The sequence below is a fragment of the Trachypithecus francoisi genome, unplaced genomic scaffold (assembly GCF_009764315.1).
Source record: "Trachypithecus francoisi isolate TF-2019V2 unplaced genomic scaffold, Tfra_2.0 Lachesis_group8, whole genome shotgun sequence".
NCBI lineage: Eukaryota > Metazoa > Chordata > Mammalia > Primates > Cercopithecidae > Trachypithecus > Trachypithecus francoisi.
In genome coordinates, this window is record NW_022681473.1 from 12889822 (window position 1) to 13168913 (window position 279092).

Below are 279092 nucleotides of genomic sequence, written 5' to 3' on the forward strand. Positions count from 1 at the left end.
ACAGAGCAAGACCCTGGCTAAGAAAGAAAGAGAGAGAGAGAGAGAGAGAGGAGAGAGAGAGAGAGGAGAGAGAGAGAGAGAGGGAGAGAGAGAAAGAAAGAAAGAGAGAGAGAAAGGAAGGAAGGAAGGAAGGAAGGAAGGAACCATAAAATCAGGAATGGAGAAGAGAGCTTGAGAAAGCAGTAGGGAGACTTGAGTATGGGCAGAAGGGGTGAGTTTCCTGGAACAGGAAGGGAGGGAGGAGATCTTGAGGTTTCTACTGGGCAGAGCTCCAGGGTTAATGCTACCGCCATCACCCCTATACTTCAGAGGGGTCCCCACAGCTAGAGGGGCTTTGACATTACCAGGAGGACTTGGCTACTTCCAGCCGTGCACTAATTATCCCCAGGGTAGGTGGCCTAGGGACAAAAGGCCATGGTGGGTGGCCTTGCCTGGCCCTGGACCACAGAAGAGCTCTTTCACAGGATGGGTTGTTCTTGTCAGAGGGTGAGCGTGGGCACGAGCTGAGGGGGTCCTGCAGGGACAGACGTGCGTCTGGGGCTGTGCACCTCTAGCGTGTGCCGAGTCTCTCCTGCCACACACAGGATGCACCCACCTACTCTTCAGGTTGCCAAGAAGGTGGGAGGGATGCAGGTGAGGGCAGCAAACGCGGAGCAGACTGCAGGAAGTCACGGCACTGGCCACAGAAGGGGGAAAAGAGGGTGACTGTCAGAGCGATGCGATGAAGGGTATTGCTTGGCTATGCAGAAAAATTGAGGGGGCTACTGACCTCAGTTATTTTAGTATCTCATCCTTAGATAAGAAACAGCCTTCACCTGCCTCGAAACCAGGGGAGAGAGGCAGGCCTGGAGGGAGGGATGGTCACCCCAGAGGGGAGGCCATGGGAGGGAAGCGGAGCCCCATAGGCCCAGTGCTGGTGTTTCTAGGGAGAGCTGTGTGTGTGGCCTGGAGGCCATGGAGGAGAATGTGTTTGTGAGTGTCTGGATGAGGATCATTTTATCTCCCCACTGTGTGGAAGAACGGAGAGGAGGCAGTGAATGTGGGCCTGGTTGGGCTCAGCGCGGTTAGGGGAGGCAGGAGACCCTGCAGGCAGAGGGGCTGTTTGTGAGCAGGGGGCTTGAAGGAAAATGAATCTCAGCCAGAGCCCATGGCCCTGGGGACCACTCCCTCCCCTCCCCCTCCTCCTGCACTTGGTGGGTGACTGGGCAGGTGGGAGGGGCTGGGGGAAGGGAGCCAGGGAGGGGGCACCAGCCCTCAGCCAGGATAGGGCCGGGGTCCTCTGCGGAGGGGGTGGGGAACCTTCCCCAGGAAAGAATGTGTCATGGTCTCCCGCCCAGCCTCTCCCCCTCTAGCCTGTCACCTTTCCATCTTCTCTCCTCTCCTCCCTCCTGCTCGCCCTGGGTAGCTGCACCGACGGGCTGTGAACCTGGCTCCCCTGGTCCTAGTTGGGTGACCTTGAACTAGTCCCATGACTTCTCTGGGCTTCTTCACTTTTCTCGTGGGGAAGGTAACAGCCATTAGGAGACTTTAAGGCTCTGGGAGGTGTTGAGAATTATTAACTGAGGCCACAGTGTAAGGGGTCCAGCAAGTGCAGGGTTCGGGGCCAGGGAAGACAAAGGCTTTGTCTGGCTGCTCCTGCCTTCCACTGTCTGCTCAGACACACCGCTCTCTCCCTCTGTCTTCCTCTTTTCCTCTCTGTCTCATGACTCTCTCCCCCCATCCCCCACCCCCCGCCCTGCTCCTTTGTCTCCCTTTGTTGCTATTTCGGTCCTTCCTCGATGATGTTGGTAAGAGGTGAGCCTCTTTTCATGTCAGGATGCCAGAACTCCGTCAAACTGGTAAACAGCTGAAGGATGTGGTAGTAGATGAACTTTCCACTGAGGCTTCTTTCAACCCATCCCTTCCCTGGGGCTCCCCGGCGCCTCCCTGCTCTGGAGACTCCATCCCATCCTAACGAAGCGAGGACAGGGGCCTGGGACAGCGGCCAAGAGAGGTCCACGCCAGGCGGCCACACAGGCTCCAGCCGCTCTGTTCATTCACCAGAACTGTCAAGAGGGTCTTTGAGGGGGCGGAAGTGGAAACTGCAGATGGGGCGATAGCGAGGGGTGGGGGATGGACAGGTGTACGTCGGAGGTGAGGTTTCCAGGGGACAAGGTTAGGGACTAGCAGGTGATGCCCTGCCAAGGAAGGAAAGCCCGTACCTGTGCTCCCTGGGAGGGGCCTCAGAGCCTCGGAGCCATAGCCATGTGGGTCCTGGTGGCATAATCCTGACAGAGCGTGCTCCTGACCTGGTCCCCTCGGGCTCTCTCAGATGTCTGGAGGATGCCAATTAATTGTGGGGCCTGAAGAACTGTGTGTGGTTCCAGTTGGGCATTGGGAGGCGCAGAAATGAGACTTCAGCATGGATCGTAGCTTCACATGGGAAGGAGGAGGGCGTGGGCAGCGGCAACCAGGGCCCGGCCACACCATGACCAGCTGATAGCCCTGGGAAAAACTCTGAACCTTCTTGAGCCTCAGTGTCCTCAGTCATAAGATGGGGATGGAAGGAAAGGCCGGGCGCGGTGGCTCAAGCCTGTAATCCCAGCACTTTGGGAGGCTGAGACGGGCGGATCACGAGGTCAGGAGATCGAGACCATCCTGGCTAACACGGTGAAACCCCGTCTCTACTAAAAATAAAAAAAAAAACTAGCCGGGCGAGGTGGCGGGCGCCTGTAGTCCCAGCTACTCGGGAGGCTGAGGCAGGAGAATGGCGTAAACCCGGGAGGCGGAGCTTGTAGTGAGCTGAGATCCGGCCACTGCACTCCAGCCCGGGCGACAGAGCGAGACTCTGTCTCAAAAAAAAAAAAAAAAAAAAAAAAAAAAACAAAGATGGGGATGGTGCTGGTTCTTGTGGGGCTGTTGGGAGCATAAATGAGTCAGTACCTGTGCTCAGAACAGTGCCTGATGCCCAGGTTCTGAGTGTGCACTCAGGAATCGAAGCTATCATTAATGTCACTGTCATATTGTCATCATGGCTGGAGGCTGCTGCGTTGGAGAATCGTCTCCCATGTTTCTGATCACTCTCCAGGTCCTGAATCCTTCTCCAACTCGTTCCGTCTTCTTATCTCCCAATGCTAACCACCCCCCACCCCCCTACTGGCTTCCCTTCCTTCAGGCCCCAGCCCCGTCAAACTTCCCTCCACTTCATAGCGGCAACCCTTCTAGAGCATCCATCTCATCGGATCACTTCCCTTCCTTAGAAACTGCTTGCGACTCCCAACACTTTTAAGACAATGACAAGGGTCAAGTTACACAAGACCCTTGGAGATGCTCCCCATGGTCTTTCCCACCTGCGCACCCCCTTTTCCCTGGGCTTCAGGCAGCATGCACCATACTGGCACATGTTGCTACTGAGAACATCCTTCACTCTTCCATCCAGCAAACTCCTATGCATCCTTCAATGGCCGACTTGATTGTTCCCTCTTTTGTCATGCTTTTCCCAATAAACCCTGGCAGAGTTAGTGGCTCCTTCCTCTCTGTCCACACAGCCTCTGTAGCGGTGTGGTGGAGTCCTACGTGAGGCAAAAGGTATCTGCTTGGACAGCATGTGGGAGAAAACTCAAATACGGGTAGCATCACTCTGCCCTTAGGAACGTTCTGTGGGATACTAGAGAAGTAAAAAAGAAGCAAGGAGCCCAAGAGGGTGCCTGGATGTCATTTCTGTATACGAAGGGGTAGGCAGCAAGAGGGGTTCACATCTGCTTGTTTCTACATCAGAGACACAATTGTGTTTACCTGGGGTGGGCCAGGTGGGGAGGAAGGGGCAGGGTGATGGGGGCAAGATTTTAATGGTATGAATTCATGTTGTTGGAGTTTTAATGACGCTAAGGTATTTCCCATTTTAAAAAAAGAAAGGGCCCAGCACAGTGGCTCACGCCTGTAATCCCAGCACTTTGGGAGGCCTAGGCAGGATGATCACTTGAGGTCAGGAGTTCAAGACCAGTCTGGCCAACATGATGAAACCCTATCTCCACTAAAATTACAAAAATTAGCTGGGCATGGTGACGTGTGCCTGTAATCCCAGTTACTCGGGAAGCTGAGGCAGGAGAATTGCTTGAACCTGGGAGGCAGAGGTCGCAGTGAGATGAGACTGTGCCATTGCACTCCAGCATGGGTAACAGAGCAAGACTCCATCTCAAAAAAAAGAAAGAAAAGAAAAGAAGAAAAGAGAGAGAAAGAGAAGGAAGGGAGGAAGGAAGGAAAGAAGGGATGGAGGGAGGGAGGGTGGGGAGGGAGGGAGATAAAGAGGGAAAGAGGGAGAAAGGTAGGGAGGAGGGCAGACAGGGAGAGAGAGAGTGAGGGAAAGGAAAGAACAGTCACTTAGGAAGACACCTGTACGTGAGTCTGCCCTGCTCTGGCTCCAAACCAGATGTTTTCCAGCAGCATTAGAGCAGCTCGTTGAAATGGTGGGCTTTGTTTCAGACCCACCATGTATGAAAAATGAATCCCCAGCAGCTAAAATCTCACCCCGTGTGGCAAGGTACCCACAGGATGAACAGTTTCCAGGATCTGAGGGAACGGAGGGTCCACAGCGCCTGTCTGTCTCCTCCTGGGTGTTTGTTCAACCAAGGGAAATAGTGGGCTGGGTTGCCTCTTGTCTTTCTCTTTGCTGCTGAGCACACACTTAAGTTCATGGGGTTAAACATGCTCATGATGAGCCCTGGCTGTGCAGCGTGGTGTTTTCACGTTGGGGCTTTGGCATTAGGTGGAAAAGTTGTGCTACCTGCCAAGCTGTGTGGCTTCTGGCTAGTCACCTAACCTCTCTGGGCTTCGGTTGCCCTATTTACAAATTAGGGAGAATAATACCTTCTTAGAGTGCCCTTATGAGGATTGCATGACACAACACATGCCTGGCACATGGTAAATGCTACCCACCATCATCATCACCATGGTGATGAATGACAGTTACTGGTCTCTCTCTGCCCCAGGTCCTGTAAACTCCCCAAGGGCAAGGGCCAGGCTCCAGTCCTTTCTGTGCCTCCCAGAGCTCAGCACAGAGCTGGCTCTATAAGGGTGCTCTGATAGTGTTGATTTTACATTCCCGAACCCCACATCCCAGAATGCAGCCAGTGCCTGTGCTGTTGGTGGGTAGACAGGCCGGTGTCTCCAGATTCTAGGTCGGGGCTCTGGTAATGCCCAGCCGTGTGGCTGTGGTGGCACAGGGACACTGGAAGGGTCATGATTAACACTCAGACTCTAAAGCTAGGCTGTATTTAAGTCCCAGCACTGTCATTATTTAGCTGTGTGACCTTGGTATTTTACTTAACCTCTCTGGGCCTCAATTTTCTCACCCATGAAATGGGGTTGTGAGACTCGACCATCCCCAGCCTCATCTCCTCTCAAGCTGGACCTCCCTTGACCTCGCAAGCTGTGTAGTCTCTTGCTCTGTCTTTGCTCGTGTCATTCCCTCGGCCTGGAATGCTCTTCCCTCTCCACGTCCATGGTTCACTCCTATTCATCCTCCACAGCTTCCCAGGCGTCAGCTTCCCAGGAATTCCCTGTGCATCACTCTCTGCCTGAGCTTGCAGAGCTGTCAGTCAAATTGCTGGGTGCTTCCATTCCGGGACAGCCCTTCCCCCTACGCCAATGTTTCTGAAACCACTCGGTTCTGTTGCCAAGTCCACTGAGCCTCTTTGCGTTTCCTCTCCCAGATCCTTGAGGCATATTATAACGAGGTCTCCCAGGAGTGGAGGGGAAGCCACCTGCTTATGTTTGCGACTTCCCTGGCAGGCTGGTGCTCCTTCAGGTCAGAGCCTGGCTGTCAGTCACCTCAGCTTTCTCAGTCCCAGCACAGGCCTGGCCCATGTTGGCTCAATAAGGAGCAGGTCCCAGGTCTGAGTTCCTGGGAGACAGAGAGACAGGGGCCAGCTGGGATCAGCCTCCTACTGTGTGTGATGCTGTCTCCAGACTGCCCAGGGCTGGGGCAGAGCTTCCCAGTTTCTCTGAGACTGTGGGGGTGGGGGGTGGGGGGCCTGGGTGGGAGTGCTGGGATGAGAGAGGCAGCTCCGGGGAGGCTGGAGAAATGGGGGTGACTCAGAAGGCGTTGCCATCTCCCTGTGTGAGCTGGGGTGGGCATAGGGTGGGGAAAGATTGAATTGTGACTCTGTTACTAACTCTCAGTGGCCTTGGACAGGTCCTTTCCCACCCTAGGTCTCACTGTCCTCACTGTAAAATGAAAGTGGGACAAGACGTTCTCCATGTTCCCCCAGCCCCTGCCCTGCCCTACCCCCAGCACGAACACACTGGAGACCCCAGGCACTGCTGAGTGTCTCCTCGCTTCCCCTTTCTCCTTTTAAGGAGTGCTCTTACCTGCAGTGATTAATCTACCAATGACGGGGGCATTTACTGCCAACCCTCTAACCCTCACCACCCCCTGCGAGCTACCCACTACTGCCCACACATTCTACAGACCAACTTACAGCAAACAAAGGCTCAGAGATGTTGAGTGGTTTGCCTGAGGTCACACAGCCAGGATGGGTGGAGTAGGGAGCTGAACCCAGGCATTCACAAGCCCCTTGCCGCTGAGTCTGCCCCACCTACCCCAGCAGTGGCTCCTCCCCTAGGAATCCCCCGCCACCCTGGGGTGGGTTCAGAAGGCCCGAGGAGGGGGCCCATCACTGCCAGCCACATCCTGTGACGGTTGCCCTGGGGAGCGCAGCTTTCTCTCTACCTCTGGGACAGGTAAATGGAAAGCAGGCTCCTCCTAGCCCCACAGTCCCACCTCCTTCATCACCCGCCCCTCCTGGGAGGGCTCTGAGAAAACCTGAGCCCCAACCCTCACCCTGTAGGCAGAGCTGGGCACTGGCCATGGCAGCAGGGCGAAAGTCACAGCCCTGAGTGGGCAGAGGACTGGAGGAAATGCCGATTCCTCTGTGCGGATCCGCTCCAGTCCCCTCCAGCTCCTCCAGCCTCATCCCCACCTCCTTCTGGGGTGGTGCAGTCCTTTGCCGGGCAACTCTAAGCATAAAACTCCCTGGAATTATCCTACCTTTGAAGCTTTTGGGGGCTCAGGCGGGAACTCATTCAGCGCAGTAACCCCTGCCACTGAGCCCAGGGCCGCTGTGGAGCAGCCCAGGGAGGCAATGAGGTTGAGTTCTCATAGACTCTGCCTCTGAGTCTGTCAGATTGTTTTCCTATCCCCAGTATTAAAAAAATGTCTTTGAGACAGAGTCTCACTCTCACCCAGGCTGGAGTGCAGTGATGTGATCATGGCTCACTGCAGCCTCAACTTCCTGGGCTCAATTTCCCTCCCTGCTTCAGCCTCCCAAGTGGCTGGGACTACAGGTGTGTACCACCACACGTGGATGATTTTCAATTTTTATTCATTTTTTGGTAGAGATGGGGTCTCACTATGTTGCCCAGGCTGGTCTCGAACTTCTGGGTTAAAGTGATCCTCCTGACGTGGCCTCCAAAAATGCTGAGATTACAGGTGTGAACCACTGTGCCTGGACTCCCCAGTGATTTTTATGGCACTGAGCCACAGTGGGTTTTCCATTTCCCCAGCATTTCCACCTAAACAGATAGAGTTGCCCCCGCCATTGCCCCAACCTGACTTCTCCCCCATGCGCGCGCACACGCACGCACACACACACACACACGCTCTGCACATGGAGCAGTTGCTGTTGGTGCTCTTCCTGGACCATTCCCATGGAAGATGGCTCCTTATAGCATGTGCCTCTGACCCTCTCTCTGCCTGTGGCTTCTCTGGACACAACATGCGCTCAGCTCACTCACAGGCAGCTCGGTAGTGCTGGGGCTGGGGGTTAATGCTCCTCAACCAATGACAGGCAGAGAGGGCGGGTCAATATCCCAGCTCCCTGCCCCCTTGGTGGGACAATTCTGAGGTGTGTCTCCCAGAGGTCCCCAGCACCATCGAGCCCTGGCTGCCCATAATAGCAACCTGTTCATGAACATTGTCTTCCTTCCTTCCCTCTTTTTCTTCCTGCTGCTCCCTGGGATTACTTCCCAAATAAAGGATTTGAGCTCAACTCTTTGTCTCATTTGTATCCAACATATGCCACGCACACACACACATGCATGCACATACATGCCTCACACACATGCAGCATGGGTTCTATGCCGTTTAAGAAATTGTCATTCCATGCCCTGGTTTCATTCAGCAATTCAGTTTAATCTCAGGATACTCAGAGCAGGACAACAAAGCCTGGTCTGAGCCCGTGGACCTCTCTCTGGGGGCTGCATGGAGACATTTGCAGCCCTGAGTACAACACTGCGTATTCATGCATCGCTCCCAGGAGCATCCTCATCAATTCGAGAAGACACATAGGGACTCAGGGCCTAGTGCAGCTTCTGAGCCCCTTCCTGGAAGACATCTCTATGCTCCTGCCCCCATGGGGACTGGGCCCCTATCTCTGGGGTCTGTGGTAGGGCTGGCCTGGGACCTTCTTTGTAAACCATAGGAAACTCAGAATAAAGACCCATTGTCCAGGGACAGTCACTGCAGAACTGGTCTGTGCCGCTGGTGGACTTGGAGTGTCTCTGGGGCAGGACTGGCCTTGGGCCCCAGTTCCTTAGTTGGGGGTACACAGTCAACCTGTCATTGTCAGCTGGTTGTGCCCAGGAAGGCTGTATTCCCTGCCCAGGTGCAGTTACCACTGCAAGCAAAGCCTGGGACAGCTGGTGTGATACCCTGTCCCAACACTGATAGGTGTTGTCACCTATCAGTGACAATAGCCCAGCAGCCCCTTGTGCGTGGGTCCTCCTGCAGCAGCACTGGCATGGGGGCCCAGTTTTGCCCCTCCCAGGACTTCTGGGCCCTGAAGTGTCAGAAACTCAGGGGATCAAAGCGTCGGACACTTGACGTTTGGAAGGAGCCTCCAGAGTCATCCAGTCCAGCTCCCCAACTCTCCTCCACCCGCTGCCGAGAGGTAGCCCAGACTCTGCCTGTTCATCCCCGAGACAGAGGGCTCATACCGGTTGGAGGCAGCATCCTCCCTGGGGCCGGGGGAGAGCAGTGCCAGCAGGTTTGGCTTGATGGATGGAGACTGAGGGGTACAAGGTGTGACGTTTCCTTCCATCTCTCCAAGAGAGGACTCTCAGCCCCATGGGGAGGTGAGCTGGGAGGGTGGGGAAGGGGAAAGGGAGTAGGTAGAGCAGGAGGCCAGAGGGTCGGAGCCACCCCAGGAGCCTCGGCTGGCCCGGCCTAGGCTGCGCCGATGTCATCATAGTCATCGTTGTCGGTGGAGTCAGGCTGAGGGCTGGGGGACGCTGTGGGCAGAGAGGCCCAGGTTAGTGGGAGACCCAGTCATTGCCCCTGCTGCCCTGCGGGACAGAGCTGAGTGGGTCTGGCTCCACATCACTATCCCCGTGGGATGCTGCATGAAATCATCTGATCATCTTGCTTCCAGCCATGTCCCTGGCTGGGACATCAGCACTAAGGGAAGAGCCTCGTCTGTCTGGTTCAGGGCTGTGGTCTCCACGATAGCACACTGCACGACATGGGAGGCGGCTGAATGCTAGGAGCCCCTCTGCTACCACCAGCTCCCCCAAGGGGCCAACCAGCTGCTTCTGCTTGAATGCCTCCACTAACAGGAAGCTCACTTATCAAAGCAACCTGTTTGACTATTTCTTCATCCCGTCCACATCCATTTTCCCCACCTCTTCATATTCTTGTTGTGTTTGTGTTTGTTCTTTTGCAGAGAGAGAGTCTCGCTCTGACCCTGCAGTGGCATGATCCATAGTGATACGATCATAGCTCACTGCAGCCTGGATCTCCTGGGCTCACACCTCCCACCCCAGCCTCCTGAGGAGCTAGGACTATAGGCACATGCTACTACACTCAGGTAATAATTAGTTTTTAGTTTCGTAGATACTGGGTCTTGCTATGTTCCCAGGGCTAGTCTTAAACTCCTGGCCTCAAGCAATCTTCCTGCCTTGTGCTGGGATTACAGCCTTGAGCTACCATGCCTGGCCTTGCTTTGTTTTTTAAAAAGTTATTTTCCCTCTCTTCTTTCACCCTTCCTTTCTCCTTTTCCCCTTGAGTTAATGCATCCAATAGTTCCCCATTCATCTACTCCCTAGTCCCTCTCTGTCCCCCTCCCAAAATCCCTTCCCCAGATATTGGCACCTGGACAGCCAAACTGCTCCTCCGAAGGGGGCTGGGGTGGTGGCTGGAAGTTCTGGTACCACTCCCCGGACGAGGTGCTGGAGCTGTCATCAGCCGAGGGCCCTGCTGGAAACCCCCAGAACCAGTCACCCTCTGCCAGCACACAGCCACTTCTCAAGTTACCAGAGCTGGGGGGCCCACGTGACTCACAAGAGCCAAGTCCCTAGCTTGACAAATGACAAAGCGAAGGCCCAGAGATGGGGGGAGACTTCTCCAACAGCACACAGCGAATGGCTGTGGGACTGGGTAGAATCCTGACCTCGGCCTGGCTCAGGGCTCCCAGCTTCATGCCCCCTCCAGCCAGGCTGGCTATGGGATGGGGTTCCGGGGAGGCACAGCTTACCTGAAAAGGCTGGCTGGGTGCTGGCCAGCTCCAAGTTTGGGGGCTGCTCCGGGAAGGAACTTCTCTCTGAAGAAAACCCCTGGGGGTTCCATGGAGGCGGCTTGCTTCTGGGACTATTGCAGTAATCCTCCCCGGAAGAGGTGCTCGACTCACTGTTGCTCCTTGGGTGATACTGAGGACCCAGGGATGGCGGGTCTGTAATGCAGTGTCCAGGGTTGGCAGCTGGGATGTGGGAGGCATGCAGCTCTTCAAGTCCTAAGCCAGGAAATGGAGAATGGTGACAAAAGAAGCAGTGCAGCAAGAATACTTTAAGTCAGACTTCAGAAAGCACTTACTGCCTATAGGATTGGTTAAAGTCCAGAACGACTCATTGAGGGAGGTTCCTGCTGGAAGGTCTCAAGGTGAGCTAAGCTACTGTCTGGAGGTGGGGCTGCCATTCACACCCCTCCCCAACCTGACTCACCTTCCTCCAAGGGTGGCATCTGGAACCTGCTCTGCTGGACCTCCTCATCTGTGACCCGATGCCGCTGGGAATCTGCAAGCAAAGGCAGTGGTGGAGAGGGGTGAAGGCTCAACCTCATCATTTAGGAGCCTGGAGAAGGGACTGGATTTCCTTGGGCCTGGGGTGGCTGAACAGGGTGGGAGGACAACTCTAGAGGCAGAGAGGGCTTAGCATTTCCCATCAAATTCCAGGTTCATATCCCAATCCAACAGACCCTTAGCCTCAGTCTAGGGCCAACGTGTTTAACTAGCCTGGGGCCAGAAACTCTAGTGCCCCGCAATCTCCCAGCCCCCAGCCCCAGCTGTCCCTCCTACTACTTAGAGAGGTATCAAGAGCCTGGGTTCTGTCCTTGTGACCTGGCAGCTCTGGGCAGGAGAAGGACAGATGTTTGCTCCTTCAAGAAGCCTTCCTAGAGTGAAACCCAGATGGTCTGGAATCACTGCATCACAGGCTCTGTGACATCTTCAAGTTTCAGAAACAGATTTATAGAGTCTGGAGGATATGATTATCTGGGATCTTGGAGTCAGCTCTTTTGAATCTGGTACCACTGACTCTTAATTTTAATGTTATAGCATTGTGGACTCTTAGTCTTGCATCTTACATGCCTGGGCTCAGAACCTCAGGTTTGACACTTCATCCCCATGGCACCCAAACACTGGTCCTCAGGCCAGAAGAAGTGGAATCATCTGTGTCCCACCCCTAGAAGCCCTGGGTTAGCAGGCGGGGCAGGGACAGCTGTCTGTTCCCCAATATCCATTCTGGCTTTTATCTGGACACAGCTCCCCAGGACAGAGACTTCATTTCCCTGCCTCTCTTGCAGCTAGTGGGTTTGTGTGCTGGGTGCTGGGTTGTGAGCGGGAATGCTGTGGCCATCTCCAGCATCCTGTCTTTCCCTTGCCCTTGCCTGGGATGTGGACATGGAGATGAGCCATTCTGGATTGTGCAGATGAAGGCAACATCTTAGGGACGGCACAGCAGCAAGAAAGAAGGGGCTGGGCCCCCGCCAACCTCTCAGGACCCTGTCATTTGGAGCCTTCGGTCACACACAGCCAAACTCATCCTGACTGATACATTAGGTGTGGGGAGGGGCTCAGGAATTGTTGACAAGCTCCCAAGTGATTCCACAATAGGGTGTGGGACGCGCTGGTCTATTCCAACCTCCCAGCATTGCCCAGGCCCTGCCTTCAGCATTAGCTTTCCTCTTCCTATCCCCAGAAGGCAAAGAAAAGAGCCAGCTATGAGGCACAAGCTGGCATGAGAGTGGAGGTAAGGAAGTGGGTGGGGCTGATGGGGTCAGACAGGGCAGGATGGGACACGGAGGGATATGGGCGTGCAAGAACCCCTGCCAACTGTGTCTCTCATCTGCACTCCCCCATTTCTCACACAGAAAGCCATCTTTAGAGTGTCAAAGGCCTGGTCTTAAGACCCTACATGGCTGGAGACAAACATGGGAGAGAGAGAGGTCAGAGTGGAGATGTCCTGAGACATCGAGATGACCCCAGGGTCACAAAGAACTGTGAAAACGTCAATGTAGGACCATTTACAGTCAATCCAGTGGGTAACCAAGGGGATTCTGTCCGCGTCATGCAGGGGTTACTAGGTGGGACTACTGACGGTCCCCTCGGGGTCCCCTCCCTGATTCAGGCAGGTGGGCCCTCGGGAGCCCAGCCAGGCACTCACTGTAGAAGGTGGTCAGGGCCACAGGAGGTTGGGCGCTGAAGTCATAGTGCTCATAGTCTGAGTCCGAGCCAGAGTCTGAGTCCTCAGGGGGCGGGGCCTGGACCTCGATGGGCAGCATGAAAACTGGGGAGAGAACAGAGTCGGGGGCATGGCAAAGTGGTGGGCAGAAAGGTATAGGGAGAGATGGTAGAGTGTATGAACAGCAGAGGTGAGAGGCAGAGTGGCAGGAGAGCACCAAGTAGCCCTTTTTTTTTTTCTTTTCTAGGACAGGGTCTCACTCTGTTGTCCAGGCTGGAGTACAGTGGTGCCATCACAGCTCACTGCAGCATTGACCTCCTGGGCTCAGGTGATCCTCCCACCTCAGTCTCCCAAGTAGCTGGGACCACAGGCATGCACCCTCACATCCAGCTAATTTTTGAATTGAGACAGTTTTCACGATGTTACCCAGGCTGGTCTCAAACTCCTGGGCTCAAGCGATCCATCCCCCTCTGCCTCCCAAAGTGCCAGGACTACAGGCATCCACCACCGTGCCTGGCCTGGGTAGCCCATCTTGTACAAACCACCCAGTCTGAAGTTGCTAGGCTGCCTTCATTCATTTCCAATATGGAGAACTAAACATTTATTTAGCAAACGCTTAACATAGTACTTGCTATATGTGAGGCACTATTCTAACACTTACAAGTATTACCTCATTTAACCCTCATGATAACTTCTGTGAAGTAGGTACATTATCATCCCCATTTTACCTTGGAGGGAACTGAGGCACAGCCAGGTTCCTACCTGGCCCAGAGCTGGCAGTCTGGCTCTAAACCTCTAGACTGTGCTATTCGGTGAGCAACTGCCCTGTGCTAAGCCTTGTGCTAGATGCTGTATTCACATTCTCTTCTCAAATATATGGACGCTTTGTGCAAAGGATATTTATAATATTTGGCTGAGTTTTGTATTGGTTTTTATGTCATTGAACTCTTTCCCATAAAGGTGATTGAATATATTCATAATGCAAGGTGATTAAGCTCAAATTCCTCTGCAAGACTTTCAAGAGGCATAAATCCATATATCATAAAGGATGAATGACTGGCCTATTTTTTGTTTTTTGAGACAGAGTCTTGCTGTGTCTCCCAGGCTGGAGTGCAGTCGCGCGATCTCGGCTCACTGCAACCTCCGCCTCCCAGGTTCAAGCGATTCTCCTGCCTCAGCTTCCCAAGTAGCTGGGATTACAGGTGCACACCACCCACCCCGCTAATTTTTGCATTTTTAGTAGAAACAAGGTTTCACCATGTTGGCTAGGTTGGTCTCCAACTCCTGACCTCAGGCTCCCAAAGTGCTGGGATTGCAGGCATGAGCCACTGTGCCTGGCCCCAATTTTTTTTTTTTTGCTTAGAAAATACGAAATATGAAATAAAACCACATTCTAGGAGAATCTTGATGGGGCTTTGCAAGGCCAATTGGGCAGGACGCTGACAGGGATGATGATGTCACAAGCCTACCAGCCAACTAGCAGAGCAAAGCAGAACAGAGTTTTCCTGTGAAAACCAAGATCTAAACCGCCTGTATTTGTTCAGAATTCAAAACTCTAGAGTTCTAGTGTGACTGAATTGGAAGTCACTTGCCCTTCAACGTCTAAAGACAACTTGAGCCTGCTCAAGGTCCCAGGACCGTGAGTGGGCTGGCCCAGATCTCATCTCTAGCCATGTGTACGTCTTGGACCTAAGCAGTGCTGACCTTCCAGAAAGTGCACCCTTCTTGTCCTCCCCAGCCCTCCCACACCCAGGATGGGGGACATCCTACCTTCTTTGGGGATGGTGATGGGGACCGGTTGATAGCTATTGCTCCCTGCTGGGATGGTGGTGGGTAGGTGCTGGTGGTTCACCATTACAGGGAGGGCTGAGGGAGGGGAGGCAGAAATTTTACAAGTCATTTTTTTGCCCTCTCCCAGTCTACCTGGTTCCATTCTGTTCTCATCAAGACACCACCCTCCTCATTCCCCCAACACTTGCAGGCACACGCACGCACACACACACACGCACACACATGCACAGAGCCTGGTCCTCCCTGCTGGTGGGTACACGACTGCTGTGCATGCTGGGAAAATCCTTTCCACCATGGGGAGTTCCCCAGGGTCAGGGTTGGGTGGCCACTGCTGGATCACACCACTGCTGCTGGGGTTCTGCCGAGGCTCACATCCCCCTGGGATGGCAGTGGCTCCCAGAACCTTGCACTTACCATATTTTCCTTTAATTCTCAAGAGGATGAAGGCTATGAAGATGAGGGAGCCAAGGAGGAGAATTCCCAGAACGATGGAGGAGATGAAGAGCATTAGCTCCCGAGATTCCTTGTTCTCTAGTTTCACTGTCACAGAAGATTCTGGAAACAAGAATTCCAATGCAGGAAGAAAGAGGAATGGGCACTCAACCTTCTTTTTGCCTTTCCATTCTCTGTAAAGCTGACCTGCTTCCCTTTTTATGTTATCTTCCTCCTTGCTTCCTTTTTCCATTTTTTCCCATCTGCTTTTAAGTGTGTGGTATACATTAGGGGCTCAATAAATGCATATTGCATGCATGATTAATTGATTAAATAAATTACTGCCTGAAATACAACTCTGGCCACCAGGCTGCAGAGATCTATCTGTCTGCTAGCTCTTCAGTATTTAGTCTTTGTTCAATAGACAATTATTGAGTACCCTGTGTGCCTGGCACTAGACCCTGGGGCTACACATATGACAACAGTATCACAGGCCTTGCGGGGCTCTGTCTAGTGGAGAGATCAATAAGTAACCCAATCCAATATGGTGAGGTACCTGCTGTGATGGAGGTTTGAACAGCGACACTGGGGGCATGAGGCCCTATAAAAGGCACCTCATTCTCTGTGAGGGAAGACCAAGGCTGACTTCCCAGAGACAGTGACTCTGAGCCACCTCTGGCAGTGAACAGACCATCAGGAGAGCTGTGCCTGAGACCCCCTCCTTCCCACCAGACATGCCCTCCACGACGACAGGAGTGGGGTCTGGGATTCAGGGTCTCCCACCTCTGCAGCCCCACTCTGGGGTGACTTCTTGCCTTCCCCCTCCCTCAGCCTCCCCTCTGCTTAAAAGAATGCAAAGCACAAGAATGGATACAGAGGGCAGTGAGGAGGGTGCCTGGCATGAGCGGGCCACAGGGCTAGATGACTAGTAGTGACAGCGACGGGGAGGGAGATGAGATCATCCAGACTTCCTTGCTGGAGGCAGTGTCTGCTCCCCCAGGAGAGAACCCTCTCCCTGTCTTCATTTTCTCCTCTCCCCTTTCTGTCTGCAAATGGGGACGTTTGAGCCAGGATGGGAGCTGGATCTGGCAGCAAGAAGTAGATGTGAGAGTGAGGCTGGGTGTTGCGGCCATGGGGAGACCCGTGAATGTGGGCCGAGAGGGCGGTGGCCGAGGGAGGGGCTGATGGACCAAGGACTGGGGCGTGGTCCCTGGATCTCTCTTTGTGCTTCACTCTTTGCCCTTCCGGGATGGCGTGGATCCCACCCCAACTTCAGGAAGAGAACGTGTGTGCCGGTTGTCTGCAGGGCCTGGCAGGAGCTCGCCCGGCAGCCTGTGCAGTTGCGCGTTTCATTTCCTCTCTGTGCTGTCATCTACGGCTAGGGCCTCTGTGCCCTCTCCCCAAACCCCTGTTCACTGCTTCTGGGGTGTCTGAGAGAAGATGACAGAGAGCTAGGAGGCACAGCAAGGGAGTCTGGGCCAGCCCCTGTGGGAATCCCAGGACTGCAAAGGGGCTCTATGCCTGAACTAAATACTCATAGCAACAGCAGACCTTCAGACAGTTCTTATAGTCTTCGAGGCTCTGTTCTAAGTGCTTTACAAAAATTAATTCACTGGAGCCTCACAGCAATGCTAGGAGAAAGGTGCTATATGCGTATCACCCCCATTTTATAATTGAGGCATCTGCGGCTCAGAGAGGTTAAGAGTTGCCCAACAGGACACAGCTAGCAAGAGACACAGCTGGGATTTGAGTCCTGGGAGTCTGCTCTGATGCCAGCCAAGCTACACACAGCTGGTGGGTAGACCAAGAATGGATCTGGAATTCAGAGCCTTGGTTGTCAATTCTGGCCAGCACTCACTAGCTGTGACTTCAGCCTCAGAGCCTCAGCTCCTTTCTTGATGTAAGGATTATACTAAGATCCCTCCCATTTGGCTACAGAGAGGATTAAAGGGTTGGGAAATAATAGCTATAAAGCACTAGGCCCAGCGTTTGGCCTGTTATGAACACAGGGCTGTGTACCAATATTCCCGCTATCCAGCTGGGCCAAGATCACCCTGCCCCTGCCGCCCCCTGACCCTGACCCCTGCTCGAGGTGGTATCAGCTCTCTCCAGCTCTTTCCTTCTTCCCTCCAGGAGCTCACAGGAAAGTGGGGGAATGGACTCCTGTCCAGGAAGTCTCAGGACTCAGTAATCTATGGGCTGACACGGCAAGGAGGGGATGTAGAAAGAGCAGAAAGTGCCGCCCAGAGAGCCCCGGGGAGGCAAGACCATTGGCTGGAGGTGGAGGATGGGGACCAAACCATCCTCAACCCCAACACCGGTGTGCACAGAAACACACACACGTCCAAGCTTCTGAGAAACCGTGTAGTACCCAGCAACACTTACCTGTGGTGACTGTCTGAACACTTGCAGGGACTTCGGGAGTGGACAGATTGTGCAAACTCCGGGAAGCTGTCAGAAAGCACCGCCCAGTCACTCAATGCATGTTACTGAGCACCTACTGTGTGCCAGGCCTTGGGTTAGAAACGGAATGGGACAGACAAGGAACCCAGAACTAGGGTTGTGCTCCTATCAGGGGCACGTGGCTAAGGAAACTTACATCCCTCCCCTCCTCCCCCCACAGTAAGGAGGAACTCATGGATTAAATGCTGGGAAGGCTCTTTGATTAGAATAAAGGCCTAATAGAATTATCCCTTCTTCCTGTGTAAGCTGCTACAGACCACAAATCCCTGTTCCATTCCGTTTCAGTTTGTTCTTAATCGGCCTAGGGAGATGACGAGCTGACATTATCTTCATTATCATCACCGGCATTCCCGTTGGGCAGGTATGCTCACAAAGAAAGGAGCTTAAAAGTCCCTCAGCAGTTACCATCAGGTTTCCCAGCTATCCTGCGAAGTGCCTAGTATCAGCATCCACACTTGTAGGTGAAGGCACTGTTGGAAGCCTCCTTGCTAGTAAATGGCAGAGCTGGAATTTGTAACCAGGTGTCTGAACGCCGTAAGAATGTAAATGTCATATTTCTTCAGATCTATCTAACACTCACATTTTTTCAAACTTTAACACATCTGAAACTGGGATCATGGCCTCTATCATTACGTTTGGTGGTTTATTTTGGCAGCGTTTGTTCTTCTTTACGGTACATAAAATAATAATGGTGCGACTTATAAACAATGCCTTCCTAGATTTGGTGAAATATGGTAGAACCCAACCCACAGAGTGGGTATGAGGCTTAGCTGAAATAAGAGCTACTTAGTGCTCAACAATGCCTAGCATATGATCAGGGTTCCAGAAGCTGTCACCGATATTATTACTAGGGCCTGCTAATATTATTTTTACTATCATCACCAGGCCTGGGATGGCAAATTGGTTTCAACTCTTGAGTCAATCCCAGTCAAGAGGAACCATTGCTTAGCATATAATGTCTTCATATATGATTCATCATTCTGGGGCTGAGTGGAGCATCTGAAAATGCCTCGATGAATTAGCACTGTCTGCCTGGGCACCGTAAGGACAACGGTCCTTCTTATGCCATATGTGCCATTGTCGATCTGGTGCCTATTGTGGTCCTTGGACTGTAAGTTTTTAGGACATGGATTCAGGTAGTATTCTGGCTCATATCTGGGGGGTGGAGTGGGATGAGGTACCTGAGCAGAGGACCCTGGCTGCCAGCGACTGGCTGCAGAGGTTGGAGTTGTTGAACCGCCAGGAGCAGTTGGAGAGGGTGAGCTCCTCGCCGTTGCATGAGTAGTACATCCTGCCAGACAAGGAGTGGGGCAGCCCCTTGGGCCTCTCCATCACGGTTCCGCAGCCCAAGGACTGGCAGAGCACCTTGGCCTCTGGTGCGTACCACTCACTGTCACACACTGTGTTCCAGACCCCTCGGAAGTGTACCTCCACCTGCCCCTCGCAGGGGTCAGCGCCCCCGGTCAGGCGCCAGGACTGGTGCTCTGCAGGAAAGGGGCAGGGGACAGAGTCAGGTCAGGATCCTTTGGGCAGATATTCCCATCAGCCCAGACCCACCAGGGCAGGCACCAATGAAGCCATTTGGTCTCCAGATCTTGTGTCTTCTCCCTCCTGTGTCTGTGTCCTCCTGTCACCTGCCCCATCTGCTCTGACCAGCCCTGCTGTGATAAGTGTGGTCTGTGGAGCAGCAACATCGGCATTGCCTGGGATCTTGTTAGAAACGCAGACTCTGGAGCTCTGCCTCAGACCTACTGAATCAGAATCTACACATTAACACTCCCACCTCCCCCATCTCCTGCATATCAAAGAGAGGCCCTGGCTGGTCCAAAACCTTCTGGCCTCACCTGGACAGACCAACAGCCTCCTCAGAGGCCTCCCTGCCTTCAGTCTCTCCTTGCTGCTTGAATGCAGGTGACCAACTCCCACTCGGGAAGAGTCTCACTTTTAATGTCACCTCTTTCAGGAGGTGGTCAGCCTTAGCCTCCAGCTCCACATTGCCTGCTGCCTCTAGACTCCACCTGACTGCCTTTCTTGGGGGCATTTACCACTTTTTCTCCTGAATTATGTTTGTCTCAGTCTCATCTCACTTCCTGAACTGTGACCTCTCAAGGACAGGGACCACCTCTCCGGCACTAACTCCAGGCTTGGCGCCCAGTAGGCCTATGGTGAGTGTGGGTGGTGACCGCGCTTCAGCGACTCCGCGCACTGACCTGAGCACACCACGCCCGCGTCCTCTTTGTGGCCACAGTAGTGCTGTCCTGGCAGCGCCGGGCAGTCCCACAGGTAAGCTTCGGCCCCGGAGCAGTTCACCTGGTCCCGGTGGATAGGTCCGCGGCCGGGCGTGAAGTGCAAGCCGGGCACGGCCTGGACTGCCCAGCCGCAGCCCAGTTGCCTGCACACCACGTGGGCGTCCTCCAGGTCCCATGTGTCATCGCACACCGATCCCCACTTGCCATGCTCCAGCATCTCCACGCGGCCGGCGCAGGCGCTGCCACCGTCCACCAGGCGCAGCGCGCGGTTCTCTAGGGGTGGGAGGGGGTTGTGGACGCTGGGGCACCCGGCGAGGAAGGAAGGGTTGGGATGATGGTTGGACTGGCAGGAGAGTTGTGAGCATGTTGTGGACCCAGTGAGAAGGCTGTAGCCCGGTAGGCAAGACTGGGAATCCCCCCTAGGACTGCAGATGGGGTAGGTAGAGCAGCAGGCTGGTGGGAGGGACCAGAGACCTGGTGGGCGGGGCCTGGGGGGCAGGTTTGGTATCCTGGGAGCCACAGCGCTAAGGGGAATCCTGTGAACCTGGCATGTTTATATATATGGGGAAAGGGGAGGAGATAGAGATCCAGAGCGGGGGGGGGGACAGGGAAGCGGCGGGCCCAGTAAGTGGGGCTAGAGACCGGGTTAACTTTGGGAACCCAGGGGTGGGACTAGGGACCAAGTGTAGGGGAGTCTGGGGGCCAGATTTGAGGAAATGCTCAGATCTGGAAATGACTCGAGGTCGTCCTCCGGTGTGGGAACCCGGTGCGTTTGCACTGGTAGGCGGTGGGGGTGGAGGTCTGGAGGGGGAGGCTTGGGTCCAGGGGCTGGAGCCAGGGGCAGTGCCTGAAGGCCTGGGGAGTGGAGCAGGTGGGGGCCTGTGTAGGGGGTGCGCTCGTACCTGCACAGATGACGCGGGCCCGCCTCCCGTCGCTGCGGCACGCGTGCTCCACCACCTCGCAGAGCTGCCACTCGGTGCCGCTGCACAGGAGGGCGGGCGCCCCGGCCAGAGTGGCGTTAGCTGCCGCGCTTGTGTTCCCGGCCGCCGGCGGGGGCGGCAGCTCGGGGGTCGGCGGGGCGAGCAGGGAGGCCGCCTCCGCCCCGCCGCAGTCCAGTGCTCGGCACACGGCCTCTGCGGCGCGGCTGTCCCAGAGCGCCCAGCACGCGGGCTCCCAGGACGCCTTGAGCCGCACCTCCACCGTCCCGCTGCAGCTGCTGCTCCCGTTCGTCAGACGGACCGGAAGCCGCTCCCCTGGAAGTGTCAGACCGGTGAGCTGAGACCGGTGGGGCCGGGGCAGGCGGTTGTCCAGGCTCTGCCACTGACTCTGCGTGACCTTTGACAACGCCCTGCTTGGCTCTGGGTCTCAGCTTTTCAGTCTGCAAAATGGAGCCGGGCTGGCTCATCCCTGATCCCCTCCTTGAGGCCTGACCCTGTGATTCTCCTTAGAGTCAGGCGAAGGTGGGGCTCAGGAGTGACTCTAGAGGTTAAGATGGGTGACAGACAACCAGGGGTCCAGCCCGCACAAACCCTCCTCACTTGCTCCTGTCTCCAGGGGCACCCGTTTGTGAAAGAAAGGCAGAGTGGTGAGTTCAGGGGCCCTGCTCCAAGGGGTACATGCTTCCCCTGAAGGCCCCTCTGCTCCTCTGAGGGTACTGTCCTAGAGGCTGCCACAGTAACCAGGGAACCCTAGAGGATTGCCAAAGGGCTGGCCATGGGGTTGATGATGGGCTGCTTTAGCTGATGGTGGTCCTCACTTCCCCAGAACCCCTTCTTTGGGAACCACCTGCCCCTTTTAGCCTAGGATTGTACCCCCAGTACTAGCATGCAGCTTTGCATAGAGTAGGTCCTTCATAAATGTTAGTTGAGTAAATCAAGGACCCATCTGGTGGAACGCTGCCACCCCCACCAAGAACTCTAGCTTGTTCTCCACAAATCCCCTTAAAATGCTCCAGGCATACCTGCTCACCTGTATGTGACTTATCAGTGGCCTCTCAAAAAACGGTAGTTCTACGATCTCAAAGTGAATTGATAGCGGAACTTCGGGTGATGGGTCAGGAAGAAGTGTTGTCTGAAGTCAGGGAGCCTCCTGGCATCCTAAATGTCCTTCCCTTCTTTATTACCATGGGGGACCACCTACAGAAAGCTGACCATGGACCCCCAGAGACAATGTTTGCTCACCTGGCTCCCAGACCTCGCTCTCTGCACTGCTGGTGTTGAGCTGGTCAGATAGGGCTGGAGACAGATGACCTGAAATGAACCAGCAGCAACGTGGTGGGTGAGTGAGCTCAAGCCTGGAGGCCACAGAGGCACCCTGATGAGCAGGGGGCACTTCCTGGAGCCTGTGGTGGCTACAGGAGGCCTTTGGAAAAGACATGGTCCTCAACTTTGGGTGCATTTGCATTTGCTTCCCTTCAGGGTAGGGAAAATTCTCCAACATTGGTGTTTCAAGATCCTCCTCTTTATCTATTCATTGAACACACATCTTCAGAAATCAGAGTAGAACAGGTAGGAATGGCAGTGGGCATTGGGGCCAGACACACAAACTGGCTTCGTGACCATGAATGAGTGACTTAATCTTTCTGTGCCAGTCCCAATTTTTCAACAATGATACTTAGGAAAATATCATGAGACTGAAATGAGACAGCCCATGAAATACTTGACATATAGAAAAAGCTCGAAAATGGGAGTGATTTAGAAAAAAAAGAATTTTGTTTGTAGAATTTGAGAATTTGGCACATCCTGAACTGGGAACCACTGGATTGCAAAGTGTTTTCAGACACTAAGAAACTAACATTCGCTAAGGACAGGTATTTGCATATATTATTCTATTGACTTTCTTTCTTTTCTTTCTTTTTTTTTTTTGAGATGGAGTTTCGCTCTTGTCACCCAGGCTGGAGTGCAATGGCTCGATCTTGGCTCACCACAACCTCTGCCTCCCGGGTTCAAGCGATTCTTCTGCCTCAGCCTCCCGAGTAGCTGGGATTACAGACATGTGCCACCACACCTGGCTAATTTTGTATTTTTAGTAGAGATGGGGTTTCTCCATGTTGGTCAGGCTGGTCTCGAACTCCTGACCTCAGGTGATCTGCCTGCCTCAGCCTCCCAAAGTGCTGGGATTACAGGTGTAAGCCACCACATCCAGCCTATTCCATTTACTTTCAACAACACAACGAGGCAGGTATTAGCATTCTTATTTTACAGATTAGGAAAAGGAGGCTCCAAAAGCAAAAATCAGTTGTCCCTGCCAGATAGGGTCCATTTATTCCACCGGAGCTACTATCCATTCTGCCCTGGGAGGCTGACCTGTTTGAATTAACCCCTGTCTTCCTGGGCCTTATGGCTTCTGTCAGATTCAGCCAATGGGGAGCCTCAGCAGAGATAGGAAGAAGTGAGGAGAGCGAAGATGTGACACTTATTCCTCTGGCCCCACCTGTGAGGTCCCTCAGGTAGGCTGTGTCCCTCATGTGAAGGACACTGTTTATTCGAGGTGACCTCTCCTTGACTGTCTCCTACTTGGACTCACTGACCACTCCCTGGTTGTGTCTCCTTTGGCCAGAAGTTGCTCTTAGATTCTGCTTACTGCATTACCCTTGGTAAATAGTTCTTCTGTAAATGAGTCCCCTTTAAATTCCTATTCTAGGTGTGCCACCTGGTTCCTGGTGGGACCCTGACTGGTGCGTGGCCTGAGGCCACCCAGTGAGCAAGCTGCAGAGCCTGGATTGAAACGGTCTCCAAGGACTTGCCTCCCCTCTAGGCTGGGATGTTTGGGCTTGCAAAGCACAAAGGGAGGCTCTGGCGCAGGGACTTTTGTGGTTGCATATGAACTCCTCTGCATTTCCTGGTTTCTCTTGCACTTAGGTTGGGCTGGTTGAAGCCTAGGCAGAAGACGTGTGCCCACTTTTGAGCCAAAGCAGGGAAGAGGCCGTGAGCCTTTTCCACTTACGTCTTCCCTGTTGAAGCATATTAGAGGCCCTGGGTTGCCGAGGAACTGCAAGAGGGAAGGGGATGTTGACCCGGCTTGAATTTTGTGTGAGTAAGGAGTAAACCATTATCATGTTAAACCATGAAGATTTGGGGGTGTCCTTGTTACTACAGCCTTGCCTAGCCTGGCCTGACCGATACAGAGGCTGAAGACTTAGAATGACCACTACACATTCCTGGAGTCTCACCTGAGCAGATTCCACGGACACGCCCCCTGAGCCTGAGCATGTGTGTGTGCGTGTACACACCCTGGCAGACAGCCCTCTCCAGGAAACCGTGTGGGCCTCGCCATCATCAGGCAGAAAGTCATCAGCCCTCTAATTGCCGTCCTCGCCAACTCCCTGGCTATCTGCCCAGCCTGACCTCCTGGAGGAGAAATGACTCCAAATTCAGAGCACAAACTCCGTGGCTGATGTATTACAATATTCAGCGCGAGAATTCAGATGCCCACAAGTTGGGATTTCAGAATCTCGGTTCCCACAGCAACGGTCCCAGTGCTCCAGCATAGTTTTCAATGTTACGACATGCAGTGGGGGAGGGGGATTGAACGATGGCTGCCGTGTGTATGACTGTGAGGTGTGTGTATGACTGTGAGGTGTGTGCATGTGAGCGTGTGTGAGTAACTCTGTGCATATGTGATTACAACTGTGTGTGTGAATGTGATGTGTGTTGGGGCGGGGGGGCTTTAACTCAGCTCCGTATCATTTCTCTCTCTGGGTCTGGAAAACCACTTTCTCACGCATAAAGACACAAACGTATTCTCCTAGATCGGAAAAGCCTCGAGGGCAGGGCCCACGGCTGGGTCAGCCCTGTGTCCCCCACAGTGTCCAAGGCAGTGTTTGTTGATTGACTGACCGAATGAAAGAGTGAGCAGCAGCTGCCAGCTCCAAGGCAGTTGGTTGAAAGCAGATAACCTAGAGGGCTTTATTTTTGCGTCAAGCATTCTCCCATCCCCTATCCCAGGAAGGGAACCTGGCTTCTCTGTTCTCTGACTTCTGCGCTACAGGAAGAAAAACAGAAATTACCTGGAACCATCTTTCCATCCAGGCCTCATTTCACAGAGGGCCGAATGCAAGATCAGCATTTCTCAGACATCATGATCACCTTTTTTGTTTTGAGACAGAGTCTCGCTCTGTCGCCCAGGCTGGAGTGCAGTGGCGCAATCTTGACTCACTGCAACCTCTGCCTCCTGCGTTCAAGCGATTCTTATGCCTCAGTCTCCTGAGTAGCTGGGACTACAGATGCTCACCACGATGTCGGCTAATTTTTGTATATTTTTTTGTAGAGACGGGGTTTCCCCATGTTATCCAGGCTGGTCTCAAATTCCTGAGCTCAAGCGATCTGCCCCCCTCAGCCTCCCAAATTGCTGGGATTACAGGCATGAGCCACCGCACTCGGCCCGTAGTTACCACTTTTGCCTGGCCCTGTGCCTCACACTTTTCTTTAAATTGGTTTTTTCACTTTTTTGCTACAATAAATGTTTTTGAAAAGCAGCCTGCTATGGTTTGAATGTATTCCAAAGTTCATGTACTGGAAACTTCATCCCCCAATGACTTGTGTTGAGAAGTTGGATGTTTAACAGTTGATTAGGGCTGGGTGTGGTGGCTCACGCCTGTAAGCCCAGCACTTTGCAAAGCTGAGGTGGTCGGATTACCTGAGGTCAGGAGTTGGAGACCAGCCTGGTCAACATGGTGAAACCCTGTCTCTACTACAAATACAAAAATTAGTCAGGTGTGGTGGCACACGCCTGTAATTCCAGCTACTCAAGAAGCTGAGACAGGAGAATTGCTTGAGTCCGAGAGAGGGAGGTTACAGTGAGCAGAGATTATGCCACTGCACTCCAGCCTGGCCAACAGAGCAAGACTCTGTCTCAAAAAAAAAAAAAAAAGAAAAGAAAAGAGCTGATTAGTCATGAGGATTCTGCCTTCATGAACGGATTAATGGTGTTATCACGGGGGTGTGTTGGTTATTGCAGAAGTGGTTTTGTTGTAAAAGTGAATTCGGCCCTCGCTCTGTCTCTTGCGCACTCTCTGGCCATGTGACGCCTTCCATTGTGTTATGACGCAGGGAGAAGGCCCTCATCAGATGTGGCCCTTAAATCTTGGGCTTCCCAGCCTGCAGAACTATGAGAAACACATTTCTTTTTGTTTTAAATTACTCACTCTATGACACTTTGTTATAGCAACACAAAACAGAGTAAGAGCAAATCTTTACCCTTTCCCGTGAATTTGCTTTACATCATTAAAGACACCTGAACATAAAATGTTCACTGCAGATTTTTTTTTTGAGACAGCGTCTCGCTCTGTCACCCAGGCTGGAGTGCAGCAGTGTGATCTTGGCTCACTGCAACCTCCACCTCCCAGATTCAAGCGATTCTCCTGCCTCAGCCTCCCAAGTTGCTGGGATTACAGGTGCTCACCACCACCCCCTGCTAATTTTTTTGTATTTTTGGCACAGATGGGGTTTCTCCATGTTGGCCAGGTTGGGTCTCAAACACCTGACCTCAAGTGATCTGCCTGCCTTGGACTCCTAAACTGTTGGGATTGCAGGTGTGAGCCACCGCACCCAGTCCACTGCAGATTTTTGAATGGTAAAAAGTTAGAAACAGGATGAATGCCCATTCACAGGGGAAACTATTGAATCAATTATGGTCCATTTACAGCGTGGCATCTTATGCAGCCTTTATAAAGAATGAAATAGATCCAGATGGGTTGGCAGGATTTCCAAGCTGTGTTGAGTAGGAAAAGCAAGACGCAAAGAAGAGAATATAATATGATACAATTTTTGTAAAACAAGGCCAAAAACCCCCTCTGTGAACTGGTATGATTACAGGAACATGAAGACAAGTGTGGGAGAACACACAGCGGATGATCAAAATGGAAAAATTAAAAGGGTGGGCTTCAGGGGAAGGGGCCAAGAAGGGCTAGCTCCACGGGCTGGTGGACTGTGTGCAGGGCCTCGTGCTTAGAAGGACCCGGCCCTTGCTTGAATGCTCTGCTGTTGCCATCTTGAAATTCCTCATAATTTCTTGAACCAAAGACCCTGCATCTCCATTTTGCACCAGGCCCTGCAAATTACGCAGCTGGTCCTGGGACACAGTCACAGCCATGGAAGGTTGGGGGAGGAAAAGCAAGCAATGAAGGTAAAAGGCTGTAGTTTAAAAATCATGTATGATATGATTCTATGTATGTAAAATTAGGTATGTATGTTGATTTGAAAAAAATTAGAAGATATTAAACCTAAAGGGACTATTTATATGTCTTGCCTAAAATAGAAGGTAATTGTAAAAATAAGCATACTAAAAATAAAGCCATGTTAGAGATGTTAAAAGACACTTCGTGAGCAGGGTGCAGTGGCTCACACCTGTAATCCCAGCACTTTAGGAGGCTGAGGCGGGTGGATCACAAGGTCAGGAGTTTGATACCAGCCTGGCCAATATGGTGATACCCTGTCTCTACTAAAAATACAAAAGTTAGCCGGGCATGGTGGCGGGTACCTGTAGTCCTAGCTACTCAGGAGGCTGAGTCAGGAGAATCGCTTGAACCTGGGAGGCGGAGGTTGCCATGAGCTGAGATCGAGCCACTACTGCACTCTAGCTGGGGTGACAGAGTGGGACTCCATCTCAAAAAAGAAAAAAAACCAAACACCATCTCCTCATCAGACTGATAGAATCAGAAGGAATGGGCTGGGCGCGGTGGCTCAGGCCTGTAATCCCAGCACTTTGGGAGGCCGAGATGGGCGGATCACGAGGTCAGGAGATCGAGACCATCCTGGCTAACACGGTGAAACCCCATCTCTACTAAAAATACAAAAACGAGCCGGGCGAGGTGGCGGGCGCCTGTAGTCCCAGCTACTCAGGAGGCTGAGGCAGGAGAATGGCGTAAACCCGGGAGGCGGAGCTTGCAGTGAGCTGAGATCCGGCCACTGCACTCCAGTCCGGGCGACAGAGCGAGACTCTGCCTCAAAAAAAAAAAAAAAAAAAAACAACAACAACAACAACAACAACAACAACAATAGAAGGAATGACAGAACATTGAAAAAATAATAATAATTTAAACTTTTATTGCCACGTGAGTCAGTGTTATTTAATGCTAAGTTCATTCGCCACCTGAAGTTATAGGTGTGCCCCTGAAAATCTTCTCTAATTGTGCCCCATATTCTGGAAAGTGATGGAACAAGACAGGGAAGGGATGGAGGGGAGCGGTTGGTTTCAGAATAGGAGAAGAAAAAAGGTTGGGAGCCCTGACTCCAGCCCAGGAAGGAGGCGGCTTTTTCAGGCCAGTCCCAAGCAGATGCCCCCGAGTGGGACAGGACCTCCGATGGGGTAGTCTGAAGAAGACTCCAGTGGAACGGGTTGCGAAGGAGACTGTAAGCACAGGAAGAATGAAGGCACAAAAGACCTGCCTTGCCTGAAATCTGAGAAAACGGGACACTCATACTCCTGTTGTGTCACCCAGGGCCCTGAGATGTCCCACGGGCATCTGAAAGGTGAGGGACTTGTGGAGAAAGGAGGCATAGACATCGAGGGAAAGCTGAGCCTCCCGCTGGCCATCCCAGTGTCAGAGCAAGCCTGGTGGGAAAACTTTCACTCCCCAGAATGCCGCCCTGGCCACGCCCACTGACCAGTGTCAGGTCAACACCAGCTACAGCTGAGGTTATTCTCTGTCCTCCGGCTCTGTCAGAGGTGCTGAGGAAAACGCGGTTGCATCCTGAATGCTAGTTGAGTGGATGATGCATGAAGAGATGCCGTACAGAGCCAGAGGCAGGGTGGGAAGGGACGATGGAAACATGGAGGTGGAATCTACAAGCAGTGTAGCCAGGTGCATGTGTCACCTGCTAGAAGTACAGTTTAAAAAAAAAAAAAAAAAAAAAGCAGAAAGTGTTTGCAAACACAGATGCCAACAGCCTTAACAACAGCAGCAAACCAAGCCCTTTCGATCCGGTAATGTCACATCTGGAGACCTATCCTAAAGAAAACTATCTCAAGTACCACACTGCCTGGAGACTCAAGTCCATGCTTTGGAACTAGATGGTTCTAGATTCCCTTCTCCATCCATTAGAGCCCCAGAATGCTGTGATGTGCTGGTTTTTAGTTTTCAGTTTTTCTTTTTTGCAATAGAGTCTTGTTCTCGCTCTGTCAGCTAGGCTGGAGTGCAGTGGCACGATCTTGGTTCGCTGCCACCTCCACCTTCCTGGTTAAAGCGATTCTCATGCCTCAACTACTGAGTAGCTGGGGTTACAGGCGCCCATCACCACGCCTGGCTAATTTTTTTTCTTTGTATTTTTATTAGAGACGGGGTTTCACTATGTTGGCCAGGCTGATCTCAAACGCCTGGCTTCAAGGGATCCGCCCACCTCAGCCTCCCAAAGTGCTGGAATTACAGGCGTGAGAGCCCGACCCTGTGCTGTTTCTGATAGTATAATAAAAATAAACAAAAAAAAAACCACCAAAAAAAAAAAAATCCAAACTGGAGACAACCAGATTGTCTAAAAGTGATTGGGGAGTTGGTTAGAAAAACATAGCACATTAAAAATACTTGCCAAAAAAAAAAAAAAATTTACAGGGAGTACTTAATGATGCGGGGTAAGTTTATGCCACAATGTTAAGTGGCAGAAGCAGAATACAGGGTTGTGTTATAAATATGGCTGTGCTCTCCCCTCCAGTCCCCGTCTTCACCCCCAGCCAAGTTTCGAGCTTCTGAAGGTTTTCCAGGACCCAGAGAGAGCCCGAGTTCTATCCCCCATTCTGTCCTCTCACTGTATTCTGAGATTTTTTTTTCTTGTGGTCCCAGTGACATTTAATTACATAGCTATCCTGTTCATGAACTATTTGACAACCATTGGCTCACTAGATTCTAAGCATCACCCCCATATACCCAGCATCTTGCACAGTGCCTTGCCCTGGAGAGATGCTAAAAGAATATCAATAAATAAAATTTAATCTCTACTCTAGGGAAAGAAAATACATGCCAACATGGTATTAATAAGTTTTCCTTCTTTCCTTCCTTGCTTCCTTCCTTCCTTCTTTCCTTCCTTCCCTCCCTCCCTGCTTCCTTCCTTCCTTCCTTCTCTTTCTTTCCTTTCTTTCTGTCTTGCTCTGTCACCCAGGCTGGAGTGCAGTGGTGCAATCTCAGCTCACTGCAACCTCCGCCTCCTGAGTTCAAGCAATTCTCCTGCCTCAGCCCCCAGAGTAGCTGGGACTACAGACGTGTGCCACCATGCCTGCCTAATTTATATATATTAGTAGAGACTGGGTTTCACCATGTTGGCCAGGCTGGTCTCGAACTCCTAACCTCAGGTGATGTGCCCATCTTGGCCTCCCAAAGTGCTGGGATTACAGGCATGAGCCACTGCGCCTGGCCTGTTTTCCTGTTTTCTTTCTGCCTTGTGTTCTACTTTTTTCAAATGTTCTATATCAAATAAAAATTAAAGGTCTCCAAATAAATACACAGAACTTTTTTCCTGGGGGAACATGTGGGCTAGCTTGAAGTACGAATACAATGAGCTTTAATACTGACTACCCAGTCACCCTGTTCCACTGAGCCTACAGAGAGCACCTGGGCAGACAGTGTGGCCATGTCAGCCAAAGTCATACTCATTCCAGGGAAGAAATGAAGAGCTCGTGTGGCCGGCAGGTCAGGGTGTTTTTTTCTCCGGAAAATGTCAGCATTGTTGGGGGCACAGTACAGGGGGTCACTGGGCTGGACATCAGGAGATGACGGTTGATTTCTGCACAGTGGAGAGGGTCACTGGGCTGGGCATCAGTAGATGAGGGTTGACTTCTATCATTAACTTGCTACATGACCTTGGGCAAGTTCTTTCACTTTCTGGCCCCATTTTCTCACTTGCATAATGACAGATTGATGAGATTTTGATCTCATCCAGTCCTTACATTCTTTGATTACAATGAGATAAAATATGTAATGAAAGACAACATCTACTGAGCACTTACTGTATGCCCCATAGGCGATAGCTGTTATCTGTGTGCATTACATGAACTAGCAAATCCTTACAACTACCGTATGAGGTGCATACTACTAATATCATCATCTCAGTGTCATCACTGAGAAAACTGAGACACAGAGAGCTTAAGTAAATCACCCAAGGTCACCAAGCCAGTCAGCAATCAAAGCAAGATTTGAACCTGGACAGTCTGGCTCTAGAAATCACCCTTTTAACCACTACAGAGTGCTATTTTCAGTATGCTGTCAAAATAAATGGGAAATCTGTCCTACACGGTCCATTTATCATCACAGAAGTGGGTCCATAGTACACAAAGTACTCATCTGCATAAACGCAGGGAAGGAGCATACAGTGGAAGGGCTTAGAGATCACTCAGTCCAGCTGGGAGAGAGAATCGTATGTTGCTGGGCTGTCCAATACAACAGCCACCAGCCACATGAGGCTGCTGAGTACTTGAAATAGGGTTCATGCCAATAAGAAACTCAAATTTTCCTTTTGTTTAATTCAATTCATTTCTACTTAATTTACAAAATGTTTTCCATTGAATTTTAAAGGCATAATCAATCCAATCGTTGGAAAACTTTTTCAAACAGCTGGAGTAAGTTAGATACATGATTCTCCTTTTTCAATTGTAGCTAGTATGAAATCTAAATATGGATTGAATATTTTTGATGAAACTTGAGTGTCCAAATTGAGACGCACTTTAAGCGTGAAGTACAGGTTGTGTCTCAAAGGCTTAATAAGAAGAAAGAATGTGAAGTATCTCGTTAATAATTTTTTTATTGATGTCATGTAGAAATGACATTTTGGATATATTCGGTTAAATTACGTATATTATTAAAGTAGTTTCATCTGTTTCTTTTTACTTTTTTGAAAAAATGCAGCTGCTAAAAATTTATTTATTAATTATTTTTATTTATTTATTTATTTATTTAGAGACAGAGTCTCGCTCTATCACCCAAGACTGGAGGGCAGTGGTACAATCTTGGGCTCACTGCAACCTCCGCTTCCCAGGTTCAAGCGATTCTCCTGCCTCAGCCTCCTGAGCAGCTGGGACTACAGGCATGCACCACTATGCCTGGCTACTTTTAAAATATTTTTAGTAGAGATGGGGTTTCACCATGTTGGCCAGGCTGGTCTTGAACTCCTGACCTCAGGTGATCCACCCATCTTGGCCTCCCAAAGTGTTGGGAGTACAGGCGTGAGCCACCATGCCAGGCCAAAAATTTAAAATTATAAACGTGGCTCACATATTGGCATCAGACCGTGCTGTATGGGGGGAAGGTACACAGGCCTTGCATCCAAAGGCTTGGGCTGAAGTCCAGCTCTGTTCCTTATTAGTAGAGTGACCTTCGGCCAGTCACTTTGCCAGTCTGAGCCTTAGACTCTCATCCATAAACTGGAGTTAATAATGCTTCTCTCAGAAGGCTTTTTGTCAGCAAGTGTTTTGTCAGAATTATTGCAAAATCTGAGTCCCAAGGGAAGAGTATCCCCAAGGCCCACGGGGAGGTCAGGCTCCCAGTGCAGTGGTCTCCCAGATTGCCCAGCTGCTGCTCTGGAGTACTGCCAGGACAGGGCAGGGTCTGCCCCTCTGCAAGACTGGCACCAGGCCCTTGCGACTAGTGTCCCTGAACCTTGGGAGAGGCATGCATCCTGCTGACCTGCAGACCACCACTCGTCTTGTATAAGAAGACTGGCCTTTGTGTCCTGAGCAGTGATGACACATGCTACATGAACCCTGGTTGGCCTGCCTCAGGTCCTGGTTCAGGCTCCAGGTATTCAAGTGGAGCAGGACTGGTTCAGGGAGCTGTCCAGAAACACCTGGCCCTGGCCCAGTGGCCAGCAGCTGAACTGGTGTTCCTGGTTTGTAGGGGGACATTTGAGAAGCAGCCAGATGGATTCCTAGTTTTCTACTCCCAACCCACAATGATGGGAACAGCTACCTATCTAGCGCATCTGGGGTCCAGAGTGCAGAGGGATAAGGGAAGGACGTTGTGATGCTTTTTGCTCTGATAGGAAAAGGGGAGGCCCCAAGGCATGTCGAGCACCCATCACAAATCTGGCGCAACTCAGCAGTAATGGCTGACATTTATTCAGTATGACTTAATTATCAAAGCAAGACCACGAGATGGGGAAACTGAGGCACAGAGAGTTTTTTGTTTGTTTTGTAACTTGCCTAAGATTACACAGCTAGAAAATGGCCAAGTTGGGAATTGAACCCAGGCTGTCTGCTTGCAGAGACCACATTCTTAACCATGCCACTCCCCGGGTTTGGAATCCAGCATCCTGATTTCTGCTTTGGTGATCATGCCAAGGGCAAGAGGCAGGAAGTTTTGACAACCCTGGAGGCTTTCCAAACTCCTTTCTCCTCTGCAAGGGTCAACCAGCACTGAGCTTAGAAACGATAACCCACCCATCCCCCGCAACGGTGACACAACTCAGAACCCAAGATCCAGGGACTAATTTCCCAAAAGACCCCAGACTCCAAAGATAAGCAACAACTAGGAGACCTTCCTTCTCCAGGGCAGGGGGTCCTGGGTGGCATGTGTCATCCCACAGCCCCCACAGCAGGGAAAAGATGAGACTTAATAGTCTCACCTCGCACTGCCCCCACCCCTTCCCTACTTGCTGTCGAATATGGGGCTCACTCCAGCACTGTGCAGGGCCTGAGGATGCACTGGCCAACTGGGAGAGGAGGGCCAATGAATTTAGGGGAGGAAGCTCTGAGTGAGAGGGTGCTGGAACTGTCCTAACTACTTTCTTTTTAGAAATGCCCTTGGTGTTGTTAATGGTGAGCAATCAATAAAACAACTAGAAAGAAGGGAATGTCTGTAATTCCATTAAAATTAGAAAGATGCTGGCTGGGCGTGGTGGCTCACGCCTGTAATCCCAGCACTTTGGGAGGCTGAGGTGGGCAGACTAGCTGAGTTCGGGAGTTCAAGACCAGCCTTGCCAAGATGGCGAAATCCGGTCTCTACTAAAAATAGAAAAATTAGCTGGGTGTAGTGGTGCATGCCTGTAGTCCCAGCTACTCGGGAGGCTGAGGTAGGAGAATCGCTTGAACCTGGGAGGAGGAGGTTGCACTGTGCCGAGATTGTAGCACTGCATTCTAGCCTGGGTGACAGAGCAAGATTCCATCCCCCCCCTCAAAAAAAAAAAGACGCATGCGCTGGCTCATACAGGTAACATAATTCAATTGGGAGGGGATACCTGTGTTCAACCTTTGAGGGGACTTGGAGAGGCTGTGACGCCCGGTTGGGCTGAGTTTACTTTGTCAAGAAACTGAAGCTGTCGAGGGCTCAGTCACACAGTGCTGTCCTAGCCTGCAGAGGTGATTGACTGCAGTGACTAGACCAGCTTATACCCACTTGGCTCTCCAAGGCCAGGAAGGCTAGAGTGACTTTTCTCCCCAGGCGCCCAAAGGAAAGTCAACAGTTCGGTGCTTTGGTATTTTACAGGTGCACTTATTTCCCGAATACCTGTCCCAGTTCCTAGCACATGTAACAAGTTTGGCAAATGTTAATGAAATGGAACATCGATCAGTAATAAACTCATTTCTCAGCATTCAGGAGAACACGGCTCATGTGCTCTCACTTTCTTGGGAGAGAAAGAGAAAGAGAGGATTATTTGATATTATGTTACAGGATTTTGGTTTGTTTTCACACTCCCTGGTTATACCAAAGCAGGGCTTGGGGACTCAAATAAAACAATTTGCTCAATTGACAGAGAGAGATGGCAGTAAAGGCTCAAAGAGCCCCAGCCCCAGAGGACTGTAGTCACTCAGGTCAAATAAATTCAGCCTTTTTTTGGGAGGGGGGAGGTGGGTAGGGGAGGGGGACGGAGTTTCACTCTGTTGCCCAGGCTGGACTGCAGTGGTGTGATCTCGGCTTACTGCAACCTCCGCCTCCCGGGTTCAAGCAATTCTCTTGCCTCAGCCTCCTGAGTAGCTGGGACTACAGGTCTGTGCCACCATAACTGGCTAATTTTTTATATTTTACTAGAGATGGAGTTTCATCATGTTGCCCAGGCTGGTCACAAACTCCAGAGCTCAAGCAATTCACCTTCCTCGGCCTCCCAAAATGCTGGGATTACAGGCGTGAGCCACTGCACCTGGCCAGACATTCAGCCTTTTTAACTCACCTGCATGGTATCTTCCATGCATGCCCAGGTTTCATCTCCCCTCCTCTCTGTCAGCAAATCCAAGGGGAAGTAAAAGATAACGTTTCCTACTCTCCTCTGTAAAAAACTAAAAAACTTAAAGATAAGATCAACACGACTTAGTAGGCTTTGAGGTATGTTCAATTGCTGGGACTCCCCCTCCTTCTCTCCCAAGAAAGTGAGAGGGCGTGAGCCACCTTCTCCTGAAAGCTGAGAAATGAGTCTGTTGTCGGCCTGCATTCAGTTCCATGAACATCTGCTGAACTTGTTGAGTATGCTGGGAACTGGGGCAGGTATGATATGAGGGAGATGAGTGTGTGCAGGATGATCGAGGGAGCAGGAGATCCCCGGCACAAATTCATCTGTGTAACAGCCTCCATTCTCAGGAAATTCATCTTTCATGATTTAGACAGGGACTCTGGGGACAGATAGAACAGTGATCTAAACCCATCTCTGCTGATCACTGGCTGTGTGACCTAGGGAAAACCACCGAGCCCAGCTAGGCTTCATCTTTAACCTGGCACAGGGCATGATAAATGAAGCGAACTGAAGAAGAGTGCACGGGTGGGTGATCTATGTAAAAAGCTTAGGACGCGGTATACAGCAGCTGTTGTTATTTTCCTCCAACCTGAGGCTTTTATCTTTTTTCCCTCATTTGGTCCTTGGTGGCTATGGGATGGCAGCTGGCTATTGGTTCTACATTCCATCCCAGGCAGAAAGATGATGCTGACAGCTCCTTAGCCTTCTTTTCTGCAAAGGGGTGACTCTGGTTCTCTGAAGGCTGCATTCTCTCCTCCTCACTCCTCGCCTTTCTTGTGAACCTTATCAGAGCTGTTGCAGGCTCACAACTTGGCTGCATCCTTCCCCAGCTCTGCAAATACCCAATGTTCCTAGAGAGGAGATGTGGGCTGTAGTTGCTGTGGTAACAGGAGTTCCTTTAAAAGAAAAGGCTCCTGGGGTCCTGGCTCCAAGGCTGGCTCAGGCTCCCGTGCCAGACCGTGCCTTCTTTCCAGCTACCAGGCGGTAAAATGAGAAGGTCTCATGGAGGGTTGCAAGCAGCTCAATAAAATCCCAAGTGATAAGAATAGGGATTTGGCTCCAACAGAGCACAGCAGGCCAGAAACACTGGCATGTCACCAGCCCCATCTTCTTGATCCCCCGCCAGACTTTAGACCACTGAGAGGAGGAGAAGAATGTCCAGGTGCCTCTTTTATTTATTTATTTATTTATATTCATTTTAATTTAAAAAATTTTTTTTATTTTTGGAGACGGAGTTTCACTCTGTCGCCGAGGTTGGAGTGTAATGGCGTGATCTTGGTTCACTGCAACCTCTGACTCCCAAGTTCCAGTGATTCTCCTGCCTCAGTCCCCCAATAGCTGGGATTACAGGTGCATGCCACCATGCCTGGCTAATTTTTGTATTTTTAGTAGAGATGGGGTTTCACCATGTTGGCCAGGCTGGTGTTGAACTCCTGACCTCAGGTGGTCTGCTCGCCTTGGCCTCCCAAAGTGCTGGGATTACAGGTGTGAGCCATGGTGCCTGGCCCTCAGGTCCCTCTTTTAGAATTCCCGTTCACTAGGTCTTGGTTGGGAAAAAAACCGTCTACCATATCATAGGCATCAGAAAGAACACTGGGTTGAAATTAAACATGCCTGGGTTAGAAACTCAGCTTCTTCCTTACTATACTGTGACCTTGGGCAAATCTCTTCATATGCCCAACTTGCCTTCCTCACCTCACAGTTACGTATATTAAAAAAAGGCTCACAAGCTGGGCATAGTGTTTCAAGCTTGTAATCCCAGCACTTTTAGTGGCTGAGGCAGGAGGATCGCTTGAGGCCAGGAGTTTGAGAACAGCCTGGACAACATAGTGAGACCCTATCTCTACAAAACAAATTTAAAAATAAAAAAATGAGGCTGGGTGCTGTAGCTCACGCTGTAATCCCAGCACTTTGGGAGGCCAAGGTGGATGGATTGCTTGAGCACAGGAATTTGAGACCAGCTCAGGCAACATGGCAAAACCCCATCTCTACCAAAAATGCAAAAAAGTAGCTGGGCATGGTGGTGCACACCTGTGGTCCCAGCTACTTGAGAGGCTGAGGTTGGAGGATCACTTGGGCCAAGGAGTTTGAGGCTGCAGTGAGCCAAGATCATGCCACTGCACTCCAGCCTGGGTGACAGAGTGAGACCCTCTCTCTCTCTCTCTCTCTCTCTCTATATATATATATATATGAATATATATGAATAAATAAATAAATAATCCAGATACGTATTTGTAGTTCTAGCAACTCAGGAGGCTGAGGCAGGAGGATCAATTTAGCCCAGGAGTTCGAGGTTGCAGTGAGCTATGAACATCACTGCCCTCCAGCCTGGGCAACAGGGTGAGATTCCGCCTCTAAAATGAAAACAAAATGAAACCAAAACCTCACAGGGCTAAGGTAAGATTACCAAAAACAACCCTAATACCTGGCCCATGGCAAATGCCCAAGATCCTGTGGAATCAATGACTATACCTGCAAATATGTGAAAGATGAATATGTGTGCATATATGCATCGTAGACGGAAAAAACAGATGAAAAACAACATATTCAGATGATCATAGCCTTCTAGATATAGTGCATAGAAAAAGGGCTGATGAGGCCAAACGTGGGGCTCACGCCTGTAATCCCAGCACTTTTGGAGGCCGAGGCGGGCGCATCACCTGAGGTCGGGAGTTCAAGACCAGCCTGACCAACATGGAGAAACCCTGTCTCTACTAAGAATACAAAACAATTAGCCAGGCGTGGTTGCGCATGCCTGTAATCCCAGCTACTCAAGAGGCTGAGGCAGGAGAATCACTTGAACCCAGGAGGTGGAGGTTGCAGTGAGCTGAGATTGAGCCATTGCACTCCAGCCTGGGCAATAAGAGCGAAATTTCATCTCAAATAAAAAGAAAGGAAGAAAGGAAGGAAGGAAGGAAGGGAGGGAGGGAGGGAGGAGGGAGGGAGGGAGGGAGGGAGGGAGGGGGAAGTGGCTGATGATATCTCATAGATTTCAGGAGGCTCATACTTTGATCTGAAAGCTATACCCTTTTGTATAAATCATAGAAAACAATATTCACATGCAGATGTGTGCAGGGATACTTTCTGCAGAACTGTTTGTAACAGAAGAAAAGTAGAAGTAATCTAACCATCCAACAGCTGGAAATAAACAGACTGTATTGTATCATAGGCTGGATTATTCCGATGAAGGAATGAACTAGATGCATATCTATCCACTTGGTTAGATTTTGAAAACAATGAGAAAAGTATAATAAGTTGCAGAACAATATGACCAGTAGGGTACAATTTATGTAAAATATAGCACATGTCTCAACACCATCCATTGTGCATGGAGACGTTTTTTGTGTAATAGGAGTATAAAAATGCGAGAGAAAAGGGTACACACACCACACTTTGGAGTGTGTGTTCTAGGGAGGAAAGGATAAGAATTATTTCAACAGTAACAGTATATGTATGGTTTTCTTTCTTATTAATACAGATCTGAGCAAATACGGCAAAAGTGTAAACATTTTCTAAGTCGGGGTGGTGAGGACGCATTGGGTTCATTAAAACATTCCCAGGCCAGGTGCAGCGGCTCCTAAATCCCAGCACTTTGGAAGGCCGAGGCAAGTGGATCACTTGAGGTCAGGAGTTCAAGACCAGTGTGACCAACATAGTGAAACCCCATCTCTACTGAAAATACAAAAATTAGCCGGGTGTGGTGGTGTGTGCCCGTAGTCCCAGCTACTCGGGAGGAGGCAGGAGAATCACTTGAACCCAGGAGGTGGAGGTTGCAATAAGCCGAGATTGCACGACGGCACTCCAGCCTGGGTGACAGGGTGAGACTCCATCTCAAAAACAAACAAACAAATAAATAAACCCCATTCTAGTGCATTTCTGTGTGTTTGCAATATTCCTCTCTAACAAAATGTCTGGAAGATTCTACAAGAGGCTAGTAACAACAGTTATCTTTGAAGGTAGCTATTGGTAAATTTTTAAAGTTTTTTTTTTGTATTTTCTAAATTCTGTACTATTTTTACTAAATACAATTTTAGTAAAATAAAACAAAATAAAAACAAAAAAATTTTTAAATAAAAGCATATATGAAAAACCTTGGTAAATTGTCCGAGTCATATCAATGCACCCTGCCAATGATTCTTGTGCCCTTCTCTAAGTAAGAAAGCCATGGGTTTTTATAGTTTTAAATTCTTGAATCTCCTTAACAACGCTCAGAAGTAGGCACTGTTATTATCACCACCATGCAGGTGGGGAAATGTAGGATTCAAGAGACAAGGAACTTTCTTGGACCACAGAGTCCCTAAGAGGCAGACCAGGGATTTGAATCCAGAAAGAGGGTCTCTTGGGCTCTGATAAACACCTCAGCATGTGCTGTGAATGCTCAACAAATTCTAGTTACTCTTATTATTAATGGAAGCCCCTAGAGCTCACTTTACCTCCCCCAGCATTTCTTGAGCCGTGCCCAGGCCCAGGCCCACGCTGGGCTCTGCCGTGGAAAGTAAAGATAATAAAGCCCGTGGTCCAGCCTGGAGGTCAGGCGTTAAGAGCTGACTCGAATCCCGTCTCTCTGAGGTAGGTGCCGAGGCAGGAGACATGCTTGAGGAGCTTGGAGGAGGGACAGGGCTGCTCTGCAAGTTGTGAGGCTGGTAAGTGAGTCCAGGAAGGTATTGCGGGGGAGGTGCCCTTTGGGCCAGGACTTGAAGGTCAAGGAGCATTTCGCTGAGCCAAGGGGAGCAGATCCACATTTCCCGAGGACTTCCTCTGTGCCCAGTGCTTTACAAACGTTGCCTCATGGCTACCTTGTGAGGAGGTGCTATTGTGAAATCCATTTTACAGACAAAGAGGCTCAGAGAAATTAAGTCCCTAGCCCACGGTCACATAGACTGGCATTGACGGAGCCAGAATTCAAATCCAAATTTGAATTTGTTCCCCAGATTCCCTCTTTCTACTCTTCAGGCGCCCTCAGCAAGTGTAAAGAGTTAACAACGCATTCTAGGGAGAGGGCACAGCTCGAGCAAACACCTGGAGGTGGGACAGAAGCTGGTGGGCCAGGCTTAGACACTCAAGGTATGAAATTCAAGAACAGAATTCCCCAGAGCATGGCCCTCTGTGCAAAGGCTGGGCTGTGTTTCTGCAGGCTGGGAGGAGGAGGAGTGAAGGCTGAAACTGCTGAGCTCTCAGCGATTTTCCAGGGGGCCTGCCCCCACCCACTGGCTCTCAGGAGGGTCCCTGGTTCGAGGTCTTCCAGAGCTGCAGCAGCAGCAGTTTTAGGGTGAATAAAGCTTGTGTGTGGGCAAGGGGTGAAAATCCTGCCTGTTCCAGGGAGTGATGCTGAGACCTTTCCGGGGTGGCCTAAAGCCCCCTAAGAGAAAGCCTCCTTGAGATCAGACATCCAGCAGCCATCAGACATCATCAGCATCCATCCTTGGAAGGAAACACAGCCTCTCCCGAGCAGGTGGGAGTATGGGCTGGGCTGGGACCAGAAAGTCTCCTTGGGGCATCAGGGACCGGCTAGGCTCACCAGACACATGTCCTGTGCCCATCCATATCCTAAGAACAGCCCCCTCCTCACCTACCACTCACCTCCTCTCTTTAAATAAATCCAGATTCAAAGAGAAGCTGGGGGAGGCACCGGGGATGTTCAGACTGATGCTTCGTGGCCACCTTGTGTCCTTAACAGCTGCGGACTGACAGTGGCCACAGGGCACATGGATCCATGTGGCTCAGAGTCCCACTGGATTCAGGAATTCAAATTCAGGAAAAAAACATGGGTTCCCTGGAAGGAAGGTAACATCTGAATGCCCACCAGGTGCCCCAGCTTTATGTAAACAGCACACACTCTCTTATTCATCTCTACGAGGAGCCTGTGAAGGCTCAGTTTTCCGGATGAGAAAACTGAGGCTCCGCAGCATGAAATGACTTGCCCAAGGCCACAGTTACTAAGAGGTGGAACGAGACTTCCAGTCTCTCTACATTTGATCTCATATTCTCAGCTATCAGCCCAGATGACTGTCCCCTACTCCTCTCCACAAGGCGTATAGGATGCTTCTGAGGTGGCTCAAAGTCCTTTCGAGTTCCCATCTATCTTAACCCTTAGTCAGAGAGATGCCACTCATTCACTCCATTCTCTCAGCTAGGCTCTGGGCCAGGCCCCATGCCCTGGTAGAGGATACAGATGCACTCCTAGTTGATTATGAGCAGTTATAAGTGCTATCCTCCGGCTTGGAACAAAGTACTCTGGAAAAAACAGAGGAGGGAATAACTTACTCCAGAGAACAGGGGACAATTGGGAAGGGTTTTAGAGGATGAGTAGGAGTTCTTAGGGGTAAGAAATCGATGGAAAAATGCCTCTTTCCAGGCCTTTGCCAAATGACCTGAGAGATCTAACTTGCGTCTCTCCAGACGACGAGTGGGCTAGGAGGAGAGATTAAGTAGGGCAGTGACCCACCTCTTTCTCCATTACCCCCCCACCACACACACACACCACACACACATGCATACGTGTACACACACATGCCATATACATACTACATACATTGCTATGAGTAGTTGAATTGTTCCCCTCTTCTTAAAACAGTCCTAATTTCCAGTACTCCAGAATGTGACCTTATTTGGAAATAGGGTCTTTTTGGAGGTAATCAAGTCAGCATGAAGCCATCAGGGCAGGCCCCAATTCAGTATGACTGTTGTCCTCACAGAAGAGGGCCATCTGGACACAGGCACATGCACAAAAGGAGAATGCCATTTTAAGATAAGGTGGAGATTGGGATGATGTTTCTACAAGTCAAGAAATGCCCAGGATTGCCAGCAAGCCAACAGACGCTCAGAAGAGAACAGCTTCTCTCTCCCAGCCCTCAGAAGGAACCAGTCCCACTGAATCCTTGATCTTGGACTTTGAGCCTCCAGAACTGTGAGACAATACATTTCTGTTTTTTGTTTGTTTGTTTGTTTTTGAGACAGAGTCTTGCTCTGTTGCCCAGGCTGGAGTGCAGTGGCACCATCTCGGCTCACTGCAACCTCTGCCTCCCAGGTTCAAGAGATTCTCTTGCCTGAGGCTCCTGAGTAGCTGGGATTACAGGCACTTGCCACCTCACCCGACTAATTTTTGTATTTTTAGTAGAGACAGGGTTTCACCATGTTGGCCAGGCTAGTCTTGAACTCCTGACCTCATGTGATCTGCCCACCTCAGCCTCCCAAAGTGCAGAGATTACAGGTGTGCGTCACCATGCCCGGCAGAGACAATACATTTCTGTTGCCCTGGCCACTCAGTTTGTTGCAGCAATTCTAGTAAATTAAACCACAGGTGTACCTGCAACAAAAGCTGCCTCCAGGGCAGGAGCTGGGAGCTGAGAAGAGCTTCTAGGGCATTCTGGATTAGGGCTGTTGAGAGCGGGGTAAGGAACTTGTAAGAGGGAGAGATGCATCCCTCTTTCACTTCCAGATGCTGTAGAGTCTACAAACCCACAAGTGTTTCTCGGAACTGAATTTCAACGTTATGTTGACATGGTTAGGGCTGAGGCAGCCCCCACAGACGCGGGTGACGAAAAGTTCCATAGAGATCTTCAGGGAAGGCTTTAGCATCTACCTAGAGCACAAAAGCTGAAGAGTGACATGGCCACACCCATTTTACCTCAGAGAGGTTTGGGAACTTGCCCAAGGTCATGGCGGAAGTGGTGGAGCCTGGAGTCGAGGCGGGTCTCAGAGCCACCTACCAAGTGTGGATCAACACCAGCCCGGCGCCCATCAGCACACCCACCTTCCTGCTGGTGAGACTGAAGGCCCGTGATGCTCCACAGACTCAAAAACTTCCTCCTTCGAGAACGAACAGCCGTGTTGTGTGAAGGTGCTGGCTGAGACTTCTTCTCTCTCTTTGCATTCCTTCTAATGTGGTTATTATAACGTTTTGACAATAAGGATGACTAATGTTTACATCACATCTGAATTTTCAGCTGGCATTGGGTGGGAGTGATACTGGGGGTGGGTAGGAATGATACTGAGGGTGAGCAGAATGGAGGGCAGCCATTATCAGGACCTTCGGTAAGTCCTTGCCTAACGACTGTTCCCAGGCCTCAGTTTCTCCATGGTTAAATGGGTGGGCTGGGCCTATGAAATCCTTCCACCAGTTAGCAAAATGCTTCTCAAATCAGGTCTCAGTCAGAAAGACAATTTAAGACATAAGATTAAATGGAATTGAAGCACGCAGTAAACAAATTATTCCTTTTCCAATTTTTCTGTCCTGTCTGCCTTAAGGAGAAAGTCTCATTGTGGCGCTACTCAGTCTTTCACACCTAACACTTTTTTTTAAATTTTATTTTTGCAGAGATGGGGACTTGTGGTGTTGCCCAGGATGCTCTTGAACTCCTGGGCTCGAGCAACCTGCCTGCCTTGGCCTCCCAAAGTGCTGACAGGACAGGCATCAGCCACTGCGCCTGGCCATCTGACACTTTGTAACGAATGGAGAGACAGCTCAGGCTTGGATGGCAGGCTATTTAATGACACTTTTGTTTTCAGAGTTTTGTTTATATAGATATATTCTATTTACTTAAGTAGTACTGGTTTGAGATACATGGTAGTGATAGAAGATTTCTAAGTTCAGATAATAGGTTTAAAAAAGGAGTGGGTGGCCGGGTGCGGTGGCCCACACCTGTAATCCCAGCACTTTGGGAGGCTGAGACAGACAGATCACTTGAGGTCAGGAGTTTGAGACCAGCCTGGCTAACATGTTAAAACCCTGTCTCTACTAAAAATACAATAATTCGCCAAGCGTGGTGGTGCCTGCCTGTAGTCCCAGCTACTTGGGAGACTGAGACAGGAGAATCACTTGAACCCAGGAGGCAGAGGTTGCAGTGAGCCAAGATGGCACCATTGCACTCCGGCCCAAGCGACAAGAGCGAAACTCAGTCTCAAAAAAAAGAAAAAGAAAAAGGAAAAAAAGGAGTGGGTGTAAGCTTCGGCAGTACATATACTGAAACTGGAATGGTACAGAGAAGATTGGCATGATCCCTGTACAGGTATGACACGTGAATTTGTGAAGCATTGCATATCTTTGTTTAAAAAAAGAATAAAAAAAGGAGTTGATGTAAAGAATTGTTAAGTAATGGTATATGCATAAAGGGCAAATTAAATCACCATCCTTCCACACCTAAAACTCTCTGACGAGCTCCCATTGAACTTGGATTAATTCCAAACTCTATGATCTATGCCCTCAAGCCCTGCTAGCCTCTCCAACTCCATCTCCTTCACTCCTCCATCCTTCTGAAACAATCTCATTCCTGCCTCAGGGCCTCAGCCCCTGCTCCTCCCGCTGCCGGGAATGTCCTCTCCCTGATCTCAGCATTCCCAGCTCATCTCATCACTCAGGTCTATATCCCCTCCGAGGCTCTGCCTGGGTCTCCATTGCAACCGCTCTCAGTCCCTTACTTTGCCTGATTGCCCTTGGTGCACATAGCCCTCTCTGAAATGACACTATTTTTAAAATGTGTTCACTTTATTGGTCTATTTTTCCCATTAGAATAGAAACTTCTTGAAGACTGGGACTTTGTCCCATATCCTCGGTGGTTGAAAAAAGGTGCCCAACACATAATGTAGCTCAACAAATGAATGGCAAAATTGTAAAGATGGAGGGAGAACTGGCTCTAAGGTGGAGATGTGCTGACCCAGACTCCAATATCCGAGGTGGGGCAAGACAGCAGCCACCAGAGGCTCAGGGGAAGGGGAGCTCAAACCTTGGCCTCATTAGCACTAGCCTGCCATGCACTGAGCCACCTGCCTCCCTCCCACTGAGGCAGCAAAGAGAACTGAGTCAGCAACTATTAATGCAGAAGGAATGGTGGAATTATAACATCACCACCGCGTGACCATCCTTATAATAACTGATTCCGGCAAAAATCAACAATAATGTTACAACTAGTGGGCAAAGGTTTGAGGAAGATCAAGATATTTACATATTCTCAAAGAATCTACCCACAAGATGCATGTTGATTACAAAGGGGGAAATTATCTTTACAGCAGAGAAATCTAGCAGACAACACCTTAGCCAAGCAAGTTAGACCACCGGAGAGGGAACAGGGCAAGCCCATGTGCCTCCTGATACGATTCACTGGGAAGGACAAAACTTGCTTCTGTGATATTCCTGCCAAAGAGGCATGACTTAAATTGAACCATGAAGAACCATCAGACGATCCAGATAAGGGCCGTTTTACAGCATAACTGCTTCTATGCTTCAAAAAAATCAATGTCATGAAAGAGAAAGAAAATCTGAGAAATCACTCCAGATTCAAGGAGAATAAAGAGATGAGAATTAAATGCAGCATATTGAACAAAATTTTCTTTTGTCTTAGAAGGTATTGTTGGAACCACTGGCAAAATCTGAATAAATTCTGTCGATTATCTAATAGAATTGTATCAGTAGTAATTGTCTGGTTTTGATAAATGTACTGTGGTTATGTAAGAAAATGTCCTTATGTAAAAAAACAAAACAAAACACATGGGGGTATCTAGGAGACAGGGACATTACAATTTCTCTCAAACAGTTTGCGGCGAAAGCAACAGAAAAACAGACACATTGCGAGGACATAATAAAGCAAATGTGGAAAATTGTTAGCAGTTGGAGAGTCTGGGGAAAGAGCATGTGGAAATTCTTTGTATTGTTCTTGCAGCTTCTCAGTAAGTCTGAAATTAGGCTGAAATTAAACGTTAAGTGAAAAAACAGGCCAGGTGCAGTGGCTCACGTCTGTAATCCCAGCACTTTGGGAGGCTGAGGCGGGAGGATCACTTGAGGTCAGGAATTCAAGATCAGCCTGACCAACATGGTGAAACCCCATCTCTACTAAAAATACAAAAACTAGCTGGGTGTGGTGGTGCAGGACCGTAATCCCAGCTACTTGGGAGGCTGAGGCACGAGAACCGCTTGAACCCGGGAGGTGGAGGTTGCAGTAAGCCGAGATCACACCACTGCACTCCAGCCTGGGCAACAAGAGTGAGACTCTGTCTCAAAAAAAAAAAAAAAAAAAAAAAAGTTAAGTAAAAAAACAAAGAGAAGGCAGAGCCTGAGGACTGGAGGAGCCGCTGGAGGGGCTGGGCAGAGTAGCTGCATGAAGCCAGCTCATCACTGCCCAGGGTCACCTGTGTTCATGTCTGACCACGTCAGTCCACACTGGGCCATAGCAGTCCCCTGCAATCTCTCTAGGGGTGGGGGTGGGGAGTTAAGCCTATGCCTGGTTCACACAGGCCCCTCCAGGCCCTGCTGGGAGGGCAGTGTGGGAAGAGGCCCTGGGAAGAGGGCCTGTGGACTGGGCTTCTCAGCCCTGCTCCAAGACTCTGGGGGCATATCGTCCCCCACTTTGCACCTCACTTTCCTCCTCTGACAAATAGGAGACGGCTGGCAGCTCGCTGGGGTTTCTTCCAGCTCAGACACTGTCATGATATTTATAGAATCCCATCCCGGCAAAGCAACACATTTCTTCAAGGAGCTGAATCCACTTGGCAACTGTGCATCTTTTAGTTTGGCTGAAGGAGGGAGGGAGGGAAAATGAGAGCACACCAGGCGGAGTAGGGAACGCGCCTCCTCCAGGCCTGGGGGGCTTCCTCAGCTCTGTCTCCGCCCCCGCCTGCTCCCAGGCACCCCTCCTGAAAGAGGTGAACACCCTAGCAAAAAGGGTACTGAAGTGCAGATAAAAATTCTCCCTCCAAACCCCCAGTGACCGGAAGTGACTCTGCTCCCAGCTCTGTCAGCAACTGGCGGCATTACTTAAGCTCTCTGGGCGTCAGTCTGTCCTTCTGTAGAATGAACAAAGTCATGCTTGGCTTTGCATCTGACTCTGAGGACACAGTGACTTCATCTCTGCGTTCTCTCTGCCACAGCGCTCAGTACATGACTCCAAGTCAGAAGTGGGGTCCTCAGCTGGGACCAAGACACCCCAAGAAGCCCCTAGCCCTGACCCCTCGTCATTCTTACAGCCCGTGTCCCCACAAGACCCTAGTCCCCAGCCCCAGGCACAGACGCCCCCCTCCCCGGGCATCTGCTGGCACCTCCTGGAGACCTCAGCGCAGCTCAGGGTCTTCATGGAGACTGGGGGTGGCCTGGACACGTATTGGACGGACTTTTGAGTGTGCTCCCACCCCCAGCACACAGTGAAGACCCACATGGGAGACCCTCCCATACAAGTGAAAACGGGACTACATTCCTATGATAGGACCATCTCCCTATCTCTCAGCACCTCCCTGGGACCAGAGACCCAGCCCCGGAGCTTCCTTCTCAGCCCTGCCTCCTGCCTCCCAGCCTCTCTCAGCCGCCATTTTCAGGCGGTCGGGCTGCAGAAGCCTACAAAATGGAGGGTGGGAAGCTGGGCTTCCCTCTGCCTCCCTCTGTTGTCCCTGAGAGCGCCTACCCGGCCCCAGTTGGAGTAGCAGCGGTGGCCACAGCTCTCTCCTAACACCCTAAGAAGCCTGGCATTTCTCCAGGCATGTCACCGCCAACATCTAGAGAGCCCCACACAGCCCTGAGCTCCCATTAGCCCTGCTTTACGGCCGGGAAACGAAGCCTGGGAATGGCCACTCAGCCCGAAGGAGAGCTCAGGCTCCACATAGTTCCAGGACAGCCCAGCTCTTGGTGGGTGAGGTGAAAAGTCCTTGGGGGAAGGGCGGACCTTTCCTGCAGGGGTCTTGAGGTGGGGAGGGGTCCCCGGCCCAAACCGTACCCAATTCCCGGGCTGGGAAAAAGCGCTGAGTTTGGAGTCACGAGGTCAAACCAAGTATCTGTCATCTATTAGTGGTGCGATCTAGGAAAAGTCACTCTATCTCTCTGAGCCTGCCGCTTACTCAGTAAAATGGAAGTATTAAATAGTAGCGCATACCTCCCTAGGGCTGTGACGGGGGAAAGGCAGGTTTACATATTTGCAGAGTGCTGCACTGGAGGATGTGATCCTCATACTGCCTGCCTAACACTTGTAAATGTACATTTTGTGGCTCACCTTCCATGGGCCAGTCCCCGTGCTTGGCGCTTATGGAATCCTCATGGCACACCAGTCTGGGTCAGGAGGCAGAAAAGAGCCTGGACCTCAGCTCCTTTGGGAATTTCAGTCCTGCCCACCCAACAGGACCAACAGGACCAACAGGACCAGCAGGGCTGGCTCGTCAGCAGCTCCCCTCAGCCAGCCCCTCACAGGCTGTCCCACCTGCAGGTTGCTGCTTAAATGGGTCTCTCTTTCTTTTAATTAAATTAATTAATTATTGGAAACAGAGTCTCTGTTGCCCAGGCTGAAGTGCAGTGGTGCAATCTTGGTTCACTGTAACCTCTGCCTCCCAGGTTCAAGCAATTCTCTTCCCTCAGCCTTCCAAGTAGCTGGGATTACAGGTGCCCTGCATCCTCCTAACCACACCCGGGTAATTCTTGTATTTCTTAACTAGAGATGGGGTTTCACCATGTTGGCCAGACTGGTCTCGGATTCCTGACCTCAAGTGATCCGCCCTCCTTGACCTCCCAAAGTGTTGGGATTACAGGCTTGAGCCACTGCCCCCGGCCTTCAAATGGCTTTTTTCTGAAATACTTTTTTTTTTTTTTGAGATAAGGTCTTACTCTGTTGTGCAGGCTGGAGTGCAGTGGTGAGATCATGGTTCACTGCAGCCTCAACCTCCTGGGCTCAAGTGATTCTCTGCCTCAGCCTCCCGAGTAGCTGGGACTACAGGCATGAATCTCACACCTGGCTAACTTTTTAATTTTTTGTAAACATGGGGGTCACACTATGTCGCCTAGGCTGGTCTGGAACTCTTGGACTCAAGTGATCCCCACTTTAGCCTCCCAACATGCTGGGATTACAGGTGTGAGCCACCAAAAAGGGCTGAAATCCTTTATTCTCCCTTAACTTCTTATTTTCAAACTATGGACTCACAAGAAGTTGCCAAAATAGCAAAGAGAAATCCTGGGTACCCATCAGCCAGCTTCCCCCAGTGGTGACATATCATGACATGGATTTCAGTTCAACATTAGCCACCAGCCTGGGACAAAATACATAACTTTCCGAGCCTCAGTTTCCCCACTCATAAAAAAGGGGTGATTGTCCTCATGTTGTCAGGGTGGAACAGCATACGCATAGCTGGTGCTTGGAGAACGTTAAGTCCCCGGTAATGGGTGGTGGTTGCAGCTGTCACTGGATTGCACCTGTTGCCACACCCATCCCAGGTTGGTGCTGGTGTGTCTTAGCACGACACTATAAACTGTTCAAGGGCAAACCTTCATGTCCCATGGCAGTGCCAGCACAGGGCCTGGTACTCAGCAGATAATGAATAAGAAAATATGGAGCCTGGGCCGGGCTCAGTGGCTCACGCCTGTAATCCAAGCACTTTGGAAGGCTAAGGCGGGTGGGTGGATCACCTGAGGTTAGGAGTTCGAGACCAGCCTGGCCAAAATTGTGAAACCCTGTATCTACTAAAAATACAAAAAATTAGCTGGGCATGGTGGTGGGTGCCTGTGGTCCCCTTACTCGGGAGGCTGAGACAGGAGAATCACTTGAACCTGGGAGGTGGAGGTTGCAGTGAGCCAAGATCGTGCCATTGCACTCCAGCTTGGGTAACAGCGAGAATCCATCTCAAAAAGAAAAAAAAAAAAAAGAAAACAAAACAAAATATGAAGGCTCCTGCCCAGCAAGTTCTCCCCTGGCTCATGGTGCCTCTTTAATTTGCCTTCCTCCTGGCCCCAAGGTGCATGGCAACCCCCAAGCAAACCCCGTGAGGGCATGCCATGATGAGGGAGGCAGCCACACTTGATCCCATCTGTTGCTAAGACTTCCAGGGGGCCCTAGGACCTCAGAGGTCCTTCAGGGCTGTTCCTAGACTCAGTGGTGAGGCTGCAAGGCTAGGAGTTGGCATCTAGGGAAGAAACCCTATACTAGAATAGAGCCCACAGGGCAGCTGGCTAGAAACAAGCCAGGCAACTCCCACACAATGGAGAAAGCACCGGCCTGCTGGCTGGGAGACCCAAGCTCAAGTCCTGACAAGTCTCTTAGCCTCGCTAAACCTCAGTTTCCTCATCTATAAAATGAGGTCACCATGTGGGTGACAGAGCTCATTGTGCAAACAGCACTATGTTAACCACCAAGTCCTGTATTCACATAGGCAAGGGATTATCTTTGGTCTTGCTGTAGAGCATTTATAAGCTAACATTTCTGAGCACTGCATTTTGTTCGGCTATTTTCAGATACATCATCTACATTAACTCGTACACTTTGGTGAGCTGGAGATTTTTATCTCTAACATGCAGGCAAAGAAACCACCCTGGGGCCATGCAGAGATGGAATTCGGAACCCACGTCTGCCTGACTCCAGGGTCCATGATTCTATACGACAGGATGGCAGCTGGGGTTGATACTGTGCCCTTCCTAGGGCTAAGTGTCTAGTGGCTGGATCTCTGCTCCATATAGCCAGGTGCCCTGCTCCATAACCTGTAAAGCCTCAAGGAATGTACATAAAGTACAAGCATGTTTAGGCTGGGTCCTTAGTGTTCGGTTTACCCAGTTTTCCAGGAAGGAAACTAGGGCCAGAGAAAGGAAGGAACTTGCCCAAGATTCCCCAGCAAGTTAGGACCAGAGCTAGTTCTCAAAGTCCACACCCACCTTACCCCTCCTCAAGGTTCCTTCTCCTCCCCAGGCTGCAGGGGCCCAGTTTCCCAGATCTGAATCAAGGGACATGAGCTTGGGTGCCCCCCAACCTCAAGGCTCACTGGGAAAATCCAGGGACTTCCCAGGGTGCTGGGGAGCCCCTGAAATGGGGGTCTCGTGTCTAGGATGTAACCCCAGGCTGCTGAGCAGTTAGTGTCCCCAGGCTGGGTCTTGTCAGGGGACACAGTGCCCACCCTCTTTGTCTTTTCTCTGGATCAGTGTTTCCAAAGTGTAGGGCACATACACCAAACTATGCAAAATGATTTAGGTGGTGATTGACTTGGCATTATATACCGCTATCCTACATGGTGAGGAAGTTATGCATGCTCTTTATTTCCCTTTCAGCCTTTCTAATTACACACTTGGAGGAGGAAATCGCCCCTGGGGTTAGTCGTTAAAGTCTCTCTGACATCTACAACCCTCCCTTCTTGGGAAAGCAGCAAATGCATCTGGCTAGCATTTAATGACATTGTTTTATTTCCATTATGTTTATTTTCAAAATTATAATCATGATGGTGATTTATAATGAATGGCTTTCCATTTAAGGGAGTGATACAAAGTTTCTTCTCAAAATAAATGTATTTACACTTTAAAACATCAATTAAGAAAGAGTAGCCAGGCATGGTGTCAGGCGCCTATAATCCCAGCTATTTGGGAGGCTGAGGTGGGAGGATCCCTTGAACCCAGGAGTTTGAAGCTGCAGTGAGCTATGGTCCACCCTCAGCAACAGAGTGAGACCCCATCAAAAAGAAAGAAAGAAAGAGAAAAGAAAAGAAAATAGAGGAGAAGGAAGAAAGGGAAAAGAAATGGGTGCAGTGGCTCACACCTGTAATCCAGCACTTTGGGAGGCCGAGACAGGCAGATCATGACGTCAGGAGATCGAGACCATCCTGGCTAACATGGTGAAACCCTATCTCTATTAAAAATACAAAAAATTAGCTGGATGTGGTGGCACGCGCCTGTAGTCCCAGCTATTCAAGAGGCTGAAGCAGTAGAATCACTTGAACCTGGGAGGTGGAGGTTGCAGTGAGCTGAGATCGCATCACTGTACTCCAGCCTGGTCAACAGAGCGAGACTCTATCTCAAAAAAAAAAAAAAAAAAAAGGAAGGAAATTACATTAAGCAAATTGCCTGGTGGATGATGCGTTGGCCAACACAATACTGGGAAGGTGGACTGGAATAAAGTGCTCTGGGAAGAGCTACTCTGGATAACTTACCATGAGTCTGGAGAGGGGCCAGTGCTGAGGACAGGATGGAGGGCCTGGAGGCCATGGTGGCTGAGGCAGCAGATGCAGCCTGGGGATCCCAGCCCCACCAGGGTCTGCTCAGGGCAGGCCTGAGCACATGGCATGGATGTTAAAGCTCGTAGTGTCCCATCTGTGGTCCAGGTAAGGAGAGGGTGGCCATGCACCTGGGAGGTCTACCCTTCAAGCTCCTGTCCCAAAGGAATAAACAGTTGGGGCCACCTGTTTATTCCTCCTTGCCCCGGGGAGAAGGCTGATTCCTTAACTCAGAATCTAACAGCTGGGGGCCAAATTTAATTCTTGAGTGTTCTATAAATATAATAAATAAATATAATTATATAAATATAATAAATATAATAAATAATGAATGAGGAGGGCCGTGGGCAGTGTTTCTCACTCATTCTAGATCCCTCTGTAAAGTCCGAGCTTCAGCACCCTAGGAGCTACCCTGTTCCATGGCCCCAGTACAGTGAAGGCCACACTAACTGTCCTCATCAGTCATTGACCTGTGGCCAGAGAACCAAGCTGAGCTGGGAGAAAGATGCAGAAGCCTGTCATACATTATTTATGTATCTATGAGATGAAGTGTTGCCAGGCAGGAAGAATGTGAAAAGAGGTCAGCATAGAAAAGTAAACGTGTTTAATTCAGTCCAATCAAGCGATAAGGCCAGATGCAGGCCAGATGTAGGGGATTAGGTTTGTATAACTTGGATTCGGACCGGGTCATAGGTCAAGAAGCCAGCCCAGTTGGAGGGCACGGACTATCAAAAAGGGCAGAAGTGCATCCATCAGCAACACAGGAGAACCGTATCTTATGTTTTGGCAAAACAACAAAAACGCCGACCTCAACTCAGTCCACTGAGATGCAAAAACTTCAACCCGCTTGGCATAATCCAAGTTACCTGCAATGGTGCCATTGTCTTCTCCTGAGTAAGTGGCTTTTAAACCCAGGAAGATGAGAATTTAGAAAATAGAGGTGATTAAATAAACAAACACTCATAGTATGTATCCATTGGTGTTAAATGTAAGTTGGGTCAAGTTCCATGAGTTGTAGAAAATCCTATATTTGTGATATTTAAAAACATTTGGCCATTGAGTTCCTCATGAATGTGAGCAGGTAATTGACTTCGGTTCAATTTTGAAGTAGAAAATTTAAGAGAATTCGACAATGTCTGTAAACATTAGAATATTTAAGAGAAGTTGATATTCGCTTTAATAACTCAGAAACAGAAAGTCAAACACCACATTCTCACCTATAACTAGGAGCCAAACAACGTGTACTCATGGACATACAGAATGGAGTGACAGACATCAGAGTCTCCAAAAGGTGGGAGGGTGGGAGGGGAGTGAGGAATTAAAATTACTTATTGGGTACAATGTACCGTATTCCAGTGCTGGGTACACTCCAATCCCAGACTTCACCTCTACGTAATATAGCCATGTAACAAAACTGCACTTCTACCCCCATATCTATAAAAATTTTAAAAATAACTTAATATTCACTTCGCTTATGCTAGTTTTTTAGTTCTGAAAGCATTTTCTAAAATTCTTGGGAACATTTTGTTTCTTGCTCTATAAAATATGGAATTCATTATATTTGTAAATGTGGTTTAGAATATCAAAGGCAGTGCTATCTAATATAAATATAATGCAAGTAATGTATGTAATTTTAAATATTCCAGGACAACCCTCCCCCTGCTTTTTTTAATTGAGACAGGGTCTCCTTCATCGACCAGACTGGAGTGCAGTGGCACAGTAATGGCTCATTGCAGCCTCAAACTCCCAGGCTCAAACCATCCTCCCACCTCAGCCTCCCGAGTAGCTGGGACTACAGGCTTGCACCACCGCTCCAGGCTAATTTTTGTGTTTTTTGGAAATACAGGGTTTTACCATGTTTCCCCAGCTGGTCTTGAGCTCCTGGGTTCAAGTGATCTTCCTGCCTTGGCCTCCCAAGTGCTGGGATTACAGGCATGAACTACCACACCAGACCAGGAATCCCATTTTTAAAAAGTAAAAGGAAATATGTAAACTTAATTGTGATAATAAAATTCATTTAGCCCATCATATCGAAAATATTATCATTTCGACATATAAATCACATAAAATTTGTTGAAATATTTTACATTCTTTCTTGAAACTCTTCTTCAAAACCTGTTGTATATTTTACACTTCTCACATCTCAATTTGGACTATCACATTTTAAATGCGTGATTGTAGTGGCTACCCTATGGAACAGCACAGAACTAAGGGAGTTTGATTAGCTATATTTGTGAGGGTATTTATTGTCTAAGGGTGTTAGGTCTGTTCAACTTCATTTGCTCAAATATTAAAGGACCATTGAAAATCATTGATCAAAATGACAGAGCTTATAAAATAAAATATGATTAGTATGTTGAACTCACAAGTTAAGAAAAAAGTTCTTAAAAAATTGTTAATTAAAGAATGACTATTTTTTTTTAAAAGTAGCCACAAACAGCCTTTTCATACACAAAAGCAGCCCTCAAGGACCTCGCCAGCCAGAGCGCAGATGGAGTTAGAGTCACGGAGCTCAGCACTGCACTGGCGGGAAGGGCCTGGGTCTTTGTTACTGTGTCATAGTGTCAGATCTGGCCAAAAGCTTTCTTGTAGATTGTCTGAACAAAGCACCCCCCTTCCACTGATAAGAAAGCATGGCTGGTGAAGAAAAGCAGCACAGTCACATGGTGAATTAGAGGCAGGACCAGGGCAGAACCTGGGTTCTCATGACGCCACCCCAACCTCCCCTGTCAAGGGCTTCTAATTCATTCTCTCTGTTCCTTCATCCTGAGTTGTCTGATCAGGAAACTGAGGCAAAGAACTGGAGGCTTGCATCTCTAAGCAACAGAAACCAACAACACAAATCAAGTCCAGGCCCAGAACCCGGGCCACTTGGGCAGAGGCCCAGGAGATAGGGCCTCGTGCTAGGGTTAGAAAGGGAAGAAGGAGGCTGGGCACGGTGGCTCACGCCTGTAATCCCAGCACTTTGGGAGGCTGAAGTGGGCGGCTCACGAGGTCGGGAGATTGAGACCATCCTGGCCAACATGGTGAAGGCCTCTACTAAAAATACAAAAATTAGCTGGGCATGGTGGTGCGTGCCTGTCATCCCAGCTACTCGGGATGCTGAGGCAGGAGAAGCGCTTGAACCCGGGAGGCGGAGGTTGCAGTAAGCCGAGATCGGGTCACTGCACTCTAGCCTGGCAACAGAGCAAGACTCTGTCAAAAATAAAAAAAAAGGAAAGAAAAAGAAGAAGAAGAAGGAGAGGGGTGGTCTGCCCGAGCACAGCAAGTCCTGGGCCAGGTCTGCCAGTGCAAAGGAGGGCAGGATTCCACCCGCCTGTGGTTCCAGGGCAGAGCCAGGGAGCCCCACCCCAAAATAGTTCTTGGGGTAAAGGCCTGGAACTTCCATAGGCACTTCATTCTCCCAGCTCCCTTTCCTCCCTCTTTGCCATCATTTTTCTTTCTCCTTCTTTTTCTCCTTGGAGGTCCTAGTCTCCTTTCCCCAATATATTAGGCCGAACACAAACTCCCCACAAGCACATGTGGGTCAGCCTTGCCCTCTGAGGTTGGGTTCTGCTAGGGTTTGGGCCTGCTGAGCCAGACACAGAGGAAGAAAAGCTCAGGCAGGCCTGGGGTGCAGCAGCTCAGTGTCCCTTGCATCAGCCCTGGAGAGAGACAAGGGGGCTGCTTGAAGGTGCAGTCTTCCTCCTGCCTGGAGAGGCCATATTTTTCAGCAGTAAGACATACAACCCTAGCAACCCTTGGGAGGGTTTACAGAAGCCGCGTTTAATGCTCTGAAATCACAGAGTGAGGAAATTATTCCCTGCCCACGGAGTTTTCAGTCCTTCTGCAAAGTCCAGAAGAAAATAGCTACTAGAGCCAGGAGGCCATCTCCTCTCCCCTCCCTCATCACCCCTTTCACAGAGAGGACGAGCTCTGGGGCTTCACGATCTTTTCACTTTTTGCTAAAGCGTAATAGAAATTGGGTTTTGCCACCATTTGTTTTTATGTTTCTCTTTACTGTTCACCTATGGCAGGTGATACTGATTTTCCACTTATAACAGTGATGTAAAGTTTCCTTTCAAAACTGAGCTTGCATTGATAACAACAAGTGAGTCAAGTAAATATCAACACAGTTTCAAAAACATAAAGTGGATGACAGTACTGGGAAGGAGCAGGTCGGGCGAGAGCTGCCAGGGTGGGACAGACTGAACGAAGGAGCTTGGAGGCTCCAGGACTACTTTGCTTGACCTCCCTGAGCTCTGCCCAGGTCTCTGGGTTCCTGCCTCTCCTGTGGGCACCATTCAAAGCCAGTTCTCCTGGCTGGCTGCTGGGCCAGCTGCCACGGCTCAGACGCCAAGGGCACCAATGCCTAGCTCAGCCCCTGGCCCTCATTCCCGCTGGGAAGCTGAGAAGGAGCTGGTCTGAAGCCCTGGGTCAGGGAAGATCTTTTAGACCCGACTTTACTCCTGAGCCTGTGGCTGGGCTTCATGGGGAAGAGGAAAGGGGGCCGCTTTCGGACAGTGTTTCAGCTCAGGGGCAGAAGGCAGCCGAAATTTCAGAGCTGCTGCTCTGGAAACTCCTGGTAGAGTTAGCAGGGGAAAGCTACATGCACAGAGCTGAAGGCACACAAACTCCAGCTCCCAGAGCCGAATGGCTTTTCCTGAACCAGTATGAGGCTACGGGCTTGGAACACATGCCTGGAGATCAAGGCAGAGAGGAGAGCACCCCCTGCCCAGAGTCTCCCGACATATACCCAGTCCTCCAAGCCAGCTCGATGCCCCCTCCTGACTGGGTCTTCCTGGGTCTCCCCCATCACAAAATGAAAGTACCTGGCTCCCCGGCTGCAGGGTGGATCCAGATTCCCCTGGCCCAGAATTCTGTTTCCACACCAGTCTCCCCAAACCCCAAAATGTGAGAGCTCAATGGGGTCAGGACCTCTTGCATCTCCAGGCCCCTGCCCAGCTCCGGCCAGCTTGGACCCTGCATTCAACAGGGGCCAGCAAGTATCTGGGGAGCACAGTCTAGTGCCCCAAACCTTCTGGTCATCTGATTCCCTGGCCCAGGTGGCCAGGTGCCTTGCCACTTGGGGACAGCTTGAGACGTGGGGGTGGCCTTCATGCTCACGTACACCCTAGACTACCCCAACTGGTTGTGCCGAAGCCATCAGCGCCTGGCTGTCCAGAACTCTCCCTGGCTTCCCTGAGTCCTGTTTCGGGGGGTGCTGTCCTGTGATTGGCCTAAGCCTGCTGGACCCCAAGCCTCAGCTTCAGCATGGAAAGTACTACCATCAATGGTCCTGCCTCTCTGGAAGGTGAATGGTTCCTTCTTAAGAGTTGGCAAGACATAGGAAATGGAGGAGTTCCTGAGCTTAAGGGTGGGAGGGGCACCTCCCTCCTCACACCCTGGGGACCCGTTGGTAAGGCACAAAGCATGCTTCCCACATTCTCTCACTCCAGGAGGCTTCTCAGGATGGGCACCTTGCCCAGGCACAGCCCCATCCCCTTGAGGGGCTCCTGTGTCCTATCCTAGCCCCAGATGCTGGAGCTCCCTGGTACCTGAGTATAGTCTTGGCTAAAAGATCCCAGAAAGGTGACCACAGGCAAACAACCAGAAAGGGGACTGAGAGGGCTGCATCTGGCTCCTCCAGCACTAGTGGCAGGAGATGAGGGAAGGTGGCCTACCTGAGAGGGCTGCTGTCAGCAATCCAGCGATCCCGAAGAAGAGCCACATGTCTGGAGCTGTCTCTGGCTGCTACACGTGGCTGCCTGTGGGAAGCACCATTCTGGGGCCGGGAGGTGGACACCGCCGTTGTGCGTCCCTGGCGCAGGTCTGCTCTGCCCTTCGCTGTTCCTGTTCCTGTGTCTCTCTGCTCTCTCCCCTCCGACACGCATGCGATCAAACCCAACCTGTGAGTGTCTCACGCCTGCCTGTTCTGCTTGTGGTTTTGGTCTGCAGGAAGCTGGGCTGCTGTTACAGGGGCTGGTGGGGAGAGCCCCAGCTGCCTGTGCTGGGAGCCCACCCATCCAGGCTGCACCCCAGGAGTCACGGAGCCAGACACACGCATGCACACGCATCCATGCAGACACACTTCCCTGAGGTAGACACACTTGCCTTCTAAGAAGGCAAGTGGAGGGGCCATGCCTCATTTCTGGTGGCCCAGAAGAAAAAATTGATAATGTAGTAGCTGCTCTATCAGTACCTATTGGAAGAGGGAGGGAATGACCCATTGCCTGTCCCAGTCTGTGCGATTTGGCTCTCATGGATTAAATCCCAAGTTTTATCTTAACCTTAGAGGCAATGGTGGTTGGGAAGGAGGGTGTGGTCTTAATGCACTTTTGGAGATAAGAGCCTAAGTCTCCCCCTCCGAGAAACATAAATTGGGAAGGGCCTGAGAGATGACCATCCCACAAATCCTTCTACAGGGAAAGGTGCCAAGGCCCTGTAGGAGCTGCCCCCTCAGATGGCACAGTGGGGCCAGCTATCCCATCTCCAGGTACCAGACTGGGCATGCCTCTGTGGGAGTCAGGCATGGGAGCTGGGTCTACAAGGCTGAGCAGGCTTTTGATAAGCAGCAGTGATGGGAGGCCTCTGGGTCAGAAGGAACAGCAGAAGCGAAGGGCTGGAGGAAGGAAGCCCAGGGCTGCCGAGAAACCCCAAGTTGCCCCATTGCAGTGCAGCAGACTGATGCTATAGGAAGCAGGCAGGGACCAAGTGTGTTTAATTCACCACGGTACTCCCTGTGGAGCATATGGTAGGAGGCGAATAAATATTTCTTGAATGAAAAAAGGAATAGATAATTCGGTTGTCCAAGCAAGTGGTCAAATCCAGAAGAGGTTTGGTTCCAAATCCTGGCCCTGCCCCAGTTGGTCCCATCCCAGGTCCACCTCTCCTGGCCCTCCACTTCCTGCATCCTTGCTTGTCTTCATTTCCCCAACATGTGGAATGGGAGGGGTCCTCCTCCATTGGGTTCTGTCCTAAAGGTGGGTGTATGCATTTGATGTGGCAAGTATTGGAGCCACCGGGAGCCAGGCGCCCCCAGAGTTAGACCCCGCCCAGTCCTGCCCCAGTGCTGGCACCTGCTGCCACTGCCCTCTGGTGGAAGTCACTGGCAGCACAGGTTTGCATGGGTGCCTCAAGCTCCCAGATGTAATGCCATTTGTTTACAGAGACTTGGTGTGCAGAACCCTGGACAGGACTCTGTGGAAGCGAAAGAGAGGAAACCATATTCCTGCCCTCAAGGAGCATGGAGTTCACACACACGTAACCAAACCACAGGCCAGGGTAGGACACACATAATGTGAGGTCTCCTGGTCCTAAGAGAAACCCGTTTGAAATGGGACCGGGAAGGATGGCTAGACTCCATTTCTGACAATATGGTAGATAGCAGATGCTGAAGAATTCCTGTAATATAAAACACCACAAAAATGTTGTAAATCATCTTTTAAAATGTGTAGCTGAGGTGGTGAGAAATGAAGAAAATCATCAGAGATCAAAAATGACATTAAGTCTGGGCAACATGGTGAAACCCTCTCTCTGCAAAAGGTGCAAAAAATTAGCCAGGTGTGGTGGCGCACACCTGTGGTCTCAGCTACTTAGGAGGCTGAGGTGGGAGGATTGCTTGAGCCTGGGAGGTCAAGGCTGCAATGAGCCAAGATTGTGCCGCTGCACTCCAGCCTGGGCGACAGAGTGAGAACCTATATATGTTAATATATAAAGACAACAAAAATCCAAAGAGATCACAGCCAGCAGAGAAGTATCTGTTGATCCAGTTGACCAAGAGCTTTAGTCTTATGAACATGGACAAAAGTTAAAGCTGAAAAACAAAATTGAGTGAACAACAAAATCCAAAATCTCTGCCTTAAACAAAGAGCCCTGAAATACAACATCCACAGTGGAGAACTCGGAGAGAAAAATTCCTTAAAGCGAGCTGACACAGAGCTTGCACAACTCAGCATGGACTCTGAGTGGGAGAAAAATGTCAACCCTGAATGCCCCTCACCACAAGTCTACCCACTGATAGGCCTGGAGGTGAAACTTATGGTGCCTGTGTGGCAAAAACAACCACACAAAAAAGAAACAAAAGATTACATAAGAATTTAAAGTGAGGTAAACAATAGCTCCTTAGGTACTTGGCAGAAACATATGGTGAAAATCCTGTCTGGAGTAACTCATCCTATATTCATGACCCAAAGAAGTCCCACAGAGAAACTTCCATGGAACATGAGTTCACATGTTTATAAAACAGAAAAATCGTAAAACACAGGACACGAGGTGCTTTAGGTGACAGGGACACCAAGCAATAAACTAAAAATGCAGACCTTCAAACACATCTTAGATGTTGGAATTATGGTATATATAATGTAGAATCAGAATGTTTCATATGCTTCAAGAATTGAAAGTTGGTCATTGAAAGTATGGATACAGAACAAGAGACTATGAAAAGTGACCAGGAAGACTGAGGGGAAAAAAGCAAGCAGTTATGTGAGAACATAATTTTTGAAAACAGAAGTCTAGTGTACAGATTAAACAGTAAATTAAGGCCCAGCACTTTGGGAGGCCGAGGCAGGCTGATGACTTGAGGCCAGGAGTTCAAGACAAGCCTGGCCAACACAATGAAACCCCATCTCTACTAAAAATACAAAAATTAGCAGGCGGGGTGGCACACGCCTGTAATCCCAGCTACTCGGGAGGCTGTGGCGCGAGAATTGCTTGAATCCAGGAGGCAGAGATTGCAGTGAGTTGAGATTGTGTGACTGCACTCCAGCCTGGGTGAGAGAGTGAGACTCTGTCTCAAATAAATAAATAAATACATACATAAAAATAAACAGCAGATTAATATGGCTGAAGAGACAACTACTGGGGTGAACAATAGATTTGAAGAATTTACCCAGGATGGAGCACAGGAGGACAAAGTGATGGAAGAGATGAAAGGGCCAAGAGATATAGACAAGGAACAAGGATTTAAATATGTCTAATTAGAGATCTAGAAGAAAATGGAAAATTTCTAGAATTGATGAAAGACACAATCCTCAGATTCTGGAAGCTCCCCCAACCCAAGCATGATAAATAAAAAGAAATCTACACCAAACACTTTTGGTAGCGAAACTGCTGATCACTAGACAGAAGATGGATGAACTATGAAGTAGATGGGCAGCTAATATCTCAATACCAACAATTAAAGCCAGAAGGCAATGGAACAACATCTCAAAGTACTAATAAAAAATAACTGTCAACCCTGACTGTCTTTCAAGTATAAGGTTTAAAAGACACATTTTCAGATGAAAACTGGAGATATTATAGCTAACAGACTCTTACCTAAGGGAATTCTAAAGGATGTTCTTCAAAAACAAGAAAAATAATCTCAGAAGAAAAGGTCTTAGATTGAAGTAAGAATGGTGAGCAAAGAAATATGTAAACACAGAAGTGGATTAAATAAGCACTGATTGCATAAAATAATTATTAAAATGTCCAATTTGTGGAGTTAGAGAAAAAATGAAATAGGCTGAACTCGGTGGCTCATGCCTGTAATCCCAGCACTTTGGGAGGCTGAGGTGGTTGGATCACTTGAGCTCATGAGTTTGAGAACAGCTTGGCCAACATGGCTAAACCCCGTCTCTACTAAAAATACAAAAATTAGCCAAGCGTGGTGGCTCATGCCTGTAGTCCCAGCTACTCAGGAGGCTGAGGCAGGAGAATCGCTTGAATCTGGGAGGTGGAGGTTGCAGCCAGCTGAGACCCCACCACTGGGCTCCAGTCTGAGTAACAGAGCAAGACTCTGTCCCCACCCAAAAAAAAAGAAAGAAAGAAAGAGAAAGAGAGAGAAAAAGAAAAAAGAAAAAAAATGAGATAAAACTAAAGAACTATAAAACAATAACAAATTGGTGAGGAGTGATCAGAGTGGGAAAGGTCTATTATTTGGTGAGAGGGCAAAATATTGACTAGCATTTGAGCTTGTTCAATTAAACGTGCATGTTAAACTAGCTGAACAATAAAATGGAAACTGTTGGGGAGAGAAGCCTGCTATAAAGCCAAAGAGGGCAGGAAAGGAAAAGAAAGAAATGAAAGGGAGAATAGGATAAACTGAAGGGTTGGTAGGTTTCAGCAGGTAGCTCAGGTGTAGGCTGGAAGGAAGGGTGCTCCTGGCAGGGCACAGGGTAAGTAGAGGCAAGACAGCATAATGTGGGTGTTGCTGGGACTGGATTGACATGATACACCCCAAGCAGCCCATGTTTCGCAGACTTGAAGCTTCAAAAATGAAGCTGAAAAGTGCACCCAGCTGGGTGTGCAAATCAATGAGCTCATTTTTATTTAGAACTCTTGGAGCAGGACCTTGTGAACTAAATTTGCAAGGGACACCCAGTGGCTCTGCATCCTGTGGAGAGCTCAGGAGTTTTTCATCCAGACTGTATCTCTCTCCTGACCTTGACCCAGCAAATTGGAATAAGCAGCATTATTGAGGGAAGCCCGACTCTCCCACCAGAAGGAAGAGAAGAACTAGAACTGAAAGGCCGCCACCCCCACCATGTGGCACAGGGGAAAGTTTAAAGCTGATGGGTACTTAGTGAGCACTTCCTATTGTGCCAGACACTTTACATGGAATCTTAACCCTCAGTTCTCACTACAACTCAGCCAAGTACATTGTGTCCTTAGCACAGCCTTGCAGATAATGACACTGAAGTTAGAGAGGTAGTTTGCTCAAGATCCCACAACTAAGAAGTAATAGGGCTAGGCTCCGAACTCAGGCCTGTTTGGATGAAGACTCTGGGCTCTTAACCACAGGGGTGGATTGTGGTACAAACATGAAGACTTTGGCTGAAACATGGCACCACGGGCAGGAAAGGCTCTGGTTCTATCAGACTCTAAATTCTGGACCAGCCCTGCTCCTGGGCCAAGCCAAACCCACTCCTTAGTCTCTTGAATCCTGAAATTTCTCAGTCCTGGCCACAGTTTCCAAACCAGCTTCAGTCAAACCTTGTGTTTCCTGAGGCCCAGAATTTTCTACCATGTTCCAAATATTTAGCATCTAAATGTACATACATTAACTCTAATCACGTAGTCACTCATTCAACACAACTTTATCATGTGTTCTAGGTGCCGGGGACACTATGCGGACCAAAACAGGCAAATATCCCTGTTTTTATAGAGCTTACATTTTAGTGGGAGAGAAACATAATAAACAATAGACACAATAAATAGATTATATGGATAAAAAGAAACAGCCATTTAAGAGAGGCTAGGAGTGCTGAACAGAGGTTACTTGTAAATGAGTTTAGCTTAGCTTAGCCTCTTCCCCCTCAAATGGAGCCTAGAACAAGGGCTTGTTTGCGACAGGTTATTTGTGAATGTGATCCAAGGGAACAGGTTGAGGAACAAAGAGAAGGGAAATAGGAAAAGAAGGAAAGGCAATAAAAGGATATCTCATTGAGTTGGCCACACTATGGACAACTAGTACTCCATCTTAGACTTCTGAAATGGTTCTCGTAACTGTCTACCCATACGTGGTCTCCGTTCCCACCACCCATTGCACCAGCGCTGATGTGGCAAATGGAGAGAAACTGGCTAACGTCCTCTTAAGAGTCGTAGGCCTCCCTGTGGTAGAGCTTCTCTACTGGGCGTTAACATACATCGTGTCCATCCACATGCTTCTACCCCAGATATCCTTGCTTCTGATTTTCCAGTCTTGTTCCTTCCAGGCCTCTGCCCAGGAGTCCATGTATATCCATATCTCCACTCATTTCCATGTATAGTGAATGAATAAAGTTACTATCCCATCTCCGCCCACTGCCAGTATTTCCCTTTACCATTGTCCTTCAGAGCCACCTCTGAATGAGACTACAGTATAGCTTCTGTCCATTTCTGGTTAGTAACAACCTATTGTGCCACCCCATTTGTGAACCAGGTCTGAAGTTTTCCAATTCTATCAGAAGGAGCTTTCTCAAGGCCATAGATGTGAGTTAAAAGAGAAATATGGGGCTGGGCGTGGGGGCTCACACCTGTCATCCCAGCACTTTGGGAGGCCAAGGCGGGTGGATCACAAGGTCGGGAGTTCGAGACCAACCTGGGCAAGATGGTGAAACCCTGTCTCTACTAAAAATACAAAAAAAAAAAGTATCCAGACATGGTGGCGGGCACCTGTAATCCCAGCTACTTGGGAGGCTGAGGCAGAGAATTGCTTGAACCCGGGAGGCGGAGGTTGCAGTGAGCTGAGATCGCGGCACTGCAAGAGCGAGACTCTGTCTTGGAAAAAAAAAAAGGAAAGAGAGAGAGAGAGAAATACGGATGTAAGACAGGCAGGTGCCATCTGTCCGTGTAACTTACTTGTACCTTCTGGTTCTGTTTGGGTTTGAAGCTATTGTACAGCTGCTGCCCCCTCCCCAGATCCTATAGCCTGGTGTGTATGGCAATACCCAGCTTGTGATGGGATCTTGTGGTCCCCTAGTTGTTGGTGACCCATCGTCAGGCACAAGCCTCTCTCAGGGCCCAGTAGCACCCTAGGATATGATTTTCAAGTGACAAGCATTTTTCTGCTGCAGGAGCCATGGCTTTGGTTCGACACCCTAGAGGTTTGTGCTGCAAAATTCTCATTTTTGGAGCCTTCCAGAGACTCCATATGGCACCCTTATCCATGTGGTATCTCAGATATGACTAAACACGATTGTACTAGGGTGGCACAGCAGCTTGCACCATTGCCTGGACCTGCCACAGAGCCTTCTCTTGTGCTGGGGCCCCCTCGGCACTAGGAGCCCCCCAAGTCACATGATAAATGGTCTGACAGAATTCCCCAGGACGCTTTAAAATCCAGAAGGACCTACCTTGTGCTGTGCCTTGTTTCTACTGATGCGGGATGCGAGTTATGAAAGTTTGTTCTTTACCCTAGAGATAATGTCCCAACATGCCCCAGACCTTGGGGCCCTTAAAATCTCTCCCAATGGGGCAGCCACCAAAATATTTTTGGAGCTTATTTATCACCTTTTAGCATACAGAGGGCAGCAGTTCTCTAATTTTTTGATCGGAAGTCCCCTTTATATTCTTAAAAATTATAGAAGACCCCAAAGAACTTTTGTTCATGTGGGTCATATCGACTGATATTTATTGTATTAAAAATTAAAACTGAGAACTCCGGAAGTTGGAGAGTACAATAGTACAATCAGGGGTACCAGAGACTGGGAAGGGCAGTGGGGACAGGGGACTGGGGATGGTTAATGGGTACAAAAATATATAGAATGAATAAGATCTAGTATTTCATAGCACAACAGGATAACTACAGTCTACAATAATTTATTGTACATTTAAAAATAACTAAAAGCATAAAATTGGATTGTTTCTAACACAAAGAAAGGATAAATGCTTGAGGTGATGGACACCCCATTTACCCTGATGTGATTATTACACATTATATACCTGTATCAAAATATCTCATGTAGGCCAGGCGCGGTGGCTCATGCCCGTAATCCCAGCACTTTGGGAGGCCGAGGTGGGTGGATTGCCTGAGCTCAAGGGCTCGAGACAAGCCTGACCAACATGACCATCTCTACTAAAAACACAAAAAAATTAGCCAGGAGTGGTAGTGCACACCTATAATTCCAGCTACTTGGGAGGCTGAGGCAGAAGAATCACTTGAACCTGGGAGGCAGAGGTTGCAGTGAGCTGAGACAGTGCCACTGCACTCCACCCTGGGTGACAATGAGACTGTCTATAAAAAAAAAAAATACTAATGTACTCCATAAACATATATATATATATACATACACATGCCTACTATGTATCCACAAAAATTAAAAATAAAAAATGTTTAAACAAAAAACTAAGATATTTAAAATATTTATTTAATACAGTTTAATACATTTTAAAATATAAACAACAAACTCATTGCATGTCAATATAAATAACACTTTCTGTGAAAAATTACTGTATATCTCAAGCCCCACAAAAGTATTGCGGGCCGGGCATGGTGGCTCACTCTTGTAATCCCAGCACTTTGGAAGGTCAAGGAGAACACATCACCTGAAGTCAGGAGTTCAAGACCAGCCTGACCAACATGGTGAAATCCTGTCCCTACTAAAAATACAAAAATTAGCCAGGTGTGGTGGTGGGTGCCTGTAATCCCACCTACTTGGGAGGCTGAGGCAGGAGAAAGGCTTGAACCCAGGCTGCGGAGGTTGTAGTAAGCCAAGATGGAGCCAGATGTCAACCATTCTAGCCTGCATGACAGAACGAGACTCCATCTCAAAAAAAAAAAAATTATTGGGATATGATTATTTTATATTTTTGAAAATGTCTTGAACATCCAGCTTTGTGGAAACCACCTGGATTTTCATATCTGTTTCTTCATTTAATTTGTGGAGATATGTTATTTAGGTTGAAGTATATGGGAAAAAATCTGATCTCACAATATGGAGTAGATAAAAGGAGGAGCATTTTTTTTATTTTTATTTTTTTCAAAGACTAAACATAAGCATGATTTATTACTGCTAAATTTAGTCAACACTGGCATATTGAGCCTCCTGATAAAGGTAACACACCATCTAGCCAGATAACAGAAATGGTAATGCAGACATAGTCTGATAATTTGCTATCTTGAAAAACACTAACTTGTGAACATTACTAAAACCTCACATTATAGCTAAGGAATAAGGAAAGGCAAATAGGCATCGCAGAAAAAAAATGAGCAAATTAGAGATTTTGTTTACATTTTATTCCAGTAATCATTTAGAGTGAATTAAGACCTCTTAGCTTCTTTGAAAAAACACTGATGACTTAGTAAAAAATATGTCCTATGCAGGGACATGGCTGCACCTGGAGGCCATTATCCTTAGCAAACTAACACAGGAACAGAAAACCAAATACTGCATGTTCTCACTTATAAGTGGGAGCTAGGCCAGGTATGGTAGCTCATGCCTGTAATCCCAACACTTCGGGAGACCGAGGCGGGGGGATCACTTGAGGCCAGGAGTTCAAGACCAGTCTGGCCAACATGGTGAGACCCTGAAGGAGGAGCATTTTAATAAGCTTTTAAAAATAATTGTAGATATTCTTCTCTGATACTACAAGAAAAGTTCACAAGTGATAGTTTCTAAAGGTTAGCTCCAATATGAAATCTGAAATCATATCAATGACCTTTCATATATTTTTAAAGTCTATTGTTCTATCTTGTTCTTTGAATGGATTTCTTATCCATGTATGATTTTGTAATAACATGCCTCAGTCATTGTAGAATATACTGTTCGACAGTCCATTTTTAAAGTGCATAGTTCTATCTTCTACTTTGAATGGATCTCTTATCCAGGCATGATTTTGTAATAACATGTTGAACTATTTCCTTACACAGTATCGGAAATCACATTCGTCGATATCATCTCTGATCCCATCAGAAAACGTTGAGTATTGGGAAGATGTCAAGATCATGACACGAGTTTTCTAACATTTGAATTTTTACTTAAAAGCTCTGATTTCATCATTGGCAACAAATACTGTCGTTGTCTTTCAAGTGACAGGCTCACTGTGTTCATTTTCAAACAATTGTCAGTCAAACTTTTAAGTCTGAATAATCATAGTTTCAAGTAAAAATGGTGTTCCGGGGGGAAAAAATCTAGTTCAACTGGCAAATCCAAAAATAGCACAAGTGCTTTTTTTTTCCCAGAGCAACCTTCATACTGTAGTATTCAGCAGGAGTGTTTTTTGCTTACTTCTCATTTGTCACATAGAATAAAGATTGTGCTTTAATAATATTAATAATTTTAACTGCTTCATTGAGAACATTCTTAAGTAAAAGAACGCATCCTCTGGATGCATGAGGATGAAAAAATCCAACAGCTACTACTGCTTTTTTTTTTTTTTTTTGGCAAGGTGTCACTCTGTAGCCCAGTCTGGAGTGCAGTGGCATGATCTTGGCTCACTGAAACCTCCACCTCCCAGGTTTTAATGATTCTCCTGCCTCAGCCTTCTGAGAAGCTGGGACTACAGGCACGTGCCACCATGCCTGGCTAATTTTTGTATTTTTAGGGTTTAGCCATGTTGGCCAGACTGATCTCGAACTCCCAGCCTCAAGTGATCCGCCTGCCACAGCCTCCCAAAGTGTTGCGATTACAGGCGTGAGCCACTGCGCCCAGCCTGGCACCGCAGCTTTGATTCATGTGAAGGCACAAGTGGTTTTACTCATCATTGCTTTTGCTCCAGGCAAATTGTGTCAGTGAAAAAGGCAAATTGTATCTTTAAGCTTATATGCAAATAATTTTGAACTCATGGACCACTGAAAGGGTTTCAGGGATCCTTAGGGGTTCACGAATCTCAGTGTGAGAAGGGTGAGAAGAACCATGGTGCTCAGAGCTGAAACTTAGCATCTTGAACATCCGACCTAGTTCCTCTCCTAAGCATTACCTGAGACATGTATGCGCTCTTCAAGGGGCAGCTCAGCTGTCTGTTCCCCCTTATGTATAGGATTCCAAGGTGTCTAATCAGTTTCCATTGAAGTGTGGTGTCCACTGAACAGTCTAGGAAGGAACTAATCAGCCTGGGGTCTAGCAGAGTGAGGTCCTTGATACCAAATTTACCCTTTATATAACAATCAAAGCCTCTGAACTACATTAGAGGAACTCTGGAAAATTAGGAAAAGAAAAAAGTCACCTATAGTCACATTACCTTGACAACCACTATCATGCTGTAGCCTAGGGTGGCCTAAAGGTTGACTCTTCCTGAACTTACTGTTGTTGAAAAAGGCTATTTTTTTGTCTTGATGCTGCTAAGCCACATCGTTCTGTCCCTTTCCAGTTGGGTCTTAGGTTTCCAAGAGGGGGACCTGATAATTCGGATCTGTCCACTTCATTCATACAGAGCTCCCCTGTCAGTGGTCCAGAATCCATTGTCCAAATGGACTAATGCTTCTAGCTTCATGTGATCTGCACATAGAATACTTCCATGTCAATGGCTCTTTCCTAAATTCCCTGTTGGGGCTTAAAAAACGATACCCCAAATAAAGTCCTCCACAGTAGCCTCAGAAGCAACTGCTTTTCTCTAACCTTCTGCCCTCCTGTCTCTCAGTCCCACTCTCCCCCAAGATTCGCCATAGAAACTAGAATCCCTCTTCCCCAAGGCAGATCATAGAAACAGAACCCTTTTCCCCCAAAGTCATCCATAAAGCCTAATTATATTACTCTAAGTTTCCCTCCACCTTTCTGTATAAAACCTGGCCATAAAGAAATTATCTTGGTTTGACTTTGTTTGACTGTATGTAGGTCGTAAGACCAGAGACAGCCCCGTCCTACACCCAGAAGGAAGGAATGCAGCACAGAGAGGCCAAGAAGAATCTAGAACCCAGGATACCAAGAAGAATCTAGAACCCAGGATACCTAGAAGAATCTAGCCAGACAGGCCTTGTTTGATTGTATGTAGGTCGTAAGACTGCCATTGCAGAGAGAGCCCTGTCCTACACCCAGAAGGAAGGAATGCAGCACAGAGAGGCCAAGAAGAATCTAGACAGACAGGCCCTGCTGGGTTTCCCCACTCAGTCCGTTAGCATTAGATCACACCCTTAGGGAGCATGGATAGCTCAGTCAGTAGAGTATTAGATCATACCCTTTTTGTTCAATTCTGTACCTACACGGCTGTCCATCCTTTGTTGAACCTAAGCATCGAAGTGGACAAGTTCCCTCGTCTCTTTGGGTCTTCACTCTGTAGGCTCCCGTGTATACACATTAAATATATCTGTATGCCTTTTCTCCTATTTATCTGCCTCTTCTCCGAGATTTTTCAGTGAACCTTCAGAGGGCAAAAGGGAAGTTTCCCCTTGGTGCCCCCACACCCAGTGGGAATCTTGGATTACAGCTCCATTTTTGTAGAGATGGATTTTTTATTTCATCTTATTTTTTGAGATGGAGTCTTGTTCTGTCGCCCAGGCTGGAGTGCAGCGGCGCGTCTCAGCTCACTGCAACCTCCGCCTCCTGAGTTCAAGCGATTCTCCTGTCTCAGCCTCCCGAGTAGCTGGGATTACAGGCGCACACCACCACTCCCAGCTAATTTTTGTATTTAGTAGAGACGGGGTTTCACCATATTGGTCAGACTGATCTCGAACTCCTGACCTCAGGTGATCAACCCTCCCTGGCCTCCCAAAGTACTGGGATTGCAGGCATGAGCCACCATGCCAGGCCTGAGATGGAGTTTTGCCATGTTGCCCAGGCTGATCTCAATCTCCTGGGCTCAAGCGATCCTCCCACCCTGGTCTCCCAAAGCTCTGGGGTTATAGGCATGAGCCACCACGCCTGGCAGGTACAGACATTTCTTGAGCCTTTACTCTACGCCAGCCACCATGCTGGGTTATCTCTTTTTGATACTCAACAAAACCCCTCTAAGTTAAGTATAATTTTTCTCCTCCATTTCTCAGATAAAGAAACTGAAGAAGTTAAGTAATTGCTGAAGATCACACAGCTCTTAAGAGGTCAAGCCAGGGTCCTTCCTCTGGTGACCTAACTCCAGAGTATTCCCTTGGAGAGCACGTGACCTCTATGTACCAGGCATGGTGCCAGGAAACAGAGAGGAAGAAAACAAGAGCCTGTCCTCAAAAAGTCACTAGTCCAATGGGAGAAACAGGCGAGTAAGCAGGCCCGTGTGACATGAGTCGCCATGAGGGATGATGAGGGAGAACTGAGACAGTCTGGATGTTTGTCCCTCCTAATCTCATGCTGAAATGTAATCCCCAGTTTTGGAGGCAGGTCTGACAAGTGACTGGACCACTGTGGCAGATCCTTATGAATGGCTTATCCCCATCCCCATCCCTTATGGTAATAGGGAGTTCTTGCCCTGTTAGTTTATGGGAGATCTGGTTGTTTGAAAGACTCCAGGGCCTCCCCCTTATCTCTCTTGCTCTCTTTCTTGCCATGTGACATGCTGGCTCCCCTCCTTTGCCTTCCATCATGATTGCAAGCTTTCTGAGGCCTCACCAAAAGCAGATGCTGGCACTATGCTTCTTGTGCAGCCTGCAGAACCATGAGCCAATTAAACTCTTTTTCTTTTTCTTCTTCTTCTTCTCCTTCTTTTTTTTTTTTTTTTGAAACAGAGTCTTGCTCTGTCTCCCAGGCTGGAGCACAGTAGCACAACCTTGGCTCACTCTTACCTCCATCTCTCAGGTTCAAGCAATTCTCCTGCCTCAGCCTCCTGAGTAGGTGGGATTACAGGTGCCCTCCACCACACCCAGCTAGTTTTTGTATTTTTAGTAGAGATGGAGTTTCACTATGTTGGCCAGGCTGGCTGTGAACTCCTGACCTTGTGATCTACCCGCTTTGGCTTCCCAAAATGCTGATATCACAGGCATGAGCCACCACGCCCAGCACCTTTTTTCTTTATAATTACTCAGCCTCAGGTATTTCTTTATAGCCATGCAAGAACAGACTAACACAGGATCCCAGCCTTGAGAAATCAGGGGAGACTACTCAGAAGAGGTGACATCTGGGTCAAGTCCTGAGGGATCAGTATTCATGAGTCATGGAAAGTTCTAGGCTGGAGGAGCAACTTGCGCCAAGTTCCAGAGGAAAGGCAGCTGGAAGCCAACCGTGGCTGAAGGCAAGGTGGGAGCAGGAGACATGGAGAGAGAGCGGTCAGAGATGAACTTGGGAGTTGGTCTGGAAGAGGTTAATCCTGAAGGGCTTGCAAAGTTGGACAAAGACGTTGAGACTTTGTCCCGGAAAATCCAGAACCAGGAGGGTACCCTTGCAGGGTTTCAAGCACTCTAGCTTCAGTGCTGAACATGAACTGAAAGGTCTTTCTGCAGTGGTCCAGGAAGGCAATGCTGGCTGCCCAAACAGCGGCAGTATTGTGGGGATGAGAGAGAGAAGGGTGGACACAAAAGACAGTTGCCAAGCAACATCGGTGGAACTTAGGGGCAGGACCCTTGGGGATATCTGCAACAGGGGGCAGGCATGACCACAGTCAGTTTTCTAAAAGGTTGGTGAGAATGAACACTTAATAAAATGATATAAGAAGAAAAAGCTATCTTCGGCAAAATGTTACCTCCCCCTCCAGATCTCAGTCTGTGGATGGCCTCACTCCTCCCGGACGCTGAGGGACAGGGAAGACAATATGAGGATGCATCCTCTACTGTCATCCTCCCCACTGGGGGCCATGGCCTTCCACAGGCCAGTCCACAGTCTATGTCTCATCCTCACCTGTAGCCCTGGGAATGTCCTGCTGATTCATTCTGGCCCCATAGGCTTGGAAAGGTGTCTGCTTTGTCCAACTCCTTTCAAGGCACCTAGCTGTCCTGGTAGTCATGGGCATGGAGCCAAACAGCAGTTCTCAACCTTGTCCTGCTGCACCACAAGTAAATGATATTCCATGGGCAGCCACGTGTCTCCATCAGAAATGGGAATGATGTGTGGACAATTCAGTGGTAGGTTACCTGCAATTCCTGGTGCACCTGCTACACACCGGGGCATGCTGGGACTGACCACCCTGGCGTGAGCAGGATGTTGGGATTGGCCACTGCAGCACAAGAAGCCGCTGTGGATGAATGCCTGCATAGCAGTCCAAAAATTCCCAGACTGTCACTCTCCTTCCCTCTGCTTTACCTCTCCTCATTCTGTGGCTGTTATGCTTTTATCCAGGTGGCTCAATTTTTAAATTTCCACCTATTGTCAAGCCCAGGATCACCTTATAGGTGTAGAGAGTATGTTGGCCAGGTATAAGAGAAATCCAAATTGTTCTGCAGGTGTGAGGCAGACCTTGGCTAGATCTGGGGGATAACCTTGCCTCAAATGCAGGGGCCACCTCTCGGTCCTCCTTGCAGAGTCTTGATGAGGCTGTGTGTATTTGATGCTCACCTGTGACTATAAAACCTGTGGGCAGCGTAGCAGGATGGTGCCAGGGCATTACTAAGACACTGTACCTGGAAAGTGAAAGTTGGATCAAAGTTTCATTGCTTCATTTTTTTCAACCACATAAAGTAATTGTGCTGGGTTTTAAAAGGTAGAGCTGGGGGCCTCAGAGTTTAGTCAAGTCCTACTTTTGAACTTCCTAAAATCTAACGTCTCTCACCCTGCCCTGGCAGAGTGCCATCAGGAGAATCTAGGAGACTCGAGAAGCCACTTCACCTGACATCCTCATTGTGATCTAAGAACGCTCACTGACGACGCAGCACCTGTGCTTCTCACACTCAGCAATAGCTGTGTTAGATGCACAGGTAAAAAGGCTCATTTTCACCAGCCTCTAACCAAGGCGTCTGCAGGGACACTTCAGCATGCCACCACACCAGACAGCGTTGCTGCCCTTGGCTCTCGGCGGGCATGCAAGCCCAGAGATGCCAGACCCTCTGCAGTTTCAGGAGTAGCCAAAAGTCTGGATCTTCATGCCAGTACTTCTGATTTTTTTTTTTTTTTTTTTTTTTGAGATAGAATTTCGCTCTTGTCGCCCAGGCTGGAGTGCAATGGCGCAATCTCAGCTCACTGCAACCTCCACTTCCTGGGTTCAAGCGATTCTCTTGCTCAGCCTCCCGAGTAGCTGGGATTGCAGGCATGTGCCACCATGCTCGGCTAATTTGGTATTTTTAGAAGAGATAGGGTTTCTCCATGTTGGTCAGGCTGGTCTCGAATTCCTGACCTCAGGCGATCCACCCGCCTCAGCCTCCCAAAGTGCTGGGATTACAGGCATGAGCCACCGCGCCTGGCCAATACTTCTGAATTTTTAAGGAGATAACTAAAACTTCAAAAATGTTTTTAAATTAAAAAACAATATGGCCGGGCACAGTGGCTCATGACTGTAATCCCAGCACTCTGGGAGGCCGAGGTAGGTGGATCACTTGAGGTCAGGAGTTTGAGACCAGCCTGGCCACCACGGTGAAACCCCATCTCTACTAAAAATACAAAAATTAGCTGGGCGTGGTGGCTGGCACCTGTAGTCCCAGCTACTCGGGAGTCTGAGGCACAAGAATCACCTGGACCCAGGATGCGGAGGTTGCAGTGAGCCGAGCTCACCCCACTGCATTCTAGCCTCCAGTCTGGGTGACAGAGTGAGACTCTATTTCAAAAAAAAAAAAAAGAGAGAGAGAGAGAGAACCAATAACAAGAACAAGGGCTACAATAAAAACTCAACATCACGTGACTAAACACTCTCAGAGCCAAACTACATAGGTCTGTGGGTCACGGCCATGGCCCACCAGCTCTGGTGCTCCTCAATTCTAAGATTCTGCTCTCCAGCTCCCTCCCACTGGTCATCAGTGTTGTGACTCGTGCCCTGGATGACAGTCATGTCTACTTTTGGAACATTACTTCCCCTATCTGCAAGAGGCAAGTCACCCCTACCTTCTCCCCAGCTAAACATGTCCCTGGGACTTTCTCCATTGAACTGGCCCAGGCCCTGGCCCCCTTGTACCTTGGAGATGGAGGCTGGGCAGTAAGAAAGACGCTGGGCAGGGTGCAGTAGCTCACTCTGTAATCCCAGCACTTTGGGAGGTCGAAGTGGGCAGATTATCTGAGGTCAGGCATTCAAGACCAGCATGGCCAACATGGTGAAACCCCATATCTACTAAAAAATACAAAAATTAGGTGGGTGTGGTGGCACATGCCTGTAATTCCAGCTACTCAGGAGGCTGAGGCAGGAGAACTGCTTGGGCCTGGGAGGCAGAGGTTGTAGTGAGCTGAGATCATGCCACTGCACTTCAGGCTGGCCAACAGAGTGTGACTGTCTCAGAAAAAAAAAAAAAGATGCTGTACTTCTCTTTTCTTTGCTGCTTTCCTCTCCTGGGTTTTTCTCTGCAGGCCACACTGCTTTTAGAAGGCTTTCCCTTCATCTACCACCCGCTGAACATCACTGACAGCAGGCCAGCACTCTCTCAGCTCTCTGGGTAAGACTCAGCTCTCTGGGCTGAGTCTGAGCTCATCTGCCAGCCTAGTGATCTTGCCAAGAGAGGAAGGAACTGGATCTGACGTGATCCGAACTTCGTCACCATACCGTCACAGCTGGTGACCTAAGCTTCCTCCAAGTCGAGGGGTGGTGCAGCTCCACCGAAGCCTCCTCTTCTCACCTCCAGGCTCTGCCCACCTCACGAGAGCACGTGGTCCTGACCACAGTGACTGAAGGAAGACCTGGGGTGGAGAGCTCTGTTTTCTCACCATCATCTCGGCCTGGCTTCTCTAACATGTTAAAAACTTACAGTGGCTCACGCCTGTAATCCCAGGACTTTGGGAGGCCAAAGCGGGTGGATCATGAGGTCAGGGATTCGAGACCAGCCTGACCAATGTGGTGAAATCCCATCTCTACTGAAAATACAAAAATTAGCCGGGCATGACGGCACGCACTTGTAATCCCAGCTACTCAGGAGGCTGAGGCAGGAGAATCGCTTGAACTCGGGAAGCAGGGGTTGCAGTGAGCCAAGACTGTGCCACTGCACTGCAGCCTGGGCAACAGAGCAAGACTTCGTCTCAAAACAAACAAACAACAACAACACAAACCTCACTTTTTTGCTAGTATCTATAGCGCTTTTTTTTTTTTTGCTCGTATCTATAGCTTTTGTGAGACTCAGTTTATTTAGCTTTTAGCCTTCCTGATATTATTCTTACGAATTTTGCCTTGGGACACTCTTTCCATTCATTGATTCAGCCAATACTTATTGAGCACCTACTATTTGCCAAGTACTGGGCAGCCATTGAGAATAAAACAGTGAAAAGTTGGAAAAGGTCTGTGATCTGATGGAGGGCCTATTCTACTGGTGGTAACTGAACAAGCAGTATGTGCTCTGAAGACATTAAAACAAGACAATGTGATGGAGGATGCTGAGAATCCAGTAGGCAACTACTTAGATGGGAAAATCAGGGAAGGTCCCTACAAAGGAGACATATCTGCTGAAACCGCAATAAAGAGAAGCAGCCAGCCATGCAAGGATCTGGAGGGGAGCAGTTATGGCAGAGGGGCCAGCAAAGACAAAGGTCCTGAGGCAGGGAGGAGCTTAGCATGGGAGGGGAACCTGGGAGGCCAGCTGGCTGGACTTGAGTGAACATGGGGCTAAGATGAGGTCAGAGGAGCGCACAGGCCAGATCCCCCTGGGCTCCTAGGTCAGGGTGGGGCTGGTTCTTAGGAGTGCTGAGGCTGACTCTGATTTAGTCTGAGGTCAGTGTCCCTCTCAATCCCGACTCACTTGTGGTCCTCTATGGCCCGCAGGCTTGTGGAAAGTGCCCCACTTCCTTCCTTACAGCAGCCTCTGTGCAATCCGAATTGCACTGTGAATTTCCCCGCCACTCAGGAGCGCGGGCAGGGCTTCACCCCTAGTTCAGTCACCAGGAACCAGTCTTTCTCCACCTTCCTGCCCTAGCCCCACTGGGTCTCAGTCTCTGCATCTGTGAAGTGAATGAGTGTGACCAAATGATGCAGGCAGCCTTTCCACTTCTTTCCACCCGTGGCGCCTTGGAGTTTGATTGGAAGAGGATAAAGCAAAAGTGGGATCCTGGCGAGAAATGAAACTGAAAGAAAAAATTCCTCCTGGCTCTAGGGAGGCCAGCAGAGGGGGTTTGGGGCAGCAGGCAGAGGTAGAGGAGGAGGGAGGTTTTTAGAAAGCTGACAGGGCAGGAGCCCTGTGACCCAGGCTTTCACTTCTCCTAAACACCCAGTTGCGCCATGTGATGCAGGCAGGCGACTGCGGATAGGGCGAGTGAAAGGGGAAGCGAGGGGAGCCCAGAGTTTCTCAAGCTGAGCCTGGGGGGAGCTGCAGGGACTGGGAGGGGAGGGGAGGCAGTGGGGGTGAAGGGAACAGGGAGGAGGTGGAGAAGACAGCAGGGGCAGCAGGGTAACTGGGGCAGAAGGAGACCCCAACCCACCCCAGGGCAGGCTGGGAGTCATAAGGAGAGGGGACAACAGGAAGGGGCGACAAACGGGGAGGGGAAAAGGGAGGCGGAGGGGCAGCGAAGTGGAGCAGGGAGGGTCACAGTGTGAACAAGAGGAGGGGGAGGAAGGGTCAAGGTGGAGGGAGGAGAGGGGAGAGTTAGGGAGAAACAGCTGCAGGGGAAGCACGGGGAGGAAGGGTCAAGGTGGAGGGAGGAGAGGGGAGAGTTAGGGAGAAACAGCTGCAGGGGAGGCACGGGGAGGAAGGCTTAGGGGTAGGGGAAGGGAGAGGGGAGCTGAAAATTAGGGAGGAGGTGGTAGAGTCCGGGTAGTGAGCGGAGGAACAGGAAGGGTAGGGCAAGAAAGGGAGAGGGGACAGGAGGGAAGGGTGGGCCAAAGCGGTGAGAAAGGAGGGCCAGCCAGTTGGGTGGGGGAGACGGCCGAGGCCCGCGGGCAGGAGTGCAGGGCTCTGAGGCGGGGAGAGGAGAGCCGAGGGGGGCCCAGCCCGGAGCCAGGATGCCCGCGCCACGCGCCCGGGAGCAGCCCCGCGTGCCCGGGGAGCGCCGGCCGCTGCTGCCTCGCGGCGTGCAGGGCCCTCGACGGTGGCGGCGGGCGGCGGGCGCGGCGGTGCTGCTAGTGGAGATGCTGGAGCGCGCCGCCTTCTTCGGCATCACTGCCAACCTCGTGCTCTACCTAAACAGCACCAACTTCAACTGGGCGGGCGAGCAGGCGTCGCGCGCCGCGCTGGTATTCCTGGGCGCCTCCTACCTGTTGGCGCCCGTGGGCGGCTGGCTGGCCGACGTGTACCTGGGCCGCTACCGCGCGGTCGCGCTCAGCCTGCTGCTCTACCTGGCCGCCTCGGGCCTGCTGCCTGCCACCGCCTTCCCCGACGGCCGCAGCTCCTTCTGCGGAGAGATGCCCGAGTCGCCGCTGGGACCCGCCTGCCCCTCGCCCGACTGCCCGCGAGCCTCGCCCAGCCCCTACTGCGCGCCCGTCCTCTACGCGGGGCTGCTGCTCCTCGCCCTGGCCGCCAGCTCCGTCCGGAGCAACCTCACCTCCTTCGGTGCCGACCAGGTGAGTGGCAGGAGGCCTGCCCCGGCCGATTCCGGCGGGTGTGGAGGGAAGGAGGGCTGACCCCCAGCGTGACCTGGGACAAACCACGTCCCCTGCCTGCGCCTAGTTTCCTGATTTGAAAGAAGAGGGGTGCTAGCCCTTGCGGAACCGATGGCAACCGCAGTGGGAATAACCATGGTTATTTTTGTTTGTTGGTTGGTTTTATTTTTTGAGACGGAGTTTCACTCTGTTGCCCAGGCTGCAGTGCAGTGGCGCGATCTCAGCTCACTGCAACCTCAGCCTCCCGGGTTCAAGCGATTCTCCTGCCTTAGCCTCCAAAGTAGCTGGGATTACAGGGGCCTGCTACCATGCCCAGCTAATTTTTTTTTTTTTTTTTAAATAGAGATGGAGTTTCACCATGTTGGTCTCGAACTCCTGACCTCAGATGATCCACCTGACTCCGCCCCCCAAAGCACTGGGATTACAGGCGTGAGCCACCACGCCAGAAGGGTTGGTCTTCTTTGAGCTACTTGTAGGCCCTATGCTAAGCACTTTCACTGTTTAACTGATTTAATACTCTTCACCACCCAGGAGGTAGGAATTATTATGCCCATTTTACAGAGAAAGACACTGAGAGGTTTCATGGCATTAATCAATTCGTCCAAGGTGACATGGAGGGTCAAGCCGCCGAGCAAGGGCAGCTGGACTCCAGGTCCCACCATGAGCCTCCTCTGTGTGTTGTGGGGATGTGCAGGCAGGGCAGGATGGAGCCAGCCTCTTCCTACCAGCAGTGCTGGAGGTTGTCAGGCCGACTTGCTCAGATCCCAGCTCTGCCCTTCACTAGCTGAAGGCACATGGGCAAGAACTCATTTATATCCCGAATGGGCTGCCTGGTCTTCTCCCTTAGCTCAACCTCTGAGCCTATCTCCATTCCCCCGTGGACAGAGCATAGCACGTAGAAGAAATTTAATAATTATTTGCTAAATGAATGAGTAAATGCCCAACAACACAGCTGTATTTTGATAGCTGTTCCCAGTGTGATATTAGACAATACTTTAGACTAAAATGTAATATTATTAAAATAACTACATATGGTGTATATGAGCAAAAGCCAGATGCAGGACTGCATACAGATAGGACTGCAGCCATGTGGAAAGACGAGGTGTCCATGAAAGGAAACGAGAGAAACATTGTCACAGTAGTATGATCAGGCCACTGGACTAATTGCACTTTCTTCTTAACTGTCTCAGTTTTTCAAATGTTGTTTGATTGCATATATTATACTCATAAAGGGGACATTTTTCAAAAGGATCATTTCATCCAGTTGGCACCCACAATTCAGCACCTAAGCAGTTTCCAGTGTCGTTGGCAAGGAGTCACTTGTCCAGCTTGTTTAGGATCCGTTGATGATGACTTCATGCCCCCAGGACAACCCTGGCCATTTCTTTTTCTTTCTATCTTTTTTTTTTTTTTTTGAGATGGAGTCTCGCTCTGTTGCCCAGGCTGGAGTGCAGTGGTGCAATCTCAGCTCTCTGCAACCTCCGCCTCCCGGGTTCAAGCAATTCTCCCTGCCTCAGTCTCCCAAGTAGCTGGGATTATAGATGCCCACCACCACACTGGCTAATTTTTGTATTTTTTTAGTAGAGATGTGGTTTTGCCATGTTGGCCAGGCTGGTCTTGACTCCTGACCTCAGGTGATCCACCTGTCTCAGCCTCTCAAAGTGCTGAGATTACAAGCGTGAGCCACTGTGACTGGCCAACCCTGGCCATTTCTTACTTGTTGTTGACATTCCTTCAGACTTAGAGACCCCCAATATTTGTCAATGGGAATCTCTCATCTTCCTTTAATCCTGTTATTTCGTTGATATCCCACTAGCACCCCCAACCCAGTACCCTTAACCTGTGTCCTTGACCCTGTTGACCTCCAGAGAGCCTCACCCATCCAGTACCTCCTGTGGCAGAATTGATCTTCTGGAGACCAGGCCACTGAGCAGAGCCTCCTGTGGCACCAACAGTGATAGAAGCTCCTGTACATTCTCCCCTTGGCTGGGCATGAACTTTGGGTGGAGCAAAGGCAGGCTGCAAGGCTGCCTCATGAAGTCGGGACCTGATCCCTAGGACAGTGCAGAAACACCGAAATGGTTTGAGGCAGGAATGCACATCACTGGATTTGAGGTCTTCAAAAATGGCTCTGGCTGCACTGTAGACAGCGTATGGGTTAACAAGAGTGGGTACTTCACAACAGGCAGGAAGCTGCTGCAGAATTCAGGGGGGCAGTCAGAGGGGGGATGTGGGGGTGGGTGGGACTGGCACCATCTGGCAATAGCTATACCCCAGGAGCTGCGTGTTTCACACACTTGCTGATTTCAGAAAGGGCCATCCATCACTCTCGACAAAGTGTCTGCTCATTCTAAAAGAACTCATTTATATCCTGAATGGGCTGCCTGGTCTTCCCCCTTAGAGTTACAATAGTCATATTCATTTACTTCCAATTAATAAATGGAAGTGGCTGCTTCTAATGGGACCTATTCAATATTCTACTTGAAAGTCTAGAGCGAGAATGATCAGGGAGCTGGCACGCCCCTCCCTCCCCATTGCCAAGAGGACCCCCAGAATCTCCAATGGAATGTGGTTTTAAGTGCATCCGTGTGGACTATAATTTTACTTTTGAAAAAGGAAAAATAAATACTTATATTTTCCTCAGTGCAACTATAGAAAGTAAAGTTTGACAAAATCGCCCCAGCTAGTGGAAATATAAATCTCTAGGTGAAAGACAGTCATGGATCCTGAGATTTGCAGGGGTATCGAAAGGGTGACTGGTTTAGCAATGTAGAGAAGCATGTATTCTCTCCATTGAAATGGCCCCTACTCCTCACTGCTTTTTTTAAAAATGCAGATACCCAGGTCCTGTCCCAGATCTGCTGAGTCAGAATCTGGGACCTGGGTCTGGGAGATTTGGGAGCAGCCAGTGCAGCTGACTGGAGCCAACAGACCAGAAGGGGCCTGGGGCCTGGCTGTTGCTGATTGATCCAAATCCTGGGTAAAGATTTTCAGCCCATCTACCCTTGCTGGGAGGCCTGAAAAAAAATGCTTTTTTCACCAGGCCAGAACTCACTCTTGGGGCTGTGCCTGGGACCACCTCTGCCACATATCAGAGGGACAAAAATTGGGTGAAAGGATGGGTCACAATAGGTTTCTCTGCTTGCCTCTCTGAATCGCAGAGGAAATTCTCACTCAGACTTCTGTTCTTCCAGTAATATGCATACAACATTTTTAATAATGTGCAACAAAACTGAGATCTTTATGGGCTTTTTTCTGATTATAGAAGTAATGAATAGTGTAGGTTGCTCAGTCAAAGACAAAGGGATAAATCAACCAGAAATGAACAAGTGGCATCCGAGACATCTGTTGTATGTGTTCCTCTGCAACAATAAAAAAGCAATGTGTGTCATGGGTGTGCAAAAGCAGCTGGGCCAAATGTCCTGATCTTTAGCAAGTGACTCCCAAGAGGATTCATTCATTCATTCAGCAAATATTTACTGAGTGTCTATTTAGTGATCAGAGACTAGGAAAGTGTCGGAACGCCCACCACCCACTGACCCCAAGAAGTATCTCTGTAGGAGGGAGGGTTAGGGTACAGAGAGTGCCCCGAACCCCTTTGGCCCTCACTCTCAACCCTTCCTGAATGGCAGGTGATGGATCTCGGCCGCGACGCCACCCGCCGCTTCTTCAACTGGTTTTACTGGAGCATCAACCTGGGTGCTGTGCTGTCGCTGCTGGTGGTGGCTTTTATTCAGCAGAACATCAGTTTCCTGCTGGGCTACAGCATCCCTGTGGGCTGTGTGGGCCTGGCATTTTTCATCTTCCTCTTTGCCACCCCCGTCTTCGTCACCAAGCCCCCCATGGGCAGCCAAGTGTCCTCTATGCTTAAGCTCGCTCTCCAAAACTGCTGCCCCCAGCTGTGGCAACGACACTTGGCCAGGTAAGGAGGGGCTCTGGGTGCCAGGAGCCTCCAAGCTTGGAGAAGCGTTAGACTGCTTCTGGGGAGGGATGGTCTGGATTGCAGATATTCTGGTTCAGCTACAGTGATAGCTTTTTATGATGATCTGCTCTCCAGTGGGCCAGAGCTGCCCACTGTGACTGAGGACGGAGGTCAAGGTAGTGGTGGTGGTGGTGGTGCTATTATTGGTGGCCATCTACGTATAGAATGTGTGAGGATGGGGCTGGGGGGCAGTGGCTATCTCTCTAAGCACTTTGGGAGGCTGAAGCTGGCGGCTCTCTTGAGCCCGGGATTTGAGGCCAGCCTGGGCAACGTGGTGAAAACTCATCTTTACAAAAAAAATACAAAAATGAGTGGGGTGTGGTGGCATGTGCCTGTGGTCTCAGCTACTCGGGAGGCTGACATAGAAGGATCAATTGAGTCCAGGAGATTGAGGCTGGAGTGAGCCATGATGGTGCCACTGCACTCCAGCCTGGGTGACAGAACAGAAAAAAAAAAAAAAGAAAGAAAGAAAAAAGAAAAAAAAGGAAGTGTGATGATGATCGGGGTCTCGACAGTGAAGATGGTAGTAAGGATAAGGATGATGGCGTTGGTATCTATACTGAAGACACAAACATTGGCAATGGAAATGACAATGGCATTAAAGGAGGGGATGAGGGATGGTGGTTCCAGTGAAGGCTGTTGGGATATAATGTGAATAATTCCACATTACCCTATTATTAACCATCACAGCGTCTTAGGAAATCGACCAAACTCGCTCCCTCCCCATTAGCTGACATCCAAGGGAGGAAGTTTCTGAATGACCTTAGGTCCCATGGCTTCCTTTTGCTCCTCGCCTTCCTAAATTAACTGTCTACTTACGCTAAGCAAATCTGTCTCCAGACCTTGCAACCAGTTACAGCTCCTGTCAATAGGATCTAGATGAAAAAGGTGAAGAACATGCTTTCCCCAATCTGGCATATTGCTAGAGGTTTGTAAGTTGTCGGGAGCCAAGAAGTGTGGTGGTTTTCATGATCTATCACTGCCTAACAAACCACACCGGATCTTACTGATTTAAATGACCTCGTTATCTCCTCTCCCAGTTCTGAGTGATTGGGCTCAGTAGGGCAGTTCTGTTTCTCATGATGGCACTGGGGTTGCAGTCATTTGGAACCTGGAAAGGGCTGGAACATCTGCGTCTGCTCACTTACATGGCTGGCAGTCAATGTGGGCTGTTGGCTGGGAACTCAGCTGGGACTATGTGGACCAGAGCACCTAGATTTCCCCTTCATGTGGTTTTACCTTGTGGCTTGAACTTCTCACAGCATCTTGTGAGGGTTGCAAGAGGAGGCAGCATTCCAAGAATGCAGAAGAGGGAAGAAAGCAGAAGTTATGGGTCTTCTTAATGCCCTTAAGAGGCGTTGAAGTCCCAGACCACCACTTCTGCTTCATTCTAACAGGTCAAAGCCATCACAGGGCCAGCAGGGAAACAATGGCAGGAAAAGTAAACTCTACCTGTTGGTGGCAAAATGGCAGCACACGCTGGGAAGGGTGGAGTTGACAGTGACTATCTTTGGAGATGACCACACTAGTATTGTCCCTTTTGGAATCTCAAAGAACAATGCAAGGCTCTTGGACAAAAAGAGGTCAGAAAGCTCTCAGGACAAAGGGCAAAGGGTAAAGGTTGCAGCAGTGATTGATCAATCCTGTCACCTACTGATGTTTCCTCTACCCCCACCTCTCCACTCTCTATGCCTTATTGTGGAAGGAGAGGGTTGTCATGTTGACTGTTGAGGAGGATGGACTTGGGACAGCAAGTGGGGGGAATTTTGTTGTATCAAATCTGTAACAGCGTCTCTCTCTCTCTCAGTCAGGCTTGGACTGGGACTCCCCTGGTTCCTGTGGCAAATTGGTGCTACAAGCCAAAAAATCCCTTCAGACTGTTTTCCACAGTCTCTGGTCTTACTTCCCTCAGGACCTGGAGGGGCCACAGCTCTAGAGTGGAATGAGTCTTGGCTAGGCACCTTTGCAACAAAAGAGAGGATAGAATAATATTGGCAGTGGTGGTGCCAACACTGAAAAAGAGTGATGGTGATGGGAATGGAAACTCTGTGGAGAGGATGATTCTGCTGACAGCAGCCACCTTACTAAAGGTGATGATAGGCCGGGCGCGGTGGCTCAAGCCTGTAATCCCAGCACTTTGGGAGGCCGAGACGGGCGGATCACGAGGTCAGGAGATCGAGACCATCCTGGCTAACACGGTGAAACCCCGTCTCTACTAAAAAAAAAATACAAAAATCTAGCCGGGCGTGGTGGCGGGCGCCTGTAGTCCCAGCTACTCGGGAGGCTGAGGCAGGAGAATGGCGTGAACCCGGGAGGCGGAGCTTGCAGTGAGCTGAGATCCGGCCACTGCACTCCAGCCCGGGCGGCAGAGCGAGACTCCGTCTCAAAAAAAAAAAAAAAAAAAAAAAAAAAGGTGATGATAGTAAGGATGCTAGCTTTGGCAATGGTGGTGATGATGGTGAAGGTGGGGTGGAGGAAATGAGGGTACTGATTTCAGAGACATGCTGATACTGAGAGGAGGATTAAATTAGGGGGTGATGGTGGGAGTGAAAACAGTGCCGAGGTGGTGGGGAAGTTTATGGCTGCTGTGTTTGTTTGTTTGCTTGCTTGTTTTTTGAGAGGGAGTCTGGCTCTGTTGCCCAGGCTGGAGCGCAGTGGCACAATCTTGGCTCACTGCAACGTCCATCTTCCAGGTTCAAGAAATTCTCCTGTCTCAGCCTCCCAAGCAGCTGGGACTACAGGTGCACACCAAAACAGCCTGGCTACTTTTTGTATTTTTAGTAGAGACAGGGTTTCACCATGTTGGCCAGACTGGTCTTGAACTCCTGACCTCAGGTCATCCACCCGCCTTAGCCTCCCAAAGTGCTGGGATTACAGGCATGAGCCACCAAGCCAAGCCTTGACTGCTGTTTTATCTGCTGCCCCTGAGGTCCCACAGAGACCATCAAGGTGCCTGCCTGCTGCCTGACCAGAGGTCTCCCCAGCCTGGGGCTTCCCCACAAGAGGATATCGCCAACTTCCAGGTGCTGGTGAAGATCTTGCCCGTCATGGTGACCCTGGTGCCCTACTGGATGGTCTACTTCCAGGTGAGCACCCCTCCCCTTTTTCTCTGGGGGCCTGGCTCCCCACTCACCAACTGAATGGCTTCAGTTCTCATCATAGAGGCCCAGGGCATGTGGAAAGCGGGAAAGTCTGGGAATAAAGTGAGGTGCTGCCCCGTACCAGCTAGCATGGGGCCTGGCACAAAGCCATCTCAGCAATCCAACTCCCTCGGGTGGTGTGGCAAGAGGAACTCTGGAGACGGCTTCCTCCTGAGATACCACCTGCGGGAATTGAATTACTGGGATGGCTTTGTGCCAGGCTAGGTCCTTGAATAAGTCACCTCATCTCTCTGGGCCTGTTTCCTCACATGTACAACGGGTGGCTTAAACAAGAGGCTTTTCCAGCTCTGCGGCATTCAGATTTGCCGACTTGGTAGCTGAGGCCTAGGGAGGGTGTGTCAGTTGCCCAAGACCCCACGTCAGGCAGGTCAGGGGCAAGCTCACAAAAGTGGGTACTTTGCAATAGTGGTTCCCCAACCTGGCTGTGCTTCAGAATCACAGGCAGAGCTTTTAAAAATATGCTGGGTTTTAAAAACAGATTCCAAGTCCAACCCTAGGCTATTGAATCAGAATTGCTGGGGAAGTCTCTAGTTTAAAAAACTTTTCAGGCCGGGTGCAGTGGCTCAAGCCTGTAATCCCAGCACTTTGGGAGGCTGAGACGGGCGGATCACGAGGTCAGGAGATCGAGACCATCCTGGCTAACACAGTGAAACCCCGTCTCTACTAAAAAATACAAAAAAACTAGCTGGGCGTGGTGGCGGGCGCCTGTAGTCCCAGCTACTTGGGAGGCTGAGGCAGGAGAATGGCGTAAACCCGGGAGATGGAGCTTGCAGTGAGCTGAGATCCGGCCACTGTACTCCAGTCTCGGCGACAGAGCGAGACTCCATCTCAAAAAAAAAAAAAAGAAACTTTTCAGATGATACTGATACTCAGAGTTGAGAACTATTGCCTCCCACTCACTGTATTACTCCCAGTGGGGAGGTCAGTGATTGTGTGTGTGTGTGTGTGTGTGTGTGTGAGATTGTTAGGAGGGTGGCTAGCAGCTTAATGCTAGCCCCCAGGCCATAAGATCATTGCCTTTCATATCCCATTCACAGGAACATTTGTTGGAGCTCCCAGCCTGCTACTTAGGGGCACACAGAGTATGTCTATGATGAGACAGTGGCATGTGGTGGGAGGGTGTCCATGGCTGATTCTCAGTCATACCAATCAGATACTGACTTCTTTCCATACCAGTTGGTAAATGGCTACTGCCCTGAGCAGCCCACATGCCCTCCCCTGCCCTGGCGCTTCCGGTGGGAGTCTCCTGGATCCTACTCCATTATGTAGCAACTAAAGGGGCAACGCCTGGTATAGGACGTGGCCCCTGGGCCCTGCTCCTACAGCTGTGTCCAGAGCCATTCCGGCAAGTCCATGTCTATGCAGTGCTTGTGTCAACCTGTGGGACTCAGCTTGATTTCAGTGTGAGATGAGAACTCCCTGTGGGGGCAGCCATTTCAACAAACATTTATCCATGCTTACCCTGTGCTGGGCCCTGGGGACACGAATACGAGTCAGACCAGCTGTGCCTGGGCTCTGGGATAAGGCCTGCCTACAGGCCTGAGAGCAGAGCGCAGGAAGCTCCCTGCTCAGCCCAGCTATGTAGGAGAAAGGAGGGTGGGAAGGTGACTGTCTCCCTGAGACTGGGCGAAGGGACAGCTGCCCAGCTGCCCTGTGCTCTGGCTGAGGAATACCACCTGGGAGCTGGGAGGGGGCACGGCCAGTTCTGTTCCAGGCTCATCTCCGTCTCTCTTGGCAGATGCAGTCCACCTATGTCCTGCAGGGTCTTCACCTCCACATCCCAAACATTTTCCCAGCCAACCCGTCCAACATCTCCATGGCCCTGAGAGCCCAGGGCAGCAGCTATACGGTGAGAGATAAAGCATGTGTTCAGCACCCAGTTCAGGCCAGGTAGCTGCTTCCTCTGAGAAGAGGAGGAAATGAAACTGCCTTCACACTCCCCTTTCCTGGCTGCAAGGCAACCTCGGGATACAGGAAAAGCACCTGGAGGGTGGGAGAACTTGTGTCACAGTGCAGGGATCCTGCCAAGATGCTCACCTGCTTGAAGGAATTCAGGCCGGCTGCACACCACCATGCTGCCGCTCTGAAGCAGGCCTCGCTGCTGAGTCTGCAGCCTCAGATTAAGCACACTCAGGTCCCTTTTCAACTCTTCCTTGTCCCCCGTTTCTCTGGGACTCTTAGATACCTAGATCTCTGCCTTTCCCAGAGCTTTCTAAACCAGTTCCTTGGCATTTCAGAGACTCAAGAAATGAATGATCTACAGAGCTGGCAGATAAATGAGAAATTTGCCATTGTACTCCATTTCCTTGCCTATGGCAGACATCACTCGTCAATCATGACTTTTTTTATGCTGAGCCCATAAATGTTCCATAATCAGCCACTACCAACTGATAAAAGTTAGAATACAAGAGGAACCTATCTGCCATCTCTATATAATCCCACTCCCTGGCTACACAGCTGAGGAACGTGAGTTCCAGAGAGGGGGAAGGAGCTGGACCCCTGGGTCACTCAGGGCCAGTCTAGAGTCCAGGTCTCCTGACTGCAGCCAGGCTCCTTCCACTCTGCTAGCCTGCCTCTCTTGACTTCCTCCTGCCCAGATCCCAGAAGCCTGGCTTCTCCTGGCCAACGTCGTGGTGGTGCTGATTCTGGTCCCTCTGAAGGACCGCTTGATCGACCCTTTACTGCTGCGGTGCAAGCTGCTTCCGTCTGCTCTGCAGAAGATGGCTCTGGGGATGTTCTTTGGTTTTACCTCCGTCATTGTGGCAGGTGTGCAGAGGGGTGTAGGGCAGGGGGCTGAACTTTGGGCTTGGGGAAGTCTGTTCCACCATGGGCTGATGCTGAAGTGGTAGCCTGGGCCAAGTTCAGCCTCTCCCAGTGGGCGTCAGTGTTGGCTTCCCAGAGGTGCAAGCTGAAAGAGACCCTCCTATCTAGTCCAGCTGCCCCTCATTTTGGCAGAAGAGGAACCTCAGGCCAAGAGAGGAACAAATATTTTCCCCAGTGAATTATAAGTTCCTTGAAGGCAGGGATTGTTATTCTTTTTTATTCACTGCTATGACATGCATGTGGGCCCTCCATAAATGTGTTGAATGAATTTTCCACTTAGTGGCAAAAGAAGACTTAAAAAAAATTTCTCTTCCTTCTTCGTTTTAAAAGGATCTGGAGCCATTTGTTACAACGTGGGGGTTGAGGGTGGGGGTGTGAGGGGGCAGCTAAAGAAGTCTTTCACACTATTGCACAAACCTGAACCCTTTTTACTTAGTAACTTTATAACCCTGAAGTTCCTTAGAGTCTCTGAGGGGGAACAGGTGAGTCTCTAAACTCACCTGTTTTAGAGACCAAGTCTCTAAAACAGGGACAGGTATCATTCGGGCCCTGAGCAGGGCTCTGCCCTCGTGGAACTCAGTCTGATGGGGGTTGTTGTGAGGATTAAAGGAGATGAAGTCTGTAAAGCACTCAGTAGTGTGCCTGGATCACAAGTGTGAGCTGGAGAAATGAAACCTCCATAAATGGTATTGTGTTGAAAGTGTGAAAACCCAACTAGATTTTATTCCAGCTATATCCTTAAAGCAGTTTGTCCTATTTTATCCTCACAATAATCCTGGGAATGTTATTCCTGCTTCTTGCATAAGGGAACTGAGTCTAGAGAGGTTAAGTGATTTGCCCAAGGTCACACAGCTAGCCAGGCTGGGAACCCAGGTCCCCCAACTCCATGTCCAATGTTCATTCCACTAGAGCACAGCTATCTCCCAAGCAACTCAGGAGAAGGAGATAACATAATTAAATTTGAAAGCCAGGTTAGAAACACTACAGCAGTACTTGACGCTGCAGTAGAGAAATCATGTGATATCGTGGAAAGTAGGCCAGCTTTGAAACCAGACATACCAGAGCTCAAATCCAGCCCTGACTACTTATCAGCTGTGTGACTGTGGGCTGGTTGCTTAACCTGTTTCACTTTTTTCACCAGCAAGGATGCATAGTAAATGCCTAGCACATAACAGGTTCTCCATTAATGAGAGTTATTAATGAGTGCAAAACTCGGCTCGGAGCTTCTAGCAGCCAACTCCAAAAGGGAAGAGCTGGTCACATCTTGGCCTCCTCCTCCACCCCGAGTCCAGGATTCTTTTCCTTGCCTGCTGCTTAATCTTTGGCTACTTCATGAGCACCCCACCCCCGCCATGTACAAGCTCTGCTGTGGGCTAAGCTGCCTGGGGTAGGCCTGACTATAATCCCCCTCTGCTCCTCCACCAGGAGTCCTGGAGATGGAGCGCTTACACTACATCCACCACAACCAAACCGTGTCCCAGCAGATTGGGGAGGTCCTGTACAACGCGGCACCACTGTCCATCTGGTGGCAGATCCCTCAGTACCTGCTCATTGGGATCAGCGAGATTTTTGCCAGCATCCCAGGTACCCTGGATCCCCTCCCCTGCTCCTACACCAGTGATGGGCTCTGCCTGGTGGCACCTCAAAGTCAGGAGCCCCAGGGCTGCAGCCTCCAGGGCCCATCTGCATGGAGGAAGGCAGTGTTTTCTGACCAGCGCTCTTTCACTCAACTGGGATCTATTATTGGCACCTGGTTCAAGTCAGCCACTGTGATAGGCGCTGGGGATTTGGAGGCAAGCAAGGCACTTCCCACGCCAGCTCTCCACGTATTCCCCTGGTGCCAGGTTCTCCACCCTCTGTGTCTTTGAAGTTGCTGTTCCCTCTACCTGAGATTGAAGGTGAACTCCGATTTCCCCTTCAATTCTGAGCCTAAATACCAAGGTCCTTGGGAGGAAGGGGCCCTCCCTTCCCGCCCCGTGTTCATCTCTCTATCATAGCACACTGTACTCTGGGTCATAATAATGGATTTCTATGTCCTTCGCTCCCCACCCTCCCAACCTCCTTCCCTGGGCTGGGAGCTAGAGCTACAAGGCTGGGGCAGGCCCTTCAGACAGCAAAAAAGCAAGGGCTTCCTCAGCTGTGGGCCCAGGGCTAGGCTGGGTCAGATATAAAGAAAAAACTGACCCTGGGCGCTCACTCAGATGGGGAGAGAGTCAGGCAAACAGTGAGCCAGTGGAGTGCTGTGGAAGTCAGGGCAGAGTGTGGTGGGAGCCCTTAAGCATGGAGGGGGGGCAGGCAGGTGAGTGGGTAGGAGGAGGGGTCTTACAGGCAGAGGGAACAGCATAAGCAAAGACTCAAGCCTTTGGGAAGTGTGGGGGATAGGACTGGAGAGGCAAGGGAAGTGCAGTGGAGGTGTCGAATTTGTGGGCTGAGCCTGCACTTTGGGATTTCCCCTGAAGGCAACCCTCCAGGGGGTTTTGGCCGGGAAAGGACCCCATCCGAGATGCTTTAGACAGATGCTCCTGGCTGTGTGAGGAGGACAGGAGTCAGGGGAGTTTAAGAGGCATTTGCAGAAAGTGACCAGGACTGGGGTTGGACCCAGAGAAGAGGAAACAGAGAGAAGGACATACATTTAGAATAGATTTCAGAGGTTGTATCAAAACGATTCGACGATGACATTGAAGGTGGGCAGAGATGGTGGGGAGAGAGAGGAAGTAAATATGGTGCTGTTACTGAAATGAGTGACCTAGCAGGAAGGGGAGGAGGGGAGACAGAGCTACTGGGGCAGCGCATGGAGCACCCCAGTGCAGGGGTTCAGCCAGGAGGCAGGTAAGCAGGGCAGAGGGAAAGGTGGCATTGATGCATAGGTGCTGTCATTGCCATTGAGGGGACAGGCATCCAAGGGAAGCCTGGAGGGTGGTTTGGTGGGGGCAGGGTCGGGGGCAGCAGACAGGGGCCTGAGCCTGTTCTCTGCACCTGCACCAGCCCCTGAGATCCTCTCTGCTCCCTCTCCGCAGGCCTGGAGTTTGCCTACTCAGAGGCCCCGCGCTCCATGCAAGGTGCCATCATGGGCATCTTCTTCTGCCTGTCGGGGGTGGGCTCACTGTTGGGCTCCAGCCTCGTGGCACTGCTGTCCTTGCCTGGGGGCTGGCTGCACTGCCCTGAGGACTTCGGTGAGTATGGGGCCTCCCCAGGAGTGGGACATGGGTGGAGGGAGGCTTGGAAAGGAGGTGGCAACTGCTAAGTGCTTTGACTGCGCAGAAGCAAGAAGGGGGCTAGACTTGGAGACTGGGGTTCCAGTCTGGGCGGGGCCAGTCCACCGCATCATGGCCTCCCTCCTTGGGCCTTCCCCAACTGTTGAACTGAGTGGACCTCCAAGGCTCCTTACTGCTTCTGGAACTCTGCCATTTCTGGCTGAAAGGTTACCTTTCTCATGGTGTTTGTATTTCATACCCGCTTCTGAATAGCTGAAGAGGAATTGTAGATACCCCTGGAGACCTTCAGGAAGCCAGACATTAGCGGGTATCTGTCCAGTGTCTTCAGATCCCACCACTGCCCACATGGCCTCAGCTGCCTGCCCCAGGGCTGGGACATGGCAGGCACAGGGCGCGAGTCAGAGGATCCCTGTCCTGACCCAAATCTAACCTCTCCTTTCCCCAGGGAACATCAACAATTGCCGGATGGACCTCTACTTCTTCCTGCTGGCTGGCATTCAGGCTGTCACGGCTCTCCTATTTGTCTGGATCGCTGGACGCTATGAGAGGGTGTCCCAGGGCCCAGCCTCCCACCGCTGTTTCAGCAGGGACAGGGGCTGAACACAGCCCATTCCAGGCCCCTTGCTTCACTCCACCAGACAGACAGCAGCAGTCCCAGCTCTGGTTTCCTTCTCGGTTTATTCTGTTAGAATGAAATGGTTCCCATAAATAACGGGCATGAGCCCTTCCTCACGACCATGGTCCATGACAAGGGGCAGGGCAGAGGGGGCCTGGGTGGGAGTCCTTGCGGGGGACCAGGCAGGGGACTTGGATCAACAAGCACCAGACGAGCGGCGGGGGGGCAGGCGAGAGGCTCGGTGGGACCTCCACCGCTGTTGCCCCAGCTGGTGGCTGACCAGGTGGCTGTGGAGGGTCAGGAGCTGCCCCGGATCCTCTCCATGTAGTTACGAAGCTCCTCAGGGTCCTTCAGCCCCATGTCCTCACACACCCAGCGGATGTCCTCCTCGCCTGCCACAAGGATGGACTGCACAGCAGGGGCCCCTACAGGCTCCTCAGGTGGCTGGGCTGGAGGGGCTGGCGCAAATGTCACGAACTCTACTCGCTTCCGCCGCCCCCCAGCCTCCTTTCGGGCCAGGGTGCTTGAGGAGCCGGTGGTGCCCCCAGGAGGGCCAGGGGCCAGGGTAGGGGCCTCCCCTCCTCCCCCACTCTCACAGGAGCAGCCCCCCTCCCCCTTGGGCAGGCCAGGGGACTGCCGGTCCAGCTGGCGGCTCAGTTCCTCCTGGTCAGTGCCCAGCCAGACCCAGTTGTGGGGCTGGGGGGAGGTGGGGTCAGTGGTACTGTCGGGAGGCTCTTTGCGCTGATAGCGCAGGACGAAGACCACACCATTGACCAAGAAGACGAAGATGGCCACGCAGAAGATTCCCAGCAGGGCGTACATGCCCAGCTCTAGGTCGGTGACACGCTGAGGGGCAGGGACCATCTCCTCCTCCTCTTCCTCCTCCTCCTCCTCCCTGGCTTTGGTGTCCTCCTTCCTGGCCTCCTCCTCTGCCCGCTCAAACTTGCCCCTCACACCTATATTGTCCCCGACACTGCCTGCCGCCTGCCGTTCACCACCCATGGTGGCTTCTGTGGCTGGTGGGCTCCAAGCAGGGCTGGATGGGAGGGCAGGGGCTGGAGTGGAGGCAGGGGGCAGCCCCAGCCAGGCGGTGCCAGAGGCCAGAGGCACACGGTGGCGGCCCCGGCGGCAGGGCTCGGGCGGGTGCAGAGCCACATGCAGCGGCAACCCCTCGGCGCCTGCCCCACTCACCACCACCCCGAGCTGGGCGCCCTGCTCCTCAGCTGGCAGGATGGCCCCAGGCTCCTCGGCTGAGACGGACAGTCCCAGGTCACGGCGGTCATAGAGCTCAGCCGGGGCCACGGTGTGATCAGAGAAGGACAGCCATAGGGAGAGGACCACCTCCTGTGGGGCACACAGACACGGGCAGAGACACGCGAGGGCACGCACGCGTGCACAGAGAAGCCACTCCCACAGAGACAGGCCACATGGAAGAGAGACCAGAGAGAAAACAGAGACACAGGCAGATAGACAAAACACAGGGAGAGAGGGGACACGTGTCAATCACCTGTCTGCCACTCAGTCCTAGGGTCTGAGTTATTGGGAGGGTCCTCAGTTAGAGCCATCTAACCAGCCTCCCACTGCCATACTCCAGCCACTGCTTGATCACCTCCAGCTGCAGAGAGCTCACTACCTCACAGAGTCAGTCCTCACTCTGAAAACCCTAAGGGGTCAAGGTGCCAGGTTCCCCTTCCTCCCATCCCCCTCTACCATGAGCCCCCATCTGGAGATGTTGACCTCATCCCCCTGACCCCCCAACTGTCACCTGCTTTGGGGCGGGAAGGGCTGACTGTGCCCAGCACGTGGCTGTGACCTCCCCGGGGTGGGCAGTGCCCCGGCTCAAGGTCAGCGAGATGCCCATCACTGGCTGCACCCTCAGCTCCAGCACTGAGACCTTGTCGTCCGTCACAGCCAGGGCCTGCTCCCCCAGGATGGAGTCAGACAGTGGGGAACGCACCTGAGGGTGGGAAGGAGCTGGAGGTGGGGGAGCCTTCTATACAGACAGCCCCCACCCAGAGGGAACCGGGTGCTCCCAGCACCCTTATAGGCTGCTCTCCGGAGGTGGGGGGGTCTTTGCCATGGACAGCCCCCACCCAGAGGGAAAAAGGAGCTCCCAGCAGCCTCACTGGCTACTCTCCCTCTACTCTTTGCACCCCAGTGCATACGTGGACCCCAATCCCACACCTAGGGGACAGTTCCCTTTTCCCTCAAGACCTGGTCCCCACATTACCCACACCTCAGCCCTTCATAGCTAGAGGGCTTCCCCCCTTATGCAGCCACCCCATTCTGAACCCATCCCCAATCCCACTGCTCTCAGACCTAGACCTCACAACTCGCCCACACACTCTGGGCTCCTGGCACACTCTTCACTCCCACCTGCAAGCATTTTGGGGGCCCCTCCACCCTTCTCAGGGGGTCTGCTCTCCTGGTCCCCGGCTGCTTACTTCAATGGAGGTGACACCGGGCTCCCGGCCCACCAGGACGCGGCCGCCCTCCAGCGAGGCCACACGCGGGTCCAGCACGCGGGCATGTGGCGCCACAAGGTGGGACACATCCAGCAGCCAGTTGGAGCCAAGCAGGTGCGTGAGGCGGCGGCCGCCGTCCAGCGGGTGGGCAGCGAAGGGGGCGAGGAACCGCACACCGGCGCGCTGGTACTGCAGGTGGCAGCCACGGGCGCGCCGCTCGGTCTCATCTGCCGCCTCTGCCGCGGGTTCCGCAGGCCTGCAGGGCAGGGAGGCCGGAACTGGCTGTCAGCGCTGCCCGGCCCCAGCCTGCCCAGAGCCCAGCTGCTGAAGATCCCCAGCTCCTCCCCGGCGGCTCCTAATCGCCAGCAGCTCCTGTTTCTCAAAGGCAGACGTCCGCCCCTCTTGAGGTCAGGCCCTTCGACCCCCAGCCCACTCCGGACCAGCGCTGTGCCTCGATCACCGCTCTTGCTCCCAAGTGGACCCCAGGGGAGATGCTCTCTTACGGGGACCCTGGGGACGCTCACTCTCTGAAGGGCCTGGAAGCTAGATTCCAGAGGCGTGGGCCACTTCGCCCTGGGTTTTGGGGAGCCCCCTCCAAGGGTGTTCGTTTCCTGAGCTCTGTGTCATCTTAGGCTCTGAGGGTACAGCAGTGACCAGCATAGACAGACCCTGGCTTCAAGGGGCTGACATTCTCGGGGGAGGAGCGTGGAAAGGATGGACAGGCAACATTAACCAGTACTGATGTAGATTAGGAAGTGGAGGGTGCTAGGGGAAAAATGAGGCAGGGAAGGAGAGGGATGCGGAGGTCAGCAATTTCACAGAAAGCTGTCATTGGATGGGCGGTCCAGGGTGGAGGTGGGCAGAAAGAACTGCAAGCAACGCGGCAGTTTTCCAGACCCCGACTTGGGCCCATGGCTGTGTCCCCTGCGCCTCTCCGTCCCAGTGTGACTCGCCAAGGCCTGCCAGCTTCCTCAGGCCTCCACTCACCCTTCGGCAGGGCTAGGTACCCTCCAGCCGCGGACCTGCTCCAGGGTGGTGTCAGTGAGCTCGATGCGCAGTGGTAGCAGCGGGGCCCACACTGTCAGCCGCAGTGAGGCCCGGAGCCGGCGCCACCAGAAGTCCACCCGCACCCCCCGGGCGCCCCGGCTCTCCTTGCCAGCCACGAACACGGCATCACAGGCCTCAGACACCTGTGGAAGGGTAGAGGGCAGGCGGGCGGGCTAAGCCACTAAAGATAGGTGTGAGTTTGGGCCCGGTGGGTGGCTCATGCCTGTAGTCCCAGCACTCTGAGAGGCCGAGGTGGGTGGATTGCTTGAGTCCAGGAGTTTGAGGCCAGCCTGGGCAACATGGCAAAACCCCCTCTCTACAAAAAATACAATACATCAGCCAGGGGTGGTGGCACGTGCCTATAGTCCTAGCTACTGGGGAGGCTGAGGTGGGAGGATCCCTTGAGCCTGGGAAGCTGAGACTGCAATGAGCGGGACTGTATCATTGCACTCCAGTCTGGGGACAGAGTGAGACTCTGTCTCAAATAAATAAATAAATAAATAAATAGATTAAAAACAAAACAAAACCAAAAAAAAAAAAAAGGCATGGGCCAGAAGACCGCAGCCCTGACCTCAGGCCATAGGATGGGCTCCCACTGAGTTCGGCTCTGTGTCTCACGGGAATGCATGTTGCAGCAGGACCGTTGGTTAAGCACCTGTTCTTTGTTTAAGATTTTACTGTAGGGGCCATTCCTTGAGTTTCCCTGGGGCTCAGTCAGGGGAACTGGCCATTGCATACCAGTCTTCCTCCTGGCAGAGCAGGGGTGTGAACCCAAAACTTTGGCTCCTTATTCGTGCTGGCCTTTGACATTGCTCTTGGAGCCACCTGGCAGCCAGCTACAGCCAGGTAGGCAGAGGTGGGGCAAAGCAGATCTCCCCACCAAGGCCCTCCAGCAGGAACCACACACATTTGAGCAAAGGGCGCCACAAGTGGGGAAAGGCACCTTCTCCCTTCAGGTGGCTGCGATTTGCATACATGCAGGCTCCATGCTTCCCCTCTTAGAATTTCAAGATAAGAAAGTTGCTCTACCCACCCCCCTTTTTTTTGCTTCACAATCACCAGTAATAATAATAATAATTTTTACCATTGTATAATTATTACATCATATTATAACAGCAGTAGGCGCCATTGTTTCAGCTCCTGCTATCTGCTGAATACTGTCTTAAGGTGCTTTTAATTCTTACAACAACCAAAGATATGTTCCCATTTTCAAGTTTAGGGAACAAGGCTCAGAGAGGTTAAGAGATCAGTCCATGATCACACAGCTGGTTGACAACAAGGATGTGTTTCAAACTAAAACTTTCTGATCACAAAGTACGTGCTCTCAACTCTCAGGCCAGCTCACCTGCCCGTGCAATAATGAGCGTGAAAGTGTCTAAGGTTGGGGACTGTCAGGGTTACTTGGCTCCCACTTGATTTGGGAGAGAGGTGGCTGGAACAAAAGAAATTGAAGCTGTGGTTCCTCCCATGAGGTTTCTGGTCTCAAGAAGAAGCTATTCTCTTGGGGACCCACATAAGGAAGGAGGAAAGGGGTGCGTGTGTAACTGTGCCCACACAAATGCAGACTCACATGAGCTGGGTACCTGCCACTCACCTGTAGGACCTGCGTGTTGGCCGACTCGCAGCCGACATGCTCTGTCACCTCCACCAAGGCCCCCCCGCCGTCCACAGTGACAAGGCGCACGGGGACATGCTGGGGTACTCCAGTCAGTGGTGCTGTATTCACCAGCTCCTCAGCCTGGGGGTGGAGGAGGGGCTCAGCCCCAGGTCCCTCAGCGCATGGGCTCCTGGGACTTGGCCTCCAGCCTTCCCCGGCAGAGATGGAGGTCTCCTTACCTTGGCCAGTGGGATAAGGGCTCTGATGTCTCGCTCTGACACCAGGATTTCCCACACCATTTTGTCCTTCTCTGCTTCAGGGGCCTGGCCGGGGTACTCCAGCTGCCACGTGACGGGGCGAGTGACCGCTACGCCCCCACCAGTGCTATTCTCCACCATGAAGTCCACCCACAGGAACTCAAACAGTTCAAGGGGACTGCCGGCCAAAAGAGAGAGAGAAGCCAAGTGCTTGCTAGCTGCCAGGTATGATCTCAGCTGTTACTACATTCATGATTATCCCAATTTTACACAGGAGAAAACTGAGGCACAGAGGTTATATAGCTCACATAAGACCACACAGCAAAAAGTAGCAGGGCTGAGATCTAAACCCAAGCATCCTCGCTCCAGCCCAAACTCTGACCCACTCTTGGCCTCTCTAAGATCCTTGAAGCCACTGAACCACCTTCCATGCGGCAAGGTGGCTTGCTCCCCTGTCTGCCTGGGCCTGCTTCCCCCAGATTTCTGCTTTCCACAGCCACTGAGGTGGTATGCGGGAGATTCACTTCCAGGTCCCAGGACCAAACACTTGATCCTCTGAATGATAAGCTTCCTCCGATCAAACAAACATCTATGTGCTGGGAACCATCCTGGGTGCTTGATATGCAGTACTTTATTTTCAAAAATGCTAAGGGATGCATTATTATTCCTATTTCACAAGTGAAGAAACTGAGGCTTGGTTAGGGGAATGTTCACTGGCTTGCCCCAGGTTTTGCCCACCCCAAAAGCATCAGAACCAGAATTCAAACTGGGGCTACCGAGTCCATGGCCCTGACCCAGGCTCAGGGCATGAATGAGAAGAGTTCAGAACTGCGGCTGGGCTTTTTGGGGAAATGTGAATGGCCCAGAGAAAGAACCATTTGGTGGCAGCAGAGGGATGGAGTAGTGGCTATGAGGGCTATACCTGGGGGACAGGATTGGTTGGCATCACTTAGAATAACACTCACAGACACTTGCTATGCCTGGCACATGGCTGGGGCTGGGAAGATAGTGGCCCAATGAATGAATGAATGATGCCTGCTTTGTGCTGCCCCCTTGAAAAAGTCTGTCCTTGGCCGGGCGCGGTGGCTCAAGCCTGTCATCCCGGCACTTTGGGAGGCCGAGACGGGCGGATCACGAGGTCAGGAGATCGAGACCATCCTGGCTAATATGGTGAAACCCCGTCTCTACTAAAAAATACAAAAAACTAGCCGGGCGTCGAGGCGGGCGCTTGTAGTCCCAGCTACTCGGGAGGCTGAGGCAGGAGAATGGCGTAAACCCGGGAGGCGGAGCTTGCAGTGAGCTGAGATCCGGCCACTGCACTCCAGCCCGGGCGGCAGAGCGAGACTCCGTCTCAAAAAAAAAACAAAAAGAAAAAGTCTGTCCTTGTGTCTGCTCACGTGGGGATCTAGAGGCAGCATGGCAGCTCCCAAGCCTGCCCACCTGCACTCTATAACCAGCCCTCCCTCCCTTGCCCCCTGGGTGGAGGGAAACTGCCCACCTGGAGTCTGGCTCTGTGAGCCCAGCACGGTGGCAGGTGATGAGGGTGGTGTGGTGCTTGGAACCCTTGAAGCGGTCCAGCTTGGCAGTCCACAGTGTGGGCTGGGCTGGGCGGGCGGCTGTCACGTGCAGCCCCTTCTTCACCTTGATCCTGGGGAAGAGGGTATAGGCTCAGTTTGGCAAGGTGGATGCTGAAGTGTGGGCTGGATTGAAGGGGAAAGACAAGGGGCCGAAGCCCCCTGACCTCCCCGGCTCCAGTCTGAATCTCCTCTTCACCATCCTCCAACCCAGAAGGACCCCGCCTCAGTGCAGCTCACACCTTCCAGCTCTCCCCCACCCAAAGACCACTTACGCCTCCCCACTTCCCATAAGGTTAAACCTTAGCCTGGCATTCGGGGTCCTTCCAGGGTCTGGTTCAGCCTTACCTTTGGCTGTGACATCTCTCCATGCACTCTCTGCTTCAGCTACACACAAGTTCTTCCCCCCACACATAGCACCCATTCGTGGCTCCAAGTCTTTGCCCAGTCTGTGCCTTCAGTCTGCTCTGCCCTTTCTTACTTTACCTGCTGATGCTTTAAGCCACCAACAACTCACAGACCATCTCCTTTAGAAAGCTTTTCCAGTGGTGGGATGAATTTCCCCCTTACTGCACCCAGTGACCCAAGCTCCCACAGCACTTTGAACCTCCCTCAGTGCTTACACACCCACATGCCTTCTAATCCAATTCATGCCCATCCAGCTCCCTTCCCTACCACTGGGGGCCCCTTTCTGCCAGATAGGGACTGGCCCTTGCTCGTGTTTGGATCTGCAGAGTGAAGACACAGGGCTTGGCAGGCCGCAAGTGTCTAGGAAAGATCTGCTTAATAAGAGTGAGAATAGGAGGGTGTAGGAGATGGGGAGACACAGAGATGGGACACGCACAAACCCAGGCAGGGCTTGAAACGAGGTCTAGGTTTCAAAGCATGTCTGCAGACACTCTTCAACCCTCAGGAAAGGTCTCATTACAAAGTGAACCAGTCCCAGTGCCTCACCGTAACCAAGCCCAGGACTATCCTGCCTAGATCTCAGGCTTCTCAGAATCCTAAAGCCTAAGAGATGTTTCACCCATGAATTCCTGCGCTAGACTCCAAAAGCAAGTCATACTCTGCAAGCCCTTGCCCGGTGAACTGGGTAGGTGGGTGGGGGCTGCTTTGGGGGAACTTATTACAGAAAAGGACACAAAGAATGAGGGCCTTCCTATGGGGAAGAGCAGGCTCTGTCCAAAGCCTAGGGACCTACGGCGAGGGTGGCAAGGAGGGAGAGCATGTAGGTGAACGTGATTGGGGCAAATATCCCTCTCCAGAGCACTGGAGCAAGAGCCCATGCCTAGGTACTGCATTTTCCAGTCTCTAAGCCCTTTGCAGGTTCCCCTCCCTGGAGCCTTGCAGCTGCCCTGGAGCTGGACCATGTTAGCCCCACTGGATAAAGGAATCTCAGAGAGGTGCCAGGGAGAGAGGCGGCTTCCTACTTCTGACTCTAATTCCAGGGCTGTGCCCATGGTGGGCTCCTACCAGCACAATCATGGCTTTTTACCTGGAAGGAGTTTGGTGGAGCAAACTCCTTCCGGGTAAAAAACATGACCTCATGTTTTGCAGAGGTCAAGGATTCCAGCAAGGACCCCAAGAGGAGCAGGTACCTGTCCCTAGTCTTCCCGCAGAGGTTCCCACCCTCACCCATCCCCACGACCTGGTGCTCACCGCAGGGTCAGGAGGCTGGCTGTGAAGTTGTGCCGAAGCAGGAGGGTAGCACTAAAGAGCTGGCCAGGCCGTACTGGCACGTCAGGCACCCGCAGAGTCACAGCCTCGTCCAGAGGTACCTCCTGGTACTGCGGGGGGTCTGCTGGGCGCAGCTCCACACCCCCCACTGGGAGGGCCTGCTCCCCCGGGTCGTTCTCCTCACCGGAGCCACAGCCCCCAGGGCCCTCGGCCGCAGGCTCAAGCGTGTAGGCCAGCTCGGCCCGTGTGGTGGAGGCCTGGGAGAACCAGTGCGAGGGAAGCTCCAACTCCACCACGCAGGCGCCCAGGGATGGCTGTGAAGACACGACAGCAGTAATTGGCATGCGGGTGGGCACAGGGCGAGCAACAGGATTCTCAGCACCCATGGCAGGCAACGCAGAGCTGGAGGGGCTCAGGAAAGGGAGGCCCAGCATGGGCTGGAGACATAGCCTGGGTGACCCAGCAAACCGGCGACATGGCTGGGGCTTCAAACCAGGTCTAGGTTTCAGAGCATGTCCGCAGACCACTCTTCAGACCTTGGGAAAGACCTTTGCGTGAACTTAGTACAGAAAAGGACACAAAGAATGAGGGCCTTCCTATGAGGGCTCTGTCCAAAAGTTAGGGACCTACAGCGAGGGTGGCAAGGAGGGAGAGCATGTAGGTAAACATGATTGGGGCAAATATCCCTCTCTGGAGCACTGGAGCAAGAGCCTTGGGAAAGGACTTACCTTGGGAAAGGACTCAGTACAAAGGAAGCCAATCCCAGTGCCTCACCCTAACCAAGCCCAGGACTGTCCTGCCTAGAATCTAGTCTTCTTCTCAGAATCCTAAAGCCCAAGAAACGCCTCTCCCATGTAGTCCTGTGCTAGACTCCAAAATAGTGGAAACAGCAATTATAAAAGTCATACTAATAACGCAAACATACTGGCTGAGTGATTACTCTGCCATAAGCTATCCTTACATTCACCTCACTTATTCCTTCCTCCAACTCCAGATGAGGTAGGAATTGTTATCACCCCATTCTTCAGATGAGGAAACTGAATCTCAGAGAGATTAAGTTACTTGCTCAAAGTCACACCAAGGACTGAACTCCCTCTGGGGCCCTAAACAACGTTTTCACAGCACTGAAAGCTAGTGGGGGCAGAAAACGAGTCGGGTGATCCACAACCCCCACGCTTCCCAGGGGTGGGGACTTCCTCTCTGCGGTGGGCCCACCACCTGGCTGATGCAGCTGCAGCAGGACCAGCCTAGGTGGGGCCTGTCTACTCACTACTCACCTGGAAGCGGCAGGCTTGGTGAGCAGTGCCTGCAGGGTGTGTGGCATGGAGCCGGGCACAGGGCAGGCTGCCAGACCCTGGTGGCCAGTCCTGCCCTTTGAGGTGGAAGAGAACCCGGGCGTGGGGCTCCGCTGGAGTCACGGCCGCTTCCACTGACACGGCCCGCACGTCCCATGGGACTGGCCGTTGGTGGGGCTCAGTGACTCGAGGAGGGACCACCTGGAGGGAGAATGAGAGGTCTTAACAAAAGAGGAGGTTGCGGGGGAAGATCTAGGAAGATGGGATCCCAGCTTGGCAGAAGAGAACCTTTGTGGGCTTCAGTTTCCCCCTCTGGAATATGAGGAGCACAGCAGGGGCTGGGGAAGGCTCCCAAGCCATACCCAGCAGACCTCAGGCCCTGAGTCCTGTTAGCCTGAGAGTCCCTGGTGCCCCCTCCTTACCTGCTGAGTGGCAAAAGGCGGGTAGGAGGCCCGGAGAAGTGGCTGGGCCCTGGGCCAGGGCTGCAGGAGCAGAAAAGTCTCAGATCGGGAGCTCAGAGAGGAGTTGGCAGGTGGGTAGTGGCCCACCTGCTGCACACGGAAGTGCTCAGGGGCGTCTAGGAGCTCCAGGGCTGCTGGCAGGTAGACAGGGTCTAGGGGAGCCTGGCCACAGTCCACTGAAGAGGGATAAGAGGGAGAGATGGCAACAGCTTCAGAGCTGGCAGGGGCTGACCTGAGTGCCATGCTGGGCACAGTAATTATGGGCAGGGGAGGGAGAAAACGGCTGTAAATGTCCCTTCCCCTCTCACCACCATTTCACAGATGACGTCACTGAGGCTTAAAGAGCCTCACGCAGGTAGTATGTAGCAAAGCCAGGATTCGAATCTGAGTCCAGGACTGGACACTTCCCAACCATTCCTTCTACTTTGCACAGACCTTGGCTTTCTTCTCTCCAACAGCCTTCTCAGTGTCTGCTTTTCTCCAGCTTCTGCCCTCTATCTACTCACCTCTGATACCAAGGCACGTCCGGGGTACAACTGTCCCCAGACTGGGCCAGTGTGGTAAAAGATAGTAATGAAGTGAGTTTTCTCTGCCCTGAATCCTTGGCCAGGCTTTGCTGGGCATCCACCCCTCCTCCCCCATCATTGCCATGGCAACCTGAAGCATCTTTCCAAGCTTGCTCCCTTCATCCCTGAACTGACTGGTATCGAGTACAAGTGTGGGATGGGCAGGTGCCGAAGGTGCTGAAGAGATCTGTGAAGGCACTTGCTTGCTCTGGGGGTGGGGTGGAGACCATGAGCCTGGGGCAACTGTCAAAATAGTCAATCATCAGAAGGACAAAGGATCACTAAGGCCATATTGGTTTGTCCTAACTATGAGCACTAATAATAATAATTAGCACTTTGTGAATGCTATATGCAGGTGAGAATTTAAATACTATATGTGTATGAACTATTTGAGTCTTTGGAATAATTCTGTGAACTAGGTTCTATTATGATGAATCCCATTTTGTGGATGTAGAAAATGAGGCAGAGAGGTTAAGGAACTTGCCTCTGGTTCCACAGCTGGAGAGTGAAGGAGCTAGGAGTTCATCCCAGGCATTAGCCACTAGACCATCCGGCCTCTCCACCTGCCACCTCTCTCTCCACTCTTCACTGCCACGGTGCACCCTGCAGGCTTCATGCCCTGGAGCGCACCTCCTCTCCTCTGCTCTGCCTGGTGGCACCTCCCTCCTCATTCAGAGCCATGAATGAATACGGCATCCTTCTGAAGGAAACCCTCCTTGGTTACTCGCCTTCCCACCAGTCTCCTGTCTTTTGCAACCCTGGGTGCCTCCTCTGAATTAGTAATCTTCCCATCAACCAGGGACCTTGTCGTGCTTATCCTGGAATTCCCCCAAACTAGGAAGCTCTCCCTAGAGAGGATTTCCTGGGAGCCTGGAGACCTGAACTTAAACTGATGAAACTTGGGTCAGGCATTAACATTTTGAAGCCTGTTTCCTCACTTGTAAAAGGGGCAGAAGCATTAGGTGACACTGTGGACAGGACAGGGCTGTGTAAACTGTGGAGTGCTGTCTGGAGGGGGGAGGCATTATTGCTGCTGCGTAATGGATTTGACAAGGTTTTCCTCCTCTCTCTAGTAGGACTCCCACCGGGTCCCCTGGGCTGGGGAGCAGGTGGCTGAAAGCAACCCCACAGCTAGCTCCCTCTTAGCCCCACAGCTGGGCTGTGGGTGGGGGTGGGGGAATTGGTTTCAACCTCCTTCCTGGCCCTCCCCACCAAGGAGCATAATATGACTGAGAAGCTCTCCCTGCCCCCTGCCCCCTGCCCCAAGCGTAACAGGTGACTACTGCTCTCTAGGGGCAGCCACTGGCTTCAGGTTTGCCTCCTACTCCATTGCCTCCATAATTACAAGATGCTCTTAGCCTGACTCCCACGGACTCCCATCACCCAGAGCTCCGCTCTGCTCGGTGGGGAGGAGGGCAGAGAATGTTTCACTGTCCCCGTCTTCTGTGGCATCCTTTGCCTTGCAGCCACAGCCCAGCTAGCTCAGGTCAAGGGAGTCCGACCCCCACCCCGAAGAACAGGGAAGTTGCTGCCCTTTCCCCCAGTGACAGGAATCCTCCCAAGGGCTCTGGAAGGCAAGGATGCGGCCATCCCTGGAGACGCCAAAGTCAGGGAGCCTCTGGAGGAAGGCGGAGGGAGCGCTTGCGTATCTTGCAGGTCCCAGGCAAAGGGGCTGCTTTCCACTCCCGAGGGGCGTGGGTTGGTGTTGGCGGAAGGAGGCTAGGAGGGTGCAGCGCTACAGACCACAGATGAGGGAGTGGGGATGACGTTAGCGCGCCCGGGACCGGGGCCGCTGGGTTTGATGCCCGGGCTGAGGGGCCCCTCGCAGAAGGTGCGGGACAGGGAAGCCCCTGCGCCAAGCTGCCCCGGGTCGCTGCGGGTCAGGAAGGAGTTGCCGGGTCGTGCAAGGTGAAGGAAACCTTAGGGGCGAACGGCTGGGGAAAGGTTCCCGAGGGCAAGACCTCTCCGACCTTCAGGGCGCTGCGGGGCGACCCCGCTCAGGGTTCAGTCCGAGAACCCGAAGGTTCGTGGCTCCCGGGCATCACTCGCTCCCACTCGCCCCGGCCCGGCCCTCCCCTCCCGCTGACCTCTCACGACGTCCACGGCGAGGGCCACCAGGAGGCAGAGCAAGGGGCCGTAGGGCCCCCGGGGGGCCGCTGCCGCGCGCCTGGCCATCAGCGCGCACATCCTTCCCACAGAAGGCGGGGACCAGGCGGGCGGCTCAGGTGGACCTGGTCCCACCTGGCATCTCCCGCACCCGCTCCGCGCCGGCCACACCTGGCCCGCTGGGTCCCCGCCGCCGCCGCCGCCGCCGCCGCCCGCCCGCCCCGCGGCTGCAGTTCCCAGACAATGGAGCGGGAGCAGTGGGGTGGGAGGGAGCGAATCGCAGCACATGGGCTGCCCCCTCCGCCCCGCCGGGTCCTAGTGCCCTGCGGATTCCCAACCCCTGCGCGCTCCGGCGACCGAGGTCGGGAAGAGGGCCACGTCCCAGGAAGCAACAGAGGACGGCCGCCTCTGTGTTTCTCCCACTCGGAAGCTTCTGACCAGGGAAGAAAAAGCCACTTCCTCTACCTCACCCACCCCCACAAGCAGCTCACCTGTGAAGGCATCTGACACCTGAATTCAGGGACATATGGGATGGGAGCTGCAGGGACAGCAAGAGTGCGGGAGTAAAACGGGGCCAGATGCCAACCACCTGAGCCTGCCCTGACACAGCCCTAGGCCACCGCCGTGGAGGATGGGCTCTAGGTGCGGGCAGCTCTAGTCTCTTGACCAGCTCCACCTGGGGAGCACCCTGCAGCGCCTAGGAGGGATGAGGGTTGCTCAGCACTCCCGAGGGAAGGCCGGCCTCAAGGGTCCTGACCCAGCGTTGCCTACCAGGCAGTTTGGGGAGAGGCTCAGAGTAGTAGCCCTAACTGCACACTCTCATGCCCTGGGCAGCTTACAAAGAAAAACATGTCTGAGGCCCTCCACAAAATTGGTCCAGCCTGTGGGCCAACTGGAAACCTTGGCACAGGAAAGTCCTCAGGTGGGTGGTGAAGGGGAAGGCAGGCAAGTCTTCCCCACCTCAGCACACCACAGGGAAGGGGTGCCCCCTCTGCCCAGCAAGCACACACATTTCCAGCAGTGCTGGTCGTTCCTACGTTTGGAATGGAGGCACGCCTTCCTCATTCCTCGTGCCCTTGGAGGGAAGGGTACCTGGTACCAGCCTGCCTTTTCAGCTCTCCCCTCTGCCAGCTTCACACTGTCCCCACAGGGAGAAGTCGGGAGGCGGAGCTGCACTACAGAAATGGGTTTAGCAGTAGAGGAGACATCGAAGCAATCCAGACTTGGAGTAAATACATTTTATTCAGAACAAGATAATAAAATAGCGTGCATTTTATTTAAAACCAACCAAGCGCTGATAAAAAATATATATATATCACTGCAGCTGTGATTCCACATCAAACCTGAACAGTAAGAACTGGGCATTTTTTCTTCACATCATGTGCCAGGCCTGGCAGAGAAGGACACCCACCTCCACCAGAGCCTCAAAGGAAAAGTGGCCCCTAACCACCAAGATGGGGCACCCTGGTGGAGAGGGGCAGCTGGCAGCTCACCCTGCTCTTCGCAGACCACGCGAAGGGAAAGGAGCTGCCTGTGTTCCTCCCGGGCTGCCGGGGTGGACGCTGGTCAGCAACTCCTTCTTGGTTTCAGGGAGTGGAGCGATGGGGACAGAAGTGCATGCAGTTGTGCAAACAAGGAGGCGAGTCCTCCTTCCTCCTTCAGGGTCTCTGAAACCCCCATAGGGCATATAATGCCCAGCAAGGTCCCACTTGCAAGCACATGCCTACAAAGCAGCAGCCATCTTGATTTGGCTGATGGGGAATCAAGATTCTGAGAGTGACTGCTCTTCTCTTGACACAAAGCAGACACAGAGCACTTTCCTACATACAGTATGGCAGCGGGCAAGCAGAGGGCCCTGCTGGCTCGGATTAAGGCACTTGAAACAGACACAAGATACATCCTCCTCTCCTCCAGCCCCCACAGGCCTCAGGGGACCCTGTTTCCCCACCCTTTATCCTCAGGTCCCATTACCCCTGCCCCTCCCCACTGCTGGGCAATGAAGAGGACAGAAGCATGCCTTAAAGGACCATGGTTTGGTGGGAGTACAGGGTAGGAGGATGAGGAAAACAAGAAGGGAGCTGGAGATGTGGTCAAGGAGCAACTTCAGAAGGACAGAAGAGCAAGAGCATTAGGAGGAAGCCAAGGCAGCAGCACAGGGAAGCCAGTTAAGTCATGAGAGACCAATGGCAGTGATGTTTGCTGGTGCAGATGCAGAAGCCAGAGGGAGGCCCCTCCAACCTTCCCTGGTGAGGCAGGCTGGGAGCAGAGAAAGGGTTAAGAGAGCAACTCCAGACAGAGAACCTCAGAAGACAGGGCCGCAAGGACTGGCAGAGGGAATGGCCTTTCTCTGTTTCTCTTGGCTGGTGGGGCTGGGGCAGGGATCAAGGTTCTGAAGGCTGAGACAGGGCAAGAAAAGGGCAGGGGGCTGGCAGGAGGGCTGTGTTGCCCCGAAGCAGCTCAGCTCTTTGGTATGACACTGGCGGTGCGTGGGGCATCCTGCTCACTCCTCCTCCACACTGCGGGCCCCCTTGGCCGCTCGCCTCTGGCGCCAGCGCAGCTCCTCCACCTGGCGCTCCAGCCCTCGCACCTTGGCCTCGAGTTGGGCCCCAGAGGCTCGGGAGCCAGTGAGCCGGCTCAGCAGGGCGTAGAGGATCAGCAAGGCCAGGAGTAGCAGGGCCCGGGTGGAAGGGTCGGGCACCGACCTCACCAGGGCCACAAAGCCGGCCAGGAAGATGACAAGCTTCAGGCCCCACAGGATCCGCCCCAGCAAGGCCAAGACCAAGCCGAGGAGCAGGGACAGCAGCCAGTAGGCGACCAGGGCCCCTGCTCCCCACAGCAGGAAGGTCTGGACTTGGCCAGGGCTGAGCTTCAGGCCCTGGGCGAGGTAATCACCTGGAAGCCAAAAGAGTCAGAGTCAGCCAACCTGGAGAAGTGGTGAGGGGAGAGCGGGGCAAGAGCTAAAAGGGTGAGAGGTGCTAGCCACATTGCAAAGGAATAAGGTGTTCTCGTAGACTCAGAGTGATATGGGTTGGAATCTCAGCTCTGTTTCTTGCTGGCTGTGAGGCCTGGAGTAGATTACTTGCTTCTGTTGAGCTGTAGTATCATTTACTAAATGGGAACAATTCTACTGCCTCCCTGTACTGTGGCTGGCAATTAAATGAGATACTACAGCTCAGCACGATGCCTGATAGGAAGTGAACAACTGGCACGTGGGGGTGGAAGCTATTTTTTAGGGGGTCCAGGTGGGACAGGGTTTTGCTCTGCTGCCCAGGCTGGAGTGCAGTGGCGTGATTCCGGCTCACTGCAACCTCCACCTCCTCGGTTCAAGCGATCCTCCCACCTCAGCTCCCAAGTAGCTGGGACCACAGACACATGCCACCATGCTTGGCTAATCTTTTATAGAGACAAGGTCTCATTATATTGCCCAGGCTGGTCTCAAACTTCTGGCCTCAAGTGACCCTCCTGCCTTGACCTCCCAAAGTGCTGGGATTACAGGCGGGAGCCACCACACCTGGCCATGGTAGTTCTTGGCTTGCTCTTTGGCTGTGTCTCTGCAGGATCCTGGGAAGGGTCAAGCAGCTTGGGGAAAAGGCTAGACCCTGACAAAGATGAACTCCCCCAAGTAGGAAAGTATAGGCAAAGCTCTGGCTGACTACCCAGTGCTCCAACACTCACCAGCCAGCCCCAAGGCATTTAGCAGCTGTGCGGAGATCCCAGACAGAGCAAAGAAGGCCACAGAAATGGCTGATGAGATGGCCCATAACACTTGGGACGAAGACTGTGGAAAAAGCATGGAGTGAGATGAGTTCATAAATAACAACGGTCCTCGCCTTCAAGCCTGATCACCACTGTCCAGGCAAGGACTGCAGGAATGTCTCAGACCTGTTTCTCACCCAGTGGTGACAGGCCTGGGTCAGAGGGTAGGCGCCTTGGGCCTGGCTAAGGGGTCCCTTCCACACCCACCTTCTAGTGTACAGGGATGGCCAACAGGCCGTCTCTCCTTCCCGAACCAGAAACCAGGGCATCTGGGACATAATTTATGCTTTGCTGGGATACTCTGGAGGGAGTAGTAGGTGTACTTGTGTGTGAATGATGGAGACAATTAAATACTTTTAGTAGTCACCCTATAAAAGTGGAGCCCTGCTAGCCTTCCGGGGAGTCATGAAGGTGTGTGGAGAGCATCTGTGAAGGGATAGGATGTTTCATTGAAAAAGGAGTCTACCAGCTATACTATATTATGGATTTAAAAAATGATTGTCTTAGCCCTTCAGTCCAGCCCATCAAAATTATGTGATACCACACTTGGGATGCTACTAGGTAAAAACGATAACCCTGCCTTAGGCTCCCAATAAGCCCAACCCACTTCTACAGGTGAAGGAATGGATTCAGGGCTTGGTATTCTGCCATTTCGAGATTCTAGGTCAGATTTAGACCAAAGTGAGACTCTACAGTCACCCAGTAACATGGGTTTATAAAGATGGCTCATTTCCCAGCCTTTCTGGCAAGGAAAGGGCAGGAGCCTGGAAAAGATAGGGCTGGAGCTAAAAGGCCCTAGGACAGGAATCAAATAATGAGGAATTCAAAGACAAGTGCTGTGTGGCTTCTTTTTGTGGAATTTGGGGCTCTCTGTACCAGAGAAGATGTGGAACTAAGATGAGTTGGCCATTACCAACCTCTCTTTCTTTTATTTTTCCTTAATGTGTGTAGTCACACAGGGACTACCTTCCTTACCTCTGACACCAGGTGCATGGTCTCTGGCCCAATCCAGGCATCCAGTGTCCCCCGCACAGATCGACCTATCTGGGTCAAGAGATCAACTGGGGCCTCTCTCTTCTGCTGGCCTGGTGGTGCAGAGTCTTGATGGGACTGGGCCAATGCTGAGTGGAGGAGGATGAGGGCCACTAGGACCATCAGGATGGCTTTGAACAGATGCTTTCTCCATGGTGAACTGATGCTGGAGGCTGCCATGACTGGGTCTGCCAGGAGAGAAGCAAAGCGTGAGCTGAGTGCCATGGTAGACACACTCACCCTCCCAGCTCTCATTATCCCAACATCCTTCTCCACCCCTACCTCCAGCAAGCACCAAGCTAACCCTGGAAACAAAGTGCTGTTATCTGGGAGAGGAAAGACTGGGACTTCCAACTGGAGCTGGGTACAACCATCTGACTCACAGGTTCCTCTTTCACATTCTTTACCACTTGCATGTTAATTAACCAGCAAGTATTATTCAACACTTTAGAGTGGGTGAGAAGATCTGTCTAAGGTTTGTGCCAGTTCTAAAAATCTGAGGGCCTGTCCCTGTATCTTAGGTGCTATAGGCATAAAAGAATTATAAGACTCTATAAAGGCTCTGTCCCAAGGAGCTTATAATCTACTTAAGATAAAGCTGGTATAAAAAACAACTTAAAAATAGCACACAAGTAGGATTACTGCCATATAATGGTATAAAGAAAAGTGCTCAGTTTCTGTGCTCAAACAAGAATAACTGCACATATGTCAAGTTCTCTGCAGGACCATCATGTGAGGTGGCTTTTATCCTCCTCACCCCTACAGGTACAGGTGAAAGAAACTGCGACTCAGTGGGCCGGGCGCGGTGGCTCACGCCTGTAATCCCAGCACTTTGGGAGGCTGAGGCGGGCGGATCACAAGGTCAGGAGATCGAGACCATGGTGAAACCCCGTCTCTACTAAAAATACAAAAAAATTAGCCGGGCGCGGTTGCGGGCGCCTGTAGTCCCGGCTACTCAGGAGGCTGAGGCAGGAGAATGGCGTGAACCCGGGAGGCGGAGCTTGCAGTGAGCCGAGATCGCGCCACTGCACTCCAGCCTGGGCGGCAGAGCGAGACTCCGCCTCAAAAAAAAAAGAAACTGCGACTCAGAAGTTAAGCATTTTCCCATGGTCACGGGGCTACACGGAAAGGCCAGGATTTGAACCCAAGCTTCTGCTTCCACCCATCTTCATTAGGAGTCAAGTTATATCGTGGGTCTCAACCATGGCTGCTCACTGGAATCACCTGGAAGCTTCACAAGTACTGATGTCTGTGTCCCAAGCCCAGAGGCTCTGATATCATTGTCTGGGTGTGGCCTAGCCTTAGACCTGCAAGAGCTCCCTAGGCAGTTCCCCTGTATGAAGTTGAGAACCACTGATACAGAGTGATCTCACCTCCCCACCCCCAATGGAGGTGCTGTGGTTTGAAGAGCAAAACTCATGTTGAGATTTAACTGTCCTTGCGCCACCCGCAGAGCCTGGGAGCTCCCGGCCCAGCCAAGGATGTTGGATCTCATGGTCCTCAGTACTTTTTTGACACCCCATTCCCCTCAGTAAAATAGTGTGACCCCTTCCCCGCCAAAAAAAAAAAAAAAAAGAAATTTAGGGGTGAGGGATAGCATTAGGAGACAAACCTAATGTAAATGACGAGTTGATGGGTGCAGCACACCAACATGGCACATGTATACATATGTAACAAACCTGCACGTTGTACACATGTACCCTAGAACTTAAAGTATAATAAAAAAAAATTATATTAGACTCTCCATAGTTTGGAAAAAAAATTCCATTTTGTAAAATAAGTAGATTGTACTAGATTCACTTTTCATGTCTAAACATTTTCTGTGATTTTATGAATTCGATTAAATATCAATTGAATTTCCTTTCCAAATAAATGAATTCGAACATGAAAAAAAAAAGAAATTTAACTGTCATGATGATGGTATTAAAAGGTAGGACCTTTAAGAGGTGATGAGGTTATGAGGGTTCAGCCCTCATGAATGGATTAATACCGTTTTCTTGGGAGTGGATTAGTTATCCCAGAAATGGAGCTCCTGATAAAAAGGATGACTTTGGTCTGATTTCCTCTCTGTCGCACGTGCTGGGTTCTGCCTTCTGCCATAGGATGACCCTTGCCAGATGCCAGCGCCATGCCCTTAGACTTCCCAGCCTCTGGAACTGTGACCCTAATGAATTTCTGTTCATTATAAACTATGCTGTCAGTGGTATTCTGTTATAGCAAGCAGACAAGGGACGAGGACAGTGGGCAAGGGTATAATAAACAACCTTTAAAGAAAGGTACTATTAATCAAAAGCTAACATTCAGCTAGGTCCTGCCATGCACCACCTCGCTCACTTAACTGTCACAACAGCCCATCAGCTGGGTGTTGCTATTATCCCCCATTTTACTGATGAAGTAATTGAGGCAGGTTAAGTAGTAAGTGGGGAAAGGAGCATTTGAATCCAGGTACTTCTGACATTGGACTCCTCACACACAACAACTCTGCTGTATTGTCTCCAACTAAGTCTCAGAAGTGATTTCGAAAGTCATCGTGCCTACAGGCTAGGCACGGTGGCTCACTCCTGTAATCCCAACACTTTGGGAGGCCGAAGTAGGAGGATTGCTTGAGCCCAGGAGTTTGGGAGCAGCCTGGGAAACATAGGGAGACCCTGTCTCTACAAAAATATAAATAAATTCATTAGTCAGGTGTGGTGGTGCATGCCTCTACTCCCAGCTATTTGGGAGGCTGAGTGGGGAGGATCACTTCAGCCCAAGAGGTCATGGCTGCAGTGAGCTGTGATCATGCCACTGTACCCTATCCTGGCCGAGACAGCAAGACTCTTAAAAAAGAAAAAGTCACACAACAGATTATTCATGAGTTAAAATAAACATGACATCTACCAATCATCTCAGTGAATTACTGGTGAAAATTACCTAACAATTTTGTGCTTTGTGCTCTGGTCTTGTAACACAATGCCACAGACAAGTTAAGATCCAACAAGTGCCAACTCATTGAAGCAGGTAAAGATCAGCCAAGAAAAAAGTATGCAAGTTCAACTTCTATTTGCCACTGTGCTTGAGAAATGTCAGACAGTGCCAGCAAATTCCCTGTTCTCCTCCAGGCTCAGAAATGAACCTGTAGCTCCAGGAGTTTTCATGATTCAGACCTGATATTCAGAAGCTAAGCCATGCCCCTGAGGTAGAAGCAGTCAGGTTTTTGAAGTTTTTGCAGTTACGCAGGCACTCAGTGAGTTGACCATAAATCCAGAGCCATGAGGATGGACGAGAGAGAAGAGAAGGATGTCCCAGTCTTGCTTAGTGGGAAGGAGTCGTCTAGGAAAGGGTTCCAAAAATACTACATTTAGGGTACTTTTTGGTCCAGAAACAGCTGCTCTAAGCCCTTCCTGAAGCCTGGAGGGTCAAGCAGGGCTGAAAAACATGCAATTCATGTAGAAGGCCCTCAAGCTGGGAAAGCCTTCTACTCTCTTTGGCACAAATCAAGAACCAGATGGTTCCTGCCTGCCAGTGGTCAGAGATGAGGAAAGCAGAGGTCAGTTCCTGAGTTATCTAGGTCATAACCATGTTGGGGACTTAAAGAGCAGCGTTGCTATCTTGGGTTGGATCCTTTATCCAAGGACCTCCACCAGGAGGGATCAAATGTCCTTTCCTCAGCCCTAGGAGGTCAGGGTGCCATGAGCAGCTCCTCCCACAGCAGCCTGTCTTGTTCTGTGCCAGCCCCAACTTTCCAGTGGCCGTCTGCCCCAGTCAAGGGGAGCTAGAAGACCTTGAAATAAGCCCTCTACAGTGAGGCTGGCATTGTCATGCCAGCTGATGTTGTGAAGTGCACCAGAAACCAAATCTAATAGGATTGTGTAGTGTACCCTTTGGAGATAATGAGTGCAGAGATTGGCTGGCTGGTCTGCTTTTTCAAATTGTTTTCTTTAACAGGACTCCTCATTTTTTTCCAGGTGAATCTCAGGCAGTATGGATCACTGCTATTAGGCCTCCTCACTTTGGCCTAATCAAATAGTTTTACTAAAGGCGTGGAAACAGTCTCAGCCTCTGTGAGGAGGAAACATGTCTTAAAACTTCTTCACCTTCTGCAAGGCCTGGCGTCAGACAAATAATAGGCACTCAATAGCAACTCATAATAATACAAAGTTTATACATATCTACATGTATACATGTTATAATTTTTGTGTGGTGCTTTATAATTCACAAAGTGCTTGTTTTTTCATCACTTCATTTAACTCTAATCTTTTAAGATATTATTACCCTCTTCATTTTACTCAGAAAAGTATGGCTTAGAGAGGTTGAGTGACTTATCCAAGATCACACAGCAGAGCTGGGACTTGACTCCAGTACCCAGGATCTCCATCTTGCCTTTTTGCTTCTCCCACAGCCACATGCTGCCTTGATAGGACATAGCCCCTGCCCTTATGGAGCTGAAGTTCATCAACAAGCTCAAAGTGAAGGACATCCAGACTCCTCCGAGGGAACACATACCAGATCATCTGCCTTCTGGGCTTATAGGCCATGGTTTTGTACCAAGAGGTATGAGAGGACAGCAAAAGGTGGGGGACAAAACCTGCCACTTCTGTTCAGCAGCTGCAATATGGCTCAGGTGGGTCTGGAGAGCCCAGCCGGGCTGGGGAAACAGCTTTACTTACTGTGTTAGTGAGGGGGCGCCACTGCTTATGTTTAGCTGTGGTTTGCTACAAGGGTAGGATGGGGCATTTCACGCCCCTCCTCCCAATCAAGGCTCCTTCCTCCTCTTCTCTTTCCTTTTGTTAGTTTCATTTCATGCTATGAATCACCAGGTGGCAGGAGGGGCGGCAAAAAGTGCCCTCTACCGGCTCTGACTATCCCGCTGCTGCTCATAGCTGCCCCTAAGGAGCTGCTGTTCTCAACTTTGGTTGCCCATCAGAACTGCCTGTGCAGCCTATTAAACAAGGATGTCTGCCCCACCCAGGGCTACTCACTCAGACTCTTCCAGAGAGGGACTCAGCCCTTTGTTTTGCAAAGCTCCCTAGGAATTTCTGATGCATAGCCAGCAGCTCAGGGAAAAGTCTAAGCAAAGCTTCAAAAGTGCAGCAGTGTACAAAGGACCCCAGACTTCCGTCCCAGGCTCAAGTGTGCCACAGACTAGAAGTCACTACCTTTACACCTGTTACTTAACCTGCCTGAGTTGCAGTCTCCTCAAACGTAAAAGTGAGTGAAGCCGGGTGAAGAGTTGCTGTAAAGAGTTAAGATATTTCTGCAGCAAGCGCTTTGTAAACTAAACATCTATAGAAATGTTGCAGCACACACATTACCACTGACTATATATTGTAGCATAATTTAGCAGTTTATCAACCTGCCTTCCCCATTACACCAAGCGCCTCCCGGTTAGACTTGACATCTTGGAATCCCGAGCGCCTAGTAGGAGAGATGACTAATAAATGCTTGTTAAATGAATATTAGCAACCCGCCCAAAAACCGTGAGGGTAGAAAGAGAAAGCCATGGAGAGGTGAGGAGGGAGGTTATTTTAATAGTAGATCCAAATATACAGCAGCCACACGAGAAGCACAGCTGAGTCTAAAGGAAGGTCCTAAACAGGGCGAAGCCGCCACTGCAGAGAATGAAGTCAGCGCCCTGGCAGGTTGGGGGCAGCTCCCACTAAACCCCTGACAGCTGCTGCCCAGCAACTGTTTGGGGGCAGGGCGACGGGAAAGGGGCAGCTTCCCGGCCGCTTCGCGCCCTCCCCAGGGCCCAGCCTCCCGGAGACAGGGTGTCAGTGGCATGTGCTATTTCGAACGGCGCGTCCCCTGCCAAGCGCTGAGGGGTGGCGTCGCTGGTAAGGGACGTGGCGCGACCCATGAGTTGGGGGCCCCCCGAGGGGCTCGAGCCGAGGCTGGGCCGTGGGTCGGGACTCGGGGGTAGGGCTTGGCGCTAGCCTGGTCCCCATGCCCGGGAGCCGCTCCACCTCCGCCGAACCTCGGTACCTTGCTGCAACCCTCTTCTCCCCGGAAACATGCGCCTCCCGGGTTGCCTGGAAACGACGCCCCCGGTTGCATAGCAACGAGGATCCGGGTCCCCTGTTTGTTTCGCCCGCTGGGCGCGTGGACCCCTCCCGACTCGGACTTTCCAGGCCTCGCCGCTCTGCCTGGTGCCGCCTGCAGCGGCTGCTGTCTACCCTTCCCGTGCGCTGCCCCGCTTTCCGGCCTCGGCCCGCACTCACCTTTCTCAGGCCACTGCTATCCTTCACGTGCGACTTCGCTGAAACGCGCCACCAAACCCGCGCCTCAACTCCGGGCGTTGGTTTACCTTCTCCGCATGCGCAAGGCGGGATGAGCCCGGAAACTAGCCGGCCTTCCTCACAATGGAAACGCACGCGGGAGCGCATGCGCCCCGCATTATCTATTGCGTTTTTTTTTTTTCCCCCCAAGCGTTCCCACCGAGAGAAGAATGGGATCGGAAGTTCCAGCAGAGAACGGAAGTCTCTGGCTGGAAAGGGGAAATAAATGACTATATCTGGGCTGCAGAGTGGGTAAACTGGATCTTTAAAATCGGAGTGGAAGCTATTGCCCCTCTTGCCACCGCTCGGCATTTTGGGTAATGTAGTTCTCGAGCTACAAATGTTTCCTGGGGCATTGTGGGCAATGTCGTTCTAACCTGGCCGCTAACGAGCACCTGGTCTTCCTAGAAGCTTCGCGCTAAAAAGGCACGAAAGAGAAAGGTATTAAAGGAGCAATTAAAGGCACACTGCGCTAGGAAAACGCATGCGCTCCCCCAGAGAGAAATTTCGTACCTGAATACTGTAGACGGCTCCCAAATGCTAGTTCAGAATTTTAGAGAAGGAGAGAAACCAACTCCCACTCTCCTTTTTCTGCCACAAAGGCAGTGATAGGGACAGAGGGCAGATAAATGCTAGGTAGAAAAGGGCGGGTCCCTAGTGAAACCCCACTCGCAAGCCAAAAAGCCTGAAATTGTGGCCCAAAGTGAGAACTTCTATTCATGTTTTCCCAGTTGAATGTTCTCTTTTCCTAAGCCACCCATGTCTCTGCCCTGCCTCATCCTGTGCCTGGAAAGACCCCAGACTCATCTGGCAGAGAGGAGAAGCAGCTGGATGAGAGGACGACCATGGCTGGATGTCCAAGAGAAGCAGCTTGTCTTCAGAAGGACAACCCGAGGCATAACTTCCGAGACGAATCTGGCCGGAGACAGCTGGACTTCAAGGGAAGACTACATACCCGCCTGTCCCACCCCCCTCTTTTCAGCTCCCCTTCTCTCTGAAATCCACTTTCATCAGCAATAAAATCCCAGGCATTTGTCCTTTAATTTGTTCGTGCAACTTTATTTTTCTTGGATGCTGGACAAGAGCTCGGGAGCCACCAGTGCGGATACAAAGGCTGTCACGCTGGCCCTTTGCCCTCGCTGGTGGAGGGCAACCGCGGGCCCACTGAGCTGTTAACACTTAAGCTGTCCACGGACGGCAGAGCCGAAAGAGCACTGTAACATGCCCTCTGGGGCTTCGGGAGCCTCAGGCACCCTGCCTGGACGCTGCCACGGGGCCTGAACGGAATTCGTTCCTGCCGGTGCCGAAAGCACACACTCTGGCTCCTGCACCCACTCACCTGCATGCTCCCTCCCATGAGGGGTGGAACGCAGTGAATCTTGAGTGAGTGGAGTGTGATCCTACCGGTGCCAAAAACCGGCTGGCTTGTTCCAGCGCTTGTGCACTCCAGTTCCCGCCTCCTTCACTTGCGTACTCCCTCCCACGAGAAGTTGAGAGCAGCGGGCTGAGTAAACGGGGCACCCCTGTTGTGAGTCCTGTGAAAGGGTCAGGGCAATATCCTGCTTCAGCAGCACCGTGAAGGGGAATGAATAGGGCTTCCGAATGAGGTGATCCCTTGCCTGTCGTGTGATCCTGAGCACACAGCTTCATTTCTCTGGGCCTTCACTGCTTGACGTTCAAGAACTAGAAAGGACCTAAAAATACCACTTCACAGTAGGTGTGAAGTTTCAAGGAAGCAACAATCATGAACATTAAAAAAAACAAAAAAAATCCACGTTGCTGACTGAATGTTTTTATAACCATCAAGAGCTGTCATAGGAGAGCTTCCTTTTGATGTTAAAACTTGTTTCTCAAACTCAGCCCTCTAAAACGTAACTCTTCCCTCCCACCCCCAATCATTCAGCCTTCCAATTCTGCCTTCCTCCCAGAATACACACTCTGTAGGCTCCCAATCTGTCACCTCAGCCAGTTGTTTCTTTCCATCAAATGTTCCTCAGACACATCCATCTTCATCTGAGCTCTTGTCACTTCCTGCCCCTCAGCTAAGTGTCCTTCTTCCAGAACAGGCTCTGGTAGCATCCTGAACCTCACCTTCCAGCTTTGCTAACAGTTTCAATTTTACATTTGCTTGTTAGATCCTTTCTGATGTGCAGGATTACCAATCTCAGGTCACAGACTTTCCTGGGAAAGAAATTTAAACTTTTTTTTTAATGACAAATTAATTTCTTTTCAACCCTGTTTTCCATGTGGGTAGCAGAAACAATCTCAGACAGTTCAGGGTTCTTCCCATCCTTGATTTTCAGGTTGTATACACCTTTTGGAAAATGAACATAGGGCCAAAATTGGGAGAGAACATTTATCTAATCCTGGCCGGGGGCAGTGGTTCACGCCTGTAATCCCAGCACTTTGGGAGGCTGAGGCTGACGGATCACTTGAGGTGAAGGAGTTCAAGTCCAGCCTGGCCAAAACGATGAAACCCTCTGTCTCTAAAAATACTAAACAAGACTAGCCGGGTGTGGTGGTGTGTGCTGTAATCCCAACTACTCAGGAGGCTGAGGCAGAAGAATCATATGAATCCAGAAGGCAGAGGTTGCAGTGAGCCAAGATCACATCACTGCTCTCCAGCCTGGGTGACAAAGTGAGTGAGACTCCATGTCAAAAAAAAAAAAAAAAAAAGAAAGAAAGAAAAAGAAAAAAGAAAAGAAAAAGAAAAAAAGAAAATTCATCTAATTATCACTGTCAGTCGTTTAAGCTGGCAAATTCTCCCTGCCTAATCTTCTGTCACTTGTCCACACAGATTGCCACTGAAGATACCTGGGAAATCGAGCTTCTTCTGGGTCTTTGGCCAATGTGTCCCCATGCTCCCCAGGCAGCAACAGCAGCATTGGTCTGGGGCAACAAGGCATAGAGTTCCTTCCTCAGGGACCCACCAGCACCAATGCATGTATCTCTTTTCCCTTAAGTCTCCCTGTTTCTCCGAAATCAAGTGCCCTGAATTTTTTCTATTCCCTGTGGACTGGCTTATGAAACGGAAAAGCCTTGAAGGGACTTCCTTTTTCCTGCATCCTGCTGTCATAGCCATAAACTCCCCAGTAGAGGGGCACCTCTGGTTTTGCTCATTGTGATATTACCAACACCTAGTATCATGCCTGGCTGACACACTATGGGTACTCAATAAAGACTGGTTCAACAATTAATTACTGAGTCTCCCTCCTTCTAGTCTGTCCCACTCCAACCCATCCAGTAAGTGTCTTCCAGAGGAAACCTCTAAAAGTATGGTTATCACTCCATAGTTCAAATGCAAACACATGCTATTGTGCTGCCAGCCCAATCACCACTCAAGTTTAACCACCTTGGGTTCAAGGCCTCTCCTAAACGGATCCATTTTATTTCCACCACATATCCAAGTACAGTACTTGAGATGCGTGGCCTGTCAGGCAACCTGTCTTTCAACCAACAATCAAAGTTCCTGCTACGTGCCAGGCACAATGTGGCACTCTTACACTCTGAGAGCAAAAGTAACGAGAACAATTATGGTTCCTACCATCATGAAGTTTACAGTCTAGTGGAGAACCCAGACATCAGATACTTATAAATAGATAATTAAATGATTACAGTTCTTTGAAGTGGTTTGGAGGACAATTACAGTTTGCTGTGTGGGCTAAATTTAAACCAGGGACCATGAAAAGGGCTCCAGAGGAAGTAACATTTAAGGTGAGACTGAAGTTTACCTTGGAGGGTTTGAGACAGGAGGGGGAAGAGTTTACATTTGAGGGTTTGAGACAGGAAGGGGAAGAGGGAAGGGGGAGAGGAAAGTGGTCCGGGCAGAAGTTCTGAAACCAGCCAGAGCGGGTATGTTTGAGGAATTGAAAGGCCAATGTGGTGGGAGAGAAGATAAAGTGAGACCATGATGGTCAGCATGGGCCAGATGGTACAAGACTTGGGGTCAAGTTTCCTCATCCAGAAACTCTCTCCCTCATTCATGGCCTCAGGAATGACCCCTGGTTGGGGCTCAGAGAATGATACCCCAAAGTATGGTGCTTTAGTATTGTTTCTGAGCAAATAGGCTTACTGCCTGATGCACATAGAAGCCAATACTATGGTACCAACTTTTGAGTACAGAAAGGTTTTATTGCAAGGCCACCCAGCAAGGAGACTGGAGGCATGGCTCAAATCTGTCTCCCTAATTTTCCCTAACTGGGGCAAGTTTTAAGGGGTCAGAGGGTGATGTGGTTTGGCTGCATCCCAACCCAAATCTCATCTTGAATTCCTACATGTTCAGGGAGGGACCCAGTGGGAGGTAATTGAATCACAGGGGCGGGTCTTTCTTGTGCTGTTCTTGTATTAGTGAATGAGTCTCATGAGATCTGGTGGTTTTGAGAAACAGGAGTTTCCCTGTACAAGCTTTTTGTTTTTGCCTGCTGCCATCCATGTAAGATGTGACTTGCTCCTCCTTGCCTTCTGCCATGATTGTGAGGCTTCCCCAGCCACGTGGAACCGTAAGTTCAATTAAACTTCTTTCTTTTGTAAATTGCCCAGTCTCAGGTATGTCTATCAGCAGTGTGAAAACAGACTAGTACAGAGGGCAAGGAAAAGAATTAGGAATTTTTGCTTGGCAGGGTCTGATTGGAGGGCTTCAAATTTGATTACACAGGTATGTTGAGGTGGATTTTCGCCCTGGATCTTTCTGGTCAACAGACCCTTCGCTCCTGAAAGAGTTCTAGCATTTAGGTTCTGGTCATGTCTAGGTCTTCTCGGTACCACAGGGAGGAATCATTGGTTCTGGGTGTTGTTAGATGTCAAAGCATTTTCTATTGTGCATGTCCTGCTGACATGACTTGGAGTTTCCGCTCTGTCATACCTACAAGAGAACATGACATTCTATTATCAAAAGAGTAGGCCCAGTTTGGATTGGTCCTGAGGTTACAGCATGCTGAGCCCTTTTGAATGAAAAGAAATGGGAAGGTCTTAGAAGCTGCCTTAGAACCAAGGACTTTCTAACCTTCTCTTGCCCACTGACCCCCACCATAAGTGCAGGTAGAAGCTCTCTCTAGAAGTTCCCTTATCTCAGAAAATTTCTTTCAAAAGAAATGCAATTGTCTCAAATCCCCCTTCACAGGAAACTCATCAAATAACCAGGAAAGATTAACCACTGGAGAAGAATAAAAACTAAAAGTCATCAACTCACCACTACACCTAGAGAGACTTTTAATCTATTCTTCTGAGGGGAGACTTTATGTGCATAAGACAACCTTTGTTCACAATGGAGTTCTGTCCCTCACCTTCCCACAATTTGTTGCCACCTCCTCCAGAGCTCATAAGAACTTTGTCCTAAGGCATTGTCTGTTCTTGGGGCTCATTCATTTCCCCTAAAAATTATTTGCTAGCCCTCAAAATTGCCTACATTTCCCCCATCTCCCTCTTTCCCGGGTGCCATTTAAGTAAGCATCAGCCGGCTGGGCGCGGTGGCTCAAGCCTGTAATCCCAGCACTTTGGGAGGCCGAGACGGGCGGATCACGAGGTCAGGAGATCGAGGCCATCCTGGCTAACATGGTGAAACCCCGTCTCTACTAAAAAATACAAAAAACTAGCCGGGCGAGGTGGCGGGTGCCTGTAGTCCCAGCTACTCGGGAGGCTGAGGCAGGAGAATGGCGTAAACCCGGGAGGCGGAGCTTGCAGTGAGCTGAGATCCGGCCACTGCACTCCAGCCTGGGCGACAGAGCGACACTCCGTCTCAAAAAAAAAAAAAAAAAAAGTAAGCATCAGCCACCTGTTCCTTGAGCCTCATATTTTGTATGACTCCTGTGCACACTTGCACACTAATACACTTGTATGTCGTTTCTCCTGTTATTCTGTCGTTTGTCAGTTAATTTCAGCATATCTTTAGAGGGCAGAGGAGAAACTTTTTTGCCCCATACCCTCATTCAGTTCTCAGCAAAAAAAATCAGCTCCTCAGAGATTCACTCTCTAAGTGCCCTGTCTAAAGTAGCCGTTCCTCCAATCCCCAGCACCTCTGTCTACCTTGCTCTGATTTGTTGCATTCATAGCACTACTACTCTGGAATTTTCTTCTTAAGTGTTGATTGTCTCTGTGCTCCCACCACCCCCAGTACAGTGTAAGCTCCAAAAGAGCAGAAACTGTGTCTTTCTTGTTGACCTTTTCTATCTCCAGTTTTTAGAATAGGGCTTGGCACACAGGAAGTACCCAATCAACATTTGTTGGATGAATGAAATGCCTGGGGAATAACATGAATCGATATTTCGTTCAAAGCGGATCACTGGCTGCTCTGTGGAAAGTAGATTAGGAGGAGGAGGCCAGGCTGGAAGCAAAGAACAAGTGGCAAGCTACTTCGTTGGTGCAAGAGAGAGATGAAATGCCCTTTTGCATATTAACTCCTCATAAGAGTTCAGTGAGTTAGTTCTACCCCTGTCATCACTCCCTCTGTTTTACAGATGAGGAAACTAAGGCATAGAGAAGTTCATACAGTCAATCACCTGGGTGGTGCTGGATTTGAGCACACAGTCTGACTTCAGAGTCCATGCTCTTGGCCACTATGCCATACTACCTTTTGTACCTGTAACTTTTATTTTTCTCTCCAAGCTTTTGCTTACATTGTTTCTCCTTCTGGAATGCCTTTCATTCTCCTTCTCCTCTGAATACTGCCCACCTGTCAAAGTCCCTCTCACTCACACATCCTGTTCATCCTGCCCGTTTGTCTTGATACCTTATAGTCCACACCACGTGTCTTTTGCATGATTCCTGAGAGTATCTTATCTTACAGATATCCACAAAGAATCATACACTATCTGAGCTGGAAGAGAAATAGAAAATACAAAATAAATTTATAGGAGGCCATTGGTTTGGACTGAGCTCTTGCGCTAGGCCTAACAGATCAAGCTAAAAAGAGTTAGTCCTGCTGAAGTTCCACACCAATGAGCTGAAACTAAGATCTTTATGACCTTCTGAGAGAGAGAGAGAGAGTGTGTGTGTGTGCGTGCGTGCGTGTGTGTTGGCGGGGAGAGCTTAATTCCCAAAAAAGGCAAGTTTTACATGGCATGATAAAGAAGTACCCTCCACTTTAACCTTTACAAGAAAAGTAATTTTGAGATTACCAAATGACCAATCCCCCTTTTGTTCTCTGTTTCTGTTTTCCTCAGTCCTTTTCTGTCTATAAAACCAAGCTCCCCTGTTCAGCTCATTGGAACAACCATTATATTTTATAGTGTGAGGCGCTGCCCAATTTTATAGAATTGCACCCTAAGTCCCAGCTACTCTGGAGGCTGAGGCAGAAGGATCACTTGAGCCCAGGAGTTCCAGGATGCACCTGTGATAGCAATGATTGCTACGATTGCACCTGTGAATAGCCACTGCGTTCCAGCCTGGGCAACATTGCCAGAGTCCGTCTCTTAAAAACAAAAACAAAAACAAAAAACAAACAAAAACAAACAAACAAAAACCTTTAAACTAAATTTGTTGTGATTTTGTCTTTTGACAAAGATGAAAGGGCAGGGAAGCCAATGTGAATTGCCCCAAATCACTGAGCGAAACGGTAGTAGTCAGGACCAAAACGCTGTCTTAGCTGTTTTCTTAGTTCCTCTGCCCATCTGCCTCTGTATTTTTAACACCAGGCCATCCAGCAGTGTCTCTTAAAGGGAGGCCCGAGAAACACCTGACTTAGAATAGTGTGGGGCACACTCTGTCTACGCAGGCCCGAGGAATCTGCATTTTAACAAACTCATTGGGAAATTCTCGCGCACACCAAGGTTTCAAAGACCAGGGTCCCGTGACACAGTGCCGCACAGTTGTCAAAACAAGTGCTGTCCAATTGCTTTGGTTTTAAGTTCTCACTGCGTCATGGGAAATGTAGTTTAGAGTCTCCTCTCTCCCGACGCCCCCGCCAATCCCCGGGCGCTTTACGGAACGAGCCGAGTCAATCCGGAAATAACCGAGTGTTCGTGGCGGGCCCTTTCCTGTCCGGCTGCATTCTGGGAAAGGTCTATTTCCGTTAGGTGCTGGAGGCAGTGGCGCGCGGTGTCCGCATTCCCACGTGAAGCGCTACGCGAGCATCGCTCGACTGGCGGCTCCCAGCTCGCAGCGGAGCAGTCCCGGCAGCAGCGGGGGACCGGAAGTGGCTCGCGGAGGCTCAGAAGCTAGTCCCAGAGTCCGGCGTGTGGCGCCTCGGAGCGCGGCGACGGCGCCATGTCCCTAATCTGCTCCAGTGAGTGTTGGCTGCGGCCGAGCGCGGGTCGCAGGAGGCCGGAGAGCGGCGCGGGAGCGTGTGCGGGCCACTGCGGCGCCGGGGCCGGGGTGGCGGCGGGAATGAGGCGCTCCAGAGGCTGAGCGGCGGCCTGTCAGCCCCGGAGCCCTACCCTCGGAGCGGGGTGCATTTGCGCAGTGCTCTGCAGTTTACATAGTGCCAGAGGTTTATTGTCGCAGGCATTACTGAGGCAGGTCGCCTCATTCTACCGAGTGGAAACAGGCCTGAACAGAGGGAGCTGGTGCAGGGGAAACAGCCTTGATATAAGAGTGAGGAAATCCGAAGTCTTGTCCAGGGTCCGCCTCCTATTGGCTTTGTGAATTGGCTTAAGGCTGTGTGCCTTGGTTTCCCCATCTGCAAAATTGAGAGCATTGCACTGGATATTTTGCGAGGCCTCGCTCGGATAGTCGCAGCTTTTGCAATTTGCAAAGGTCACATGATGAGTTAGAGGTAGGCAAGGCTGGCAGCTAGGTATATGGCTCCCAGCCTCACAGTGTATGACTAATTAAAAACAGCGCACATTTATAAAGCCCTTATTGGTTTACAACGCGCTCCCAAGTCTATGATCTCATTTTATCCTCACAAGAATTCCCTAAAGGAGAAAAGATCCTGGTGTTGCAAATGAGGATGCAGGGCTCAGGAAGAGCGGGGCTTATCTAAGGATGCGTAGCTAGTCAGTGGCAGAGCTGGGTGACGTAGTTAGGTGACACGGAGTTTGGACCCTGAATCCATGCTTTTTCCATACCTTCCACTATCTTTCCCCTTGATATTTTATCATGACGTACAGACGTTTTCCTTTCCCTTTTCGTTGTTTCATCAGATTACTCGTTTCCCCTCCCTTTTGCTATTCACCTCCTTCTTTTCTCAGAACCTGTGCATTGACCCAGAGAGGGGGAAGAAGGAAGGGAAATGATGGAAAAGGAATCCCTCACATTGAAGACATTACAGCTCGCAAAGTACCTTCACATTCATTGTTTCCTTCCAGTCTTGGGAAAGCTCTCTTTTACGTTCCCCAGCACCATGTTTCCTGGCAGGGTTCACTCATTCGTTAGATGTTTACCGAGTGCCCCGGGGGCATCTGCATTGTACTGCAAGTGAGAGACCAGCTGTAATCCTTATCCTCAAGGGGCGCACGGTCTACGCAGGCAAGAGTGTAAATGATACCTCTATTGCGGGTTGTTGTGAAGATGAATTACTGTACTGTATGCCTAGAATTGTGCTTGGCACATAGACATGTGCCGTGTAAATATTTTTATTGTAATGATTGCCACTTTGCTCCTTGGAATGTTCCAGGTGATAAGTGTCTGTCTGTATGCTAATCAGTTGACTGGTAGCTGGCAGACCTCAATAGCTTCAGGATGGGGACTGGTCACCTAGAAAGACTAAAGGGTATTAGAAGGTTGGGATTTTCAGTCCTACCCCCCACTTACCTGGGGAACGAGAGGAGCTGAAGTTGTCACTAGTGACCAGTGATTTATTGAATTATGCCTTTGTAATGAAGTTTTCATAAAAATACAAAAGGGCGGGATTCAAAGAGCTTCTGTATAGCAGAACATGTGGGCTTTCGTGGAGGGTGGGGTGCCCAGGGAGGACATGGGAAGCTCTGTACTCCTTCTCCCATACCTCATCCTATGCACCTCTTCATCTATACCCTTTGTAATATCCTTTATAATAAATTGGTCAACATAAGTGTTTCCCACAATTCTGTGAGTCACTGTTGCAAATTAATTGAACCCAAAAAGGGGGTCATGGGAACCCTGATTTACAGCTGGTAGATCAGAAGAACAGGTCAAACAACCTGGAGCTTGCGATTGGCATCTGAAGGGGCGGGGGAGTCTGGTGGGACTGAGACCTCAACCTGTGTGATCTGACACTACTATCTCCAGGTACCTGGTGTCAGAATTGAATTGGAGGACACCCGGATGGTCACATCTGAGGTCACAGAAGTATTTTGTTTTGTGAGAGAATAGGAGAAACTGAGTTTGTTATTCCTATATTCTCAGACTTTATAATTTCTTTGATAATCCCTCTGGAGCTATAGACTAAGATGGAAGGAAGGGGTTTGAATGGCTTCATGTGTGTCTCCATGTCATGGAGTAAACTGTATTCATAGAATACACAATCATTGTTCAGATATGAGGTGGTGATAATGGACTGCTGTTCTCTAGGTACTTGGCACATAGTAGTTGTTAATAATTATTCGTTGACTATCTGATTGTCAGGAGACTAGAGGAAAAGCTAGTTCCACAGCTGGAAAGCATTCTGGGGCCAGTACAGAACTGGCTTAGGGTCAGATGTCTTGCTTTCTGCTAGTTGATTGTGAGGATGCCTAGTCTTGTTGGGGCTAATAGCAGATGAGGAATCCTCTAGGCTCAAGATTGCCTTCACTCCAAGCTCACTGCCGGCCTTTTCTCTACAGTCTCTAATGAAGTGCCAGAGCACCCATGTGTGTCCCCTGTCTCTAATCATGTTTATGAGCGGCGGCTCATTGAGAAGTACATTGCAGAGAATGGTACCGACCCCATCAACAACCAGCCTCTCTCCGAGGAGCAGCTCATCGACATCAAAGGTGCCTATTGGCTGCCTTAGTCTAGGGCCATCTTAGCTCAGAGCCTGAGAGGATGGGAGGTGGTGCCAGTGCACTGGAGGAGGAGGTGGTGGGCTGTTTATGGCTAAAAGGAAAAGATGTGACGGCAGGGGAGGTCCCTGGGTTATGCTCTTCATACCTGCTTTCCCTTTCGGCAGTTGCTCACCCAATCCGGCCCAAGCCTCCCTCAGCCACCAGCATCCCAGCCATTCTGAAAGCCTTGCAGGATGAGTGGGTGAGTTCCTGCAAGAGAATCAGCATCTTCCCCACTTGAAGAGAGTACATCGCTGAGTTAGGACTTGGGGGTGGGAAGGATGGAGCATTATTTAGAGGGTAAACTTGGTGACATCAGGGATTTGTTTTATTCTTTGTTGTATCCCCAGCACTGAGAGCAGTGCCTGGTACGTAGTAGGTGCTCTAGAATTATGAATTGAATGATTGAATACATCCTGCAGGACTGTCTGGCACAGTGCCTGACACAAAGAGGGCAATCAATAAATAGCAGCAGCAGCAGTGTTGTTATCCTCTTTTAGAGAGGTGACGGCATGACAGCTGGAATTTGCCAGTAAATTAGGGAAGGTGGGAATGGGAAAGAGCTGACTCCCACTCCTGTCTGTGTGCCCAGTGTTCGGCTTGGGGTAGGAGCTCAAGAGTGTCTGCTGGCACATTCATGGTGCTCGGATGTTGTTTGGGTCACTGATACTGGTCTAGGCTGTGGGATAGGAAGCAGCATCCCCTCCCCAAGAGCTGACTCCACTGGGTGTTCCCTGTGCCCCCCACTTCAGCTCACAGTAATATTTGCCTCTCCCAGGATGCAGTCATGCTGCACAGCTTCACTCTGCGCCAGCAGCTGCAGACAACCCGCCAAGAGTTGTCGCACGCTCTGTACCAGCACGATGCTGCCTGCCGTGTCATTGCCCGTCTCACCAAGGAAGTCACTGCTGCCCGAGAAGGTGCAGCCTGTCCCCTGCCATCCCCCACCCTGGCCTGGTTCTGCTTTGTAATATCCCATTTCTAACATCGTCTTTTCTCTCAGCTCTGGCTACCCTGAAACCACAGGCTGGTCTCATTGTGCCCCAGGCTGTGCCAAGTTCCCAACCAAGTGTTGTAGTAAGTGTCCCCCTTCCCTTACCAGCAGCCCATTTGTGTGCAGTGGCCCACAGAGCTGTCCTTATGCAGGTGTCTTTGGTGCTCTGTGCCCCTCACCCTCACCTTTCTTCTCTTCAGGGTGCAGGCGAGCCAATGGATTTGGGTGAGCTGGTGGGAATGACCCCAGAGATTATTCAGAAGGTAAGTCCTGCTCTCACCTGGTGGGAGTGCTGATGGGCCCTTACTTCTCACCATCTGTCTGGAGTCCCTCGTGACTGAAATCGCTGTGTTTTGGGGGCTGAGTGGTGCAGAGCATGGATGCCGGGACCAGGTTGCCTGGCTCTGTATTTTGATGCCACTACTTGTGAGCTGTATGACCTTGCCTTCCTTAGCCAGTTTCCGAGTCTCCTTTCTGTAGCTTCTAAACTGAGAGTATAATCATATCCACTTTATAGGCTTGATGTGGGAATCTAAACGATTTAATTACTGATAAGTGCACCTTTTAGCTCTTGCTGTTTTTGGGATTATTTGCAGATAGTAAACTACTTCTATATGTCTTCTTGCTTTTTTTCTGGAGGGCAATAGGACAGGAATGATAATCCTTACTTTACAGATGAAAGACACATCTGAGAGGCAGAGCTGGGCTCCTGGTTGCAAGTCCAGTTCGAGTCTCATTTGCAGGGCTTTTTAGTGTCTTTCTGAGCAGTTCAAATTGTCAGCATGTGTCTGAGCCCTTGGCTTAGTGGCGTGTAGACCTATGGGAGCTCTACAGTCCTGGCCTCTATTCTTGCTCTGCGATTTATCACCTCTGCAACCTTGGGCAATTGACTTCACTTCTCTGAGGCTCAGTGTCCTCAGCTGTAAAATAAGGTCATCAACACCCCCTTATAAAGCTGGGATGAAAGTAAGAAGAGAGAATGCCTTTAAGCCTGTAATGTAGGAATTGGCAGATAGCAAGTTCTGGGTGTTGCTTGTGAAAGCACACATGTGACCACCATCCGATGTGCTTTTCTCCTTGCAAGATAATTTGTCTCACATTGAGCCTATTCTTCCCCAGCTTCAAGACAAAGCCACTGTGCTAACCACGGAGCGCAAGAAGGTGAGTTCTCTTTTGAAGCCAGGAGAAAGAGCTGGCCTGGTGGGAGGCAGTTGACCCCTTAGGAGAAAGGGAGCTGGCTAATCTTGGATTCATTGCTGCTCTACTTTGGGGGCTTTTTCGTTTTCTCAGAGAGGAAAGACTGTGCCTGAGGAGCTGGTGAAGCCAGAAGAGCTCAGCAAATACCGGCAGGTGGCGTCCCACGTGGTGAGTGTCTGGGTCTTCACTGTCTTGGAGACAACCCTCCTGTTTTGTTTCTGGGGTGGGCGGGCCAGCATGGGGAGTGCTGAGTACAGAGCTGTCCCGGGCTCCTGGCGCTGTTCCTGGCGCTGTTTCTTGCCTGGGCTGCTGAGGTGTCAGGGCTCCTCTTCCTGCCCAGCTGTGGGTTTCCCAGTGATGCAGTGAGGGAGTTACTGCACCAGGCAGATAGCCAAGAGGTATGGATAAGGAGTAGAAGTAACTCTTGCTCCCCTGAGAACATGAGTGACTGGGGATGGCAGTAGGGGAGACCTGTGGCTTTGTGGCCTGCTGTGATTTGGCTGTGACAGGATTTGGTGTGTCTCTCTGCAAAGGGGTTGCACAGTGCCAGCATTCCTGGGATCCTGGCCCTGGACCTCTGCCCGTCTGACACCAACAAGATCCTCACTGGTGAGAGTCTGGGCCTAGCCCAGCAGGCCAAGGTGGGGAGGGGCAGCGGGGAATTTGCATGCTCTTTGTCCTCTTCATGGGCATGGGGACAAAAGCATTTCCTTCAGCAAAAGGGCCTGGGTGGGCCTAACTCATTGTATCGTCTCTTTGGGTCTTCTCCAGGTGGGGCAGATAAAAATGTCGTTGTGTTTGACAAAAGTTCGGAACAAATTCTGGCTACCCTCAAAGGCCATACCAAGAAGGTCACCAGCGTGGTGTTTCACCCTTCCCAGGTAAGGGGTTCTTGCCACCCTTGGTTCTTCTTTCCTTGGCTGTTGTTTGTCCCTTACCACCCTACTGTCTCTGTGAAGTGGGGCTGAGAAAGAGCGCTGACTCCTGAGTGGACACTTGGAAGGGCTTCACTTTAGAGTTGTGGAGATTACCCTTCACTCTGCATAAGACCTTCTAAAGACCACCTTCCAGCGAGGGAGAGAAAGGAAATGTGTAGTTGGACAAGCATGTTCATTGAAATGTTTTATATTAGGGAAAGAAAAAATCTTGTAGTGTTCGGCATGTAAACTACAGAAAACAAAGCTCAACTCAATCTCACCTCACAGGTATGAGGAAGACAGATATATTTGCTTTCCCGTGACCCTCCAAGATGGGTAAAAGTCATATTGACTGTTGAAAGTGTGTGGGTTGTAAACAGAACCTTTGGTTTACAGGGTAAAGGTAACTCATGAGACTGGATTAATGATATTATGGGATTCGAATTTCAAGCCTAAGACAGTTTGGGTTTGGGGCTGTAGGACAGTGGTTGGTTTAGTGCTTCCCAGTCGAGCTTTCCCTTGGACCTTAGGGAAATGAGAAATATAAGAATGACATGGTGAATTTTTCATGACTAAAATACTCAGATCGAGAGCACTGTTTTCTTGCTTATGGGGTATTAATAGTTAGGTCTCATGAAATTGTATTGATAAAAAAGATGGTAGTTATTTTTGCCTTGTGGCTTTTAATATCCTAACTAAACAAAAAATTGGTGAGTGACACGAAATTCTCTCCCTGCCCCCCAAATCTTTTGGAAAACTAACTTACCCTGGAAATCCATAAATGTGGGATGCACTGAAATACAGCCATGCAGCCCCTTCCAGTCCCAGTACTGCCCACACCTGTGCCATACAGTAGAGTAGCAATTAGCTACATGTGGCTACTTAAATTTCAATGAAATAGAATGAAAACTTCAGTCCCTCAGTTGTACTAGCTACATTCTTCCTTTGGTCCTGGAAATGGGAAAATTGCTCTCTGTTGCAGTTAGCCTTTTTACCACTAGATGGTGAGGACGCCTCCACAAGCCCTGATGCTGTATGAGTTACGACTTTAATAGCGTTTACCATTGGCTGTCGTGGGCACCATTGGGTGGATAGGTGGTTCCAGGGAGGGCAGGGCTGAAAAGTGAAGCAATTGTTGGTAGTTGTGGGCATCCCCTGCCCCTTTTATAACATTGTTTTGATCTGTGTCTCTTCTCTGATATTCTATCTTTGTTTTCCTTGTAGGACCTGGTGTTTTCTGCTTCTCCCGATGCCACTATCAGGATTTGGTCGGTCCCCAATGCCTCTTGTGTACAGGTGGTTCGGGCCCATGAGAGTGCTGTGACAGGCCTCAGCCTCCACGCCACTGGTGACTATCTCCTGAGCTCCTCCGATGATCAGGTGCGGTCCCAGCCAGTGCCCTGGAGAGGCCTGCTGGTCCCCAAGCTTGAACATCTTCCCACCCCAGCTGGTTCCCCAGAACCTCAAAGGAGAATGTTTCCTCTCTGCTGGGAGGTGCTAGGTTTGCCAGGGTTTACCAAACCAGGGGCTCTGTCTACTTGAAAGGCCACCAAAGCCTGGGACCCACTTTCTCACTGACTCCATTGTCTCTCTCTCTCTCTCTCTCTCTTTTTTTACCCCCCTCCCCTCCCCAGTACTGGGCTTTCTCTGACATCCAGACAGGGCGTGTGCTCACCAAGGTTACAGATGAGACCTCCGGCTGCTGTAAGTTGCCTCGTAGGCACTCAGCCTTTTTGTTTGCTATTTATTATTTACTTTTACATTTTATTTAGTTGTTTGCTTATTTGTTCTAAAGATACATTTGTCATCAGCACCTACCTAGTGCAGGCTTTGTGCTGGGTGCACTGAGGACCGTGAAGAACAAGGAACCTAACTTTGCTGCTCTTAGTCTCTCCCTGGTGGGCTCTGACCACAGGTCCGTCTTCCTCCTCCACAGCTCTCACCTGTGCACAGTTCCACCCTGATGGACTCATCTTTGGCACAGGAACCATGGACTCTCAGATCAAGATCTGGGACTTGAAGGTAGGACACGGTAGGCCTCCATCTGAGGCCCAGGGGGGCCAGAAGGAGTGTTTGTGACAATGTGGCGCTGATTAGGTCCTTGTGGCACCTGGCACTGAAGGTGCCATCACTGGCTATGCCTGTGTGATATGATGGTGTGGTCTGGGGGGTCCCACTGGCTGTCCTTCCCGGAAGGACAGTGAGGAACATCTCAGGTACGGGTTTGGTGAGCTCCATTTTCTTCCTCTCATGATCTGTGGGTGACGTATTTTACTACCCACCGCCACTGTAGGAACGTACTAATGTGGCCAACTTCCCTGGCCACTCGGGCCCCATCACTAGCATCGCCTTCTCTGAGAATGGTTACTACCTGGCTACAGCGGCTGATGACTCCTCTGTCAAGCTATGGGATCTGCGCAAGCTTAAGAACTTTAAGACATTGCAGCTGGATAACAACTTCGAGGTATGCCCTTCCCCCACCCCACCCAGCTTTCCATTGTGTCTCCTTGTTTGTCGATCATTTATTGAATTAATCTAATTGCTTCTGCTTATCCGCAATTGCCCCACAGTTTCTGTTCCCCTTGTGTGACCTTCTCTCTTTCTGTTTCTGGCAGGTAAAGTCACTGATCTTCGACCAGAGTGGTACCTATCTAGCCCTTGGGGGCACGGATGTCCAGATCTACATCTGCAAACAATGGACGGAGATTCTTCACTTTACAGGTAGAGGCTGGTCCTGGGCTCCTGGGGTCTCTAGTGCCCAGGCCCAGAGGGAAGCCTCACTGGGTTAGGAATTTGGTTACCACCTGAGACAGAGCTTTATGGCTAAGGAAGCGGACTGAGTCAGACTGCGTGGCAGTGGATGCTAGTACCCGCTGTGCCACTTCCATGCCCTGTGGCACTGGGCAGGTTACTGAAGGGAGAGAAAACTCCTCCCTCTGAAAGTTTGATAACTGAATCTAAAATCAATGAACGTTAGACAGAGTGACAGGAGGAAAGCTGTTTGAATTATGTGCGTATGCACGGGAGGCCCACGTTATATCAGACCTGCAGAAGGGTTGGATGATTGAAGCTTATACGGTCTGTATATCCCTTAATAATGGGTCTGTTCTGAGAAATGTCTCGTTAGGCGATTTCGTCATGTGTGACCATTGTAGGGTGAACTCACACGTATCTGAATGGTGTAGCCTGCTACACACCAAGGCTGTTGCTATAACCTTGGTGTAGTCTATTACTGCTCCTAGGCTGCAAACCGGTACAGCATATTACATGTAGTGAATACAGTTATAACACAGTGGTGAGTATTTGTGTATCTAAACAAATGTAAATATAGAAAAGGTTCAGTAAAAATAAGGTAGAAGAGATTTTTAAAAATGGTACACTGGTATATTGCTTGCTGTGAATGGAGCTTGCAGGACTGGAAGCTGCTTTCAGTGAGTGAGTTGTGAGTGAGTGTGAAGGCCTAGGACATTACTGTACGCTGCTGTAGACTTTATAAACACAGTTCATTTAGGTTTTACTAAATTCATAAACAGCGTTTTCTTCAGTAATAAGCCTTAACTGACTTTTACTTTATAAACTTAAAAAACTGGATTATTTTGTAATAACATTTAGCTTAAAACAAAAACACATTGTACAGCTGTATGAAAATATTGTCTCTCTTTATAGTCTTGTTCTAGAAGCTTTTTTCTGTTTTCTAATTTTTTTATTTTTATTTTTTACTTTTTAAACTTTTCTTGTTAAAAACTAAGACACAAGCACACATTACCCTAGACCTACACAGGATCAGGATCACCAACTGTGTTAGTCCGTTCTCACACTGCTGTGAAGAACTGCCTGGGTAATTTATAAGGGAAAGAGGTTTTATTGACTCCCAGTGACTGGGGAGGCCTCAGGAAACTTACAGTCATAGCAGAAGGAAAAGCAAACACGTCTTTCTTCACATGGTGACAGGAGAGACAAATGCCGAGCAAAGGGGGTAAAGCCCCTCATAAAACCATCAGATCTCGCGAGAACTCACTATCATGAGAACAGCATGGGGGTAACCACCCCCATGATTCAATTACTTCCCACTGGCTCCCTCCCACAACACGTGGGGATTATGGGCACCACAATTCAAGATGAGATTTGGGTGGGGGCACAAAGCCTAACCATAGCGCCAACATCACTGTCTTCTACCTCCACATCTTGTCCCACCAGAAGGTCTTCAGGGGCACTAACACACGTAAACCTGTCATCTCCTATGGATGATAATGCCTTCTTCTCGGATACCTCCTGAAAGGGCCTGCTTGGTGCTGTTTTACAATTAACTTTCCTTTATAAGTGGAAAGAGTATACTTAAAATAATACCAAAAAAAGTATAGGATAGGCATACCTCGTCTTATTGCACTTAGCTTTATTGTACTTTGTGGATACTTTGCTTTTTATAAATTGAAGGTTTTTTGGCAACCTTGCCCCGAGCAGTCTGTCGGTGCCGTTTTTCCAACAACATGTGTTCACTTTGTGTCTGTGTGTCAAATTTTGGTAATTCTCACAGTATTTCAAACTTCATGATTTATTGTGTCTGTTATGGTGATCTCTGATTAGTGATCTTTGATGTCGCTATTGTAATTGTTGGAGGGGCACCATGAAATGTGCCTATGTAAGATACTAAATTTAATCGATAAATGAAGTGGTGTGTGTGTTCTGACCACTCCACCCACCAGCCGTTCCCCATCTCTCTCCCTCTCAGACCTCCCTATTCTCTTAGACACAACAATATTGAAACTAGGCCAGTTTTTTTTTTTTTTTTTTTTTTTTTTTTTTTGTTGAGACGGAGTCTCGCTCTGTCGCCCAGGCTGGAGTGCAGTGGCCGGATCTCAGCTCACTGCAAGCTCCGCCTCCCGGGTTGACGCCATTCTCTCGCCTCAGCCTCCCGAGTAGCTGGGACTACAGGCGCCCGCCATCTCGCCCGGCTAATTTTTTGTATTTTTTTAGTAGAGACGGGGTTTCACCGTGTTAGCCAGGATGGTCTCGATCTCCTGACCTCGTGATTCGCCCGTCTCGGCCTCCCAGAGTGCTGGGATTACAGGCTTGAGCCACCGCGCCCGGCCACTAGGCCAGTTTATAACCGTATTATGGTCTCTCCGTGTTCAAGTGAAAGAAAGTGTCCCATGTTGCTTACTTAAAATTCAAAGCTAGAAATGATTGAGCTTAGTGAAGAAGGCATGCAAAAAGCCAAATAGGCCAAAAGCTAGGCCTCTTAACACCAAATATTAGTCAAGTTATGAAAGCAAAGGGAAATTCTTGAAGGAAATTAAGAGTGCTACTCCAGTGAACACATGAATGATAAGAAAGCAGAACAACCTTATTGCTGATATGGAGAAAGTTTCAGTGGTCTGGATAGAAGATCAAACCAGCCACAACATTTTCTTAAGCCAAACTGTAATCCAGACCAAGATCCTAACTCTTGAATTCTATGAAGGCTGAAAGAAAAGTTTGAAGCTAGCAGAGAGGTTGGTTCCTGAGGTTTAAGGAAAGAAGCGATCTCCATAACAGAAAAGTGCACGGTAAAGCAGCAGATGCTGATGTAGAAGCTGCAGCAAGTTATTCGGAAGACCTAGCTAAGATCATTGACGGTGGCTACACTCAACAGATTTTCAGTGTAGATGGAATAGCCTTCTGTTGGAAGAAGGTGATATCTAGAACTTCCACAGCTAGAGAGAAGTCAATGCCTGGTTTCCAAGCTGCAAAGATCAGAGTGATTCCCTTGTTAGGGACTAATGCAGCCGGTGATTTTACATTGAAGCCAAAACTCATTTAGCATTCTGAAAATTGTAGGGCCCTTAAGAATGCAGGGCTAAATCTACTCTGCCCGTGCTCTGTAAATAGAACAACAAAGTCTGGATGACAACACATCTGTTTACAGCATGGTTTACTGAATGTTTTTTAAGCCCACCATTAAGAGGTGCTGTTCAGAAAAATAGATTCCTTTCAAAATATTACAATGCACCTCATTACCCTAAAGCTGAGATGGAGATGTTTTGCGCCTGCTAACATCCAATCTTCAGCTTATGGATCACGGAGTAATTCTGACTTTCAAGTCTTAAGTAATAAGACTTGAAATACGAAATATGTTTTATAAAGCTATAGCTGCCATGGATAGTGATTCCTTTGATGGATCTGGACAAAGTAAATTGAAAATCTGGAAAGGATTCACCATTCTACATGCCCTTAAGAGCATTTGTGATTCATGGGAGGAGGTTAAACTATTAACATGAAGACGAGTTTGGAAGAAATTGATTCCAACCCTTCAACCCTCGTGGATGACTTTGAGGGATTGAGGACTTCAGTGGAGGGAGTAACTACAGATGTGGAGGAAATGGTAACAGAACTAGAATCCGAATGGAGTCTACAGCTGTGACTGAATTGCTGCAGTCTCATATTAAAACTTTAATGGATGAGGAGATGTTAGGGATGACCAAAGAAAGTGGTTTCTTGATGGAATCTACTCCTGGTGAAGATGCCGTGAACATTGGTGAAATGGTAATGAACGATTTAGAATATTACGTAAACTTGATAAAGCAGGTGCAGAATTTGAGAGGATTGGTTCCAGTCTGAAGGTTCTGCTGTGGGTAAAATGCTATCAAACAGCATCCATCACAGAGAAATCTTTTGTCAAAGGAAGAATGAAATGATGTGTTAAACTTCATTGTTGTCTTATTTTGAGAAACTGCCACAGCCACTTCACCTTCGGCAGATACCACCCTTGTCAGTTAGCAGCCATGAGCATCAAGGCAAGACCCTGCTGGTGGGTCTTGGAAAAAGATTACAACTCACTGAAGTGTCTGATGGTTGTTAGCATGTTGTAGCAATAAAGTATTTTTGATTAAGGTATGTACATTGTTTATTAGACATAATGTTATTACACACTTAATAGACTACAGTATAGTGTAAACATAACATTTTTTTTTTTGATGGAGTCTCACTCTATCACCCAGGCTGGAGTGCAGTGGCACGATCTCAGTTCACTGCAACCTCCACCTCCTGGGTTCTAGCACAGGCGTGCACCATCACACCCGTCTAATTTTTGTATTTTTAGTAGAGACGGGGTTTCCCCATGTTGGCCAGGCTGGTTTTTGAACTCCTGACCTCAAGTGATCCACCTGTCTCAGCCTCCCAAAGTGCTGGGATTACAGGCATGAGCCACCATGCCTGGCCAACATAACTTGTTGAGAAACCAAAAAAATTTGTGTGCCTTGCCTTATTGCAATATTTGCTTTATTGGTGGCCTGGAGCTGAACCAGCAATATCCCTGAGATATGCCTATACATAAACCAGTAACGTAGTTATTTGTACTGTACCTAATTGTGTTATAATTTTTTTTTTTTTTTTTTTTTGATATGGAGTCTTGCTCTGTCACCCAGGCTGGAGTGCAATGGCTCGATCTTGGCTCACTGCAACCTCCGCCTCCCGGGTTCAAGTGTTTCTCCTGCCTCAGCCTCCCTAGTAGCTGGGACTACAGGCGTGTGCCACCACATCTGGCTATTTTTTTTTTTTTTTGTATTTGTAGTAGAGACAAGGTTTCTCTATGTTGGCCAGGCTGGTCTCAAACTCCTGACCTCATGATCTGCCTGCCTTGGCCTCCCAAAGTGCTGGGATTACAGGCGTGAGCCACTGCGCCCAGCTGTTACACTTTTATACAACTGCAAGTGTAATAGTTTTGTTTATACCTGTATCCCCACAAACGTGAGTAATGCATTGCACGGTGACATGATGATGTTTATGACATCACTTGGTGATAGGAATTTTTCACCTCCACTGTAATCTTATGGGACCATTGTTTGTGTGGTCCATCGCCGACATATCATTATGTAACACATGACTCGGTGGCATCCTGAGCTGCAGAAGGGAGTAGGGGCCTAAGGCTTCTAGGGGGTGGTGGTGACACAAGTTGTGTAGGGGGATGGGGAGGAAGTGCACTACAGAGTCTCTCAGGTAATAAAAGTTGTCTCAGAGCAGACCTTAGATAAATAATGCATGATAGTATGTGACAAAGACTGGCATCTAGTCTTCTCTCTTGTGAGACCAGTTCATTTTCCCGGGTTGAGATTCCCAGGGAAGGATTCATGATGTTCCTTTCAGATGATCTGCCCTTAGTCAGATAGAGAAAGAGGGCCAAGAAACAGGAGGGCAGGACATGGTCAGAGAGACCTTGCTTCAGAGCCCTCAGCATGCCAAACCACCATACTTTGGGGTATTGTTTTCTGAGATCCAACATTACTTAACCTCTCTGGAGCCTCAAAAAAGTGGGAATGGTAACAGTACAGACTCAATGGGGTTGTTGAGGTTTAGATGAAAATACATACAGGTGCTCCTTGACATACGATGGAGCCATATCCTGATAAATCCATCATAAGCTGAAAATACTGCAAGTCGAACCATGGTAAATTGGGAACTGTCTGTGAATACATAGGTCAGAACAGTGTCTGGCACATAGTCAGGATTTGCAGTTGTTCTTACTCAGCATTGGGTCTTAGTCTGTTGTGGGACAGAGCAGTGAATAAGACAGATCCGATTTGGGCACTGATGTAATTTATAGTCAGGTTAGAAAGGCAAATGTAGATTGGTTTCGCACGTACACATTTAACTGCAATTGTAAGTGCTAGAGAAGAGAAGTATGAGCTGGTGAGAGAATGGATAACAGGATTTCTAACCCAGCAGTTGTGTGGCCCTGGGTGCGTGACTTTCCCTTTCAGAGCTTTCACTCTTTCATCTAGAAAATGGGAATGTTGGCACAGCTTTTAGAGTGTGGCAGCTGGTGTTGTGGAGGTGGCATGCTAATATGCTGGTTAACAGGGTGCCTGATGCTCACTTAAGATGCTGCATGAATGGGAGCTACTGCCGTGTTTGTTGATGACATTCTTGTCCTCAGTAGCAGGTTGTGAGCAGGATACAAGATACTTCTTGCCCTGTATTCTCCCGAGCCCTGCTTGGTGTGTGTGTGTGACAGAGGTGTCCATCCTAACAGTATGACTCACTAGTTTCCACCCCGTACTGTACCTGGTGTTTTGATCTGGAGCTGAGTTAGGTAGCTGAAAATACAGCGTAAACTTTTTAATGGGGAGTTCTTTGACTCCAGGTGTGATCCTAAATCTAGAAGGAATTTGGCCAGATGTTCATGAATTTCCTGAGTCCCATGAGGAATGTTGCCCAGCCCCATCTGCCCCTTATCTGGTCCTGCTCTGTGTTAGGGGCCTGAGCGCCCTGGGGTTGGAACCCCATGAGCTAGAACATGCCGACGGACTGTTCCACTTACGAGCAAGGAGTGAGCCCTAGGCATAAACAAGCTGAGCTCTGAGGTTTTCAGCTAAACCTAGCTGAATTGCAGTTGCCCAGAAAGCCCAGGTGAGAAGGGGCTGGCATTGCTTTATTCATTCATCCTACCAGTGAAAAATGACAGGCACTGAGAGGCACTGGGGGTAGCGTGCAATGTCAGCCTGGGGAAAACAAACAGGAGCCTGCGGTGTGATAAATACTAATTAGGGAAGGCCTCATTGTTTGGGAACATGTTATTAGGGATCAGTGTTCAGACTAAAGGAGGATAAAGGAGGAAAAGCCTTCTCACAGTTGCCTCTTTCTTTCTTCTCAGAGCATAGCGGCCTGACCACAGGGGTGGCCTTCGGGCATCACGCCAAGTTCATCGCTTCAACAGGCATGGACAGAAGCCTCAAGTTCTACAGCCTGTAGGCCCTGGCCCTTCTGATGGAAGCTGGGCCTCATCTCAGTAGAGGGGTAGAATTAGGGGTTGGGGGGGTGGGGGGAATCTATGGGGGGAGGGGCTCTGTGGGGTGGGACATTCACATCATTTCACTCTGGTCTGAGTGGTGGCCTGAGAACCATGGTGGCATGGACCAGCCTCATCCATGCACCTCCAGGCCCCGTGGGAACGGATGTGGAGGGAAGCACTGTCACCCTCTAAAGGCCCAGGGCCTCTCCCTTCCTGTCGTCCAATGGACGCGGTGGTGGCTGTTCCACACCCATTTTGTTGCGGTTCCTGTGAGACAGGAGAGGCTGAGCCAAGGGAACTGTGAAGGGGATGGGCAGGAGGGCTGTGCAGGGTTTTGTAAGCAGTGATCTAGTTTCATTAAAAAAAGAAAACAATAAACATAACCACCTCCCTGTGTCTGTCTGCACCAGGAGCACCCAGGGCTGGGAAGGTCAAGGGGAGGGAGCACACACTGGGGCACTGGCTTCCGGGAACCCATCTTCCTTTCTTTTCACAGCTCTTACCCTTTTCTTTTTTTAATTGCACAGCAGAGATAAAAACAAATCTGCAGTTGAAATCTCCATGTCCCTGCGGTTCTTGACTTTGAGTTTCAAGGCCTCAAATCACTAGTCCTGCCACTTGCCTTGTGGACTTGGTTTCCTACACAAGCCTGGAAGGGAGGGAGACCTGCAGGGAAGGTTAGCTGGATCTTGCTGGTGGAGAGGTCTGAGCATCTCCGTCAGGGTTCTTTAGTTGTGGGTGCTAGAAAGCCTGTCCTCAGCTGGCATAAGTCAAAAAGGAGATTTTTTTATTTTATTGACTGTGGCAATTGAAAAGCTGAGGTAGTACTGGTTTCGGGACAAAGATGCAATAATGAATGTGCCTTATAGGAAATTCCTGTAGGGTCATGTGACTGCTGTAGATTGCAGGTCAGGAAAGGCCTCTGAAATGGTGATGATGAAGCTGAAGCTGGAATGACAGGGACCTAAGAGGGGAGGAGTGTTGCAGGCAGAGATCAGGTTTAGGGCTGGACTGAACCAGATGTAGGGAGGAACAGGAAGGAGGTCATGGTGGCTAAGAGGGAGACCATGGTGTGCAGGCTGGGGTGATTGACAGTTCCCTGACAAGGGCCATCCCAATGGAAGGTTGGGGCTGGCCACCTGCCTGGAGTAGGGTAAGAGGATATGAGGTGAGGAAGTGTGGGAGTCAGTGATTATAGACAAAAGATAGTGCTGAGAAGGGGAGCTGAGAAATGGGGTGTTACCAGGTGGGGGGCTTTAGGGGCAAAGTATGGTAGGCCATAATGTGGACGTAACAGGAGACCTCCGGGCATGTTTTGCTGGGGCAGTGTTCTGTTGTCAGGGAAGCTTGGGCATGCTGTATCTGCCTGGGAGGGTCAGGATGCCTACTAGCTAGGGAAACTTGAAAAACCCCACAGTAAAGACACCACTTAACTTTTACAAGTTGAATATAAACCATTTAACTTACACAAGTGTTTATTATTAAGAAAAGACCTGGGCCAGGTCTGGTGGCTCAAACCTGTAATCCCAGCACTTCGGGAGGTCAAGGTGGGCAGATCATGAGGTCAAGAGTTTGAGACCAGCCTGGCCAACATGGTGAAATCCCCATCTCTACTAAGAATACAAAAATTAGCAGAGTGTGGTGGCAGGTGCCTGTAATCCCAGCTACTCCTGCTAAGGCAGGAGAATTGCTTGAACCTGGGAAGTGGAGGTTGCAGTGAGCCGAGATTCTGCCACTGTACTGCCTGGGTGACAGAGCACGACGCCATCTTAGGGTGGGAGGAAAAAAAGAGCAATCATACTTTTCTTCCAAGGCATGACCTACTTAAAAAAAGGTTAGGACAACTGCCTAGTACAAGGTGGGCTAACAACAGCTACGGTTTGCAGGTTACGGTAGAGTGGGTTACTTGAGTGGGAGAGGATTGAGGGCACGACTGGGGGACGTGCTGGGCTAAGTTGGACCTCAGGACTGGTACAGCACTAAGGCCAACAGTTTCTGGTTAGGAGAGGCTGAGCCAAAGGAACTGTAATGTGCATATTTCAGACCTGCCTTCCTTTCCAGGAAAACTAAGCAGGAGATACTGAAGGACAAAGGTTCTTGGGGGATCTGTGGGTTGGGGGGACGCTATAGTTACACTAGAATTTTGTGAAGCATGGTGCATGTCTATGCATACGTACGTTTTTCTAGAGAAGGGGAGCCCTAGTATGTATCTCAGAGAGACTAATCTATCCCTCACCAGTTCCGAACCATTGCCCTAGAACTGACATCCATCTGGTGCTGTCCTGGCGTCCGGGAGCCTAATGTCTGGGTCCTAAGGCTCCACAGTGCATCTCATCTGGCCTTCCATCTGTGCAGTCGCATCAGCAGAAGAGCTCCGTGCCCACTACCTACGTTTGCTCATTTAATTCTCTTTTTTTTTGAGACTGAGTTTTGCTCTTGTTGCCCAGGCTGGAGTGCAGTGGCGCAATCTCGGCTCATTGCAACCTCTGCCTCCCAGGTTCGAGCAAGTCTCTTGCCTCAGCCTCCCGAGTAGCACGGATTACAGGCATGTACCACCACCACCAGGGGTTACAGGCTGGTCTCGAACTCCCGACCTCAGGTGATCTGCCAGCCTCAGCCTCCCAAAGTCCTGAGATTACAGGTGTGAGCCACCACACCCAGCCACTCATTTAATTCTTAACCTTGCCCTTGGCCGGGTGAGGTGGCTCAAGCCTGTAATCCAGCACTTTGGGAGGCCGAGGCGGGCGGATCACGAGGTCAGGAGATGGAAACCATCCTGGCCAACATGGTGAAACCCCGTCTCTACTAAAAATACAAAAAATTAGCTGGGTGTGGTGGTGCATGCCTGTAGTCCCAGCTACTCAGGAGGCTGAGGCAGGAGAATCGAACCCAGGAGGCGGGGATTGCAGTGAGCTGAGATTGCGCCACTACACTCCAGCCTAGCGACAGAACGAGACTCCATCTCAAAAAAAAGAAAACCACCTTGCCGTTTGCTGTCCAGCAATTCAGCAGACTCTTGGTCCCTGCATACCATGTGGACTTCATACCTCTCTTCCTTTGTAGAATGGAGCAGAAGGTGGGAGCATAGTCCTGGCACTGGACTGTGTGGCTTTGAATCCCAGTTCTGGCACTTAGTAGCTGCAAGACCTTGGACAGATTATTTAACTTTTTTTCTGTTGGGAGTTTCTTCATCCAGAAGATGGGGGTAGTGTACTTATTAGAGATAGAGTAAGGATGAAGTGAATGTGGCAAGTGCTTAGAATAGGGACTGCACATCATAAATAATATATGTTTTTAAACTTGCTGCTGCTACTATTACTATTACCACCCTACTGTTCCCTGTCCCTGGAGTCTGCCCTCCCCAGAGACAGGCCAAGTCCTTCAGGAAGCCTCTGGAGCCCATTGCTGCTCTGCCAGGTGAGTAAGTTTTCTTGGAGCCCATGGTTCATGCCTTTAGCATAGTGCTGTGTTACCTGGAAGGTGTTTGTGCATTTGTCTTTCTTAACTAGATTTTAATCTTAAGGGCAGGACCATGTATCCGTTGCTGTCATTTATCTCTTCAGCTCATGTCACACTGCTGCGAAGTAGCAGATTGAGAGGTTCAACCTTGGGGCTCAGTCCAAAGCCCAGACAACATCTGTCTCTTTCTTTGATAAGTAAACACAGAGGGCTTGACAGAAGGTTAGTTTTATCAACCAAAATGAAGAGCTATCGCCTCCTGCCACAGCTCACCAGGTGTTGGCCCAACTGCCTTGTAGTTGAACCTTTTGGAAGTAGATCTTGGTTAGGGGGTGATGGACTCTAAAGGACTCGCCCACATTGTCTAGCTAGTGAGTTTTGTGTGTAGGACCCAGCAGCAGTCAGTAGTCCCAGGTGTCCGAAGGGAAATTGTTTGGTGGTGTAATCAGCGCTTGCTGCATCCTTTGTGCACTTGAGCCTTTGGGGATCAAACCCTGCCTCGCCTCCACTGTTGAAGGGGAGGAAGCATCTGTATTGTTCCTGAGCTTGGAGCACTCATCAAGGAGGTCACCTGGGGGCAGTGTAGTCACACCCGTCTCCCCAGTAACGCTGGTGCTGTGATGGAGCTCCTCACAGTACCACAGAATGACCCTGCCAGACAGGTGGTGCTGTCCCCGTTCTACCGATGAGAAGACAAGCTCAGAGAAGTGCCTTGTTCAGGCCACCCAGTAAATAATGCAGCTAGGGTTTTTAAGCCATGTGACTTCAGAGACCAAGCTGATGAAGACAGGCACGGGCAGCTGATGACCCACTGCACACCTTTCCAGGAGGCAGTGTCATGGTTAAATGCAGGCTCTGGAGCCAGCAGCCCAGGTTTGAATCCCAGCTGTGCAGCTTTCTGTGATATGGATCTTTATGTCTCAGGCTCTTCATCTGAAAAATAAGTTCTTTGTAGGGCTCTTGAGAATTAAGAGCCCCACAAAGGGCTCATTCATTTTGGCTGCTATAACTAACATTCTGTCAAGCCCTGTGTTTACTTACCCAAGAAAGAGACAGACTTCGTAGGGCTCTTGAAAATTAAGTAAACTGATTCATGTAGAGACGGGGCACTCAGTAAATGTTGACTACTGTGCATTTTCCCTGCTCCGCCTGCACTGGCATTACCCTTGAGATTTAACTGTATTGACACACATAGCCAAGGTCATGGTGGTCCTTGACACTTGACACCTATCGTATAAAGGCATGGTCTGACTGCCTTCTCTGCTGCGTTAATAAACTAAGGCTCTGTTGACACAGAGTGGCTGGAACATAATCCAGGCACGGAGACAGGAGTCAACAGAGCAATACACACATGACGCTAGAATTCTGATAGAGGTGCCAGCACAGAGGACAGGGTGTGCAACAGTTTAGGACGTCAGGTGGACCTGGGGGAGGTGACACAGCCACATTTTGAAGTGGAAGTTCACTAGGTGGACACAGGACAGAGGAACAGAGTAGGGGTGTCTGGTGTGAGCAAAGGCGCTAGTAACTCCACCCCCACGCCTAGGCAGGGTTTGATCCTCAGAGGGTCAAGTGCACAAAGGATGCAGTAAGCGCTGATTACACCACCAAACAATTTCCCTTCGGACACCTGGGACTACTGGCTGCTGCCTCGGTGAGAAAGCAGGTTTGAGGGAACAGGCAGCTGGGGAAGGAGGGGCAGCACCGTGGTTGGAGACAGGCCCAGCAGATTGTAGTAAGGTAGGCCAGGAGATTAAAAGTTTTCTGAAATATTCACCCCAAAGTGTCTAAAAGTGTACCTGTACAGTTTAAAGAATAGTAAACATCTTTGTATCCACCCGCCAGCTGAAGAAAACATAAGGGGCCATCGGTGTGCTCCTCAATGAATGCATCCCTCCCTGCCCCTGCAGAGAAAACCACTACCCTGAAATTGGTGCTAATCATTGCTTTGTTTTTCTACATAATTTGACTACTACATTGGGGTTTTGGGAACTGATTTTTGAAATTTATATAAATGAAGTCATTCCATCTAGTTTATTTGATTTCATCTTCTCAGCATCATCCTTGAGAATTACCTGTATTTACACATGTAGCGCTAGTTCATTCACTACTGGGAAAACAAAGGAAAATGGCCAAGCAGAACTCACACCAGGGTACTGTGACAGCATTTACTGAAGGTAGGAGCAGCTGCAGATATGCCGGTCCTGCCTGGTGCATTCATCCTAGGACTGCACGCCGGGAGAGGGATCCTGGCCATTGGGCTATGGAGCTGTTAAGCTGCATGATTAGGAAGCTCAGCTCCTCCTTGTACTGTGATCAGGGCTCTAGGGTCTGAGTTTTGCTGTTGCAGTTATTTGATGTGGTCAGCCAGCAGTAGGATTTACTGCAGTGTGTTTGTGGCTGGAGGAGCATCAGCCCTTCCTCTGACATGATTAAAGGGCTGGGGTCCAAACCTTGTAACTGATCAGTGTCTTAGGCACTTAGCAATGGCTAGATTCCATGGAGCCTTGTAAGGGCCAACTCCTTTCCTGGGAGGCCAGCCTGCAAGGGACAAACAGGTTAACTCTTACTTCTCATTCATTGTAGAATAGGATTGTAGGAATATTGCAGAATGTATTTATATGTTTTAGTGTTCATGATGGACATGGGTTGTTTCTAGTTTTTTATTTTTCTTTTGCTATTATAGTGTTTCTGTGGACATTCTGGTGCAAGGATTTTTCTAGGTTAGGAGAGGACTTATGTATTAGGGAATGACAATTTTTCAACATAGGTATACCAGTTTATATTCTAATTAACATTGGTAGAATGTTCCTGTCTTCATACCCTCACCAATGCTTAGTATTTTCTGGCTTTTTAATTTTTGCCACTCTAGTGGGTGTATAATATTATCTTGAAGTTTAATTTTTCACATTAATGATTACTGTTTTTTTGTTTTTTGTTTTTTGTTTTTTTTTTTTTGTGAGACGGAGTCTCGCTCTGTGGCCCAGGCTGGAGTGCAGTGGCTGGATCTCAGCTCACTGCAAGCTCCGCCTCCCGGGTTCACGCCATTCTCTTGCCTCAGCCTCCCGAGTAGCTGGGACTACAGGCGCCCGCCACCTCGCCTGGCTAGTTTTTTTGTACTTTTTAGTAGAGACGGGGTTTCACCATGTTAGCCAGGATGGTCTCGATCTCCTGACCTCATGATCCGCCCGTCTTGGCCTCCCAAAGTGCTGGGATTACAGGCTTGAGCCACCGCGCCCGGCCAATGATGACTGTTGAACATCTTTTCAGCCACTTACAGACCATTTGAGTTTTTCCTCTTGTGAAATGCCTGTTAGTGTCCTTTGCCTAATTTTCTATTTGTGTTATCTTTTTCTTGATTCGTAGCGGTTTTAAACGTGCGTTTTTGGATAGTAATCCTTTGTCAAGAATGTATTGCAACTGTCTTCTCACTTTGTGTGCTGCCTTTTCGCTATTTATTGAATCTTGTGACTTCTTGTGAGGTGCTCATCTTGTTTGTAACTTGATCTGTCAGAATTCTCTGAGGCTTTGGCTGAACTCACCTTTCAGACAGGACCTGCCTTTGCTTCTTCCTGAAGCCTGGGATTCACTGTCTTTATCGCCCCACCTGGGATCACTGTAAATTAAATTCAGCCCTTGAGGTTTGTTCCTAGATTGAACCTGAGGGGTTCTCCTTTCTCTTCTCTCCTTCAGTCTGAGGATTTGACTGCACACACCAGAGTAGAGGGTATTACACTTTGCATTCTCAGGGTGATTTTTATTGTTTTTCAATACATCCAGCCCCAAGATAAAAATAGGCAGGATTCCTTGCTGCCCACTCATGTCAGAGGCTTGTTTCTCCTTCATTACACTGAGGACTGGGCCCTCTGGAGTTCCAGCTTTAGAGGAGGCCCTGCATCTGAACGTGTTGCCTTTGCAGTCTCCGGGCTTGATCTGCAGTCCCCTTTACTCATCAAAGCAGAAGGCCAAGGTCTCCAGGGTCCTGCAGTACTTCCCAGAATAGAAGCTGATTTTACTTCCCAGAGTTTTGGCTTTTTATTTTTGGCCTATCTGCATGCCTCATTCCCCCATGTTAATTCAGCAGTAGTCTAAGGATATTTTAAAATATTTATCATCTGGCATTTTAGTTGTTTACTTCAGGTTGATCCGAGTATCTAGTGTTCCTACTGCTGGAACAGAAGTGGCACTTTTCCATGAAATACTCTCACATAAGGACCCAGACAGGGAGTTGAATTCAGCTGAACCAACAGGCAGTGAAGTATTCTGTTCCCTTTATTAAAAACAAAGCAGCATGAAGGTAATTTGCTCTCCATGTGTAATGTAAATCTATGGGAGCTGGTGGGGGCGTGGGGAATAGAAAGGCAGGGGATTCCCTTAGGTCTTATATAGATACAGCCACAGCCTCTGCCCCGGTCCCCACCTCCCCAAAAAGGCAGGAAGAGACACAACCTGACAGCCCCTGAGCAGCTGTGTTTCCTGCCACAGGTCGGAGACGGTGGCTATTGTCCCCGTCGGGTCTGCTGAATTGTTCTCAAGGCCCCGCAGGGGCCTGCTCACATCAGAAGGCGGTAAGAAGGGAGGAAGAGAGCTTTAAATTGGGCAACATTTAGACTAGATTTTGTTATCTAGGAAAGCCAAAGTTTAGATTGCTCCCCCGAGAGAAAGCTAGTGCTGCAGTGAACTTCATCGTTCATCTGGTTTGTATGTTTGTTTCAGTAAACAGATTCCTTTGACATGGAATTGTGGACAAAAATCTATGAACAATGTATCAGTTGCCAAAATCATGTCCCTATATACCCTTGGAAGTAGGAGATAAACAATTGCATTGTTACTGGAGTATCACAATAAAGCAAATGGATACTTCGATGATTATATAGGATAGGGGAAAGTCTTTGCCATACTCAAAACTACAAATATGAGAGGGAAAAATTCATTGTTACATAATCCTTTCTAAGATAACCTGGCAGAGAAAAGCCAGTGGCCATTTAGATGGAAAATTTATAAAATGAGGATGCCGGCCCCTTGATTTGGGAAAGTTCTTTACAGATGAGGAGAGGTATAGCGGAGAGTAGATAAAAGACATGAAGGGTAACTTATGTGACACGAGTGGCTAGAAAGATGCTTGACTTCTAATCAAAGAGAGTCCCTTCAAAACAGCCAATGCCATTTGCCTTATGATGCTCAGATAGGCAAAGATTTAGAGTGTTACTGGCCTGTGGTGGCAAGCCTGCACAGTGGGGTTGGGCGGGGAGACAGACAGTCCCGAGCCCCATGGTCATAAGAGGTGTGGTCTTGACCCAGCAGTTCTAAGACTGTCTTTCAAGAAAATAGTATGCAAAGAACTATATGCTTAAGTAATTGTGTTCAACACTTGTCATCCTTTTTTTTTTTGAGACGGAGTCGCTCTGTCGCCCAGGCTGGAGTGCAGTGGCCGGATCTCAGCTCACTGCAAGCTCCGCCTCCCGAGTTCACGCCATTGTCCTGCCTCAGCCTCCCGAGTAGCTGGGACTACAGGCGCCCGCCACCTTGCCCGGCTAGTTTTTTGTATTTTTTAGTAGAGACGGGGTTTCACTGTGTTAGCCAGGATGGTCTCGATCTCCTGACCTCGTGATCCGCCCGTCTTGGCCTCCCAAAGTGCTGGGATTATAGGCTTGAGCCATCGCGCCCGGCAACACTTGTCATCCTTAACCCACTTGGTCTCTATCAACAGATCAAATGTCATAGCTCAACCACAGTTTAGAAAATACATCTATTTGAAATGATAGGAAATGATACAAGACATCTACCCTTGTGTTAAACAAAGCAAATTCAGTTACACAGCGTTATTCCAATTGGTACGTCTGGAAGTTTGAAATCCTTGCATGAGCTTGTATGATGGAGGGAGGGGAAGAAGGAAGAGTTAATGGTGGAAGGAACCAGAACCCAGGCCCCTAAGACCAAGTCAGCCTGGCTCCTCCAACCAGCCAAGCTAAGAATCCTCGCCTATGCCACACTGACCCTGCAGGATATATCCTATGTCCCCCTGTACACGCCAGGAAGCTGGGCAGGGCAAGACTGGCCGTTGCTAGCCATAGATGAGAAGACAGGCCCAGAGAAGGGAAGTCACTTAGCTTCTATAACAAATGTTTGGGCCTTCCTGCCTCTCATGTTCTCCCTCTAGCTAGAAGAGTCAAAAGACAGCGGTTTCCCCAGTCCCTCTTCATACTGGCCTGTAAACTTGTACATACAAAACCAAACCAAAACATTGACAACAAAAACTAGGTAAGCAGTAGGCTTGGGGCAAGAGGAAATGAAATTCTAGTCAGTAGTTAATAGCACCCAGTTACTGTTGGCTGTTATGTACTATTCTAAGCATTCTTATTAACTCATTTTATCCAATCCTTCTATTGGAATAGACATTAACCTCATTTTACAGATGAGAAATCTGAGGCCCAGGGAAGTTGAGTAACTTACTGAATATCACACAGCTAGGAAGAAGCCAGCTCTGAGGTCCACATGCTTGACCAGTATTCTGAAGACAGGAAAGGCTGAGCAGGCCAGAGCTGAGTGAGTAGAGGGTTCATGTAGTATCAAGACCACAGGCATGACTTGAGCACCTTAGCTCCCCTTGTAACAGCCCTCTAAGCTCGTGCTCTACCTGAAGTCCAGAGAGGTGTCTGAATCCAAGTTCAGCCTTCCCTACCAGATTCTTCTCCCTGTCCCCTTGAGGCCAAACCCTAGCGTCCTGCCCCCTTCTCCACCTAGAAGATCCACATGTCTGGAAAAGGCTTTGCTGCCAAGTCAGAGATGAAGGCCCATGCCGTGTATGGGCAAACCGGGCTCAGCGGCATAGCCAGCACTGGTATGGACCTGTCTGGTGGCCATGCCCACCGTGGCAGGCAGTGTCAGGGCCAGCAGGCTGCCATTCCTCCTGTACCAGCCCTTCCCACATGGACTAGTCTTGGGAGGCCAGGGGAGGGTATGGGAGGCTGTGGTCAGAAATGCAGCTTTTACAGTAGGCTGGCAGGCTCGGGGTCTGTGAAGTGGCCCTTCAACTCAGCCTGAGAGTTCCCCGTATCCATGACAGCAGCTGCTCAGGGTGCTTTGAGGATGCCCTTGCCAGAACCCCTGTGTCTGTGAGGGGGTGACAAGCCTTCACAGGCCATTCATTCCTGCCAGGGGCCCGGGTCCTAGCTGTTGCTGTTCTTTGACTGCCAACATCTTAACCTCCAGTGTCTTTGTCCTGTTGGCTCTGCCTGAAATGCCACCATTCCTTGTGAAGAGGGAGAGGCTCCCGAGTTAAGCCTTGGGGGACGTTGGCCTCTGTGCAGGGTGTGGCATATATGAAGTATTTGTAATTGACATCACAGTTCTGGAAGGACAGAGCTGACTTGGAGGACGTTTCTCACATAAGAAATAGTTCTGTTCTAGTGGTCACAAATAACTTCTTCACACCTGGTTTCAGTAGGTTTGAAATGATTGTTTACTGAACCCATTCACTGTTTTCCCAGAGCTTCTGGACCCAGGTCTGGCTCAGGCCCACAAAGACACCAAACCCAAGGACCAGGGCAACAGCTGGCAGCAAAAGGACCATCCAAAGGAGAGGCCTCAGGCTGGAGTTCCCATTGGAGTCTGTCAGAGAGAAGGGATTGGCAGGACTCGGTGGGGCCCCTCCAACCCTCCCCTCTACCCCAGAACTTTGTATCACACTGGGCAGAGCTGAAGCTGCCTTTCTGCAGATGAGGTGGACTATGTCTGTCTTCACTTAGTTCCCTACTGACTGCAGTGACACCATCTCTTGCCCTCAGCTATGGCCGGAGCATCCCCATTTTGTCAGCACAGTCTTGAGGGCTGGGAGTGGGTAAGTCCTGGGGGGCCCATCCAGAAGCCCTCATACCTGTGGGCCCAAGTGTGGGCTCCTGCCCATAAGAATCCTCAAAGCCCACGGGCCCCGGAGAGCTCACGATGTCCTGGGGCCTGGCAGTGTCATTACGGTGACCTGAGGATCGTCGCTGTCCTGCCCAGGGGAAGAATGAAATCTTGGGCTTGTCTCCTGCCCCTGTGGCCCAAAAGCCAGGCACAGGCCTGAAGATGTATGAAGGAACAAATGCCACTCGCACTCCAGACTCACTTGCAGTCCCAGCGCTGCACGCACTGGAGCAAGTCTCCAGCCCTGAGGTGTGGCAGGCGGAGGCGCTGCAGAACAAGTAAACCTAGTGGGAAGAGAAGAACATCAAAGTGGCTGGCTCGGTGCCACCGGGCAGGAAGCACAGAGGCAGGGGCATGGGAGCCCCAAGCGGGGCCAAGCCGAGGCTGCTGCTGTTCGGGAGACATCGGAACTTCTTTTCTTCTTGAGACGGAGTCTCGCTCTGTTGCCCAGGCTGGAGTGCAGTGGCCCGATCTCATCTCACCGCAAGCTCTGCCTCCCGGGTTCACACCATTCTCCTGCCTCAGTCTCCCAAGCAGCTGAGACTACAGGCGCCCGCCACCACACCTGGCTAATTTTTTGTATTTTTAGTAGAGACGGGGTTTCACCGTGTTAGCCAGGATGGTCTCGATCTCCTGACCTCGTGATCCGCCCGCCTCGGCCTCCCAAAGTGCTGGGATGACAGGTGTGAGCCACCGCGCCCGGCCGAAATCTGAACTTCTTGACCAGGAAGACGACTGCTGCCCATGCTGAGGGAGTGCAGAGCTGAATGTGTTCCTTCCTGATTTGAAATCCGCACCTTCCCCCATCCCCAGGGCCCAAGTCTGCAGTGGAGTGCCCTGCAGGCAGGGACCACCGCACTTCGAAGAGCCCCAGTCCTTGGCAGGCCTGCTCTACCAATGCTGCCTCTGGCTGCATAGCCCCCAGGAGGGCTGGATCTCTCCCTTCCACCTGCCCTACTGAGGGAGCCAGCAAATTCCAAGGAGGTGGGGCGTGGCCAGGCAGCAGGAGAATGGATATTTGCCCTCCGTTTGTGACCCCTAAGACCAGTGACTGGGGGAAGAGGGGAGGGCAGATTACCACTGCTTCTGGATACACAAGGGCAGGGGCAGTGCCCTATGGGAGCAGAAGCAGGAGGAGCTGAGCTGACCCAGCAGGCCTCACCCAAGGGCACCCCTCATCCAGGTAGGTCAGCGTCTCTTGGATCAGGAGGCAGCACACAGCAGAGATGAGAATGAAGCCACCCTAACCAGTGCTTACCAGTGAAATCAGTCTACATCTGACATAATAACAGGCAGTGATTGAAAAATCTAGAGATTTGGGTATGTGATGTGAAAGATACGTTGTTCAACAGGACAAGCGTTACAGTGCATCTGTCACCTGTGGGGCCATCTGTATATTACATAGAAAACCTAAATATACCCTAAGTTGATCTACGTTTACCTTCTGGAGACGTTGCTAAGTTAAAGAAAATTCAAAGCAGAATTACATGGAACACATTATCATTTCTGGAATCAGAAGTGAGGCGAGGCTACCCTAGAACATCATGACCAGAGTTCAGATTTAGGGCTGATTGCAGCACAGGCAGCGCTTTCCTTCCGCCTGGTGGTGGTTATGGGTTACCTCTTGCTGACCCGAAGCCCACTGCCTTCCATGACACCTGGTAGAAGCCAAGCCCCATCCCAGAACTTTGTCCACATAAGTCCACGGGGTGCCAGAGGGATTTGGCAACCAGCTCCTCCCCAATTAACACATGGGGCCAGCATGCAGCAGCCGGGGCTTCTTACCGGTCCTCTGAGGGCTCTCTGGGAGCCCGAGTCCAGGAGGGCGAAGGTGGCAACAGTGAATCTCTGGTAGTGAGACTGGAAAGGTGTGGCCCCATCCAAGGCTACCATTTGGGTTCTGTAGCTGTCCCCCTCGAAAGGGCATCTGAGAAGAGAAGTCAGAGAGGCTGTTTACAGGAGGCAGAGCAGGTAGGGGGAGCACGGGGACACTTACCCGTCTGACAGAATGGGCCACTGGGGCTGCTGGAAGGGGTTGGCACTGGGAGCGCCCCAGCACTGGTGCAGCAGCAGGACCAGGTTGGGGTCTGTCCTCTGCAGAAGCCGGACCTCCACATGGACTGGTTCTCGGAGCAGCCTCACGATGGGATAGTCGTCCTCCCCATAGTAGGCACTGAAGGTCTTGTCTGCAGGGAGGGTGACTCATGAGCCAGGGTGGACTGTGCATCGGGGGAGTGGGGGCCAGAAGAGAGCAGGGATAGCATAGCATACCCTTGGCGATCCGCAGTTCAAGTCGCAGGGGGCCGGGCTGGGTCACAGGGGCAGGCAACGGGGGTGGGAAAATGGACGCCCGAATGGGCAGGAAGTCACTGGCGTTGAAGACACAGCGCACATGAAGCCTGAAGTCCACGTGCAAGAGGGTGGGGGAGAAGACACAGAATCAGAGTATCCTGTTTACATGATAAACTAGGCACCAACTCCGTGGGTGCAACAAACAGGGTACTGTCCAGCAGGGCAGATGGATGCTACTTAAGCAACACTCAGCATTTCGAAGGCTGGCTCAGGAAACTCACCCAGCCCCACCCTCTGCCCACCTGGCCTCCCTGGGATGGCTCAAGCCTGTTATGCCAGGCCCTGAACCTGGTGAGAGGATACATCAGGATATAGACGGGCCCTTGGGGGGCTGGCACCTTGTTGGGTCTGCCCTGGATACCCACAACTGCCTGCTGTGCCATTCGATGCCCCTGGAGCCTGACAGTTGAGGCTGGCAGACGAGCCTAGGCGCTCTGCTTCCCAACAGACCTGGGTTTGAGTCTTCTTAGCATTTACAGGCTTATGGGACCACAAGCAAGTCTTTTAACCTAAGCCTCAGTGTCCTCATTTGTAAAATGGCTGTGACTGCCTCCCTTTGAGGGCGCTGAGACTGAGTGAGATCACAAGATGATGCACCTGTGTCTTCGTTGTCCTTGTAGTTGCAGCTGGTCTGCCACAGCCTAAGGGCCACAGTGTCTAGCATCTTCCTCACTAGCCTAAGGGCCATGGTGGCCACTCCTCCACACTCTGGCGGGGTCCACATCCTCCTAGCACCCCAGAGGCCTGGCACCAAGGAGATGCTAAGTAGGTATAAGTGGCTCACCCCTGTTCAGAAGGACTTGTGTCTGAGCCCTCTGGCCTAGTCCTGCCGGCTACAGCTGTTCCCCTGACTTCTGCCTCCCTTCAGGAATCCCCAATCACTGTGTTGACCTCTGGCTGACTCCCATAGCTCTTACATCAGAGAGTCTAAGGCATGACACAGACTTGTCCGCCACCATTTGGCCCAATAAGAACTTAAGGGTTTTTTAAATTAAAATAAAAAAAAAAAAGAAATGGGATCTCACTGTGTTGCCCAGGCTAGTCTTGAACTTCTGGCAATTCTTCCACTTAGGCCTCCCAAAGCGCTGGGATCATAGGCGTGAGCTACCACCTCTGTGGTACTTAGAGCTTTAAAGCCAAGTACGTTTGAACTGTGACACAGTCCCCTGCTCCCCAACCCTCATGGCAGGGCGGGAAGAGGAAGGAGATACGCGGGCGTCCACGTAGCGTCAAGCACAGGATTTCTACAACCCATTGGCTAATGCACTGGCTCTGTCCCACAGGCTGAACGGGCTGAGGTGAGGTGCTTTGCCCTTGGTCACACAGGTTCAGAGCCAGGTGTCACAGGCAGATTCCCTTGGGTCACCCCTACTGGCATCCTGGGCACCTGGGTTGGTTTTGCCTCTTGAGTCAGCAGGTCCAGGAGGCCCCTAACAATGAGGGGTTCCTCCCCCACCCAGTTCCTCTCCCACCACATCCTCAGAGAGGTATCTTCAACTTCATCTGTGGTTCTTAACCTGACATTAGGAGGGGCAACAGCCGTAGCCTCAGCCTCCTCCTGGGACCTGGAAGGGGATGCTTTCAGTTGCTCTGAGCTTGGTTCTTAGACCAAGACAGGGCTCTCTCAGGACTCCAGCCCTCTCAGGACTGCTCATGGGCTTCTAGCCAAACCCTGCAGGCCAGGCACAGAAGGCCCCCACTTAACACGTCTGCCCTGACAGAGGGATATCTCCCCTGCCTATCAGGGGAGGCTGGGAAGAGGTGGGCCCCTTGCCTAAGATCACATAGCCAGGTAACAGCGGAGCCGGGGTTTGAGCCCAGATGGCTCGAAGCCTGTCCTGAGCTCTCCTGTGCCCCCTGACACCCTAGCACAGAGCCACGACTGTAGGAGGAGGGCTGCCCTCACTGGAAGGTGCTGTCCCGTGTGATGGAACCCTGTGGCCCCTTTCGGACGTGGATGCCAGACACCAGCCAGTTCTCATAGATAAGCTGGTCGCCAGCCACCTGTGGGAAGAGACAGCTGGGTGAGGCTTTCTCGGGGGGGACCAGGCCCCAGCCTGTGGTCCCGGCTCTTACCTGCACTGTGGTTCCACAGTGGGTGAGAGGAAAGTAGAAGACCACGAAAGCTTCCGTGTGCTGTGTTGGGGAGCAGCTGGTGGGGGCGTAGGCTAGGTGGACGTTGGCCAGTGTGATCCTGTGTGTCAAGGCCATTTCTTGGGACACCACAAGGATGAAGTAGCCATCTCTGAAGCACTGGAGAGTAGCTGGGACAAAGGCAGATGAGGGCCTTGGGGTTTGGTGTCCATCCAGCACAGAGACAGGGGATGTCTGGGTGGCAGCCAGGCTTTAAGTGTGGGCCCAGAAGTCTGGATGCTTACTCTCTACTTAGGCTGGTGTTGACCCCAGCAAACCCTTTATGAACTGATTTTTCTCATCCATGAGACAAATGAGTTGAACTACACTCTAAAAGTAGGCTCGCCATATAATCTGTTATCCAAACCAGGGTGCTTTAGATCTGAAAGTACAGATGTGTGTAAAGGTAGATCTATTAATACTTCCTGGGATAGTTGTTATAAGGCCAGCTGGGGCCTGTGATCGCCCCATCTAAAGGTCTCCTCTGCCATCTGCTGTGGGAGTTGGGCTCTCCAGGAGGAGGATGGGAAGCAGTTTCCACCAGCTGGAGGCGACAGCTCTCCTTCCGCTTCAGAATCCAGGGGACCAGGATCGTGCTGGGGTAGGAGGTTGTACCTGTGTTCCCATAGTAACAGGGAACCTCTCTGGTGTTGTCATAGCAGCAGCCAGCCTGCTGACAGGCTTCCTTTGAAGTTCTTCTCACGATGCAGGGGAGGTGCCCCGAGGCCACCTGGCACTGCTCCTGGCTCAGGTGGGTACCTAGGGTTGGGACAGAGCAATGAGGCTGAAGGCACACAGTTTGCAAATCGTGGCCCTGGAATTGAATCTTGGGAACCTGCTCCAGAGCTTATGCTCTTAGCCAGCACACTAAATGTCCTCCCTCAAAACTGCATATTACTGACATTTCTAGAGAACGTTTTCTGAGAACCACATGTTGCTGGCAATGGTTTCAGTGAGTTTCTGCCTAAAGTTAGGAAACAATTTTACAAGACTTCTTCTAGCTTTAGTATACCTATACATGTTTAAAGCTGTTTTCCAAATACTACAAAGGAATAAAAGAATCATCTTTTTCTAAAAAAAGAAAAAAACAAAAAAAGAAATGGCTTCTTAGAGCCCAGTAAAAGGCTGTTAGGCCACCCTGTACTCTAGAAGGCCCCAGGCAGAGGGTAAGTACACTCAGATGTCTTGCGTACCTATGTAATCTGGTTTGTTCACATCCCAGTGTTCCAAGGGGCCCCAGTGGGGTTGAGCCAGGGTGGCGAGGGCAGGTCCAGGTCCAGGGGATGGTAAAGCAGGGGTTGGGTGGACAGAGCTGTGCCCTGAGTCCAGTGGGCTGGGAAAGGCATGGCCAGAGCCTGGTGAGGTGTGGCCAGAGGTGGGGAGGGAGGGAAGGGTTTGTGGAGTCGAGACAGAGAACATGGTGGGTGGTGCCAGCTGGGAGTCCAGAGTCCAGGAGTGGTCAGGTTTGGGACAGATCAGGGCAGTGTCTTGTGCCACATCCACACGACCATCGGGCAGCACAGCCTCCATGAACACGCTCAGGTGGAAACGCCCATCCTGCAGGTGAGAGGCCAGCAGGGAGCAGCAAGGTGAGGCCACCTAGCATACCCAGGCAGGGGACGGGCCCACGAGAGCTGAGCTGCCCGTTAGGCAGGGAGCTGGATTCATAGTGGATCCCAGAAAGTACCTTCCAGGACTTAGTTTCCGCCACCCACCAGCTCAACAGATCTTGGGCTCTGGTTCCGTGAGGGGCCTCTTCAGCCTGAAGTGACACAGGACAAGCTTGCTCCTGCACCAGAGCACGGACCCTACCTTCTCCAGCACGTGGCAGCCTCTGTAATCCGCCGAGAAGACTGCAGGCTCCTGCGGCCGGGAGGTGACCCAGTGGTAGCAGATGGAGCAGTTGTTGACATCAAATCGGTTCCCAAATTCATCTGCAGTGGGGGAAGGGGAGGGGCCGGGGATGTTGAAGGGTGCAGGGAGAGGCTGCGGGGGTCTCGGAAGGAGCTCCCACTCAGCAGCCAGACGACCTGGGTACTCGCCTTAGCTTTACTGTTGGTTTGTTGTGTGGTTTCAGGCAAGCCCCCTCCCCTCTCTGCTCTCAGCTTCCACAGCTGTAAACAGATGGGGGGGTCTTAGGATCTTTCTAGCTAGGGTTCCCTGCTCATAGCACACGGCAGCAGGCAGGCACGAAGGTGAGGTAGAGAAGGGATACACAGGGTCTCAGGCACCGGGCTATTTCATATCACTTCTTTTAAGCTTAGTTATCTGCATCCTGTGGCTGAGGCAGCTGAGGGAGGGAGGGTGCATAAGCTTTCTCAGGTGCACACAATAAGGGGCAGAATGAAGATTTGAATCCTGGGCTTTGTAGAAAGATCTGAACCCATTTCCCAGGTTAACTGTCACTGCTGCAGTCACTCGGAGACACCCCCTAGGTGTCCACCCTGCTTGTTGGCCCAGAACAGCCTGGGCACACTCTGGGTGTGGGCATGTCCCCATGCCCTTGTTCCATGAGCACAGCCAGGTTCATCTTCCCCACCTTGCAGATGAGGAAACAGAGGCTTATGGGTCAGGTCAGTTGTCCAAGATCACACCGTTTAGAAGCTGCAGATCCAAACCCCAATTCCAAACCCACACCAGGCCACGCTCACTAGGTCCTGCTGCTGAAAGTGGTTTATGGACCCTCAGCCTCAGTATTGACCAAGTGTGGTTAGAGATGCAGAGCCTAGGCCTGATGCAGTGGCTCACGTCTATAACCCAAGCACTTTGGGAGGCCGAGGCAGGCGGATCACCTGAGGTCAGGAGTTCGAGACCAGCCTGATCAATATCGTGAAATCCCATCTCTACTGAAAATACAAAAATTAGCTGGGCGTGGTGGCACACACCTGTGGTCCCAGCTACTAAGAGGCTGAGGCAGGAGAATTGCTTAAACCCGGGTGGTGGAGATTGCAGTGAGCTGAGATCGTGCCACTGCACTCTAACCTGGGGGACAGAGAAGTGAAAGAAGTGAGAATCTATCTCAAAAAAAAAAAAAAAAAAAAAAAAAAAAAAAAGAGAGAGAGAGAGAGAAAAGAAATGCAGAGGCTTGGCCCTGCCCCAGGCGCACTGAATCAGAACCGGCACCTCAACAAGGTGGCCAGGTTTTTCCCACACACACTAACGTGGGAAGAGCTGCCCTGGGTGATGATTCTCCTCCTTGCCCTTTTCTGTGGTGAGGAGGTGGGGGGCTGGACACCCCCAGGCTGGAGGGAGTCCTCTGTTCTTGCTCCTTCTCCAGGGGAAGGGTCCCAGCTCCCTTCTGGTAGCAGCCCGTGGCCAGGGAGGCAGGGGCCAGGGCTCTGCCAGCACTCACCCACCACCTTGAAGCGGAGAGTCTGGCCTGGCCTGGGGAACACCAGCAGCTGCATTCCCTTGATCCCACAGTCGTAGCTGTGCCGGAGGCCTGGGAGGCCAGGGTCAGGCTGGAGCCGCCTACCCAGCCCCAGGGTGGCGACCAGCAGCAGTAGGGCCACACAGTAACCCCAGGTAGTGGCTGAGCCTCCTGCCATGAGATGCCACAGACACACCCCTTACTCCCTCACCACCAGAGTGGGGCCCAGGCCTTTTATGGAGGAGGTGGCAAGTGGGAGCCTCTAAGGGCAAAGGGGGCCCACCTGGAGGAGCCCCCACCTGGCCACCAGGGACTGTGGTGAAACTCCTGCCCCAAAGGCTGGGGGAGGCAGAAAGCTGCACGTGGCCCCGACCCTGGCTTTCTGTCCCACAGCTGTGGCTTTGGAAGGGATGAGGGAGCTTCCCAGGAAACTGAGGCTGCAGATGGGCTGTGGGAAGGGATCCAGGGCTGGGAGGTGGCCCTGCAGACCTCAGGCCCTCTGCTGTCTCCCTCCCACCCCAGCCTTTCCACGTTCCCTCCCTGCTCCAACAGGCTCTCCAGGGCCTCCTTCCTGCCTTGAGGTGTCAGGACCACTGGGAGCTGCAGGCCTGGTCAGTGCAGTCACAGCTCCTCAGGCAGGGCTGTAGGGGCAGTAGAGCAAGACCAGGAAGACACGGCCCTCAGAGCTGGCAGCGGAATGGGGGCTGCAGGTGAGTAAACAGACCAGTAGCACCTCCAAGGGCTCACCTCAGGATTCAGCCGGTCAGTATGACGATGACTATAACTCATAAAAAATAACAAGGACAACTAAATGTCATGTGTCATCTGGATGGGATCATGGAGCAGAAAAAGAAAGTAAAAGCGAAGAAAGTGGATTTTAGTTTATAATAATGTGCTCACATTGGTTTGTTCATTAATTGCAATAAATGGATCATACTCATGTAAGATCATGTATGAGGTCAACTGGGCCTGCGGTATGGGAACTCTCTGTACTATCTTCTCAGTTCTGTGTATCTAGAACAGTTCTAAGACATAAAAGTGGCTGGAAACAACAAGAATAGCCCGCGGTCTGCTATGATGACAGTGCCAGGCCTTGCTTGTGTTCGCTCCTTATACCGCCTGACCATCCTCTGAGGGAGGGACTGTCACCAGCCCCACGTCCCGGCACTAATTCCTGCAAGTGATTAGCCTAGGGCCTAGCAGCGTTTGAGCTCAGCAAACATTAGGAAACTGAGCTCAGCAAACGTTAGAAAACACGGCTATTATAATTAGCAGCTGCTGGAAGGGGCGAGCCTTGATAGCTAAGAGGCCGGTCCTGGTGAGGTTGCAGAGAGAAAGGAATGCTTATACGCTCTTGGTGGGAGTGTAAATTGGTTCAACCATTGTGGGAGGCAGTGTGGTGATTCCTCAAAGAGCTGAAAACAGAACTACCATTTGACGCAGCAATTGCATTACTGGATATATATCCAAAGGAATATCAATTGTTCTATCATAAAGACACTGAACATGTGCGCATATGTTCAGCGCAGCACGATTCACAATAGCCAAGACATGGAATCAAGTGCCCATCAATGGTAGACTCAATAAAGAAAATGTGGAACATGCCAGGCGCGGTGGCTCACACCCGTAATCCCAGCACTTTGGGAGGCTGAGGTGGGCGGATCACAAGGTCAGGAGATTGAGATCATCCTGGCTAACACGGTGAAACCCCGTCTCTACTAAAAATACAAAAATTAGCCAGGAGTGGTGGCACTCACCTGTAGTCCCAGTTACTCGGAGGCTGAGGCAGGAGAATCGTTTGAACTCAGGAGGCAGAGGTTGCAGTGAGCCAAGATCGCGTCATTGCACTCCAGCCTGGGCAACAGAGCAAGACTCTGTCTCAAAAAAGAAAAAAAAAGAAGAAGAAAATGTGGTACACATACACCATGGACTACTATGCAGCCATAAAAAAGAATAAGATCATGTCCCTTGCAAGAACATGGATGGAGCTGGAGGCCATTATCCTTAGCAAACAAATGCAGGTACAGAAACAAATGCCACATATTCCCACTTACACATGTACTCACAGATAACTGAAGGCTAAAGGATGAGAACACATGGACACACAGAGGGGAACGGTGCACACTGGGGCCTTTTGAAGGTTGGAGGGTAAGAGGAGGGAGAAAGGCGGAAATAATAACTATTGGGTGCTGGGCTTAGTATCTGCAGAATGAAATAATCTGTACCGCAATCCCTCTTGACATGCGTTTACCTGTATAACAAACCTGCATAAGTAACCCTGAACCTAAAATAAAAGTTTAAACAAAAAAAGTCGGTTCTAATGGTGCCCCAACCACTTTCTTAGCTGTGACTCAGACGCGTTATCTATTCTGAGCTTCAGGTTTCCTGTTTGTAAACGGGGGTGATAATGCTTTCCTTGCCTGCATGGTGGACGGGAAGACACACAGAGACAAGTCATGGGCACCAGATGTAGTAATGATTTAATGCTTAGCAATAATTCACTTCTACTGTGATTAGAGCTCAGCTGGGAAAGCTTGGTGGGGCGGGTTGGGGGGTCTCTCTGGGAGCACAGTGGGAAGAGACACTCAACACAGCATCGAGGGTGGGCGACATGGAAGCGTTTTTGGAGGAAAGGGGTCCTGAGCAGAGGTGGGAGGAGGCGGGGAGGACAGAGATGGTACGATGGGGATCTGGGGAGAGCAGGGCTGGAGGAGGAGGGAGGAAGCAGGTCACATAAAGGTCCAGGACAGGGACTCCAGGCAGGCCGGGGGTGCTGGCGAGGGAAGGACTAGGAGGGGAGGGAGAGGAGCCAGGCAGGAGCAGGGAGAGGGATGGATTTTTCCTGAGGGACAATGTGGAAGTTTTACATTTTTAATTTTGAAATTATTTCAGATTTGCAGAATTTCCATATAGACTCCTCCAGATTCCTCAGATGTTCACTGTTCACTTTTTACATTTGCCGTAGTTCCCGCTTTGTCTCTGTGCATGTGTGCAGACACACACACACGCACACACACATGTACACGCACTTTCTTCCATACCACTCAAGAGTTGGTTGCAGAAATGACAGAGTCTCCTTTACCTCTAATTACTTCAGTATACATTTCCTAAAAAAACCAAATCACCCCCAGAGTCAAATGATCAAAATCAGGAAACCAACATTGGTATAAACACAACGATCTAATCTGCAGACATTATTATAAGAATTAAAGTGGAAAGAAACATGAAAGGGACAGGCAACAGGGACAGATTTATTTTGAATACACCTGAGAGGGGCGGCTGGCCGAGGTAGGTCAGAGCCCCACTCGCTTACGGACTAAGAGTTTTTAAGGATTCAGGGTGGGAGAGTTTATCAGAGGCTGGGACTGCTTCTGTGTCTCTTTGCTGTGCATATCTGGGAGGGAGAGTCGTGTGCCTGTTCCCATACATCTTTCTGCAGCTGCAGGCATATCCCCCGGGTCTGCTTCTTGCTTCCCTGTCTCAGTGCACCTGAAGGGAAAGGAAGGTGCTTACTAAGGCCCACTGTTTGACTGGGGCTCACTGTGTGAGGATGAAGTTTGGCAGTTATCAAAGAGGTTTTCCCTCCACCCCTCTCTGTGCCAGAGCTGTCTTATCTGTATTTTACTGTCTGCTCTTTCTGGCTGTTGTAGTTAGAAGAGAAGTGATTTCCTTGAAATGTATGAGGCTAGAAAGGGAGCAGCAGCTTGAAGTGGCAGTATTTGTCCGAGATGACAGTGCTCCTGCTCTGGCTGGCAATTATTCAACATCTGCTGACTGTCCTAACCGTGACTTTCATGGCAAAGGAGTGCAGTGGTTTTGCAAGTCTGCAGGATCCAATCCAGGCTGAGTCTTGCCAGCGTGCCTCTCGGCCTGCTACCGTCTGGGACCGCCCTTCTATCTTCTTTTGTCTTTCATACCCTTGACATTTTTGAGTACAGCCCAATCACTTTGCAGAATGGCCCTCGGTTTCGGTTTGTCTGGTGTTTTCTCCTGATTACATTAGATTTAGTTGATGCATCTTGGCCTTGTATTAGTCAGTTTGGCTGCTGTAACAAAATACAGACTGAGTGGTTTAAATAACAGTCTGTTTCTCACAACTCTGGAGCCTGGATATTCTAGGTCAAAGTGGTGGCAGATCTGGTTGCTCCTGAGGCCTCTCTCCTGGGCCTGCAGACGACTGTCTTCTCACTGAGTCCTCACGTGGGCTTTCCCCTGTGCTGGTGCATCCTTGGTGCCTCTTTGAATGGTCAAATTTCCTCTTCTTCTGCCTGGCCCGGTGGCTCATACCTGTTATCCTAGCACTTTGGGAGACTGAGGCAGGCAGATGACCTGAGGTCAGGAGTTTGAGACGAGTCTGGCCAACATGGTGAAACCCCATCTCGACTAAAATACAAAATAATTAGCCTGGTGTGGTGGCGCACACCTGTAATCCCACCTCCTCAGGAGGCTGAGGTGGGAGAAGTGCTTGAATCTGGGAGGTGAAGGTTGCAGTGCTAGATGGTACCACTGCCCTCCAGCCTGGAAGAGAGAGTGAAACTCTGTCCCAAAAAACAAAAACCAATTTCCTCTTCTTTTAAGGACACCAGTCAGATTGGATTAGGGCTACCTTAAGGGCCTCAATCTTAAATCACATCTTTAAAAGCTCTGTCTCCAAACACAGTCACATTCTGGGGAATGGGGGTGGGGGGTTAGGGATTTAGCATATGAATTTTGGGGGGATACAATTCAGCTCGAACAAGCAGGAGAACCCCAGAAGTGATGTCATTTCCTTCTCAGTGCATCCTATCCGGAGGCACACCCCGCTGGCTTGTCCAGTTACTGCTGATGTCACTTTGATAACTTGGATAAGGTGGTGTCTGCCAGGTTTCTCTACCATAAAGTAATGATGTTTCTCTTTGTAATTCGTGAGTATCTTACAGGGAGATACTTTGAGACTATGTAATTAATCCTGTTCCTCTTCAAATGTTCACCAGCTTATGTGGTGGTTGCCAAGTGGTTGATGGTTCTCTAACTCCACCCTTCCTTCTGCATTTATTTGCTTTCTATCATAAAAGAGAGAACTTTTTCTAACGGGGGCTTTTAGGGGCCAGAGAGAGCATCAGCTGGAGTCTTCGAGAGGCCTGGATTTTGCCTGGTGCTCACTGTTTATGAGCACAAGGGCCCTGGGATGTCACTTACCGGCTTTTTTCCTCTATCTGGAGAGTAAGGATGAGAATTATTACGGTGGGAATGCAATTAGATAAGACATAGAGAAGTGTTTCCCTACTGGTCATGGACCCATGGGGAGAATGCGTCTCCCAAGGTGCTGGAAACGGGCAGGGAAAGAGAAGGCGGGCTTCCTCAGGACCAAGGGCAGAACACCTTTGGGGAAAGGGTGCCAGACTATCCGAGAGAGAGAGAGAGAGAGCAAGAGAGAGCACACTCTGAGTCCTACGACTGTACATTCTTGCAAAGACTCATGGACACCAAGGCTCATTGGCCTGGGAGGATCCAAGCTCCTCTGCTCAACCACTGGAGACCCAAGCTCCTCTGCTCAACCACTGGAGACCCTGGAAAAGTCCCTTCCCTGCTCTGTGACTTGCTTTCTTCATCTATAAAACGGGGTTATAACAGGACCTAAATTGTAGGGTTGCTTTGAGGATTAAATGAGATAATCCATGTGAAGCAGGCAGAACAGGGTCTGCACATGATCATTGTTTGAACACGATAGCCATTACAACCACGATTATTTTTATTGATGAGGAGAGAGGGTCAGATGGAGGGACTTGACTTGGAATCTTGGCTTTATCCACTTGGCTTCTGTGTGGTTTTTTTTTGAAGAGATGGGGTCTTGCTATATTGCCCAGGCTGGTCTCAAACTCCCGGACTTAAGAAATCTGCCCGCCTCTGCCTCCCAAAGTGCTGGGATTACAGGCATGAGCCACCACGCCTGGCCACTTGGCCTCTTCGTAAACCTGTTTGTTCATTTCTTTCTGTTTTTGACCTGTGAATTTTTTTTTTAAATGGTACTTCAGTTTCTTAATCTGTAAAATGGAACTAAGAATACAGTCTACCTAAGTGGGGCGCCGTGAGATGTAAGCATCAGTTGCTTGCCCTGTCTCCTCTGCGAAAAGAGCCCAGGTAGGGCACTGGAGGAGGATGGAGCCTCTCTAGGCTGGAAAGACAAGATCCCCTTTCAGGGGATCCACACATGCCAGGAAATCGGCAGGGAGCAGGCTGCCTCACTCTGGGGCCTGCAGAGTAACCCAAGGGCAGCGCCAGCTGTGTGTGTGTATGGATTATGCTCACCGCAGAGATGCTCCCAGGCCAGTGGTAGTGCATTTAACCGAAGACAGGCAGCCCTGCTTCCCCTGAGGGAACAAAGGACCTCAGAGAATCTTGTCAGCTGGGAAGAGCTAGGCTCTGCTGCTGGACCACATGGCTCTGAACTCCAGCTCCTCTGCTTCCCAGCTTAGCAGCCTTGGTAGAGCTGCTTAAGCTGTCTGAGCCTCAGTTTTCCCCTTGGTGAGTGACAATGACAGTGGTACCTAACTCAGAGGGTTGGCATGAATATTTGATGAGCTCATCCATGAGAAAGGCTCAGCCTTACGCTGGCACATAGTAAGTGCCCCGTAAGTGTAAGCTATTACTGTTTTCTTTTTTTTTTTTTTTTTTTTTGAGATGGCGTCTCCCTTTGTCACCCAGACTGGAGTGCAGTGGTGGGATCTTGGCTTACTGCAACCTCCACCTCCTGGGTTCAAGCGATTCTCCTGCCTCGGCCTCCCGAGTAGCTGGTATTACAGGCATGCACCATCACACATGGCTAATTTTTGTATTTTTAGTAGAGACGGGGTTTTGCCTGTTGGCCAGGCTGGTTTCGAACTCCTGACCTCAAGTGATCTGTCCGCCTCGTCCTCCCAAAGTGCTGGGATTGCAGGCATGAGCCACCGTACCCAGCAGCTATGTTGCTTTCAGTGTGTTGAATGGTGGCCCCCAAAAGACTAACCCCTGGAACCTGTGAATGTGGCCTTATTTGGATAAGAGGACTTTGCAGATGTAATTGATTTAAGAATCTCAAGATGAGAGCACCCTGGATGATCCAGATGAGCCCTAAGTCCAGTGACCAGTACTCTGTGAGAGACACACAAAAAGAGGGAGGGGGAAGGCCGGGTGAAGAGGAGGTAGAGATTGCAGTGATGCAGCCGCAAGCCAAGGGACGCCTGGAGACACCAGAAGCTGGAAGGGCCAAGAAAGGCTCCTTTTCTTTTTTTTTTTTTTTTTTTTTTTTTGAGATGGAGTCTCGCTCTGTCACCCAAGCTGGAGTGCAGTGGCCAGATCTCAGCTCACTGCAAGCTCCGCCTCCGGGTTCACGCCATTCTCCTGCCTCAGCCTCCGAGTAGCTGGGACTACAGGCGCCCGCCACCTCGCCCGGCTAGTTTTTTGTATTTTTAGTAGAGACGGGGTTTCACCGTGTTAGCCAGGATGGTCTCGATCTCCTGACCTTGTGATCCGCCCGCCTCGGCCTCCCAAAGTGCTGGGATTACAGGCTTGAGCCACCGCGCCCGGCCGAAAGGCTCCTTTTCTAGAGCTTTTGGAGGAAGTGCTGACATCTGATTACAGACTCTGGCTTCCAGACTGTAAGAGAATAAGTCTCTGTTGTTTACAACCGCCACGTTTGTGGTAGTTTGTTCTGACAGCCCTAGGAAACAAATACACCACTGTTGTTTCTGCGAAGATTGCCTGGCACATGTGTGGGCCTGAGCCCAGGCCAGGACTGCCCTGCCTGCTCTGCCTTCTTGTCTTCCTTCCTACTATAAAGCCATCAGTCCCCAAGGTTGTACCCACTGCAGGTGAAGACAGAGCCATGGAGAATTGCACCAGACCGTGGGTAAGAAAGGTTCCAGAATGGGGCCAGGCGCAGTGGCTCAGGCCTGTAATTCTAGCACTTTGGGAGGCTGAGACAGGCGGATTACCTGAGGTCAGGAGTTCGAGACAAGCCAGGCCAACATGGTGAAACCCCTTCTCTACTAAAAATACAAAAATTAGCCGGGTGCAGCGGCGCATACCTGTAGTCTCAGCTACTTGGGAGGCTGAGGCAAGAGCGTCGCTTCAACCTGGGAGGCGGAGGTCGCAGTGAGCCAAGATAGCACCACTGCACTCCAGCCTGTGCAACAGAGCGAGACTCAGTCTCAAAAAAAAAAAAAAAAGTAAAGGTCCCAGAAAGGGTCATCACGAGGGACTGGGGTCCTTTGGGGTCTGCACATGGAAGCCAATTTTAGAGATTCATTGTGTTTAGCAACTATTTTTTGGGCCCCCTCTCATGTGTTAGGCCCTCTGCTTGCCTTCGGAGGTGAGGAGATAAAATCGGAGTAAGTCTCTGTCTTCAGGTGGCTCATGAGGGTGGTGAACAGTTGTGTGAACAAGAGTTACCAGGGAGGACAAGGGGGCTACGGGCCAAGTGAAGTGGAGATGTGGGAGGGAGGGACAGCATGTGGGTCTGTCTGACAGAATCAGCAAAGTCTTCCCAGAGGAGGCAACCTCTAACCAGGGTTTTGAAGGATGAATAGGAGTTCACTGAGAGTCCAAGGGAAGAAAAGGCATTCCAGAGCAGAGCACAAACATCATAAGCCAGGGCACAGAAACAGCCTGGTGTGCACAGGACATGAGGGGACAGTGATGGGTGCTGGCTGATGACAGGATGCCACTAGGGAGTGGCAGCAATACCGGGGGAGGCTTGGGTGGGACCAGATCACCGAGGGGCTTGTTGGCCATGCTAGGAGTCCTGTAGGTGATAGTGGCACCAGGGAACTCAACCTGGGCCTCCTCAAGGTATCATGTGGGGCCCTGCCATGCTGCTCCTCTACTGGGTGTGGGTGGCTTGAGGGCCTCCGAGCAAGCGGCCGGAGGATCCCAGGGCAGGCCTCACCCTGCTTCCTGCCCTGCATCTCACTTCCTGTTTGACTGACTTCTTTAAAGTGGCCAGAAGGGAACATTAAAAACCCTCCTCCTAAGGCAGGGCTAGAGGGAGAAGAGAGCCCATCTGGGCTGGGCCTATGCCTGAGGGCTCCGTTGGCCCTTTCTCCATTCCTTTGCTCCCTTGACTGTATTTGTTAAACACTGATGCTGTAAGTATCCTCTGAGTATCTAGCGACATTGATGGTCTCAGAAAGAGGCCCTGCAGGATGAATCGTGGAGGGGAGGAAGCACTCCCAGCAGCACGTGCCAAGGCATGGAGGTGGGGAAAGAAAGGATGGGGTAGCTGTGGACATGAGGAAGGGGGTGCAGGGACTGGTGGTTGGTGCACTGGATCCTGCTAGGTTGGGAATCTGGACAGCTCCCATGGGCAGCAGAGATGCAGCAGAGGTCTGTGTGGCGGGAAGCGACAGGCTCAGATTCGTCTCCTCCAAGGCAGAAGGTGGTGCTGAGGCAGCGAGGGACCCGACTTCCACTCTTACTGGCTCTGATGTTAAGTTCCAGGCCTTGGAGGAGGCTGTGCTTTAGGGACTAGGGCCTGAGCCTGAGCGTAGCTTGCATCTTTCTCCCAGTCCTGGGGGACACAGCGCATGGGATAAGGCAGGACACGGCTCTTCTTCAGAAAATTCCTCTGGGGCCTGCTTATCTGGAATACCTTTTTTGGTTTGTTTTGGTAACTTCGTTAAGCTTAGTAGCTTTTTTTGTTTACTTAGTAATAAGTTTTCTTTAGAGAGGTCTGGACGTGAGCCACTACAGTGATTACAGGACTGGAAACAAGGACTGAGAAGGGGCAGAGGAGTAAGGGTTTTTTAGCCAGAAAAGAAGAACCTCAGCAGGGCTGCCAGGAGAGGTTGTGCAGAATGTTCACTGCACAAGGGAACCAGTGGAGGGGGCAAGGGTAGGCTGAGATCCAGAGGAAGGGCTGTGTCTTATCTCAAGCCTGATGCCCTGGTGCTGAGATGTGTCTGTGGGGTGGGGTGGTGGGGAAGAGGTGATTATTTTTCTTAGTCCAAAGAGAAATCTGGGCTCCAACCCCTGTCCTTTGAGGGTGGGACTGTGCAGAAGGAACACCATTTAAAGTTCATATTTTACTGATGAATTTACTTGCCCAAGATCACATAGCTAGGGAGTGAGTGTGCCAGATCCGAACACTGGCAGTGGCCCCAGAGTCCCTGGGCTTAATCAAAGCCTGACACTCTTTGTGCGCAGACACGGCACACATGGCCTTGTCTGTTTCAGTGGGTTGGGCTTCGGGGGTGGGTGGAAAAGAGGGCCCTTTCCCCAAGCAGAATGGAATCACCCACCTATTTTCTCTGAAGGGCTACAGGCATTTGTCTTTGGAAGTCAAGACCTCCCAGACCTGGGGGAGAGGAGACATTTTCCTATTGCTAATGATTTGGATCACCAAGGCTCTTACTGGTCTGCCATACTGGGCTCCAATGAGATGTATTATCCCTATCACCAGGGCATAGCATTTGCCTCATTTTCCACTCATGATGGTAGCCTCTCAGCAAGAGTGTATGATGCATTAGGTTCAGCGTTAAGCCTAGGCCTCAGTGGAAGATGCTTGTGCGGTCCATCCCATGGGAGGTGCCCTTGCCTTGATACAGGGATACTGAGTTCTTAACATGTTTTAATGAGTACCCATTAGGTGCTGAGATGCTGAGGTTGAAGGGGTGGTCCTGACCCCAGGAAGCTTGGTCAGCAAATGAGAGTAAGGAGTTAGGGAACAATGAAATGTAAACTTCTCTTATCTTAGGGTTTTGAGCCTGTTTTTTTTTTTTTCTCTGTTTTTGTTTGCTTTTGTTTTTTTTGTTGTTGTTGTTGTTTAAATTTCCATTTTTTTTTGAGATGGAGTTTTACTCTGTCGCCCGGGCTAGAGTGCAGTGGCATGATCACAGCTCACTGCAACCTCCACCTCCGGGGTTTAAGTGATTCTCATGCTTCAGCCTCCCAAGTAGCTGGCGTTACAGGTTTATGCCACCACGCCCGGCTGAATTTTGTATTTTTAGTACAGATGGGGGATTTGCCATGTTGGTCAGGCTGGTCTTGAACTCCTGACCTCAAGTGATCCACCTGCCTCGGCCTCCCAAAATTGAGCCTGTTTTAAATAAAAGCGATATGACCTTTGCCTTAGAGCCTACATTCATTTTTCCCTCAGAGGGGAAGGAAGCTGATTTTTTTTTTTTTTTTTTTTTTTTTGAGACAGAGTCTTGCTCAGTCGCCCAGTCTGGAGTGCAGTGGCGCCATCTCGGCTCACTGCAAGCTCCACCTTCCGGGTTCCCGCCATTCTCCTGCCTCAGCCTCCCAAGTAGCTGGGACTACGGGCGCCTGCTGCCACGCCGGGCTAATTTGTTGCATTTTTAGTAGAGATGGGGTTTCACTATGTTAGCCAGGATGGTCTTGATCTCCTGACCTCGTGATCCGCCCGCCTCGGCCTCCCAAAGTGCTGGGATTACAGGCGTGAGCCACCGCGCCCGGCCAGGAAGCTGATTTTTATAAGCACTTACTGTGTGCCATGAACTTTGCGGAATCCACCTCATTTAACCCTTACCACGGACCATAAGGCAGATGTCACTGCTTCCGCTCACAGATGACAACCCCAGGCTCAGCAAACAGAAATGACTGACCTCTTGGCCTGCATTCTTCCCACTGCCTCTACTACCCCACTGTGCTTTCCTGGCCTTAGGGCCCTCGGGTCCCTAATGGAGAGGCCCCCACACTGCCTGGGAAACGCAGAAGAGCTGGAGGGATTTCTTCTCTGAGGATTCTGGTGTCAGGAGATGGCAGCCCAGGAACAGTGGACAGATGGATCAGACATTCTCCTTCTCACGCACTTATCCTACACGCCAGTCACTCTCAAAAGCACACCCCTAGGCACACTGGGGCTCACACTCTCTTGCACACATTGATTTTTTCTCGTGCACTTGCATTGCCCTCTGGGCTTCTGCAGTCTCCTTCATGAAGCAGGGGTGGGTGGAGCAGGGGCTGCCAGCACTGATGCAGACTGATGATACTTGAACTCCCCTATGACAACTCACTCTCCAGCTGTCCCCGCCTCCCCACACCCCACCCCTAAACACACATGCACTGGCGCTGACAGCTATTTCCTCTCTCAGCCTCCCTCTCCCACCTCTGTCTGCCTGCTGCCTCTGGTATAGCTGCTGTCAGGAGCCGACTGCCTCTGGGGCTGGAATCCTGTGCTCCCTCTGTGCCCAGGTAAGGAGGCAGTGGCCTAGGGGCTGAGCGGCCTAGCGCCCTCTCTGGACCCACAGGAGAAGGCAAAGTTTCACCAGGTGAGAGGGCTGTTACCAGCTAGGATGGCAGAGTTTACCAAAGATTGGAGGGGGACTTGGTGCTCAGAGGAGGGAAGGACTAGCTTCTTTGAGGCATTAACTAGATGTCAGGTACCAGGGGAAACCACTCAACTGTCTGTCAGTATTCACAAGCAGTCTGGGTGGGAAGATGACACCAGCAGGCTTAGAGTAACTGGCCCAAGGTCACGTAGCCAGGAAGCTGAGGAGCTGGGATTCAAACTCAGGTCTTGGACTCCCACAGCTTGCACTCTCTGTCTGCCTCTTTTTTTTTAACCTGCCAAAGCTGGACCTTAGCTGCTGGGCTCCTGAGAATTCTGGGAGGCTGGGGGCTGTCTCTATTGAGTCAGAAGGACTGATCTGGTGGTTCCCAGGGATGGCAGGACTGTGCTCTCTGATCATCCCCATGGGACTTGGATAAGCAGCGGCTGGTCTGCAGGGAATGTTTCAGGGCAGACAGTGGGTAGCACTTGGCTGTCTGCTGGGAGTGAAGACCCAGCCCCACCGCTGCAGCTGAGGAATGCTGGGCAAGTTGCTGTGCTTTTCTGAACTTCATCCGTTTCTTCTTCTGAAAAGTGGGGTCTCATAGGTCCATTGCAAGAGTAACTGCTCTGCACATCCAAAAGCTTAGGAAGTGCCCATTCTCAGGAAGCACAGGGTCCTCTTCCATCTACCTGCAGATCCCCAGCTCCAAGGGGCTCATCTGCCAGCAAAATTCTAGTTTGATATCCCAGGACCCCACCCTATAAAGGACTGTGGTCTCTAGAAGGGAGTGGGTTTTCTCATCCTGGCCAACAGTGCTTTCCCTAGAAAGATGAGCACTAAAGCCCATTGCTCCCCTCTCCCACTTTCCTTCTTCCTCTTCCATCCTCTCTTCCTTGGAGTAGGGGAAGAGGAAAGAGCACAGGCTGAGCATGAAACTTGCTCCTCCACATGTGTGTGCTGCCTGGGTGGCTCCGGGCCAGTTATTTAACAACTTGAGGCTCAGTTTTCTCATCTGTAAAATGGGATGGAGTACTAGCACCATTCTTCTAGAGCCAGAAAGACAGCACCTATTGAAGGACCTACCATAGTACCTGGAGTGTCACTGGTGCCCAGGACAACCCGGGTCCCTGTCCCTGGCTACTTGCCCCCTGCCTCCTGCATGGAGCCTCATGCAATTTCTTCAGCCCTCACTGATCCTGACCAGCCTCACATCAGGTGGTCTTTCAGGCTTTCAGTGAGGATGTGAGCATGCACGTCTTATTTTTGGATGAGTGCGTGAGGGAGTAAATGAATGAACAGGGCAGAGAGAGCTGCTGTGGCTGCTCCTGAGAGGGGAGAGATCTTTTGGCCCCATTGGGCCTGCAGAGCCCCATGTGGGAGTTCCTCCTACCCAGCTCTCCTGGCTCTTATCTTATTTCCTCTCCAACTATCAGAGGAGGGGCTGGTTCCACTGTTCACAATCAACACATCTAACCAGCCACCACTGAGTGCGGGGAGCGGCACGGAGGATCTTAGAGAGGCAAGGTCTGGGGGTGCTGTGGGGGGGAAGGGGCAGCATCTCCATCCCCCAGGCCAGCAGGACCCTCTTGCCCTAGTTGTGGGGACTCCTTCCCCCGCCAGTGCTCTGGGGATTGGAAAAAGGAGTCCTGTGTGGCCTGACCTTGTTCCTATTTCTCTGTGTGATCTTAGACCATTTGCTTCATAGTCATCACAATGACACTGATACAGCGCCTGCTGTGTGCCAGGCCATGTTCTAAATGCTTTTATGTATTAACTCATTTAATGCTCCCAATAACTCTATGAGCTAGATGCTGTTATGACTGACATCCACGTTTCAGATTCAGAAAAAGGCTCAGGAAGGTTAAATGACTTGCCCAGGCACAGCAACGCTGGGATGTTACTCCCCCCGCCCCCACCGCCCAATATATTCATGAGTCACATGGGCATCTCCTGGGGACGGTCCCACCCCAGGCCTCTCTCTTGGTTCCCCCGTGGCCCCTGCACTGCCAACCTAGGCGCCACCTTCCCTCCATTGCAGAACTCCACGATGTCCGCCAACGCCACGCTGAAGCCGCTCTGTCCCATCCTAGAGGAGATGAGCCATCTCCGGAGCCACAGCAACACCAGCATCCGCTACATCGACCACGCGGCCGTGCTGCTGCACGGGCTGGCCTCGCTGCTGGGCCTGGTGGAGAATGGAGTCATCCTCTTCGTGGTGGGCTGCCGCATGCGCCAGACCGTGGTCACCACCTGGGTGCTGCACCTGGCACTGTCTGACCTGTTGGCCTCTGCTTCCCTGCCCTTCTTCACCTACTTCTTGGCCGTGGGCCACTCGTGGGAGCTGGGCACCACCTTCTGCAAACTGCATTCCTCCATCTTCTTTCTCAACATGTTCGCCAGCGGCTTCCTGCTCAGCGCCATCAGCCTGGACCGCTGCCTGCAGGTGGTGCGGCCGGTGTGGGCGCAGAACCACCGCACCGTGGCCGCAGCGCACAAAGTCTGCCTGGTGCTCTGGGCGCTAGCGGTGCTCAACACGGTGCCCTATTTCGTGTTCCGGGACACCATCTCACGGCTGGACGGGCGCATCATGTGCTACTACAACGTGCTGCTCCTGAACCCGGGGCCTGACCGCGACGCCACGTGCAACTCGCGCCAGGCAGCCCTGGCAGTCAGCAAGTTCCTGCTGGCCTTCCTGGTGCCGCTGGCGATCATCGCCTCGAGCCACGCAGCCGTGAGCCTGCGGCTGCAGCACCGCGGACGTCGGCGGCCCGGCCGCTTTGTGCGCCTGGTGGCGGCCGTCGTGACGGCCTTCGCACTCTGCTGGGGGCCCTACCACGTGTTCAGCCTGCTGGAGGCGCGGGCGCACGCCAAACCCGGGCTGCGGCCGCTTGTGTGGCGCGGGCTGCCCTTCGTCACCAGCCTGGCCTTCTTCAACAGCGTGGCCAACCCGGTGCTCTACGTGCTCACCTGCCCCGACATGCTGCGCAAGCTGCGGCGCTCGCTGCGCACGGTGCTGGAGAGCGTGCTGGTGGACGACAGCGAGCTGGGTGGCGCGGGAAGCAGCCGCCGCCGCCGCCGCAGCCCCTCCACCGCCCGCTCGGCCTCCTCCTTAGCTCTCAACAGCCGCCCCGAGGAACCGCGGGGCCCCGCACGCCTCCTCGGCTGGCTGCTGGGCGGCTGCGCAGCGTCCCCGCAGAGGGGACCCCTGAACCGGGCGCTGAGCAGCACCTCGAGTTAGAACCCGGCCCAGGTAGGGCAGCGCTCACACGCGAAAGCATCACCAGGGCACCGCGGTCCAACTTGATATCCGGACTCCAGCCGCAGTGATCAAAGTCGGAGGGGCGGGACCCAGGCATCTGCATTTTAAAGAGCCCCGGGAGACTCTTAATCTTTTTCAGAAACAGTGAGTTAAAGCAGTGCTTCTCAAACTTTGATGTGCCTGTGAAAAACCCAGGGGTCTTGTTAAGTGCAGGCTGATTCAGGAGGCCGGGGCGGGTGCTGAGAGTCTGCATTTAACAAGCTCCCAGGCCGCGATGCCAGTGCGGCAGGTTCACAGAGGAGGCCTGGAGTAACACAAAGTGAAAGTCATAATAGACTTCTCACACTAGGGCAGTGGAGTTGGAAGGGCACACGGCCGTCTCCCTGGAGCTCCGTTTTACCAGATGATGGGAGAGGGAGTTTTATGTTAAACTAGCTATGTATTTTTGGAGAAGAGAGAGGAAAGGTTTGAGAAGCACTGTTCCAGTCGGCCCTCTTCATTTAGCCAATGCTTACTGCCCTAGACGCTTTATCCCACAATCTTAAGGAGCAGCTTCTATTAGCCAGTCTTTACAGCTGAGCATATTCTGGCTCAGGGAGGTAAGTGACTTACTCAGTTTCAGGACTAAGGACCACAGGGGTCTGCACTGTAACCCTAAGCATCACATGCTCAATGACTCTGGTGAGCGAGGACATTCTCTGACTTACTGGAGGGACTTAAGATGCTACCCTGTGACCCAGCACTGCCCAAAGTGCTTCCAAGGCAGAAGAAGCAGGGGATGGCATAGTCAAGCACTCAGGAAACCTGGGGCTAATCAAATCCAACGGGGGAAATGACTAAAAGTCTTCGGTCTTTAGAATTTGAACGGGCACAGCAACTCCGAGACTACAGCACATGTCATTTCTTAGCTGAGCTGACCAGCCTCCCTGCAGGTGTGGTATTCTGTGGGATACCACTGGGTATCCTCTGGGCACTGGTAATCCCAAGATCTGTGCAGCCCCCGCTTCCAGGCTGCATGGGGCTGGGCAGCTACCATTTCCCATTTGTGGGTAGGAGGGGTAACTTGCATTTCTGACCTACCACTTCCACTGCACCGCGTCTCATTCCTCCATCTGCCATGGACTTGGGGTCAGAGACTGCTGGGTTTGAGCTCTGCAGCCCAGGGACTGAAAAACTGGTGCCAGTGAATTCTGCTTGGTGGATGAAACGTCAGTGGAAAAAGCAGATGAGAAACTCTTGAGATCTTGGTCCTGTGTTTTTTCTGCCACCAAAGCCAGGGTCACTGAAGGCCTGGCCCACAGCAGGTGTTGAGCAAAGGAAACAGTGAGGTGCCCAGCTAGCTGCACAGCCACCCTGTGTTGACACCTCACCCCTGCTCCCTCCCATCCCTTCTCCCTTTACTCATAGCACTTCCCCCATCGGACACGTGGTGCATTTTGTTTACTATGTTTCCTCTCCATTAGAATGAAAGCTCCTTGAGGGCAGGGACTTTGGTCTATTGTCTGTATTTGCTGGTGCCTAGGATTGTGCCTGTATGCAACAGGCACTCAATAAACATTTTTGCTGTAGACTGGACAGGCATGAGTTAGTCAGATTCTCTGGGGCTTCTGCAGAGTCTGGTTTGGGAAAGGAGGTACTGGGGGAAAACTCTGCTCCCCGCAACCCCCCATTTTAATCTTTCAGTGTTGAAAAGTGGAGAGGAGCTGGATTCAGCTTACCGGGGACAGAGCCAGTGGGGTGTGGAGGTGCTCAGAGCAGTCTTTGGGAAGGTGTGGGGAAAGCTGGATTCCCAACTGCCAGCCTCCAGGCCTGGGATGGACCTAGCATGCTGAGAAAGGGCATACACCGCTGGGGGAGTCACCTGCCAGCCACCAGCTCACTGAGGAACCAGAAGAATTGCTGTTCTTGGTTTGAAGGCACTTGGAGAAGGAGAGGAAGGAGGGATGGGGGCTGAATCTCTTCCCGCCCCCATCTCTGCCAGGTCCCAGGTCCCCTCTGGGCTTCTGTCCCACACAGACCTGCCTGGAAGCCTTCAAAGGCCGAGGAGCCCCGGTCGGGGTGGGGTCCCTGTTCTGCAGCCACGGGGTTGGAGTGCTGGCTCCAGCAGAGGCGTCTGAGCAGTGGCCTGAGGTGCTGTGTCTGACATGATTGTTGGCCACGGAAGGCCTCGGGCTGTCCTGAGCTCAGATCTTGGCTGCCGGCCGCTGGGGCGGCTGCTTCTGCAGCAGGGCCAGGGTGTCCCGCTTCTCAATGGAGCGCAGCTGCTGCTTCTTTGCCCGCTTGAGCTTGGCGGGGTTTCGGATCTGGGGATGGTATGAGGGGAGGGCATTAGTGTGGCTGCAGCCTTGGTCCAAATTCCCAGGGGAGAGGAAGGCCGCTCCACAGGGGCCTGAGATCACAGCACGACAGTGGGGGCACATGAGGCAGGGGTCGAGGCCCTGGTTTGCATCCCCAAGCGGGGCAGAAAGGCAAGGGGGGGAAAACGAGACACTCACCACTTGGACGACTTCTGCCTTCCGCTCATTCTCCAGGCGGCGTTTCAGGTTCTCGGCCCGGCGCTGTTTCTTCTCCTAGAACATTCAGGAGAAGGGGATTTGAGTCGGGGAGTGGAGGTGGCCCTGGTCTCTCAGGCCCCAGAGGAGTGCGAGCAGGCAGAATTCCCAGAAGGGGAAAGGCCCTCTAACCCAGGCTCCAGGTTGGTGATGTGTGGGTGGAGGGCCAGTGGGAGCAATCCTGTGCCACGGTCTAGTGCCAGGGGCCCACTGTGGTGGAAGCTCCTGACAGCACGTTGGGAGGTGGGTACAGGACAGGCAACTGAGAACAGGGGCTGAGACATGGAGGTGCCCACCTAGAGATTCATGCACATGCAGACGGTGATCCCTTGGGCCACTCTCATCAACTGCCAAGGGAGAAAGGGGTGCTGGCCCTTCCCCCATTCCCACCCTCTTGGACGGTCTCCCCCTCTTCCCCTGGAGTCCCGCTGCTGCAGAATGCCAGGTCAGGGGTGAGGGCTGGGTCCTTGAGATTTTCGCAGGTGTGGGGCTGGGGAGGGGCTGCACTGCACAGAAAAGGCTTTGGAGCTATCTGGGCTGGGTTCAAATCTTGATCCTGTTATTTCCTTTTTTTTTTTTTTTTTTTTGAGATGGAGTCTCGCTCTGTCGCCCAGGCTGGAGTGCAGTGGCCGGATCTCAGCTCACTGCAAGCTCCACCTCCCGGGTTTACGCCATTCTCCTGCCTCAGCCTCCCGAGTAGCTGGGACTACAGGCGCCTGCCACCTCGCCCGGCTAGTTTTTTTTTTGTATTTTTTAGTAGAGACGGGGTTTCACCGTGTTAGCCAGGATGGTCTCGATCTCCTGACCTCGTGATCTGCCCGTCTCGGCCTCCCAAAGTGCTGGGATTACAGGCTTGAGCCACCGCGCCCGGCCGATCCTGTTATTTCCTAAACAGATGACCTTAGCAAAGTCTGTGCCTCAGCTTCTCCATCTTTAAAGTGACAGTGACCACAGTATCTACCTTGTAAGATAGTTTTGAGAAATCAATGAGGGAATGCACGTGCAGGGCTTGGAGCAGCCCCTAGCTCCCTGGGCACACTGAGACTCTCGATGGAGTCTGTCTTGGGAGGGGAAGCCCAGTGCTCTCTGGCCATGCTGACTGTGTCCCTCGGCAAGGCCAGGGTGGGGACGTCAGCTCCAAGGTTGCTGCATGGTTAGGGGTCTCTGCTGGCTTTGGTGACTTGGGGTAGCAGGGGTGGCCTAGGCCCTGGGGGAGGAAGGAGAAGTGAGCCTTGGCCTCTTGTGGTCAAGGCAGGCCTGGGCTGGGCAGGAGCACCTTGGCAGAGGACCGTGAGAAGTGAGACGGCAGCTCTGTCTTGCCCAAGAGGGAGCCAGGGCCACGCAGGAAAAGAGATAAGGCCTCAGCATACAGTGGCAGACACACCGTTCCTCCGATGTCAGCTGTAAGCTGAGCTGGGGTGACTTAAAGCAGGGGACAGATGACTGAGTGACTGGCCCACCGCTTTCCTCAGTGGCCAGGCTGGGACCACGGGCTAGGGATGAGTTGTCTGAATCCCGTCCAGCACTCCTCCGACACCCCTGGGGTCATTAAAGGAGTGGAGGAAGAACCTCTCACTGATGTCTCTGCCCTGGGGGGCAGGTGCTGACCAATGCCACTCCGCTTTCTCTGCATGCTGCCTGCTAAGCATGGCCTCTTCCCCCCACTCCCACCCCCCGCTGAAAAGTTCCTGGGAGATGTGGGTGAGGCTGTGACCCTTTACAGGGGCTTCCTGGCACTGGGATGGGTGACAGGGGACAGAAGTGGAGGAAAGGTGTGTGGGCTGCTTCTTGGAGAATGACAGCAGCCATACCGGGGACGTGGATTTCCAATCTGCAAGCCCTTCCCAATTGAGTAGGTTCCAGCAAAAGGCCCTGGACCCCATCTCACTAATTGCCCTACCACCCAGGGCTTCCTCCTGGGCCTCTCCCCATGGCCTGCTTCTGGTCCTCCCCCTCCATCCCTGTCCCTGAGGCTCTTTCAGCAGCCCAGGCTAAACTGGATGGTCCCCTGGGCCTCCCTGCCCTGTGGTTCCAGACTGCACTTCTGCTTCTGGCCAGGTGCCCTTCCTCCCTGGGGCCTTCAGATTCAAGAATGTTTCTTAACCAAGTTGGCCTCCCCCAGGCACCCTCCCTCAGCTCCCGCCTCAGGTTGTACCAGCAGACACCAGCTCAGCCTGGCTGGCCCCTCACCTGGCGGCGCCTCTCCTTCTCCTCCTCCAGGTGACGGGCAAAGTCCTTGGCCAGCTTCCTCTCCTGCCGTTCCTTCATCTTCCGCTGCCACGATGTGCGCAGGGGCTTGTCCTGAAGCATCTGGGAGAATCTGAACGGGGGAGAGTGGGTGCGTACAGGGTCTGTGGGGCGAGCGCCACCCATGCCCTGTCTCTTCTCAGCTGCAGGCTCTGGACCTTCTTCCCCAGAGGCCAGGCAGAACCACCTCCTTGATGGCCCGACAGGCGGCCCTCCAGGTCTGCAGAAACTTGGGGTGGGAGGGAACCCTGATTGTGCTGGCTGCCATTTCTCAGGCCTTGGCTACATGCCTCTGAGGTGGGTACTCCTATCTTCTCCACTTACGGAGGAGCAGGCCAAGGTGCGGAGAGGTTAAATAGCTGACTAAAGATACCTTGTTCCTAAGTGGCAGTCAGGACTCGAACCCTGTCAGCGACTGCAGAGTCCAGGCTACGCGCCCCCTGCTGTAAAGTTCTGCTGCTTCCGCCAAGCGCATTTGGCCCGGATGTCAATGCCTCTGGAGGTCGGGCGCTCACCCCCTCTGGAGGCGGCCCATTCCATTTCAGAGCAGTGTGAGTGGTTAGAGTTCTGGGTAATGATTCAGAATCTTCCCCGTCAAGACTGGATGTGGTGGCTCATGCTTGTAATCCCAGCACTTTGGGAGGCCAAGGTAGGCGGATCACATGAGTCCAGGAGTTGGAGACCAGCCTGGCCAATATGGCAAAACCTACCAAGCCTACTAAAACCTACTAAAGTTTCTACTAAAGATACAAAAATTAGCTGGATGTGATGGTGTACGCCTATAATCCCAGCTACTTGGGAGGCTGAGGCACAACAATTGCTTGAGCCTGGGAGGTGGAGCTTGCAGTGAGCAGAGAGCGCACCACTGCACTCCAGCCTGGGTGACAGAGCAAGACTCTGTCTTAAAAAAAAAAAAAGAAAGAAAGAAAAAGAAAGAAAGAAAAGAAAAAAGAAAAAGGAAAACAAGAATCTCTTCCCCCAGCTGGAGATGGAGTGTGCATCTCCAGGGAAATCTGAAAAGAGTGACGATGATTTTAGAGTTACAGGAAAACTAAGCTCATCTCCGTAAGAATGCATACTATAAGGATTTATGAATGGGATGATATATCTAGGATGTACTTTAAAATATTTCAGGGAAAAAAAAATGCCAAGGATTGGCCGGGCGCGGTGGCTCACGCCTGTAATCTCAGCACTTTGTGAGGCTGAGGCAGGAGGATCACCTAAGGCCGGGAGTTCGAGACCAGCTTGACCAACACGGAGAAACCCTGTCTCTACTAAAAATACAAAATTAGCTGGACATGGTGGCGCATGCCTGTAATCCCAGCTACTCCGGAGGCTGAGGCAGGAGAATCGCTTGAACCTGGGAGGCGGAGGTTGCGGTGAGCCGAGATCACCCGCTGCACTCCAGCCTGGGCAACAAGAATGAAACCCCATCTCAAAAAAAAAAAAAAAAAAAAAAGAGCCGAGGATCAAAGATGAAACTAGACTAGTAAAATGCTGAACTGTGTTGATGCTGATAATGGGGACTTGAGAGCTTTGCTCTTTGTATGCTTGAAAATTTCCATTCAAAAAAAGTAAAAACGAAATGCAAAGAAGTGTCTCGGTGGCCTCCGCATACTGAAGTTAGGCCTTTCTCTTTTAGATTCAAGGCCCATTTTGGTGTCCCTTGGCCCTGCTGACTTCTGGCCCCAGCTCCCTGATTTCCTTCTCCCCTTCCCAAAGTCCTGCCACCAGCTCCCTGATTTCCTTCTCCCCTTCCCAAAGTCCTGCCACCAGCTCCCTGGTTTCCTTCTCCCCCTCCCAGGGCCCTGCCAATGAAGTCCTGGCCTCCTAAGCACTAAGAATGGGGCGCCACATGGACCTCCCCCATAACTGTAAAGCTGGGCTTCCCAAGCTGGGGTACAAGAATCCTGAAGGGACAAGGTGGTGGGAGCCTAGAGACACACAGAACCACAGGGCACAGAGCTGCATCTCTGTAGAGCAGGGCTGTCAAACAGAACTTTCTGTGATGGTGGAAACATTCCACATTGACACCGTCTAATAAGGTAGCCACTAGTCATGGGTGGCTGCTGAGCGCTAGAAATGTGGTTGGTGTTGATAGAGAAGCTGAATCTTACATTTTATTTCATTTTAATTAATTTAAATGTACATAGCCACATGTGGCTGGCAGCTAAGGTACTGAGGCAGGGCAGTTCCAGACCATCGGTTCTACCTGTGTATTGAAGGAACTCAGGCCTGGGTTCCAAGTCCAACCACTTACCACCTGGGTGACCTTGAGCAAGGTAGCCTCTCTGAGTCTCAGCATCCTCTCCAGTGGACATGAGAATCATTCCTAACCCAAAGGGTGGTAGGAGATTTAATCCACACACACACACATAATAGGTGCTCCATAAACACTACGCCTCAGAGCAGGCAGACAGCATGCCCGAGGGGCACTATGGAGAAGGTGGCGTTTGGCATGAGCCCAAAGGCAGGGCTGCAGCCAGGTCTCCCTCACCACACACGCTTTCCCAGCTGTGGCTGTCTTCCTCCCTGCAGCGGGAGCTGCTTCCCATCCATCTCCCGGTTCACTCACCACCCACTGAAGCTGCTCCTCAAAGATCCTCAACATTCATTTAGGGGCCCTCCTGGGCCCCTCTCCACAGACCTGCCTGCAGCTTCTGAAGCTGTTTTAGTTCTCTTGCAACAGCCTCCTTGTGGGTTTCCCTGCCTTCACTCCTGCCGGCCTATGTCTGTGTCCAGTAGCCAGGCTGATCCCACAAGTCAGGTCATTTCATTCCTTTGCTTGACACCCTTCCATGGCTCCCAAGCTCACTCAGGAAATCCAGAGTCCCTGCAAGGGTCACCAGGCCCTGCTGTCTCTCTGACCTCATCTCCTACTGTTTCCCCTTCTCCCCCTCATTCCAGCAGCAAGACCTCTGGAATACTTCTCAAACGGGAGCTTGCTCCCGCCCCAATGCCTCTGAACTTCCCTTTCCTCTTGCCTGGATACTGTTTCCCCAGATCTCTGCCTGGCTCCCTCTGCTCAGGCCTCTTTATCTGTGAGGCCATCTCTGACCTCTGTGGCAATACCCTGCCCTCCCTGTTATTCTCTGGTCCCTATCCCGGTTTATTTTTCTTTAAAGTCTTTATTACAGACATATCATGTGTGTACTTGTTCTTGATCTGTTTCCCACAATTACAACGCTTGCTTCAGGAGAGCAGAGGCTTTTTGTTCACAGTCATGTTTACCCCAGATCCGAGCAATTGACTGATGAATGAACGAACTACCTTCTGTCCTCATTCATCCACTTGTTCAGCTTAGTGCCTGCTCTGTGCTGGGCTCTGGGGGATCTAGTCATGAGAGGTAAGTCCCCACTCTCACACTCTCATGGTGCCTCTGGTTTAAAGGCTAACAGGCAGTCAATAAGAATCACGGAAATAAATAAGCATTTGTGCAAATGGAGGTGTTACAAAAGAGAAGGACAGCACACGATGATAACATAAAGCATGGGGACTTAACCCTAGTTGGATAAGCCAGAGAGGCTTTTCAGAGGAGGTGACATTTGAGCTGAGCCCTGAAACATGAGTGGGGGATTGGCCAAGGGAAGAGCCTTTCAAACAGTGGGAACAGCACGTGTGAAGGCGCTGAGGAAGGAGGGAGCGTCACGCACGGGGGAAACATGGAGGGGACGTCGGTGTGGAAGCTCTAGTGATGGAGGGGAGAGGAGGGTGGGCCTGCCGGCCTCATTAAGGAGGCTGGAGTGCGTGCTCTGAGTGAGCAACAGCGAGTCAGGAAGGGTCTGCAGTTGGGCAGGGAGCTGGGACCACAAACTCTCTCTCCAGACTTCTTGGTCAAGTGATCTGTGGCCTCCTACTCTGCTCCAGCTGCTGATTCTGTGTCTTGTGCGGGCCCCTCCCTTCTCCTCACCTGTGCATGGGCCCAGCCCCCTCGAGCTTAGCAAGCCCATCTCCCCACCTGCAGCGTGAGTACCAGGACCCAAGCTTCACTCGCTCAACTTGCTCATCACCCTCTTCCCACATGGACCAGCCTCCTCCAGTTCCACATGGCCATCAATGGCCCAGCCATTCTCCTGTGACCCGCTGGGACAGGGCAGAGGGGTAGTGCCATCATCCACATCTCCAACAGCTAGTCACTCTAGCTTCAAAGTCTCTCTCATGGGAGACTTGCAATAAATTATTCTGTAAGCCTCAGTTTCTTCTGTTTAATCAGGGGTGGGGGGATAATACCCACAGCCTAGGGTTTTAAAGGTACAAGCAAAGGGCCTAGCACGAAGCCTGGCACAGAGTCAGCTTCTTCCCTAAAAACACCCACCTTCCTCATGGCCCCTCACAGGCATGTATCCCTGACTCTCCCTGTGGTTCCCATTAGCTTGAATTGGAACTGAACCCCACACCTCTCCTTCATGGCAGCCTAAACTCTTCCTTCTTCAGACGAGCCACTTCGTTCCTTCCTTAAATAAGCATTGAGCATTTACTATGCTCTTGGCCCAGAAAGACAAGAAAGATCTCGTGCCTGCCCCTTAAGAAGGTTGCAATCCAATTCAAGGTGGATCTACAGGGATTGGGTAAAGGGGTTTTGCACACAAGCTTCGGAATCAGATCTGTGCTCAGATCCTGTACCTACCACTTATTTAGCCTCGGTTTCCTCGCACAAAAAACAGGAATACCACCACCTGCTTCACAGGGCTGATGTGCAGATTAAGTGTGATGATACATGCTGTTCCATGTTTGAAAGGCTGTATATAATCAGTGCTCAGTAATACTTTTCATCTTAAAGGCAAATAACTGTAACAGACTATGTTGGATGAAGACTTCACTGCTTTGATCAAGTAATGGCTGGTTTACTTGCTTCTGCCTCCCTCACTAGAGGGTAGAAAACGGTAAATGTCTGTTGAACGAATGCACAACTGAGGTGCTACAGGAGAGGCCCATAGGGACCCTGAAGAGGAAAAGCATCAGAGAAATTGATCTATGAGGGCCTGGCCCCACCCCTCCGGGATCCCAGGGCATTTTACCACATTCTGATTGTAATTACCTGTTTGCTGACACCCTCACTAACGTGAGCTCTCTCTAACCCTGGGGCTATTCTCCAGGCTGCAGCAGGGCAAAGGCGGGGTCCCAACACCATAGAGAACGCCACCCCTGTCCAAGCTGTCCCCTACTTCACCTTTTCTTGGAGCGGTCCTTCCAAACTCGCCCCGATTTGGGCTTCCCCTTCGGGATTACAGGAAGCTCCTCTTTGTTCAACTTCTTGGACGCTGGGGCCTGGGATGAAGAATCTTTTCGCTTCTTTGCCCCGAAGCCGCCTGTCACCGTCTCCCCAGCTGGAGGTGGCTTGCTCGGCTCATGCTGACCCCGCGGGGAGCCAGGTGCCTTGGGTGTCAGCTCCAGTAGTGGCTGAGAGGGCTCCGGACCGGGAGCTTGCTGACCGGGGTAAGGCTCTGGTGATCCTGGGCCCGGCGGCAGCTGATGCTGGGGGGCTCCCGGGGTCAGCTCCTCCTTACTCTGGGCCAATTCCGAGGCCAGTACTCCCTGGTCCTGAGAACACTTTGATGCCTCTTCACTTGGCTTCGGCTGACATCGTGGGGATTCAGGACGGGACTCCGGCTGTCTTTGAGGCGACTCCAGGTGTACGTCTTGCTGACGCTGGGGGGACCCTGGGCCTGGCTCTGGCTGCACTTGGGGGGACTCCAAGCCTGCACCCTGCTGCAGACGGGGTGATCCTGGGCTTGTCTCCGGCGGTCTTTCCGTGGACCCCAGGCCAGCTTGCTGCACACTCGGAGGAGACCCGGGCTCCCTCGTTTCTTCTGGGTTCGACTGGAACTCCACAAGGGCCCGTCTCACCCGCGAAACTGAAGTGAGGCTCTCGGGGGATTCGGGCCTCAGGCCTCCCAGCCGTCGGCTGCGCCTTAGCGGTGTATCCATGCCTCAGCGGGTAAGTTTCCACACCCCTGTACACGTGCAGACCCCGCCGACAACCGGCGCCTTCCTATGACGTCACGAGTCGCCACGTCCGTGACGCGCAGGAGGGGCTGTTGCTGAGGCGGCCGCGTTGGTGAGAGGGGCAGAGGCGGGACTTGGGGGTGGGATGGGGCTCGGCATGCGCATGCGCAATTCGCGCGGGCTTCGTTAAGTGATTGATGAGCCAGTCTTTTTTCTAGGATTCGCTTTTGCCTTTCTTGCAAAGTTTCCCGGGGAAAGAAGAGCGAGCAAGTAGAAAAGGGAAAGTGGGAGGACCCATTTCAGGGAGAGAACAGAGTTGAAAAAAGGTCCGAGGAGCCTTAGGCAAGGCCCGATGGAAGTTTTGTGGCCAACTCCGGTGCAGTTGGGCAGGGTCCTGCCCTCCTTGGGCCTGTTTTCTCATTTGTAGTATGGGTCATTTTGCACTAGCTTCGTGCATCCCAAATGACCCTGTCGGAGTCCTTCTCCCAGCAGCCTGAGGGAATGCTACCTGGGGGTCGTGGAGGTGGAAGATCGGTCTTTTCTGTGTTAATTGTTCACACTCTTGCTTCTCCCGTCCTGTGCTTCCGTATATAATCCATGGCTCTCCCTTTTCAGCCTTTTCAACGTCTATGAGTGAAGCTGAGGTACCAATAAGATGCAGCACCTTTGTCCTGTGGCTCACCTGGGCCCTCCACCAGCTGCGTACGCTCCCACGTCCCTCTTCTTCTGCCCCAGTTCTAGAAACAGGTTGGATCATCTCTGATCTTCCTTTCAGCCCAGACAGTGGTTTTTGCCCATGTATCAACCTGCCTCTCCTCCCCTCCCTTCCCTTGCTATTCAACTGTAAATGTACTTTGCTTACTAAGCACTTTGGGACCTCACCAGTGAGCAGGTGTTGCCTTCTGGACCTCCCAGGGCCTAGAGAAGACTTTCGGGATGTGGGATTGGGAAATGTCGGGCTGTGTAGACCTTCCTGTGAGACCTAGGAGTGAGGCTTTGATTTACTTACAGCATGCTTCTTAGGAAGAACATCTTGGAAGTGGCCCAGTTGCGTAATTATTGGGACTGCCTGGGGTTGGCTATTAGAGGTCCCAGGGCCCCTGTCCAACATTCCAGTGGTTTCTTTTGAAACCATTCCATTGTTTCTCCAGCTGGGGGCTTGCGAGAGGGCCTGGGAAATTGTCCAAGGATATCAGGGGTCAGAGTGTCCTCAACTTCCTCATGTTCCCGAGCTAAGGAGACCCCTGCAGGGGGACTTCGCCTGCCTTGCTACTCCTCCCCTGCCATGCAGCTGTCCACAGGAGAAGCAGCTGGGACACCTCCTCGCTCAGCAATCCACCCCGCAGCTGTCAGAGGAGTGAGTTCCATTCAGTTCCTTAAATGCCCTGCGCCTGCCTAGAGATCCCAATGATCCGACACTCAGAACCAAGCCTGGCAGGCATTGCCAGGGTGCTGGAGGAGACTATGCCCCTCTGCCCTGCTCCAGTCCCCCTAGGCTTGCCCTGCCTCCTAAGCTCTTGTCCACAGCTGGAGGGATCACTCTCCAGTGCCGACTGGATCATATCCTAGTCTAGCCTGAAATACCTCAGAGGGTGATCTCAGCTTTTCACCAGATAGAGGGAGATGTTTCTCAGAGACCTTTGGGTGTCCCCTAGACATTTGGAGGCACTTTGTCAACCTCAGCATCAGGTGGGCTCTGGCCCAGAACCCCCTACTCCCACCTGAGCTCAGTTTGTCATTGTCATTATACATGGTATGCACAGGCCCGGAGGAGACTCCTGAAATTTTCAGAAGAGCCTGGTGTGGTGGTCGCTGTTGGGACCCTGTCCCCTTACACTCATTTGTTTTCTTTTAAAAATTATTATTTTTGAGACAGGGTCTTGCTCTGTTGTCCAGGCTGGAGTACAGTGGCACAATCACAGCTCACTGCAGCCTTGACCTCCAAGGCCCCAGGGAATCCTCCTGAGCCTCCTGAGTAGCTGGCACCACAGGCTCCTGCCACCATGCCGGGCTATTTTTATTTGTCGCGGAGACGGGGGTCTCCCTGTGTTGCTTAGGCTGGTCTTGAACTCCTGGGCTCAAGTGATCCTCCTGCCTCAGCCTCCCAAAGTGTTGGGATTACAGGCATGAGCTACTGTGTCTGGCCGCTCCTTTGCTTTTTTTTATTGCAGCTTTCTACATCCCAGCTTTCTTGCCTTTGGGTGGTAGGATACTGAGGGGCTTCTCTGCAGCCCCCAGAGACCCCCAGCAGGATTGAGCTCGTATTCCCCACAAAGGTAACCTGCTCATGCACCCTCTTTTCGCTTCATCCCTGTCTCGTTTCCCCATTTTCTTATAGATGCTTGCTGGGGTCATTTTCAGAGGAGATAAATATTGTACTTAATCCTCTTCTCAGAGTTGGCTTCTGGAGAAACCTAGCCTGGAATACTGGTGCCAGCCGTGATTGGTCCAGGCATTGTTTCAAGCACTCTGCAAGTACAAATCCATTTCTTAATGCTTCTCCCAACAATCCTGTGAGGCAGGTGCAGTTGTTATTACTCCCATTTTACAGATAAAGAGACTGAGAGGCTGGGTGTGGTGGCTCACATCTGTAATCCCAGTACTTTGGGAGGCCGAGGCAGGCGGATCACTGGTGGCCAAGAGTTCAAGACCAGCCTGGCCAACATGCCAAAACCCCATCTCTACTGAAAGTACAAAAATTAGCTGGGCGTGGTGGCAGGCACCTCTAGTCCCAGCTACTCAGGAGGCTGAGCCAGGAGAATTGCTTGAACCTGGGAGGTAGAGGTTGCAGTGAACCGAGATCATGCCACTGCACTCCAACCTGGGCGACAGAGCAAGACTCTGTCTCAAAAAAAAAAAAAAAAAAAAAGAAAAAGAAAAAGAAAAAGAAAAAAAGAAAGAGAGAGAGAAAGAAACGAAAAGACTGAGGCACAGAGAGGCTGAGACACTTGTAAAGGTCACACAACAAATAAGTGGTGGAAGCAAAATCCATACCTAGACTGTCTGATTCCAGAGCCACAACTCTTACCAGTAAATCTGCCTGTTACCCAGGCAAGGAGACAGGTGTGGGAAGGCTAAGGTGCTTGCCCCAAATCAGACAGCGACACATTCAGGAGCCAGGATTGTGGTTCCAGAGGTGGCATGCTTAGCTGCCTTGCAGCTGCCCCCACGTGGGCCCTGCTCACCTATTCCTCACCCTGATCCTGGTCTGTGTGCTGGGAGGTGCTGGGTACCACCTGGCACACACCATCGTGCAGAATGTGCCGAATCAGCAATACCAGCTATTTATGTAACCTGAGATCTGCTGACTGACGGAAACCAAGCGCTGGCAGATGGACGGAAGATAGGGATCAGGTGTTCTCCTCTGAGTCATTGACCTCCCCTCAGCTAAAGGGGTACTGCGGTTGAGAGGGTCTGACAGTTCCCAGATATCAGGGACCTGGGTCCCCAAGGCTCTCTGTTCAACACCTCGCCTTGCCTGAGATACTTCAGAGGGTGACCTCAGGTGTTCACCAGAGAGAGGGAGATGTGTTTTAGAAGAGGCCTTTGGGTGGGTCCCCAGACACTTGGAGGCACTTTGTCAGCCTCAGCATCAGGTGGGCTCTGGCCCAGAACCCCCTACTCCCACCTGAGCTCAGTTTGTCATTGTCATTATACGTGGTATGCAGAGGCCCAGAGGAGACTCCTGAAATTTTCAGAAGAGCCTGGTGTGGTGGTGTACTTGCAGAGTGCTTGAAACAATGCCTGGACCAATCACTGCTTGCCCCAGTGTTTCAGGCTGGGTTTCTCCAGAAGCCAACTCTGAGAGAAGGACAGGGAAAGGGCCCCTGGCGGTCACGGCAACGTTAACTGAGCACTTACCATGCGTGTTTCAAGCACTCTGCAAGTACAAGTCCGTGTCTTAATGCTTCTCCCAATAATCCTGTGAGGCAGGTGCAGTTGTTATTACTCCCATTTTACAGATAAAGAAACTGAGAGGCTGGGTGCGGTGGCTCACATCTGTAATCCTAGTACTTTAGGAGGTTGAGGCAGGTGGATCACTGGATGCCGGGAGTTCAAGACCAGCCTGGCCAATTCAACAAACACATTTTGTTTTTCTGATTTTACTGACCAGCCTCCGGTTCGGGAGGGTGATTTTCAGCAGGAGCATGGTGCTTGATATGTGTTTGTTGAATGAATGGATCCTCATTATGACCTTACAGGGCTGGAGTGATCGTCCTCATTTTACTGACCAGGAAATCCCACTCCCAGAGAGGCTGCGCTTCAGGGCCAGGGTGACACAAGAAGAGGGCGCAGGGTGAGGTCTGGAGCTCAGGGCTTCTTGACTCTAAGCCCTAAACCTCCACCTGCACCAGGCCCAGGACTGGGACATGGGGCTGACTCAGTCTGGGGTGTCATTGGCAACCAGGATGTTGCTGAGCATGGCAGGAGTGAAGGCAGGACCCAGATGGATGGAGGTGCAATTGGGCCTCCGCTAATCTTCATCGTGCTGCAAGGATCCAAGCTGCTCTGTCTTTCGCTCAGAGCTCTCTCAAATATTTGGAGTCAGTTTTCTTGTAGCTTTTCCAGAATTGTCTTTTATCCAGGTTAAGCATCTCCTGTTCCTCCCATAACATGATAAGTCTTTGGGAAAGACACCAGTTCTCTACAATGCTTCCAGAATGTGGGGCCCAGAGCTCCTTCTGGCACTAAGGTTAACTGCCCCATGGAGAGCTGAGTGGATTTGTCACCTCCCTACTCCATAATCTGTATCAGTGTGGCCAAGATTGCATTCAAGCCACCCCATGGACATCTGATTGAAACCCTCAGTCTGGTTCCCGTGGCTGTCAGGCTCCCTTGCTCCCAGGACCTCCTTGCTCTGATCTTGGACATGAACTGTTGGCTTTTTTGGATAGTGCAGGATTCTTCATCTGTCCCTGTTGCATTTTGTTTTTACCTCTCTGGGAGTCCAGCTCGCCTCCTTCAGTAGTTACCCCTACTTTCTCTTTTGCGCGTGTGAAGAGCTGCTTCTAGGTACCTTGAATCAGGTGCCACTGAGAACATGGAACAGGACCAGGGTGATTGTGTGAGTTATTATCGTGTGTGCTTATCTCAGAGGCTCATCTGTGCTGCACGCTTCCAGCAGCTCACTCTCAGTTTCAGATCCTTGAGAGGAGGTGGGAAGAGACCTCAGTAGAAGGAGCCAAGGGATGGGGGAGGATGGAATGGTACTTGGGACCCCAGCTTGAGACCTCCCAGCTGCCCCTACAGGACATTGCCAGGGTGCAGAGAAGCTGCCTGACCTGGGAGAGGCCCACTTTGCAAAGCTCTCATGTATCTGCCCCTGCTCAGGGCTGAGGAGAGCAGAGCTTATCTCTTGATCCTCTCACAGTATCTGCAGGTTCTGCTGAAACAGGAAGGGGCCAGACCTGCTACTCCCAGGTCGCCATGGGGAGGGGGAGGCGAAGACAAGACCTCCTATCCCTCCTCAGGCACCTGCCAGCTTTCACAGCCTTTCCAAGGCAGGCCAAGAAGAGATGGGGTGGGTTGGATAATGAACACCTGAACCAGATGGAAAGTAGTTAACTCAAGAAGGGGGCGTGGCATCTCATACCCCATTCCATCCTCACCCCAGTGTGTCCAACAGCAATGCTTTTCAAACTTCAGTGAGTGTTGGCATCATGGAGGGGGTGTGTTAAAACACAGATTCCTGGGCTCTGAACCCCCCCAAATTGAGATTCATGATTTTGCATTTCTTTTTTTTTTTTTTTTTTGAGATGGAGTCTCACTCTGTCACCCAGGCTGGAGTGCAGTGGTGTGATCTCGGCTCACTGCAACCTCTGCCTCCCGGGTTCAAGCGATTCTTCTGCCTTAGCCTCCCAAGTAGCTGGCACTACAGGCATGCACCACCACGCCAGCTAATTCTAATTTTTGTAATTTTGGTAGAGACGGGGTTTCACCATGTTGGCCAAGCTGGGTTCAAATTCCTGACCTCAGGTGATCCGCCCGCCTTGGCCTCCCAAAGTTCTGGGATTACAGGTGTGAGCTACCACGCCCGGACTGAATTTGCATTTCTAACAAGCTCTCAGGTGCTGCTGCTGCTGCTGGTCCACAGACCACACTTTAAGGAGCAGTATCTGGTGGGAAGGAATGAGCAATGCAAGAAGAGCTTTCTTTGCCTTCTGTCTAGGGCAGGGGCTGAGTTCATCATACTATCGTTCATTTATTCACCAGCCTTTTTTGAATATTTACTTCATGACAGGTGTCATGAAGAGGTACAACAGGGAAGAGGGCAATCATGGTCTCTGCCTTAGTGGATCTTACGGCATCTTGGAGGCACAGATAATAAACACCGGAATCTGAAAATTATCCTTTGAGGAAGGCTGAGCAAGGATTAGTTCCCCTGTTTTACAGGTGAGGAGATGGTATCTCAGAGAAGTTACCTGACTTGCTGAAAGTTACCCACATGTTAAGTCACAGGACTTGAACTCAGGACTTCTCAACTCAGAATCTGGCCCCTATTCCCTGGCTATGAGCCATCTCAGCTTCATGGGGCTGCATTTAGATGGGAAAGCTATAGACCTTGTGATTATGTTGCCAGTGGGTGAAAGCTGTGGGCTTCCTTCCCGTGTGTGGAAGAGCTTAGACAGACAGATGGGTAGGCACACATGTTTACATCCCATACATATGGACTCTCAGTTCCTAAGACCTGAAAAATCACAGTTTCATAGTGAGTCACTTCCCCTCCCTTCCTCTCTGTTCACTTCTCCCTATTCTCTCATTTCCTCTAATATTTGGCTTCCTCTCTGTTCACTTCTCCCTATTCTCTCATTTCCTCTAAAGCTCTGACCCTTGCACAGTGTGAGATCTGCCTAAGTAATGGTCATCCCTTCCAATCAATATGATGGCTTCATCTGAATGGTAACCCCTGGAGACCCTGCCTTGGTGACCAAGGAGGAGCATACCAGGAGCAAATTATAAGACCTTCCCTGAAGCATGGATCAGCTTCGTTCCTGCTTTCTTGATTCCTTGGTTCCTGTTGACCATGTGATAGGGAAAATCTCTGCTTTCTCTACCACTGAGTTTCTCTGACACTCTAGTGGTGACCAAAACCAGCCCCAAATCTGATTCAGTGGCTCATACAATGCCAGGTTGGTGAGATGAGCCCTCCCCTGAGTCAACAGTCTCCCTTCTCTGTTCTCATGGAGCAAACAGAACGTGAGCCCCCCAAGGACAGAGCAACTCCTGGACCCCACTGGATCAACAAGGCTCGTTCTTCTGGATCTCAGATGCCATGGTGCATTCTTTCAAAGGACAGTTATAGAAACAAGCAGATCATTTCCCCAAAAAGGCCCATTCCCATGTTTACCGATGGAAAAGTACGTCACTTAGGGTAAGCTTTCCGGACATAAGAATGGTCAGCAGTCTTGATGAGAACACATTTTATTGCAGTGAATTAAACATCATAAAAATGGATCAGTTCCATTGGCAGTTTAAATGATTGAGATTCTTTCCAGAGTAGCTACGAAGGCTTTGGCAGATATGACCCCATTTAATCCTCACAGCAACCCCACGAGGAAGTTAATATTGCCACACTGTTTCTCAGAGGTGGAGAAATTGCCCAGGGACAGGCAGCTGGTAAGTGGCACAGTGAGGGTTTAAATCTAGCACTGTGCTTCCAAAGTGTGTACAGTTTCACCCACACTGCTTTGCCTCTGTGTTTTAGGCACTTGACCTAAATCAAGAATGAATCTCCTCTCTAGCCCAGGCCTAATTTTTCTATTCTTTGAAAATAAGGCAGAAATTTCAGATCATTAAGAGTACCTGCTATACAGGGCAGGAGCTGATCAACTGAAGTGTTGTTCTGCTGCTGTTTTATTCTCTGCTCCAAACCAAAGATTATACAACACTCAGATATTATCTTCTGCTTGAGTGGTTTTCGCTCTCTGCTTTCAAGATGACTCTGGGTAGATCACGATATCCCACTTGTTCGGAAATTAGACACAGGTTGTGTAGAACATTGCGTTTTCCCAAGTTGGCCTCAAAAGTATCTCCTATCCATGTGCTCTTACCATGTGGCCTAGATACCCCCTTCCCTCCAGTAGTGGGGTCTACACTTCAAACCTGCATGGATCTTTGTAATTGCCCTGGCCAAGTATGGCAGGACTGTCGCCATGTGACTTCTTCATGTTATTTGCAGAGACAGAGTCTTACTCTGTTGCCCAGCCTACTTAGATCATAGCTCACTGTAGCCTCAAAATCCTGGGCTCAAGCGATCCTCCTGCCTTAGCCTCCTGAGTAACTGGGACTACAGGTGGACACTGCCACACTTGGATAATTCTTATTATTGTTTTTTTGTTTGTTTTTTGTTTGTTGTTTGCAGAGGTCCTGCTATGATCCTGCTATGTTACCCAAACTGGTCTTGAACTCCTGGCCTCAAGCCATTCTCCTGCCTCAGCCTCCCAAAGTGCCAAGATTACGGGCATGAGGCACTGCACACCCAGCATGCCATGTGACATCTGAGGCTAGTTTATAAGAATGTTATGAGCTTCCACCTGGCTTTCATGGACAGGATGCTAACTCTTGGAACTCAGCCACCATGTTGTGAGGAAGTCCAAATCATCCCACATGGAGAGGCCCATGAAAGTGCTCTAGCTTGCAGCCCAGCTGAGGTCCTGGCTGACAGCCTGCATCATCTGCCAGGCATGAGTGAAGATGCTTCCAGATGATTCTAGCTCCCGCTCCTCAGATCACTCTCAACTTGGATTCTTCCCAGCAGAGGCTCCAGAAATCATAGAGCAGAGATCACCTCTTCCTGCTCTGCTTTGTCCAAGTTATGGGCTGTAAAATCTATGAGCATGATAACATGATTATTTTACGCCAGAAAGTTTTGGGGGTGGTTTGTGACATAGCAACTGGTACAGAAATTGTTTGCTAACACGCAGGCATCTCTCTCAAGGGGGAAAGTCTTATGGTCATTTTTGTGCCCTTTCCTGGGGAAAATATGGTTGGTAGGGATGATGCCCACTGTAGCACCATTGCTTCATCAGAGGCCGTTTGGATCAGTGAGCCCTTCCGTGTTCTTTAGTCACAATATGTTAGTATATTTTACTAGTCCATTTCCTACTGACTAGAATATCAGTTCCCTCTGATAGGTTTTCCCCCCATTTTGTTTGTTCCTATATCCCCAAAACCCAAACTAGTACAGGTGCTCCTCAACTTATGATGCAGTTACCTCCCAATAAACCCACCATGAAGTTGAAAAATCCTAAGTGGAACCATCTTAAGTTGAGGATCATTTGTGCTTGGTAATTGATCAATAAATAATTCTCAGATGAATGGTTACAAAACAAACATCAAGTGGGCAAACGTTTTGATAATGATTCCTGGAGATAATTTTGCTAACATGACCATGTTCTAGTTATGATAATGTGAAATTACTTTCTGGATAAGGACAAGTTCACATTGTGGTGGGAATTTCTGGAGAATAATAGTTAAACGTTCCCACTTTTTCTTGAAATAGAGAACACAAAAGAATCATTAGGAAAGGTATGATGAGTATTAGGGGCACGTCAGGTCCATACTTAGGAGATTGTTCAAGGAGTGATTCGAGTCAACCTTCCTTTGTTGCCTGGCATATGCTGGCTATCATAGGGACCACAAAAAAGTGGAAGATGTAGAGGCTGTCCTCAAACTGTGTTGAGTCCAGCTGGGGAGAGATAAGATTGGAATCTATATACAGATAGTCCAGTAAGGCAAGCTAGGTCCAGTGGTGAAACTGATAGGGTTTCACCAGCTGAGGCCCCCAAAGGTGAGAGAATGTCAAAGAAGACTTCCTGGAGGAGGCAAGTTAAAGGGACTCAATGGGTTGGGCAGGTGGGCAGCTTCCTGATACACGAATCAGAGGAACACTGAAACCACAGGGATCCATCAGAAATCTGCTGCCTGTTAACTCAGGTTTCCACCTGCAGATTCTCACTTAGCTGGTGGAAATGAAACTGATGTCCCTTTTGCCAAAATAGACAATGCCTCTAAGTAGAAAGAAAAGTTACTCCTCCCCAGCACCAGCCTACCTCTGTGGGGGTATTTCTGCAATGTGCATTGCAAGTTGCTGCATCCACTGGCCAGCCTGGCTGTGAGATCAGCCAGCTGGCAGCCCCAGCAGTGGACATGGCTGGGCAGCCTGAATTCTGAAACCCATTAATGCACTGCAAATAACTGTTTACTAAGAAGATATCTGCAAGCCTTAAAAAATATCTCCTAAAAAGTTGTCCACCTGTAGTCCCAGCTACTGGGGAGGCTGAGATTGGAGGATTGCTTGAGCCTACACGTTTGAGGTTGTGGTGAGCTATGGTTGCATCACTGCACACCAGCCTGGGCAACCAAGTGAGACACCGTCGATGGTAACCACAAACGCCTGAAAACAAGCAATAAATGTATCTAGAGTAAGACTTGTTATTGCTTCTGCAGTAATTTCTGCTATTTACAAATAAGGGAGAGTGGGTGAGCAATGCTTTCCAGTTATGAGTCAGGGAAAAATTGAGAAGACAATTCCAAAATCAATTCCTGTTGACAATTCCTGTTGGCGTGTGTAGTACATCTCCACTTTGAACATGAAGAAAGGGGGTTATGATTTTTATTAATGTGAAAATGACTTCTTGCTATCATCACTCAGTTGAAATGAAACATATTTGATTATCAATTTGGAAGGGTGCCAATTTTATAATCTGCCCCCAGGCGCCCAAGTGTTTCTGATCTGTCCTCCAAGCAGGACTTGTGGCAGGCCACACAAACCTGTTGGTGACATAAGACTAAGAATTCATGTGGAATAATCTCAAAATGCCCCAAAGGCCATGATTTGCACCTGGAGTGAGGAGAGCTCAGGGTAACCACAACTGGAGGAGCAGATGTCAATGGAAGCCCAAAGGTACCAGCTTAGTGTCTCTGAACCATGACATTCCTGGCTGTTCCCTCCTTGACCAATTCTGTTCCATTCTGCAGATAAATGTCTTTCCGAATGCAGCCTTGAGTGGAGCTGACCCTGCTGGTACCAGTAGCCTCAGCAGGTGCCCGCAAATATCTGAGACCGGTATCTGCCTGGCCAGGGCATTCATGAATTCTTTGCCCAGAGCAGGTGCTCAAGTTCAATGCTCGATGCTTCGCTGCCACCTGGTGGCCTTATGTTGCAAGTCTCTGGAGCTGCCTGTGTGTAGAGAGCCACTCTCCTAGGGTTTATCCTCCAAACAGGAACATCTGTCTAGATGAGAAATTGGGTGCACACTAGGTCTATGCCACAGGGACATATGGCCACCGTTTTGGAGTCTCCCAGTTACTGGGATATGCATTCTGCAATAGGCTGTCATGTGACAGAGGTGGGAACCAGGAAGCGCTGCTCTCTGAATGTTTGTCAGTGGCTCGATAATCCTCTTGCTCCTCCAGGGCGAGGTGTCTGGGTTGTGGCATCTCTTTCTGAATCAGTGACATACAATTTGCTAATGTGAGGCCTTGGGCAAGGTGTTCAATAAGGCAGCACTTTCAGAGTGTCTTCTATTTCAGAGCAGTCACTAGTCTAAGGTAGAGCTTTACATATATTAACTCAGAGAGTCTTCACCACAATCCTGTGAGGTGGGAATTAGCATTAGCCCCATTTTACATTTGAGGAAGTGGAGGTCCAGAAAGGTTAAGAAACTTGCCTAAGATCACACAGCTAGGGAAGGAAAGACAGACCCAAGTGTCAAACCCAGACGGTCTGGCACTCTTAGCCATCATATCTTCTGGGACTCAGTTTTCTCATCTATACATAGACTATGTTCTTTCCAACATGTACATACCTATGGTAAAGTTTAATGTATAAGTTAGGCTCAGTAAGAGATGAAAAATAATAGAATTAAAATATACTGTAATAAAAGTTATATCACTTTGGGAGGCCGAGGTGGGCGGATCACTTGAGTTCAGGAGTTTGAGATCAACCTGGCCAACATAGCAAAACCCCGTCTCGACTAAAAATAAAAAAAATAGCCAGGCGTGGTGGCACAAGCCTGTAATTCCAGCTCCTTGGGAGTCTGAGTCAGGATAAGCACCTGAATCTGGGAAGCAGAGGTTGCAGTGAGCCGAGATCATACCACTGCACTCCAGCCTGGGTGACAGAGCGACACTCCATCTCAAAAAAAGAAAGGTATATGAATGTGGTCTCTCCAAATATACTGTACTCAACATTTTTTTTTTTTTGAGACAGAGTCTCGCTCTGTCGCCCAGGCTGGAGTGAAGTGGCACGATCTCGGCTCACTGCAGCCTCTGCCTCCCAGGTTCAAGAGATTCTCATGCCTCAGTCTCCCAAGTAGCTGGGATTACAGGCATGTGCCACCACGCCCGGCCAATTTTCATATTTTTAGTAAAGATGGTGTTTCGCCATGTTAGCCAGGCTGGTCTTGAACTCCTGACCCCAGGTGATCCACCTGCTTTGGCCTCCCAAAGTGCTGGAATTACAGGAGTGAGCCACTGCGCCCGGCCAGCTATTTTTTGGGCTGTGGTGGACCACGGATAACAGAAATCACAGAAAGTGGAACCTCATGTCAGAGGGGACTTCTGAATACATTCAGATTGCTTACTACCTATACACTTGTCTGCATTGAACATTTTTCTGAGAATTGCTTGGGTACCTTGGGTTGGGATGGAATACATAACGTTTCCCATTTGCAGTCATGAAAATATATTTCTTTTTTACACAGAGTCTCACTTTATCACCCAGCCTGGAGTGCAGTGGCGCGATCTTGGCTCACTGCAACCTCTACCTTCTAGGTTCAAGCAATTCATGTGCCACGCCACCATGCCTGACTAACTTGTGTATTTTTAGTGGAGACGAGGTTTCACCATGTTAGCCAGGCTGGTCTTGAATTCCTGACTTTAAGTGACCCACCTGCCTCGGTCTCCCAAAGTGCTGGGATTACAAGGGTGAGCCACCGTGCCCGGCCATATTCATGAAAATATTTTTATTTAATAGCTTCTCATTTAGCAGCAGGGTTTCCAGTAATGAATCCATTAAGTTTGGGAACAGGGGGATACTCCTGCCTACTTGTCCATCCACACATATGGACGTGAGACACCTAGGGTCCCTGCTGTGCACACACACAGACAAGCGATGCAACTTTAGTCATGAAATCCAGGTGGATGTGACCTGAGCCACATGTCAACTTTTTATTGATAGCAAAACAGCGACACTGAGGAATGTTTCTTAGACAGAAAGAGCAGACCCTTCTCCATGCCGGCATGCTGGGGCATGTATGAGGGGTGGGGATAGTGATCTCTGGGGCTGGGTGTTACAAAGGGAGGGCCAACCCTGCAGCCATCAGAAGGGGAAGATCGCAGAGCCCCAGAGGTCAGATGCTGGGAGGAGCTCAGCTCCCAGGAGCAGCAGATGCCTCGAGTGCAGGCCGAGGCTGGGGGCTGTGACGCCTTCGTGGGTGGATCCTGGGAGTGGCTGCTCTGGCCGTGGGAACTTCCTGAGCTGGGTTCAGGTACTAGAGTCGGGAGAAGAAGAAAGGGCCAAGGCCACTTGCCTTTAGTCAACCCAGAAGAAGCCCGTGTGACCCCGTGATCCTTTTAGGTTTTTCCTTCCCTGCTTTCTCTGGTGATCCAGGCTTTCCTCTCTGCCCACAGTCCCCCACAGACCAGGCAGCGGTGACCTGAGCCCCCAGACCTTGTGCTTTGGGCTGAGTCCTTCTCATAGCTGTGGTCTTCCCTGGGGAGAAGGTTGCCTAGGAGTCGTACCTGGATTCTGGGGATGAATGTGATCTCAGCCAGGTCACCTTAGTTCTCTGGGCCTTAGTTTCCTCATCTGTGACATGGGGTCAGTCTCTTCCCTGCCCCCTCAGGCCTGTCACGAGGGTCAGGGGAAGGAGCTTATGGAAGCCCCTTGATGGAGGGAGCTGCTGTAATCACCGTGCCCCAGTGCATGTAAGGCTATAGTTGTCAGCGAGGATCCAGAAGGCTCACTGCTACCCTTCCTTCCTGCAGCATCGGCTGCCACCACCAGAATCTGGCGGCACCATGCCACACTTGTCCCCGGCCAGTGGCACCTTGGCGCTGAGCTATAAGCTTTTGTATACATCTTCTTCCCTAGCCACCTCCCTGTATTCACACGCCCCTCAGCACAGCATCTCCCCATTGTAGACTAAGTGGGGCTCGCTCAGCACGACCACAGTACAGACGGTTTAGGAGGGCAGGAGGGGTTCTGTCTTCCACTCCCCACACAGCCGTCTTGTCCCTCCTCCCTCAGCTCCCCTGTCCAGGCTCTGGGGGTCGAGTGAGGGCCTGCCCGTCCTGCAGAGACCTTGCCAACCCACTCACCAGCTGGTGCAGCAGAAGGTGGCATGGAAGCCCAGGAAGGTAGACAAGAAGGTGATGCCTAGCTCCAGGATGGTGAAGAACAGCAGCAGCGCTGAGAGACTCTTCCAGGGTACCTGTGAAACCAAGGTGTAACACCTGGACTCGGCCAGTCCTGGACTCGGTCTGCAGACTCTGACCAGGGAGATGGATAAAAGAAGGGAAACTTTCTAGAAGGGGAGTGTCCTGTCATCTAGTAAGCACCTGTTATGTGCTCATTTTAATCTTAGTTGCCTAATTAGATAGGTACTCTGATTAGCCCCATTTCACAGAGGATGAAACGGAGGTTCAGAAAAATTGAGGTACTTGTCCAAAGCCACACAGCTGGTAAGTGAGAGCTGGGATTCAGACCCGTCCAATTCCAAGACCCATGAGGTCAATCACTCAGACTGACATCCAGCAGCAAAAAAGTACAGAAAGGTCAAGTAAGAAAATACATGGAAAAGCATGTATTTGGCAGTAAGCTACTGGCAGCTGCCTCAGGAGGGCTTGAGGTCTGTGGAGATGGGAGAGGAGGAGATGGAGTCCATAGGAGATCGTTGCTGTGAAAGGGAAGAGAGGGGAGACCCCAGTCAGAGAGGGACACAGGATTTCTGGGACTTGAGTTTCTGGAGCCAGAGGAGAGGGAGAGGCATGGATGGAGGAGAGAACAGCTGGGGAAGGTGAACACAGTGGACTAGGGTCATGGGGGCCTAAGAGGAATGATTTATCCTCTACCGATAAGGAAAGCGTGGAGAGGGGCTGGGTGAAGGTCAGTTACATGTGAGGTCACGGACAGGAAGTTGAGTCTTGGGGCCGTTCAGGGACCCCAGGCTACAGGGGAGGGTCAGGGATTCTGGGGGCAGCTGGGTCACTGAAGTGGTCAGAGTGTGGGCAGCAGTGGGTAGTGTGTCTCTCACCCCTGCATGGTGTGTCAGAACCAACTGAAGAGAGTGTTCCTCCTTTCCTCTCTTTCCCTAGGATGTGAGCAGAGGAAACTCCTCCCCAAGTATTCCCAGCCCATTTTTGCCAAATCCAGGTCCCTGGTAGCAACCTCATGACATAATCAAATGTCTTTGAAAAGATCTGACCTCAATGGCCCCAGCCAGAAGGCAGGACTCACTGATAAATCTTAGGTACCATCATGTTGGCAGTCTTCCTAATGTCCCTTTGACCTCTATGTTCTTAGAGGGGAACGTCCTTGGTAGGAGGCAAGGAGCTGGAATATCTTACTCCATGCAAACTATTGTTATTTTTTTTAAAAACAGGGGCTCACTCTGTTGCCCAGCCTGGAGTGCAGTGGCATGATTGCAGCCTTGAACTCATGGGCTCAAGTAATCCTCCCCCTTCAGCCTCCCAAGTAGCTGGGACTACAGGTGTGCACCACCATGCCCAGCTAATTTTTTGTTGAGATTGAGCCTCACCATGTTGCCCAGGCTAGTCTCGAACTCCTGGGTTCAAGTGGTCCTCCTGCCTTGGCCTCCTAAAGAGCCACCACATCAGCATTCACATAGGAAAAACTAGCCCAGAGGGAAGCACGTGGGACTGTCAGATCCTGGTGGCGTTCTGCCTCAGGGGCTCTGGAGCTAATTGCTAAAGCACTTAAACCCTACTCCCAAAAACTGGATGTCATGGTACCTGCCTGGAGTCCCAGCCACTCAGGAGGCTGAGGCAGGAGGATCGCTGGAGCCCTGGAGTTTGAGAACAGCATGAGCAACTTAGCAAGGGTCTGTATGTATTAAAAATAAATAAATAAATCCCACTCCCCAATTTCACTTTGACAATAGAGGATAAGAAGACATCTCTTGGTGGTGGTTTCTGGGATTAAATGGTACCCAAAGAGTGGATGCTGGTTCTCTGGACCTGAGACACTCATCTGGGTATAGTTGCTGCCGGCAGCCAGCTCAACCACAAAGGCACACACTGCACAGAGACTGGCACACATAAGCTGACCAGGTTCAGCACTGTGCGACTTTCATCTACTAAGGAGACTGGAGCCCGCGTTACTACCCAGCTGGAAGGGGAGGGTGCTGGTTCACATGCCCTCTGTATCGTGGGCTTCCTTCGCAGGCTTTTGATCCTGGAGGAACCACTGACCTGCCCTAGGAGCCAGGAACCAGTGACCAAGGTGAGAGCATCTCTGCTCCACCTGCTGGAGCCCATGGGCCACAAAGGCTATGTCAGCCTTAATAGACAGGAGATGGATTTGTTGCAGGTGCACAGACAGCAATATGTGTGGCCACTTCTTCCTGCTGAGCCCATGGCAGACAACATCCATCAATCCTCAGAACCCACCAGGGTCACGTCGATAGAAAAGCTATTTGCCATCTTTTGTGGGTTGAACCGTATCCCCCCAAAAGATATGTTGAAATCTTAACCCTGGTATCTGTGAATGGGATCTGTTTGGAAATAGGGTCTTTGCAGATGTAATCGAGTTAAGATGAGGTCATAATGGATTATGACTGGGTGTCCTTAGAGTAAGGGAAGGGACACAGGGAGAACAGCCCCTGATGTCAGAGGCAGAGACTGGCAGGATGTGTCTGTGAGCCAAGGAACACCAAGAGTTGCCAGCAACCACTGGAAGCTGGGACGAGGCCAGAAAGGATTCTCCCCGAGAGCCTTTGGAGAGAACTCGATCCTGCCAGCACCTTGACCTTGGGCTTCCAGCCTCCAGAATCATAGACTACATGTTTCTGTTTCCTCTTTTTTCTTTTTTCTTGAGACAGAGTCTCACTGTTGTCCAGGCTGTAGTGCAGTGGCATGATCTAAGCTCACTGCAACCTCCACCTCCCAGGCTTAAGCAATTCTCCTGCCTCAGTCTCCCAAGTAGCTGGGATTACAGGCACCTGCCACCACGCCTGGCTAATTTTTCTATTTTTAGTAGAGGAGCGGTTTCACCATGTTGGCCAGGCTAGTCTCGATCTCCTGACCTCAAGTGATCCACCTGCCTCAGCCTCCCAAAGTGCTGGGATTACAGGCATGAGCCACCAGGCCCAGCCACGTTTCTGTTGTTTTAAGCTATCCAGTGTGTGGTAATTGGTTACAGCAGCCCTAGGTTTCTGGGGTTCGAAACAGACGGCTCTGGTGGGGATGGAGTCCCCTTTCTGGAGGTCTAACAGGAGGTTCTGCAAATTTAATGCCATTTGGGTCTGCATCCAACCTGTCAGATTAGGGGCGACTTGCTGAGGTCCAGCTGTATTAGACGCATGGAGGAGCTGTGGTAAAGGAGAGGAGACTAGAACCAGACTCAAGTTAGATACAGGAGGCTCCTATAGGACAGGAGGATGGTCAGGAGCTCAGACCCACCAGTGCGTAGGATTGCAGACAAAGTCCCACTCCCTACTCACCCACCATTCTGTGGAAAGGCTCCATAAGCATCCACTTTCATATAAGGTCTTCCAGGATAAGCTGTGCCCAGAGGCAGAAGCAATGCCTGTGAAACTCACCCGGGGAACTGCAGTTTGCTGAGATGACCAGGGTGGTTGCTCCTGAAACAAAGAACTGCAGAGAGAGGCAGGAATGATGGTCTCAGGGAGCCCAGGGGCACCTGCCTCCTGGAAACCCTCACACATGGGAGGTTTGCTATGGGCATTTATGGCTTGGCACAGTGGGCCATGCACCAGGGAGTAATGGGCTTACAGGAACAGAGAAAGGCATCTAGCTCTCCCGACTGGGCTCTGCATAGGTTGGTGAGACAGGATTTTGGAAGGGGACCACTAAAGATTCCTTGGTCCCTGCTGGGCGTGGTGGCTCATGCCTGCAATCCCAGCACGTTGGAAGGCCAAGGCAGGCGGATCACCTGAGGTCAGGAGTTTAAGACCAGCCTGGCCAACGTGGTGAAACCCTGTCTCTACTAAAAATACAAAAATTAGCCGGGCATGCCCGAAAGATGCCTAGGTACCTGGTCCAGTACTTTTCAAACTTGACAGAGGACATGAGCAGCCTAGGGATCTTGTTAAGCTGCAGACTGACTCAGCCCGTGTACCATGGGGCTCCAATTCTGCATTTATTTATTTATTTTCAATTAATTAATTAATTTTTTTTTTGAGATGGAGTCTTGCTCTTCCTCTGTCTCCAGGCTGGAGTGCAGTGGCGCAATCTCATCTCACTGCAACCTCTGCCCCCCAGGTTCAAGCGATTCTCCTGCCTCAGCCTCCCGAGTAGCTGGGACTATAGGCATGTGTCACCACGCCCAGCTAATTTTTATATTTTTAGTAGAGATGGGGTTTCACCATTGTTGGCCAGGATGGTCCTGATCTCTTGACCTTGTGATGCCACCCACCTCGGCCTCCCAAACTGCTGGGATTACAGGCGTGAGCCACCGTGCCTGGCCTGCATTTTTTTTTTTTCCTCTGGCTCAGGCTGGAATGCAGTGGCACCATCATAGCTCACTGCAGCCTCCAACTCCTGGGCTCAAGTGAACCTCCTGCCTCAGCCTCCTGAGTAGCTGGGACTATAGGTATGCACCACCATACCCAGCTAGTTTTTCTTTTTTAATTTCTTTTCCTTTTTTATATCTTGTTGCATATCAACATTTTTTATTTTTAGTAGAGACAAGGTTGTGCTATATTGCTCAGGTGGTCTCAAACTCCTGGCCTCAAGAGCGCCTCGCCTCAGCCTCCCAAAACTCTAAGATTGCAGGCCTGAGCCACTGGACCTGGCCTGAGACTCTGCATTTCTAATAAGCTCCCAGTTGATGCCAAAGATGGTCCCTGGCCCATGCTTGGAGGTGGGAGGGGCCAGTCTCTTATTTTGAAGATGGAGAAACTAAGGCTGAGAGAAGGAGGCAACCTGCCTAAGTCACAGGACTGCTAAGTGATAGATCTGGAACTAGAAATCAAGTCCTGGGGGCTTTTGTTTCACTGTATTGGCTGAGCCCTTGACTTGAGTGTTACCCTCAGGGGAATCCCCCAGGGACACCACCTTTCTCCTTCCTTGGCTGCATCTATGGGGCAGAGGTCCTTTGTCACGACTCCCCCACCACATGCTGTGAACCAGCTGCAGCTCTTTAGCTGGCTGCCTCAGCAGCCCTGTGCCTCCCCTGGGCCATCCAATCCTGTGTGGGCACCTGCACGGCGTGGGCCTGGAGCTTCCCCTCAAGCTCAGAACAGTTCCACACCCTGCCGCTTCACTCCCACTTCACAGACTCAAACGCCCTCCCAAGGGTGCAGGGAGGATCTGCAGTCTCGGTCTTTGCAGCCCTCCCTGTCTCTGGGTCACCACCAAGTGGGATCTCCAGGGTCCTCAGGAGCACTCCTGCCAGCAGGTACAAGTAAGTGGTGGGGAACTTGGTGGAGCTCGAGGAGGCAGCCAGGATGCACGTTCCCCATCCCCCCCGCACCCCAGCCACAGCTGATAATGAGCTGCAGGGCCTGGGGGTGGAGGTGGGAGGAGGCAGAGCTAAAGCCTTGGGCCTTCTGGGGCGGGGCTGTGTCTCCCAGGGACTTGAATGGCTGGGCAGATCTCTGTGCAGATGTCTCTGCCGATAAGGATCTTAGACAAACTCCCCATCCACCTCCTTCCTTGGCAGCCAAGAAAACAGAGGCCTGGAGAGAATGATAACCTTGCCAACTTCTCTAGCCAGTGAGGGGCGGAACCAGGTCTCCTCGTCCCCAGGGGCATGGCAGGATTGCAGAACCCTAGAAAGCTTGGGTGAGGGCCATCTCAGGCATCAAGCCCAACACATTGGTTATCTCCAAGGTGCTGGCCCCGAGGGCACTGAGCTTGCTCTGTGCACCGAGTCTGTGCACTGAGTCATTTAGCTCTCACCACACCCATGCGTGGAGCGGCACCCTGCTCATGGCATTCCAGGGAGGAAGCTGGGGCCTCAGAGTGGGATCGGAGCCTGCCTCTGCCCACGTTCCCTACGCCTCCATACTGCACATGCAAGTCTCTCCCTCCAGGGCACAGGGTTGTCTCAGCCTAGGCTGAAGCCCAGAAGTTTGCGGTTATTTGTTTCAAAAAGTCTTCTCTGATCCTGAGAGCAGCACTTTGGCCTCGCCCTCAACACTCCACCTCTCTGACTGTCACCCAAGGGGAGTAGCTTCTTCTAGCAGGCTCTGCTCCTCCCATTGCTTTGTGCTCAATGGCAAGGTAAATGAGACCTCATTTTGGAAACTGGGGCCCAGAGCCACACATGCAGAGGATCTAGGATTCCAGTGCCTGGCTTGGCCCATGCTCTCCGCTCAGCTGCCCACATTGTCTCCCGTCAGCGGGAGACAGGCACAGACTTCTGCCCGCACGTGCTGGTCTCACCACTGACCAAGACCCGCTCAACTACGGTGAGAAGAGCCTTGGTGCAGGGTTGGGGCATCAGAAAAGGAAAGCTCCCCGTTCACCCGAGTGGCCTTAGAGGGATGGAACCCAGCTCCCGGAGACTGGCAAGGGGGACGTAGGTTTGCTTCTGTATCCTGGATTCAAGCAGTGCTTTCCCGGGCAGTGGCAGCTCCAGCCCTTTGCTGCTAATTTTCGGAGTTGGAGGCCAGGGAGGAAAACCCCAGCAGATCTGTCTGGCCTCCCTGCTGCTCCACGATCCCTCCCCTGGTATGTACCCTTGGCCCCGTAAATTCTACTGACTGCATCACTGTTGGGAATGGGAGTGGCTGTTTGGGATCTGCCCCGGGAAAGGCGCGGATCTATGGAGACTGGGTATTCCACTTACTCCCAAGATGGTTGGCTGTCCCCGAAAAAGAGCTCCTCTCTGCTGGGTGGGCATTGCTCAGGGTCTCAGCCTGCCAGGGTGTCTCCTCTGGGTTCTGCCATGGCACCCCTGGGGTTTCGGAAGGAGGGACCCTCACCGATTGCTGCTGCCCTGTCAGAGCTGGCTTCAGAAGGCAGGTGGACAGTGGGCTGGGCTGCCTCTAGTCTCCTGGAGGGAGCTGGAGCCTGAGTCTTGCTTTTGACATTTCAGACACCTGCAGCACACACATCCTGGGTTCCAGGATGAGGAGGAACATTCGCAGGCAGATCCCCATTTCCTGGGTCTCAGTTTTCCCATCTGAAAAGTGAAGCTACGTCACCAGAGGAGTGATTGGTAAAACATGGATTGCGTGTAATTCTTTTTTTTTTTTTTTTTTTTTTTTGAGACGGAGTCTCGCTCTGCCGCCCAGGCTGGAGTGCAGTGGCCGGGTCTCAGCTCACTGCAAGCTCCGCCTCCTGGGTTTACGCCATTCTCCTGCCTCAGCCTCCCAAGCAGCTGGGACTACAGGCGCCCGCCATGTCGCCCGGCTAGTTTTTGTATTTTTTAGTAGAGACGGGGTTTCACCATGTTAGCCAGGATGGTCTCGATCTCCTGACCTCGTGATCCGCCCGTCTCGGCCTCCCAAAGTGCTGGGATTACAGCTTGAGCCACCGCGCCCGGCCGCGTGTAATTCTTAGCAGCTAAAAGCAAAGGTCAGGATGTCCACAGAGAGCAACACGATGGATCTTAGACACAGGGCTGGGGGGGGAAAGAGAACCAAAATGAGACAAAACAATACCATATATACAAGTTAAATATGTGCACACTAACATCCTGTAACACGACATACATTAAAACACACTGAAGTTCTTACCTGGGGCTGGAAGGCTGTGGGGAATGGAAGTAAGAGGGAGTTAATGAGACAGAGGTAAGGGAAGAAGTTTGGACCTGGTGACAACCACTACAATCTCATGCTTACCAGCACGCATTTATAATTTGGTATGCCCGATCTCCATTTCACTCTTATGCAAACTGAGGACCAGAGAGGTTAAGTAACTTGCTTGGATCACACAGTTAATAAATAGTGGAGCTGGGATCTGAATCCAAGACAGCTGACTAGAAAACCTGGGTTTTTCCCGCTTTATGATGCATCTCCCTCTTGTCTCCCAGGCCATTCCCTTCCAGTCTGCCAGGCTAGTTAATAACACCACCAACTCCACAGCCTACACCTGTCTGTATGGCTTGTTACCACTTACCTAGAGTCTTCACACGTGGTCCTGTGCTTAATTACTAAGCCTGCTGTGTGACGAGGCCCGGGAGCAACCAAAATTAGAGTTTGCAGTTGGCTCAGGTCAGAGAGGCTATAAATAGTTGGGCCTGTACTGGAACCTATGGCTTCTGACTCTTGTCCAGTGTTCATCCCGCTGCCTCATGCTGCCTCCGCTAAGCAAAAGTGAGAGACATTAAAAGAAAAATAAAAAGCAACACAAAACCAAAAAACCAAAAATGTGCCTCAAATTCCAAGTGAACTCAGGAACAGAGAGCTGGGAGGACCCTGAGATCCTAAGGCCTGAAGCTCTTGGCCTTCACCTGGTCAGGGGGCTCTCTGTCCAGCAGCCTGGACACGTCTTCACCCCTCTGGATGTCCCTCCTTCTCTGCCTTCCCGAGCACCTGCTCTGCCAATCGTACACTTGCTCCTGCAGCCCCCGCAATCGTAGAAGCCAATTCTTGCGATGAGTCTTAGTCTATATGTCCCACTGATTCTGTTTCTCTGGGGGAACATTAACTGATAAGAGCGTCCAGCACCTGGCAGGGGCCTGACCCACGGCGGGGGGCAATCTGCTCCCGAACGGATGCAAGGCAATCAGACTGTGTGGAAGGAAGTGAGGAGGTGGGGAGGAAGTGATCACAGCCATCGGGTGGTGAGGGGCAGGCTAAGGGTTTTGGCCTGGGAAGAGCTAAGTCTCTGTGCAGAAGAAATGTCAGGGCCAGGACAGCTCAGACACCCGCAGGCCCCCTCTCACACAGCTTCTCCTTTTGGCCATGCCCTATATTCCAGATTAGGTCCCCATCACATTCTCTCATAATGCCCCTCAATTTCCCTTTATGGTAGTTATACGTTCTCAGATGCGATCGTTGGATTAGTGCCTTTCTCCGCCACCACAGTCCGAGCTCTGAGAGGCTGGGGTTTGCTCATGGTGGTTTCCCCTGGACGTAGCATTGTAGGGACTCAGTCTTTACCTGTGGAATGAATGAAGGAATAAATGAGTGCAATGCCGTCCTGCCTCCGTGACCTGCCTTAAGGTCATGGAGACGGAGAAGGAAGAGGGTGTGACTTTGGGGTTTCTTTAAGGCTCCTGGGGTGGGGTTGGGATTAGAGTTTGCAGAATTATCTCATAGGCTAGGGGAGATGATAAATTCGGGAGCCAGGAGCTCAGGGTGCTAGATGCAGATAGGAGTTGGCCTTGTTCCTGCTCTCAGTCTCCTGGGAAAGCAGGTGGGGCAGGCTGGGGAAGGATGTCACGGGCAGTGCAGCGATAGCTCAAGACCTGGGTTCTAGCCTCATGTCCATGAAAGGTCTGCCGGTAACTTCAGTAAGCTCCTTCTGGGCCAAGTTTCCCCATCTGTTCCATGATGGGTTTGGTGAGATGATCCGCAAAGATTCTTCCAACACCAGAGTTCAACGAGATTAGGAAGTAGAATTCTAGGTTCAAGGGCCACAGTAAACTTTTAATCTCAACTGCAGACTGCAAACCCTTCCACTTCCCTTCTGTAGAGTGCAGTGAAGAGATCTACTTTCTTTGTTTTCTAGACTTCAGTCCTTCAAGCTCTAACTTTATGACTTTATTTTTTAATTTTTTAATGTTTATTTATTTATTTATTTTTATAGAGACAGAGTTTCACTCTTATTGCCCAGGCTGGAGTACAATGGCGAGATCTTGGCTCATTGCAACCTCTGTCTCCTGGGTTCAAGTGATTCTCCTGCCTTGGCCTCTCAAGTAGCTGGCATTACAGGCATGTGCCACCACGCCCGGCTAATTATTTTGTATTTTTAGTGGAGATGGGGTTTCACCATGTTGGCCAGGCTGGTCAAGTAAGCCATGGTGGCTGGGGCAGAGCTAGCAAGAGGAAGGGAAGCAGTGGGTGAGACCATGGGGTTGGAGGGGAAAATTGCGTTTTATTTCACATGTTTGTTATTTCTGGGGTTCGCTTCTATTTATGGAAAGATACTGATTTCCCATATCTTGCCGCTACAAAGTGCCCCTTTAAAATAATATAGAAAAAAGAACCAGTGTGGAAAAAACCCAGAATACATTGCAGCTCACAAATAAGCAAAAATCCTGAAGACTATCCTCAGATGACCGAAATTTGGAAAATGAGGAAGGCAGGTCCCTGTCCCTCACATTATTTACTTAGCACAAGTAGGTTTGGAATCCCGAGGCTGAAGTTTTACTGGCAAACTTGATGTCACAATTGGGATCTTGAATTCTCCTGACCTCAGAGCTTTCAAGCTGGGAGACTCCTGGATCATGTCATCCTCCCACCCCAACTTTACAGATGGAGACACTGAGGCCCAGGGAGGCAAAAAGATTCATGCAGAGGGTCTTGTTCAGAGGGAAGAACTGTATACAGTTTCTATGGTACTCAACTCCCCAGCTGCCCTCATCCTAAATCCAGGGATTCAGATGCACAGTCTCCCCCAGAAGCCTCTTAGTAGGTTGAGGCAAGAGAGGTTTGATCTGGTCTGATCTGGTGTGATCTGGTCTGGTCTGGTCTGATCTGGTTTGATCTGGTCTTGTCTGGTTTGATCTGGTCTGGTCTGGTTTGGTCTGGTTTGATCTGGTCTTGTCTGCTTTGATCTGGTTTGGTCTGGTCTGGTCTGGTTTGATCTGGTTTGATATGGTCTGGTCTGGTTTGATCTGGTCTGGTCTGGTTTGATCCAGTTTGAACTGGTCTGGTCTGGATTGATCTGGTTTGATCCGGTCTGTTCTGGTTTGATCCGGTCTGGTCTGGTTTGATCTGATCTGATCTGGTTTGATCCAGTCTGGTCTGGTTTGATCTGGTCTGGTCTGGTTTGATCTGGTTTGATCTGGTCTGGTCTGGTTTGATCCGGTCTGGTCTGGTTTGATCTGGTCTGGTCTGGTCTGGTCTGGTTTGATCTGGTCTGGTCTGGTTTGATCTGGTTTGATTCGGTCTGGTCTGGTTTGGTCTGGTCTGGTTTGATCTGGTTTGATTCGGTCTGGTCTGGTTTGATCTGGTCTGGTCTGGTTTAATCTGGTTTGATCCGGTCTGATCTGGTTTGATCTGTTTTGATTCGGTCTGGTGTGGTTTGATCCAGTTTAATCTGGTCTGATCTGGTCTGATCTGGTTTGATCCGGTCTGGTCTGGTTTGATCTGGTCTGGTCTGGTTTAATCTGGTTTGATCCGGTCTGATCTGGTTTGATCTGTTTTGATTCGGTCTGGTGTGGTTTGATCCGGTTTAATCTGGTCTGATCTGGTCTGATCTGGTTTGATCTGTTTTGATTCGGTCTGGTCTGGTTTGATCTGGTTTAATCTGGTCTGATCTGGTTTGATCCGGTCTGATCTGGTTTGATCTGTTTTGATTCGGTCTGGTCTGGTTTGATCCGGTTTAATCTGGTTTGATCCGGTCTGGTCTGGTTTGATCCGGTTTGATCTGGTCTGGTTTGATCTGGTCTGGTCTGGTTTGATCCATCGTTTGATCGGGTCTGGTTTCATCCGGTCTGGTCTGGTTTGATCCAGTGTGGTCTGGTTTGATCCGGTCTGATCTGGTTTGATCCGGTCTGGTCTGATCCGGTCTGATCTGGTTTGATCCGGTCTGGTCTGATCCGGTCTGATCTGGTTTGATCCGGTCTGATCCGGTCTGGTCCGGTCTGATCTGGTTTGATCCGGTCTGGTTTGATCTGGTTTGATCCGGTCTGATCCGGTCTGGTCTGGTTTGATGCATTCTGGTCTGGTTTGTTCCGGTTTGGTCTGGTTTGATCCGGTCTGATCTGGTTTGATCCGGTCTGGTGTGGTTTGATCCGGTTTGATCTGGTCTTTTCTGCTTTGATCCGGTATGGTCTGGTTTGATCCGGTCTTTTCTGCTTTGATCCGGTCTCGTCTTGTTTGATCCGGTTTAATCCGGTTTGATCTGGTTTGATCCGGTCTGTTCCGGTCTGATCTGGTTTGATCCGGTGTCGTCTGGTTTGATCCGGTTTGATCCGGTCTTTTCTCGTTTGATCCGGTCTGGTCTGGTTTGATCCGGTTTAATCCGGTCTGGTCTGGTTTGATCCGGTTTAATCCAGTTTGATCTCGTCTGCTTTGATCCGGTTTGATCTGGTCTGATCTGGATTGATGCGGTTTGATCTGGTCTGGTCTGGTTTGATCCAGTCTGGTCTCTTTTGATCCGGTTTAATCTGGTTTGATCTGGTTTGATCCGGCCTGATCTGGTTTGATCTGGTTTGATCCGGTCTGGTCTGGTTTGTTCCGGTCTGGTCTGCTTTGATCAGGTCTGGTCGATCCGGTCTGGTCTGGTTTGATCCGGTTTAATCTGGTCTGATCCTGTTTGATCTGGTTTGATTTGCTCTGTTCTGGTTTGGTCTTTTCTGGTCTGGTTTGATCTGGTCTGGTCTGGTCTGGTTTGATCTGGTCTGGTCTGTTTTGATTTGGTCTGGCCTGTCTGGTCTGTTTTGATCTGTTTTGATCTGTTCTGGTCTGGTTTGATGTGGTCTGGTCTGGTTTGATCCGGTTTGGTCTGATCTGGTCTGGTTTGATCTGGTCTGATCTGGTCTGGTCTGCTTTGATCTGGTTTCATCCGGTCTGGTCTGGTTTGATCCGGTCTGGTCTTGTTTGATCCGGTCTGGTCTGGTTTGATCCGGTTTGATCTGTTCTGGTCTGGTTTTATCTGGTCTGGTCTGGTTTGATCTGGTCTGGCCTGGTCTGGTCTGGTTTGATCCAGTCTGGTCTGGTTTTATATGGTCTAGTCTGTTCTAGTTTGGTCTGGTCTATTCTGGTCTAGTCGGGTCTGGTCTGCTCTGGTCTAGTCTGGTCTGATTTGATCTGGTCTAGTCTGGTCTGGTCTGGTTTGATCTGGTCTAGTCTGGTCTGGTCTGGTTTGATCTGGTCTGGTCTGGTCTGATCTGGTCTAGCCTGTTTTGGTCTGTTCTGGGTTGATCTGGTCTAGTCTGGTCTAGTCTGGTCTGGTTTGGTCTGGTCTAGTTGGGTCTGGTCTGGTCTAGTCTGGTCTGGTTTGATCTGGTCTAGTCTGGTCTGGTCTGGTTTGATCTGGTCTAGTCTGGTCTCGTCTGGTTTGATCTGGTCTAGTCTGGTCTAGTCTGGTCTGGTCTGGTCTGGTCTTGTTTAGTCTGGTCTGGTCTGACATGATTACAGCTCACTGTAGCTTGAACCTCCTGGGTTCAACTTATCCTCTCCATAGCTTGGAGGATAAGCTATGCACCACCATGCCTGGCAAATATTTTGATCTTTTGTAGAGATGGAGTCTCACTGTGTTATCCAGGCTAGACTCAAACTCCTGAGCTCAAGTGATCCCTCCTCTTGGCCTCCAAAAGTGCTGGGATTACAGGTGTGTGCCACCACACCCGGCCCACAATGCCACTTTCTGGTGGTAGTCACATACCCAAAGGCTTATTAGGTTCTTGGTGATTTGTACCCTCTCCCGCAAAGTGCTCATAGGATCACAAATCTGAGAGACAGAAGGTGGTTAAAATTATTGTCCCAGACTCTCAGAATTTCAGTAACTAGCCAAAAGCCACATAGTTATTTGATTGGACTCCTACCCCTTGACAGGACTCCCACCCCTTGCCCAGGGCTGCGTCTGCCACCCTGTGCCTTCCAGTTTGTGCAATGGTAGAGGCAGTGGTCCCTGGGAATACCTGCTCTTCCCAAGGTAGAGAATATCACACGGAAGAAAGCAGCATTTGTCAGGTAATGATATCGCCTGTTGTATGTTGGGAAAACTGAATGCAGCCTAGGGAGGTTAAATGAATCCTAGAATCTTTTTCTTGAAGGCTCTCGAGATCATTGCATTTGACGTCCTACCTGAGCTTCTATTATCTCCCGTGGGTGGTTATCCCGCCTCAGCTGCTGCCACCTTCTCCTCTTCTTCCTCTTTCTCCGTTTTCCCCTTCTTCTGAAAGCTAACATCATTGAGAACTTACCACCTTCCATTCACTGTTCTAGATGCTTTGTATGTATTCAGTTGATTCTCCAGCCAAGCCTATGAAGTAGGTACTTTTGTTGTCTCACTTTACACATGAGGAAATAGACCCACGGAGGTTATGTAGCTTGGCCAAGATGACACATGAGCCAAGTGATAGAGCTGGGATATGAATGAGGCAGGCTGGGCAGTGCTCTGGAGTGATCCTAAGGCAGGCCATCCTCGAGTTGGGTGGCTGTGAACGAGGGAGCACATGAAAGCACCCAGTGCCCTGCCCAGCATACGGAATGTGCTCAGTCAGTGCAAGTGATTTCTAAACATACTGGGAGGCTTTACCTTAGATTGAGCCAAATCGACTTCCCATGGATCTTTTTTTTCTTTCTTTCTTTTTTGAGACGATGTCTCGCTCAGTTGCCCAGGCTGGAGTGCAATGGCACAACCTCAGCTCACTGCAACCTCCACCTCCCGGGTTCGAGCGATTCTTCTGCCTCAGCCTCCCAAGTAGCTGGGTCTACAGGTGTGTGCCACCACACGCGGCTAATTTTTGTATTTTTAGTAGAGACAAGGTTTCACCATGTTGGCCAGGCTAGTCTCGAACTCCTGACCTCAAGTGATCCGTCCACCTTGGCCTCCCAAAGTGCTGGGATTACAGGTGTGAGCCACTGCGCCTGGCTCCCATGGGTCTTTGTTCTGCACCCTCCTTGGAACCCCATTCCAGCCTTCTGAATGTGAAGCTACCTAACGAACGAGAAGCAAAGCCAACTTTGTCTCTTCCTACCTGAGTTTTCAAGATTCTTTCCCAAAATGAAATCCCCTGGCCTGGGGGGCCTAGAGAAATGTCCAAGGCTGGGACCTGCCCCATGAGGGACATAGATCCTTGGCCACAGGGCTGTGCTGAGGGTTGTCACACATCTGTTCTTTAGCACATGTTTCCAGAGCGCCTCCTATGTGCCAGGCACAGCCACAGAGCAGCACAGGTGGGCCCATCCCAAGGCTGGACCCTTGCAAATGTGCGCACAGACACCTGCCGAATCTGTCAGATGCCAGATTGGTGGTGGGGTCCTGGGGGCAGGAGCCTGAGGACTAGGCAAACTGTTGCTCCTCTGCTGCTCCTAGGAGGCTGGGTGGGGATGCAGATATCCCATCAGGGGGCCAAAATTTCAGTTGACCCAAATCTAAGAGCACAGAGTAGGCAACTAGATGGAGGAAGCTCACCAGTTTATCTGTGCTAAAATAGCACCAGCCGACTCTCCTTTGAAAAGTAACAGTCCTGCCAGAGTCCAGAGTAAATAGGCCGGAACATGAGATCTGCCAGGTGGGGTGCAAATTGGCAGTAAACAAAGCAATCAGGCTGTCTGAGTAGCGGAAGTCAGCTGAGAAAGTGCATTTCTCCTGCCTGGAGCTGCGGGGTGGCAGCTGCTGGGCTGTCTCTTCCCCTCACCTCCTTTGGGGAGGGGAGTGGGAGGGGGGATGTCAAGAGCTTGACCTTGGGCTCTAGGGTGGAGGAGGAGCCAACTTTTGTCCTGGGCCAATAATGCTGCTACTTATCTCGCTGCTTCTCCAGTTGCCATCCTGCGTTACTGCAGGTCCTCACACCAGCCCTCCATGGCAGGTCTTCTTATTCCCATTGGACAAGGGAGAACACAGATGCCCAGAAAACCTGAGACACTGGCGCAGGGTCACACAGCTGAACCTGGGCTTTGTGGGTCGGTGTTGCCTGGGTCTACCTTCGCCTCTTTAGCCACTGCTTCTCCATGTGGCCAGTGCCTTTCTAAGGAACTTCCACCTCCCGGCAGGGGAAGAACCTGAGCAGCCCAGCTGGGAGATGGTCAGGGTGGGGCTGGTAGAGCAAGATCAGGCCACCTTGGATGCTTTGGGGAGGTCATCAGAGATCATCATCTGTCGCCCCACAAGGCACGGGCTCCACTGCACAGCGCCTGTTTGCTTCTGCATTCTATTTTTTTTTTCTGAGACGGAGCCTTGCTCTGTCACCAGGCTGGAGTGCAGTAGCATGATCTCGGCTCACTGCAACCTCTGCCTCCCAGGTTCAAGTGATTCCCCTGCCTCAGCCTCCCAAGTAGCTGGCACGCACCACCATGCCCGGCTAATTTTTTGTATTTTAGTAGAGACGGGGTTTCATCATGTTAGCCAGGATGGGCTCAATCTCCTGACCTCACGATCCACCCGCCGTGGCCTCCCGAAGTGCTGGGATTACAGGCGTGAGCCATCGCGCCCGGCCGTTTCTGCATTCTTTCCCCAACAACCGAACAGCACTGGGCACTTAGTATGCGTTTAGTGGGTGAGCGGCTGCTTTGGTGAGCTGCTTGTCTGCAGAGGCCCTGGACTCTGGAGCCCTAGACTAGCAATGAGCCTTGGCTCTGGAAAGCTTGGATGGGCCGCCTGCGACTCGCAGGTGTATGGGATTGAAAAGTCAGTTGTGTGATCTCAAAACACATTTCCCCTGGTGGATGACAGGACTGGTTTCTCAGGTTGGTGTAGCTGGCGATGGAGCTGAACCAGTACAAAGAGTAACCCCGGGCCTTCCTGGACTTTGGCCCCAAGCACTGTACCCCTTCCTTGAACCTAGATGAGCCTGGCATTAATGGGTCAAGGGGGACTGTACTGGGGTGACTGGTGAGAGCAAAGGTGGCATTTGGGGTGACAGCACTAACTTCTGGATCAGGCTGTGGGCACTGCAGCTGCCATGAGTCAGGAAGAGGCTCTGGGAACATGGACTGGACCTGGGGTGCTCCTCCAGACATACCCAGTGTGAGCTAGGGGCTGCATGCATCCCGGGGGCATTTATCCTTATGCGGAATTAGTTATGTGGCAGAACACTGGGCAGCTCAGGATTGGGTACTGTGGTGGCAGAGAGCCCTAGGAAGCGGTCGCCTTTGTGTGGGGATGACAAAGCTCCATGTGGTCTGCAGGGTGAGCTGAGGTCCTGTTCCACCTTCCGTCTTCTTGGCTTCTGAAGCCCATTGGGGCTGCACCATGAATGTCCAGTGGCTCTGGACCTCCCTGGTCAAGGCTGCTGGGCAGGCTTCCCCTTCTTACCCTTCTCGGTGGATCCATGGTGCCTGCAGTGCTGGGTCGAAAGAAGCCTGAGGCCAAGTGTGGGGTCCCTGGGAAGGGCGCTGGACTCACTGTGATGTCTGACATGGCCACAAGGTACCATGGCTTTGTCAAGTCAGATTGAGTCCAACCGTCTCATTTTACAAGTGAAGGTACTGAGGTTCAGATAGGGGAAGGAACTTGCCCGAGATCATGTGACTTGAAGAATCGCGGTTTGAAATGGGGTCCCCCGGCCCCTAGTGCCTTTGGTCTCATACTTTTCATTAGACAAACTCACCAGGAGCTTCTCATCAAACCAGGAGAGCATGTGCCCTGCTCCCCACCTGACCTAATGCAGTGACCATCCCGACCCCAGCGCCCAGCCAGCCCCATTCGTACTGGGAAGGGTGTGGAAAGAGCTGCAGAAGCAGCCCTGTCTTCTGGGTGTTGTGACTCTGAGAGGCATGTGGAGAAGAGACCAGCAGGGGTGTTGCAGAAACTGTAGCAGGCAGTCAACACACACCCATAAGACCCACACCAAGGTTAGCCGCATGCTTAGTCCCCGTGTCTAGGCTGGGGGTGGGGGCAGAGTGGTACAAGCTGATGGCTCTCTTCTGAGCAATCCAAGGAAGCTTCCTGGAGGAAGTAGGGCCTTGGGGAGGAGTGGCCTTAACTGGGGCACAGGGAGAGGCTGGTTTGATGTGTGGGAAGTAGCTTGGTGACGGGAGGGCTTGGACAGCTGGAGTTAGAGTCCCTCTCTCTCCTCACTGTGTGGCCTTGGACAAGTTTGTTCATGTATCTGAAGCCTCTGTTTGCTCAGCAATAAAATGGGAACAATAAAAAACCTAATCTCACAAGGGTTGGGGAAGAGCAAATAAGATACCATCTTTGAAAGGGCTTCTTAAGTCTGAAGGTGTTTTCAGTACATACTGTGTGATTTTATTTATATAAAGTTCAAAACCAGGTGAAGTAATCTATGGTAACAGAAGCTGGAATAGCAGTTAGCCTTGGCAGGGGCCTGAGAAAGGACCTCTAGAATACTGATAATGCCCTGTTCCGTGGTCTGAGAGCTGGTTCTGTGGCAGTTCCTTGAGCTGCACCCTTACGTGCACTTCTCTTTTTTTCCTTTGAGGCAGGTCTCACTCTGTCACCCAGGCTGGAGTGCGGTGGCATGATCTCCATCTCCCAGGCTCGGGTGATTCTCCAACCCTAGCACCCGCCCTCTCATCCCAGTAGCTGAGTCTACAGACATGCACCACCATGCCCCACTAATTTTTTATATTTTTTCTTTCTAGAGACAGTGTTTCTCTATGTTGCCCAGGGTTGGGCAACTTCTGGGCTCAAGCGATCCTCCCACCTTGGCCTCTCAAAGTCCTGGGATTATAGGAGTGAGCCACCGTGGCCAGCCACGTACACTTTTCTGTGTAAACAGTATACATCAATTTAAAAAGTTTGTTTTTAGGCCAGGCACAGTGGCTCACGCCTGTAATCCCAGCACTTTGGGAGGCCGAGGTGGGTGGATCACTTGAGGTCAGGGGTTCAAGACCAGCCTGACCAACATGGTGAAACCCCGTCTCCACTAAAAATACAAAATTAGCCATGCATGGTTGCACACGCCTGTAATCCAAGCTATTTGGGAGACTGAGGCAGGAGAATCACTTGAACCTGAAAGGTGGAGGTTGCAGTAAGCCTGAGGTCGCAGTGAGCCGAGATTGTATCATTGGACTCCAGCCTATGCAACAAGAGCAAAACTCCATCTCAAAAAAAAGAAAAAAAAAGTTAGTTTTTAAAGTACTTATCACAGTCAGGTTATAAATGGCTAAAGGTTTGACAACATGTCCAAGAGGAAACCTGGAATGATGTTAATAAAAATAGTAGTTGAACACTTTAGGCAGAAGAAGCATTTTCTCATTTAAACCTCAACAACTCACATTTTACAAGTGGGGAAACTGAGACTCAGTGAGGTTGCAGAAGTTGCCCAAAGTCACACAGCCAGCCCGTGGCAGAGGGTCTGACCAGAGCCAGCGCTCAGTCCCAGGGAGCCTGGAGGACGCAAAGGCAGGTGGGGTTGCCCTGACCCCACCTCGTCTTGCCGGGTCTTTAGCTTCTGGAGCTGTCTCATCTTTGTGGCTCTGCCTATGCTGGGGTCCTGCCACGCCTCAGCTTTCGTGGAATGTGGAGAGCAGCCTCAGCTCCCTGCAGCCCCAGGGTGGAGATGGTTCCAGAGTGGGAGGAAGCAGGAGCAGGAGCTGGACAGCATCTGTCTGCAGGGTCTGCTGGGTGGGGACCCTGGGGCAGATGGCATTTCACTCACTTAAAACCCCTCAGGGCAGACCCCTGCCAGTGAGAGAGGGAGCATGACAATGCTTTTCCCAGCAGAGGAGGGGAGCAGGGAGCTGCTGCAAGTTCTCCCCTGCTTCCCTGGAGCGCGTACTGGGGATTTATCTACTCCCAGAAACCTAACTGTGCCCCAGACACTCGCACTTGCTCCCCCAGGGGTGGGCTTGGGGCTGGGAGGAAGACGGGCATTCAGGTGCTTTTGTTACCTTTGTGATGTGGCTGAGCCAGACAGCCTAGCTCACACTAAGCCACCCCTGGCGTGTGGCCTTGTCTGGTGAGAGAGAGGTGGCATTGTGCTTGCATTTATATGCAGCTGGCAAATTATTTTGTATTTTTAGTAGAGATGGGGTTTCACCGTGTTGGCCAGGCTGGTCTCAAACTCCTGACCTCAGGTGATCCATGCACCTCTGCCTCCCAAAGTGCTGGGATTACAGGTGTGAGCCACCACGCCTGGCCTAACTTCATGACTCTAAAACATTCATGTTTTGTGTCATTATTTGTTTAATATGTTGCCTTAAAAGCCCTCTTTTTTAAATCAATGATTTTTAGTATAGGTAGACTTATGCAAGCATCATTACAATTAATATTAGGACATTTTCGTCACTCCTTCAGAAAACCCCCTATCCACTATCACCGTTTTAGCTTACATATGTATATTAGAGCACTTGATACCACTACCATAAACAGAAATTCAGTATCATTTGCCATAAATGGAAGATACACATAAAAGTAAATCCAATGGGAACAAAACAGTGTTGTGGAATTCTGGCTCTATACAATTGCCTGCTGCATGCTGGGCTTGCTGTCTTGGTAAAAGGAAGGAAGAACAAGTGTTAGGTGTTAAAGATATAGCTGTCCCAGGCCGGGCGTGGTGGCTCATGCCTGTAATCCCAGCACTTTGGGAGACCGAGGCGGGCTGATCACGAGGTCAGGAGATCGAGACCATCCTGGCTAACACAGTGAAACCCCGTCTCTACTAAAAATACAAAAAATCAGCCAGGCATGGTGGTGGGCACTTGTAGTCCCAGCTACTTGGGAGGCTGAGGCAGGAGAATGGCATGAGCCCGGGAGGCAGAGCTTGCAGTGAGCCGAGATTGCATCACTGCACTCCAGCCTGGGCGACAGAGCGAGACTCTGTCTCAAAAAAAAAAAAAAAGATATAGCTGTCCCAAACCAAGATTTTGTCCTTAAAGAAATCTAAGAGATTGAAAAAGAAGTAATCCCTAAGAGGTCTCCCCTCAGCGTCTCACATTCTGGGGAACACTAAGGTTTGTGTTTCATATCCATAGTCTCTTCTGAGCCTCACTATAACTCTGTGAGGGACGGATTATGATTCCTATTTTACAGATGAGAAAACTGAGGATTGGGGAAGTTAGCTGTCTTACATGAGTTCTGCAGTAAGTGGTTGAGGAAATTCTTAGTTTCAGGTCCTCTTTCTCCCTGAGAGCAGCTGCCCCCCGACTCCTGCCCTAGACAGGGTGCATACACCCTGTCCCTCCCCAGGCTCAGGGATACTGTGGCAGTGTCTTTGCTAGGGAATGAAATGATCTCTCTATGGGGACCCAGAGCCCTGAGCCTTCTGGTTTATTTGCCTCAAGACCATTGAACTGACATCTCTAAGTGAGAGCATCCTGAGGCCAGATGTTGGCCGTGACATCGTCCTTTAGTCTCATGGTAGAAAGCTTGAGTGCTAGAGCTGGCCAGGAACCAAACCGTCATCCAGTTCAGCATCCCCTAGACTTTATCCAGACTCGTGAAGTCCCTGTACATTGTGATGGACTTCATCAGCGTATGACTCCTCCAGAAATATTTCCAATGACTCTGCATTTTGCATGGCCTAGGATATAAAAAGACTCTAAGTAAAAAGAAAAAAAAAAAAAATGGAGTTCTAGTCATTGGTTTTAATACAGTACTGTAAAGCTAGGGTTTAATACATGTGAAATTTGTCTATAGTGTATGTTCAGATATTACAGAAAGACACATTTCAACATTTCCCTACTTGACAAGCGATGCCACCTGGTTCATTTTCTGCAAAGAAACGTTGTAGGAGAAGGAAGAAATGAAAAATGACACTGGCCATGGAGAGACATGACAGTTCTTGGGTCCAGCTGCTAATTGAGGGATGCAGTGACACCGAGTATCCCAGGTTTGGTGGAGGGTGAAGGCCACACCATCACTGCTGGAGTGTTCTCCCCAACCATGCTTACTGTACATTAAATCAAGCTTCGAGGGTCTTCTAGATGTGACTTTCGGGCTACAGGAAAGAGGGAGGGTGGAGGAGCAGGGGAAAGACACCATGAAGAAACCATCAACATTCTGCAAGACGACTGGCCTCAAAAGTCTAAGTCACAAAAAAGGTGAGAGGGCTTTTCTAGATTAAAAGAAAATAAAGTAATGTAACAATCAAATCTAATGTGTGAAACGTGGCTAGATCCAGGTTAAAAAAAAAAAAAAGAAAAAACCCACAATAAAGACAGTTTTGACCTAGAGGGGGAAATTTGAATATGGACAGGGTATTAGGATTATAGAATTATTTTTAATTTTCCTAGTGTGATGATAGTATTATGATTACATAGGAGGATATGCTTATTCTTAGGAAATAATACAGGTAGAAGAATTTAGAGAGGAAAAGTCATGATGTCTCCAACTTTCAAATGGTTCAACGAAAAAGCATATATACAAATGTATGTCTATTTATGCATACTATATATGTGCTATATATACACACACGTACATATGTATATATAAAGAGATAGATATATGTGGAGAAGGAGGGAAAGCAAATATGCAAAATGTGAACATTCTAATCTCAGGGGAGGTACAAGGGTGTCAACTGCACTATTAACTTTTCTGTATGTTTGAATTTTTCCATCATGAGTAAAAATGATATTAGGCTTAATTTAGGGCTGAATCCATATCAAAATCAGCTGGGTGTGGCAGCTCACACTTTTAATTTCAGCACTTTGGGAGGCTGAGGCGAGAGGATTACTTGAGACCAGGAGTTTGAGGAACCAGCCTCGGGCAACATACCGAGAGTTCTGCTAAAAATAAAACCATTAGCTGGGTGTGTTGGTGCACACCTGTAGTCCCAGCTACTCAGGAGGCTGAGACGGGAGGATTGCTTGGGCCCAGGAGTTCAAGCTGGTAGCAGGCTATGGCTGTGCCACTGCACTCCAACCTGGGTGACAGAGCAAAGCCCTGTCTCAAAACATTGAAAAAAAAGGCTGGGCATGGTGGCTCATGCCTGTAATCGCAGCACTTTGGGAGGCCAAGGAGGGCAGATCACGAGGTCAGAAGTTCGAGACCAGCGTGACCAACATGGTGAAACCTTGTCTCTACTAAAAATACAAAAATTAGCAGAGTGTGGCGGTGTGCACCTGTAGTCCCAGCTACTCAGGAGGCTGAGGCAGGAGAATTGCTTGAACACAGGAGGCGGAGGTTGCAGTGAGCAGAGATCGCACCATTGCACTCCAGCCTGGGCGACAGAGTGAGACTCCATCTCAAAAGAAAAAAAAATTGAAAAAAAAAAATCAAAATACAGACTCAAATTTAACCACAGCATTAACAGTAGTCAAAGATTGCTTTCTGTTTCTAGCTTGGTGTTAGAAATTCTGTATACTGTTTAGAAGACAGCAGCCATTCTAGCAGGTGGCGGTACTGATGAGCCACTCAGAGACTGGGCTGTGGCCATGCTTCCCCAAGACCAGCTAACCCTGCCCGGGCTTCTACCATGCACCTGCAGAGGCAGTGTCCTTTCAAAGAGAACATTGACAAGTCTTCCACCAACTGATTTTTGGAAAATAGAAGTCAAACCAGAAGCCATTTCTACCTTTATTGATGCAAACCATCAGTGTAGCACAATTGCCTGTTTTACAAATGGAGAAACTGGGACCTAGTGAGGGGAAGGGACTGAGTCAAACCCACACAGTAAGTGACTGGCAGAGCTAGAGTTTGCACCCAGGTCTTTAGACAACCAAGCTAAGGTTTTCTCCATCACACCCTTTCATCTTTTGGAAGATTGGGTTTCAGCCGGGAGTGGTGGCTCATGCCTGTAATCCTAGCACTTTGGGAGGCCGAGAAGGTGGATTATGAGGTCAGAAGTTTGAGGCCGTCCTGGCTAACATGGTGAAACCCCATCTCTTCTAAAAATACAAAAAATTAGCCGGGCATGGTGGCGGTCACCTGTAATCCCAGCTACTCGGGAGGCTGAGGCAGGAGAATTGCTTGAACCTGGGAGGTGGAGGTTGCAGGGAGCTGAGATCGCGCCACTGCACTCCAGCCTGGGAGACAGAGCGAGACTGTCTCAAAAAAAAAAAAAAAAAAACCAAAAAAAAAAAAAAGAAAGATGGGGTTTGTCCTAAACATTTGCATGGCTCTCTCTGCCACTCTCTCAGAACCTAATGCCTTACACTTTACAATCTATTTTAAAGCCAGCTGCAATCTATAGAATGCTAGATCAGCAGATCAGAAGTGGAGAAGAGAGGTGCTATGGCCAAGCTAGTGACCACAGCACGAAGTGGCAGCGAAGGACATGACAAAAGAAGGAGAATTCAAAGAACCTCAAACTCCAGGGATATTCTGTGCAAGGGCAAATGATACTGAAAGCATCCCTTTACACAGGGATTTTATAAGACAGTGGAGAGCAGACTGCTATCTCAGACAACTTGAAAACCTGGGTTGGGTGCAGTGGCTCACGCCTGTAATCCCAGCACTTTGGGAAGCCGAGGCGGGTGGATCACCTGAGGTCAGGATTTTGAGACCAGCCTGACCAATATGGTACAACCCTGTCTCTACTAAAAATATAAAAATTAGCTGGGCGTGGTGGGGTGTGCCTGTAGTCCCAGCTACTTGGGAGGCTGAGACAGGAGAATCACTTGAACCAGGGAGGCGGAGGGTACAGTGAGCTGAGATCGTGCCACTGCACTCCAGCCCGGACAACAGAGCAAGACTCCATCTCAACAAAACAAAACAAACAAAACAAAACAATCTGGGCTACCACATGTATCGAGCCATCAACTGGGTAAGAAATGGCTTATCTGAGAGGACAGGGTTCCCAGGAGCTATGAGGGCTGACTTTGCTGTATAGACCATCGCACTAGTCTTTTGTATGTACAAATCTCATCTTCCCAGTGAAAGTGCAACTTCGGGAGAGCAGAGGCTATGCTCCAACCAAGTTGGGGCATTGTCAGGCAGTGGTCTTCAGTTTGCAGTGTGGGTCCAGATCCCAGCTCCGTTGGTGACTACCCATGTGTGCGGGGAACCTTGCTGAATTTCTCTGATCCTGCGTGAAATGGAGATGTTAATAGTAACAGCAGCTAGGTCACAGACTGATGGGAGGACTAAATGACATTGAGATTAAATAACATTCACTTGGCTCAGAGTTGGTGGCCCAGTAAAGATTCAAAAAGTGAGCTCTGGCCGGGCGCGGTGGCTCAAGCCTGTAATCCTAGCACTTTGGGAGGCCGAGGCGGGCGGATCACGAGGTCAGGAGATCGAGACCACCCTGGCTAACACGGTGAAACCCCGTCTCTACTAAAAATACAAAAAATTAGCCGGGCGTGGTGGCAGGCGCCTGTAGTCCCAGCTACTCAGAGGCTGAGGCAGGAGAATGGCGTGAACCCGGGAGGCGGAGCTTGCAGTGAGCCGAGATCGCGCCACTGCACTCCAGCCTGGGTGACACAGCCAGACTCCGTCTCAAAAAACAAACAAACAACAACAACAACAACAAAAAGTGAGCTCAGCAAATACCTGGGAGAAGAGAGTCCGGGTGGAGGAAGGGCAAGGGTAATGGCTCAGAGGCAGGGGTTTCCCTGGGGTGCCTGTGGAACCTCAAGGAAGCCATGGTGGCTGGGGCAGAGCTAGCAAGAGGAAGGGAAGCAGTGGGTGAGACCATGGGGTTGGAGGGGAAAATTGCATTTTATTTCACGTGTTTGTTATTTCTGGGGTTCCCTTCTATTTATGGAAAGATACTGATTTCCCATATCTTGCTGCTACAAAGTGCCCCTTTAAAATAATATGGAAAAAAGAACCAGTGTGGAAAAAACCCAGAATACATTGCAGCTCACAAATAAGCAAAAATCCTGAAGACTATCCTCAGATGACCGAAATTTGGAAAATGAGGAAGGCAGGTCCCTCTCCCTCACATTATTTACTTAGCACAAGTAGGTTTGGAATCCTGAGGCTGAAGTTTTACTGGTAAACTCGATGTCACAATTGGGATCTTGAATTCTCCTGACCTCAGAGCTTTCAAGCTGGGAGACTCCTGGATCATGTCATCCTCCCACCCCCACTTTACAGACGAAGACATTGAGGCCCAGGGAGGCAAAAAGATGCATGCAGAGGGTCTTGTTCAGAGGGAAGAACTGCATACAGTTTCTATGGGACTCAACTCCCCAGCTGCCCTTATCCTAAATCCAGGGATTCAGATGCACAGGCTCCCCCAGAGGCCTCTTAGTAGGTTGAGGCAAGGGAAGCCCCTGCCTGTGCCACTCTGGATACCATCCTTCCTGGCTCCCCTTATATCCTCCTGTGCATCCGCCACTGATCAGAGAAGGCAGACAAGGGAGGTCAGAGGGCATGGGGGGCACCTCGGGGCTGCAGGCCCAGAAGTTTGCTCTAGAGGCTGGCAGGGAGGGTGATGGGTCCTGGTTGTGCCCAGGTTCAGCTGAGGTAGCTCTGGTCAACCAAGTCAGGTGCTGAGATGTTCCTGGGGCCCCTGGGAGTTCCTCTAGTGCCTGAGTGTATAGGACCATTGCTGCCTCGGCTACCACTGCCAGGCCAGGCAGTTCTAGCTGCAGCACTGTTAGCCCCTTGCCCGTCACAGCTCCCTTGGGAACTGGTTTCTCTCCATGCCAGGGAGAAGGGGCCACGCGTGGGTTCTGAAGGGCTGGGCAGCCGGGCTCAAACCTCTTCACCTCTGATGTTGCTTGTGTTGTGTGCCCCCTTGAGTCACACTTTGGTAGGATGGCGGGGACTCCACCGGCAGGCCTGTGAGATGCAATGGTGGGTTTGGAACAAGGCATGCGTCGTCATTCTGCAAAAGAAAAGTCACCTGCTCACAGCTGTGGAGTGACTGGTTGCTTCCGAAACACTTCTCTGCTAGTTCACTTCTGAAGACTCAAGTTCTCCATGAACATGGGGAAACTGAGGCTTGAGAGACGAAGCGACTTCCATAGACCAGCGTGTGACTCCCTCCACCCTCCTTGTTCTTGAAAAGGGAGAAGAGGAGGCCCACATGGGAGTCAGTGGATGGGGCCCTGGTTCCTGTCCCGCTACCAGTGTCCTGGTGACCAGGGGCAGGTCACTCACCCTGTTGGGCTTCCTGAGGGGGGCTGGGCCAGGTAATGACCCAAGTCCCTTATAGTCAGGATACACTCTAGGGGCAGGTCTAATGCCAACAGTGTCTGCCAGTGATTGCTGCCACGCCTCCATCCCCGATTCGTGATGAGGGTGGCACCAATTCAGTGTTGGAGAGCCTGTCCCTGGCACCGTCCTTACTGATGGGGAGGGCACAGGGACCACTGGGAGACTAGCATGGCTGCTTACTGGCTTGAGACCTTGGGAAGTCACTTCTAAGCTTCATTTTTTCCTCTTTAAAATGGAAAAGCAGAACCTGCCTCCCAGAATGGCTGTGAGAGTCAAGGAGGTCTCAGCCAGAAGCACAGCCTGCAAAAGACGTCCATGTTCTAATCTCTGGTCATGTGGCAGAGAGGAATTAAGGTTGCAGATGGAATTAAGGTTTCCAATGGGCCTTGAGATGGGGAGATTCTCCTGGATTATCTGTCTGGGCCCAGTATGATGACAAGGGTCTTTAAAGGTAGAAGAGGGAGACAGGGTTATTGGAGGATGTTGTGATGCTGGCTTTGAAGGTGGAAGAAGGGGCCCAAGCCAAGGAATGCAGGCAGCCTCTAGAAGCTGGAAAAGACAAGGAAAGAGATTCTTTTCGATGCCCCCAGAAAGGATGCAGTCCTGGCAACACACCTTGATTTGAGCCCTTGAGACTCATTTCAAACTGCTGACCTCCAGAACTGTAGGATAATATAGGTGCCATTTTAAGCCACCAAATTTGTGACAATTTACTACAACATCAATAGAAAACAAATACAGCCACCTGCAGCACTAGCATGGTGCCTGGAACACAGCAAAGGTCAATACATAGGAACAATTACGGCTCATAGCTACAGCTAGGTGTGGGGCCTCAGTTTTCCCTATCCTTAAAAGTGGGGTTGGCCTCAGTGACTCAAGGCCACCATCTGGCTTTCTGATGTCTTAATGAGAAGACTTCCTGTCAGGCAGCCAGAAATTCACAAAGACAACTTCTCTGCTTGATGTTAAATGAAACTCAGAGGCCATCAACTTATATACGCGTTACATGAACACTCGGTGTGTGATGAGGTCAGTAACACGAAAATCAGCGTCAGACTTGCAGAATTATGGGGGATTTGGCACTTTTACAAATAGTGTTCTAAAGTTCAGATTGTAATGTGATTTTTTTTTTCTTTAAAGAAATGAGCCTTGGAGATCACTTCTGGTCAGGGTCTTTGTTTTTTATGTATTTATTTCTTTTATAAAATATCCTTATCCTGAACTGTTGAGGATCTTTGGGGTGAGGAGAGACTTGCCTTCTATTTTAAAATATATCTAGCCCCAGTTGGCCGTTCTGCCTTCCCCATGGGTAGACAAGGGCGAGACTGTGGGTTAGACATAGCTCAGGCTGAGTCCTGGATTTCCTGATTGGCTGCTTCGCCTTGGGAAGTGATGTGACCTCTCTGAACCTCAGCTTGCTAGTCTGTAATATGGGAATTTAAGTACCTCAAAGGGTTGTTGAGGGCTGGGCACAATGGCTCATGCCCGTAATCCCAGAACTTTGGGAGGCCAAGGCTGGTGGATCACTTGAGGTCAGGAGTTTGAGACCAGCCTGGTCAACATGGCAAAACCTCATCTATACTTAAAAAAAATACAAAAATTAGCCAGATGTGGTGGCACGTGCCTGTAGTCCCAGCTACTTGGGAGGCTGTGGTGGGAGAATTGCTTGAACCTGGGAGGCGGAGGTTGCAGTGGACTGAGATCGTGCCACTGTACTCCAGCCTGGGCGACAGAGTGAGACTCAGTCTCAAAAGAAAAAGGATTGTTGAGAAGATAAAGTTAAATACAGCTATATTTATCTGTATATCTGCATGTCTATATCCTTCCATACATCATCCATCCATCCATCCATCCATCCATCCATCCATCGATGGATGCATTGATTGATCCATCAATATAGTGCTAAACAGAGTCCCTGGAATTCCTTAAATGCCCGATCTTTGATGACTCTGTCTCTCACTTGTTTCCACCACAGCCAAACTCCACACACACTGTAGCTTCCCCAGGCCTTCTCTGTCCTGTCTCCAAGCCAGTGCTCGTGCTGTCGATGCTCTGCTGAAAGTCCCTTTTCCATTTATGCCTGTGGGTCCGAACCCTGCCCAGTCACCACGGGCCTCTGTGATGCAATTTCCCCAGGGCCTTCAGAGCTGGTAGCACAGTAGCCTGTTTTTCTGGGCACCCATGGAGTTTCCTCTCAGGCAGCCTCACCTTCTTCTCCTTGGATTGGCCTCCTCTCTCGCCCCCATGCCTTGGCTCCCCTACTGGACTGTGGTCACTTAATGAATGCTCAGCAAAGTGAGGAATGAATGAAACATGTTCTTCTTGTAACCTCCACATTCCTTTCCTTTCTGAGCCGTCTGCTGCCTCATGCCCCCATTTTTTTTTTTGTCTTCCTGGGAAGACAAACCCTTGTCTTACCTTTGCAGATGGACGGTCCCCTCTCCAGGCTGTGACAGCTGTGGGCACTGGCAGGAAGAGCTCCAGGACCGTGAAGCAGAGCAAGGCCAGCTCCAGCCTCTGGATGTGGACCTGAGAGGGGAGAGGGATGGAAGGCAGGGTGAGACCTTTCTGGGTGTCTGCACCCATTATGTGGGCTTAGCCAGGCAGGGGTCAGATCCACAGCAGAGGGCAGTTGGGGCTTCAGCTCCCAGGTGTGCGTGGGGGAGGGCAGGGTGGGTCTCTGTGGGATGGGGAGTGGGTCTATCTTGGTCACTGCCCTACACTCAATGCCTGGCACTTATAGGTCTTTGGTGAGCATTGGCCTAATGTTTCAGGGCTAGAGAATCTCATGGGTCCCTGGTAAGACTGAAGGTAGCCTTAGGGTCGTCTGATCCAAGCCTACTTGACAGATGGGGATACCTAGTCCCAGAGTGAGGGCGCATATTTTACAGCAGGGGAGGGGAAGAGCTGTGCAGCTGAGAGACATCTCCTAGTATCACATGCATTTGACAGGGAAGCATATGTATATATATGTGTGTGCACGCACATGTGTGTCCATGCATGCTCACACTTGCATGTGATGTGCATGTGTATGCATGTGTGTATATGTGCTGGGAGGAGATAAGGAATAGCAAACCACTATGGTCAGAACACTTGTGGGTGCGGTGGCTCACGCCTGTAATCCCAGCACTTTGGGAAGCTAAGGCGGGAGGATCACTTGAGGTCAGGAGTTCGAGACCAGCCTGGCCAACATAGTGAAACCCCGTCTCTACTAAAAATACAAAAATTAGCTGGGTGTGGTGGTGGACGCCTGTAATCCCAGCTACTCGGGAGGCTGAGGCAGAAGAATCGCTTGAATCTGGGGGGTGGAGGTTATAGTGAGCTGAGATCGTACCACTGCTCTCCAGCCTGTATGATAAGAGTGAGACTCGGTCTCTAAATAAATAAATAAATAAATAAATAATTAAAGAATTCTTGGAGCCTGACCCAGAGGCACCCAGCAGTCTGCCTTCTGCTTCAGAGGCAGCAGTGGCGTGGCGAAAAGAGCACCAGGCTTGGAGTCTAAGACCCACTAATCTAGCCTCTCTGGACCTCAGTGTTCACTCCCAGAAGTTGAGGGTAACAAAGTGGACTTGGCCAGCTTTGCAAGCCTGCTGGGAGGCTCCTGGATCACAGGGGCCACCAGGGACACCATGCTTAGAGCCCTGGCTGGGAAATCAGCAGTTTTAGGCTGTGGTCCTGGATTTGCGGCCAAGTTGCTGCTTGACCTCAGGCAGGCTCCTCCCTGAGGTCTCTGGCCCCATTTCCCCATCTATAAAAGTGGACTTGGATTCAGTGATGCTGATCAGTGGGCAGCCCAGCACGCCCCTTTCCACCACACCTTGGGAGGGACAGAAATAGGTTGGCCAAGGGCTCAGCGGCCCACACCTGGGCTCCAGGAGAGGCTTTCTGTGAGCTAGAAACCTCCTGTGGGCCAAACCCAAGGCAGCACCTTCACTGAAGTCAGAGGACCCTCTAGGCCTGGGGACTCACCGTGGAGTTGGGGTACATTCTCCAGATCGGGGACTGAAACGGGCTCTCCAGAAAGAGATCCTTGGCGATGACGAAGAGGCCAGAGAGCACACAAAAGAGGCTGACGAGGTTTACCATCAGGCACAACATCTTCTATAGGTGGAAAATAAAGGTAACAGCTGTCCAAAGGGTGGAGACCTGGGGCTAGGTCCTCCCCTGATGCTTGCCAGTAGCTTTCTCTGTAGCCTCAGGAGAGATTCTGCCTGTCACTGGCCCCTCAGCCCCTCACACAGGAGCTGAGCCACTGACCACTGAGGAGGGCCCAGCTGGCCCTCGCCTACTGTGGGACACATTGGGAGAACCTGAGAGCTGCCTTCAGATCCAAGAGCTTTGCAATAAAGGATGCCCCATTGCCTTCTCCCGCTCAAAGCCAGCCCCGACCATCCTACATCAGCTATGCCAAGTGTTAGGGATTTGACAAACAAGTGATCCTCATCTAGCCCCTTCCCCACCAGAAAGGGCAGGAGGAGCTCTGAAAGTGCCCTATCCTCACATATCCCAGTGCCAGCCCCTTTTCTCTGCCCACCCGCCATGGTCCCTGAAATGCCTGTATTCATCATCCTCTCCAGTTAAGCATCATTCCAGGAGCCTCTTGCCAAGTGCAAACCTTCATAGTGAGGAAAGACTATGCACATGTGGAATCTGTAGCCTTTCATACTGGAATGGGTTTCTTTACAGTCAGAGTGTCCTTATGCGCAGGTATACAAAGCAGGAGGCCTGTGGTTCTAAAAGGGGCTCAGCCCAGGAGGGTGAGGTCTGGGGAATGGGCACGTCTTTGTCAAGCGTCTCCTGCCTCTGCTGGGTAAACTGAACAACCATTGTTCTATTCTCTGTGCCCTCTGAGAAAGCAGGGAGCAACCACAGCCTAGCCAGGCTGAGGGACACAAATGGGGAAGGACCTGGCTTGGGCTTCGGGGGCAGAAGAAGGGGCAGTGGGAAGACCTGGGTGTGGGCCGTAATTTGCAGGGATGTTCCTTCCATCATCCATCCACCTCCACCCATCCAGTCTTGTGCTAGGTGTCTACTCTGTGCCTACTTGGGCCACCTTGGGCTACCAAGATGCTCAGACACATTCTGCCCACACAGAACTTAGTGTATGGCAGAGACAGGTAAGTCCACAGAGTGTGGGAGCACGGAAGGCAGCCATGGAGGTCAGAGAAGACCTCCGGCAGGACAAGACATACAGGTTGTCTTGAGTGGTCCGGAGTAAGTCAAACATGGGAGCCATGTGTGCAGGGGAGAGGGCAAGGTGTTCGGGCAGTGGCCAGCATAGGCAGAACAGGGAGGATCACAAGGAGATCTGCCTGCCTCTTAGAGAGAAGTAGATGCAAATTCAGCTGGAGGCTAGGGCTTGCAGGCTATGTGGTGATTAATGTTAAAACTCAGGAGATTTGAGAGGAAGCAAAGTTATGTCCTAGATGGATGGGTCAGGGTGCCTGGGAGCCATTTCCTTCTCTGCCTCACTGCACTGGAAAGAGAAGCTTCAGATCATGCTTCCTTTCCTCCCACAGTCAAATCTGTCAGCCTGTCTGCATCTGGACCCTTCTGCTTGGACATCCTCTGTTGTCCTGAAGGCAAGAGCCTGCTCTTAGCAAGTCCTGGAGAAGTACCCTCACAATGGCCCCTACACACAGATGCCCTTAACAAAGTTCCCCCATGCTCGGATGGAAGAGAATGATTTCAGTGCACCCACTCACCAGGTAAGTTTTAGAAAAGTTCTTCATTGTTATCGCCAAGATCCCTGAAATGAGAAACTGCAGGACAGATGTGAAGGTCAAAGGAGAGAAGCCAGGGTTCCTCAAAACCCACAAATTCCCACCCTACCCCTATTCTCCAAGAAAATCAACCCTTGGCAGCCAGTGGGGTGGAGAATACTATTCCTCCCGCAGAGTGAGCTCCTCTTGCCTGCCATGTGGCCCATCCCAGGCGCTGCCCCACCTCACATCTTCCCGTGTGCACAAACTTCCACACCTGCTCTTGTCTCTACACCTTGGACCAAGCTGTGCCCTGCACCTAGAACTCCCTCTTAGCCCCTCCTGCTTCCCTCATTTTACAAACCCAAACCATCCCTCTGGGATCAGTGGCACTACCCCTCTACCCCGACCCTTTCTCTTTTCCTGAATCTTGCAGTTTGGAGGATATAAGTTCTTGCTTCCAAGGTCTCTGGGAGCACCTCTGCAATCTTTCTTTCCAATGTTCACTGAGCACCTACTATGGGCTAGTCCCTGGGAGCACAGGGTGAATAAACACTGCATTCTATCACTGTGCAGTGAAAGCCCCATCCTGTGGGCAGTGGTCACAGAGGACTGATGTGAAAGGTGGATTGGGATACTTGCCCAAGACAGTGCCATGGAGCTTGGACTTAGTGCATAGGCAGGACTCCACGTGGGAGTCAGGAATGGGGTGCGCTCTCCGGAGACCTGAAGGAATGTAGAGCTTCTGGGAAATGGTACATGCACTGGTCCAGCGTCATCTCCCATTCTGGCTGATGGCCTTGGGAGGATGGGAGCCACACTTTACTCCCTGTGTGTTTTTGTAGCCCAACCCCAACAGGGCACCTGTCGCTGGATCCAGAGGCAGCCTGGCTGCCCAGAAGGCCGGGGAAGAATGAAGCTGTCCCTGGGTCCTGCTCACCCTCCTCTTTGCCAAATGCACATATTCAATTATGGGAGAGTAGATAGCCTTCGAATGCTCTCTTGGGACTCAGAATTGACGGGGGCTTCCTGGAAGGAGCTATTACCATGGTGACTGAGATAAAAGAAGCAGAGATAGGAACACTGGAGAAAGGGCCTGGCTTCTGCCGCACTCCTATTAGCTGTCTCTGTCCCATCTTGCATCCTGTCCCCAGTGCCAGGGCCTCCTGCAGGCCTGCCTTGCAGACTCCCATACTCGGTCTGTGTTTTGCCTTCTACTCACAGAGGCAGCCCCCCAGAACGGATACCAAGACTTCAGCACCACCAGGTGAAGGCTCTTGACTGTAGAGGCCAGGTAGGCCCCAAAGACCAGGTGCAGCAGAGCGATGGTGATGTGGAAGGCCTGGGTAGGGAAGAAAGAATGGCTGGGGTGAGGGCATCGGTGGCTGGCTCTAATTGAGGCCACTGGTACCTTGGACCTACTGGCTGTGCTGAGTCCCTTCCGTCCTCTTAGGGATCCCAGAAACCAGGCTCTCTAAGAAGGACCACTCCCCAGGATTTCCTGCAGAAAGAGCTGAAGCTGCCAAGGGCCCCACGGGTGGGAGCTGTGTATCCTGGAGCCGGCAGCCTTCTCCTGCCATTCTCCCCAGGACAGGGCCCTGTCCGAACCTCACAAGGCAGTACAGGTGTGGGCAGATTCTCTCCAGTCCTCAAGGCCTTTTCCAGCTCAGATGAATGTTCAGCAGGAAAGCTGGAGCCTTTCTCTTTTCCATTTCTCCTCTTGGGGTCCCCCAGCATCCTCCTCATATCCCCCTCTCCTCTTCCTCCCACTGCTGGGACCCTGGGAAGTGGATGCTCACCCCCAGCTCCTTGAGAAGGCTGCTCCTCTTCTGAGACTTCTTGTGCCCGCGTGGAGCCGGGAGCTTGGGCTGGGTCGTGTTCTCGGGTAGACTTGTCTGCCAGGTCTGGACTGGGCTGAGGACTTGCCATGACGGAAGCCCCCTAGCACAACGGCTGGGAATAACTGTGGCTTCTGCTTTCATTGACGCTGATTGGGGGTCCTGGCTGCAGGACAGGGAGAAAGGCCATCAGAACCCATCTCATTTCTGAGGCTTGTGGCTGGGTGAGCCTCTGCCAATCACCTCTGCTTACAGGATTGGATCTTTCCGGAACCGTGGTTGCCCTGTCCAGCAATCCCTTGTCTTGATTTGACCTGGAATAATCTGGTCCCTGAGGATGGGAGTAATTGCTGCTTACAGCCTTTCTGGGGTTGCAGAGACACAGTTCCTTTTGGGGCAGAAAAACAAGGACCAGGCAAGCTTCACAACCAGTGGAAGACACAGCTCACCCAAAAGTGACCAGACTGTAGTTTGGAAGAGTTGGGAGGTGCGGGTCGATGGAGAGGCTTTGTAAACAGTCTCCATCCGCTGGTCCAAGATGAGTGACTGAAGGCAGGTGGGAAATAATTGTCCTACCTCCTGTGGTAGTACCCATGCCTCCTGGAGAGAAGGGAAGAAAATGTCTTCCACCGAGGACTTTTTATGAGCCAACACTGAGTCAGGAAGTCCATATTTAGCGATGCTAGCATTTACCAATATTTTCCCTGCTCCAGGCACTGAGATAAACCTTCTACACGGATTACCTGATTTTGTCCTCATTCCAACCCTATGCGGTAAATACTGTCCTCACTCTCATTTTGCAGATGAGGCTCAGAAAGGTTAAGCCACTTGCCCATGGTCACACAGCCAATAAGTGACTTGGACTTGAAGCATGGCAGGCTGGCTCCAGAGCATGGGGCTTAAGTCCTTCATGCACTGTTGGCTCAACAATTGAAAAGGAAGGTTCTGGATGTTCTCATGGGCATGAAAGGAGTTGGGAAAACACTTAGAAGGGGGCTGGACACACGACCTGCAGCCAGAGCCTGGTATTGTGTATACTGATGCCACGGGATGCACTAGGGCTTAGGGGCTGCCTGGGGACTTGGTGAGAAAATCCAGTGTAGCCTTTCTGTCCCAGAAAGTGGAGAGCTGGGCAGGGAAGAAAGGGAGCTGGCTTGTGGGGACTGAGGTTAGAGATGGTTTCTCCATGGGGATGGGGCTAATGAACAAATCCTTGAGAGAGAGTGGGCTGGTCTCAGACTCTCTCCTGGATGAATGAAAAGGGAGGGGCATTCCTCTCACTTTTAAATCTGACTTGTGGATCCAGGAAGTTCCGTTGAGTATCCACATTTTCCACAGGGGTGCAGGGAAAGAACCTCGGGAAGTCTGGAGGGACAAATAGCCCAGGTGACTATATCCTGGATTGGGTAGAGGGGAAAGGAAGGGACGTTACCAAGAGCCAAAGAGCCAGATGGGGCCTCACAGTTGGGTGAGCACTGTATGCTGGGCGCTGTGCCAGGCGGCAGTTTTGCCAGGCAACCTCCCTTAATACTCAGGAAGTCAGCACCATTGCATAGAAGAGGAAACCAAGGTTCAGAGAGGTTGCCTGCCTTGGCCATGGTCACACAGTGAGGAAGTGCCTGGAATTGGAACCACGCGTGGTCTTACTCCATCACCGGTGCTCTGGGCCTGGGCTGCTGGGTGGGACCCCCTGATTGGTATCTCCATGGGACTGCAGTGATGACTCCTAATTTAGTGGGGCGAGTGGGCAGAGGGTCTCCCTCTTTCCTGGGCTTCAGAAGCTGAGCTCATAGACACAGTGCTGTCTCTTTGTGACTCTGCCCAGCTATGCTTGGGAACTGTCCCTCTCTCAGCTCCCAAGCCTTCAGGAGTCCTTCTGACACAGCTAGCTGGACTAAGGGATGTATCTGGTGGCAGAGGCCTGAACCAGATTAGCCACCAGATTCACTTAGACTCTGCACACCTGGGAGGACAATCCCTGGACCCAGGCCTGGACTCCACTGCAAACAACAGAAGAAGAGAGGCTTCTTAGTAGGGCTGCCTCAGATGGAACTGGTTGTCCATGGGAAGAGTGAGTGCCTGGGCTCTGGAGCTGCACCTCCACCTAGACATTCACTTGTGAGAGCTGTGGCAGCAGGAATGGTTCAAATATCCACTAGGGTGTTGGATTTGAGAATCCAGAATAACCTTTCTCAAAGTATATTCCATGGAACATTGGTCCTGATGGATCTGTAGTACAAGGGTTCCATGGTCAAATAAGTTTGGGAAACCATGGATATCCCCTTCTCCCTTTTTCTCATATTAAAGGCGCTGAGATTTTCTACAAGTGGCACACCCTGTCTTAGTATTAAGGGCATTTCCCAAACTTAATTGGCCATAGAATCTTTATTATGTATTTATTTATTTATTTGTTATTTGTTATTTTTATTTTTGAGATGGAATTTCACCCAGGCTGGAGGGCAGTGGTGTAATCTTGGCTCACCGCAATCTCCGCCTCCCAGGTTCAAGTGATTCTCCTGCCTCAGCCTCCCGAGTAACTGGGATTACAGGCGTGTGCCACCACATCCAGCTAATTTTGTATTTTTAATAGAGACGGTGTTTCTCCATGTTGATCAGGCTGGTCTCAAACTCCCGACTTCAGGTGATCTGCCTGTCTCGGCCTCCCAAAGTGCTGGGATTACAGGCGCGAGCCACTGCACTCGGCTGGCCATAGAATCTTTTTTCTTATAGTCTGGTGGTTCTATGCAATTGGTATTCTATGGGGTCTGCTTTTGGGCAAAGTGGCCTTGAAGGTTTGAATTTCTGGTCCTGGGCTCTGGTTTTTGGCCTTATCTCTGCTTGTGATTTGCTCATGTGCATATCACAGTGGGAATGGAAATTGAGTGATGGTCTCTAGGGTCCCTTCCAACTTTAATGTAATACTTGTCTCATGGAATAGGGAGCTGCTACAAGGAATTTTATTCAACCAGGAGAGGAAGCAGTTGCAGAGGGCAGACCTTAGTCATCCTGGGGAAAAGTTTGTTCTGACTCTCTTGTCTGCAGACAAAGCATGAACTCTGATTCCTTAGAACACTTATTCCCTGCTGTCCTGGGCCACCTCCAGGACCTGTGCACGGCTGCTAGGAGGTAACAGTGTGCTGGCAGACAGGGGCAGGCAGCAGGCTGCTTGGGGGTATGGAGGAACTTTTTTAGCCTTGCCCTGCCCCCCCCAGTGACCTCAGCCAGCTCAGGACCATGCTCTGCAGAGGGCCATGCAATGCGTTGGTCCCATACGTATTCTCGTTGTTCCTTCAGTTCTGGGAGGGGAGGTAGGACAGGGACAGAGCTGGGTAGGACCCTCTAGAAGCCCCCAGCAGAGCAGCAGAGTGGGCCCGGCCATGAGCCCTGGACGTTGTCAGCCAGAACGGGTGCCCTGTGCAAAGTCCTGGCTCTGCTCCCCGGAGCTTTGACCACGTGCAGGTTGTTTACATCTCAGCATCTGAGTCTTCCCTCACCTTCTCACAGGGAGTGCCACTGCCTGTCCCTGGGGGGTAGGTGGTAGGGAGTAACTGAAACAATGCTTGCAACAGACAGAGCCTGGCATATAGCAATAAATGTCAGCCACAGTTGCCACTGGCCTGTGGTGTGTCTAGAATCCCACCAGCGAGCCTCCACCTTGTCCTCGCCTGGTTCTCGGTTAAGACATGATACACCCCGTTCCTGTCATCTGGAGTGGTGAGTTTATTGCCTCCATCCCCATCCTGCTTACAGAGGGAGAGAGCCGTGAGAGCTCTGGGGCCCTGGGGTGGGGCGGGGGGTCATGAGGGAAGAAAGGCGCTAAGTGTGTTGAGCTAGTGATCCGAGATCCAGCACTGTCCTTCATGGATTTGTTCGTGGAGTTTCTACACTGGACGCTGCAGGGACCGAGGCAGGAGTGAGTAAGATGTGTCCATGGGAGGTGAGCAGGCAGAGGAAACGTGGCACGAATAATGTGACCCTCATCAGACTGTGCAGTGGACCCCTAGAGGACAGAGAGAGCTTCTCAGGGTGTGTGTGTGTGTGTGTGCGTGTGCGTGTGTGTGTGTGCGCGTGTGTGCGTGTGTGTACGTGCATGTGTGTGCATGTGTGTCCATGCATGTCAAGGACAGAAAGGTAGGAACTGAGAGGTGCTGAGTGACAGGCAGGCTGGTGTTGGGGAGTGGGGTCCCTTTGAGGATCAGTGTTTCAGTGAATGCCAGTTAGAAAACCTCCTAGGACTGTACTGAACCAGCCTCGTCCTGGTGCTGGCGTAAACAGAGTTCACCCACAAGCAGCTGAAAGACCTGCAGGAAACAGAGGCCTCCGTCCAAGGAGGGGGTCAAGAATCTGGATTCTAGTCCCAGCCCCTTGTGGCCCTCGATAAGTCCCTTCTCCTCTCTGGGCCTCTGTTTTCTTGAACTCGTTTCTCTGTGTGTATACATTTCTAGACTGCAAGAGAAGTGCCTGGGGCTCCTCTAGCTCTAAGGGTCAGTGACTGGCAGCAGGATGGGGCTCCCCGGGGGAGAGGCCGACGGTGTCCGCTACTTCCCAGATCCACTCTGCTGGGAGGACCACCCATTCTCCAGCTGGTATAATTGTTTGTTGCTAAAGGCTCACATCCGCTCTCTTCTGGGAGTTTAAATTACACCGTCCCAACCTTACAGCCAACAACTGACTGGCTAAGGGTATAAGAGGCCGGTCCCCTGGCTTCAAGGTGGGACCAGGTCCGTACACCTGAGCAACCCCCCAACTCCACATGGAGACACAAAATCACTCCCCTCTGTTCCTGCCATGGGGGGACCACTCACCCCAGGGCCTGGGACCGCAGCTCTGAGCCTTCAGCTGTGCTTTGCCCTCTGGTGCTGCTGGAGCTCCCCAGAGACAGCGCTGGGAAATCAGCACATCTTTACAACATTAGACTTTGGATCTTCTCCATCCTGGACCCACCCCCTGCTTCATGCCCCAGTTGCATGGAAGCTGTCAAAGTTTTTCCTCCTCCCCCAAGCCCCGGCAGGTGAAAATCTTAGTGCCGTTCTTTATGTCTCACCTCGACAGTTGCAAATATCCTTTGGCAAGGGAAATGTTGATAATTTAATCTATTTTCAGAGCAGGACTGATGGAGTGAAGGTGGTTGTAATCTCCTTAGATCCTGGGAGTAGAGTAAGAAGTTGAACCTTTTGAAAGAATCCTTTTAATTTTGGAAAATTTCAAGGACTCACAAAAGTAGAGAGAATGGTCCCATGACCCCCGGTGCCCATCCCCAAGCTAGAGCCACCATCAGCAACTCTTGGCCAATCTTATTCTCCCCCAAAAGTAAGCAAAACTCAGACATCTTCCCATTTTATTTATAAGCATTTTCATATTTATCTCTAAAAGATATGGACTCTTTAAAAAAAAGTGTGACCACATGATCAGAACAAAAAAATTAAAACTGAGTCCTGGTGCTCACTGAGGCCTATTTACGCTCAGGTTTTAACCCTGCAGCCCCACAGAGCTCGGCTGAATCTTTGAAAACTAGTCTTTTAAAGGGCTGGGCTGTGGCTCATGCCTGCAATCCCAGCTCTTTGGGAGACCAAAGTGGGAGGATCACTTGAGCCCAGGAGCTCAAGACCAGCCTGGGCAACATAGCGAGACCTCATCTCTACAAAAATTCAAAAATTCAAAACTGAGCCAGGTGTCTTGGTCCATGTCTATATTCCCAGCTGCTCGGGAGGCTGAGCTGGGAGCATCTCTTGAGTCCAGTGAGCTATGGTCACACCACTGCGCCTCAGTCTGGGTGATGCAGTGTCACCCTGTCTCAAAAAAAAAAAGGAAAAAAAGAAACTACTTTTGTAGAGCAATGGTCCCCAACCTTTCTGGCACCAGGGACCAGTTTTGTGCAAGACAATTTTTCCATGGGCCGGGGTGGGGGTGGGGGATGGTTTTGGGATGAAATTAGTTTACCTCAGATCTCAGGCATTCAATTCTCATGAGTGCACCGCCTAGATCCCTCACATGTGCAATTCACAATAGGGTCCGCTCCGTTATGAGAATCCATTGCTGTGGCTGATCTGACAGGAGGCGGAGCTCAGGCGGCAGATAATGCTCGCCTGCTGCCCCTCACCTTCTGCTGTCAGGCCCAGTTCCTAACAGGCCACAGACTGGTATAGGTCCATGGCCTGGGGGTTGGGGACCTCTGTTGTGGGGCACAAGTTTAACTGTAGGAGTCAGAAAAACCTGTTCTTGTCTAGGTTTTGTACTTACTGAGTATCAAATCACTAGTCAGAGCTCCAATTTCTGATTATCTCACAAATGTCTTGTTACTTTCGATTTGTTCAAATCAGGATCCAGGATCCAGGCATGGCCCACAAATCGCATCGGGCAGAACCAGTTGCCACATCTTGTGCCCTGATCTTTCCATGAGCACAGTGGTACTCTGGGAAGTGTGCAGGTCTTCCGTGAGGCTGTTCTGGTGGAGGAGGTGTGGAGTGGGCTCCCGTGAGCCCCAGATCCAGAGACCCCTAGATCTCGTGACCCCAGATCCCACAACCCCTAGATCCAGTTACTTCCAGATCCAGTGACCCCCAGATCCCGTGACCCGCAGATCCAGCGACCCCCAGATCCAGTGACCAGCATATCCTGTGACATCCATATCCAGTGACCCCCAGATCCCATGACCCCCAGATCCAGCGACCCCCAGATCCAGTGACCCCCAATCCAGTGATCCTCAGATCCAGCAACCCCTAGATCCCACAACTCCCAGATCCAGTGACCCCCAGATCCCATGACCCCCAGATCCAGTGACCCCCGATCCAGTGATCCTCAGATCCAGCAACCCCTAGATCCCACAACTCCCAGATCCAGTGACCACCATATCCCATGACCCCCAGATTCAGTGACCCCCAGATCGTTGGGCTCTTCCTTTTCCATCTGGCTTCTCTCTCCACATTGCTATGCTGAGGGTGGACAGGGAAGCATGAGGCAGAGCCAAGTGGCTATGCAGATCGTCCCTGATGCTGGGACTTACTGACTTGGACTTGCTGAGCACAGCATAGGACTTCAGAGCTGACTCTGCATCTGGGATGCCTGAGTTCAAATCTTGATTCTGCCACTTAATAGTTGTGTGACCTTGGGCAAGTTATTTGACCTCAGTGGAGCTCAGTTTTCCCCTCTGTAAAATGGGCATGATAATACTCAAAAACTTACTGGAGGGTTAAATGAGTTAGAATATGTTAAATGCTTAAAAGCAGTGCCTCACATGTGTCAGTGGCCGTGCCTAATTATTTTAGTTGCTGTGTGCTTTCAGGGTCGCTCGTGTTCATGCATGTTCCATGTGGTATAGACTTCAATGTCACATACACAATCAGGCGACAGGCCACTCACCCCTCTCGGACCTGCTGGACTATGCAGACTTCTCCTGAGGGTGAGGGGCCGGGCTGAGCAGGAGCTGGTAGCTTTGAGAGAGACCCGTTTCTTCTGAAGGCACTCACCTGCCCACTGTAATGTTGAGACACGTGAGGCCAATAATCACTGTCATTGGTTGCCTTGCACCCATTCATCACCCACGACTTTAGCTTCTCAAACATGGGGTGAGTGTTTTCCCAGGACCAGTGCTTTTTTGCTGAGTTTAAGAAGATAGCCCTGATACCCTTGTTCATTAACTGACCCACTAATTGATAAAACAGCTAATGAACACTTACTCGGGCCAGGCACTGTGCGACATGCCGGGGATTCAGGAGTGGGCAAAAGGCTGCCCCTGGCCTTGAGGAGCTCGGAATTTGCGGTAGTCAGAACAACGGCACCTCAACAATGTCCACATCCCTAGAATCTGTGAATATGTTACCTTACGCAGTGAAAAGGGCTTTGCAGATGTGATTAAGTCAAAGTTGTTGGTAGGGAGAGATTACTCAGTGCGCCCAATGTATTCCCAAGTGGGAAGCAAGAGGGTCAGAGTTAGTGGGAGAGCTTGGCAGGTGGAGGTCAAGGTCCCAAGCCAAGCAAGGCAGGTGGCCTCTAGAAGCTGGAAAAGGCAAGGAAATGGGATCTCCCTGGAGCCTTCAGAAGGAACTCAGCCCTGCTGACACCTGGATTTTAGGACCTCTGACCTCAGAACTGTCTAATCATAAGTCAGTGTTACGTTAAGCCACTAAGTTCATGGTAATTTGTTACAACAGCAATAGGGAATGAATGTGAAGTCCATTGAATAAGATGAACAGGGAGACATGTAACTGTGCTGTGGATGGGTGAGTGATGTGATACTGAGATGTGGGTGTGGTGAGAGCCTAGAGGAGGTCCCCTAATCTAGAAGGGGTTGGGGAGATGAGGCCAGATAAGGCTTCTTGGAAGAAGTGGTATCTAAATGAAGGTCTGGGCCGGGCGCGGTGGCTCAAGCCTGTAATCCCAGCACTTTGGGAGGCCGAGACGGGCGGATCACGAGGTCAGGAGATCGAGACCATCCTGGCTAATACGGTGAAACCCCGTCTCTACTAAAAATACAAAAACTAGCCGGGCGAGGTGGCGGGCGCCTGTAGTCCCAGCTACTTGGGAGGCTGAGGCAGGAGAATGGCGGAAACCCAGGAGGCGGAGCTTGCAGTGAGCTGGGATCTGGCCACTGCACTCCAGTCCGGGCGACAGAGCGAGACTCCGCCTCAAAAAAAAAAAAAAAAAAAAAAAAAAAAATAAATGAAGGTCTGAAGTGGGGTTGGGAACTAAACAAGACAAATAGGAGGGTGGGAAGCAGGCAGAGAGCAGCCTTCCAGGCAGATGGAGCTCATAGAGGCTCTGGATGTCTCTAGATCAAGTGTAAGAGGAGGGTGAAGAGGGATGGGGTGGGAGCGGTGAGCTGCTACATCTCCAGGGCTTTGTAAGGGTTGCTAAAGCATTTGGACTTTAGCCCAAGGGCAAAGGAGAGCCTGAATAAGTTTAGGCAGACAGTAACATGATGACTTTGTACTTTAGAAAAATCCCTCTGGCTGTCATCTAGTCAAGAGATACACAGGGCAGGCTCAGAGCTGGGGACGTGGCAGGAGGCTGACGCCGGATGCAGGTGAGGGGTGGCGTGGTTCAAAGGAGGAGGATAAGTACAGCGGACTCAGTTGAGAAACCAGAGCAAGGAGAATCAGTGGAGGATGATTCTGTGTGACTCAGAGAGGGTGGAAACCAAGAATGATGCTTGGGTTCAGTCTTGGGTGGCCCGAAGTCTATACGGGCATCAATTGACATCAGGAACACAGGAGGGGAAATGGCTTGAGTTGGAAGAGAAGATATAAATTCCTTTTTGGTGAGACATGGAAGTAGATGGTGAGTGTCTCAGTAAAAGAGATCTGCGTGGAAGATAGTGATTTGAAAACTGTCAGGATGGTGGTACATGGCAAATGTGAGCTCTGTGAAAACAGGGCTCTTGGTTAATGTCTGGTGTCTCCAGAGCTTACACAGCACACACCCAATCAGCACTTGCTGAATAAAAGATTAAATGAACCCGAAGTGGTGGATGAGATCATGTAGATAGTACGTAGTATACATGGAGGAAAGTCTATGGGTAGGCAATATTTAAGACATGGAGAGAGCTATTATTAAAACAAGGATTTTTTATTATTTTTTTATTTTTATTTTTTATTATTATACTTTAAGTTCTAAGGTACATGTGCATAACGTGCAGGTTTGTTACATATGTATACTTGTGCCATGTTGGTGTGCTGCACCCATCAACTCGTCAGCACCCATCAATTCGTCATTTATATCAGGTATAACTCCCAATGCAATCCCTCCCCCCTCCCCCCTTCCCCCTCCCCCCTCCCCGTGATAGGCCCCGGTGTGTGATGTTCCCCTTCCCGAGTCCAAGTGATCTCATTGTTCAGTTCCCACCTATGAGTGAGAACATGCGGTGTTTGGTTTTCTGTTCTTGTGATAGTTTGCTAAGAATGATGGTTTCCAGCTGCATCCATGTCCCTACAAAGGATGCAAACTCATCCGTTTTTACGGCTGCGTAGTATTCCATGGTGTATATGTGCCACATTTTCTTAATCCAGTCTGTCACTGATGGACATTTGGGTTGATTCCAAGTCTTTGCTATTGTGAATAGTGCCGCAATAAACATACGTGTGCATGTGTCTTTATAGCAGCATGATTTATAATCCTTTGGGTATATACCCAGTAGTGGATGGCTGGGTCATATGGTACATCTAGTTCTAGATCCTTGAGGAATCGCCATACTGTTTTCCATAATGGTTGAACTAGTTTACAATCCCACCAACAGTGTAAAAGTGTTCCTATTTCTCCACATCCTCTCCAGCACCTGTTGTTTCCTGACTTTTTAATGATTGCCATTCTAACTGGTGTAAGATGGTATCTCATTGTGGTTTTGATTTGCATTTCTCTGATGGCGAGTGATGATGAGCATTATTTCATGTGTCTATTGGCTGTATGAATGTCCTCTTTTGAGAAATGTCTGTTCATATCCTTTGCCCACTTTTTGATGGGGTTAAAACAAGGATTTTTAAAAGTCCATTGATTTTGGTGACAAGGTCAATGCAATAACCTTAGAGAGAGTGATTTCAATGGGTTGAATGGCAATGAGGAAAATAAAGGAGAGGAGAAGAATTAACCTACAGCTGAAGGCTTTTAGGGGGTATAGATAGGGCTTTTTAATCTGGGAGAGAATTAAATACATTGAATTTGCATTTTCAAAATTACAAATGTAAATAAGCAGAACTGTAATTGAGGCAGACAAATTCTAAGGCGGTCCCAGTAACCCTTCCCTTTGAGTGTGGGTAGCACTTGTGATTTGCTTCTAACCAGTAGCCTATTGCAAAGGTAATGGGATGGCACTTCCATAATTATGTTGTTATACAAGTCTTCATCCTGCTAGCCAACTTGCTATAGGAATTGCTCCCCAGCTGGTTTCAAAGAAGTAAACGTCCATGTTATGAGGCTCCCTTGGCAAGGAGCTTAGCACAGCCTCTAGGGGCTGAGGGTAATGACGCTCAGAAAGAAGTTATGGCCCTCAGTCCCAGAGTTTCAAGGAAACAAATTCTGCCATCAGCCTGAGTGAGCTTGGAAGTGGATTCTTCACCAGTTGAGTCTCCAGATAAGAGTGCAGCCCAGCCACCATCTTGAGTGCAGCTTTGTGAAGCCCTAACCAGAGGACCTGACCAAGATGCACCTGGATCTGACCCCAGACACTGTGAGGTAATATATATGTGTGTGGCTTTAAGTCATTAAGTGTGTGGTCATTTATTGTGCAGAAATAGATAGCTAATATAGTAACTTTTTATTTTTTATTTTTTATTTTTTTTTATTTTTTATTTATTTTTATTTATTTTTTTTTTTTGAGGCGGAGTCTCACTTTGTCACCCGGACTGGAGTGCAGTGGCCGGATCTCAGCTCACTGCAAGCTCCGCCTCCTGGGTTTATGCCATTCTCCTGCCTCAGCCTCCCGAGTAGCTGGGACTACAGGCGCCCGCCACCTTGCCCGGCTAGTTTTTTTTGTATTTTTAGTAGAGACGGGGTTTCACCGTGTTAGCCAGGATGGTCTCGATCTCCTGACCTCGTGATCCGCCCGTCTCGGCCTCCCAAAGTGCTGGGATTACAGGCTTGAGCCACCGCGCCCGGCCCGTAACTTTTTAATTTATTTTTTTCCACTTAAAAAAATGGAGGCAATAACATACAGTAAAGTGCATAGGTGTGTCCAATTTGGTTAATTTTTATCTATGTATTCATTCATGCAGCCATAACTCAGATCAAGATATGGAGATCTGCACTGCCCCAGGAGATGACCTCACACTCCCCTCCCCTGCTGCTCCCAAGGGTCAACAACTGTGCTAACTTCTACTACCATTAGTTTATCTAAACCATTTTTGAAATTCCTATCAGTGGAATAACACAGGATGTGCCCTTTTGTATCTGTCTTCTTTCACATCAACATTTATCCATGTGTTAGATGTATCGGTAGTTTGTTCTTTTTATTTATTTCTTTTTAATGAATATAGAACAGTTTATTTACCTCTATGGTTGATGGACATTTGAGCTGTTTCAAGTTTTTGCCTATGATGAATAAAGCTGTCATCAAAATCTCTTGTACATGTCTTATAATGAAAAATGTCTCATTTTTGTTGGGTCTATATCCAGGAATAAAATTGTTGGGTTATACTGAATGTGTATGTTTGGCTTTAGTAGATATTGCCAAACATTTTTTCCAAAGTGGTTGTATCAATTTTTACTCCCACCAGCAATGTATAAGCTAATCAACACTTCTATAGTCAGTCTTTTAAATTTTAGCCATTCTGGTGTGTTGTGATATCTCATTGTAGTTTTAATTTGTATTTCTCTAAGGACTAATGATGTTGAGCACATTTATTGGCCATTTCTTATTTTATTTAATTTATTTATTTTTGAGATTTATTTATTTTTTGAAATTTATTTATTTTTGAGATGTCTGTCACCCAGGCTGGAGTGCGGTGGCTCGATCTCAGCTCACTGCAAGCTCCGCCTCCTGGGTTCACGCCATTCTCCTGCCTCAGCCTCCCGAGTAGCTGGGACTACAGGCACCCGCCACCACACCTGGCGAATTTTTTGTATTTTTAGTAGAAATGGCTTTTCACTGTGTTAGCCAGGATGGTCTCGATCTCCTGACCTTGTGATCCGCCCATCTTGGCCTCCCAAAGTGCTGGGATTACAGGCATGAGCCACTGCGCCTGGCCTACTTATTATTTTTAGGAGTTATTTATATGTTCTGCACATGAGACCTATGTCAGATATGATGTATTTCAAAATTTTCTCCCAGTATATGTTTTGCATTTTCACACTTATAATGTGATTTTTGATAAACAGACTCTTAATTTTTAAAAAACTCCAATTTCTTTTATGGTTAGTGTTTTTTGCATTTCTGGTGTAGTAAATCTTTGCTTATCCCCAAATAATATTTTCCTATGTTTTCTCTTAGAAGCTTGCTTTGTTATAAAATTTAGGTCTGTGACTCAGCTTGAATTAATTTTTTTTCTTTTTTTTTTTCTTTTTTTTGAGACGGAGTCTGGCTCTGTCACCCAGGCTGGAGTGCAGTGGCCGGATCTCAGCTCACTGCAGGCTCCGCCTCCCAGGTTCACGCCATTCTCCTGCCTCAGCCTCCGGAGTAGCTGGGACTACAGGCGCCCGCCACCTCGCCCGGCTAGTTTTTTTTGTATTTTTTAGTAGAGACAGGGTTTCACTGTGTTAGCCAGGATGGTCTCGATCTCCTGACCTCGTGATCCGCCCGTCTCGGCCTCCCAAAGTGCTGGGATTACAGGCTTGGGCTACCGCGCCCAGCCAGCCTGAATTAATTTTTATGTGAGGTAGGAATTAAGGTCCATTTTTTTCTATGCCAGTTTCTAATTGCTTCAGCACCATTGATTAAAAAGAATGTCATTTATCCACTTAATTATGAGTGCCTTTGTCGTAGATAAAAGGACTGTGAGGGTCTGTTTCTGAGCTCTCTATTTTATTCCATTGGTCTTTTGTCTATTTTTGTGCTAAAACTATGCTGCCTAATTATTCTTACGTAGTAAATCTTGAAATCAGGTTGTTTAAATTCTTCAACTTTGTCTTTAAGTTTTCTTGTATTTTTTTAAGATCCTCTGAATTTCCATATGAATTTTAGAATTAAATTGTCAGTTTCCCCAAAATAAACTGCTAAAATTTTGAAGAATCATATTGAATTTATAGATAAATTTTGGAGATCAATGCCATTTTAACAAACTTGAGCTTTTCAGTTCATGAACACGGCATATAGTTTCATTGACTTAGATCTTTGCTAATTTCTCTTAGTAACGTTTTGTAGTTCGCAGCGTTCTTTTTCACAGAAATTATATCTCTACCTCCCATTTACTCTCAGTAGTGGTAGAAAACTTAATTTTGCCAATTCAGGATAACTCAGTCACTTCCAATGACTTCCGGTCCATAAGCCCTCAGTCCTCATCTGTCCTTGCTAGCCTCTGCTGAGGTGTAGTTTGTCCTTGCTGGTCTCTCAGTGGTGGCCACTGTCCCCGCTCTTATTTGTTGCTCATATTTGTTATAAAGTTATAGTTTCACATCATCCACATTGCACATCTGGCCACTGGCCAGCTCAGGAAACACATGGAGCTTTCTCATGCTTGGACTCATATACTACGTGGGAATGCAGGACTATTGTGTCACCAGGCACAGTCCCCGGCCATCTTTATGTTGCGGCTCCATGCTGTCTGCACATGGGACATCTCTAGGGACCTTGTAGTCTTTAATTCCTCTTAATGGACCTGTGGCTTTTGGCCTACACACTTCCTGAGGGATTTGGTCAGCAGAGGAGCGAGGGCAGCAATCCCAGCTTGGGGCTAACTTCTCTCTGTTTCTCCCTCTCTCTCCCACAACTCCTCCCCTCACTTCTGAAATGTCTCTAGTTTCCTTTATATGGCAGGAAAACTGGTCCTAAATCTTCAAGTACATTTCCTCCAACTCTGTACTTAATGATCTTCAAATCGAAGCTCTAAATCCTCGATTCTCCTTTCTCAATTGTAAAAGCCAAAGCTTGTTGTACCCCCTTATCCCCACTCTGCACTGGCATGATCCTGAGAGTGAATGCCTCCTCGAATGGCACCTCCCTTGCCCCACCCTCGCTCCAGTGTTGTGGTCCTAGTACTTAGCCACCCAGTGGATCACCCTTCCTTTGAGAAGACTTCACAGAAGGGGCAACATTTAAATAGGGTCTTAAACGAGGAGTGGGAGTTTGTTGGGTGAAGAAGAAGTGAGTGTGTTGAGGAATGCAGCCCTGCCTTAGTTTTTGGGATGAAGAAACAGAAGGAAGGAGGAAAAGGGGTTGGTGGGAAGCACTTAGGTTTGTATTAAGGGGAGACCAAGTGGTGAGAACACGGACTGTGACGTCATATGGAACTAGGTTTGGATCCCAGTTTTGCTCCTAACTAGCTCTGTGGCCTTGGGCATATAAATTAACATCTTTAAGCTTCAGTGTCCTTAGTTGTGGAGTGGGGATATGAGTGCATGTTTGTCTGAACTGAGATGGGGACAGAGTAAGTGTAAGGATTATACCACACAGAGCGAGGCACCCAGAGGTGCCCTTTTGTGACAGTGGGACAGTTACCCAGTTCCTCTGATAAACGTGGATGACCCTTGGAAGCCCCTGAGGTTAAAAAGAAAAAGTAATTGCAACAAGACCAGCTCAAAATTTAAGCCACATGGTTTATTTCCTTCTGTGGTGTGGATGAGACAAACCGTCTCATCTACCAGGGCTGGTGAACACCAGGCTGACGTGTCTCCTTGTCCCCTGGAGATGAAGCCCAGGTCCCGTGGTAACCTTCTGTGGTAGCCTTGTCCTTGGGCTGTGGGGGTGGGGAAGGGAGTGCTGAGAGGCACAGGGAGGTCCTGAACTGCCACTGCTGTGCTCCTGTCGATGCTGACTGTCGTGGTGCCTCAGGAGTGGGCTGGCGTCAGCTCTCCCCTGCAACCTCCCCTACCTTGGGAGATGGTGGTGGGGGCGGGGCCAGTGCTGACTTCATATTACAGACAAGGAAGATGAGGGTTTCCAGGAAGCAGGAGGACAATGCCTGGCCTAGACCCAGGACCTCAGGGAGCCTGGGGAGCTGGAAGGGCCTGGTGAACCTTATCTGGTTCAACATTCTGGTTTCCAAATGGGAAACCTGAGGTCCACGGATGTGGCAACAGATGACAAAGGACAGAGCTGATCTCGGGGCCAGGAGAGCTGCGGTCAGGCCACTGCCCTGCTGTGAGGCCTTGGTCTGGTATCTGCACCTCTGTGGAATGCCAGAGTCAGACTCTTCCATTCTGGAGGTTTCCGGGCTCTCTGAACTTAATGACCTCCCCGAGGCCTGAGGGTCAAGGCAGGCCTCGAACCTGAGTCTCCAATGAGGCCAGGATTTCCCCAGTGAGCAGAGAAATGCTTAGATGCACAAGGCGGGTGTCCTTGGAAGGGTGATGGGGCTCAGGGAGCTGAAGGACGCACACCCCTGACGTCAGCCTGGCGTCTTTTAGAAAGAAACCACTGGGGAAAGTGTGGGAGAGACGCCCCTAGGCATGCTTCACTCAGACACCGGCGTGTGTGTAGACGTGGTGAGGGAGGGCAGCTGGGATGGGGCTGGTCCCTGATGAACAAGGTGGGGGTGGGGAGAGGCTGGGCCCAGAGGGAAAAGGCTGGACTCCACCCGCACGTGCCACATCTGCTACTCAGAGGACTCCTTGGGCATATATGCCACATTGTCATAGGCAGGGGGTGGAGAGGCTGCCGGGCTGGGGATGTTGAAGTCTGCGCTGAAGGCGTTTGGCAGGAAGATCACAGGCTGCAAAGAAAACAGCACTGAGGCCAGGCACGGTGGCTCAAGCCTGTAATCCCAGCACTTTGGGAGGCCGAGACGGGCGGATCACGAGGTCAGGAGATAGAGACCATCCTGGCTAACACGGTGAAACCCCATCTCTACTAAAAATATAAAAATTAGCTGGGCGTGGTGACACACGCCTATAGTCCCAGCTACTCGGGAGGCTGAGGCAGGACAATCCCAGAAGCCTGGCTTCTCCTGGCCAACGTCGTGGTGGTGCTGATTCTGGTCCCTCTGAAGGACCGCTTGATCGACCCTTTACTGCTGCGGTGCAAGCTGCTTCCGTCTGCTCTGCAGAAGATGGCTCTGGGGATGTTCTTTGGTTTTACCTCCGTCATTGTGGCAGGTGTGCAGAGGGGTGTAGGGCAGGGGGCTGAACTTTGGGCTTGGGGAAGTCTGTTCCACCATGGGCTGATGCTGAAGTGGTAGCCTGGGCCAAGTTCAGCCTCTCCCAGTGGGCGTCAGTGTTGGCTTCCCAGAGGTGCAAGCTGAAAGAGACCCTCCTATCTAGTCCAGCTGCCCCTCATTTTGGCAGAAGAGGAACCTCAGGCCAAGAGGAACAAATATTTTCCCCAGTGAATTATTTCCCCTGTGGCCTGCATTTGCCTGCCCGAGGCAGCCTTTGCTCCGACTGGTTTCCCTGCCTTGAACACTCACTCCAGCCCCTTTCTATCATCACTGTCCTCCGTTCTTTTTGGAAATCAAAGCTTAATTTCCATCTCCATCATGCTGTCCTCCCTGATGCCCCTGTCTCCCATGTGGCCTGGGAACTCCAAAAAGTCCTGCTCCTCTGGGTGCAGCACTGCCCCAATGCCACCAGCCCAGGATTTCCATTCTGCAAGGCTCCCTGCAGGGCTGCACAGAGTAGTGGCCCTGTGGGTGCTGGTGCCACCCAGTTCCACTGGGAGAACAGTCTTGTCTTCACTGACCTGTGAAGACGTCTTTAGTTTTGTTTTGGTTTTAGAGACAGCCTCGCTCTCTCACCCAGGCTGAAGGGCAGTGGTGTGGTCATAGCTCACTGCAGCCTCAACCTCCTGGGCTCAAGCGATCCTTCTGTCTCAGCCTCCCAACTAGCTAGGAGTACAGGTACATACCACCACACCTGGCTAATGAAAAATACATTTTTTTTTTTGTAGCGATAGGATCTTTTTATGTTGCCCAGGCTTGTCTCAAACTCCAGGGCTCAAGGGATCCTCACATCTCATTTTTCAAAGTGCTGGGGTTATGGGCATGCGTCACCATGCCCAGCCCAAATACTTCTTTGGGCTGCTTGACATGAATAGGCCACCCCTGCTAGCGCCGTCTCTTCATATTGCTTCCCAGAGTGCAGAGGGAGGGGGCTGGAGGCAGAGTACGCTCCCAGCCAACTGCATTCCACAGAGGCTCAGGTTTAGTGGACATGGGGGTGGGGGTACTCACCGCGTTGACCTGGGCGCAGGTGGCTTGGCACCCGAAGTGAGTGGCAATGACTGCGATGAAGAACTCCAGGATGGTGAAGATAGTAAGCACGGCCAGATAACCCCTGTCCTCATCCTGGGGACCAAAACCCACAAAAAGGTGAGTCCAGAGTTCTAGAGTAAGGGGGTCCCCCAAGTGAGAACCACTTGCCCAAGGTCACACAGTTAGTTGGGGGCAGAGCTGTGCCTAGAGCCAGTACCCCTGCTGCCAGTCCTGCACCCTCCCCTTCACCCTGCAGGCTGCTCCTTGCTCCTTCTGATGCCCATCTTGGGGAAGGCTCAGAGGATCCATGGATTCGTGGGGTCTATAGGGACTGGCAGGCCCTGCCAACGTCCTGGCACTGCAAACTCTCACCCCCCTGCCCTCCTGGACACGGCTGCATCATTTTCCAAGTTTTCCCATCCCAGGGACCATCTGACAACGCACCCAGTTAGTAACACCAAAATCCATGAGCAGAATGGCTGTCCCAGCCAAGGCCGCCATAGCGCTGAGGATGTTGGTGCCCAGGCTGCTCCTCACCTGCAGAGAGACAGGAGCAGAGGGAAGAGGCAAAGAGAAGGAGAAAAGGCAGGGGCCATGGCTCAGCTGTCCAGCTCCCAGCACGCTGCCTCCCACAGCCAAGGAGGCACTGGCCGCACCTCCCTGCACGCAGCTGTGTTCATTGACTGCTTTCCTTTTCTATTCTCCTCCCCTGGGACCTCGGGAGGAGGTCTTTTCTCTTTCCTTCTTCTTGGAAGCTGCTAGGGAGAAGGGCACCACCTTCTTTACAACCTCTCTGGGTGGAGTTTGCAGCCTTCGGCCTATCCTGTACTGTGGCTCCCTCTCCCCCAGGCCCAGCACCTCGCAGGAGCAGTTGCAGCTGAGGCCTGTTCAGGGGCATGGGTTGGGAGAGGCCCTTTGCTGTGGACACTGAGGCCTGGTTGGGAGAGAGGTTGAGTTCATTTCCATGGGGTCCCGGGAAGTGGCTGGCGGAGTGAGGCTCGCACTGCAGACACTGGTGGGGCACCAGGCAGGGGAGACAGGAGAGGCAGGAGCTGAAGGTCTGAAGTCTGGGTGGGCTGAGAGGCCTGGGACTCCAGGGTCTGAAAAGCGTGCAGGAAAAGTGACTCCCGGGGTGGTCCAGGCAGTCACCCAGGCATCCCCATGCAGCCAGAACCCGACAGTCTCGTGACCCATAGCTGGAGCCTTCTGGTTAAATTGCCCCAGGATTAAAGGGGGAAACACTCATGAGTGAACTGGGGACTCTAGGACCTCTTCAGGTTTAAAGACTCCTGATTCTTCTTTTTAAATGGCAATCAGGAGGTCATTGAGATCAGAACAGCCTCACAAGAAATCCATTAATTAATTAAGCCAAAAGCTTTTATTGAGCACCTACTGCATGCTAGGCACTATGCAAAGTGATGTGAGTCCAGGAGAGAGTAAGTCAGGTCTTGTCCTCCCGAAGCTCATGGCCTGGGGGACCCTGAGTTTGGTCCCGAGAGTCCTCTCTTCTAGTCCTGCCCCTCCACAACCCACTCTCTGCCCTGCACCTGGGATACCTCAAGTAACGAAACAGGGCAAGGAATCACCTGCTGAAGCCTCCGTGGTCTCTCATTGTCCTTAAAATAAATCCTTAACTTGGTATTTAAGCTCTGAGTCACCTCCCCAGCCTCTCGCTCTCGGCCCACCGCTTGCCTGTGATGGTCCGGCACTCCGGTCCCCCGTCCAGAGCCCATGGCGTTTCCCGGCTGGGCTCTTTCGTGGTTGTCCTCCTCTGAACTGTTCCGTGACCCCTGCTCAGGGACCCCAGACTGTCCCAGCTGAGCTGAGAATTATCCTGCCTGCTTCCTTTCAGCACTTTCCATGCTTGGCAACTACCTTCTTTGTTAGTGTGCTTTATGGGCGTCTTACCAGGCACCAAAAGGTAAGTGCCACGACCTTCGCTGCCGTGTTCGTGATCTTCACTGCTGTGTTCTCTGTGCCTGACATAAAGCTCACACCCTCCTGTTCAAAGCCTCCATCAGCTCCCAGTGCCTGTAGGAGGCACTAAGCCTTCCACGATCCAGCGCCATCATGGGATTAAATCTCTCCGTCTAATTTCTTCCCACTTTCCTTCCCCTACCTTTGCTTTCATTGGACGGAGCCATGCGTGTTTTCAGTGGCGACCCTGCCCATGCCCCTCCGTGCATTTTCCAGCTTTCCCTGTGGCATTTCTAAGTCCTCTCTGCTCACCAAGGCCCAGCAGGACTCTTACAGGAGATCTTCTAGCATCTTTCCTTTCTCGGAATGACCATGAGTATTTTATCCGTGGATCTCACTTTCCACTCCGGCTTGTGTATTGAGAGAGTATCCCTGTCTTCTTCTCCTGTACATGAATGGTCTGCGTCTGGTCTGCCTGGGTGCTGCTCCTCCCTTGGCATTTAGCAGGTTCCCCGGAAGTGCTGGGGAATGAGCTGAAGGAGTGAGTGGATGGGAGGGGCAGGGTAGAGTGAGATTTAGCCGTGGCCTCATCCCTGCCCCTGGGTCCCCCTGTTCAGACTCACCAGGCAGCTGGCGTGGTTTTTCTCGGCTACCACTGAGAGGGATCCGGAGATGATGAACTGTGTAGGGAGAGGGGACCCAGTGAGGCCTCATCCAGGACCCCGGGCAGGGCACACCCTGCTTGGGATCTGTCGGGAGGTGCCAGGGAGAGAGAGCAGCCTCCTGATGCCACTTTCTCTGCCAGGCAGGCACCTTGGGGTCTCTCGGTAGGGGTGTTCCCTGTCCAGGGAACTGGGGCTGTGGCTTACAAGGTGAGTGTTTTCATTGACACCATATCATCAGGGCCTTGTGGGGAAGGCATTGTTCCTTCAAACACTCACTCATCAAACATTTACTGAGTGAGGCTGAATGTGGTGGCTCATGCCTGTAATCCCAGCAGTTTGGGAGGCTGAGGCGGGAGGATCACTTGAAGTCAGGAGTTTGAGAACAGCCTGGCCAACATGATGAAACTCCAGTCTCTACTAAAAACACAAAAATGAGCTGGGCGTAGTGGCACGCACCTGTAATCCCAGCTACTCAGGAGGCTGAGGAGCAAGAATCACTTGAACCTGGGAGGCAGAGGTTGCAGTGAGCCGAGATCACGCCACTGCACTCCCTCCTGGGGGCAGAGTGAGACTCCGTCTCAAAACAAAAAACAAAAAAACCAAACATTTTCGGAGTGGCAGTTATGTGCCAGGAACACAACAGAGTTGAATAAGGCAGACCAGATCTCTGCTCTTATGGAGCTTACATTCTTTTTTTTTTTTTTTTTTTTTTTTTGAGACAGAGTCTCGCTCTGTCGCCCAGGCTGGAGTGCAGTGGCCGGATCTCAGCTCACTGCAAGCTCCGCCTCCCGGTTTACGCCATTCTCCTGCCTCAGCCTCCGGAGTAGCTGGGACTACAGGCGCCCGCCACCTCGCCCGGCTAGTTTTTTGTATTTTTTTTTAGTAGAGACGGGGTTTCACCATGTTAGCCAGGATGGTCTCGATCTCCTGACCTCGTGATCCGCCCGCCTCGGCCTCCCAAAGTGCTGGGATTACAGGCTTGAGCCACCGCGCCCGGCCTGGAGCTTACATTCTAACTGGGGAAGCCTGACACTTAGCAAACAGTGAAGAAAGTACAGACAATGGTGTTAAGAGCTGTGATGAAGTCATAGCAGTCACTGGGGCTACTCGAGGTTGGATCAGGGTTGTCTCTGTGAACTGGGATGACAACAGCCGGGCATGAAGCTGCCCATAAGGATAGCCCAGGAACCTGCATCATGCCACCTATGTACTTGGCAGTCGCCTGACACACTGAGGTGGGGCTGGCCCTGCATCTGCTGAGCTGAGAGGGTGGAGCTGAGCACTGCTGCCTCACTCTGGGCCTGCAACTTAGCAGGTCTGCAATCTGCAGGTGGCACTCGGCTGCCATGCTGGGGAGACCACAGGGTCAGCGGGGTGTGGAAGAGGCCCTGGGGTGACATGGAGACAGAGGACCAGAAGGGAGTCACTATAGGTCTCCAGTAGCTGTAGACCCACATGCTGGCCATGAGGGTGGGAAGAAGGGGACACACTCAGGCTATGCTCTGGAGGGCGAGCCAGCGGGACCTGCTGCTGGGGTGGATGTGCAGCAGGGAAACAAAAGACTCTAGGATGATTCTTGGGATTTGCTTTGGCAGTTGGATGGCTGGAGGTGCCATTTGCTGAGATGAGGAGATGACAGGAATAATCGGGTTGGAGACAAGCCTATGGCAGGAATCAAGAGTTTCATTTTGATATACTGAGTTGTCAAGAGGGCAGCTGGATTTAGAATCCAGCTCTCTGGGCTGGAGACAGGCACAATGTCTTATGGATGAGGACGTCAAGCCTCAGAGACAGGCAGTGACTTGCCTAGGTTCGTACAGAGAAGGAGGCCTGGCTGCTCGCGCATGCCTGCTGACTGCCTCTTTCCTTCTGTACCAAGCCTTCCCCCGTCCTGGAATTCTGGGAATTTCCAACTAAAGACTCCTTTGAGCCTCCAAGAAAAGCTATGAGCCTGCTTTCTAGAAAAACGCACATAATACCTCTGTACTTTCAGGGGTCCCCAGATGTCAGCGATGTGAAGATCCAACACAATGATTAAATGCTGGAGCTCACACATGTCCTGATGTCTCCTGAGATCGAAAATCAAGTTTTTGCTTTTGTTCCTTCCCCCATTTTTGAAGCTTTACTGGGCATATTTGTGACACATTTCGGTGGAACGGAGCTCAGAGGGGAAAGTGACCCCTTCCTTTCTTCCTGTTGTGATTTCTCCCCGTGGACTCTCGCGATTGCAAACTTTTCCTCCACCTTCAGGTCACTATGGACCTTTCAAAGGGCCAGAGCTTGTCCCCAAGCATGGCCAGGTGACCATCCTGATCTGGTTGTGATGTGTCAGCCACTTTGTCCTCCCTGAACCCCATTCTGGTGGATTCTGTGCTCTTGCTGGAGGCAGCCTGGGCAGGGGAAGAAAGTCACTGTGCCTTGGTTCTGGCACCAACACTCACGCGATGGAGACCCCCTTTATGCAAATCTCTGGCTTTCTCTCCAAAAAGGGAATCACTCAACAGTCTCCATTTGGTGTAGAATTTTAGGGTTAGTAATCCACTCACCAGGCACATTATCTCTTGATGTCCTCTGCAAATCTATGGGGTAGGCAGGGCCAGATCTATGAGCCCAAGTTTTAGATGAGGAAGTTGAGTCGAGATTCAGCGATATGCCCGAGGGACTCCACCTTAACATGTGGTGGAGCTGAGACTCAGACCCCGCTGGCCTGACCCTGAGGCCTGCGCTTCCTTGGGGTGGCTGGAGGCTGTGGTGATGTGTTGATGGGGGTGCAAACACCAGGGTTCACTGCAAACACTCAAGTGCCCTTTAATGTTGGCAGTGACAAGGACTCACCTGCCTGTTGTCTGGCAGGGGTGAGTGGCCAGTTTGACCAGACGGAGGTCAAAGGAATGGGCTCAGGGGCTTCAGTGCTGGTTGGACTCCCAGGGGACAGCAGGGCTCATGGAGGGCTGGGACCCAACTCAGGGAGTTAGAGGGTTCTGCAGGAGGGGTTTGGATGTGGGGTGAGGCTTAGGATCTGGGCAGTATGGGTGGTTTGGACCCAGTCCTGATGCCCTCCATCTGTTTTTTTTTTTTTTTTTCTGTTGCCCAGGCTGGAGTTCAGTGGCAAGATCTCAGTTCACTGCAACCTCCCCCTCCCGGGTTAAAGCGATTCTCCTGCCTCAGCCTCCCAAGTAGCTGGGATTACAGGCATGCACCACCACGCCCAGCTAATTTTTGTATTTTTAGTAGAGACGGGGTTTCACCATGTTGGTCAGGCTGGTCTCCAACTCCTGACCTCAAGTGATTTGGCGGGCCTCCCAAAGTGCTGGGATTATAGGCATGAGCCACCGTGCCCCGGCCTTTCTGGTCCTTTTTGGCAGCTTCTCTGGCTGTTTGCTGGGAGCTTTTCATCTGCAGGAGTGGGGTCAGGCTCAGGTTGATGATGAAGGTTTAGGGGAAGGAGTTAGATTTAGACTAGTTCTTCTAGGAAGTGCTTCCAGGCCCCCACCTAGGAGAGGCTGTGCCCAGGAGGATGGTGGGGGTGGGCCCATGGGGGAGAGGTGAGCCTGGGCAGCATCCCCCCTACCCTCCCTCTCCATGGCCCCAGCACTCACGCAGGCTCCTCCCCAGAAGAGGACACCGCCCTCGATGAAGAACATGCCCACGTGCCCGCGGCGAACCATGAGCAGCACGCTGCCAAAGCCCAGGTAGATGAGGCCGACGAGGATCTGCACCGTCTGCGGGAAGCCCCGAGGCTCAATGCTGCGGGCCCTGTTCCACACCGCCCCCTGCCGGCCCCTTCCTCCTCTAGATTGTTGGCGACTGGGAAAGAAACTCAGATTCTGTTCTTTAGAGGCGACATTATTACAGCAACCAATAAAGACACTTTTAAGGAGAAAGCTAGTTCCCCGCAGCCTACGGACCCACAAAGCCCAGCTCTCAGCCGGCCTGCCTCCTGCTTTCTGCTCTGATCCGTGGATCTCAAGCATCGCTGTGTCGCTATACCTGGTTTTCTTAGGACCCCATTCGATGAGCCAACATTCCCTGCACCACATGCCTCACCTTGCCCATCCTCATTCCCGAGCACCCCCCCCCCAGCGTGCAGCGAGCACCTTCTCCTAACGGCATCTTTCTATTTCGGTGTCCATCACTGATCGCCCCAGCCCTGCCTCTCAGCCTGCTGAAATCTCCACTGGGATTTTTTTTCTCTCTCAGAGTTGGTTTACCAGCACCCTACTAGTCTATGCTCAGAAGTGGGATGGTTTTCCCAAGTGTGAGCTTCTAGTAAGGTCTGCCACATAGCAGAAAGATTGCAATGCTTTGGGTAACTATTGAATTCTGGAACTGAGTGGAAAGAGATGTTGAAGACCGTTGGAATCCAGCCCTGGGAGCCCAGGAGCCCCTTCCGGCTCCAGGACTTCCACGGGGACTCCAGTGACCAGTACTCACCACTACCCAAACCAGCATGGTCCTTTTATGGGCAGTTCTGACTGGGAAGAACTAGAATTGTCATCTCAGCATCATGTGGAATATAGATTTCTTTCTAACATGAGTGCCAACAATTTGGGTATCCATGGGTATGAGCCCCTGATTCTTCAGTTTCTTTGTCTCTTCAGCGACCTGTCCTTCATCTTTTCAGTGTCCTCACAGGGCACAGCACGGCATGGCGTCCAAGGCGCCAGCGTGGCTCCCCTTCCTGGTAGACCTTTCCCCTGCGGGCAGACCACCACAGTCACTGCCATTACGCCTTGGGAAACACCCGCTGCCGCTTATTGAACGCCTGTCTATGCTAAGCACTGTGCTGGGGGTTTTACAGATGTGGTCTCACTTAATCCTCATGAGAAGAGGTAGGTTGTTACTATTATTATTGTTATTTTTGAGGAGTTTCACTCTTGTTGCCCAGGCTGGAGTGCAATGGCGCGATCTTGGCTCACCGCGACCTCTGCCTCCCAGGTTCAAGTGATTCTCCAGCCTCCTGAGTAGTGGGGATGACAGGCGCCTGCCACTGCTCCTGGCTAATTTTTGTATTTTTAGTAGAAATGGGGTGTCGCCATGTTGGCCAGGCTGGTCTCGAACTCCTGACCTCAGGTGATTCACCTACTTCGGCCTCCCAAAGTGCTGGGATTACAGGCATGAGCCACCGTGCCCGGCCAGAGGTAGGTTATTATTATCCTAATTTTGGAGACGAGGAAACTGAGGCTCAGAGATGTTCCGTAATTTGCCCGAAGCGTCCCAGCTACGAGGCGGCAGGCCAGCTAAGTCTGCAGTGGTATTCTCAGTGGGTGGCGTTCCATAACTCTTATTTCTATTGTCCACTTTTTTGTGCTTTTCAGCAGTTTGTCTCATCAATTTTTTTTTTTTTTGGAGGGGGAGAGCACTGGTCCCCAGGGTCTGCTTTGACGTTTCAAAATTCCAGCAATTGTTGACCCCCTCTTTGTCCACCGTCTCCATGGGCCACAAGTCAGGGGCTGTGTGGTCCTTGGTGTCTGTGCCCCCAGTCCAGTACCACCCCTCCACCGCACCAGTGGATGTGGTGCAGCTATTAGGATAGAATTCCAGCATGTTTGAGCCAGAGGTCCTGGATGCCACAAAGCAGAGGTATTGAAAGTAGAACTTTAGGGTCAGCCATCCTTAGTTTGCAGGATGCCATTTATCAGCTATGTGGCCTTGGGCAAATGACTTAGTCTTAAGAAACCTCAGTTTCCTAATCTGTCCAATAGGAACAATGATCCCGTTCTTACAAGGTGGTGCTGAGAATCTAGCGAGACGATGCATGCAAAGTCCCCGGCACAGTGTGTGCACCTCTGAGAGATGCTTCATAAGCAAGAGCTGTTATCATCTTCACTTTCATCATCATCAACATTGCTTAATCTATGCTTTCATCTTCCACCTGGAGAAACTGAGGCCAAGGAACAGACTGAAGAATCTACATATGTGTGTGTATAATTAAAATAGCAGGAGGCCATTAGCCTGTCTCCATAATTTGAGCTCCTACGTAACAAACTGCAGCCCAACCAGATGCACTGAAACCTAACTTAGGAGTATATTTTTGTAACACATAGCTGGGTTTCAGCTAATGACAAACACCTTCAGCCAACTGATCAGACCGTGCCCAAATAAGGCAAATGCCTCATGACATCATGCCCAAATAAGGCAGACACCTAGCTGTAGCTGATGGGGAGATTTCTCCACTTCACTTCTGTGTTTGGCCTATAACAGCTTATTGCTCACACAGCTGGATGGAACTCTCTGAACCTCTTCTGGTTTTGAGTGCTGCCAGATTCCTGAATTATTCTTAGTTCACATAAACTCTGTTAAATTTAATTTGTTTAAAGCTTTTCTTTTTCTTTTTTTGAGACGGAGTCTCACTCTGTCGCCCAGGCTGGGGTGTTCTGCCACGATCTCAGCTCATTGCAACCTCCGCCTCTCAGGTCCAAGCAATTCTCCTGCCTCAGTCTCCTGAGTAGCTGGGATTACAGGCATGCGGCTCCACGCCTGGCTAACTTGTATTTCTAGTAGAGACGGGGTTTCACCATGTTGGCCAGGATGGTCTTGATCTTCTGACTTTGTGATCTGCCCACCTCAGCCTCCCAAAATGCTGGGATTACAGGCGTGAGCCACCGCGCCTGGCCTAAAGTTTTTCTTTTTAACAGTACATATATACATATACACGTGCAAATGTGTGTATGTATCTTTCCATCTCTATCTGATATTTTATGCCTTCAGTATTTTATCAAGACCAATAGCTCAAGGTCATCTGAGATTGAAATCCTTCATGCACTGTCAGCTTTGTCAGGGCTGACTTTCATCTACCACGTTCGCTCCATCTCATCTCCCCCTTTCCTTTGCTCATTACGTTCCAGCTATGTCAGGCTTCCACCTCTTCCTTTAACAGCCACACTCATTCCCAAGGCCTTTGCACCTGCTGTTCTCTCTACCTGGTGAGCCCTCCCTCTCCAGCCCCTCCACCAGCTATTCCCTTGGCTGGCTTCAATCTAACAGCCAGTTTTGGCTTAAATGTCATCTCCCCAGAGAGAAGTTTCTGTCTACCCTGGCTAGTATTCCCCTTAGTCCTAGTCATCCTTTTCAACCTTACTTTTCTCTGTGGAGGTTTCTGAGTCATTTCTTTACTGGCTTACTCTCTGCGGGCTTTATGCGGGAAGGGTGCTTGTCTACCTGGTGCATGGCTGAATCTTGGAGTCATTACTAAGTATTTGCTAATTGCCTTTTCCCCTCTCCAAAACATGCATGAATGTTCCGGTGCTGGGATACACACTACCTGCCTCAGGTTGTGCAGAGAGGCTGTTCTTACCCCCAAAACTTTGGGCTCTCCTGTCAGGAATGTCTCCTCTGGCTGTAAGTCAGGTGGCTGTGTGGCCCTTGGTGTCTGTGCCCCCAGCGGTGGCTCCTCAAACTGCATAATCCCTGGAGGTTGGCACATGGACGTGGGCAGAATGGCTGGAGGTGGGCGGAGGCCACTGGCATTGCTTGGCGGGATGACGACAAACACCCCATTGCTGGAGGGAGCTGTAGACATCGTGCTCAGAGAGCCTGGAAAACAAAGGCTTGGGAGATAATAATGGTAATGATGATTGTTACACATGTGCATAAAGCTTTTCAGTTGATAAACAACATGCCCACCTGCCCTTGCTTACTGCAGTCCTGTAAGGATGGCCCCAAATGTTCTTATCAAAGCTGGGGAAGCTGAGACTCAGAGAAGCGAAGGACGTCTGAGGTCAACGGCCTCTAGGTGGGGTAAGACTGAGACTTGAATTCCAGTCTCTCTGGTTTCACAGGCCCTGCTCTTAATCTCTGAGCTATATTATGTGGAAAGCTCCTCTTGGAGGAGTGTATATTTAAATGCCCTTCTTTTCCCAGAAACGGCAAGTGACTCACCTAAGGACACACAGCTAGTGCTAGGTAGAGCTTAGCTAGAGCACTGGTTTCTTCACCCCTAGACCAGGACTCACCACCACTTCCTGCCTCTCAGCTCATGGCTATTGAGCTAGTATCAATAATTCCCCTGGTGTGGGAACTTCCCACCTGCTGTGGGAAGGTTTCTATTTAGCCACCCAAGCAATTACTATTGATGCAGCCAAGATATGTGTAGATATGGAAACTTTATGCAGAGCTTATAGCTTGCGGTGAACACCAAGAATGAGTTCTTAGACAGTTCCAGCTGAGCGGGGCTTGGTGGGGAGGCAGCTCTTCTGAGAGAGTCCACCCCAGCATCTGTCCACCAAGTATTTATTGAAAGAGTTGTCAAACCACAAACATCCACTCGATGGCTTTTTGAGGGTCATGAGACACCTGTGGACTTGTAAGAGCACTCAAACTGCCTTCTTAGGAGGCTGTTTTCAGCGTTCCTTATTACACATCTCAATCCTTGTCCTGTTTTTAGGGTCAAGGAGTTACATGCTCATGCACAAATAACATACATACAGTGCCTTAGTATTTTTCCATGCCCCAACCTCAAATGCCGTGTACATAAGCTTGGATATGTTGCTGTGCACCCTCAACATCTCCCCCGTCTTTAATTTTTAGAGTGTGTTGGTTATTTAACGAGAGGTAAGCTTTGATTGCTTTTTCTTGGTTATAGATGTGTTGAGTGGCAGCACAGAGCCATTTGTACATACCTAGCAAACAAATACAAACAAGAATAAGTATAGCGGCCATTACCCAAATGCGTATGTTTAACCCAGATAACTAAGTGTTTGGGTTTAACTATTGAAAGCCTTTTTGTAATTGTTGAAGGGTATTTGTTTATAATTGCTGCGGCCATTTTTTAAGTTGCTTTTTTTTTTTTTTTTTTTTTTTTTTGAGGCGGAGTCTCACTCTGTCGCCCAGGCTGGAGTGCAGTGGCCGGATCTCAGCTCACTGCAAGCTCCGCCTCCCGGGTTTACGCCATTCTCCTGCCTCAGCCTCCCCAGTAGCTGGGACTACAGGCGCCCGCCATCTCGCCCGGCTAGTTTTTGTATTTTTAGTAGAGACGGGGTTTCACCGTGTTAGCCAGGATGGTCTCGATCTCCTGACCTCGTGATCCGCCCGTCTCGGCCTCCCAAAGTGCTGGGATTACAGGCTTGAGCCACCGCGCCCGGCCTAAGTTGCTTTTTAAATTTACACTTAAGAGTGGAAATTTGAGAAGACGAATGGTTGTGATAAGCCTCTTGCGGGTGTGTTTTCACTCTCTCCCAAGCATATTGGGAGCTATTATATGGCAGAGGTGTGACATAGATAGAATTATATTGCCAATTACAATAAAAATTTTGATGGGTAATGAATGCCTGCTGCTGATCTCCCAGCTACTCAACAGCGGCTTTAAGAGCCACCGGGTGAGACAGAGTAGTTTTACTAATACTTACCTGTTTTTGAAATGTAGTTCACCACTGAAGCTGTGTGAATAGATTTTGTTAGAAAAACAGCTGCAGTAGCAGCAGTTGCTAATATAATAATAGCTGAGACTAAAAAAAGCAATTAAAGTGGCCAGAAGTCTTTTTTTCTGAGTATGAGACAGTGCTTTTCTAAATAGCTACAGGGTCAAATCTCCTTCCCAGCTCCAGGTTAAATGTATGGGCAGCCAAAATTCTGCATGCCATTTTAAGATCATGACATAGGTTATATTTAACGATGTAACATTTCGATGAGACAGGCATGTAGCATACCAGCTACTGGAAGAGACTTTAATACTGTAAAAGGATGGATTCTGCTCTATGCTAGGAATACCTCGCCCAAACAAAAGTCTATAAGGGTGCGTAGTACAAGTCATAACTGTGTCAGTAACATTATGATGGAAAGAGAGGGGATAGTTGCCACCGCTAGTAATACACTCACCATGTGAGAGAACCCGTTCAAAAAAAGGAAGTCCTAATCTCCAAATGTGGGTATGAGCAGGGCTTAACGCTTGTTTCTTTTAGTTGTAATATTGGTCCTGAAAGCCCATCCTCTGACCAGGTGATAGACTTATTGGAGGGACTCCCAGATCCAATATTGAAGGGACTCCCAGATTTGCAGACATAAGATAACCATGGGGACTCCAATCAAGTAAGGTGCCATTATCAAAGAGAGGCCCTTGACACAGCGCAGGCTGTCTGGACGGAGGCCACTGAATGGCCTCAAACTTGTATCGCCAGTCCCTACTCAGATGGCGTCTAGGAAGATCAGGCACTTGTGTAGCTTCATTAGAGACTCAGTAAAATCAGTGGTAATAGCAGAAATAAAGGTCAAGTTTGCAAGCTTAGCGTCCCTTTTAGGCTGATAGTAAAGATACTCCTGAAGAATAAGAGTAACACACTTATCATGTGCTATTGTGGAAAAACAAAGAGGGGGATTACTACACAATAAAACCAAGGAGTCATTAAGTTTAATCCATCCCAAATTTTCCAGTAAAGGGTAAGACAGGGGCATCCATTGACCTCTTGTCCAAGAAGTATCATTAGATGACAAAGGTGGGTCAGCATCCCACCATGAAATAACATTAAAAACAGGGAGACTTAGAACATGACTCCAGTAAACATGCTCTTGGGCTGATCCCACTTGGCAAAGGACAAGAATTACCAGCCACCCCAACATCTACGTCTGTCTGACTTTCTCAGAAGTTTTCCCAATTACCGCCAGATACATAAGAAACTGGTTCCCTTCAGTTACAGAGGCTTCTATGGCTGCAAGCCGGATAGTTGCCTGTTGATCCATTTTCTTTAGCTGTCCCCAGGTAATGTCAGGTACCTTCTGAGTCATCACCATCGTCGGTTGATTCTCCAATGACAGGTCCTGTTCTCGAGAAGAGGGCCCCGTAGTCCCCCTTTTGTTTATTGAGATATACTTTAAGAGTTTGATGACTGGTTGAGTTATAGAGAAACCCAGTCTTGTGCTGTATGTTGATGTTATTGCCAAAGTTGTAATGCATAGCCAAAGTGAGCACTGAGATAGCAGGGGCCATGATCAGTTTTAGAGTTTGTGGAAGGCCTAGAGTCATAATAGATTCAAACAAATGAGCAATTGCATCTTTAGTTTTTTCTCCAGCCTAGGGGGTAGCATGGGTTAGGCCTATATAAGTGTCCACAGTAACGTGGAGAGATTTAAAACGTCCAAAGGGTGTATACTGAGTAACATCAGTTTGCCAGGTAGCATTAGGCACCAGACCTCGTGGGTTGCCACCAAGCCCTAAGGAAAAAGGACACAGAGAATGCCGTTGGCAATCAGGATAAGTTTTAATAATCATGTGAGCTTGAGCAAGTGTTAAGTGAAACTGTTGTTTAAGACTGCATGCATTCTGATGAAAAAAAAAAAACACAGCATGATCAGCTTGAACTCACAAAAAAGCAGGAGAGTTTGCAAACCACATCTGTGTTTGTACCAGAGTATTAGCTCGAACATTAGCTGATAAGGGACCAGGTAGGCCAGGATGAGAGTGAATATATGTGATGTAAAGAAGGTGGTGATCGAAGGGGGCCTGCCCCTCCACTCCTGTTGGTATTTCTTGTCAGGTGGAGACAAGAGACTGAGAAAAGAAATAAGACACAAAGTATAGAGAAAGAACAGTGGGCCCAGGGGACCGGCACACACAGCATGCGAGGACCTGCACCGGCGCCAGTCTCCGAGTTCCCTCAGTATTTATTGATTACTATTTTCACTATCTCCGCACGGGCAGTGTGGCAGGAGAACAGGGTGAACAGAGTGATGGTGGGGAGAAGGTCAGCAGGAAAACATGTGAGTAAAGGAATCTGCGTCATAAATAAGTTCAAGGGAAGGTACTGTGCCCAGATGTGCACGTAGGCTAGATATACATTTCTTCTTACCCAAACATCTCAGTTAGTAAAGAGTAACAGAGCAGTATTGCTGCCAGCATATCTCGCCTCCAGCCACAGGGCGGTTTTCTCCTATCTCAGAAGAGAACGAATAGTCGGCTTTACACAGACATTCCATTCCCAGGGACATGCGGGAAACAGAGGCCTTCCTCTTAATCTCAACTGCAAAGAGGCCTTCCTCTTTTACTAATCCTCCTCAGCACAGACCCTTTAGGGGTGTTGAGCTAGGGGATGGTAAGGTCTTTCCATTCCCATGAGGCCATATCTCAGGCTGTCTCAGTGGGGGGAAGCCTTGGGCAATACCCAGGCTTTCTTGGGCAGAGGTCCCTGAGGCTTTCCACAGCGCATCGTGTCCCTGGTTAATAGAGAATGGAGAATGGCGATGACTTTTACCCAGCATACTTTCTGCAAACATATTGTTAACAAGGCACATCCTGCACAGCCCTGAATCCCTTAAACCTTGATTCAATACAGTACATGTTTCTGTGAGCACAGGGTTGGGGCTAAAGTTACAGGTTAACGGCATCTCAAAGCATAACAGTTTTTCTTTGTACAGTTCAAAATGGAGTTTCTTTTGTCTTCCTTTTCTACATAGACACAGTAACAGTCTGATCTCTCTTTCTTTTCCCCACAATGATGGGCACAGAGGAGCTCTTACGCTGCAAGAAATGAAGGTAGTAGGGGTTCATTAGTAATGCCCTTCACATGTGCAAGATTTAAATGAGTAATACTATACACCGCATAAGTGGAATCACTAACTATATTTATGTCTTGGGGAGGAAAAGTTTGTAAGGCCAGTGTCAGGGCACGTAACTCTGCCTGTTGCGTAGTTTTAAAATGTTCCTGGATTTTGTGCTGCCATTTCTGTGTGGCATCTTGCCACACTATAGCTGCTCTTCCAGTTTTTCCTAAACCATCTGTAAAGACAGTAGTGGCCTGAAGCAAGGGCTCAGAAACAATAATAGATACCAACTTAACAGGCACAGTTTGTAAGAAGTTCAGGAGCTTAGAGTCTGGTAAATGAAAGCTGATCTTACCAATAAAACCGGCTACTGCGACTTGCCAGTTAAGATCACAAGCTAGAAGAGTATGAAATTGTTTTTTGCTTAGAGGTAGGAAAACAGTAGCAGGGTTATTTTTGCCAAATGCCTGGTTAGGCCACAGTTATAATATGTGGCTCCGGTCATCACTGCAGCAAAAGTTTGAGTCAGATGAGTTGTAGTGCCTATATTTTGGTATGCTTTAATAAACACACCGATTTCAGTGGCAGTGGCTTAGACTGGAGTTATTGCTGTCTGACAATCCTTATTTGCATTTTCAAAAGCCAATTGTAACATAAGAAGTTTGGTAGCTTTAGGGCGGGCTACCTGTTTTTCAATTGCTGCTTGCAATCGGTTGATAAATTTAATGTATGTTTCTGTGGCACCCTGTTTAACTGTTAAAAAGGAACCCTGGGATTGTCTTATGGTTTTTTTTTTTTTTTTTTTTTAAATGTTTGCATTGCTAGCTGTGAGCATTGAAGAAATAGATGGCCATCTGCTTGAGCCTGAGCCTGGGCTGAAGCAAAAGGCTCTGTTTCCAATAGTATATCAAGTTATATTGGGATATTATTATCCAGATTTTGCAAGGACTGCTGCATGGCTAAATCACTGTACTCGCTCCACCACACGGTATATTCTGCAGCTGAAACCAAAACTTTTACCCAAGCTTTCCAATCACGTGGAGTCATCCTATAGCCATTTCCCAGAGCCTCAAGCATCCCCTGCGTAAAGGATGAATGTACACTGTTTTCACGGATACTTTCCTTTAACTCTTTGAAGACAGTAAAAGGCAAACTGTCATGCCGTCTCCTGTTGTTTTGAACAATAACAGGGAATGCGCCAAAAAGCGCCTGAGTCTGCCTTCCTAAGTCCCTCTTGGAGGCACTCCTCTACTAAGGAAGTTTGACGAGGAGTGGGCGTTGAGGACACGGCCACCCGACCATATGGGTATTCACTGACTGGAGGTCTTATCCAAGAACCATCTCTTGGGCGGCCTCCAGTCTCCTCATGGGGGATGGGAGGCACCATTGCCTGAACGGGGCTAATGAATGCAGGTCCCTTTAAGGGTGGAGGAAAGGAGGGCGATGGATTTTCTATAGGTGGAGGAAAAGGCTCCTGTCCGTGCTCATCATCACCAGAAAGAAATATCCTCCTTATGCCCTATGGAAGGGAATGAAGTAGAGAGAGGAGCCCCTGCCCCCTGCTGCCTCCCGCTGTTCTAGTTCCTGTTCTTCCTTCTCCTTTAAACCTCCTGAATTCCCTTCAGGCAGAGAAGATGGGCAGTCTGACCCACCACAATCTGGCAGATAAAGAGGATACAACATCCAGTGTACCAAGTGGTCCAGGTGGTCAAAATAGTAACCTTAGTAAAATGACCTTGCTCATATCCTCTTTTCAGGCAGTGACCTACCTGCTCCCATAACTCTCTAAGATTCCTTGATCAGGAAACCAAGGGCATTCCTGCCGAATTAAAATCAGGCTTGTGTAGAGCTCCAGGCTCTACAGTGCACTGGTTAGTCTTAAGTAGCTGTTGCACTGTTTTTAAAAACTACTTTCTGTTCTTTGGTCATTTCTTGACGCATGATAACCCAACCCCTGATATTTCACGCGTGGGTCCCATCCTCCTGATGGGAGTCAGGACTGTCCCTTACCGGGATTCCCCGAAAATGGATGAGTTTTCCTCCTTCACGCGTAACTTCAAGACGATCACGTCGGGGTCACCACTTGCAGAGCTTATAGCTTGCAGTGAACGCCAAGAATGAGTTCTTAGACAACTTCAGCTGAACGGGGCTGGGGGGCGGGGAGGGGGCAGCTCTTCTGAGAGAGTCCGCCCCAGGATCCGTCCGCCAAGCATTTTTTGAGAGAGCTTGTTAAAACACAAACATCCACTAGATGGCTTTTTGAGGTGGGGTCATGAGACACCTGTGGCCTTGTAAGAGCACTCAAACCGCATTCTTAGGAGGCTGTTTTCAGCGTTCCTTATTACACACTCCACTCCTTGTCTTGTTTTTAAGGCCAAGGAGTTATATTCTCATGCACAAATAACATACACACAGTGCCTCAGTATTTTTCTATGTCCCGACCTCAAATGCCATGTACATAAGCTTGACTGTGTTGCCATGCACCCCAACACTTTAGGTGTGGCTGGCCTGGGCAAACACTTTGGGAAAAAACATCCATTACCCAGGTGTCAGGAGATGAGCTTACCAGGAAACAACAGAGTGGTGAATCTGCCAGATTTTACAATGAAATCGAAAACAGTCATCCTTCATGTTGGCATGGGTGGGTGAGGAGTTTAGCAGTTCAGTGTAAGGGTCTGAGATAGAAGCCAGGGTTTGAATTCTGGCTCCTCCGGTTACTGTGAGGCACGGGAGCAAGAGGGTCACCCTTCTGCCTCAGTTTCCTTACCTGTGAAATGGGGATAATACCAGTGGTACCAATCTCACAGGGTCTGGTGTGAACTAGACGGAAAGAACACACACCAACTTGATAAAATCCATCCCTTACAACGTGACTTGTTATAACACGATGCGGCTGAGATGTTTTGTTAACTATAACATACCTAAGCCAGTGACTTACGATGGACCGTGGATGTGCATTGCTTCCCAGTGCTCTGAGAGCTACTGTGCACGTTCAGGAGAGCACCAGCTTGCAGATTGTGCAGCAGATTCTCCATGGCTCTGCAAGCACGCTTGGCTGATAAGGGCTCAGCCTCACTGTTCTGTGCTCAAAATATGTGTGTCTTCCGGGAAGCCTCTGTGCCATTTATTTTGTGATAGGTCTGACCTATATTGGTTGACAAAGTGGGCAAGGGACAGCGTTGGTCCCAATGCAGAGAAACAGAGGGAAAGGACACATAGGCTCTTGAGCAAGGTTTTCAGTGACCGGAGGCACCTCCAAAGAGGTGATTGAGAAAACCCAGGATAAAAATTGTGGGGAAAAGAACGAGAGATCAGTTGGTTACCATGTCTATATAGAAGGAAGTAGACATAAAAAACTCCATTTAGTTCTGTATTTGAGATGCTGTTAATCTGTGACCTTACCTTCAACTTTGTCCTTGCAAGAGACATGTGCAAAGGTAACTTAGGTTAAAAGGATTTTGGGCGGTGCAGAATGTGCCTTGTTAAACAAGTGCCTAAAGGCTGCTTATGGTTAAAGGTCATCAACATTCTCTTAAATCTCAAGAAAGAAAAAAACATTTGTCTCCTGCCCCTCCCTGGGCAATGGAACATCTCCGGGTAACACCCATTGTGCGTTCTGTTTACTGAGCAAGGAGAAAACCACCTTTAGGAACAAGGTGGGGCTTGCTGGAGCAATACTGCTAAAAGGTTTATGGAGATGTTCGCATATGCATCTCAAGGCACAGCATTTTCCTTTAAACTTATTCATGTCACAGGGATTTTGTTCATATGTCTTACTGCTGATTTCCTCCCTACCATAGTCCTATTGTCCAGTCACTCCCTTATCTTTTTGATGGTAAAGATAATTGTCAATAAATACTAAGGGAACTCAGAGGCCGGTGCCGGCGTGGGTCCTCTGTAAGCTGAGCGCCGGTCCCCTGGGCCCCGCTTTTCTTTCTCTACACTTTGTCTCTGTGTTTTATTCCTTTTCTCAAGTCTTTCGTTTCCACCTAACGAGAAACACCCACAAGTGTGGAGGGGCAGGCCACCCCTTCAAAAATCTGCTGGCATTAAGGGGTGGGGGAAGCCATGTGACATTTTTCAGGGATTACTAACATGGCTGCCTTCAGCCTAGGAGGTGTGACCAACACGTGGAGGTCAGAGTAGATCTCCGGAGGGATTATGCTGTGACTTCCCAAATAGCACCGTCTCCATTGGGTCTCGCATTTCCAGGATCTGACAGTAACCTGATTATTAGTAGACACGAAAACTACTCAGAACAAAGTTGGCAAACTTTTTCTGTCAAGAATCAGATACTAAATATTTTGGGCTTTGGGGAGCCATATAACTTTGACTGCAACCACGTGACTCTTCTACTGTAGTGCAAAGCAGACATAGGCAATACATACCCAAATGGGTGTGACTGTGTTCCAAAAAAACTTTATTTATGCCTGGGTGCAGTGGCTCATGCCTGTAATCCCAGCACTTTGGCAGGCTGAGGTGGGCAGATTGCTTGAGCTCAGGAGTTTGAGACCAGCTTGGGCAACATGGTGAAACCTCGTCCCTACCAAAAAAAATACAAAAAAAAAATAGCCAGGTGTGGTGGTGCATGCATGTCCCAGCTACTTGTGAGGCTGAGGTGGGAGGATCTCTTGAGCCCCAGAGGTCAAGGTTGCAGTGAGCTGAGACTGCGCCCCTGAACTCCAGCTTGAGTGACAGAGTGAGACCTTGTCTCAAACAAAACAAAATACAAACCTATTTAAGAAACAGATGGTGAGCCAGGTCTGAACTGCGGGCTGTAGTTTGCCAACCCCATTCTTAGAACACTGCCTGGCACATAGTAAACTCTCAGTAAATTTTAGCTATTGCTTCAACTGTATGTCTCAGCCTCCAGAACTGTGAGGCGTAAATTTGTGTTCTTTATAAATTACCCAGTCTCAGGTGTTCTGTTATAGCAGCACAAAGTGGACATATTTGGAAAGACTATATAGCTTCTAAGGACATTGCTAAAGATTGCCTAGCCTAGTTGTTTATTTTGATTATTTGCTGTGATTTTGGGTAAAATGTGAAATGGCACCGAGGTACTCTACATTTCCATAAAATCAAGATACTGAAGGCTGTTCACTATGCCTCAGTTTATTGCGAGGGTTGAAAATGGATAAGAAAGTCCTTGGAAATTGACGAGGTGCTGTGGATGTGTCGGGGTTCACTTTTGGGCGAGGGTTTCAAGATGATGTTGCTGATGATCCTTTCTCCTCACTCACCTCTCTGGAACGTTCTTTTTTTGTTTGTTTGTTTGAGACAGAGTCTCACTCTGTCACCCAGGCTGGAGTGCAATGATGCAATCTTGGCTCATTGTAACCACCACTTCCCAGGTTCAAGCAATTCTCCTGCCTTAGTTTCCCAAGTAGCTGGGACTATAGGTGTCACCAACACACCTAGCTAATTTTTGTATTTTAGTAGAGACAAGATTTGGTCATGTTGGCCAGGCTGGTCTTGAACTCCCGACCTCAGGTGATCTACCCACCTTGGCCTCCCAAAGTGCTGGGATTACAGGTATAAGCCACCACGCCTGGCCTTCTCTGTAACTTTCTAAACCAATTCACAGTGATAGAACCCCACATTGTTTCTGTACTGGGGCCAGGTTAATAAGAGCTTATCATAAACATTTTTTGAGGACTTACTCTTTTCTAGGCACTTCAAATAAGTTATTTCTTATACTCACAATGGTCCTTTGATAATTCCTGTAAGTTTTTTTTACAGATGTGATCACCTCAGTTCAGGGCAGTGAAAGGACTTGCTCAAGGTGACATGGCCATGAAATGGCTGGGCTGGGATTCAAGTCCAAGTTTGGCCATCCCCAAAGTCTGCACCTGTGCTGCCTATTGCCACCTCCAGTGCCAGACACAACTGTTATCTCCCCATTGTTCCAGCCATTACATTCTAGGTGCCTTCAAGTTTGGCATGGCCACGTGACTTGTTTTGGTTAAACCAATGGGAGTGGAAGTAAACGCATAGCTTCTGGGTGGAGCATTTAGGTGTCAGCATGTGACTCTGTAGGGCTCTTTTTCCCTTTGTCACAGTGACTATCAGTGTTCCAGGCAGAGGCAGACTTATCCATCTGGGTCCCTGCATGAGCAGAGTCTCCAGGAGACATAGAACAGAAGGAAGAAATAAACCTTTGTTGTGTTAAGCCACTGTGCTGTTTGTTATAGCAGCATAGCTTTGTTTCTCCTGATTGTTATATTTTCCCAGAATGAACACATACAGGAGTAAAACACAAAGTTCATGCCCTCAAAGGACTTAGAGTTTAGTAGGAGGAGCAAGAGAAGTTTGCAATTCAGTCAGACAAACAATTGTTGAGTGTTTACTGTGAGTACCAAGTTCCAGGGCTGGGAATGCAAGGATGAATTAAGGCTAGATGTCCTGCTCTCAGAGACTAGCAAGGGAGAGGAGGCTTGGTGCGGGGAGGGAGAAGCGCTCCTGATTGTGGAACTCAGGGATGTCATCAGGGAGAACGTGGACCCGAAACAAGGGTCCTCAGTCTGCTCCCCTGCTGTCCCCATCTCCCTTGCCCCACACTCCTTCTGTTTCCTTTTTCTCTCTTCTTCAATCTCTTCCTCCTTCCCCACCTTCTGTGGTTTGAATGTGTCCTCTCCAAAATTCATGTTGAAACTTAATCTCCATCATGATGGCATTAGGAGGTGGGGCCTTCTGGAAAATGATTAAGTCATGAAGACTCTGCCTTATGAATAGATTCATGCTTTATAAAAGGGAGAGAGGGAACTAGCTTAGGTCCTTTTGCCCTTATGTCTTCCACCATGTGAAGACACAGCATTTGTCCCTCACGGAAGATGCTGCAACAAGGCGCCACCTAGCGAGTAAGTGAGGAATGGGGCTCTCACCAGACACAAAACCTGCTGGCACCTTGATCTTGGATGTCTCAGCCTCCAGAGCTGTGAGGCATACATTTCTGATCTTTATAAATTACCCAGTCTCGGGTATTCTGTGGCAGCAGCACAAAATGGACATATCTGAGGAGATTCTACAGTTTCTGAGGACACTGCTAAAGATCGCCTTGGCTGGGAGTCCATGAACACTGGACAAGAGAGACAGATGGCAGAACGATGAAGAATTTGGGGTGAGGGGAGCCCACCCCACCCATCGGTCTTTCCCTTCCTCAGATGTGATAATGAACATTTACAGCCCGCATCTCACTCTCAGGGAGAGGCAGGCATGGATTATTAAGTGTGATTTAGAGATAAGAAAACAGAAGTTCAGAGAGGACGAGTATTTTCCTTCCAGTTGCACAGCACGTCAGTGGCAGAACTGGAATGGACCCAGACTCCCATCTGTCAGTAGGAAGAGTGCCGACGTTATGGAATTCCTATACTTTTGGGTTTGAGTCCTGGCTTTGTCAGATGAGGGAACAAATGTTTGCACTTCACTCCTGGAGTAATCGTTCTGAAAAGCTTGTTGTTCACAGATCAGCAAATGATAAACAAATTGGGACCAAACGAGTCTGCCAGTTTTCTACTTCCCCAAGTAAGTTCATGCAAAAAGTCATCCATGTTTTCACCATCATCTAGAAAAGATATTTAACACCAAAGAAGTAGAAAGGACATAATTTTAAGATACAGGCTGGATACGGTGGCTCATGCCTGTAATCCCAGGACTTTGGGAGGCCGAGGCGGGTGGATCATGAGGTCAGGAGATTGAGACCATCCTGGCCAACATGGTAAAACCCCATATCCACTAAAAATACAAAAATTAGCTGGGTGTGGTGGCACATGCCTGTAATCCCAGCTCCTCAGGCGGCTGAGACAGGAGAATTGCTTGAACCCAGGAGGCAGAGGTGAGCCAAGATCGTGCCACTGCACACCAGCCTGGGCGATAGATACAAACACAAAACCTTAAAATTTAAATGAAACAATTTTAACTTGGTGAGCCCCTCACCACTCTGCCTGTTCAGCTGTCATTTCACTATAGACAGGTGAACACTGCGTCTGAGACCCACAGTGGTGTGTGGGCAGGTTTGTGGACCTTTTGGGGTGGGGAAGGACCAGCCCCATACGGTTCAGCCGGCCTCTTCCTGGGCTTTCCGATCAGACGGGGCCTGCACAGCCCCAGAAGGGAGCACATGTGTAATTAACAACATCTCTCCTGGGCGAGTGGTGAGAAATTTGAGAAAATGGAGACCTTGTGATTCTCAGGAGAAAACACCTACAAAAATAGGCTCCCTGTCAACAGGCAGGTTAAGTGAAATCATGAGCATGAAAGTGTCACATAGTTCCTGAGATTGCAAATTCCTCTCTCTTCCTAGCCCTCTGCAGCCACCACCAGCACCTCTGCACCCTGGGGCCAGGGACTAACCCATCCACCACATTCCAGAGGCTACCTGGTCCATGCCCCATATCTGTGCTACCCAGAAGGAGGACTCTCTTTTTTTTTACTAACCCATCAGTCAGCATGCCCCAAAACACAAATGCATGTGTGTCAGGGACGGACAGGTGGAGGAGGGAAAGCCACTGTCCCCTGCCTCTGGGAATCTGCAAGGTACGCACCAGAGAAACAGCCGCCTGTAGCAGAGACACAGAAAATACGCAGACATCACCAAAACGCATGTCATCACCCAATGAAGGAGCAGTGGTAGTAACAGCCCCTCATATGCACAGTCCTCTCACACTTTATAAAGAGCCGTCACCTGTTTGAGACCACAGAACCATCCAGTAGCCCTGTAAGGTAAGTGTTACTCAGCCCATCTTGCAGACCAGTAAACCAAGGGCTAGAAATAGCAGTGTGGGAGGATGGGACAGGCTGTGGGCCTTGAAGGCTGATGTATTTGTCAGAAATGTTAAAGGGAGGTTTCAGCTGAGACCAGGTAATGAAGTGAGCTGTGCTGTAGATGGACCAGTGGGACGTGCGGAAAGCAGGTGGCTGAGAACCTGCTAGATGCCTTTTGCACCTCCCCCATGGGGCTGGGAGTGGGGATTGAGAGGGGGTTTTAGGAAAGAATTTACAGAATCATTTGAGCACTGTATATTGGGGAGGGGGATGCATCCTTCTTCATCTTAAGACAAGGCAGAGAGGCTGGCTTTAAGGAGACTCCTAGAAGAGATTTCAATGTACAGCCTGCATAGTGGACCTGCCAGATTCCTGAGTTGAGGGAGGAATTTTTTGGGGGGTACACAGAAGAGAGATCCCATGTGTGAGGGGCATCTCCATGGAACCCATGAAAACCCCTGCAGAGAAGTCAGCTTTTCCTCTGCCAGCCTCAGGGAGGTGACGCTAGCTTCCAACTGTATCAGGCAAGTGTGCATTCCTACCCCGTTCCCCCCTTTCCCCATTATTCAGCCTTGGAGAGGGCAGAAACCACAGTTAGTTCCTGGGGAGGAGGAGGGAAATCCGGTGGGAAAAGGGAGAGGAAGTCCATCAGACACCCTTTCTCACCTGCCATGTGCCCGAGCTGAGAACCGAGGGGCCCCAAATCAGGTCGTGATACAACACAGGATTGAACACTTTAATTACTAGATCACAGCTCTTTGTCTTGTCTGAGTGCAGTCAGAAAAGCCACGGGACTGCCCCAATTTCAGCCTTCTATGGTTGCTGTGAGTTTTAAAAGAGTTAATAGCCAAACTTGCGCCTAGCACAGTGCTTGGTACACAGGAGGCATGCCATGCCTTTTAGCTCCTATTATTGTTAATAACCTTATGAGGTTGGTACTATTAGTATTACCATTTTGCAGATGAGGAAATTGAGCTCAGGATATTCAGTGACAGGCTGCCCCAGAGTCCTAGGCTGAGCCGCCCTTAGCAGCCAAGACTTGTCTTGTAAGCATCTCTGTTTATCACCTTTATTCATGAAGAGCCAGAAGCAGCTTTGTTCATGGACTGCAGCTGCTGCCTGGAATGGGGCATTACCAGCTGGAAGAGAAGGTGTCTTGTACAAAATTCACAGGAGCACATCTGGGTGGGGAGGACCCGCACATCTGCATATCTGAGAAGAGGCAGTTTTGCTTAGTGGTTAAGCTATAGGCCTTGGGATCAGCTTGGTAAGAATCCACCCTACTATTCAATGAGCTTAACCAGCTGCATGACTTTGGGCAAATTGCTTAGCCACTCTGGGCCTCAGTTTCCACCTCTGCCAGATGGGTGGCTGTGAGGGTGGTGGGTGCTCCAGGCTCCTGAAGATGCTCCATCTACTTTGCCCATTGGTTGCTGTGGCCCCACCACTTTGTGGATCAGGCAGGAATTCACCCCTTCTAAGTCTGACCCCATGGCATCTATCTGGATGCCAGAGCCAGGAGGCTGGGCCGGAGTTCCTCCTATCTCAGCCCTTCCAGGACAGCCTAGACCTGCCCCACAGGCCTAGAAAGGATGCCAACAGATGCAAACACACGATGGTGGACGCAGGCCTCCCCTCCCTTCCCATTCCCCAAGCTTGGCCCCTTGGCCGGGTTCTCCTGTAAGCCACTGTGCTCTCCATCCTCACTAAGGGCCAGGTGCAGGGACAGCCCCTTTCCTGCCTGGGCCTTCCGTTTCCTCATCTATAAATGAGAGGTGAAACAATTTGCTCCTCGGCGCCTTTCCAGCTAAGAAGCCCTGCCGGGTACCTCTCTTTTTCTTGCAAGGTGCCTGCATCGGAGCAGGTATCACCTTTCTGCCCAGTCCGTGCACTCCATTTCCCTGGGAGAATGGTTAGGGCCCGAGGGTCTCTAGGGGATGCCTGAGTCATCTCAGCCGCTGGCTTTGAGGAGAGAAGACAGAGGCCCCTCCTTTACCCCACTCACCTGTGCAATGGGGCCCATGGGCTCTGGGCTGGTGGTTCCCTGTCCGTGGGAGGCCAGGAGTTCAGAGGGCCCCGGAAGCCCTCCAGCCCCTTAGTGCCAGGTGGGAGATAAGACGCACGGGGAGGGCGGCACCCTCCTCTGATGAGCAGCTCTACTTCTTTCCTTTCCTGGGGATCCCAGGTGCCCCTGCGCCAGTTCCCCTGCTACGCCTCCGGGCTGGGCGGCCTGGACTGCCCCCCTAGAAGGGCGGAGGGTACTCACCGTGCTGCCACCACTGCTGTGCCGCCGCTTGCTCCCGGCTGCCTCTGCTCTCCTGCAGTCAACTCTCCTGAGTTCACACATATTCATGTGAAATCCTTGCTATTCACGTGGGGCTTGGAAATCCACTCTGCTTGTGAGCTGCCACCTCTGGGAAGTTCTCAGGTCCCTGCTGGCTCAGAGGTCTCTGTTCTACGGCCCAGCTGAGGGAGTGGAGGAAACCGCTTGTGGAATCATTGGCCGCCAGGCCACAAGGGCCCAGGGAGAGCATCTGGATCCCTTCCTACAATCTACAGAAGGGGAAACCGAGGCCCAGAGAGGCAAGTTGCCTGCTGGGGTCCCCCAGTTAGCATCAGAGCTGGGACGGGGATTCACACGGACTTCATCCTCCTGCCGCTGAGAGGTAGAAACTGAGTCATCAGAGGCCACCTGGCTTTCTTCAACTGGACTTGTCCAATGTTAGATTGGAGGCCAGGGAGCCCACAATTTCCCAATGGCGGAGCATAGGGGTGTGTGAGCATAGGGGTGTGTGTGAGGGTGTGAGCATGCGCACACGTGTGTGTGAACACGTGAGTGTGGATGTGTGTGAATGTGTGTGGATGTGAGTGAGTGTGTGGATGTGTGTGGTGGTGTGTGAATGTGTGAGGGTGGGCGTGAATGTGTGTACACATACACGTGTGTGTAAATGCATGTGAGGATGTGAGTGTGAATGTGTGTGCACACGTGCGTGTGCACATGAGCATGTGGGTGTGTGTGCATGCATGTGAGAGTAAGGTGTGTGCACACATGTGAGTGTGTGCACACACGTGCCTGTGCACACGTGTGTGAGAACACGTATGGGTGAGTGTGTGCACACACGTGTAAGTCTGTATGCACCCATGTGCCTGTGTGTACACATGAGTGTGCATACGTGTGTGTGAATGTGTGCACGTGTGTGGGTGCACACACGTTAGTGTGAGTGTACACATGGAGTGATATTGGAGTGGCACATGCAGGTGAAGCGATTTGTTCATCAGTTTCTGGGTTCAAGTTCTCACCAGAATTGCCCCTCATGCCTCCATACAAAGTCAGGGAGATGACACAGGACCTGAGGGCTCAGGATGGCACAGGGAATGGTCTGGATGCCCATGACAGGACCAGTTCTCAGCTGAACCAGCACCACACCTCTTGCAGCTAGAGATGGAGTCTTTTTTGCTAAATCTTGAAACTGAGCTGCCTCGTGGCTTCCTTTGCCAATAGAACAAGGCAGAAGTGGCCATGTGTCAGGTCTGAGCTGCTTCTGTTCTCCCTTGCAGCTCTGCAACCACCTGGACCAGCCTGCTAGAGGACGAGACACATGGAGTGCAGCCAGGCTGGCCCAGTTGTCCCCGCTGAGGCCCCACATACTCAGTCAAGGTCAGCAGGGCTACCTAGCTGACCCTCAGCTGAACACAAGCACATGGATGAGTCCTGCCAAGCCCAGATCAGATCAGGAAGGCTGCCCAGTCAACCAATAGACTCATGAGCAAAAATAAATGCTTCTTGTGGGATGCCACTGAGGTTTTACAGAACTTTTGTGGCAATAGCTAAGTGCAACAGTCCATTTCTTTATGGTGGCTTGATCATTGCACACATCAGCAACCCTGTAGGCCCAGACGAAGCAAGGCATACTGAAATTTAAGAACAGGAGCAGCAGGATAAAATGGAAATGTCCAGACTCTAAGCCCAGCACTAAGCCCTACCATCTACCGTCTTCTTGCCCATTGCTGTGCTATCCCAGCTGATAACCTATTTATCTTCCTCGGTGATTGGCTGCCATAGGCTGATTGATTCTTTCCTTGCTTTTGTTTTTTGGAATGCTTGATTCTTTCCTGTTATTTACAAGTTTTTAGAACAATAGGTGCGCCCTAGCAATCTCCAAAGATGATCACAGATTGTTTTTTTCTAACATGATGAGCCACGTGTTTCAATCCATTGCAGATGTTGTTGCTATATTATTGTGATTGCTATTCTTCTTCTTCTTCTTCTTTTTTTTTTTTTTGAGACA

The 279092-nt window shown here is 50.5% G+C and overlaps 10 protein-coding genes, 3 long non-coding RNA genes and 1 other non-coding gene across 23 annotated transcripts; 7 read left to right on the forward strand and 7 right to left on the reverse strand.

The window, feature by feature from the left end:
- Positions 1-8149: 8149 nt before the first annotated feature.
- Positions 8150-57645, reverse strand: CD6 (CD6 molecule). 3 transcript variants are annotated; one of them, XM_033207554.1, is made up of 13 exons: positions 57379-57645; positions 21824-21892; positions 20546-20896; positions 19605-19916; positions 18576-18878; positions 17317-17382; positions 14914-15054; positions 14479-14574; positions 12691-12813; positions 10972-11043; positions 10509-10763; positions 10127-10228; positions 8150-9267 (listed from the first exon to the last, which is right to left on the reverse strand). In XM_033207554.1, exons 1-13 carry the CDS (start codon positions 57425-57427, stop codon positions 9203-9205), a joined length of 2004 nt encoding a protein of 667 aa, XP_033063445.1. In that variant the 5' UTR covers positions 57428-57645; the 3' UTR covers positions 8150-9202. The 3 variants fall into 3 exon arrangements, with proteins under 3 accessions (XP_033063445.1, XP_033063444.1, XP_033063447.1); XM_033207553.1 differs by having other exon boundaries at positions 10127-10231; XM_033207556.1 differs by lacking the exon at positions 12691-12813 and having other exon boundaries at positions 10127-10231.
- On the forward strand, positions 9779-15287 carry LOC117081506. The gene is made up of 2 exons (XR_004436180.1): positions 9779-9842; positions 14937-15287. It is a non-coding gene; the product is annotated as an uncharacterized LOC117081506 (long non-coding RNA).
- On the forward strand, positions 43727-43831 carry LOC117081814. Its single transcript, XR_004436297.1, has one exon. It is a non-coding gene; the product is annotated as a U6 spliceosomal RNA (small nuclear RNA).
- Positions 57646-76789: 19144 nt separating the features above from the next.
- SLC15A3 (solute carrier family 15 member 3) lies at positions 76790-91521 on the forward strand. The gene is made up of 8 exons (XM_033206573.1): positions 76790-77566; positions 81238-81527; positions 84526-84673; positions 86487-86597; positions 87346-87514; positions 88997-89155; positions 90589-90744; positions 91232-91521. The coding sequence occupies exons 1-8, from the start codon at positions 77009-77011 to the stop codon at positions 91384-91386; spliced, it is 1746 nt and encodes a 581-aa protein (XP_033062464.1). The 5' UTR covers positions 76790-77008; the 3' UTR covers positions 91387-91521.
- TMEM132A (transmembrane protein 132A) lies at positions 91446-104900 on the reverse strand. The gene is made up of 11 exons (XM_033206572.1): positions 104429-104900; positions 101737-101951; positions 101297-101515; positions 100002-100333; positions 98267-98416; positions 96751-96946; positions 96509-96652; positions 94855-95057; positions 93847-94123; positions 93168-93359; positions 91446-92746 (listed from the first exon to the last, which is right to left on the reverse strand). The coding sequence occupies exons 1-11, from the start codon at positions 104733-104735 to the stop codon at positions 91700-91702; spliced, it is 3282 nt and encodes a 1093-aa protein (XP_033062463.1). The 5' UTR covers positions 104736-104900; the 3' UTR covers positions 91446-91699.
- Positions 104901-105670: 770 nt separating this feature from the next.
- Positions 105671-115733, reverse strand: TMEM109 (transmembrane protein 109). The gene is made up of 4 exons (XM_033206575.1): positions 115436-115733; positions 109179-109423; positions 108123-108225; positions 105671-107339 (listed from the first exon to the last, which is right to left on the reverse strand). The coding sequence occupies exons 2-4, from the start codon at positions 109413-109415 to the stop codon at positions 106948-106950; spliced, it is 732 nt and encodes a 243-aa protein (XP_033062466.1). The 5' UTR covers positions 109416-109423; positions 115436-115733; the 3' UTR covers positions 105671-106947.
- Positions 115734-115808: 75 nt separating this feature from the next.
- LOC117081021 lies at positions 115809-116535 on the forward strand. 2 transcript variants are annotated; one of them, XR_004436058.1, is made up of 2 exons: positions 115809-115933; positions 116246-116535. It is a non-coding gene; the product is annotated as an uncharacterized LOC117081021 (long non-coding RNA). The 2 variants fall into 2 exon arrangements; XR_004436057.1 differs by having other exon boundaries at positions 115839-115933; positions 116224-116535.
- Positions 116536-123468: 6933 nt separating this feature from the next.
- Positions 123469-139626, forward strand: PRPF19 (pre-mRNA processing factor 19). The gene is made up of 16 exons (XM_033206574.1): positions 123469-123710; positions 126169-126318; positions 126495-126571; positions 127148-127289; positions 127373-127446; positions 127564-127626; positions 128483-128524; positions 128654-128728; positions 129094-129169; positions 129332-129441; positions 130702-130857; positions 131112-131181; positions 131414-131499; positions 131771-131941; positions 132093-132198; positions 139106-139626. The coding sequence occupies exons 1-16, from the start codon at positions 123692-123694 to the stop codon at positions 139201-139203; spliced, it is 1515 nt and encodes a 504-aa protein (XP_033062465.1). The 5' UTR covers positions 123469-123691; the 3' UTR covers positions 139204-139626.
- Positions 139627-150140: 10514 nt separating this feature from the next.
- ZP1 (zona pellucida glycoprotein 1) lies at positions 150141-160274 on the reverse strand. The gene is made up of 13 exons (XM_033206576.1): positions 160223-160274; positions 158448-159249; positions 156908-157029; positions 156289-156652; positions 155711-155854; positions 155039-155226; positions 154869-154966; positions 152882-153009; positions 152607-152796; positions 152396-152537; positions 150813-150894; positions 150579-150698; positions 150141-150313 (listed from the first exon to the last, which is right to left on the reverse strand). Exons 2-13 carry the CDS (start codon positions 158641-158643, stop codon positions 150165-150167), a joined length of 1923 nt encoding a protein of 640 aa, XP_033062467.1. The 5' UTR covers positions 158644-159249; positions 160223-160274; the 3' UTR covers positions 150141-150164.
- A 7139-nt stretch (positions 160275-167413) lies between these two features.
- PTGDR2 (prostaglandin D2 receptor 2) lies at positions 167414-175550 on the forward strand. Of its 5 annotated transcripts, XM_033204094.1 has the most exons (3): positions 167455-167569; positions 170537-170636; positions 172755-175550. In XM_033204094.1, exons 1-3 carry the CDS (start codon positions 167565-167567, stop codon positions 173952-173954), a joined length of 1305 nt encoding a protein of 434 aa, XP_033059985.1. In that variant the 5' UTR covers positions 167455-167564; the 3' UTR covers positions 173955-175550. The 5 variants fall into 5 exon arrangements, with proteins under 5 accessions (XP_033059989.1, XP_033059985.1, XP_033059990.1 ...); XM_033204098.1 differs by lacking the exon at positions 170537-170636 and having other exon boundaries at positions 167414-167569; positions 172755-175548; XM_033204099.1 differs by lacking the exon at positions 167455-167569 and having other exon boundaries at positions 170541-170636; positions 172732-175548.
- CCDC86 (coiled-coil domain containing 86) lies at positions 175406-184839 on the reverse strand. The gene is made up of 4 exons (XM_033204100.1): positions 183945-184839; positions 178718-178847; positions 176471-176545; positions 175406-176278 (listed from the first exon to the last, which is right to left on the reverse strand). The coding sequence occupies exons 1-4, from the start codon at positions 184700-184702 to the stop codon at positions 176159-176161; spliced, it is 1083 nt and encodes a 360-aa protein (XP_033059991.1). The 5' UTR covers positions 184703-184839; the 3' UTR covers positions 175406-176158.
- Positions 184803-195139, forward strand: LOC117079875. 2 transcript variants are annotated; one of them, XR_004435639.1, is made up of 3 exons: positions 184803-184832; positions 190962-191113; positions 193083-195139. It is a non-coding gene; the product is annotated as an uncharacterized LOC117079875 (long non-coding RNA). The 2 variants fall into 2 exon arrangements; XR_004435640.1 differs by lacking the exon at positions 184803-184832 and adding an exon at positions 184886-185467.
- Positions 195140-222129: 26990 nt separating this feature from the next.
- Positions 222130-238107, reverse strand: MS4A10 (membrane spanning 4-domains A10). Its single transcript, XM_033205485.1, has 8 exons — positions 238025-238107; positions 233181-233385; positions 232604-232723; positions 231385-231441; positions 229649-229780; positions 228095-228205; positions 225226-225344; positions 222130-223592 (listed from the first exon to the last, which is right to left on the reverse strand). Exons 2-8 carry the CDS (start codon positions 233361-233363, stop codon positions 223511-223513), a joined length of 804 nt encoding a protein of 267 aa, XP_033061376.1. The 5' UTR covers positions 233364-233385; positions 238025-238107; the 3' UTR covers positions 222130-223510.
- A 10271-nt stretch (positions 238108-248378) lies between these two features.
- Positions 248379-268232, reverse strand: MS4A15 (membrane spanning 4-domains A15). 2 transcript variants are annotated; one of them, XM_033206296.1, is made up of 7 exons: positions 268051-268232; positions 260867-261119; positions 257169-257291; positions 253528-253584; positions 251432-251524; positions 250967-251080; positions 248379-249511 (listed from the first exon to the last, which is right to left on the reverse strand). In XM_033206296.1, exons 2-7 carry the CDS (start codon positions 261089-261091, stop codon positions 249395-249397), a joined length of 729 nt encoding a protein of 242 aa, XP_033062187.1. In that variant the 5' UTR covers positions 261092-261119; positions 268051-268232; the 3' UTR covers positions 248379-249394. The 2 variants fall into 2 exon arrangements, with proteins under 2 accessions (XP_033062187.1, XP_033062188.1); XM_033206297.1 differs by having other exon boundaries at positions 260867-261105; positions 268051-268137.
- Between the last annotated feature and the right edge of the window lie 10860 nt (positions 268233-279092).

What these genes read in the sequence shown, in the direction of transcription:
- PRPF19 (XM_033206574.1), top strand. An exon ending in AAGCCTTGCAGGATGAGTGG is followed by an intron (nt 126,572 to 127,147) that starts GTGAGTTCCTGC and finishes TGCCTCTCCCAG; the next exon opens with GATGCAGTCATGCTGCACAG. An exon ending in TAACCACGGAGCGCAAGAAG is followed by an intron (nt 128,525 to 128,653) that starts GTGAGTTCTCTT and finishes TCGTTTTCTCAG; the next exon opens with AGAGGAAAGACTGTGCCTGA.
- MS4A10 (XM_033205485.1), bottom strand. Translation starts at nt 233,363, where the DNA reads ATGAAAGCAGAAGCCACAGTTATTCCCAGCCGTTGTGCTAGGGGGCTT. An exon ending in GGGACCGTCCATCTGCAAAG is followed by an intron (nt 225,345 to 228,094) that starts GTAAGACAAGGG and finishes TTTCTTTTGCAG; the next exon opens with AATGACGACGCATGCCTTGT. An exon ending in CAACACAAGCAACATCAGAG is followed by an intron (nt 223,593 to 225,225) that starts GTGAAGAGGTTT and finishes CATTTCACGCAG; the next exon opens with GATCAGAGAAATTCAGCAAG.
- CCDC86 (XM_033204100.1), bottom strand. Translation starts at nt 184,702, where the DNA reads ATGGATACACCGCTAAGGCGCAGCCGACGGCTGGGAGGCCTGAGGCCC. An exon ending in AAGGACCGCTCCAAGAAAAG is followed by an intron (nt 178,848 to 183,944) that starts GTGAAGTAGGGG and finishes TCCCCCGTTCAG; the next exon opens with ATTCTCCCAGATGCTTCAGG. An exon ending in AGGCAGAAGTCGTCCAAGTG is followed by an intron (nt 176,279 to 176,470) that starts GTGAGTGTCTCG and finishes TACCATCCCCAG; the next exon opens with ATCCGAAACCCCGCCAAGCT.
- MS4A15 (XM_033206296.1), bottom strand. Translation starts at nt 261,091, where the DNA reads ATGTCTACAGCTCCCTCCAGCAATGGGGTGTTTGTCGTCATCCCGCCA. An exon ending in GAGAGCCCAAAGTTTTGGGG is followed by an intron (nt 257,292 to 260,866) that starts GTAAGAACAGCC and finishes GGCTTCCCGCAG; the next exon opens with ACGGTGCAGATCCTCGTCGG. An exon ending in CCTGCGCCCAGGTCAACGCG is followed by an intron (nt 249,512 to 250,966) that starts GTGAGTACCCCC and finishes TTTTCTTTGCAG; the next exon opens with CCTGTGATCTTCCTGCCAAA.
- PTGDR2 (XM_033204094.1), top strand. An exon ending in TGTGCTCCCTCTGTGCCCAG is followed by an intron (nt 170,637 to 172,754) that starts GTAAGGAGGCAG and finishes CCTCCATTGCAG; the next exon opens with AACTCCACGATGTCCGCCAA.
- CD6 (XM_033207553.1), bottom strand. Translation starts at nt 57,427, where the DNA reads ATGTGGCTCTTCTTCGGGATCGCTGGATTGCTGACAGCAGCCCTCTCA. An exon ending in GATGCCACCCTTGGAGGAAG is followed by an intron (nt 10,764 to 10,971) that starts GTGAGTCAGGTT and finishes TTCCTGGCTTAG; the next exon opens with GACTTGAAGAGCTGCATGCC. An exon ending in CACCCAGCCAGCCTTTTCAG is followed by an intron (nt 10,232 to 10,508) that starts GTAAGCTGTGCC and finishes GGGGGTTTCCAG; the next exon opens with CAGGGCCCTCGGCTGATGAC.
- ZP1 (XM_033206576.1), bottom strand. Translation starts at nt 158,643, where the DNA reads ATGGCAGGAGGCTCAGCCACTACCTGGGGTTACTGTGTGGCCCTACTG. An exon ending in ACACGGGACAGCACCTTCCA is followed by an intron (nt 153,010 to 154,868) that starts GTGAGGGCAGCC and finishes CGTGGACTTCAG; the next exon opens with GCTTCATGTGCGCTGTGTCT. An exon ending in TGAACTGCGGATCGCCAAGG is followed by an intron (nt 152,797 to 152,881) that starts GTATGCTATGCT and finishes CCCTCCCTGCAG; the next exon opens with ACAAGACCTTCAGTGCCTAC.
- SLC15A3 (XM_033206573.1), top strand. Translation starts at nt 77,009, where the DNA reads ATGCCCGCGCCACGCGCCCGGGAGCAGCCCCGCGTGCCCGGGGAGCGC. An exon ending in TACCTCCGTCATTGTGGCAG is followed by an intron (nt 87,515 to 88,996) that starts GTGTGCAGAGGG and finishes CTCCTCCACCAG; the next exon opens with GAGTCCTGGAGATGGAGCGC. An exon ending in GCACTGCCCTGAGGACTTCG is followed by an intron (nt 90,745 to 91,231) that starts GTGAGTATGGGG and finishes TCCTTTCCCCAG; the next exon opens with GGAACATCAACAATTGCCGG.
- TMEM132A (XM_033206572.1), bottom strand. Translation starts at nt 104,735, where the DNA reads ATGTGCTGCGATTCGCTCCCTCCCACCCCACTGCTCCCGCTCCATTGT. An exon ending in CTCACAGAGCCAGACTCCAG is followed by an intron (nt 96,947 to 98,266) that starts GTGGGCAGTTTC and finishes TTTGGCCGGCAG; the next exon opens with TCCCCTTGAACTGTTTGAGT. An exon ending in CCAACACGCAGGTCCTACAG is followed by an intron (nt 95,058 to 96,508) that starts GTGAGTGGCAGG and finishes ACCCTTCCACAG; the next exon opens with GTGTCTGAGGCCTGTGATGC.
- TMEM109 (XM_033206575.1), bottom strand. Translation starts at nt 109,415, where the DNA reads ATGGCAGCCTCCAGCATCAGTTCACCATGGAGAAAGCATCTGTTCAAA. An exon ending in CCATGCACCTGGTGTCAGAG is followed by an intron (nt 108,226 to 109,178) that starts GTAAGGAAGGTA and finishes CTTTTTCCACAG; the next exon opens with TCTTCGTCCCAAGTGTTATG. An exon ending in AAATGCCTTGGGGCTGGCTG is followed by an intron (nt 107,340 to 108,122) that starts GTGAGTGTTGGA and finishes TTTGGCTTCCAG; the next exon opens with GTGATTACCTCGCCCAGGGC.